This window comes from Rhipicephalus microplus, unplaced genomic scaffold, assembly GCF_043290135.1.
Source record: "Rhipicephalus microplus isolate Deutch F79 unplaced genomic scaffold, USDA_Rmic scaffold_212, whole genome shotgun sequence".
In the NCBI taxonomy this organism is placed as follows: domain Eukaryota; kingdom Metazoa; phylum Arthropoda; class Arachnida; order Ixodida; family Ixodidae; genus Rhipicephalus; species Rhipicephalus microplus.
In genome coordinates this window covers 1-288,358 of record NW_027464783.1, presented here as the reverse complement: position 1 = coordinate 288,358, position 288,358 = coordinate 1, and the positions used below count along the sequence as shown (strand labels likewise).

Here is a 288,358-nt window from a genome sequence, read left to right as displayed (position 1 = left end):
CATAAAAAAGCAAAACTATTTCTGGGGATTCCATTTCAACCGAATTGAGCCAGGATATTTATGGAGTAAAAAGCACCTATCACTACAATTTTTCAGATGGAGTGGTGCAACCTAATATAAGTAGACCAGCCCTGATTTTATGCCACTTGCATGAACGTGAGTAGAAACTTGCGTACCGCACCCCGCCGCGGTGGTCTAGGGGCTAAAATACTCGGCTGCTGACCCGCAGGTTGCGGGATTGAATCCTGGCTCTTGTGGCTGCATTTTCGATGGAGACGGAAATGTTGTAGGCCCGTGTGCTCAAATTTGCAGGCACGTTAAAGAAGCCCAGGTGGTCTAAATTTCCTGAGCCCTCCACTACGGCATCTCTCATAATCATATGGTGGTTTTGGGACGTTAAGTCCCCACGTATCAATCAATGTTGCGTACCGGGATTAGCGGTCAATGCCTTCGAGGTAAAACACCTTTCTTTCGTGAATGTGGTCGCAGTTGCTTCTGTGCACAACCTTATGGCATTCCAGTACATGCCTATGCACATGGCACTCTCAGAGCCTCTTTGAAGAACAGTCACTGTTCAGTATGTCTTCACGTGAGTATGCTGTACCCGAAAGGACATGGCACAGTCGTTCTATAATGAATATAACCTGCAAGCGACATGAATAACATGGCGTGCTATTTGTGTACGTTCATAGAGGTTTAAAAATCTGGAGTGGAAGCTCCCGCAATGCTTTGCCAGCCGTAGTAGGCCAGCTTTTGCCCTGCAAAGATTTCAAAAACATGCTATTTTCTGGTGGTGCCCACATAGACATCAAGTGGCTTTCATTTGTTAGTCTTAAGACTAGGTTAATTATACATTAAAAGATAGTTGTTTCCGAAGTAGTAATCCACCGGGACAAGTATCAATAACTTATCTCCAATGAACTTTGCCTTTAATTCAAGTCTTACTAAAGAAAACTAGTAACACAAGGACGCACTTCGAGCACTATCTAAGCCGAAAATTTTGCCACGTTACTCGTTGGGCGTGCAAGGAAAACGCTCTTTCTCAATTGCCGAACGCCAATAGCTCATCATGCCCCTAGTAAGATGGCTGCCGCAGCCGCCATCTTACGGTTGGCACGGCTTCATTCGTGGGCAAGAATTTCACGTCCAGAAATACTTTTCCCAGTCACGTGCTGTACATACCTGTATAACATGACTCATGGTATGCAGGTATGAGCCACTGATTATACACATTATTGATGAAACTTAACAGACCCAAGCACTCCCCCTTCGGCCACTTCATATCAAATCCTATCCAAGTCACGCGTTTCTCCTTGACATATACACTGACGTCTTCCCGAACGATCTGCGCTCGTCACGTGCCAAGACGTGGACTCAAGATTTACACTGGCGGAGCGAAAGATGCTTCTACGCAGCCTCGCTCTCACTGATCAGCTCACGGCTGTCTAGCGGGCCCGCGAGGTGGCCGACAGGCGCGGCTTGCCGGTTCCTACGTGGGTCTGAGCCAGGTTCGTGACCCAGTCGCATTCCACAGGACCAAAATAAAGTTATTTTCCTTCCTCCCTTCCTTAAAAACGTGGATATGGTGGTTTAATATTTATAAGAATTTTTGAGTGGAATAAACAGGAGAAAGGTATACCGTTCCTAGTAGATAGTGATCGTAATGCAGCACAATAGGCTCGCATACGTACTCCCATAGATGATTGAAGGATTACAGCCAATAGTGTTGGTCGTCCCTGCAAGAATAAGCAAACTACAGCGCTTCATTTTTATGAAAGGGACCTCCACAACTTGAAGTGAATGCTGGCTTTACGTTGAACTTGAGTTAACGTATAGGCGCTAGTATAGCTGTCTCCCCTGGGAAGTAGTTTGACGCGTTTGACAAGCGCGCGCCTCCTGTTCGGCAGCTCTGCGGATATATGCGTGCATGGTGCCTGTTCGCGGTGATAGCTGGACGGCACGCACTATACCATAGCGAAGGCTCGCTGCTGTTCTGGTTTCATCTGGTGCTCATAGTAGTTTTAGAATCTTATCAAGTCGCGCTACGCTGCCCTCTCCGCTCGCCTGCTCACTTGTAGACCCGCCCAGCGGCGGAGACGTCTGCGGAGACGTCTTCCCGTTGCCGCTGACACACTATCGCCATACAATGTGCGCTGTCGACAACCGTCAGTTTCACGATGTCGCGCGTACGTGACGGCTATTCGCTTCATCTGCAGCCATCGCGGCAAACGAAAGCAGCCGCAGAAATGCAAGAAGTTATTATAGAAATGAAAATGCGTTGAGAAAGCACCGCAACAATACAACACAGCGAACTCCAGCAAAAAAAGAGAATGCTGTGGATGTCACGGAAGCTGCATTGAATGTTGGAAAGCTAAGCGCAGCTACAGTGTTCTTTATTTTCGGGACAGCCATGGAAACAACGACGTTTTTTTCGCTCGTTGAGAGGAAACCTTCACAGCGATTCTAATAATTACGGTGATAATAATGACATTAAAACTATTACGCCCGCTTACTAGGACAGAGTCGGGAAGTTAAAAGTTGTATATCCATTCGGCACTCAGAACCTTGATGAATCCTAAAAAAAATGAAATCAGGAATGACCAGAAAAGAGAGAGAGAAAGAGAGCACCATTTAATTCCAATATACTTAATAATACTATGAAAGAAATAAAAAAGATGGAAGACCCTTAAGCTTCGCCTTCAAGAGCTGAACACGATAGCGAAATCCAGCCCCTAGTGCGTCCTTCAACCACAAAGTGTATAGTTATTAATGGGTTTTACACACACACACACACACACACACACACACACACACACACACACACACACACACACACACACACACACACACACACACACACACACACACACACACACACTCACGCACGCACACACGCACACACATACACATACATACGTACGTACATACATACATACATACATACATACATACATACATACATACATACATACATACATACATACATACATACATACATACATACATACATACGCGCAAGCGTGACGTGCCTATAGTAATGCAGTGAGTGTGTAGTGTGGCCACTTCCCTCTGCTAAAACGGCACTCTGCTGTAGTCGATACACGTTTTTCACAGATGGCACACAGACACACAACACGCGCGCGTGGGCGCGCATGGTATTATAAGTCAAAGAGTTTCCTAATATGCACTACAAGGAACTCTACCGCTAGTGTCTATGGGAGCTGCAACGCACGGCGCTTCAGCGAGCATGGAAATGATGAATAGTACACACATTTGTCTACTCTTCATACTTCTGGCCTTCTGCCTTCTGTGTGCGTTCGTGTGGCTTGGAGCTGTTTTCTCATGAAAGAAAAATCAGAAAATGTTCAGCGGTTGCGCTTCACCACCTTATTCTTTTAGACTTACCTATCCAAATTGGGTCACGAATTTCAAAAGGGTTTAATCTTTATTTAAAAAAAGACTGGAACACAATAATAAACGAAGCCTCAAGTATGATTCGCCGCCCGCAATTACGAAAACTAGGCGAATGTGTGTACTACCCATCATTCCCATGGTCGCCTAGCGATCGCCGCGACAGAGTCCTCTGTAGGTAATTTTAGGAATCTCTATGCCCTCAGCGTCAAATAAAACCCGAACAGCGGCAAGTCTTTGTGTGAGTGTAGTGCGTGCCGTCCTGTTATTACCATAGGCACCGTTCAGTCGAGTTTTCCAGCCCGACTACAGTGCCAGAATACATAGCCTAGCGGATAAAAAAGGAAACCGTGAGACGGCCTCGGTGACAATGGAACGCGACGCGAGCGTCTAGCGCCCGGCATCTGTCGGCGGATTGCGCCCACGATATATTGGGGACGCGATCCCGCGTCTCTTGTCGGTGTCGGCGAATGTCAGAAACTTTGAGACGGGGCAGTGTGAGCAACGCAGCTCCCTCTGGTCAGTGTGCGGTGCCTATTGAAAGGTGCGTGCATCCTGTTCGGCAGCTCTGCTTGTATATGCGTGCCTTTTCGTAGTGATAGTGGACGGCGCGCGCTATATATCCTGGAGGCTTGCCGCTGTTCGGGTTTCATTTGGCGCTGAAGTATATACAGGTTTTAGATGCGGAGCATCTAATACTCGAGGCTTGTAGTGCGGCGCCGTCCGCAAGCTTCCTCCTCCTTCTTCCACCATCTGTGCATCCCTTCCTCCTCTACACACCGCGCGCGCTTCACTCCTCCACCATCTGTGCACCCTTCATCCTCTACACACCGCGTGCGCTTCTCCTCTTCACGAACATTCGCTAGCTGTATAATGTAGCGCGCATGCGCCGTCACGCTTCGAGAACATCGGCAGCTGACGCGCGCGCATGCGCCGTCGCGCTTCGAGAACATCGGCAGCTGACGCGCGCGCATGCGCCGTTGCGCTTCTCCCCCTTCTCGAACATTCGACAGCTGACAGTGCATGCGCCGTCGCGCTGTATATATACTCAAGGTCGGCGCTCGCTCGCTCAGTTGCCGCTCGTCGGTTGGTTTGTACGGCGCATCGACGTCCGATGTCGCAATTATCGACGTCCCTTCGACCAGCGCCGGCCAAAGTGTTGGCGGAACCGCAACCAAGTCGTCGTCTGAAGACAAGGCAGCGCGGAGAAGAGCTCGCGACGCCGAACGTAAACGTCGGCGTCGAGCGGAAGATGCTCAACTTAGAGAACGCGAAGCTGCTGAGAGACGTCAGCGTCGAGCAGCAGCACCGGATTCGGCCGCTTTGAAACGTAAGCGTCGACAAGAGGACCCGGACTTTCGAAAACGGGAAGCCGAGTGCAAGCGTCGTCGACGAGAGGCCGATCCCGATGCTGCCCGCGAGCGCAAGCGCTCCGAGGTAGCGGCGTGGCGCGCCAAGCAGTATGCCACGCCCAACGCTCGCTTCAAGCGCGACTTTCTCGACCGAAGCTTCGGCCACACCTGCAAGGTGTGTGATCGTCTTTGGTTCGATAACAACTTAACTCGGATCGGCAACATTCAGAACAACTCCAAAGCGTTGTCGGTTCTTTGCGATACGTTTGGAAAGGGCACCGACTATGCCGACTACGTCGTGTGTGCTACGTGCAAGCAGTCGTTGATTGCCGGTCGAGTTCCAATTTAGCCAGCGACCCAAGTAAGTCGCAATTTAACACCCCATTTCACAACCACGTTAACCAATTTAGCCATCGACCCAAGTAAGTCACACTTTAACAGCCCGTTAACCAATTATATGCTCCGCATCCTCCTCAGTGTTCCCCCGAGGGAAGCTGCGGGCAATTTTTTTTGATCAAAATCAAGAGTCCCATGACCTCCAAGATATAGACCACGCCCTGGCCATCTTTCAGGTCATAAAGATTTTAAACCAATGCCTCAAAGATGGCAGCATATTATCTAGCGTTTGCTGTTCGCTTGATCAACGCCTTTGGAAAGGCATATGTTTTACGCTAGATGGACATGGAATGGAATGACAAAAACTTTATTTCAGTACTGCAGGACGCGCTTAGCGCGTAGCGGGCGTCTCCCACGTAGGGACCGACAGGGAGTACCTCGCGGCCGCTTCGTGGGCCTGCTGGACGGCCCATCGCTGGTCGGCGAGAAGTGAGCTCCTGAGGGACCTCTCCCACTTGCTTGAGGTAGAGTCAGGAGGAGTTGTTCTACACTCCCAGAGCATGTGTGCGAGTGTCGCTGTGTGTCCACATGATGGGCATGTGTCGCTGGGGTATGCATCGGGATAATAAACGTGAAGCGTGGCAAGGTTTGGGTACGTGTGTGTCTGTATTAGGCGTAGGGTTAATGCCTGCGGTCGGTTAAGTTTCGGATGAAGGGGTGGAAATAAGCGGCGTTCCAGGTAAAAGTGCTTTGTTATTTCATTGTACGTAATTGGTGCATCCCGAGTGGTATCTAACCCAGCAAGATGGGGTTGCCCTGTGGCAGTGCAGTCGGTAAGTGCGCGCGCTGCATTATGGGCGATCTCGTTGAGATTGGATAGGGCACTCAGCACCTGGCTGAGATGGGCGGGGAACCAGATGACAGTGTGGTGCTTCAGGGCACTCGGGTCCGCTTTGCACAGGATACGTAACGCCTAGTCGGAGACGACTCCACGTTCGAAGGCTTTGATGGCCGACCTGGAGTCGCTGTAGATGAATTCCCGTTTGCTGTCGAGCATAGCTATATCTATAGCTACTTGCTCCGCTACTTCAGGGTTTTGGGTGAGGGTTGTGGCAGAGTTAAGAGCCGGCTGCGCGGATGATACCGCGACCGCGGCGAAGGCTCGGTTGTTGTGATAGGCAGTGGCGTCCACGAACGAGACGTTGTCCGCTTCCATGTATATGCGCTTGAGAATGGCGGTCGCCCGCACAAGGCACCTGCCTCTGTTGTATTCGGGGTGTATATTTCGTGGAATGGGAGCGATCGTGAAAAGGTCGCGGATTTCACGAGGAATTAGAGTCAACTATGGGGGGTCCCTGGCCCTCGAGGAGAAGAAGCCGAGCTCGCGCAGAATATGGCAACCCGCCTTGGTGGTGGTGAGTCGGGTCAATTGCACGCGTTCCTGAGCTTTGGCGATCTCCTCTAGCGTGTTATGCACGCCAAGCTTGAGGAGTTTGTATGTTGGAGTGGTGAGGCCAAGGGCTCGTTTGACCACCTTGCGAATAAGCGCATCGAGTTGGTCGCGTTCAGCACGTAGCCATTTGTGTATAGCGGCAACGTGGGTAAAATGACACAAAACAAACGCGTGTACGAGACGCAGCAGGTTGTCTTCTTTGAGGCAATGGTGCCTGTTGGCTACTCTACGTACGAGTCATATGGCATTCTCAGTCTTAGTCCTGAGCTTGTGTACTGTTTGGGTGTTGGTTCCGTGGGACTGGATGATCATACCGAGGACCTTGATGGTGTCTACCCTGGGTACAGTACGACCATCTCTGGTGTGGAGGGTGATATTGCGTTCCGCCGGAGGTTTCCACCCTTTGGGCATGGCACCCCGGCATTTGGGCAAGTATATCAATACCTCCGACTTCGCGGGTGAGCACCTGAGACCAGTGTACTCGAGGTAGTACTTGGCGGTGTCTTCTTGCAGGGCGGACTCAATGAAGCCAGCCTATCCTGTGGAGCACCATACTGTTACATCATCCGCATAGATAGTGTGATTTAGGCCATCGATTTTCGAAAGTCGTTTGGAAAGCCCCATCATCACGAGGTTGAAGAGCGTGGGCGAGAGGTCGGATCCCTGAGAAGTGCCCCGCTGTCCGAGCTCCACTTTTTCCGACACTAGGTCTCCTACGCGGAGGACGGCTCTGCGTCGAGTGAGAAAAGAGCGGATAAAGTAGTAAAATTGATGACCTAGGCCGAGGGCTGCGATCGCTTTCAAGATTGACGAGTGCGTTATTGTATCAAAGGCCTTTTCTAAATCGAGAGCGAGTATTGCACGAGTGTCCCGAGTGTTTCCACCATCTAGAATTTGATGCTTTTGGAGTAACATGGCGTCTTGAGTGGATAACCCTGGTTGGAAGCCAATCATGTGGTGCGGGATGCACTCGCTATCTTCGAGGTATCGACAAACCCTGTTGAGGACGACGTGTCCACGCACGACGTGAGAGATATGGGGCGTAGATTGTCTAGGCTCGGTGCCTTTCCTGGTTTGGGTATGAGAACCGTGTGAGCTAGTTTCCAGGCATCGGGTATCTCACCCTTTTTCCATATTTCGTTGATAGTGTCGGTGAGGTAAGTGATGGAGGAATCGTCCAGGTTGCGTAGGAGCTTGTTGGTGATACCTTCGGGGCCAGGGGCTGAGCGGCCATTGAGCTCATGGAGAGCTCGGCGCACATATTTAATAGAATAGTCGGCGTCTAAGTTGGTGTTGTCGCTGCCAGAGTAATCAGGGTCACAGGGCCCGTGGGAAGCGGGAGATATTTTTCCACGAGGTTCTTGACAAGGTCTTCCGGTGACTCTGTCCATTTAACCTGATGAAGTATCTTCTCGATCAAATGACGCTGATTTGTGCGGGTGTTGGTTTCATTAGGACGTGTTTGAGTAAGTTCCACGTTTTGCCATTTCGAACCTGACCATCAATCGAGTTACAAATTTCGTCCCACTGCTGTTTTGAAAGGGTTAGGCAGTGATCCATTATGGTCTTGTTCAGCTGAGATATGCGTTTGCGTAACCTCCGAATAAAGCGCTGGCCCTTCGCCCGGGCCAATAGAGACTGTTTGGCCTCAAGTAGGTGGGCGAGACAACTGTCAATCTTTTCGGTTGGAAGGCCTGTGCTGATAGTTTTGGTTGCCTTGTTTACATCAGCTTTGAGCTGGGCCATCCACGTCTCGAGGCTCGGTGGGGTATCGGGAGGAGGTCGTTCTGCGCGGGTCTTACGAAGGAGGTCCCAGTCAACCCACGTGTACGACTTGGTCTTCCTGCTTACTGTGGGGAGGTGTACGGCCAATATGAAGTGGTCGCTACCGAGATCTACCACGAGGTTGGACCAGCGGGCGTCGGCGATATTCTTGACGAAGCATAGATCCGGCGTAGTATCTCTTTGCGTGGACGTACCAGTGCGAGTGGGGAAGGTGTCACAGGTCCCGTTAATTAGGGAGGCAATCGCTGGGCTAATTCCCAGGGGCGAAGTATCGGCCCCCCGGACCGCACCACGAAAGCGTGGACAATTTAGAAGTGGTCCTATTTTGCGCGCCAGTGGACGCCGGCTGTGGCCCAAAGAACAAGTCAGAGCCGAGAGTTAATAAACAAAACAAAATTATATTCTCAATAATGGCAGATCAAAAACAATACACAAGTATGCACACTCCACAATAGTTGAATACAATATGTCACCAATCAAAGAACGTACTACACAGTACAATCAGCCACACTCGAAACAACGGACACAGACAACAATATGCACTACAATGCAGTCGCATGCATTGGACAACCGAGACACTTACAGGCTAAAGAGTTAGAAAACTTATTCAGTCCAAAGTTCTTGGAACAAAAGTTTGAATGATACTCTTCCGAGAATCACTCACTCAAAGTCCAGCGTTGTTGTCGTTCCGCTGCCCCCGAAGTTTCTCTTCCAGGAAACCTCGCGTCTTCAGTTGGCCACTCTCCAAGCTTCAAACTTTTTCGCCAGAAACACGTCGGCTTCACACTCGCAGCTGTTGCCACTCGTCTTCGCTCGATAGCGGTAGACACACACTTTTGCCTGTAGCTCGAGTCGTCACCCCTCAGGTGGAAATCCTCTTCTTCTTTTCCTTTGTCACGGAAGGCAAAAGGCTTCGCCCACAAGGCGGTACACCCTACGCACACTGGCGCATACTTTCTTCTTCTCCTGCTTTGTCACTACGGACAAAACCTTCGCCGACTACACATAGGAATACCCTACGCGCTCTGGCGTTAACTTCCTTTTTCTCCTGCTCTCCCATCTTGGCTGCTCGATTAAATACCTTCCGCGCGAGATTCCAGAAAGTTCTCATCATTTCGTCGGCGCGATACGCAGCGAACCCTGGGGAGAGGGCGAGACGGTTCGAAGGCCGTCCGCGACGGATGACGCAACCCGGCATCACCACGCCCCTTTCCATCTAGAACATTCCAGGGCTTGCTCGGGCGCCGATGAGAGGAGGTTCGTCGGCGAACCCACGCTTCCGAGGGGAGAAGGACGCGCGCCCGGGGAGTCTTTGGATGCTTGTTTTCTTTTTCTATCGTTGAGCTCTCGGCGCTTCGTCGCGAGAATTTGGCGGCGCGCCCTTTTTTTGAGTGCTCGTTTTGTGACAGAAGGCCTTGTCTGTAATGAGAATAAGGCCCATGTCATTCACATTTTTACAAAGCTCGTTACCTTTGGGTGTGTCGTACGTGTAGCCCCAGGCGCTATGCTCGGCGTTAAAATCGCCCGCAATCACCAGCGGCTTAGGCCCCGCGAGGCGGACAGCTTTCTGGAACAAGCGTGTGAATCTTTGTCTATGGTGGCTGGGACTACTGTATACATTGAGCATGTACACGCTTTGTTGTGATATGTTGCCACAGAGAATTTCGACCATAACGTGTTCAATTTTGGGCACATTGAGACTGCGCTGTGCTGGTAATCTTGTTAGAGACCAGGGTGGTGATACCGCGTCCTCCCGAGGGGCCGGGCAACCACTGGTATCCGGAAAACGTGGCGGTTGGTATTACAGTCTCTTGTAATAGCATGATGTGAAGTATGGCTTCGTGGCTATGGAGGTATTGCTGCAGGAAGGTTCTCTTGTGAGTGAAGCTCCTGCAGTTCCATTGCCAGATTCGCAACTCGTCAATTGGCCTGGCCATCTCGAAGCATTTAGGAGTCAGCCTGAGCACCCGGCGGGTGCATAAGGGCCGCGTGATGTGGTGGACTTAGCACGGCTGTACGTTGCGACAACGGCTTACCCGCGGCAACAGCAGGGGCGACGACGTGATCAAGATATTGCTCCACTTGGCCCAACCGATTAACGTGTGCCACGAGGGTAGACTGTACAAGAGCCATGCTTTCGCCAAGAAAGCGAAGGCTTTCCTTAATCGCCGATAGCGTGCTCCTAACGCCATCTAACTCTGCCTTTAAAGCTGGCTGGTCTTGGGAAACCGCGCGTTTCTTGGGTGCGCTCTCGCCGTCGTCGTTACCGGCGCCTATGGGTTGCGGCTTCAATGGGGTGACTGCATTGTCGTCGTTGTCAGTTGTGGGCGTAGCAGCACGTGCGTTTCTGTAAGTTTTTAGTTCGGCAATTGTGACTGTGAGTTTGCGTATTCTTTTCTTCATCATCGTATTTTCGTGCTTTAAGATCGCTATCTCAGATGTGGTGTGTGTATCATGCCCTGGGAGTGAACCCGACCCTACCTGTGATGTTATGTTTCCTTTTCCCCGGACGGCATCTGCCCAAGTGAGAGGTCCCCGCTTATTCTTGTTGGCGTTGCCTGGCGATGGTGGTGCCGATGGGCTAGGCGGTCATTGACGCGAGACCCCGGTGAGACTGGGGTGAGGCCTGGAACCGGCATGAGGCCCGGAACCAGAGTGGGAGCCTGAGCGTGACCCGGGCCGGGAACCTGAACGGGAACCATGACGTGAACCAGAACGGGACCGGGAGTAGCCTCGGGATATAGATCTGGTTGGGGTCCCACTTCGCGCGCTGCTGGAATGAGTCCGACGGTGGCTCCGGGACCTCGACACACGCATAGTGCGGTTCCTGGGACGACTCCAGGATCGGGACCGGGATTGGTTGCCATCGGATCGACCGTCTGTAGAAACTGTAGAAAGCTTCGAGGCCTGGTCGTCATCAGCGGTTGCGTTGAACTCGTTCATTGCTTCGTAACTGTTGCGTCGCATCGAGTGTGCTCACTGCCATCGTCGTCGGCGCACCACGTATGGAATTTGGTAGCGTTCTTTACATTCCCTGTCGGCAGTGAGGTGGGCTGCTCCAGAAAGCTTCCATGTTGGTGTGCAGCGGTGTTCTTTATCGGGGTTCGGCACGCTGCAGCCTCTGCAGATAACGTCTCCAGGGTTCGGGCACACGTACGCTCGATGGCCGAGCCGACCGCAGGCGTAGCAAATATCTATCTGTCTACGGTATAGTGTACATTGAAAAAGCACCAATCCGTATCGCACAAAATTGGGCACACGATGTCCATCGAAGGCCACGATCACTGCGGTGGTACTTCCGATGCGCTTGACAGCCAATGCTGGTGGATTGCGGTCGTTAACAATCTTCGCATCAATGTCCGCCGAACTGTCTTGCACGGGAATCCCTCGAATGACGCCTTTGCATGTAGAACGTGGTGCCGCTTCGTAGGCACTGACTTCATAGGTCTTGTCAGCAACGCGGATTGCTTTAACGCGCACGTAGCGATTAGCATTTTCTCTCTTCGGCGTGCTTGCTACTAAGATATTCTGTTTATTGTTGGGCAGAGCGTGTCTGCTTGCTGTTCCAATGGGCTGATACCTGCCGAAGTCGAAATGGCTTCAGCTATTGTCGTAGGGCCAACCCTAGTGATGTTAAGACCCCCTCTGAATGGACATTGTTGTCCATTTTTAAAGCTGTTTGAAAGTTCATGTGTGTATTTAGCGACGATGGTTGTACCCTACCGGCCTTTTTCGCCGTAGTTTGATGGCCTCTGAAATGCGCCCACAAATTGCCGAATGGGCTCGTTTTCGTCGGGACACCTGTCGAACAAAATGCGTTAAGGAGACTCATTCCACTACTTGGCAATTATGTAGTGTTTTTTCCCATAACAGCTGCAAGTAACGTCGTAGCTTTGTAGTAGGACACCTGCTTGCCACGTGAATGACCCTTGTTCAATCCTCAAGGGGACTGAGAATTTTATTCTTTATTTTATTTACTTCTTTTTCGATTTTCCGCTCACAGACGAATTTTCTCTTAACCAACTGTGACGACACCAACGGCGGAATTTCTGCGGCACGAGCTCTCTAACGCTATCGCGTTAACGTGAATAAAACACATGTTTTTTAGGCCTGGGCCACAGTTTCTTTCCCATCTTTTTCGTTCAAAATTTAAGGAGCTTGCTCTTATTTCTGGTGGGTTGCCTTTCGTTGTTGCGCCGTTGTGTACGCTAGTGCTCATTGCTCCCGCTAAAGGTGCAGCTGAGCTTTTCGTTTCAAGAGCACTGACTAGATGGCGCGCCGCCACTCAGGTGATGCTTGCTCGCCTGAGCGCAGCGTGCAAGGCTCCGCACTGGCTCCACGCAGCAGAGGAGCACCACGATGAGTGCTGTTGCGAAGCGCGCCTCCGATGACGTTACGAAGGGCGCCACGAATCTCACCGCTGCAACCACTGTTTCGAAAGACGGTGGCGCCAACACGGTCCCGAAGGCGCCACTGCTTCGAACTCCACCGGGAAGGTCACCAGCCGTTTGGTAGCGTAGGTTTCTCAGCTCACGACTGCTTCTGCGCAGAGCTGATAGACGAGCGGACGAGACGACGGGGAGTTGAACAAGGTTTATGTACAGCATATATACAGAGGCGTTACAAATTCGGCACTGGGGCTGACAGAGACTCGAAGACTCGAGCTCTCCTCTCTATCACATAGCTCAACTGCTAACACATAGCTCCACTCTCAAACAGGTCTGCTGCTCGCGACGCGCCGCAGGGCTTCTTTTATACGCACCGGGTGGATTCTTTGAGTAACCAAATGTACAACCAGAAGCGCCGCTGGTCGTGAGGTCAGAATCCTTCAATGGGGTCGCCGCTGGGCCGCGTTATTGAATATGAAGCCGCTGCGTTGCACGTGGCTGCACCCAAGGACGAGTGACGTCGCCGCGCATTGCGCCAGACCCGCCAGACAGGAAGGCGCCGGTTGCTTGCTCGACGGGCTCGCTGGCTGAGGTGACTCACTGTGCGTGTGCGGCAGAGAGGCACCGCCGCGTGTGGACGCCGTTGAGTTGTTCGTGTCAGACGGGCTCGCGGGCTGGTCTTGACACAGATTACCTTTTTCAGAGGCATGGACGTTCGCTGTGGACTCGCAGGCATAACAGTGCGCGTCGCTATGAGCAGTTAGCAAGGACGGCATGTACGTCCGAATAGCTGGTGGTGGAAGTTGTGTGAACATCATGGTCGACGCCGCTGCAGGCGTCACACGTTGCAGCTTCTTGAGTGCCGACAATGGCGCGTCTGCCGTCAGCCCAATGTGTGGGCTACACAGACGACGAGTTGCGAGCTGTGCATATAGCTGGTACAGCCCACCATCAGTTGGTGACAAGAGGACGGATGAGTAATGAAATGACTGTCCAAGGCAGTGGATGGTATCATGCTTGTGGGCTGGCAACAAGGCGTGGAGCATGGCTCTTCAAAAAAATACAAAACAACAACAACATTGTGTTTATAGCGTGTGTACACAACGACACCACAACAACTCTCGTGTCACGTTTTTATATGATGTCGATTGAGCATATGTACAAAGGAATCACTGTTTACTGAATTTAACTTCTGGACCAGGCTCCTTCATCATCATTTACTTCGTGAATATGCGGAAATTTTTTTTAAAAATACGAATGAATTTTTTAGTCGAGTTATGTCAGACATCCGGCGTTGTCCGTGGTGTGCACGTGCCGGCAGGCGTTATCTCTCCACTCTAACTTCCTCTTCCATAGAAACAGCTGTGTACGTGCGCACTTTTTTCGCCCCTAGCAACCGGAGCGTGTGGCGCAAGAGTGTAGGAGAAGTTAGGTAAGTTCTTCGCCGCTCCTTCTCCTGTCATTTGCCTTCTCTCCTCCCTTCACCTTACTCTCTCGTCCACTCGCACCTCACTCTCAGATTTACACTGTGTGGGAGCCTCTCAAGGACATTCGAAAATGTGTGCTTGAGACCACCGTATGCTTGAGACGCCGCTGTGGAACGCAAACGCCAAGCCAACAACGCTGGCGCCCCACTCTCCCGTCGTCTCGCTCCTCACTCTCGACCGTTCGTTGACGGGGCGCCAAGGCGATGGCAGAAGTCGATGAAGGCAAAAGTCTGATGGCGATGGTACCATTTCTCGGTGCAAGACATCCATTGGCAGTTTCTGACGATTTTCATCGGGCAGGGGGGGGCATTTTTGCTTTGTATGACAGCGCACTTAATTTTGGGGTCTCGCACAGCACGCATGTTCTGCAAGTTGAGAATAAATAAAAATAAAAGTGCAACTATACCTTTTAAAGGAAGCTGCAACCTTTTTCTGCGCTGTAAAACAGAAAGGTAGGCTAACGACTTGATTTTGATTTGATTTTCGTACATAATGTTGCGGAATAAAGGCTACTTACAAAAAAATTTCTAAGCTGTATTTCATTATAACTGGCGCCCATACGAATGACAGACATGTTAACGACAAACGCCACAAGTCGACGGCAAAAATGCGGTAATGAATCCAAACAATTCGTTCTTTTCATTGGCATACAAGTATTTCGTGAATACTTGGCACTCTTGAAGCAATGCATATGCCAGGTTTTTTATTTTTCTTAAACCTGCAAGATGATCTTTCTATAATTTATTCATCTGTGTAATTGCAGATGTATCAGGACCTAATACCCCTAATATTGTGATATATATGCAGAAACGTCTACAAAGCATGGCGTGAATCAAATCCGGGACATGGTCTTTTAGTCTTCACGCATAAATAAACATAATAAACAGCCATTACGAATATGCCTCATGACAGTGAAAAAAGTCTCTCTTATAGAAGTGAAGTGATAATATTGATTCTCTGTCGACTCGAAAGGCAAGCGTATCAGCGCTAACCAACTGTGGTCCGATAACCAGGGGATGAAGCCTCTAGGACCGTTTTATCGCTGCTCTGAAATACGGTAGTTGTTGGACCTCTGAGCATTTCTGCTGCGGCGCGGCTCACATCAAGCAAGAACACGTCTTGCCAGATGAAAGGCTTTAATGGAACTAAAGAAAGAAAAAGACAAGGGTGAGCGGGCGCTGCCATGAGGCCAAGCGTCAGCTCGTGAGGAGGCTCATTAATGATGATGACTGCTATTCTGCTGCAAGGGATGAATAAAGGAAGTCACAACAGTCTCCCGCACCGACAGATGACACTAGGTGGCTTCCAATGGGTAGAGTAGCTGCACAGGGCGCTTCACAACAGTGCCGTCGGGCAAGCGTAGAAAGCAAGTCCTCACGATGCCGTCACGTCCACCGATCAGTTCTTCTATGCGAACCAAGGTCCACAGTTGCCTGCGACAATGTTTTTCTCCGAGTAGAACTACATTGCCTTCCTTCAATATGTGATTTCTTTTTGCTTGGTTGAATGTGTGATTCCCGAGTTCATTGAGGTACTCCTTTAACCAACGAGACCAGAAAGTTTGCAGATCCTCTTCTCTCTTGCTCCAAAGTTTCTTCAGTTGATCGTTGGTCGACTCGGTTTTTATTTTGAGGTCGTAAGGTGGTAGCGTTGTCAGTCTTCTTCCAACGAGAAAATCTGCGGGAGATAGGGGGCACGGCTCATCCACATCATTGTACACATATGTTAAGGCCGAGAATTTATTACTGCTTCCACTTCCGTTAGTAATGTGACCAACTCTGTCTGATTTACCAAACGGCGACCAAGCATTTTCTTCAAGCAGGTCTTCACAGAACGTACGAGTCTCTCGTAAAATCCGCCCCACCAAGGAACACTCGGGCAAATGAATTTCCACTGAATCTTCGAGGAAGAGAAATATGCAAGTACATCGGGATGCCGAATTGTTCACCAGAGCTTCTCTAGATCTTTGGACGTTTTGACTAAGGTTTGGGCGTTGTCGCTGTACAATGTGTGACAGAGGCCTCGACGTGATACGAATCTCAGAAGTGCACAAAGGAAAGCCACCGTCGTCAAATTTTCAACAAGTTCCAAGTGAACAGCTCTTGTTACAGCACAAGTAAAAAGAGCGATGTAAGAGCGCTGGTGAAGATGCCCTTTGATGTAAAGTGGACCCGCAAAATCTACTCCACTTACAAGAAACGGAGGCGTTTGTTTACAACGATCCTGGGGCATACAAGGTGAAACTTGTTCAACTGGTTTAGACTGTAGGCGTTGGCAGACGACACACCGTCGTATTGTTTTTTTTACCAGCTGTCGTAATTGTGGAATCCAGCATTGTTCCCTTATTTGAGTCAGTGTATCTCGTGCTCCTCCGTGGAAGACTTTTTCGTGAGCATGATGACTGAAGTAACGAGGTGACAGTCTTTCGGTAGGGGGATTGGATGGCGAGAACCGTACGAGTCGTCCGTAATCTAAACTTTTCCTTGTACCCGAAGCAGCCTGTTGTTGTCGAGGAACAATCTTAATTGTCCAACTGGACTTTGGGAAGGAATCGGATTCTCGTTTGCGACGCAGTTGGCTTCGTTACCAAAGTGAGCTCTCTGTTCTACGCGAATCAAGTAGCACTCCGCCTGTTGAATTTCTTCAGCAGACAGCTCCTCGAACCTATCGATTTCCTTCCTCAACTTTTTAACATAACGGAAAACCCATGCCGTTACTCTTACAAGTTTTGTGAGGCTGCTGAATCGTTTGTTATCAATAAGCGTTGGCATCGATGTCCTCGTGTTAACAGCGTGGATATTGATTTCTGGCCCCATCTCAGCTGCCTCGAGTTTTCCGTTTTCGAGGTCAAGGTTTCCCCTGAATTCAGGCCAAAATGTATGAGACATGGCAAGCCATCCGGGTCCATACCACCACAACTGTAATTTACTCAGTTTGTGTACAGTCAAGCCTCGAGTGAGCAAATCTGCAGGGTTTTCTTCTCCGGGACAAAATCGCCATCGAGAATATTCTGTCAAATTTCTGATCTCCTGCGTCCTGTTCCGTACGAATGCCTTCCAAAAAACGGGGTCCTTGTAAATCCAGCAAAGGGTAATCTAGGAATCTGACCAAAATGTTACTTCACCAATGCCCAGGTCGCAGTTCTTGATGATGTAGACATATAAGCGGGCGGCAAGTAAAGCTGACATTAATTCCAGCCTCGCCAAGGTAACCGTCTTTAACGGTGCAACTCTTGTCGTTTCCAATAATAGTATAGTGTGGACGGTACCACTTGAGTCGATCGTACGAAGGTAGGCTACAGTACCGTATGCTGACTCCCTAGCGTCGGAAAAGATGTGCAGTTCTGCCTTTTGATAAGCGCCTTCGCTGCCCGCTGCGAGGAACCTGGGAATACTGATCTCATGTACCATGGCTACCTCCTTGCTCCACTTTTTCCAGACAGCTGACAGCTTCATTGGCATGGTGTCATCCCAGCCGAGGTTTTCCCTCCAGAGATTGTGTAGGAAGATCTTCGCCCTTACTATAAAGGGTGGCAGAAACCCCAAAGGGTCGTAGATCCTTGCAACAGCTTGGAGCACAAAGCGTTTGGTGATTCGATGCTCCTCTATAAACTGTAGAATATCCTGGGGCCTAAACGAAAAGATATCCGTCTGTTTGTTCTAATTAAGTCCCAGGACTTTCAGAGGTCCAGAAGGTGAGCAAAGTGATTTTTCGGAAGACGTGATTTCTTGTACTAAGACGGCAGATACAACGGGTTCGTTCCTGGCCCATTTACGAATGCTCATTGAAACATCTTTGAAGATTTCAATTATCTCTTTATGCATTTGAATAGCTTGTTCAATTGTGTCAGCGCCAATAAGAAGATCATCCATATATATGGAGTCTTGCAATAGCCGGGCTGTCGAAGGAAAGCAATTTTCTTCAAACCTGAAGTGGTGCTTTAAGGTTGCAGTCAAAGGGAAAGGACTTGAAGTAGCTCCAAAGGGCACTCTCGTTATTCTCCAAACTTCTGTTTCCGGCAGTGCGCTGTCCACTTGAGGTGAAGTCTTGAACCACAAGAGCGAAGTGCATCTCTGTCGTGTTCTTGCAAGCCAATTTGAAGGAACGCCTTCTCAACATCAGCATTCATTGCTATCTTGTAGGGTCGGAAACGAAGCAGTAGCGTCACTACGTCGGGATTTAGATTTGAGCCGGCTTCTAGATTGTCGTTTAAGGACTTCATCCCGCATTCGTGAGACGAAGCGTCGAACACGATGCGTACCTTCGTAGTAGATCGGTCTTCTCGTATGACGGCTCGGTGTGGCATATAATTCCGGGGTCCAATTGGTTGGTCTTCTTTAAAGGTACTTTTTCAGCATATTCCTCTTCGAGGAACATTCGAATAGTTGCTTCGTATTGTTTTAAGAGCTTACTGACTTTGTTAAGCTTCTTCATCAAACCGTGCAGACGTTTGAGTACAACTGCGTAGTTTTCACCCATCTCAACTCTTTCCTTTCGCGGTAGCGCCACTTCATATCGATTGTTTTTCTTATTGATGTTGTTCTCAAAATTTGCCAGCACCAATTCAGCGACCGTCGTTTCTTCATTTTGGCCTGCATACGGATGCTTTCTATATCGCAGAAACGAGTCAAAAGTTTCGAGATATCTTGGTCGGTCACTGTGGATTGTAGGACTGCAATACTGGCACTCTGTATAACATCGGCTGCAGTAGACAATGGTCTTTGCACAGTCCATCCAAGTTTCGTCTTGACAGCTTTCAACTTTTCGAACACAGGCTTCACAATACCCGTTACTATATCCCAATAATAGTCTGTTCCAATAAGGACCGCAATATGTTTGTCTTGTACTCCTTGGAAAGAGAGAGCTAGCGTATCCAAGTGCATCTTGTTCATTTCTCTTATAACGTTTTCTTCTGGTACCGGAATACATTCAGTGCATATCGTGTCCACCACCAGTGCCTCTATTGAAATCGGAAGCTTCTGGTTCGCATTGAGAATCGATACACGTACCTTCTTCATGGTTTTCCGTATGTTATCACCCCCGAACACGCCGATGGCTAACGTTTCCTCTTCAATTAGTTCGCATCCAAGTCTTCCATAGGCTTTGGTTGTAATGAAGCTTCGCTGACTTCCGCCATCAAAAAGGACTCGGTAGCGACCGGATGATTTGGTGCCCGATACGGTGGCTGTCAGACTCTGGAGCATTATGACTGACCTTGCCTGCTTGGATACCAGATTGACCGATGCAGATATCGCCTTCTTGTCGTTTTTGATGTCATCGGGTGCGCAAACAGATGTTGCGTGCTTTCTTGCGCACTTGCCGCATTTTAACCGGCTTCTGCAATATTTTGCCATGTGGCCCTGCTTTAGGCAACGAAAGCATCGTCCAGCTTTGATGAGCATCTCCCTTTTTTTGAGAAGTCGATATTCTTCATATCACAGACTTCGGCAGGGTGCTATTCAGACCGGCGGAACAGGCATTGTTGTGGGCATTTTGTTGAACTTTGTAGAGCAGCTGTCGTGGAAACGTCACGTGGACGACTGTTTTTTAGTCCTCCCTTATCTGGGGCTCGACGAGTTTCTACTAAGTCTTGTTCAGCAACAGCTTCCCGACAAGTGAGTTGAAGTTCGAAGAATTCCAGAAGCATTCGAAGATCGTTATCTTCTGGAACCGTTACACGGTTTGAATTGCCTTGCATATTCGAAGTGGATGCAGCCGACGAGGATGCCTTGTGCATCTCGTTAAAACGCAGCACCATGTCCGTCGGTAGAACTCTTAGCAGGATTACCTGAAGCATGGAGCAATAAGTTGTCGAGTTCGTGCCAAGCGCCTTGAGGCTTCGAATATGAACCTGTACCTTGTCGTAAAGTTGCCTAAGCTTACGAACGTCTGCTGACGACGACACCAGCTTTAGATCCAGCAAACCTTGCAAATGGTCGTGCACTATGATCTGTTCATCTCCAAAATGCTTCTTTAAAATTTCAATAGCGTCTTTATAGCGCTCTTCGGTAGCTTGTAATCCCGATATGGCCGACTCGGCCGCTCTGGTAACCAAACTGTTGAAGTAGTTGAACTTCTCAGCTGTGCTTAACTCGCTGTTGTTGTGGACTGCTGATGTAAACTGCGTGCGAAATCTCGGCCATAGTCTACGGTTACCATCAAATTTTACGAGTTCTAGTTGGGAAGCTTGCTTTTGCCAGATGATGACGGGTGAACGTTCGTAAGTAGTGGGGCTGGAGGAGCGAGACATTCATTCAGCTTGACTCATAGATTCGCTGTGAGAGTAACAACCTTGTCGCGGTATTCTCCAGCGTCTAACGTCTCGCTGTCCAACAGGTCGTCTGGCGTCTCCTCAAAAATTGCCTCATCCACTTACTCTATCTGACCATAAAATGAGCTTATTCGGTCGAGGAATACACTTACTGCTGCTGCCGTGACGGCTTGATTTCCTCGCAAGTGATCTTCCACCTCGGACAACAGGACATCCAGCTGGGACCGCAGGCTGTGGCGTCGTCTAAGATATCGTTCCATTCTGCCGCCCGCTGTCTAATAAATATCTTGCCAAGATCGCAGGCACCGTCTTCCGAGGTGTTGTGGCTCCTAACGTCAATGATGTTGGCGTCGTCAAAGGTCCCGGGTTTTCGGCACCTTGTGTTGGACCTCTGACCTTTTCTGCTGCGGCGCGGCTCACATCAAGCAAAAACACGTCTTGCCAGATGAAAGGCTTCAATGTAACCAAAGAAAGAAAAAGACAAGGGTGAGCGGGCGCTGCCACCAGGCCGAGCGTCAGCTCGTGAGGAGGCTCAATAATGATGATGACTGCTATTCTGCTGCAAGAATGAATAAAGAAAGTCACAACAGTAGTTATTGATGACGAGCTCTTATTCCTGCTACCACAGCCAAAGTATAAGAAGATCAAAGAGGTGGAAGGACATGTGGTTCATAACCTAATTTACCCAGGAGGGCCTCTGGCTGATATAAGAAAAAGAGAAACAAAATGACATCAGTGGTTATAACGTTAGAGATGTCTGCATTGCGGTGGTATTGCATCGATAAAAAATAAAGAGGATCAAATGTTTCTATTAGCGAATGGCAGAGGAATACGTAAAAAAGTTGAATCTTCTTTATGGAGGCGCAGTAGACATTATCGACGAGGCGAACGAAAGAACCAATACAGTTACCAGGGGCAGCTCTCGAAGAAAATTATACAGAATGATATATAATCCCGGCAGGATGAAAATAGTATGAGTGCATAAGTTCATATTTTACCATAATTAAAAGAACTTTTTCTATAAACTTTTCAAACTCAGGACTTCTGTGCGAAATAATTCACGATCGACTTATTAAGTAAGCAAGAAAAAATTTTCGCAGCATGAAACAAATGCAAGTGCACGTTAAGAATCATGTAAAACAGCGTGTATTCAGTGGGTATCTTAAAAAGACAAAACATTTATCTTGTATTTTGGGGTTCTCTTCAGAAGTGAGGCATATAATGTTGGTTCGCTAACGATGACCATTGTTCACGAAAAAATCATGAACCGCATGTATTGGCATGAGCCTGGGTTAGCAAGCTCTCAGCCCTGGAGAGACAATTTATAATTTTTTGAGCCCGGAAAGTTTCATTAGCATACAATGGGGCACGATTAATCGATTGTGACTACTCTGTAAAGCATCTTCTTCATTTTCAGGCCGTTTTCATGACTGAAAACTCTCTGAGAATATTACGAAAGAAGGCTGCATGAAACTGAATATGAATTTTTTTGTTTCATACTTGAACCGAGAACTTCCAACTTGAGATTTGAACACAATATTACAAGTACTAAACAATACGCAGTTGTTAAACTTTGTTTTCATGTAAATTTCTCCATCATAATCAGCCCTACTACGTCTACTGCAGGGCAGAGCCCTCTCTCATATCCCGCCAATCAACCTGATCCTGTGTTTTCTCCTGATACGTTATACCTGCACGCCTATTATTCTCATTTACCCACCAAATTTTCTGTCTCCCTCTCACACGTTTGCCTTCACATGGAATTCAGTTAGTCAGCCTTATGGCCAGCAGCTAGCCTGCCTAAGAGCTAGGTGCCCGGCCCATTTACTTCATCATTTCAGCGATAATATCCCTAATTCACGTTTCTTCTCTGGTGCACTCTGACGTCTTCCTGTCTCACAAAGTTACACGCATCGAGTTCCTTTTTCTGTACTTTCCCTCCCAGCGCTACCACATTATTGGCTTTGTGTGTATCAGTGTATGTTTTCGTTACTCAAGGCTAGGCGAACTCTAGGCCTTACTATTCTATGGAGTCCTTACGGCGAAGCTAAAATGAAAGAAGACCTCGCTGGGTGTACAGTCGTCAGCAAGCTTAACACGAACGCTTCGACGCATGACCTGGACTACCTTGACTGATGTGAACCGCGAAGCGCTGGGCGCTGTTGTCGAAATAAATGCCTAGGTTTGCTTGTATAGCATAGGGGCATGCATGGGTAACATCTCGGCAATATAACCCAAAGCTACGCGGCGCCAGCGTTCATAAAACTGTTTCAGTGGCACCCAGCAGAGCGTTCGTGTTAATCTTGCGTGCAGACGACGGTACATACCAGGGCATCGTACAGGATGTAGAAGTAGTTGACAAAAACATCATTCGATCATAAATCAAACAATTAAGATATGACAACTAACAAACTAGCTGTTGTAACTCGATGACCAACAACTAGTGGTGTAGAGAGGGCTCTATAGGCTCGCACAAAAAGCGGTGTATCATGTGGTTAAATGCGCCTAAACTATGATACACGTCTATGGCACTGTTGCCTACTGCAAATAGCGAACGTGAACTCGGATGACGAGACCATACAATTAGGAAGAAAAGCGCACTGATCAAGCTTGTTTATAGTTTCACGTACCTCTGCGCTAAATTTTATATGATATTACAATACATTATACAAGATTACAGCTGTCCTCGATGCACAGTTTACTCTTTGGTACCTATAGCCTTTCCTGGACTACCCAGCAATGTGCTCATAAACTCGGTTTTCTATGTTGTATAAACATTCTGCGTAAGCCACTAGTCTCACATTAACAGATCACTTCATTTAAGGGTCATTCTTATAATTAACAAGAACGTATACCTACTGTGCGAACAAGATTACTAACAAAGTGTTATTATTGTGGCATTCGGCTGCCTATTGTCTGATGATTTTTCAGGAGCCTTTCATTAGGATGGTTGGGGGGCTGTCATATATATAAAAACTATTAGTGAGATTTTTTTTTGGAAAACATCTCCACAGATTCTCTTACTTTCATGGCCGCTACCAAGAAGCAAGTACTGACTTTAGAGAAACAAACGATCTGCAAACATTACGCAAAGGTATGGGTACGCGTTTTTTGTTTGTTATATTCTTTGATACGGGAGACCGAAAAATAGGAAGATTATTTACTCTAACGACCATGGTATTTTGGTAGTGCTGCTGAAATTTTCGCTTTGTACAATAATGACGCAAATTAATGTTTTATGTGAGCAATGTACCTTAGGATAAGGGGACATGATAATAGCTTTGTGGTTCAGTCCACCGTGATGCAGCCAGCAGCTTTCTCATCTGTGCCTCGGTTATGCTTGTGCTGTGTTGGCCATGGTGCTTATGTCATTCTAACAGGAATAAAGGAGAACCATCAACTAAGCATAGCTCTGCCATCTTCAGTGAAATGTCGGTGTTCTTTATATCTTACCCCGCCTTCTCGTTTAAGCTTCCTCGTGAAAGTGGCTGTTAGTTCCACGTACTTTGTTGCGTATGCCAACGTTTCTAATCCACTTGTCCTTTCCCAATAGGAAGTAACTAGTCGTATACATGAGGATCCGCTGTTGCTTAGATGTTCCGAAGACTGAAACCACTTCATTGTTAAGGAGGTTTATTTGATTCTACTGAGTCATTGAAGAAGTGCGTAGAAATTCGACGGGCTTCAATTTATTTTGGTGATTGATTGATTGATTGATTGATTGATATATGCAGTTTAACGTCCAAAAACTACCATAAGATTATCAGGGATGCTTTAGTAGAGGGCTCCGGAAATTTAGACCACCTGGGGTTCTTTAACGTGCACCCAAAACTGAGCACACAAGCTTACAGCAATTTCACCTCCATCGAAAATGCAGCTGTCGCAGCTGCGATGGAGCCCCGCGACTTGCCGGTCAGCAGCCGAGTACCTTGGCAACTAGACCACCACTGCGTGGCAATTTATTTTCGTGAGTACTTGGGCAACAGAACGATATGGTAGTTTCTTAGCAGACCTGCTCCTTTTCTTACAAATATTGGACGCGTCTAGACAGCACTTGCCTAGTGTCTCAAGAGGGCTCGCCCACAGCCACGTCGTCTTTTATTCGATGATGCAAAATAAAAAATACAGGATAACAGCACCAGGATGGAACGATGACCTAGTTGGCTGATACTGAAGCCTTGGCCCCAGGTAGGCAACAGGAAGGAACAACAAGAATAGACAAACACTATTTGATGACCTGCCAAAATAACAAATACGGAAGAAAAACACACATACGAGATGATCACTGACTGTCTGCTTTGATAGTGAGAGCTTGTGTCATGTTTACGTTTTCCTACTTCCGTTGTGAATGTTGTTATTAGGCGTCAAGCAACATCAACTTGAATTTGTGCCATCGCCTTCCTAGTGCAGGTGATTTTAATATGCCAGGCATGCATTGGAAATCGATGAAATGTGGTTCTATTGATGTGCAGAGTGCTGAAATATTACTAGACATGTTGCTTGCTTACTCCCTTACGCAAACAGTCCTTGATCCTACGAGCGTGACAAGTTCAGCTTCTTCAATACTAGATCCCGTTTTCTGTTCCACAAGTTTTGAATCCTGTATGGCAACAGTTTTAGATGGCATTTCTGATCACAAATTGGTCAATTTCAATTGTTCTTTACCTCGTAGAACAAGGTCATCTAGACCTGAGCCCGTAGTTGTAAAACAGTATTCTGCTGCAGACGATTTCCAGATTGTTCACTACCTAGAAGAAGCTTTGCTATCATTTTGCGACGGCAGTGTTCACTCGCTATGGACACGATTTAAATTTTATTGCCACTTCTGCATTCGCAATTTCGTTCCAGATAAACTTAAAAAAAGTTGGCCGTACAAACCCTTGGATAACGCGCGATCTAATTCACCTAAAACGCAAAAGTAAAAGGCGAAGAAAGCAAAAAATAGCTAAAGATGTAGTTCTGCACGATCTAAGAGATACTTTAGCATCCAAGTTGAAGGAGGCTAGGGATCATTATTACACCGAGACACTAGGCCGCTTTGCGGCAGAGAGTCCACGAAAATTTTACCAGTTCTTGCAAAACAAAGACAACCGTATCCCTGATGAAATAATGAACGGAAAAACCGCTGTCACAAATAAAAACGAAATAGCAAACGCATTTAATTCCTACTTTCAGAGCGTTTTCTCAAGACCACGAAACTTGAGTATTATGATGGTGCCAGGTCCTTCAAGCCTAATAAATATATCCTTGGAAGGAGTGACAGAACTATTATTGCGGCTAGACGTAAAAAAATCGACCGGCCCTGACGGTATTCCAGCTGTTTTTCTAAAGAGGTATGCTGAAATTATAGTTAGATTCCTAGTAATAATATTTGATGTTTCGATTAAAACTAGTTCAGTGCCCGACGATTGGCTGCTAGCACGTGTAATTCCGGTATTTAAGAAAGGTAACAGATTATTAGTCAGCAATTATCGACCAATCTCCCTTACCTGTATTTGTTACAAATTACTTGAACATATTATAGCGAAATATTTAAATACTTTTCTTGAACAAAATAAAGTAATTCACAGCGCGCAACATAGCTTCCGACGGGGATTATCTACCACCACACAATTATTAGCAACTGTTAACGAGTTCTCCAAAATTCTGGACAAGTCTGGACAGGTTGATGTCATCGTTATGGACTTTTCCAAGGCCTTTGACAAGGTCCCGCATATCATACTAATAGATAAGATGAAGGTTATTGGCATTCCTCCGGAAATAATTAACTGGGTCATAGCATACTTAGCGAACACAAAACAGTACGTAGATATAAACGGTTTCACCTCTGGTTATTTGGGGGTGTTATCTGGAGTCCCGCATGGGTCAGTTCTCGGGCCTATACTATTTATTCTTTATAATAACGATTTAGTTCAAGCCATTCGACCTGGCGTGTCTGTTAAGTTATTTGCAGACGATTGCATAATTTTTAATACCATAAATTCTATCTCTGACCAGCATGACTTGTGTGAGAACTTAATCTACATAAAAGAATGGTGCGAAAAGTGGGAAATGGTATTTATTTTGAGAAAACTGCATATTTATGTCTGAGTAACAAAATCCGAAAACTGGAGTTTACTTATAATGTAGGTGGATACGCTATCAGGCAAGTAGAAGAATTCAAGTACTTGGGCGTAACGATTACTTCGAAGCTTAGCTGGACAGCACATATTGATGATATATGTTCTGCTGCCAGGAGAAAATTAGGCTTTCTAAAATATAAATTGGGTCGTTCTTCTAGTTCACTAAAACTTAGAGCCTATAAAGTCATAGTTCGTCCTTCTCTTGAATATACCAGCATTGTGTGGGACCCTCACACAGCTGGTAATATACAGAAAATAGAAAAAATACAACGATTAGCTGCTCGATTAATATACAACCGGTATAGATGTCGCGATTCGCCGTCAGCTCTGTTGCAGGATGCGAACCTCCAACTTTTGGCCGATCGAAGGAAAACTGCACGGCTTAACTTTTTCCGCCTTTTATACTTTTCCAGATCAGGATCGCATGCACCAGATTACATAACACAGGACACAACCAGGTCTTCACGTCATAAACATAGTCGTAGCATTACACCTATATTTGCACGCACTAACATTTTACAAGTATTCATTTTTCCCGAGAACTGTCTCTGATTGGAATGCTCTGCCCCATGATTCCCCTATGCTCAACACGCCGAGAGGAAACTATACCCTTTTCTTGTTGCTTAAGTCTGCTTCTTTGCCTGTATTTGTCCCTTGTTTTTCACAAAATTTTAGTGTACATGAATTTTGTTCTGCAGTGAATGTATACTGCAGCGGAAGTGTATGTATGTAGAAGAATTTTGAACTGTATTGCCCTCTCCTGCATGGACCATACTTGGTCCGCAGTATGTGATAAATAAATAAAAATAAAAATAGTCAACACCCGAGGGCAGAAGACAAAAAACGGAAGCGGCCGAGCAATCCTCCACCAGAACTTGTCTGAGGATAACTCAGCAGCTACCGCCTAGCACACCAGAGGAGGTGGCCCCTCTTGCAAGGCAAATAGGCACATTTACATTGAAGCCGCCGACGTTGCATAAGTGTTCGGCGAAATTCACAGCCACCGTAGCCTTCCTAATTTCGTAGTATTTTCTCGTTAGACATACCAGGGCAGCACGTCGTACAGAAGTTTTAGTGAAGTGGAAACGTGTTGCCATGTTGCTTATCACTGTAGTCAGTCCCGATGGCTTATTAGTGCTTCTCTAAAAACTGGTTATGCCTCTTTAGAAATCAGTATTGGTGTTTGCCACCAGTCCCCTGTCAACATATTTAGTGGACCAGTGGTGAGTAACAAGTTCAGCCCGGTTTCTGTTGCACATAATCACGATAGATTTACAATGAAAGCAGAATCATGAGTTGGGCGAGTTGGTGGATGTTCATCGTGGAATATTTTCTTTATTTTTCTATATAATAAAATCCTTTTTCTTTCCAAATAAATTTCAGTTGAGAGTTCAGCGCTGTGTCCCTTCTGTGTCCGTATCTAACCCGTCGCGCTGTAAGATATTCCACGATGTACAGTGAAAGCTGTTATGAGATCACAACTCGGGTCATGCGCAGCGCTGTAGTTGTCCGCCGCCTCCGTCTCCGCCGGCTTCCGTAATCACATCGCACGAAATTAGAAGAGAAAACCCTAGTAATAATGACACACTGGGGCTCGAACCTGGGTCCGCTGGGTGCCAGCCCAGCCCACTGAGCTACGGCAGTGCTTGGGACTTGTTGGCGAACTTGCCTTAAGCAGGCTTCATGTCGGGAAAGCCATCGTGTTAATACGACTTATTAGGCGATCAGCGAAAAAACAAGCAGTCGTCACCCAATGCGAATAGCGTAACGAGTGGTAGTCCAATGCAATTACGCATTTCAAAAGCTTGCTTTTGTTCAGCTATTAACTGTGGCGCATAGCCACTTCAGGGCCCCACAGCGGCGTTCTAGTGGCTAAGGTACTCGGCTGCTGACCCGCAGGCCACAAGATCGAATCCCGGCTGCGGCGGCTGCATTTTCGATGGCGGCAGAAAGATTGTAGAACCTTGTCCTCAGATTTGGGCGCACCTTAAAGAACCCCAGGTGGTAGAAATTTTCCAAGCCATCCACTACAGCGTCTCTCATAATCATATGGCGGTTTTTGGACGTTAAACCCAACATATCTGTCCATCTAGCCACTTTAGACATAATTCCTCATCGCCGTCAGCCACTCCATGAAGAATTGGCACATAATTCCTCGCAATAGTTTAGCGGATACGACGCTTCTAGGAAGAATGATGAAAAATAGCATAGCGAACGCCAGCCTACTACCCTAAACTTTTAAATATTATTGCCGTAGTGGGAATCAAGCAAGTGTGCTAGCAGAAGTTACCCAAGTAGTGTTTAGGAAGGGCTCTGAAAAGCCGATCTTCTAGCTTTTGCTGTGACTGGTGTGCCGTTAAGACAGGCCTGGCGTTTTAACGCTATACAGCTAGAGAGCTCGTGTCACAGAAATTTCACTGTCGGCGTCGGCACCGTTGGTTGTAAGCGAAAAATCAACCATGAGCGAAAAATCGACAGAGAAGGAAATAAAATGTTCGATCCCCTAGAGGATCAAACCCGGGCCGTTCGCGTGGAAAGCACGTGACCTACCACAAAGCCACGATGCTACTTGCAGCTGCATTGAAAAAAAAATTACATAAATGCTATGTAGTGGAAGGAGTCTCCTTAACGCATTTTGTTCTACAGGTGTCGCGACGAAAACGAGCCCATTCGGCGATTTGTAGGCGCATTTGGGAGGCCGTCAAACTACTTCTAAAAAGGCCGAGATAGTGCAGCCATCGCCACTAAAATACACAGGAACTTTCAAACAGCTCTAACAATGGGCGACTTTGTCCATCTAGCGGAAAACATATCATGCCTCCCTATAGGCAGTGATCAAGCAAACAGCAAACGCTAGATAATCTGCTGCCATCTGTGACGCATTCTCAGACTCTTTACGGCCTCCGAGATGGCAAGTGTGCGGCATGTATCTTGGAGGCCATGAGACGCTTGCTTTAGATAAAAAATCTGTATGTACCATTCGAGCATGCGCTGGTACAATTTACTGTGTGTGTGTGCGTGTGTGTGTGTGAGTGTGTGTGTGTGTGTGTGTGTGTGTAAAAAACATAATATTATTTTATTATTAAGTATGCACTTATGATTTGAAGGGCGCACTAAGGGCCGAATTTCACTATCACGCTCAACACTTAAAGGTGAAGCATAAGGGTTCTTCCATTTTTTTTTATTGCGATAGCAATTATATGGACACTCTGGGCTGGATTTCGCCGCCGGCGTCAATGTCATGCACCGTATATGTATACGTATCTTTATATATGAAAACTCAAGGAGGAAAAAAATCCAGAAAAAGACTCTTGTGCGCGATGTCGAACGTAGAACCTCCGTGTCGTGAATGCGAGGCGGTGCATTGATCCACCGAGGATGTTCTTTTTCTCCATTACCATCCACCGAGGTTCACGTCCTTCACCGTTCAAACGGCAAGCTATTAAATGCGAAGCATTTCTTAGCGAGCTTCGGTGACCTTATGGGTATCTATCTATCATTCTATCTATCTATCTATCTATCTATCTATCTATCTATCTATCTATCTATCTATCTATCTATCTATCTATCTATCTATCTATCTATCTATCTATCTATCTATCTATCTATCTATCTATCTATCTATCTATCTATCTATCTAGCCGCCTACGACTTCTAGCTCTCCTGTCCATTTCGATAATGATATCGATACCAAACTTGGTACGGCATGACATTACTATATGGCGAGCTTAAGTGACTAGACATAACATCAAAATCATGACATGTATGTCATTATTGTCATGAGTTACATTTCATGGTCTTGCTGCTCTTGCGGTGAACTCGTTCACAGGACATGTTGCAAAACTGGTATGTTATGACATAATTGCATGGCGAACACAAGGAACAGACCCTAACATAAAAATCGTGACATGTGTGTCATGTACTAACATGACCACATGCCACGCTCATGATGCGCTCGCGGCCGTTTCGCTTGGGTCACATATACCAAATTTGGTATTACGGTACGGGAATGGATGGCGAAGGTATGCGACTAGTGTAAGCATGATACTCATGAGACACGTGTCATGGAACAACATGACTACATGCTACGCTCATGATGCGCTAGCGGCCGTTTCGCTAGCTCCACATGTACCGAATTCGGTATTACGTGACGCGAAAGGACGACATAGGTAAATGACACATCCAACATTGATAATCACGACATGCATGTTATATACCATGGCTACATGCCACACTCATGATGCGCTCACGGCCGTTTCGCTAGCTTCACATATGCCATGTTTGGTAATACGTGACGTCAATGAACGACAAAGGTACGTGACTGGTGCAAACATGATAATCATGAGGTGCGTGTTTTGTGAGAACGTGACTACATGCCACAGTTAAGGTGCCAATACATTTCGAAGTGCCATGGTGCGCGTGCTCGCTGACGTTCATTTCGTCGCGTCACGCCAGCGTTGCCATGCCAAGCGCCAGTCCTGCCATATACTCGCAGGCACGCGCCGAGCTGCGTTGCTCTGACGCATGCGCGTTTCAGCGCGTCCAGCGTCCCTCTGTCGCGAAGAAAGGTATACGCAGTGTTGTGTGGGTAACGCATATGCGCAAAATGCAGCATGTTGCAGCTCGGGGCGTTTGCTGTCGGGTCGCGCCTGGCGTCAGACTATACAGTGCTCGTGTTTTGCTAACGTAGCGTCGCTGTGCCTAGCGTGCGCACCCGTCAACGCTACAATGAAGTATATTGGGCCCTTCATGTTGCACTCGGGGCCATTTTGCTTGCTCCATATATACCAAATTTGGTGTTACGTGACATCAATGGATCACGAAATATATGACTGGTGCAAACATGATAATCCTGACACGCGTGTCATGTAAGAACATGACAACATACCACGCTCATAGCGTGCTCGCAGGCATTTCGCTAGCTCCACATATACTAAATGACGTGAACAGATGACAAAAGTAAACGACACATTCAAACATGATTATCATGACACGGAAGATATGTGTGACATCATTTACCTCCACCCCGTAACGTTGTGCTGATTTTAAAGTGACATACAAACTTTTTTCATTCGCGCTTCGCATATCATCGATTCGCACTGTACGTGGGATCCGCCAATTTTTTTTTTCAGTCAGTATTCATCCAACGATTCATACACTCGATGATTAAAAATAGCTTCTCAAAGGAACATCTTTGAATGAAAGAAGTATGATTAAGTTTTTGGCAAGCAAGCAGTTTGGCACTGGCTGAGGAAATTCTAGTTATACGACTCGGCTTGACTTGACGAGATGGCAGGAACCACCCGGAACGGAAATGTTTCACTAAAACACTCTATAAAGCCCCCTGCAGTCCATGATGATGATGATGAAGATTCCTGGAAGAATGACACTACCCACCACGGGTGATCGGCCATGAGGCGTTCGGCAGCAGATATTTATAAAAAATAAATTAAAATAAAAAATTATAATAAACGGGAAAGAAGGAGAGCAGGAGTATATTCGAAAAAAAGATATTCTAAATAGGAAAAACATTCGTGATAATTTTAGTATCTTTCTATGCAATGCTGCCTAAATGTAAAGATGTAAACCAATTACTTGATATAGTTAATGTGAAAGGACAGGTGAGCCCTGATAAATTTAACATGACATTCTGTTTGATTCTTTAAAAGTTAAATATAGCCTCGTAAATGATCCCGTTACAGTGTCCCATAGCCGATGATCCCAGGGAGAGCAATGCCGATGTACAAAGCTCAAGGCCCCTTTTTTAAAAAGGTACAGGGTGGATGGCTCGTACATGCCACACACAAAATTGCAGGGATTAAGACAGAGCTAAGACAATACCATAGGAAATTGATGGAAACAATGACCTTATTAGGATAACTGGCTGGATGGGAGATTAAGAAGTAGAAATAATAGAATTCACAGTGAACCAGAAAAAGATATTGTGTTTAACAAAAATTATGAGACAGCTTGGACCGGGAGAAGTGTTTTTGCATGTGAGTACAAAAGTGTTGAGACATTGCAAAGAATGTTTCAACAAATAGAGGCTTATAATTATTGGTATGAAGACGTGTTCACACAGAAGATAGTCGTCATCTTGCTTATAAGCACATGTCTACGCTTACCTAATTACAAGATGAGGAGTCACTTTCTCCCACAACGTGCAGGAGAAGTTACACTTGCACTTAAATTTAAGAGAATACATTGTTTAAATAGAGGCTCACAATAAACTTCTTTATTTTCGGTCTACAAGCTGATTACATTTTCGTTATTATAAAAAAGGTATGAATCAAACGCTGATGCTAATTTTGATACGAGTAAAAGCAAGGTAGAAAGAGAGAGAGATGAAATAACCGCCAGTGTTTATTATAGCGCGTCCGAAATGACTTCACATAAAAACCTCCTCTTCTATTCCTACAAAAACAATCAATTTCACTCAAGGATGCTTGCAATCTCTCACATCGTAATGCTATTTTCTTCTCGATGTGACACAGGAGCAGCATTTTCTGCATAATCATTTCAGCTGATACCCCAATGCCCAGGTAACCACTGAAAGACTGAAAATCTTCCGCTTTTAAGAACAGACACTGTGAAGCAAGTTTGTCGACTGGCCAGCAGTCTTCTACTGAGTGAGTGGAACGCACCAAGTATATGAGCTGCTGCGATATTAGGTTGTCCTGTCTAATTGTCTACGCTTTTATCATCTCATTTGTCTTTGTCCCCAATTCATTTCATACTATACTATACCATACCATACTACGCTATAGATCGCTATGCCTAGTCTCTGCTACAGCGCGTATGTTCCACAGAAATTTCGCAAATACCACCACTCCCCACACTCGTGAATTAAAAGCGAAGATATCACAGGGGCCGCTAACACCGATTAGGGGCCACGAGTTTTGTTAACAGTCTGTACAGGATGCTTAAGCAGTGATTTAGCGACAAGAGCTGGTTCATGATTACTATCATTTCCTATCTACAGCACACGGCAAACCAATACCGCATCATCCCTGCTATTAAACAGGAGAATGCCTTGATTAATAAAGTGCTTTCTTATCATTCTATAGTTTCATATCCAGTTTCACGATTATCTCGACATGACACGAGTTCCATGATAGCCGCCTCACTCGAAGTGGGTCAATGCAGTATGGTGGCAGTTACTCGGGAGTCACGCACAAGATCATTTCTACCATTGTTCACTTTCTCCCATTCAAGATTTTCATTGCACACTCACGCTTCTGCTCTCTATTTTTCTTTATTCACCTCTTTGTGCAGGGCAGGAAAGCAAAAGTTTGTTCCCGTTAACCTATTGACCTTTCCCTTATTCATCTGTATTGCTCTTGCTTTCCTGTATCTCGTTTCTGTGATCCGAACAGGGCTAACAGGTGACACTGACTGCACCGAGCTTTCTTTTTTTCGTGAGGCCTTTATGGTACCGTTTGTTGGCTCTATGTCTTTTCTTCGCCTTCAAAAATTTTGCTATAAGCTACTCTTAAACAAATCTCCCCTGCGATAAGGCCGAAATAAATTGCCGTCTTCTATAAAGGGACGTTTTCGAAGCGGGCTTTCCACTTCGTATACGCCCGTCAAAAACTCACGAAGTCAAAATTACTCATCAAAACTGTTAACGGCCGTTACACACCTCATCAACTTTGTAATTTTCACGGTCGTCAAAGCGTAACCTTGACAGCAGTTACGAAAATCCTTGAGCTATACTTAGCAGGTGCGCAAACTATTTCGACGAGGGCCATAGCACAGACGAGTACTTCTACGCCCTGGATTACTCAACGACCGAGTGAGTGACGAGCAGTAGTCGATTCGGCAGTGTCTGCGACGAACACTTGTAGCCACTGACGTCAAACTAATTTTCGTTGTGTCAGACCAAAATAGATGAAAATCTACGGCGCGGTTTGGGTTTCTGACATTAAAATCGCGACCTTTCGCTGACCTGTTATCTCAGGTGTTGGGCTTTCATACAACTGCAAATAACAAAAAAAGAAAGACAATATTCTATAAATTTTAGAGAAGGAGCAGGATACGAAATCCCATTTGCAGTACGTCATACACAGTAAAAAATTTTGCACCCAAAAGGGTGTAAAAAGGGTGCTTTTACGAGAAAGCACCCTTTGCAACACCCTTTAACACCCATAAATGGTCGATTGAAAGAAAAGCACCCCTTTGTTTGGGTGCTTGCCTCAATAGCACCCTAAAATAGGCTCTAAGGGTGCTTTTGTGCCTGAGGAGGGTGTAGGTGCCGATTCATCAGATGGAATATGCAGCATAAGAAGAACACATAATTCTAATATTTGGGATTTTACGTCTCAAAAACCTCGACTCGATATGATTATGAGGGTCGTCGTAGTGGAAAGCTGCAGAAATTTTCACCATTTGGTGTTCTTTAATGAGTGCTCATATCGCACAGTGCAAAGGCTTCTACCTTTTCGCCTCCGCCTTAATTCGACTGCCACGGCCGGCATCGAACCCGCGAACTTCGGATCGGTGGCCGAGCAGCGCAGCTACTGCAAGAATATGTGGACCTTGCGTTAAATGACCGCCTAATTGACTTAGAATGTGTGAAGGTGCTCTCCGAATACAGCAGAATGTCAGCAGAAGCAAATCGCGTTTCATCTATAATGGCAATTAACTGCAATCCATGTTACGAAAGCTTTCCTTAGCGTTGGTTATAAGCTGCATGTTTGCTATGGATTATATACACACAAATAATGTTCGCCCGAGTATGGGTGTGTGTGCGTTTAAGCGCGATTGTGTGTACACCCGTGCATGTGTGCGTGCGCGTGTATGTGCAAGTCCGTGCTAGTGTTAAGCGTGCCTGTGCACATGTGTACGCCCATGCATGCGTGCGTTTACGGTCGCGTGTGTGTGTGGCCGTATGCGTGTATACGTGTATGTGTGTGCGCCTGTGAATAAGTATGCGTGTGTATCAGCCCGTGCGCCCTCGAATTTCGTGTGTGTGTGTGTGCGGGGGGGGGGAGGCACTGCTTCTTATTGTTTAAGGTCCCACACCTGTTCAGATTGGGAGTCTATATGGGAGGTGGCTTAATGAATGGCGGTTGTCAACGCACTGTACATGGACTATTCAGTACATGGAAAACAGCTGCACATTTTCGTATCTGATCGTTGCTTACGAACTTGCTGTGGTAGCTGATTAGGTCCGCTGAGGTGCTTCTACGCTCGAAAACGTGGGTTATGACCAATTCCCACGGAAAGCTGTCACTGCACTTATGCACAACCATCGTTTATATTAACAACGTTTAACAAGAACGTGCCCTGCCTTTGTTACAGGTGCTTAGCTAGCTCATTGGGTAACCATATGGAATTATGTGCTGATCATGTGGTCAGCAAAAAGTTTGTTACAACCTCGGCACGTTTCGTGGTGCGTGACAAGCCTTCTAAACATCCGCGACTGTGGATTAATTTGTTCCAGCTTCGACTACGCATTCAGTGTTTGCGGCACCATACGCGGAAGTGCCAGACACAGACAATGCAAAAAGAAATTCCTCTGGAAAAAGGTGTAGCGATGCTCTCCCGGTAATGCCACCGAGGACGAAATAATTATTGTTTCTGGCCATTCCATGGTGCACTTTGTTTTCCGCAAGTTCTGCTTCACTATTTTTCGCCCACTGCAATCGCATTCCGTCAAAATACTCAAAGAACCCGAGGCTGGTAAAGAACCTGCGTCGCTGTGCGACTGGCTGGAAGGAGAGTTGCCATTTACAAGGAGTCATTCCGCGATGAACAGCCGTCCGCCGTATGCGCCATAGCGTTTGCCTTTCGGCGCCGTCCTGGCGGGTTTCCCGCTCCTACTCCCCCCCCCCCCCCGCTCACCCCGGCCAGCGTTGCTCCCACAACGGCGGCGTAGATAAGCGAATAGTTACGTCACCGAACACCTGCGTCGACAGCTGCCGCCGCCAGTGCCTCCTCCTTCTCTCTCTCAACGTCGCTCTCTCTGTCTCATCGTCTTTCAAATGTGTTGCGTTGGTCTGGGGTCTTGGTTGCTGTGTGTGTTCTAGCAAACAGGCGCATATTCAATGGTGGTCACGCATGACACCATGTTCGAAGTGACGCTCGGATTAAGGAATAGTCATGCAGTGGCGGACACGGACAACGCGGGCCTGTTAACGGTGAGTGTACTGTTTGCGTAAATAGTAATCATACAGCGCTAGCTGGGCGCCTGCAGCAGCTCTGCCGAAGTAGGCTGCCAGCCATTTACAACAGCATGCGTTCGCGGGCCTGTTGCAGATGCCCGATTAAACGTGTGACTTAACGAGTTCACACTGCTATGCGCGATGTTGTGTAAGTGCCTGCATCACTCATACAGTGAGTGATGTGATCACTTAACAAGGGCGGGATTAGTTGCTGATCGCACATTGTCTCTACACTGCACAAAGTGATGGATATTGTTTTAAGATGTGCTTTGGGCTACATCGTAATAACATTTCTATTAATATTCAAATGTGCAACGTGCCTCTGTAGGTGTAAGCACAAAAAAAAGAAAAAGCAAAAATTATGTACAGAGGCGCACTGTACGAAATGGCTTTTTTTTTTGCTTAAAGACGGTTAAGTTGGAGGTGCTGATATGCCGCGATGCTCCCAGCACGTGCGCCTCGGTCTTTTAAGCTATTTAGGACAAGTGTCATCAGCAACAGGGAAAGATCTAGCAGACTTCCAAAGGCGCGTTGTTGTGGCCATCGCCGTGCGTTGTTTTCCCTCGTTTCTGTTTGCTGTTTTCGTGCTTCGCTTTCATCTGCGATAATGTTCGGCGTTATAACAGAATCGAGAGAGTATACGTGACTGTTGGAGCATAAGCCATGGCTGCTGCAACGTAGTCAGCGTCCGCGCGCGTTGGTGTCGTTCGAGCACTCTTACTTGCGTGATTGTGTTTAACTGAGTATTTAGGGACGGGTTACGTTTGTAAATCCCGTAGTCAATAATCGCTAATAGCGTGCCCCTGATTGCCATTAGAGGATGGGCTTGGTTGTCGAAATATGCCAGACGCTTTTTCTGAAAGCAAGCTTTGAATTTTTTTTAAAAAGAAGTACTTTCATACGTGCAAGGCAGTGCCTATTGCAGGCTCGCAACTCTTTAAAAACTGGACGAGCTATCACATCTTTTATCAAATTACAATGAATTAAGATGATTGAATTATAGATGACGAATTTCTGTGCTAGATTAGGTGCACAAAACACATGTTCGCAGCCCTACGTCTAGAAAGCAGGCAAATAGGAAGCACAGCGTCAAATTTGGATTAGATTCCATTGACGGAGCGTCTTGTGAGAGTATAAAGAACGAGAAAATTGTTCGTTTTAGATGCGGAGCATTTTATACTCGCGCCTTGTAGTGCGCCGTCCGCGCCGTCCGCGCCGTCCGCACCGCTTCTCGAACATTCGACAGCTGACGCGCGCGCATGCGCCGTCGCGCCGTCGCCCACTCTTCCACCATCTGTGCATCCCTTCCTCCTCTACACACCGCGCGCGCTTCACTCCTCCACCATCTGTGCACCCTTCCTCCTCTACACACCGCGTTCGACATCTACAATTCTCCTGATTCTCCAGTTGACGCGCATGTGGCGTCGCGCTTCGAGAACATTCAACAGCTGACAGTGCATGCGCCGTCGTGCTGTATATATACTCAAGGTCGCCGCTCGCTCGCTCAGTTGCCGCTCGTCGGTTGGTTTGTACGGCGCGTCGACGTCCAAGGTCGCGGTGAAATGAATTCCAACGAATCCACAAACACAATGATCGACGTCCCTTCGACCAGCGCCGCCCTTTCGCATACGTGTGTACGTGTTCACTCATTTAACACCCCCTCCTACAACCACGTTAACCAATTTAGCCATCGACCCAAGTAAGTCGCAATTTAACACCCCATTTCACAACCACGTTAACCAATTTAGCCATCGACCCAAGTAAGTCGCACTTTAACACCCCGTTAACCAATTATATGGTCCGCATCCTCCTCAGTGTTCCCCCGAGGGAAGCTGCGGGCAATTTTTTTGATGCCCTTATAGAGGCAGTCAGAATTGCACTGATTGGTGACTTGTAACAATTCCTCAGATTGTTAGAGGCGTGATTAAAGTCAGTAAATATTTTACTTTTTTTTTGCAGACCTCTTCGCTAGTGCCACGCCCAAGAAAATTTGTTCTCATGTAAAAGAGAAAGCAGAGATGTCTTCACTGTTTGTACATGAAGAGGTAAGTTTCTTGTGCATTTTGATTAATGTTACATGTTCTGAACGTTGTACTTTAGGAATTGTTTTTCACACTGGCTCACTACCCTAGAAGGAATTTGATTCTTAGGTGAGTTCAGGCTTTCGTAAGTGCCATTTTTGAGCTGTAGTCTTACACTTCACCTCATTTCGGGAATTTGCTGTATGCTGGAAAACTCTTATCTTTATCATACGAAATTATTGGAATGTATGGGTTGTATGCTCCGAGTTCAGTGTAATGTCAATTACACGCCATTTCGAAGGATACACACTACACATTCTTTATATATGGTGCTGCCAGAACAGCACGAACATCCTTTTATGAGAAGTCATATTTGCTCTTATTACAGCATGAGAGGGTGCCGCTGACATCCTGCGTAGTCTACCCCCCGGCCCCAGCCTAGAGCAAGCCTACTTCCTGAACCTCCACATGGATAACCGAAAAATCATTTGTGTCAGTAATGACGAAGAAGGAGTGACAGCACTGATGAGTTGAATTTTTTATTTTCAACATTGTCTACGGCCGCAAGGCCTTTAACATCCACCGTGATTGAGCGGTTTTTTCTCGGCGTGAGTTTAGAGTTTATCAAAGAAGTTGCTCAGGGAATACGACGCTGAATATTTTAGTGTCACAATGCCTGAACAACTTTTTCTAGTGTGGTCATGGTAGATGAACAAACATTGTTATTTGTGTAAGTTATTTTGCTTAAATATAGCTGGACCATTCCATGCCAAACATCCCAGCCACTTTGGCGACCATCTGAATTGTATTTGAAAAAAAAAGTGCTAACTTACTGCGTTGAAAACAGTGAACTGCTAGAATATTTCAGCGAGAAAAAAAAGCTTTGTTCATGTGGCTGGCTTATAACTTCCTGGCATAATGCCGTTTGTGTGCTGTTTTTGGAAAATTTCGTTTTAAAACTACCGCTTATTTTTTCTAAAGCAAATTCGGTCTACCTGTTAAGTAAATGTGCTTCTGTAAGATATTTGAAGCTCGATAATAATAGTGCAATTTTTTGCCACATTCGCTTCCAAGAATAAAGCCAAAATGTGTTATGTTTGCATTTTTTATTGCAATATTGCACTTTGCATAAATATCTGAGCAGTGAATACTTACTCCACAGAAGGTATATTTTGAGGAAAAAATATCTTTAGACCTCTCAAGCTGCTGAAATATACGAGAAAATATCACGAATTTCACAAAATTGTGATTTTTGTCCGTATTGAGATGCAATTTGCTCCATGTTATGATACAATGAAAACTCATCATTATACCTAAATTGTAACAAAATGAAACTTTTTCTGTAATAAAAATCTTATCGCAAAAAGGACAGGAAAGAGCGATGTCAACTGAATTTTATTGAAGGTGCTACGAGCATTTTTATACTGAGCACAAGACCAGGGCTCATCTGCAACAACACATGTGTGACCATGACAAAATAATTTTAACCGAGAAAAGAATACTCTTTTTCGGAAAAGATAAGTGAAAGTGTACTGATGCATTGATCCTTGGCCTTCCTGATAAAGAGTTCTAAAATCTCTCATTTTTTCTGCTTGCTTTTTTTTCAAAAACCGTGTTTTATAAAACCTATGACTACACTAACATTCTTTACGGCGCCCGGCCATGAGACTACTATAGCCCTTCTTAACATTTAAAGCTTGCTGTCTTGCTCGATCATTGAAGCATTGCCCAGTTTGTCCTATGTTTACTTTTCCACATGTTAGCGGGATCTTATACACATTTGATTGGCATTCAGTAAACCTATTCTAGTGACGAATGGTGCAAGATTGACTATTCCTGTTGCTGTAAGTACATGCACTTTTGAAAGCTTCCAAGGGGTGGGAAACAACAATGTCATATTTGCGGGCTCTTTTCCTAAAATTGTAAGACACCTTATGTACGTAGTACCGTGTAACATGCAAAGGTCATTGGTCATTCTCTTTTTCTTTTGGTCCTGTTTCCTTTAACTTTACTTTCTGCAGGAGGGTTTTGCAAACAAGTGTGATGATGCTGTTGGGGTATTGGCTGGTGCTATCAGCCCAGGAGTGCTAAGAATGTTCTGCCTTTTCATAGTGGGCATTCAAAATTAGTAGAAAGAGGAATTGATACCACATGTACTCAGGCCACCCTTCAGAAGTCATGTTAGCACAAGGGTGAGGTCAGGTTTAAAAACCAGATTAAAAGACTAAAAGATGCTGGGTATCCCAACAGAATCATCACACCAGTTTGCAAAACCCTCCTGCAGAAAGTAAAGTTAAAGAAGACAGGACCAACAAAAAACAATGACCAAAACCTTTGCATGTTATACCACATCATGTGTCTCACAATTAAAATAATTGCCAGCAGATATGATATTAGCGTGTTGTTTTCCACCCCTTGCAAGCTTTCAAAAGTGTGTGTACTAAACAGCAACAGGAATAGTCAATCTTGCCCCATTCGTCACGAGAATAGGTTTAGTTAATGCCAATTTACCGTTTGTAGAAGTATGTTTTATCAGGTAAACCAATGAGCAGTGCATCACTACACGTTCACTTATCCTTTCCGAGAGGGAGTATTCTTTTCACAGTTAAGATTATTTTGTAGTGCTCACACGTGTCGTCGCGCATGAACACGGTTCTTGTACTCCGTATAAAAGCGCTCGTAGCACATTCATTAAATTCAGTTGACAGTCGGTGCTCTTTCCTGTCCTTTCTGTCTCTTCCTAAAGTTGTCGTGCTGTGACTAGCACACAACCACGATGAACCAACTCTCCCAAATTAAGCTCTTGTTACGTAACACGTAGACCGAGTTTCGTATGAAAAGAAGGAGCGGTGCTTTTAAAATAAAAGTTTTCACATACAACACCTAGACGGCATTCCAGGAAGTTCAGAGGGCAGCCACGTGACCAAATATTTTTCCTCTTTTAAATATTCCAGAAGTTCACTATTTTCAATGCAGCACGAGTTTTTCGAATACATTTGAGATGGTTGCCAAAATGGCTGGGACATTTGGCGTAAAGTGACCCAGCTGTGCCATTAGCCATAATTATGCATTACCTCTTTTGTGTTAGTGTGTTTTGACTCAGTTTTGTGTTCGTTTTTAGCTGATTGTGTTTCTGATCATTGTATTGGTTTCTAAAGTATTTGCTAAAGTTATATGTGCGAAAACCCGTATATGTTTGCATGTACTTCATTTCTCATAACCAATTGTTATACATCCAGGAATACAAAGCTTAATCCACTGTGATTGTATACATTTGAAAACACTATCCATATATATTTTTGTGTGCATCACTTCTTGGGAACGATTGTGTACATGAAGGCGTATATAGTGAAATCATGATGATTGTATATATTTGAAAGAATCATACGTATATATTTGCCTGTATTTCATTCCTATTAACCGATTGTGTACAGGAAGGAGTATTAAACTGGAAACCACTGAGATTGTAGATACTTGAAAGAATAATAGGGATATATTAGCGTATATTTCATTTGTAGTCTCTATGTACTTGAAGCAGTATACTAAACTGAAACCAGTGTAATTGTATGTTGCAAAGAATTGTCAATGAAGTGAAACTGAATAAATATGATAAACATTTGAGGTGTTGCATGTGTAGTGTACGTATACGTGAACGTATATCTGGTGAAAAAGTTGTGTTGCAAAAGCAAAGTTTATGTTTTATTTGCCTATTAAATAAACGCAATATGCAAGGGCAGCAAGGCTTCATTTTCTGTAATGCGCATTATGGGTGCACGTTAAAGAACCCAGGTGGTCTGAATTTCCGGAGCCCTCCACTACGGCGTCTCTCATAATCATATAGTGGTTTTGGGACGTTAAACCCCACTTATCAATCAATCAATCAATCAATCAATCAATCAATGTAATGCGCATTATGCATATACTGTGAAGTATATATAGATCCAGCACAAGTTCATACACGATAGTACGCGTTTATATTTTTGCCCAGACGCAATGAATGCAGCTCGACAGGTGGCGCACCATTGATAATCACGACCACTTTCTTCAAGTAGTGTGTAATCAGTGCATGCTGATATCTATTAGTGCAGTCTAAAAGAATACTGGCACCCCTGCCATTGGCACTCAACACCCTTGTGCACCCTTCTCGCACCCTCCTCAGAGGGTGCTAAAAAAGTGATGAACATCGTAGGCACTCTTCCTTAAGGGTGTTTTTGTAACACCCTACAGTTTTTTTACATGTACACCCTATTCTAAGGGTGCATGAAAAAGCACCCTTTTTGGAAGGTGCTGAATTACCACCCTTAGGGTGTCGCCCACGGGACAAGCTCATTTACACCCTTCTGGGTGTAAAAATTTTTACTGTGTACGGCAAATGAAAGAATCAGAGTTAGAGTTTGAATGAGCCAATTTTTGTGCTGCTCTAAACTGCCTGGACGGAATTGCTTTAACCGCCAAGAAGATATTGGGACCCTGGGGCTCCCCATCACAGTTCTGAAGGGCAACAAAAGCGCTGCTGTGTTTTTAAAGCATACTGAACTGATTTACAATCAGCGATAGCAAAAGCTGAACTGTTACGTCGGCTGCCACAGTGACTTTTCTCTCCTTTTCTCTAACCTTTCTTGCTCTACCCCATCATAAGGTGGACTAAACTAGACCCAGACGCAGCTAATCTCCCTGCCTTTTTTCTAGCATCATTCTCCTTCACCTTCAGAATTTGTGACTGAAAAGTTCATCAAACGCAAGCACCAAACACCAAAATGCGAAACCGTCTTTTTAAAAAATAAAAAAGGCATACCAAAAGTAATACTGCGTGAAGAAAAAATGTTGGTGCTGAAAGCTTTTTCGTATATCGTAACAAAAGTTCTCATGCTTCCTGGCAGTGACCCGCTACCCTGAACTAGTCATGTTCATTCACAGAAAAAAAAGCACTAAAAGAGGCTCTGAACACTGGTGACCCTGAAACAACTGACCTTACTCCTAATGTCTCACTTCCCACGTGGTTGCGACGCTACGAACGTGAGCAAACTGCCAACACCTAGTCGCTAGGGACGTGAAACGTCCGCGCTGGGGTGCCTAGCAATAGCAAATATCCTCACGTCTGGGCTCCGTTTTCGCTTACTATTTTCTTAACACGTGGTCAACAACTACATATACAAAAGGAAAATAGATGGCTGCTAAAAGGTTGTTTTTGCTGGTAGAGGCGCCATAAGAATGGCTCTAGAATAAATTACAGGTTGAATATACGCTACTCCTCTGATCAATCGAGGAGATGCTTCCGATGTTTGCTAAGCTTTCAGATTATTTAGGAATAACATCGGGATAGTTTCTTCAAACCAAGTTCTTATTTTAGTTATTGACTTATTTTTCATTTTCTCCCTCTTTGCAGCAGCACGCAATCCATGGCTTGACGGAGGAAGCCTTCTCTGCTTTCCTCACGAGCCACGACTGGTTTGACCAACTCCGGGCTGTCCAGAAGGCCCACGGTGCGGCGGTGAGGCTTGGCCTCCCTGTCCCAACGTGGGAGCGGCCCGCAGCCTTGCCCCTATAAAAACGGTGCGAAGATTCTTCCGGACCGAATAAATTCTATCTATCTATCTATCTATCTATCTATCTATCTATCTATCTATCTATCTATCTATCTATCTATCTATCTATCTATCTATCTATCTATCTATCTATCTATCTATCTATCTATCTATATATCTATCTATCTATCTTTCTGGTCACTTCTCACTCTGTTTACAAAACGTAGGGTTACAAACCTAATAGAATTACTGTTCACCTCCATGGCTTTCTTTTATTCGCTCGGGCATCCTATAGTGCACAAAGCACTGACATGGTGAATGTTAGTCACATTTCTGGGTGCACAGGTGCTTTGCAAACTCCGATGCGCACCTGACGAGGACAGACATGGAGAATACAAGAAGGGCACCGTCAGTGCACGCTGTTCTCGCCTTGGCATAATCAACCAACTAGCTCGAGATCTTATATTACTTGCATAACCAAGTATTTCAGAAGAATAGCGTGCATGGGCATTGGTGAACAGCTAAGAAATTGCGTACGCGAAGCCTTGGGCTCCCTCCTCTGAAACTTTAACGTTATCGAGACTTCTTCAGTTGAAACCGTCGACTGAGCAGACTTCTATAGGTAGGAAAACGTAATTGCATATAACAACAATGAGAACCTATTCAAACACCATGAACTAAAGTTATCCTGAACTTTCAGCACCGATTCAAACGCACTGGTTCTGGTTGCTGAAAAAGAGTATTCGAATCGAACTGACGAACCTAAAAAAAAAAAACTAGGATGAAAACAAGTGTGATCAGGTTTTCGAGAGTTTAACGCTACTCTTTGCTCCTAACAGCCTATTGTGGCTCACACCATTGTGCAGTGACACCACTGACAGGAGACTGTATAACTTCTTTGTCCGCAGAACTAACATCTAACACGTACTGCTCAGCTACGCAACCTATAAGCATACGGTTCGTCGTATAAATATCGGAGCTGAATTAAAAGATTTCGTTTAACGTATTACTTTAAGAAAAGTTGCTTTTATCAAATTTTGAGGAAGTCTCTGTCTAGCGAAGGTCACCACTTTTTTCTTCATTAAGGACCGTGGGCGAAAACTTCCACAACATAAAAGTGCTAATAAAAAATCAATTAAAAAGTCGGTCAAAAATGTTCCATGTTCGTATGTGCAAATTTGTACAAGTGTCCTGTAGATAAGCTACTTTGAATGTCTGGCAACATATGGTCCCGACTCAAAGTGATTTGCTGCTGTTTATGGCGCTAAATTGAAGTTGAAATTTTTCAAGAGTTCTGTGGTGCATGTACTGCATTATTTACTCTCCAAGCGTTTTTGTGCTACTCGAATTGCATATATCAGATGACACCAGCTGTTTTGACTTCACCCCTTTTCTAACGACAAGCGCAGTGCGGCATCTTCTTCATTCGCGAATTTCACGCTTAGAGGGAGAATAACGCCATGGTACAGAAGTTCGCGAAGAATAATTTTACCAAGCATGGGCTGCTGCGGCTGCCAAAGCTACCCTTTCAAGGCTTTGTTTTCATTGTACAAATTGCTGCCTATTAACTGATCACTTTAGCTGGCCCGCTGTGAAGACGAGTCGTTCAAAACAAAAGCAAGGGTTGCTTTGTGTTTGAATTCCTGCGACGTCTTTCAGACTATGTTCTTGTGTCACAGATTGACTTGACCACGTGCAGAGCAACTTCTGCTACGCTTAACATCAATGCCCAGAAGCTGTTCACTGGGTTCTTCGGAACGCTTGATTGCTCAGTACCACCGATTGTAAATACAGGGTGTCCCACATAACTCGAGCCAAGGATTTGAAAATGAACGACACTTTAGTGGCGAACTGAACCAAACGCGTCCTATTCTCATTAGCCCGTAGGTACTGAGGCTATTTTCATTGCTCCCCAGACTACTTATTTATTCATTTTAATTAACTATTTTTAATCATGGGCTGGAAACCCAAAATATGAACACTAAAAGATACTTTCAGAAACCACCGACTGAATTGTTTCCTGTACAATACGTATAGCGCTATTATTTTTTCCCCGTTGTAAAGAAAGCATATACCAGCGCTGTCAGTGCACTCGCGGTTTGTCACACGGCTTTTTTCCCTATTTCATGGCTTTCTTTACAACGTGGAAAAAATAACAACGCGAGACGTATCGTACAGTGAACAATTTAGGCGGTGGTGTCTGAAAGTATGTTTCAGTGTTGATAATTTGGGTTTCCAGCCCGTAATTAAAAATGAGTAATTGAAAATTATTAATGAATTAGTATTGGGGTAAAAAAATAGCCTGAGTACCTACAGGCCAGTGTGAGCAGTATGCGTTTGGTTCAATTCGCCTCCTAAGTGCCTTTTACTTTCATATTCTTGGCTCAAATTATGTGGGACACTGTGTATATATTCCGGGCATCGCAGCTAAAACTTGACGAAGCTCATAGAAGGGAATCATGAAGAGTAGGCGAAGCTCTGGGTATCGTATGTGTCAGTAACTGTACTTTGCCCGAACGCTGCTCCATGTTATGTGAATTGAGCGAAATAAACTGACATCAAGACCAACGTTCGACGATGGAAATAGTAGGCTTCCTTTTCTCTATCAAAAACGTGACTGATCGTGCCATTTAGGCTGCATACTGATTGCCTAACTGTCTTTTTCATTGTCAAACGCATATCGTTCATCTGCATCTCATCAATAAATCAACCAATCAATTATTAAAACAATCAATTAATCAATCTATAAATTATTCAGTCAATCTATAAATAAACTGATCAATCAATCACAGCTTTATGAGAATAAAATATTTAAAAAATGTAGTGGTGGCACATTAGCCTGAAAACGCTTTAAATGTCCGTGTATTCAAAAAAGTAACCCTATACACCATAGGCACATTTAGGAAATTTCGCTATTTTCATTTTCGTTGACTGTAACAGTTGAAGCATCAGGACTTCTGTCACCCTAAAAAGGTTCATTGCGGCACGTGTGGAGCAGCGGTACCAGCACGAGTTACAGCTTCATTGATTTAGGATTATTAGGTATGTTGTATTTATCTAAATTTTTTTGTTATCGTAGTATTACTAATCATTATCAATATTAAATCTGTATGTCTACTACGGGACAAATGTTAATCTCACTGGTCTGTATCTGCGGCTGTTATAACACCAACAGATTTTCTTTTTGTTCGCAGGTGCGTATTTATAACAGGGAGCGCTCAAATTTTGCCCCTAAAAAAGATAGTGTGTAGATGACAAGGAAACGTCTTATTTTAGCTCAGCTGGCTTTCCGTTGTTCCTTTCTTGGCACGCGTAATTGAGTAGAACCTTGCAAGCTCTCTGAATTGTTTTTATCAGCCTCATAGGCCAGTCTAAACATGCGCAAATATTGAAATGCTATATCTAAACATGATCAAAGATAGTAATATCATGAAAGAATAACGTGATAAATAAGTACTTTATGACTTTCTTTTTTTGTTGAACGCTGTACTTTTCGAAAAATGGACGTATCATTCACAAAAGCCGCAGCACTTGTGCGGGGATGCTGCGGCGTTTAAAATGACCGATCAAGCAGGGATTGCGAAGCATCAAGAAGATGCATTACGTTGACTTGTAGGAAATACGACGGCGACAACAAAAACTTGTCTGGACGCAGCACATTTGCCTTGCGAATAAGTAAACTAGAGAAAGAAAAGAAAGGGGCACCAGCTAATTTGACACTAAGTGGAAGTGAGACACACATATACACAGAGAGACACACATCTGTATATATATATATATATATATATATATATATATATATATATATATATATATATATATATATATATATATATATATATATATATATATATATATATATATATATATATATATATATATATATATACATTTCAAACAAAGAGGCTTTTTGAAAAGCATGCCAAAAAATTTTGGAGGCTTTTAAATACCATTGTATTCACGGTCAAACCATGCCCAGTATACTGGACAATAGGATTCCTTTGTGCCACATATGGTTATACACATTCTGAAATCCTCCTTGAAAAACTGTTGTTTCAGTCCTGTCAAAAGGTTAATCATCTTACTAAACACACACACACACAAAATGGTTTGCTTTGATCCGAGCAAAATAAAATCTTTCTCATGGTTAACAGTCGCGCATAGCGTCATGAAGGTAAGAAACCTAGAAGGGAGGGCGCTTGGTGACCACAAGCTAACTTCCTCTGACGCTGCTTTCTCTTCGTGCTCTATGCTCTGGGTTGAATTCCCACGATAAACTCGTTTCATTTGTGATGGCTGGGCTCCAAGTCTGTCACCCTGACGCTCAGTGCCGGTTTTATTTTTTTTTCCTAGATACTGGGCACAATGCAATCGAGTTGCATCCTCCTGTCCAGTGTATATATATATATATATATATATATATATATATATATATATATATATATATATATATATATATATATATATATATATATATATATATATGTGTGTGTGTGTGTGTGTGTGTGTGTGTGTGTGTGTGTGCGTGTGTGACTCCGAAACAGCACAATACAGCTTTCGACCTATGTGTATTCCAGGAAGTAAGACGGACGGCAAGTTTCTGCCCTGTTTTACGTAGCCCGATAGTGAGGCGAATTTAATGATTATATCAGGAACTTCTGCCAATAATCTTGTTTTACGTCAATTGGCAGAAATAACTTCAGTTATCTTAGCCCCAATTTCGTCGCTCCAGTGGCACATCTATTGTCTTCGAGAAGTTGGAAGACAAACAACGGCGATACTTTTGTCAGTCTGTGCGCACTCTCACACGAGGGCAAAAAGCAAATATTTTTCTCGGCTACATATGCGTGTGTTGGTTATTGCGTACGATGAGCATGAAACCTCATGGTGCTTGCACTGATCTCGCCAGACTTGCTTTTTCTGCTCCTACGCTTTTTCTTCTTGTCATTTTTCAGCGTTTATTGAGCGGTGCCCTCGTACAGCAACAGTTGTTACAACAACAAAGCATGTATTCGAGTACTGCCGTGACCTATACAGAACGTCCATAAAGTCCTTTTCAGGTTTCGGTAGCAAAAAATAGAAGAAAAAAACCAAGTCAGCGTATATCCGACATGGGAGTTAGTAAACAGTGGCTTGGTTTTGTGCGTGAAACACGTTCTATATAGAAAGTCCTAAAGACTCTCGGTATGTTTGTAAACTTGTTGAAAAGTATAATAGTTAGACAGCGTGGTGCATACCATTTAAATATGGTCACATTCCAGGGATTAACCACACTTACTAGAAAATATCTTCATGGATTCGGCCCGCTTGTTCAGAAAAATTTTGAAGCAAGTTGATGAGTTATGACGGCCACTTGGCATTACATGTAAAAATCAGTTTGATCTCTCTTTTCAGAAAAAAAAACTCGAGCCGTGTCTGGCTTAGGGCACTGTTTTTCGACAGTCAGCGTCGTATATCACTGTCATATTGTGGAGCGCCCCCTCTTTATGTAGGTATTAAAATGCTGCCAGAGACATGGGCTGCGTGTGTTACACTTACTTTATTAGGCAATTGCGGTTTCCCCATTTGCAACCTCGCATAGTTTCTGCCACTGTGTTCTGCCACTTTTGTAGAACGCCTGAGAAGCAGCTACTGGAGGTCTTACAAAATTAGTCGTGTACAGCAGCTAACCCATTACGATGGACCCATGCACAATTTGCTGTAACTGAACCAAATTTAGGCACGCGTGGCCACTTGATAAATTTTGTTAGTGGGCGTTTATTTCGAGAAAGTTACTCTAAGAAAAAAACTTAGATGCCTTATGATTCCTATAGGGGTCATTTTTATATAGAATAAAAAAGAGTCATAAGAAAAGGGCGTCAAGAAAAGAGGCATAAGAAAAGACGCTCTGTTCCCGTGACCCTCATTCTTCAGACGCTGAGGCAACGAAGTCTTTCCTTAATGTGATATAGCACTAGCACAGCAACAAGGCCTTCTAGATGAACTCACTAATTACTATGGCAGAAAATAATGAATGAAACACTAGCAAAAACCAAGTTGTATAGTATGGGTCGAACCAAGAGTGATTATTTTAGCTCGCTTACAGAGATAAAAACACCGGGGCGAGTGAATGATCCGAAAACTAAGATATGCTGCGTGACCTTCCAATTAAACATTGGACATAATTTTCTTGTTGTCACGATGCAGAAAAAAAGCACACGCTTTGATGAACTTTCTTGATAATTTGGTGCGATGCAGTAGTGTAAAGTGCATGACATGCTCGCCTACGGGAATGGGTTTTTAAAGAGAAATTCAAAATGTACAAAAGTGTAAAACGCGAACTGAAATGGAACAACAAATCTCGGTACGCAGTATGAAACCACGCAAAGCCTTCGTGTGCAACTCTGGAAAAACTTTTGGCGCGCCAAGACACCTAACATTGCATTTACAGGTTTGGTACACCAAGTATTAGCACTGAGCGCATGTTCGTTGTTTTTTATCAAGGGAGGAAAACAAGCCTTGCATAAACCTAATTATTTCGTTTGGGCTCATTTTCAAAAACCAGATGCTCTGCTCAATCTATAAGAACCGTATAGCATGTTGCTGAAAAGTTTCAACATAGTGGTGCAACAGCGAAGCTGACGTCGCCATTCGAACAATGTAATAACACGATTCATGAAATTGAAGATATCTTGGGGAGCTAGAACGCACGCAAAATGTTCATATCGCACTGTTTTCCTGGACGCTTCGTATGGGCGGAAGTACCTCGACTTCTACACACAGCGCTACAGCTGTTGTGTGGTCTGTCTCCTCACCGCAGGTTCTACCCAGAGAACGCGAGTAGCAATCACGTTTCTAGCTGTGTAGGCGGTCTTCAGATGGTTCGATGTATAGACTTTCGGAGGAGACATAAGCATAGGTGTGTAAGAATGTCAACATATCAATGCGGTTTGAAACATACGAAAAAAAAAACATTGGTGGATGGCCTGGCGTTGGACTAATTGTTGATGTACACGGCATACTATTTTACTTGTTATCTCTCGAATAAGTTCGCTCTAAGCGGCAAAGTATTAAATGGCATTGATTTTTTACAGCGAAAGCTGTTTTGAGATCACAACTCAGGTGTCGCGCAGTGCTGCAGTTGTCTGCCGCTGCCGCCACCTGTGTCCGTAATCACATCACGTGAAATTAGAGAGCAAAACATTAGTACCAATGACAAAGCGGGGCTTGAACATGGGTCCGCTGGTTGCCAGGCCAGTATTCTTCCACTGAGCTACTCCGGGGCTCGGGACTTGTTGGCAAACTTGCCTTAGGCAGGCTTGATGTCATGAAAGCAACCGCGTTAATACGACTTATAAAGCGTTTTGAAACAGCGAAAGAACAAGCAGTCGTCGCACAATGCGAGTAGCATAACGAGTGGGTCGTTTAATGCTCGAACCTATTACAAAAACATGTTCTTGTTCCCCTAATAACTGTCGTGCGTACTCACTTCAGGCATAATTCCTCATCGTCATTAGCCACAGCATGAACAATTGGCACAGAATTCCTTGCGAGCGTTTAGCGGATACCACGATTCTCAGAAGAATGCGGAAATATAGCATAGCGAACGCTGGCCTACTACCCAAAAAATTTAATATTAACGCTGTAGTGGGTATCAAGCAAGGGTAATTCCAACAGTCACCCAATGAGTGTTCAGAAAAGGTTCTGAGAGGCCACTCTTCTAGCTTTCGCTGTCACTGTGCTGCGCCTTCAGCGCAGGCCTGGCGTTTTTATTGGCAATGTCAAAATCTTTTCTCGGACTATTCATGCCAGTGACAATATATTATATAATATAATATATAGCACTTGTCTGCATATATTTATTGTTTAATACGGTTCGTTGATAATAATACTCTATCTGTGTTTTCTTTTTTCTATGCTTCGTTTCTTCTAGACTCCTGTTTTTTTTTGTCGGTGTACCATTGGTGTACCTTGTACTTGGTTATGGTTCAAATAACTATGTATGATTGTTCTATGCCGTACTGCCACGTTCAGTGATTTCTTGTTCTTTATTATTCTAATTATTCTTATTTCATACGTCAGAACTTGTGACAGCGATGCTCACCCTTGTAGTAATTATAATGGGGGATTCACAGTATTCTGTAAATAAATAAATAAAAATAATGGTTGTATTCTGCACCGAGACAAGCGATATACGCGTGACTGACGAATGTTTCAATTGATTACTAGGCGTTCTCTCTGCGACATTCGATCTCTGAAACATTTCACAATGATTCGATGTTTTTGTTTCTGCACAATATGGGCCCACGTCACGCACTTCTGATATAAAAAAAAGAGAAATGTTTTGCTCAATTGATGGCTTCTAAATGTTGCAACTTGTTGCAAGTTTATACGACAGATTTCTCGTGGCAACGAATATTGGATGCCGCATATTTATAGTATGGGAAATGTTGCCTTGACATTGCGTCAACGTTATGGCTACAACACGTGTCATTTTCGCTACACTGCTTTTGATTCAACACAATTTCTTGCGTGATTGTGGACACACCTATCCCGAGTGCTGCTCACATGTTACTCAGTAGCATTTCTTCATGGGATGTCTAAATATTTTCCGCTGTACCCACATGGAATCGTAATTGTTAAGATGAAAGTATGCTTTTGTTCATTTTATCCATAAGGACAATTTGTCATGCGAAAAATAGACCTAAAACGCAATTTATTGTGGTGGAACATGCATGAGCTGTTGGGAACACATGACCGCGTCGCGTATCATACATGGCGTGTAAAAGTTGCACGCTAGATAAATATTGCTAAAAAAAAGAAGGAGATATAGAAGCGAGGAATGTCGGCGAAGGTCATGAGCGAAAACATCTATACGGTCCTTCGCCGCACCGCGCATCGATCAAGATCATTGCGCAAGAAGCGAGGGCTCATTTTCAACGAGCCGTGCACAAGTGAGTGGCGTGCAACTAGCCAAGTTCAGCAGACGGAGCAATCGATTCACCGCGCCATGATCCCGTGTGACCCATCAAGCATTGTCTCACGGAGAGATTTTGAGTGAGTTTGTGGGGGGTTTTTTTTTCAGCATCAAACGTCGTCTTGAATACGAAAAACCTCAATGATAGTCCATTATTAAAGTTTTATGCGCGTTCGCTTCAACCAGTTAGCGTAAGGCTGTGATAGCGTCCCCCATCCCCCTCCTTTTATTTTTCGTTCTGGAGGTAACTTTGTTTATCTTGAATCCCAAAATCAATAGCATTCGTTCTTTTTTCCCGCGTTCTCTGATATCTCGATCGTTATTGCGCTTATCTGCTCTTCCTCCACCGAATGTATGAATCTTCTTTGTTAATTTATTCATAGCGTGCACTCTTGTTATACTTTTACTACTGCTAATATGACTCCTTTTATGTAATATTTGCTTGAATGATTCGCATATTGTCAAAGAATCAGGACCTTACAAGGTTTCGCAACGTAGTGTCTTGGCTTATTACTTAAACTTTATTAGTTCAGTATAACTATTATGGGGGAAAAGCATCATTACGTTCTTGCCGATTCTTTAGCAAAATTCTCGTTGGTTGGTAGGTGTTTCATTTGAAGTAAATACCTAACAAGACAGTTCTTTCCACCGGTTTCATGTGCTCTGCTCTACCTTCTAATTATTATTTAACAACTATCCACTCCTGGATATATTTCACATTTATTTAATGACATTTCCAATTGACTGCACAAAATAACTTTGAATGTTGTCTCCGAGATTGTTAGAGATAACAGCCACGAATATATTATTTTATCTTTACATACAAAAACATACGGCTTAAATGAAATTAGCTAAGGCAAAGGCTAACTGCTTTTTTGTGCTGGCATTGGTTGTTTGTGTGCATGTGGTACTGTTTTTCTCACTTTATTTGCTGCTTTGTATTTGTACATTATCTTTTGAGCCTTAAGTCAAGGCTTTCAAAATTAATATAGAATATTAGATTGTATTCTGGGTAAGCTTCCTTGCAATGGCACTGCATGTTCGTCTTCCGAACCTTTGCTAGCTCATTGACATCGTGTTTGTTATTGTGTTGATATGCCTCCCATTCTACATCATGATAAGGTAACATAGACTGTTTAAGGGCTGCGAATGTTCTACCACCTGCAAAAAATATTACCCATGTATGTCAGGCAGATGACAGTCGCGAAGACTGATGCGGCCGCTAATGTCATAGCGTATAAGAAGTAACCCTTTTTGTTTTTGATTTTTTTGCGTCTTGCACCAACAACATCTTCTTTGAAGGAGGTACCACAACGTTTGTAGACTGTTCTGCATAAGGCACCTAAACAATTTTTGTAATGCGATTGGAACTATGTGAATACTCTCGGCTGGATTTCGCCGCCGGCGTCGGCGTCGACATCAGCGAACAACGCTATTGACTGTATACGCAGACGTATTTATATATATGTGGAAACGCATGAAAGAAATATAAAATCTAGAAAAACTCTGGCGCGTGGAATCGAACGTCCGACCCCTTCCTTTTATGGGTGTGGGGCCTTAGCTACTGAGCCAGGAAGGAGCACCATCTTCAACATTGAAATGGCAAGCTATGGCAAGATTCCTGTGCATGTGTCAAAAAAGCATGTGCGCAGAAATCTCTCTCTTTCCGCGCAACTTTCTTAGCCCTCTTTCTTTCCGTGCACGTTCTCAAGCTCTCAAGTAGACAGGATGTCTCGACATTGTCTAGTTAGCCTTTGTCTAGTTAACGTTTTTCAAGCTCACAAGGTTAGAGTCAACAACTCGTGAATGCGGTTCATCATTGCTTGAAGCAGTGAAGGAACGAAAGAACGAACAACAACAAGAAAAAAGCCAGAAAGGTTAAGCAGAAGCAGCGAAAACTTCACGGTTCTAATGATGAAATTCAGCCCTATATTGCAATCAGCCATATATTGCACGGTAAGCTTCAACAAGGAAAGAAATTCGGACTGCTTGGCCGCAAGCAGACCCATTGCATCAAGCAGCCGTCCCCAATATAGTATGAGACGATCCTGTGAAAAAGTGGTCGACATAATGAATCCTTAACTAAGTCGTTAGAAATAAACTCCCTCCACAAAAATTGTAGCACAGAAAACGAATGAAAAAAAACGCAACAGTGAAAAAGTTACCAAGCAAAACAGTGCAACTGCTTACTTTACAAAACTGGCGCAGTTGTCAGTATCAGAGTTCATGACCAGAGAGTGCACTAACGCTGCTTTTGATGTTCCAGCATGAAATATAGACATAAAAAACGTTTTCTAAAAAAGCCGCGCGTCAAGGGTTCGAAGCTGGACCCTTTCTTGGCAAGCTGTGCAGCTTTAAATATGATCCATTCTTTGCGGCCAGAAAGCACGAAAGAGGTGCAGTTGTAATTTTGATTTCTGTTCTGTTCTGTTCTAACTGTTTTGCTGTGGAGAGGTTGAGATCCATATTGCCTCGGCTATTCGACATGAATAAGTTTGACAGTGAACAAAAAATAATACCGAACGGCACCCAAAAATAAACAATCCGAAAAAAAAAACAACAATACAGCACACTAAAACCAGTTGAAATATCATGCCAATGCCCAGTTTGCATGCCAATGCCCAGTTTGCCTGCAGCAGTTTACACTGTCGAACTACTGTTCACACGCACACCTTCCATTTTCACTATCAGTATATGCACTAAAACATTATATATATATATATATATATATATATATATATATATATATATATATATATATATATAATAAGGAAAAGGAAAAGAAGTGTATACCTAAGGGCTCGTTTTTCCGTGTTTTAACACAATATTAATGAGGTCTAACAGACAGTAATGCCAAGCAATCTACAGGGGAAGTTATTAGAACCAATGGAATGTAAATAAGAAGAAATTAATGTGGATGAAAAAATAACCAGCCGTGAGCAGGAATCGAACCAACGACCTTCGAATAACGCGTTCGATGCTCTAAACACTTAGCTACCAAAGTGGCCTTCCCTCCATCCACTTTTTTGGGTTTACTTTCTTCTTATTTACATTCCATTGGTTCTAATAACTTCCCCTGTACATTCCTTGGCATTACTGTCTGTTAGATCTCATTATATTGTGTTAAAACACGGAAAACCGAGCCCTTAGGTATACACTTCTTTCTCTTAGTTCATTAAACGAGGGTCTCGTACTGGCATACTTGGTGTCAATCGATTCTATACGAGGGACTATAAATCAGCTGCCCGCTCATAATAAGTTCACGTGCTACGTGACGCCATACATGCGCATAAAAGAGTGTTTTCACACTCGTCGCTTGGCTTAAGGATTGCGCCGACTGTCACTCTTACTTCTAAATTCACATATAAACCCAAAAAAGTGGATGAAGGGAAAGCCACTGTGGTAGCTCAGTGGTTAGAGCAACGAACGCGTTATTCGAAGGTCGTAGGTTCGATCCCTGCTCACGGCTGGTTATTCTTTCATCCACTTTACTTTCTTCTTATTTACATTCCATTGGCAACAGGCGGCCAGCAGGACATTCAAGAATAGATGGAGGAAGATATGGGTACCAGAGGCGAGATCGCTCCGCCAGAAGCCGGCACAAAGTCTCCGGAAGCGACCACGGGACGCGGCAAGCGTTACCGAGTGGAGAGCACGGAACGCAACCTGAAACGCCCGGAGCGTCTGTGGCATCGCGTCACGGGCGCTAAGAGTAAAAAATATGCCCTCGAAACCCGGTCGGCGTCATCGTCGCCGGTTCGGGAACACGATCTAGACGCGTAAGACCCCGGTTTTCCGACTGCATTGTATACGAGACACGGTAAGCGCAGCATTGTAGTCTTCATCTTTGTCATCAACATGGCTAGCATGACTGCGCCTTTACGCATTGGTACGCTGAATGTACGCGGTCTAGGAATGCGTCGCAAACAGTACCAGTTGAAACGCTTGATGCAAGAAAAAGACCTTGACTTGCTCGCGGTCCAGGAGACTAAAGTTAGTACTGAGGACGCGACTGATAGCTTGGTAGCAGAATTTTCATTGCGGTACAATGCGTGTGTGAGCTATGCAGTGGGAGCATCAGCCGGATGTATTATTTTTGTCAAGAACTCTCTTGGTATTGTAGTGGAAGAGGTCAAAAGTTGCCTACATGGGCGTTTTGTTTTGTGTGACTTTTGTTACGGGATCACTAAATTTAGAGTTATCTGTGTATACGCACCTACAAATTCGAGAGACAGATGTTTGTTTTTTCGGGAAATGCAAGCGTACTTTGAATGTCAGAAATGTGTGGTTCTGTTGGGTGACTTCAATTGTGTTTTGACGCAAGAAAATTGCACGTATACTGCTAAATTAGGTGATGAAAGCGTTGGGTTGCTTAGAGACAGCCTTAATAAGTACTTTTTACATGACGTAGCTCTGTTTGCTATGGGTGGCAGTCGCCAGCACTTCACACATTTTCAAGGTTCGAGTCACGCACGACTAGATCGAGCATATGTTTGTTCTGAGATAGTACCTTTATGTCAGAACTATGACGTTTATGCTGTTTCCTTCAGTGATGATTGCTTAGTTTTGTTTGAGATAGGTAGAAAGTGCAAAAAGAAGGTTGTATGGGAAACATGGAAACTAAATACTAAGATAATTACGCACGAAGGGTTTGTAAATAAGACAAAGAAGGAAATCGAGAATTTTTTCAAAAACGCAGAAAGGAGTGCCACGGAAAGATGGGAATTATTTAAGCAAAAGATAAAAATGAATGCCATAGAGTGTGGTTGCTACATGAAGTACCAAGCTCGAAAACAGGAACGTGAGCTACGGGCAGAGCTAAATGATTTGGTGAATATTGAAGCAGAAAACCCGGGCTTATTCACACATCAACCGCAGGTTGTCAAAAACAAAATTGAATATCTTGAAGAAGATAAATATAAAGGCGCAATTATACGAGCAAGAGCTGAGAGATACCTCGTAGGTGAAGCCCCGACAAAGCGAGCCTTGTCAGATGAAAAGGCATACGCTCGAGCTCACGACATACTAGAGATAGAATGGAATGGTAAAATATTGAAAGAACATAAAGATATTATGAAAGCTTTTGAAAACTATTATCAGGACTTGTTTGCTTATCGCGAACCAAAGGAGCCGGGTTTTGTAGATGAGTTCTTGATAGAAATGTTGACACTTAATGCTGAGGACACAAATTTATTGAAAATGTCTATTAGTATAGGGGAAATCGAGAAGGCTATCGATGATCTCGGCATGGGCAAATCACCTGGTCCAGATGGCATTAATGCCGCCTTTTACAAGGCGTTCAAGGAGGATATGGCCGCCGCATTGCATGATGTTTTTTCAGAGTCTTTAGATCGCGGAGCTTTGCCTCCATCGTTTAATCGAGCGCACACCGTGCTGATTCCTAAAGGGAAAGAGCGACATGTTTTACGCAAAGTGACAGGATACAGGCCAATCACGCTAACAAACGTAGATTATAAGGTGTTTATGAAAGTTCTGGCTAGGAGGTTGCAAGGAGTTATATACAAGTTGGTCGGGTCACATCAGACTTGCGGCATCAAGCGTAGGAGCATATTCACGAATATTCATGTTGCCAGGAGCATTTTGGAGTATTGTGACGCTGCGCTACTAAAAGTAGCTATGTTGCAAATTAATCTAGCCAAGGCTTTCGACATGGTTCCACACAATATACTCTTCATGCTAGCTGAGTACGTTGGTCTTGGTGCGATCATATGTAAAGGTATTAATTTGGCATATAAAAATTCAACCACAAATTTAATTGTAAATAGAGAACGCTCACAGCGCATACAAGTACTTTCCTCCGTGCGCCAGGGGTGTCCTTTAAGTCCTTTGCTCTTCGCTCTATTTTTGGAATCATTAATTGTGTCAGAAAGTGATTCACCATGCAGGGATTAATGGTTTCAGGTTGCAGTCATGTGAAGTGCGTGTTTTGGCATACGCCGACGATATTGCCTTTTTTGCAGTTGATAGAGAGAGTGTCACTTCGTTATTAAAAATCACTCAAAGGTTTTGTGACACGAGTGGAAGTTTAATGAACAAAGAAAAAAGCATTGGTTTATGGCATGGTAATTGGGACCTTACGCCCAGTTCTTTTGGAAATATTCAGTGGCTCACGACGCCTAGTCGTTACCTTGGGGTACCATTGGACAGGTATCAAGACAGTGAAGCATTTTGGCTTGAAAAGGCTGAAGAACTGCGCGCGACCGCCGAAGATGGGGTGGTCGTGGCTTATCAATTTTCTCTCGGTCAGCTGTATGCAACGTTTTTCTGGCTGCTAAAACTATGTACCTTTTGCAAGTACTTAGTTGTAAGCGTAAAACCATTCACAAAGTCCACAGGATATTCGCCACGTTCATCTGGAGCTCTACGTGGGAGAGAACATCTAGAACGAACTTGTTTCGGCGAGTTAAGCAAGCAGGGCTGTCTCTGTGCCATCTGTTTCTTAACCAAGTAATATCACGTTTCCTGCTCATTAGAGACCAGAGAGACTCTTTTTTACGTTCTTTATTTCAAACAACGCTGTTACACCACATGTCTGACTTCTTTGTATCTTCAGACAGGCGAGAACGACACACCTTGTCACCGTTCTTGCGCGAAGTTGTGTTCTCATATCGTTTCTTAAGGGCGAGGTTTTTGATAGATTACCTAACTAATGTGAAAAGAAAGTGCCTTATGAAAGACCTAATACAGAATGTTTGTCCTGTGCCCCTGTAAGGTATGAAACATCATATGGTCATGACGTACTAAAGCGAGTGAAAAACATGTGTATACCACCCAATGTGAAAACCTTCTTTTTTAAACTTCATACGGGAACCTTGCCAGTAAAAACGTGGCCTGAAGATAGAGGGATGTATGTACCATGGGGAAGCAGCTGTGTCCTGTGTAACAAACCTGAGACCATTGAACATGTGTTTATTGATTGTAAGAACGCTATTTTCTTTTGGGACATTTTACAGAGAACTTTAAAAAAAGATTTACCTCTTACTTCATATGGAATTCGTTTTTTGCCTTGTGATAGTTCTGTGCAAAATTTGGATGTTATATTTGTACTTGGTCTTCATTCGGTTTGGCGTAGTATGCTATCGTACAGAGACTGTGATGTGAGAGTTCTATCCGTTAATGAGTGTTTCGTGGAAGCTGTTATAAAAGTGCGAGATGTGTATAAGACTACCGACTGTAATGAAGATGTAATATCTTTGTTTGACGCGTTGTCACGCATGAAACACGTGTAATAGTGATTGTCATATTAGCTTGACCTGTAGTCAAGAAGGCAATAAAGAAAAAAAAACTGTGGTAGCTCAGTGGTTAGAGCATCGAACGCGTTATTCGAAGGTCGTAGGTTCGATTCCTGCTCACGGCTGGTTATTTTTTCATACCCTTTACTTTCTTCTTATTTACATTCCATTGGTTCTAATAACTTCCCCTGTACATTCCTTGGCATTACTGTCTGTTAGATCTCATTATTATTGGGTTAAAACACGGAAAAATGAGCCCTTAGGTATACACTTTTTTTTCCCTTATTTCATTAAACGAGAGTCTCGTACTGGCAAGCTTGGTGTCATTAGGTTGTATACGAGGGACTATTAATCAGCTGCCCGCTCATAATAAGTTCACGTGCTACGTGACGCCAAACATGCGCATAAACGAGTGTTTTCACACTCGTCGCTTGGCTTATAGATGGCGCTGACTGTCACTTACTTCTAAATTCACATATAAACCCAAAAAAGTGGATGGAGAGAAGGCCACTGTGGTAGCTCAGTGGTTAGAGCATCGAACGCGTTATTCGAAGGTCGTAGGTTTGATTCCTGCTCACGGCTGGTTATTTTTTCATCCCCTTTACTTTCTTTTTATTTACATTCCATTGGTTCTAATAACTTCCCCTGTACATTCCTTGACATTACTGTCTTTTAGATCTCATTGATATATATATATATATATATATATATATATATATATATATATATATACATACATATATGCATATATACATCCAGTCTGGTCTCCCCAAAAAACAAAAGTCTGTCAGGAACATGTTCACCTTTCTCTGAAGGCCATGGTCCAAGTAATCTCAGGCCATGGTCCAAGTAATTTCGTTAGTGTGAAGGGCCGTCTGTCCAAACTTGCTAATTTGTTCCTTAATTTTTCTCTTTAATTCGCGTATATGACGCACTCCCAAAGAATATGGTGAACATTTTCATCTGCATGACCACAATGGCATTCCAAGGAATTGTATCGATGTATTTTGTACAAGAAGCTGTTTGTGTATGCTACTTTCATTCGAAGTCTGAGGATTAAGGTCTTTAAGGGTAGTAGGAGATCTGTCGCTATAAAAAAGTGTTCCGTGTGGATCCATTTCATAAAGTACTGATTATTTTGATTCAGGGCTATCAAACCACATCTCTTTTGAACAATGTTTAGCTCCTTGCGTCCCAAAATGTCGAATATCCGCTCAAGACATAAGGATTGTGCAATCCTGTCCTTCATTCAATGCCTTTTTGGCTTGTCTGTCAGCCTCTTCATTTCCCTTCTTTCTAATGTGACTCGGTTTCCATTGGAATACGATGTTCTTACCCTGAGCTGAGGCATATTTTAGAGTTTCTGCAATACATTGTACTATTTCACTATTTTTGTAAAGTGATCTCACATTTTTGATCAGCTGAAGGGCAAGTTTTCTATACGTGCATATCACCCACTTTCGTGGCTTAGAGTTCTCGCAGATAAGCTTAGCTGCTTTAAAGATAGCTACCAATTCTGCTGTCGTCGATGAAGATTTGTGCGATGATTTGTACATTCTCTTTTTCGGAATTTTGGGAATAAAGACCACACAGGCTGACGCTTCTTCAGTGCATGATCCATCTGCATATATATTCGTTTTTTCATTTTGATTTGATTTCTCTAATAATAAATCTGGCGTAAGAGGTTGTGGCGTAAGAGGTATAATTTGTTTGCGTAAGAGAGTCACAGTGCATAAGTGCAAAAACTCCTCAAGTAGATCTTTTACCAATTATCCTCAGAAAAAAAAAAACAGAATCCTTTTTTTACTGCTTCTAGAAGCTCAGCGACAAGCATTGAGTAATCTAGAGGCTATTTTTTTTGCCCCACTGATAACTCACGAAGTTTAAAAAGGTTATTCGAATTCTTCAACGGGCTCTGCCCGCTAACTTGCAGGCATATCGAGGTTCGCAGGATGAACGACTTTCAGTAATCGATCACGCCTCAAATTGGACGCCTAAACAAGCGCCGCCATAGCCAGAAAGCATCCAACTTTCAGTCAATATATTGCTGGTTTCATCGCTCTAGAACCACGGAACTTTCATCTTTGATGACTCAAGCGTCTGCTTGGAGCGCTCTTCATTCTTAATTAGGGAGATTGAGGTGTTTCGCAAGCTTCCTCCGAGCAGCAGCTCTCAAGCGTCTGCTTGGAGCGCTCTTCATTCTTAATTAGGGAGATTGAGGTGTTTCGCAAGCTTCCTCCGAGCAGCAGCTCAAAATATTGCAGCGTTGCCCAATGAACTGAAGAACAGTTTCATCGGCGCTCTAAAGACAACGTTAAGAGTGCTTCAGTGCATGGAGTTATCAGAAAAGCAACGAATCACATAGTTACGAAGATGATATCGCAAATTTAGCTTTTTGTTGTTCGTTACGTAGAAATTCTCGGCAAGATTGTTTCTGTTAGCTTCCCATTTCTGACTTAAATATAAAAAAACTTTCTTTTGCAAGAAGACTGCCTCAGACGGAACGCGCTTATTTTAATACTTGCAGATTCCACGACTTTGCAGTATGTCGTCAGCCTCTTGCGTACCTCAATAAAGAGCATTACGTGGCGATTGCCTAAGGTTAAGATTCGCGGCTTGCTCTTGCGTGAGTTACGCGCATGCACCCATCACACCGTAGTACTAACGTCCATGTATCTCTTGCCAAGTTCTTTAAGTGTATGATGAGTGAATTACTTGAGTAAATGTAGGTTTTATTCCTCAGGCATTACGTAGATTATGGCATATAAGTATGCAGTGATTATGCGATTTGTGAGAACCGGAAAAGTCATCTAGATGCAAGTACCGAGTGAACGCTGTGCAATGCAATGCAGGTAACATTAAACTTACATTAAGTTTAGATTCAGGTTTTGCCGTTTCGGGTCTTAGAAATTCATGCAGGCATACCTCTCTAGCACTTACGCATTCATTTTTCATTACGAGTGCGTCAATCCCTTTCATTAGAAAGTTATATAAAAATGTACGTTTTATTTATCAAACATTTCGTAGACTATATATAACATATGGTTATGCAGCGACATTGCGCTGTGTTGGAAACGGAAAAGTCATCATGACGCGAGCACGGCGCGCACGCTACGAGAGGCAATACAGGCAAAATGAAATCTAGTGTCAGAAGGCGGTAGCGCTAATGGTATTATAAGGTGTTCTTAGTTCAATGTTATTATGACAAATGAATGAACCGGTATATGTTTTAGCAAGAGAGCTTAAACCTTTGTGCTTGAAAAATAAGTCGCACAACGCAATAGCTGTAGTGGTTTCAACACTCGATTCTTACAAACGAGTAGCTGCGGATTCATACTAGGAATAATCAAGTATTTACAGCGCTACGCGAATTTCCTTCAGAATTTCTGATTAGTAAAGCGGGTGCAGGTATGTGAAATCCATGGGCTTCAGACAGAATATTTTATTCTCATGAAATGAACGCTCAAGAAAATTTATATTCTCTCGTAATGACTCTGTTAATGTAAACCAGCCATTTCATTGCATCAGTAAACTAGAGAAGTTGTCCTCTTGGGCGGGGGGGCCTTTAAAATAATTAATGGGTTCTCGATAACGTACATTTCTGTGACAGTGCATTTCTGCGAAGTTCTTGCTCGAATAGCCTCGTGTTCATAGTTGAGTGAAATAAGCACGTCTAAAGGTGAATGAATTGACACGGCTGCCAGAAAGCTCTGTGGTCTTGTCCCTCTAACCTAAAATGACTTTAACGAGCGCCTAGACCGAGCAAACTACTTTACGTATTCAAGGGGAGCGTGCATTGCTCATTTTTGTTGCTTCATACATATGAAAAATGTTACATGTTTTTTTTTCAAGTTGTTCGAATGCTTGAAACATGTGGATACATGAAGTCGAACAGGCTCTAGTTTTTTAATGAAATTTCGTAACATGTACAGATTTTAGTTAGAGTATGGGTTTGTAATATAAAAATTGTGTAAAATTTCTAATACATATTTTTTGTTAGCTGCACCACCATTTATTCTTTTGAGTTATATTGTCCCTTCCAGTACTAATTTTTTTCTCTGTTCTTTTATTTATTTCTTGTTCACAAAACGGCTCAATAAAAGATCTTCATATGGAAGAAAAACGTATAAAAAGGTGCCTTAAACAGAACAGTTTCTCTTTAACAGAATAATATGAATGAGAACAGTGCCTAAGGGGGAAAAAATGTGCAAGACGAGCTCGGAAATACTTACGGATTAGAAAAATGTCTTCCACTAGCTTTCTTTCAACACAGTTATTTCACGGAGTTACTCTTGTACTCGAAATTTTTAGAAACTACAATGCATCTGTATATAGCTAACCGAAATTGATTGTTGCATTTTCGAAATTCGTTAAACAAAACCACCGCTTGCTAAAAGGGTAATGACACGTACGGGCACGTAAAATTTGTTTTTTTTTTCAGTAAAAGAATAGAAGTCCAGCGTATGTTACATTTATACATACATGAAAAATGCAGTGTACAAAAATATTTTGGCACAAAATAGGCTCAAAAAGCCTATTTTGTGCACACAAACACAAGCACGCACACAAGCTCGCACACAGTAGATTCGACCAGCCCGAGCTATTATCGCCGAATGGGCTCGTTTTCGTCGTGACACCTGTCGAACAAAATACGTAAAAGGGGCCCCGAAACACTTCATCAAGTAACTACTGAATGAATTCACCAGAAGAGCTTATTGCTGCACTAATTCAAAGGTCACAAAAATTTTAAGAATCTATCCAGTGCGAGTGGAGTTACAAAGGTTTGTCGCATGCTAAGATCGCATTATCTCTTCTCTCGTCCAGACGAAAGCGCTGGAAGCTAAGCAGAGAGGGGTGGCAGGGCAAAGAAACTGCCGTGCCTCGTGACCTTGAGCACTGTTTTTTTTTCTTAGAATGACCGGCTTTTTCAGTGTGATCGCGCGCGCACTTGTGTATAAGTAGCGTCCTCCCATGGCTATCTCGGTAACTTGATTTTTCGGTCACAGACGCACAAACGATCTTTCGCTCACACCCAACGGGGTCGAAGCCTGCGGCGGGTTTTCTGCGACACGAGCTCTTTACGCTATTGCGTTGAAATCCGCCAATCCCGTGGCGACCACCATTTTTCGTGGGGTGTGTGACGTCACGTGTGGCATAAAGTGCACCTGTCACCTTCTATCGAAGTTTTACCCACGGCGAATTGCTTAATTTATACCACGCTGCAAAGAGCTGGAAATGTTCTATCGCACACCCCGCTGTCTAGGCAGAAATATTGTTCCCTGTAATGCAGATGCTCGCACAGCAATAAACTTGTTACGTCATGGATCACCGGCACCAATGTTGCCCAAATCTGCACACATGTTTGTAAAAATATTCAGTCATAAAGGAAGTGGCCGACCCAACACGCTGAAATGACTCAAGCTTCTTTGCGAACGCACAAGAATGTACATCATAAAATGAATTGCGATCGAAAATAGGTGTCAAAGCCATCTAAGCAAAGCAAATATACCTGTATATAGGCTGCGGAGCCCCGCAGCAGTGGTCTAGTGCTAAGGTACTCGGCTGCTGACCCGCAGGTCGCGGGATCAAATCCCGGCTGCGGCGGCTGCGTTTTCGATGGAGGCGGAAACGTCGTAGACCCATGTGCTCAGATTTGGGTGCACGTTAAAGAACCCCAGGCGGTCAAAATTTCCGGAGTCCTCCACTATGGCGTCTCTTATGGTGGTTTTGGGACGTGAAACCCCACAAATCAATCAATCAATCAGCCCTTCACTACGGTGTCTCTCATAATCATATGGTGGTTTTGGGACGTTAAACCCCACAAATCAGACTGCAGAATTTGGGCGTAATACGCTTTCGAGAGAAAAAGAGAGCGAGAGAGTAGATATTGAGAGAAAGGCAGTTAGGTCAACCAGAATTGCCGCACCCAGTTTGCTACCCTGCCACAAGGTTAAGTGGAAGTATTCACTAGTCGACCTAGAATTCTTTTATCGGGCATTAAAAATTCAAGGTCAGTTCAGTATAATGTGGGCACGCAGAAGTTGCAGTGTCGTGGTAAATCACACACCTCCGGCATAGTCGTGTCTGGCGTATCCTGAATTCCTCGTGAGCATTTCTGGGAACACTCGCCGCAAACAGCTGCCACCATAGAAAAGCTTTATTTATTGAGACTGCTATAGCACGTCTGAAGAGATCTAAGTTAAGAGCGTGTGTCTTGCTTCATCGCAACCACAACAATCCTGCGCCGTTCGAGTGGCCCCTCATCCTTATATAAACTATCAGTCGTCGCTTTCATTCAGACGCACGGGCGGGACGAGAATAAACTGTTGCTATAGCGTTAGCTCCCACGTCTCCTGCCCACGTGAATAGTGTTATTTGAGTGATGAAAGTTTCTCGGTTTACCTACTTCTTGTGTAAATAAAAACTACGGAACAAACAAAGCAATATTTGGAGGTAATCATGGGCTATTTGCGGATGAAGGCCAGCAGGCCACCCTTCTGCAAGAGCGGCAAAAGCTAGAGAAATGCAATACTCAAAAGAAAACCAATAAAGTATGGTCGGCACCAGTTTCATGCAATTAGGTGCAGTAGTCACACTTGCCGAAAATATGAGCTACTTGATCCGCCACAGGCTTACAGAAACAGAAAAAGCTTTTTTGAAGTGTATTGAAAGCACTAACCAGAAATAACAATAACTTTTATCAAGAAGACAACAAGAAAACACCAATATTGCTCATGCCAGGGCGTTGCCATACGGCTCCTGTTTTCCTGTTCTTCGTTAGGAGAATGGGGCAACGATTGAACAGCCAGGTAAGTTACAACTTTTAGATCTTCGGGTCACCTCTCGTGAACGCCACGTCACGAAGGATGACCTCGCAGTACAGAGAAATCCTTGATTGATATGTCGGGTTTAACGTCCCAAAACTACTTTATGATTATGAGAGACGCCGTAGTAGAGGGCTCCGCAAATTTCGACCACCTGGAGTTCTTTAACATGCACCCAAATCTGAGCACACGGGCCTACAGCATTTCCGCCTCCATGGGAAATGCAGCCGACGCAGCCGGGATGCAATCCCACGGCCTGCGGCTCAGCAGTCGAGTGCCTTAGCCACTAGACCACCACGACGGGGCTACAGAGAAATCCTTATCGATGCAGTAAAGACACCGTTCCATAAAATACGTTAACCAACATTTCAAAGCCTTAGCAAGACCTGAGAAGCAAAGATGATTGAGTTAACCCAGCCTCTGCATAGCAGGGAAACAATGAAAGCGTGTTATAACCGCTCTTTGAAATAAGCATTTTAACAACGGAACAGATTTCTCAAGCATGGTTGCCGTAGCTGCTAGCCAACCTGAAGGCCATTACCGATCGTTGCGAACGCCCTTTTCTCGTGTGGTGTGGTGAGGTGTGTTGTGTGTGTGTGTGTGTGTGTGTGTGTGTGTGTGTGTGTGTGTGTGTGTGTGTGTGTGTGTGTGTGTGTGTGTCGGGTGCATAAATATATGGTGTCATCCATTGGCAGATTTGGAGCGGCCGACGAAGTCTCCGCCGGTGCACTTCACTCTGGCGGAGTGCAACAGAAGGGAATCTACCAAAGGAACGCACGCGCTTCCTCTGGAGCAAATGAAAGGGTCAGAATGGAACGCGATGAGCGCTTCTCTCTTCTTGCATGAGTGGGCACGCTGGCAGAGCGACGCTACGCTAGCAAATAAAACGTGAGCTCCAACGCGAGGCGCAACTACCTGGACCGGCGTCCGTTGGCGATGCCAAAGTTGGCACTGTTTCAAGACACGGGGCGCTCGTGACTTCCAGTCCAATTCGCCGATTTTCGTGGAGTAGGAAAAGCTGCTCGCGGATCTCGCGACGAAGCTGCTTCAGGTCTGCGATTTTAACATACAGGGAGCACTCTCAACCTGCCACAGCAATAGATTTGCTCCTATTGAGCAGAAGAAAGTATTACCCGAAGTGCTCTGAATGTGCTATAAGATTCATACATTTGGATGATCGCCATCGTGTGCTGAAGCGTACATCGTTACACTAACGAGATGAAAACCTATGGGCCCAGCGTGGTCACTGCATCGCTAAAGGCAGAAACCGCGCATATTTGGCTATCAATATTAACATTAGCACCCGCAATCAACCAAGGACGTACAGAGAAACCTAATCTATGTGAGAATTTCGATGAAACACTTCTCAATAATACATTTAACACACAATCTAATGCACCATCGTGCGAAAGCTTCATGCGTTTCATAAGTCCGTGAAAGTCTTGGGGTCAAATCCCGGTTATGGCAGTTGCATACTGTCGAAGGAGGCAAACATGTTTGAGGTCCGTGTTTTTGGATTTAGGTGCATGTTAAAGAACCGCAGGTTATCGAAATTTATGCAGCCCTTCGCTACGGTGTCTCTCATAACCATATAAGGTTTTTTGGTCGTTAAACCTCACTTATTATTAAATGCGAAGCATTTCTTAGTGCACTGCAAGCACAAAGCAGTATTTTACCATGTACAGAGCTACGCCAGGTCTCGAAACTACTTTTCAAATAGAGCCAAATGTTCTTAAAAACCAGTCGGGGTTGACGTGCTGGCTATCCAATTTTATAAGCATTACGTAGGTACTCCTGTCACGCAGCTGTCACTTCGGGTCAACCTCAATCGTAGGTAAGCACTATCCGCTGTAGTTGATTCACGCAACAGAGTCCTGAGCGACCATCCTCGCGAGCACCAGCGCTTCATATCAGCTTACCACTTCTGGTGTTGCCAATATTTATGTTGTCCTTCGAATCGTTAGACAACTGTAAACAACTGGTTATATAAAACGTATGCGGCAGTTTCTCGTATATATGTCTGTGCGTTCATTTTTACACATCTTTACCACCACTTCGGAACGTTTCGTTCAATGAAAAAATTGTGACAGAGTCCCCTTCCATTCGCATGCTTGACGTAACAATGATTCGAAAACGTAGTGCGATCTGCCGATTTTATTTGAGGGGGGAGGGCACATACAACCACACTTCATATAGGCGAGCACTTGTACTGGTACAGACAAGCAAAATCAGTGAAGTCTCGTTCCTTTCCATCACGTTAAAGCAAAGTGTTCTAATTCAGTATGATTTTCCAGGCCACTTTCTTATGGTCAGCGGTCACAGTAGGTTTCCCTGCGAAAAAGCTACGTGTCGTGTTGCCGAAGATAAAGTGCAGCGCTGAACACTTTGCTTGTCAATTGCATATTTCAGCTAGAAACTTCAGGTCAATGACTTCTGGAGTTCATAATAGCTTAAACAGCTATCGGCAGCGCTGGCCGTCTCTAGTTGCCTCCTCTAATTCCCGTAACTTAAGAACGCATTGTGGCCCATCTATCAATGCGCAAAAGCAGTTCTTGTGACAGGTAATATATCAAAACGGTGCCGAGACGCCTAAATAGCGAGATGCATCACTATCAGGGTCATATAGTTCAAGTCACACGCGTTGGGCTCAGCCGCTCAATCATAAAGTGTAACTATAATAGAAAGCCAAGACACTTTGAGAGACCCGTAACTTTATAAATCCGACGATAAACAGGTCGCGTACACGGGATAAGGCTGAAGTGCTGTGCGACACTAAAGTTTGCTTCTGAGGCTCCAGTTACAAGCCTTCATTTCCAGTGCCCTAATACTTTTTTGTTTCTAAATGAGCTGTGCTGTGTCAACGTGCTGACCTCCATACCAATTCAGCAGTGACAGTTTTTGGTGCCATAAGCACGTTTTTTGAAAATAAATGAACCGAAATGTTTATTGCCGCTGCGTCCATTTTCTTTTTCTTACTTTTTTTCAGACTGCTAGAAATAAGGGCACTGAACGATAGTGACAGTGATCGCAAGAGGAAGCTGTGGGGTCAGGCTTTCGTCGGGAGAAGTTGTGTCGCTCTTGCATAACCAGCGAACGGATTGTATGGGGTTTGTACGTTGATGTAGCTCTACACACCCTGCTTTCATTTATGTTTAAAGTATATGGTAGTGATTTCTGTACGAAGTCGAGGAGTAATACGGGGGTATTTTGTTATTCACGGAGCGAACGCTCCTCAAGATTTTCTTCGGCAGAAGTCGCGTTCTCACTGCACCTGAATGCTCTACAGTACTAGGGCTTTTCTTTTTTCATTTCTTTTTTTTCCATACCTTCAAAGCAGCACTTCGGATGCATCTCTGTGTGTTATGAAAGATTTCTTCAGAATATAAGAACGGCAGCATTATAAATAAATCATATACATGGCGACCACTCTCGCCGCCTACTTCTCACTTTTGTCTTGACCTCATTTTCCTTTTTTTCGCACTACTTTGCTCAAGAAAGAGGCAAACCTCGCAGCGTCATCACCGAAATTGCCATGGCAGTGATTTTCGGAGATATGGGAGTCCCTTGGCGCCGTTGGCTGTGACATCACTTGTTACGGCTTGTCATATGAATAATTCATGTTGATCAAACGATCACACAGCTAGGCTCAGTATAATTATGATCTGTTCAAAAACTTACGTGGCTTCGCCCTGCCCACCTAAATTACAGAATTTACTATCGTCATTCGAAGCTGAATTGTAGGCAGTAAATAAAAAATTTCCGGGCCACCATAGTTACTCAGTAAAGATGTAAAAGCGGTGACACGTTACGAAAGGCTGTTTTCCTTCGGGCGCTTTCCCGTTACAGAGGAGACGATTCCCTTCCTTTTATGAAATTTTCACCAATTTATTAGTTGCTTTAAGTCCGACCCATTGGTAACTTGCGTCATCGCCTCATGATGAAGTAAGTTGCTCAGTACGTAAAAGCATATATGAAGAATGTTACGACAAAGGTCACCGTAGCTTAAGGATAAAGAAACAGCGCACACGATGGGCAACTTTAAATGGGTAGTGTCAAGGCATTCAGAAACTGGGTGGCTTTTACTGTTTTCCTTTAGTTTTCTTTTTCTTTCAGTCTTCTCCCTATTTTTCTGTGTTTTTTCTCCCCGTATACTAGTGTGTTTTTTTCTGCCTCTCTTTTTCTTTCTAATTCCATTTCTTTCTTTCGCTTTATTCTTTTTTTTTTGTCTAATACTCCATCTATTTCTCACTTCCTTCAACTTTTTTTTTCTTCTTCGCTTTTTATTTAACCCCTTCCTTTCTATGCTTCTGCTTTATACTAGACGAGGTGTTGCTACATCCTGTCAACGTGTTGGATAGCCAAGTGTTTAAGACAGTCGCTTTCGGATCGTGAAAACATATGCTTGGATCCCGGTGCTTCCTGAATGAGTGACACAACTTCATTAGGACCACAACAGACGCAACTAAACTCGGTGTTGCGTGCTAGGCCAGCTTTGGCACCATCAGGCTTGCGCTGGCCTTCTGGACGGCCACTATTTCGAGGTCGCGTCGTTGGCCTTAAGGTGCATCTTCATTTTCTCTTGGGTAAAAAGGGACTGGCAGAGGTGGAACCGCACACGGCAAGCTCCAAACCCGCATAACCATATTCCAGCGGTAGCTACCATAGGAGTCTTCTTTGCCTCGACTTTCTTTCTTTCTTTCTTTCTTTCTTTCTTTCTTTCTTTCTTTCTTTCTTTCTTTCTTTCTTTCTTTCTTTCCTTCTTTCTTTTTTCTTTGTTTCTTTCATTCCTTCCTTCCTTCCTTCCTTCCTTCCTTCCTACCTTCCTTTCTTTCTTTCTTTTTTTTCTTTTTGATAGATTGATATCTGGGGTTTAACGGGCCAAAACCACCATATGATTATGAGAAACGCCGTAGTGAAAAGCTCCGGAAATTTCGACCACCTGGCGTTCATTAACGTGCACCCAAATCTGAGCACACGGGCCTACAACATTTCCGCCTCCATTAGAAAAATTGCCCGCAACTTCCCTCGGGGGAACACTGAGGAGGATGCGGAGCATATAATTGGTTAACGGGGTGTTAAACTGCGACTTACTTGGGTCGATGGCTAAATTGGTTAACGTGGTTGTGAAATGGGGTGTTAAATTGCGACTTACTTGGGTCGATGGCTAAATTGGTTAACGTGGTTGTAGGAAGGGGTGTTAAATGAGTGAACACGTACACACGTATGCGAAAGGGCGGCGCTGGTCGAAGGGACGTCGATCATTGTGTTTGTGGATTCGTTGGAATTCATTTCACCGCGACCTTGGACGTCGACGCGCCGTACAAACCAACCGACGAGCGGCAACTGAGCGAGCGAGCGCCGACCTTGGGTATATATACAGCTCGACGGCGCATGCACTGTCAGCTCTTGAATGTTCTCGAAGCGCGATGCCACATGCGCGTCCACTGGAGAATCAGGAGAATTGTAGATGTCGAACGCGGTGTGTAGAGGAGGAAGGGTGCACAGATGGTGGAGGAGTGAAGCACGCGCGGTGTGTAGAGGAGGAAGGGATGCACAGATGGTGGAAGAGTGGGCGACGGCGCGACGGCGCATGCGCGCGCGTCAGCTGTCGAATGTTCGAGAAGCGGTGCGGACGGCGCGGACGGCGCACTACAAGGCGCGAGTATAAGATGCTTCCGCATCTAAAAGGCAGCCGCTGCCGCCGGGATTTGATTCTGCGACCTGCGGGTCCACAACCGAGTACCTTAGACACTAGAGCACCGCGGCGGGGCTTCTTTTTACTTTTTTTGTCTTTCTTTTTTTTCGTTCTTTCTTTCTTGAGCTGTCCACTGGAAAAATCGGCGTTTGTGTTATTGCAGCAAAAACGACGACGAACGAAATGACGGAGAGAGCATGGGCCGTCCTAATCATGCATCAACGAGCCCACTTAGGTGCTGTCCTGCCGGTTGATGATAATAGCTTTAGGGGCGAAATTCTTTATAGCAACACCTGTTCGTCCATCGTAGCCGTTGTAGTATGTAACAAGTATAACATTTCGACCACCAAGGTGGTGCCGGTGAGAGATTTCTTCTGTGCGTTGTTGAACAATAAAAAATGGTGCTCAATGTACATGCCAATGGCTGCTAACGGAGAATGAGAGACAGGAGCATTCGGCTTTTAGATAACGGGCACGCTGCGATCCCCGTTAGCAGCCATTGGCATGTACATTGAGCACTATCTGACAAGAAAGGGTTGCTACGTAATACTCGCTGGGTGTAAACTCCTAAGTTTTAAAAAGGTTTAGCGAGCGTTGAGCCGCAGTGCCATGAATACAATGAACTAGTTTATACCGTGATCTCGAGGTGGTTAAAGGTGGGAAGTAGATGCGAAGCGGAAGCCATAAGAAAGTAAAAGCCGAATTATCCTGTCTCTCATTTCCCATTAGCAGCCATTGGCATGTACATTCAGCACTATCTGACAGGAAAAGGTTGCTATGTTATACTCGCTGGGCGTAACCTCCTTGGTTTTTGAAAGGTTTAGCGAGCGTTGGGCCGCAGTGCCATGAATACAGTGAACTAGTATATACCACGAACTCGAGGTGGTTAAAGGTTGGAAGTAGACCCGAAGCGCAAGCCGTAAGAAAGTGTGCGTGTGTCACCTCTCGTTTAGTCCTTGTTGTCCGCTGGATGGTGGTGCTTCTATATGGGGAATACATGATGAAAAGATGCGAGATGGTGGTACTTGGAGTGTTGGATAGATGGACGAACGAACACACAGATAGATGCATGGATGGACGCATGAACGGACGCAGGGGTGAATGCATGGACGAAAGCAGGGACGGACGCACAAACAGACGCAAGCATGGATGAGCAGATGGACGCATAGACGGTCATACAGATGGACGCATGGACGGATTGAAGCAAGAACGAATTAACGGATGAACGCTTCGTCCCACTCACCGTCATTAACTCCGTGGATATGCTCCCAATTTTTTTGGTCATGACCAACATTTTACGCCGAGCTAGAATGGTCTCGCTGCGGAAAATTACGATGGCTTCACACTAATACTGCCAAGTCTCATTGACTACTTATTTATTAATTGTTAAATAATTATTTATTGATTGATTGAGTGAGTGGTCGAGTGAGTGAGCGAGTGAGACCCGTATTGTCGTTCAAAAGGCGCAGAAGCTGGACGGGACTGGATCGAGACGTGTATTTTCATGACATTTCGAGACGTAGTTTTTCTATTTTCTCTCCTTTTCTTTCTTTTTTATACCTTGTTGGATATTATTATTCTATTCCTTTTTTCTTTCGATGCTATGCTTTACTTCATTACTATGCATTTTTGCACGCTCTTCACCCTCACACTTTCCCCCTTACTCTCACTTCCCTTTCCAACCCCATTACTGTGCTGACTTTGCTATCCTCGGATAGGCTGCCGTCTTCTTCGGATCAAGTGAGCTAGGGTTCGAATCTCGCCTCACGAGAAAGTTTGTGCCAATACTTTTAAATGCGAAGCATTTCTAAGCGAACGTTGGTGACTTTGAGCGTATTTATCTATCTAGCCACCTACGACTTTTAGTTCTTCTGGCCGTTTCGATAATCGTATTGACACCAAACTTTGTATGACATAACGTGACTCTATGAAGAACATATTTGACTAGTTATAACATGACAATCACTACATGTATTTCATGAGTGTCATGACTTACGTTTCATGGTCCTGCAGTTCTTGCGGTGGTTTCATTCACGTGGTATGTTGAAAAGCTGGTATGGTATGGCAAGATTATATGGCGAACACAAGCGCACGACCCTAACATGAATATCATGACATGCGTGCCATGTAAAAACATGATTACACGTCATGCTCATGATGTGCTCGCAGCTGTTTCACTAGCGTCACATATACCAAATTTAGTATTACAGTACGCGAATAGATGACGAAGGTATGTGACTGGTGCAAACATGATAATCATGAGATGCGTGTCATGTAACAACATGACTACATGCCACGCTCATGATGCGCTGGTGGCCGTTTCACTAGCTTCACTTATACCAAATTTGGTATTACGGGACGTGAATAAATGACGAAGGTATGTGCAAACATGATAAACATAAGATTCGTGTCATATGACAACATGACTACACGCTACGCTCATGGTGCGCTCGCGGCCGTTTTGCTAGCTTCACATGTACCAAACTCGAAATTACTTGATGCCAATGGATGACGAGGGTACTTGATTGGTGCAAACATTGTAATCATGAGATGCGCGTCATGTGAGAACATGGCTACATGCCACAGTCAAGGCACCAATGCATTTCGATGTGACACGGAGCGCGTGCTCACCGGCGTTCATTCCGTCGCGTCACCCCGGCGTTGCCCCGCCGGCGCCGGTCCTGCCATATTCTCGCAGGCGCGCGCCACGCTGCGTTGCTTTGACGCATGCGCGTTTCAGCGCGTCCGGCGTCCCTCCGTAACGAAAAGAGGAAGACGCAGTGTTGCCTGGGTTAGAGCGTCAGCAACGGGACGAAGTGTGTAACTCGGTTGATGGTCGAATGCGAAACGGGGCCAAACGGAACCTGTTGAAACACCTACTAGGTGACAAACCGTCGAAAGCGTCTCAACAATTCACAATAGACAGACTAATACACAAACTCAAAGTCTCGGGTAAGACCGACAGTCAAATCACCGACGAGCTAGCTACGCGTTACCTATGTACCGAACCCAGCTCCCCATTCGATTACCCACCTGCCCCGGATGATACGGAGAAGGATCCCTTTGCATTCCCCTTCACTTGCGCCGAGGTTCGGGATGTCATCTCCGAACTCAACTGCCACCCAGCCCCTAGCCCGGATGGCATAAATGATAAACTTCACAAAAATTTTGCCGAAGAGGACATAAAAGTTCTCACCGAGCACATTAACATAATGTGGGAGACTGGCAACGTTCCGCCTGAATGGCGCGAGGCAACCGTCATACTTATCCCTAAGCCGGGTAAACTGTTAGCGCTACGTTCACTTCGTCCCATCTCGCTCACGTCCTGCGTGGGTAAGGTGGCCGAACACGTAATACTCAATGGAGTCACAAAATTTGTTGAGGAGCGCCAGATTCTACCGATCAACCAAAGTGGCTTTCATTCGTCCCTCTCCACGCAAGATGTTATGCTGATGCTCAACTATGAGCTCATGGATAAAATCACCATAGACACTAGAGCCATTCTAGCGCTCGACCTCGAGAAGGCATTCGACCGCGTCAAGCACTCTCATATCCTCGACTCGATTCGCGAAGCAGGATTAGGTACGCGTTTCTACAACTATTTTAGATCGTTTTTGCGCGACAGGACGGCTACAATCCAACTCGGCTCGATAAGCTCGAAATCATTCAACCTGAGACCGAGGAGCACACCCCAAGGGGCCGTGATCTCTCCGTTCCTGTTCAACCTCTCCATGCGTGCTCTGTCGCAACAACTCTCACAGATCGACGGCATCAGTCACGCCTTCTACGCAGACGACATCACCGTCTGGTGTTCTAGCGGCAGTGACGGGCATATCGAGGAGCGACTGCAAGACGCGGTAAACATGATACAAATATTCTTACGGCAGGCCGGTCTTTCGCTATCAGCAGAGAAATCAGAATTACTACTATACCGCCCGAAACACAAGGCGCGCAGAGACGCATACGCGGGGATCAATGTCCTGACGGCGGATGGTACACCCATCCCCACGGTGGACCAAGTTCGCATACTAGGCATGGTATTTCAGGCCAACGGCCATAATGGCGTCAGTATTTCTCATATTTCCAGGAAGGCCGATGCAATGGCTAAATTAATTAACAGAGTAGCTAACAGGCGTGGTGGACTATCTGAGGAGAATCTCCGCAGACTGTTTGACGCTTTCCTCATGAGCCACATCAACTATGTGGCTCCCGCCCACCTGTGGCAAAAAGAGACATACGCCGTCTCGACGTGATCATCCGCCGGTCCGTTAAACAGGTGCTCGGGTTACCTGGCAGCACCCGTAGGGTCAAGCTCAATGAGCTAGGCATTCATAACACATTCAACGAAATCGTAGAAGCTCAAAAAGTATCTCAAATTGTCTGTCTGTCTGTCTGTCTGTCTGTCTGTCTGTCTGTCTGTCTGTCTGTCTGTCTGTCCATTCGTCCATCCATTCCTATCACACTAGAGCGTGCATGGAACGAACGGACTTACGCTTAGCCCCACTCATCATCATTCGTTCTGTGGACATGTTTTGAATTTATTATATAACAACGCTGTCTATCTTCTTTATTCATCAACTATACAAAAACCGCTTACATCATCTCGAGTGATATTATTTTCAAGGACATATGCACACAGTGCCATCTAATGAGCAATTCATAAACTAGAGGTGGCTGTATTCGTACTACATAATCCATACTACATAGAACCAGAAGAGGGAACGACCCACACCCTATGGAGCTTCCCCCCCCAAAACGCGATGATCACACACTGCTATGCGATGCTGCTTTATTTCTGGTAACTATACAACGATCAGAGACATCAGTGAAATTCTAGGAGTTTTCAAGACATGTTAATGTGCCTTCCGACGCGTAAATACCAAAACAAGTGTCTACTCTGCTGCACTGTAAACAGATAATCTGAGCCTTGTATTTATCCCGTTTTTTTTCTGTGTATCCATTTCCATCACTGAATTTCGTCGTGGTTCAGGAGGCCGATGCCTTTCATACGTCTGCAATATTCAGTGTCTTCTTTTCTTCTTTAACAACGTAGAAGATACAAGGTTCAGACTGGAGTTCTTTCATGGGCGGTCTTATAAATTATGTAGTTTTGTCTGTGTTATTTGTCGCTATTTCTTCCTCAAACCAGCTGTCTACAGTTCCCAAAGAAATGATTTCATAGATGATATGTTGCATTATACCAAATAAATTATACGTGTTAAACATTTGCCACTTGCCAAAGGTACGTCGAGCGCGAGCCATGGCTGCCCGCTAGAATGGAAGAAGATGTTCTGAGGCAGCGCGCGCTCTGGTTACTTGTAGTTGTTATTGAGTCAGCCATCTTGCCAGTTTTTTGTGAGTCTCCCCACTGGCTCAGTTCTTACGTGTAAAACACCTTTTGGAGCATGTGACAACGTAAGGTCCACCTCTACACTCCATCTTCACTTGCTCTTTTCAAATGACATTCACTACACTATATAAGTAATGTAGGTTTCTGTATCAAAAGTTCTTGCCAAGTGCCACTTTTTTGTGTTTTTCGCTTAGTTAGTTTGCAATGTTTGTTCTCTTCATTCATGTTTTGACGCACTCTTGACAGAGGCTATCACCCTGAAGCCCAAAGATGGCTAAACTATTCAAGGTCATGCCTACTGCTTTAAGGGGCACCGAAGTTGATGTCAACAATGCAATAGCGCACGTTTTGGCAAACTCCTGACAGCAACAGGCTCCTGTTTCGAAATTCGCGATCGTGTCTTGATGGCTTCAATAAGACAACTGCCACGCATAAAGTGAAAGTAATGTTGTAAACACAACTACAAAGTATGCACTATACACGCAGCTCACAAACTTCGAGTATTTTGGCATCTAGATATCGGAAACATAAAAAGGGCAGTGCAGTACTGACGACGTTTTCGTGGCAAGAGTGCCACGGATATTGCTTCCTATGCGTGGTGCGTCCATATACGCTTACGATATTACGCTGCAGACGCGAAGACAGCAAGCAGAGCAAATGCGGAGATATGGTGGTGACTTTCAGGCGTCTGACGTTTTGTCATATAAAAATGCAAAACCAACATGCAATACCAGACAGTCGTCAGCACGTTTGATATTCCTTGTATATAGTGTTAGCATGGAGAATGGTGTCGTTACCCTTGCATTATACGCTGTATCTGGCTTGCAACGCATAACTAAATCATCTTTGTGTTTCTGTCTGGCGTTAGAATGAGCTCTTATCTGTCGAAATGCCAAGCTACTTCTTTGTTACTTTTCTTCGACAAAATGCACTTTTCTGTGTTTTCAAGCTGGGTTTCACAACGCCAATATCTACATGCTTAGATCCACGTTAAAACTTGATTTTGAACAGATCTAGTGATGCTCATAAACCAGACTGCAGTGTGTGAACTTCTACCAAAAATTCCTCTCTCTTTATGGCAGAATGTAAAAGGTTTTTTTTGCCAGTCTTTTCCACGGCCCGGATGTTGAATAGTTAAAGAACTTTGCGGAGGTTGTTTACCGTGTGTTAGTATTGGAGAATGTGCTGTTGCAGCCTACTTCTCAGACACATTTTTATTATTTTTTTGCATTTATGAATCTGTTGCTCGACCACTTCGTTCAAATTATTGTCTGTTTTTTTATCGCTCCCTTACTTGGGTCTGATGCATGATGTAGTTGAACGCTTCCTCTCTTTTTTTTTAGCCGATTCACCTCAGGGACTCGAATGTAACTAGAGGCTGTGTGCACAGCCAACTGAAAAGCTGCACCAACGCAAATGATGTTTATGTCGAATGTGCACGCGCTCAGAAGCACGGTTAAACTAAATGATACATGCAGAGAATCCACAGATTTCGATTGCGTAGAAAAGTGGAGGTGTTTGTCACAATTTCGGTTCTCCCTTATAAAATAACGAAAGACGATGCGGTGAAGTAGACTTTGGCATTATCCAAACAACTGGTGAAGGAGGTAGAATGGAAAGCAGGAAGGCCAACCAAACGATCATCCGGTTTGCTAATATACGCTGGAGTAAGGGGAATAAAATATTAAAAGGCAGAGAGACAAAACTAACGTACAAAAGTACACGTGAACTTGATCTACACTGATGTTTTCGATAGTACTGGACGCAGTTCCTCGGGAGTATCAGGTTTCATTGTAGATGGTCGCGTCACGGTGAATGCTCAAGGTTCGCAAGCACTGGACATGAAACATACAGTATACCAGTTGCACAGACTCAGCGTGAGGTCATTTCAGTCTGCCGCGAATATTCGAAGTGTACTGAACAGTGATCAAGAAATTGTAAGGATTCATTTTTCTTCTGACAGCTTGTCACTCGAAGACTGAGGGCCCACTCGTGCTGAGTTGCACTGTGAATACGGATGTCGTTGACACTTTTCCAATGAAAGACAAGCTGAGGCAGTCGTATTCGCACCTTGCATGGTGTTCTGGTTCGTACCCACCATTACTGATCCTTGTAGCTGGGGCTTCGGCAATGTAGTCCAAGTGGAATCCACAGCATCATGTCTTTCGTTGCATTCTGCTTCATACCTGCCCCGTGGAGTCCACGTGGCAAAAGGGGTAGTGAAGCAGGACGTCAAATGGGAGTTTCGGATGCAGAGGCACACGTGGAACTTTCTTGGACGCGAATGTCCATCCAATTTTGTAATTTTCATACCAAAGCCTGACAAACCACTTACACTCCAAAACATTCACCCGATTTCACTAACTTCATGTTTGTGCAAGCTCTTCGAGCACGTTGTTTGGCAAACCGCTCACAGCATATGACCGACTAAGACTTATGCCCTCATAGCATGGTTGGATTTCGCCCCCATTTGTCCATACAAGATGCTATGCAAACAAAACACCCCCTAGAAATCTTTGACCTTCTCATTCAGGGCCACTGCAAGACAGTCCTAGCTCTGGACTTATCCAAAGCATTTGATTGCCTTGAGCATCATACTATTTTAACAGCTCTTTCTCCACTACGTGTTGGTACACGTGAGCACGCATACATTGAGTGCTTTCTAACAGCCCGCACCACCGAATTCCAGTTCGGCCCACTAACATGCCCAACATACACTCAAGTGTCACACCTCGAGGGTCCTTATTCTCACCTTTCTCATTTAATGCTACTTCCACCCCGCTAGCCACAAGTGTCAACTGTTTCTTGTTTAAAACACAACCTATACACAGACAACATCCTCCTATAGGCAGTGCTGGGGACACACAGGGCACTGTTCAAACCACCACCAAACTAAAACAAAACTACAGCTAGTGTATGACTTACTTGTTCTCAGGAGAAGTCAGAGCTACTCCGCATCGGTCCTAAATGCTGCAACTCTCTTTCCTCCCCCAACGTTATAAAAATTGATGGCAAACCAATTCCTGAGGTCAACACCCTTTGGGTATTGGGCATGTATATCGAAAGGGATGGGAAAAACACTAACACAATCCCTCCCCCTCCACACCCACCCAGTAGCCCTCCCCCTCCACACCCACCGATTGACCTTTTAAACTAAGCCCTCACAACACTATCGTCGATCTCATAGACGCGCGCCGCCAAGCACAGTACCTTTACCTCATACAAACCGACACCGGAGGGCATATTCTGCCTTTCCTAGGAGTCCAGATACCAGTCAATAATTTGACATTACTCCTCATACCAAGATCCCTGTACCGTGAACTCCTCATTACACCACTTCCCCGTAACATGCACCGCAGTCACCATGATAAACGCCAGCGAGCTCGAGCTAGAACTCTACATCAATGTTACGGCTTTGAACAGGATGCCGTATTTGTGAACGCAGCTTGCGTGGGTGATGAAGCGGTCGCTGCTATGCTGTATCAGGCGCTCTCCCAAATAGCTACACCTTTTTCCTCCGAACACCTCCTTCGAAGCTGCAAAGGAACCTGTCATTGATTGATTGATATCTGGGGTTCAACATCCCAAAACCACCTTATGATTATGAGAGACGCCGTAGTGGAGGGCTCCGGAAATTCGTCCACCTGGGGTTCTTTAACGTGCACCCAAATCTGAGCACACGGGCCCACAACACTTCCGCCTCCATCGGAAATTCAGCCGCCGCAGCCGGGAATCAATTCCGTGACCTGCGTGTTAGCAGCCGAGTACTTTAGCCACTAGACCACTGTCATTGCCTTAGTATTTAACTGTCATTGCCTTAGTATTTAACTGTCATTGCCTTAGTCATTGCCTTAGAAGCTGTCATTGCCTTAGTATTTAACATTGAAGGACGTTATGTTTTATCGAATTCCAAAACCTTAATTCTAAATTTCGTGTGAGACCCAGTTAACATCCTTAATTTTCGCACTGCTGCACCGCCACCTCGTCATGTGGAGTCGATCTGGGTGCCCGTGCACTCCGGGATTCCTGAAAAAGAGGCCTCCAACCACTTAGCCCACGTACGCTGAACAAGGAACTGGTGGCCTCCGATCCATGATTCACGAAGGAACGCGTGCACACTTTCAACGAGCTGACTCAAGCCTGTAGGGCAAAGCGTCAGCTCAATCAACCATCACACACGTCCCTCAGCAACCAGCAGGCCATTCTTTCTTGCCAGCTGCAGACTCACACTCGTCTCCTTCCCTAATTCTATGACACAATCATCCCTTTTTCCTAACACCAGCCTGTACTCTGTGTCCTGAATCTTGTGCTTCTGCTATACAGATCCTTTCTCACTGCTCAGTCCCCCGAGGTCAGAGTATTTTAGGGCCCCACGGGCCCTAAAATACCTCAAGACCTCGGGGGACTGGGAGACCCTACTGCGTTTAGAGGACCCGGTTGAACAAGGCACTGGCTGCCGAGTGAGCTGTTAACGTCGTGGACGACAATTAAATGAACGCTTGAGCGCCGCGACACGTGCGCGGGCCCAGAAGCCAGCGTGTTCCAAGCATTTCCTTTTGAAAAAAAGTCCTCCTCCTCCTCTTTGTAAATACTTGTAAACCAATATGCGCGGATGCACGCTCTTGTGTAACGTCAGCAGTTTTGAAAACAGGTGCACCCCAGCCTCACAGTCTGCCGCAACAATGCGGCTTTGAGCGGAAGCCACATCGGGAGTGTTCATAATGTTAGCAGGTGTTTAGAAAGTTTACAAGCTTACCACTAAATGGCCCACGGGTGTTTTCAATAGCAAGGAGGATCTTGAAATATTTTTTTAGTAATGCTCTTTTCTCCTAAGGCTCTCCAAGGTTACCTTAATTTTAAGGCTAAGTGCGCCTTAAAAACAAAGGATGTTTTGTTAGCCGGCACAATTTTTCGGTGAAGCGTGGTTTCGTAAACAGTACCATGAATCTCTGATGCCACGCAGTGTTCTTGAGCACTCAAACGTGCCTGGATTGATTGATTGATTTGTGGGGTTTAACGTCCCAAAACCACCGTATGATTATGAGAGACGCCGTAGTGGAGGGCTCCGGAAATTTTGACCACCTGGGGTTCTTTAACGTGCACCCAAATCTGAGCACACGGGCCTCGACATTTCCGCCTCTATCGGAAATGCAGCCGCCGCAGCCGGGATTTGAACCCGCGACCTGCGGGTCAGCAGCCGAGTACCTTAGCCACTAGACCACCGCGGCGGGGCCAAACGTGCCTGGAAGCCGCTGGTGACGACGCGGTAACCTGAACTTCCCAATTCGCGGAAGCGAATGTAAACCCGCATGCCAACGTGGAATGTGGAGGACGCTGTGGGTTAACGCCCGCACTGAGCTTCACGCCTGAGTTAACCTCTGTGTGCGCAGAACCCCTGCTAATGAATATTCATATCTTTATATTTTAGTGACTTTTGCAATGATTACCTTTAAGACTTTTGAGAACGTGCCCCGCGTATTGTGATGAGTATCTTCTCAAAGTCGTTATCGCATCGCTGCAAACAAATGCATCTTGAAAGAGAATGTGTTATGTCCTAGACTCTGATAGTAATATACTGGCTTTGCGTGCTAACATTTGTATATAAATATGAGACACGCAGCAACTAAGGATGCCTAATATATTACCTGCTGGTGTTTTTTAAGGTCCACTGACATCACACTGCGGATAAAACTCCTGGATTTCTCCTTCATCGGGTTTCGACTGTCACAATCGTGATCAAACACGCGACACTGGGGTGATTTGCCTGCTAGTCACTCAGATTTAGACTTCGACCTAAGCTTGTAGTGCAAGTTTCCAACGTAAAAGCCATGTTACGTTGTATTTTCACTATTCCTGTCAGTGTACAACCCATTCTGACCCTATCTCTCTATTTTTTTTCTCAAAATGCACCTCTTCCATTCTCTTTCCTTACTTTTCGAAAATATAAAAATGAGTGAACTGCTACTGCCTATGTCCCCGTTTTTCTGGGCGTCTTTTGAAACCGCCCGTGGCATCTTAATGAGAAAACAATAACAAGATACTGGAAGCATCAACAATCGACCAAAAAACACAGGACAGCACTATTATCTTCCCTAGAAGAAGTCAATAACTGGACTCCACAGCCTCCCGATGATCTCTAGGGAATCGAGAAGATCAAGTCATTCAAGAAAGTTGTCACCTTCGAAGTGACCAAGTAACCCAAGAAGACTCCCATAACTGAAATAACAGAACATTCTTCATTTCTTTAACTTGATTCTTCGTTTACCTTCCTTTCTTTTCTTTTTTTCTTTTGGCATCTGCCCCATTCATTAACATTTTTGTTGGTGAAAGCCCATTATACTTGCGGTACGGGTGGGAGTACATTGATTTACTTTTTTTCTCTTTTGTCCTATAGTGTATGTATGTATGTATGTATGTATGTATGTATGTATGTATGTATGTATGTATGTATGTATGTATGTATGTATGTATGTATGTATGTATGTATGTATGTATGTATGTATGTATGTATGTATGTATGTATGTATGTATGTATGTATGCTGTTGTAAGACGCTATTGTTTGTTTGGTTTTTCCTACCCATGAACTTCCCTTTTTCTCGGCGATACTTGACGCGTGATATCAAGCATCAGTGCAGTTTTGAGCTGAGGGAAAGGTGACGAAGGATTCCCGAGACTTCTCGCCTAATGTTATCAGGCAGTATCCTACACCGTTATGCTTTTTTTGTTCGTGACACTCAACTTCACACTCGACTGTATAAACAAATTATGTCAAGTGCCATACTTGCGCACACCTCGCTTCTACATTAACGTAAGTAGCTGATTCCCCTTCCCCATCTGCTTTATGCAGATGGGAAAGGGGGATTATGCTGCTGCCTCAGCTAAACCCAGCTCATTTCGACTTACTTGCCTTTTGTTAGGCACACTTACACCTATACTGGCTAAATTTGTATATGCGAAGCAAATTAAGTCGTTACGTTAACGTTGCCTGCCGTTAAATGCTTGGCATGTCACAATGACCTTGATTTGTAACCAACCGTGGCAGTGCAACTAAATACATGCCTATTTTTTTAAGGAACAGCGAGCTATATAGCATAGGAACTATTTTTTGGGGAGGAGGGGGGAGGGGAAATTTTCAATAGGTGTGAAAGCATTCATTTTCTAAGCTCATGAAGAAGTACACGTTTAGTAACAATGACTACACTAGAAAAGGGAAAAAACAGCGTATGGCTTTCTGTATTTCAATATGGACAAACATCGCCTGGGTAAGTGTGTACCGTGTTGGCAAGTAGTTTAGCAGTGCCAGCTTATGATACTTCTCAAAGTGTTCTCCTTCAATACATCTTCTGCGGTCTTTATAGTGAAACCTTCCTTCCAGACATGCATGCCTCTTCAGGCATGACAGCGTTCTGTCTATGAAGCTCTTATAGTGCGTCCGATCAAATTAAGCTGCCATTGTGTTTCCCGTATACCAAGTCTCGTGGGAAGCTTACTTGATGACGGCTAACGGCGTCTTATCGATAGGTGCCACGAAGCTCTACTGTAATCTTCCTTCAGCGCCCGTATTTCCTTATCCCTCCTTACGGTGTTTGATTGCACAAGCACTATTATAATTAGTTGAACGGGCAACGAGGTTTAAGGGGCATCACAACAGAGTATGGGTGGGTCTCTGTTACAAGTGAACACGAGGTAGGATACATTGTGGCGTGCAGATTGTATATTTGTTGTGCCATCGCATCAGTGATTTCATTCGCGTGTTCTATTTCACGCGTCGATCAGTCGATATGCGTATTTGCTGTCTTTGCAAATGATAATACTCATCCGTACATGCCGTGATAAGAATTGATATAATCAAAGCTTGAGTGTCACGAACGTCATTAATTTATGCCTATTTGCGGCCCACAACAGCTTCCTTCACGCGTTAATCTTGTGTACTGAGCAATGGGAGATAGAAAATAAAATAAAAATGTTACAAACCATTCGCGTTTTGGTAATGTTCACTGCGATATATTGTCTATAATTTTCTGATCTCTCTCTCGAAATGGTGGTCGCTCTTAACTGAGTGCTAAAAGGTCTCTTTGAGAAAACCACCATTTTGACAAGAATCAGACTGAGTAGATGTCATAGCGATTTCTTGCTATTCATAAAGACTCTTCCGATATACGGCTGAAGCAGCGTTTTAAGTCACCGTCGGAGCCGTTCATAGCTGTTAACATCCATAAATACCACTACGGGTATGAAGTGAACATTAAACGCGAGCAAAAAAAGAACATAATGAAAGATAAAAAATCACACCAATAAGCCTGAATTTCATATCAGGTAATTGTGCCACTTCTGTGGTGAGAAATAGAGGAATGGTGAAAACAAAAAATGAAACTTCAAACATGGGCAGAAAAGCAGTAAATTGCGCTTCTGTGTTGTTCTAATTGGCTTTCTGTAAGAGTATTAAGAGTATTATACCATGGCACTGCCCATCAATTTCCAAAAGGCAACAAAAACACTGTTGAATTTTCCTAAAGACACCAACCTGTTTCATCGTTTGTGATGGGGAAACTGTTACGTGTCAGCACAGTCAGGGACCTTTTCTCTCCTCTTCTATAATTTTCATTCACTCCTTCCCCTTCCCCAGTGCAGGGTAGCCTACAGGAGCTCAACCCTCGGTAACCTGCCTGCCTTTCTCTTTGTGTTTTCTCTCTCTCTATCACCACGGGTATGCTTTATTTCAACAAGCCCTGCAGCAAAAAGAGCGGTCGCTTAGGAAAGCAAAAGTAAATAGGTTTAAAAAGGCAAGTATAGAAAAATGAACAGAATAAAAATATAACATTGCAACGAATGATTCTCTTGAAGGAGCTGCTCACTACATTTTTTCTGTGGTGTCTTAGTGAAGTCTGAGAAATTGGCACTAGGGATCCTTTTTTCCTCCATCCTACAAGTGTAAAACAGTGTTAATTGATTTTTCTTTGTGGTGTATGTCAGTTGGTCAATATACGCTCCATGTTATCCTCAAGAAGAATGACAACCTTGTCAACTTTCTTGCTTCTTTTTTTGACAAATAAGGCGTGCTAAACAGCGTTAAGCCGAACATTGAAAAAATGTGTTTTTGTCCGAAAAAAATGGCTGATTAGGGGTTGTTTTAAATCTGCTGCCGAACTTGACGAGGAGAAAACAAATAAATAAAAACAGAGAAATAGCATGAGCCTTCAGAAATTTGCCACTTAGCCTAACAGTTATTTATGTCCCCAAATATGAGCTCAGTCATAGAAATTAGGCATTTAGCATATTAAGCCAATGTTGGTCAAGATACAGAAATAAGAAATCTTATTTCTAGAATATTTGTAGCAATTAGTCAATAGGAAGATGCAGCAGACGACGTTAGCTCATTTACAAAACTGCGTTTTTTTTTGTCAAACACGATGGGAGGTGGTGAAGCAGTTTTATCTCAAAAATATACAATGGTGAGTGTCTTGTTACTCATCAATCAATCATGTAATTGCACATAAAACCATTCGTTACGTACCGTATCTAGTTTTATATGTTAAGGAGAATAAGGTACTTTAAAAGAAGCAGTGTTACTAGGCTGCGGTGGAAAATATTTATAGGCTGGAAGCCTGATATGAATGACTTCTATAGTGCGTTTCAATTGTTTCAAATAATTTTTTTCATTCATTTTGAATGCAACACTTCATTATTTGAACGCCTTAAAACGTCACAAGCTTGTGTGGAGAACCAGGTTGGACAGTTGGCACCAAGTGCATTTCTAAGAGGTCCGAAATGGTGAAATGTGAAGCCGAATATTTTTTATGAACATTCAGCCGGGCCAAAAGATCTAAAACGTTGTGACTGACACTTAACAATCTTGAAATTTATAGCGCAATGGAAACTGAAATTTCAGGCTAACTCGAAGATTTCGCCAAGAAAGGCAGCTTAGCTAATAATATTTGTTGGAATTCGACGTTCCAAAAAATTGGCAGATACCACGTACAGTGGGAATCGATTATATGCGAAGCAGGAATGATAAATGTTGATATGTCACATTAAAATGAGCACAGCGTTAGGAGGTGGTGGTAAAAGATGCCGTACATAACTTCCGTGCCATGATTATTATGTTTGAATGTGTCGTTTACCTTCGTAATATATTTACGTCACGTGATACAAAATTAAGTATATGTGAAGCTAGGGAAATGGTCGCGAGCGCGCTATGAGCGTAGTATGCTATCATGTTCTTGCATGACACGCGTGTCAGGATTATCATGTTTGCACTAGTCATATATTTGGTCATACATTGACTCACGTAGCACCAAATTCGGTATATGTGGAGCTAGCAAAACGGCTGCAAGCGCATCATGAAGGGCCCAATATACTCCAATGTAGCGTTGATGCGCGCGCACGATGGGCATAGCGACGAAACGTTAGCAAAACGCGAGCACTCTATAGTCGGACGCCAGGCCCGACCAGCATCCGTCGGCGCGGCCCGACGGCAACCAGCGCAAAATGCGACATGCTGCAATTTGTGCCGATGCGTTAGCCAGACAACACTGCGTGTCTCTCTTTTCGTAACGGAGGGGCGCCGGACGCGCTGAAACGCACATGCGTGATAGAAACGTAGTGTGGCGCGTGCCTGCGAGTATATGGCAGGACCGGCGCCTGGCGTAGCAATTCTGGCGTGACGTGAAAAAATGAACGCCAGGGAGCACGCGCACCGCGTCACGTAAAAAATGTATTGGTGTCCTGACTGTGGCATGTAGTCATGTTCTCACATGGCACGCATCTCATGATTATCATGTTTGCACCAGTCACATACCTTCGTCATCCATTTGCGTCATGTAATACTAAATTTGGCGTATGTGAAGCTAGCGAAACGGCCGCGAGCGCATCATGAGTGTAGCATGTAGTCATAGTGTTACATGACACGCATCTCATTTTATCATGTTTGCAACAGTATCATGCATTCGTCATCCATTCACGTCCCGTAACACCGAATTTGGTATAAGTGAAGATAGCGAAACGGCTGCCAGCACATCATTCGCGTGGCATGTAGTCATGTTGTTACATGGCACGCATCTCATGATTATCATGTTTGCACGAGTTACATAACTTAGTAATCCATTCACGTACTGTAATATCAAATTTGGTATATGTGACGCTAGCGAAACGGCCGTGAGCGCATCATGAGCGTGGCAAGTAGTCATGTTCTTACATGACACGCATGTCATGATTTTCATGTTAGGGTCAGTGGCTTGTGTTCGCCATGCAATCCTGCTTGACTATACCAGTTTTGCAACATGCCAGGTGAAAGAAACCACCGCAAGAGCTGCAGGACCTTAAAATGTAAATCATGAAATTCATGAAATACGTGTCGTGATTTTCATGTTGTGACCAGTCAGATATGTTTTTCATACAGTCCTGTTATGCCATACCAAGTTTGGTATCAATACCATTATCCAAACGGCCAGCAGAGCTAAAAGTCGTGTGGATAGATAGATAGATAGATAGATAGATAGATAGATAGATAGATAGATAGATAGATAGATAGATAGATAGATAGATAGATAGATAGATAGATAGATAGATAGATAGATAGATAGATAGATAGATAGATAGATAGATAGATAGATACGTTCAAAGACGTTGAAGTTTGCTAAAAAATGCTTCGCAGTTAAAACATTTAAAACATCACATCACTATGAGAAACACCATCCCGGAGAGCTCTGGGTGACCTGGAGTTCTTGAACGTGCACCTTCTCTGGGCTTCAAACATTTTCACCTTCATCAAAAATGCAGCCGCCATGGCAGGGATTGCATCTCATGACCGGCAGGGCAGCAATGCAGCACCATAACCAATAGGTTACCGCTTGACTGAGCCGTCAATCACTTCATCGAGGTGGAATTTTTTTTTTTCGAAAGTTGGCCGTCTATTTGTTTCATGCCGCAGTTACAGGCGCAGACGCGCGCACACCGTAAAAAAGAAATGGTGTTCGTGAACTGCATATGATTAAAATTGCATGCAGAAAGAAGCGGCCTCCACTAAAACACTCCGCTAGATGCGCACATGCCTATTTCCGGCCCACACCAGCTGCCTTCACGCGTTAATCTTGTGTACTGAGCACTGGGAGATAGAAAATAAAACATAAGTGTTACAAACCATTCGTGTTTTGGTAATGTTCACTGTGATATATTGTCTATAATCTTCTGATCTATCTCTCAAAAGGGTGGTTGCTCTTAACTGAGTGCTGAAAGGTCTCTTTGAGAAAACCACCATATCGACAAGAATCAGACTGAGTAGATGTCATAGCGATTTCGTGCTATTCATAAAGACTCTTGCAATATACGGCTGAAGCAGCATTTTAAGTCACCGTTGGAGCCGTTCATAGCTGTTAACATTCATAATTACCACTACGTGTATTATGAAGTGAACAATAAACGCGAGCAAAAAAAAGAACATAATGAAAGATAAAAAATCACACCAAAAAGTCTGAATCTCATATCAGGTAATTGTGCCACTTCTGTGGTGAGAAATAGGGGAATGGTGAAAACAAAAAATGAAACTTCGAACATGGGCAGAAAAGCAGTAAATTGCGCTTCTGTGCTGTTCTAATTGGCTTTCTGTAAGAGTATTAAGTTTTTATACCATGGCACTGCCCATCCAATTTCCGAAAGGCAACAAAAACATGTTGCATTTTGCTAAAGACACCAACCTGTTTCATCGTTTGGGATAGTGAAACTGTTACGTTTCGGCACAGTCAGGGACCTTTTCTCTCCTCTATTATAAATTTCTTTCACTCCTTCCCCTTCCCCAGTGCAGGGTAGCCTACCGGGGCTCAGCCCTGGGTAACCTGCCTGCCTTTCTCTTTGTGTTTTCGCTCTCTCTATCACCATGGGAAGGCTTCATTTCTACAAGCCCTGCAGCGAAAAGAGCGGTCGCTTAGGAAAGCAAAAGTAAATAGGTTTAAAAAGGCAAGTATAGAAAAATGAACACAGTAAAAATATAACATTGCAACGAATGATTCTCTTGAAGGAGCTGCTCACTACATTTTTTCTGTGGTGTCTTAGTGATGTCTGAGAAATTGGCACTAGGGATCCTTTAATCCTCCATCCTACAAGTATAAAACAGTGTTAATTGATTTTTCTTTGTGGTGTATGTCAGTTGGTCAATATACGCTCCATGTCATCCTCAAGAAGAACGACAACCTTGTCAAATTTCTTGCTTCTTTTTTTTGAGAAATAAGGCGTGCTAAACAGCGTTAAGCCTAAATTGAAAAAATGTGTTTTTGTCTGAAAAAAAAATGGCTGATTAGGGGTTGTTTTAAATAAGGTGCCGAACTTGACGAGGAGAAAACAAGTCAATAAAAACAGAGAAATAGCATGAGCCTTCAGAAATTTGCCACTTAGCCAAACAGTTATTTATGTCCCCGAATATGAGCTCAATGATAGAAATTAAGCATTTAGCATATTTAGCCAATATTATTCAAGATACAGAAATAAGAAATCTTATTTCTAGAATATTTGTAGCAAATAGTCAATAGGTAGGTGCAGCACACGACGTTAGCTCAATTTCAAAAGTGCGTTTTTTTTTTTGTCAAACACGATGGGAGGTGGTGAAGCAGTTTTAGCTCAAAAATATACAAAGGTGAGTGTCTTGTTACGCATCAATCAATCATGTAATTGCACATAAAACCATTCGTTACGTACCGTATCTAGTTTTATATGTTAAAGAGATTAAGGTACTTTAAAAGAAGCAGTGTTACTAGGCTGCGGTGGCAAATTTTTATAGGCTGGAAGCCTGATATGAATGATTTCTATAGTGCGTTTCAATTGTTTCAAATAATTTCTTTCATTCATTTTGAATGCAACACTTCATTATTTGAACGCCTTAAAACGTCTCATGCTTCTTTGGAGAACCACGTTGGACAGTTGGCACCAAGTGCATTCCTAAGAGGTCCAAAATGGTGAAATGTGAAGCCGAATATTTTTTATGAACATTCAGCCGGGCCAAAAGATTTAAAACGTTGTGACTGACACTTAACAATCTTAAAATTTATAGCGCAATGGAAACTGAAATTTCAGGCTAACTCGAAGATTGCGCCAAGAAAGGCAGCTTAGCTAATAATATTTGTTGAAATTCGACGTTCCCAAAAATTGGCAGATACCACGTACAGTAGGAATCGATTATATGCGAAGCAGAAATGAGAAATGTTGATATGTCACATTAAAATGAGCACAGCGTTAGGAGGTGGTGGTGAAAGATGCCGTGCATAACTTCCTTGTCATGATTATTATGTTTGAATGTGTCGTTTACCTTCGTAATCTCTTTACTTCACGTGATACAAAATTAAGTATATGTGAAGCTAGGGAAATGGTCACGAGCACGCTATGAGCGTGGTATGCTATCATGTTCTTGCATGACACGCGTGTCAGGATTATCATGTTTGCACTAGTCATATATTTGGTCATACACTGACTCACGGAACACCAAATTTGGTATATGTGGAGCTAGCAAAATGGCCGCGAGCGCATCATGAAGGGCCCAATATACTTCAATGTAGCGTTGATGCGCACGCACGATGGTCATATCGACGAAACGTTAGCAAAACGCGAGCACTCTATATAGTCGGACGCTACGCCCGACCAGCGTCCGTCGGCGCGGCCCGACGGCAACCAGCGCAAAATGCGACATACTGCATTTCGTGCCGATGCGTTAGCCAGACAACACTGCGTCTCTCTCTTTTCGTAACGGAGGGACGCCGGACGCGCTGAAAGGCACATGCGTGATAGCAACGTAGTGTGGCGCGTGCCTGCGAGTATATAGCCGGACCGGCGCCTGGCGTAGCGATTCTGGCGTGACGTGAAGAAATGAACGCCAGCGAGCACGCGCACCGCGTCACGTAAAAATGTATTGGTGCCCTGACTGTGGCATGTAGTCATGTTCTCACATGACACGCATCTCATTATTATTATGTTTGCACCAGTCACATACCTTCGCCATCCATTTGCGTCACGTAATACTAAATTTGGCGTATGTGAAGCTAGCGAAACGGCCGCGAGCGCATCATGAGTGTAGCATGTAGTCATGGTGGTACATGACACGCATCTCATGTTTATCATGTTTGCAACAGTATCATGCATTCGTCATCCATTCACGTCCCGTAACACCAATTTTGGTATAAGTGAAGATAGCGAAACGGCTGCCAGCGCATCATTCGCGTGGCATGTAGTCATGTTGTTACATGGCACGCATCTCATGATTATCATGTTTGCACGAGTTACATACCTTAGTAATCCATTCACGTACTGTAATATCAAATTTGGTATATGTGACGCTAGCGAAACGGCCGTGAGCGCATCATGAGTGTGGCATGTAGTCATGTTCTTACATGACACGCATCTCATGTTTATCATGTTTGCAACAGTATCATGCATTCGTCATCCATTCGCGTCCCGTAACACCAAAATAGGTATAAGTGAAGATAGCAAAACGGCTGCCAGCGCATCATTCGCGTGGCATGTAGTCATGTTGTTACATGGCACGCATCTCATGATTATCATGTTTGCACGAGTTACATACCTTAGTAATCCATTGACGTTCTGTAATATCAAATTTGGTATATGTGACGCTAGCGAAACGGCCGTGAGCGCATCATGAGCGTGGCCTGTAGTCATGTTCTTACATGACCCGCATGTCATGATTTTCATGTTAGGGTCGGTCGCTTGTGTTCGCCATGCAATCCAGCTTTACTATACCAGTTTTGCAACATGCCAGGTGAACGAAACCAGCGCAAGAGCTGCAGGACCATAAAATGTAAATCATGACATTCATGACATACGTGTCGTGATTTTCATGTTGTGACCAGTCAGATATGTTTTTCATACAGCCATGTTATGCCATACCAAGTTTGGTATCGATACCATTATCCAAACGGCCAGCAGAGCTAAATGTCGTTGGTAGATAGATAGATAGATAGATAGATAGATAGATAGATAGATAGATAGATAGATAGATAGATAGATAGATTCTGTCCGTCCATGCGTCCATTTGTGTGACCATCCATGCGTCCATCTGCCCGTCCGTGCGTGCGTCTGTTCCGTAGATAGATAGATAGATAGATAGATAGATAGATAGATAGATAGATAGATAGATAGATAGATAGATAGATAGATAGAAAGATAGATAGATAGATAGATAGATAGATAGATAGATACGTTCAAAGACGCTGAAGTATGCTAAAAAAGTGCTTCGCATTTAAAACATCATATCACTATGAGAAACACCGTCACGGAGAGCTCTGGGTGACCTGGAGTTCTTGAACGTGCACCTCCTCTGGGCTTCAAACATTTTCACCTTCATCAAAAATGCGGCCGCCATGGCAGGGATTGCATCTCATCACCGGCAGGGCAGCAATGCAGCACCATAACCAATAGGTTACTGCTTGACTGAGCCGTCAATCACTTAATCGAGGTGGAATTTTTTTTTTCGAAAGTTGGCCGTCCATTTGTTTCATGCCGCAGTTACAGGCGCAGACGCGCGCACACCGTAAAAAAAAAATTGCCCGCAGCTTCCCTCGGGGGAACACTGAGGAGGATGCGGAGCATATAATTGGTTAACGGGGTGTTAAAGTGCGACTTACTTGGGTCGATGGCTAAATTGGTTAACGTGGTTGTGAAATGGGGTGTTAAATTGCGACTTACTTGGGTCGATGGCTAAATTGGTTAACGTGGTTGTAGGAGGGGGTGTTAAATGAGTGAACACGTACACACGTATGCGAAAGGGCGGCGCTGGTCGAAGGGACGTCGATCATTGTGTTTGTGGATTCGTTGGAATTCATTTCACCGCGACCTTGGACGTCGACGCGCCCTACAAACCAACCGACGAGCGGCAACTGAGCGAGTGAGCGCCGACCTTGAGTATATATACAGCTCGACGGCGCATGCACTGTCAGCTGTTGAATGTTCTCGAAGCGCGACGCCACATGCGCGTCCACTGGAGAATCAGGAGAATTGTAGATGTCGAACGCGGTGTGTAGAGGAGGAAGGGTGCACAGATGGTGGAGGAGTGAAGCACGCGCGGTGTGTAGAGGAGGAAGGGATGCACAGATGGTGGAAGAGTGGGCGACGGCGCGACGGCGCATGCGCGCGCGTCAGCTGTCGATGTTCGAGAAGCGGTGCGGACGGCGCGGACGGCGCGGACGGCGCACTACAAGGCGCGAGTATAAGATGCTCCGCATCTAAAAGAAATGGTGTTCGTGAACTGCATATGATTAAAATTGCATGCAGAAAGAAGCGGCGTCAACTAAAACACTCCGCTAGATGCGTACCTAGTATTTGATGGCAGAAACAAAGGACCATGCGTGATCACAGAAAGTGACCTGATTCACGATAACGTGCGTGCTAGTCCTAAATGAAAAGCCCCCTTTCTCTTTTTCCCTCCTCCCTCGTTTTGCACCAGAGCTACGAACCAATAACATAGGCCATTTTAATAAAAGAGTGATGCAGTCTTATTGACTCGTCTAGTTTAATCTATATATTCAAGCTCTGGATCACACCATTCCCGACAAACTTTATGCGTTGCGTGAAGAAATAGGAAATGTAAAAACGTATTTAGAGTTTGTTTTTTATTGTAAGACCTTATTCGATTCAAATTGTTTTAAAGAGAACTTCACTATTTAGATACCTAAAAGATACCGATTCGTTCACGCTTAATAAATCACGTAGGTGATGATCACGTAGATGATGATCTCAACTACAGAAGTGGCTTTACATACGAACGCTGCGTAAACTGCATAGTTCTCGTACACACCACAAGCTTACTAGATCTCCTCTCATGCTGCTCAAGAGAACAGGCATGCTAGGGACGTCCCACGGTTGACTCAACTATGTTGCGCCAGGCGGCAGCGACAAAGTAGCATGTTCTTTATTGGCTTTTGTCACATGCTTGCCTCAGGCTCTTCCTTGCTAGGTCACTTCGCTTGGCTTGGAACAAAAGTGGTCCTTGCAGGGAAACCCTGTCCTGAGAAACGACCTGATGACCGGTGTAGCGTTCCTGCACAGATATCAGTATTCTGTCTGCTTAACTCAACTTTAGTCTGCCTCTACTCAATACGCCATCAATCCAACGTGCTTATATAGAACATCCACTAGAAAGGAAAAAAAAAAAAAACTCCAGGCCTGCGCGGGAGGCGCTACACAGTCACAGCGAAAGCTACAAGAGTGGCCTTTCAGAGTCTTTTCTGAACAGTAGTAGTAGTAGTAGTAGTAGTATTTTTATTTACAGTAAGCCAGATACAGAGCTCACTGCAGGGGCAAAGGGCTAAAGGCGAACAGCCTGACAAAGGCCCTTGTCCCTCCGCAGTCCGTGACAGTGCAAGCTTAAACAATATATATATATTCAATACATTAGTTTCAAGCAACCTGAAATTGTAAACACAAAATTCAAACATAAATAGCATAAGAAGTTTACATAACACATTTAAAAAATTATAGGTCACTCTCGTTATAATTCACAACTAAACAATATCAATGAAACAACTCAAAAACAGACATAAGAGGCATGTGGATACAATGAATTCCGCGGTATACACTCGTATAATTGACTTATAAGTTTATGAACAACTTAAGCATTTGTAGAGGCATGAGACTCCAATACGTAGTTTCGATAGTGTAGACCGGTGGTTATGAATAAGTTCTTTATTTGTTTCTTGAAAGTCGCACTACTAGCCCTAAAGTTCAATTGATCTGCAAGGGTATTTAAAACCTGAGGCACCTGGTAAGCAATACTTTGTTTTCCATACTTGGTTCTTGTTCTAGGAGCTCGCCTCTTTTGTTCTCGCATACTGTAGTGTGGTCTTTCGGTGCAACTTTCTTCATATAGCTTAGTCTTTTGTATTAACTGAAGTAATTTAAAATGATATAATTGATCAATTCTGAGTATCGAATGTTTAATGAATAGTGGAGCAGTGCGCAAGTCTTGTAGATTCCCCCTGTAATTTTTAAAGCAGCGCAATATTTTCTTTTGTATAGTTATTAACTTATGGTAATTCCCTTGTGATGTCGTTCCCCAGACTAACATCCCATAACTTACTTTAGAATGGAAGAGTGCATAGTACATACTTATTTTTAACCTCAATGGGATTAAGTGCATTGTTCTAAAAAAACAACCAACTATTCGCGCTAATGCGGTGATCAGATGATTTACATGTGTATTCCAGTTTAATTCCTCCTGAAACCATACACCAAGAAACTTTTGTTCCCTAACATGTGCGATGCAATTTTCTTCGAATTTTATAGCTATGTTACTAATAGGTTTATTTACAGGTCGGAATATCATATAGGTTGTTTTTTTTGCATTCAAGCGCAGTCCATTTTGCCTTAACCACTTTGAAAGATTGCTTAGATAATTATTTACACTGACCTCAAGCGATATTAGATTGTCTGATGAAAAGAAAACATTCGTATCGTCAGCGTACATTATAAGTTCAGGAGAATGAGGTATATCGACAATATCATTTATATAGACAAGGAACAATAATGGCCCCAGTATAGACCCTTGGGGGACTCCTTGGTTCAACTTTATCTTTGCAGAAATAGTGTTATTCAGTTTTACATATTGATAACGATCTTCTAGATAACTTTTAAACAGTTGTAGTGCAACTCCACGCACCCCATAGCTTGATAATTTATGAATCAATGATTTGAATTGTATGGAGTCAAATGCCTTTTGAAGATCGAGGAAGAGCCCAAGAGTATATTTTTTGTTTTCCATATTTTCGATTATCTTATCTTTGATATACAGTAGAGCTTGTTCTGTTGATTTATTTTTTTGAAAACCATACTGACTTTTTGTTATTATTTGGTGCTTATCAAAAAAGGATGCAAGTCTATCATAAATAACCCCTTCAAATGTTTTCGATATTGTTGGAAGCACGGATATAGGTCGATAGTTCGCTAAAGTATTGATATCACCACCTTTATGTACTGCAGTGACTTTGGCTACTTTTAGCTGCTCTGGAAATACACCGTTAATGAGGGTGAGGTTAATAATATAGGCCAAGACATTAGATATCAATGGTGACACCATTTTTAACTCAACAGACCCTATCTCATCAATCCCTGATGCAACATTGTTTTTAAGTTTTCTAATTAATCTTTCTACTTCAACCGGATCTGTGGGTGCGAGAAAAATAGAATACGGCAAAGGAGATTTATCAGGAGTTGGAGCATTATCTCGCTTTTCATCCGTTAAAATAAAGGAACCCGCATTTATGAAATGTTCATTCATGACATTGGCCAACCTTTCACCACTTAAAATCTGACCATTAATTGTTATGTCCTGTGTCCTATTACAACCCTTTTTTCTGTTCGTAAGCCCATTTATGACCTCCCATAGCTTCCTCTGGTCATTGTAAATGCTTTCAAATAATTTTTCATAGTAGTTCTGTTTAGCATTCCGTATTTCTGAATTTAAAACGTTTCTGTATTTCTTGTACTCAGCTAAGACGTCTGTGTTCCGCGAACGGATGAAATCATGATACAATTTATTCTTTATTTTTATGCGCCGGTAAAGATCACGATTTATCCAAGGCTTCCTGCATTTCTTATTTCTGCCACGTGAGCGCTCCTGAAGTGGAAATGCCGCATCATAGCTAGTACTCAATAACGTCATGAATGTGTTATAAGCATCATCAGGATTTTCTTGTCTATAAACAGTGGTCCAATCTATGTTCTGAACTAGCTGAAAAAAATGTTCCCGAGTTTTGTTGTTTTTCATTCGGTGGAAAGATGTTTCTGTTTTCTGACCAATTTGAGAAGTAACTCGTGCCAGAAAGAAGATGGGCATATGATCACTTATGTCATACGCAAATACCCCGGATTTTATATTCTGTGAACTTAAATTTGAGGCGCATATATCAAGGAGCGTAGCACTTGTTGATGTAATCCTAGTAGGTGAACGTATAAAATTTGTACTTCCATATGTAAGTAAGAGCGTTTCAAAATCTTTGGCATAAGGATCATTGGAACAGAGGTCAATGTTTATGTCACCCATAACTATGCAAGGAGTATTCCCGCGAACTGTGGATAACACAACATTAAGAAACTCAATAAATTTCTTTTTGTGGCCATGTGGTGGCCTATATACACCAATTACTATGAATGGGCCAACACACATTGTAATGCATTCAACATCATCGTTCATAACAGTATACATAACAGTAACAGTCATTGGATCTGCTGCAAGCAGACTTGCTTGATACCCACTACGGCTTTAATGAAAAAAAAACTTTTATGTAGTAGGCTGGCATTCGCTATGCTATTTTCGTCATTCTTCTGAGAAGCATGGTATCCGCTGAACATTTGCAAGGAATTATGTGCCAATCGTTCATGCAGTGGCTGACAACGATGAGAAAAAAAAATGACAGCATATCCACGGAGTGAATGATGGAGAGTGGGGCGAAGAATTCGTCCGTCCATTCGTTCTTGTTTCCGTCCGTCCATGCGTCCGTCAATGTGACCGTTCATGCGTCCATCAGCCCGTCCGTGCGTGCGTCTGTTCGTGCGTCCGTCCCTGCGTTCGTCCATGCAGCCGCCCCTGCGTCCGTTCATGCGTCCATCCATGCATCTGTCAATGTGTCCGTTCGTTCATCTATTCAACACTCCAAGTACCACCATCTCGCATCTTTTCATCATGTATTCTCCATATAGAAGCACCACCATCCAGCGGACAACAAGGACTAAACGAGAGGTGGCACACGCACACTTTCTTACGGCTTGCGCTTTGGGTCTATTTCCCACCTTTAACCACCTCGAGTTCATGGTATATACAAGTTCACTGTATTCATGGCACTGCGGCCGAACGCTCGCTAAACCTTTCGAAAACCAAGGAGGTTACGCCCAGCCAGTATGACGTAGCAAACTTTTTCAGTCAGATAGTGCTCAATGTACATGCCAATGGCTGCTAATGGGAAATGAGATGCGGAGAATTCGGCTTTTACTTTCTTACGGCTTGCGCTTCGTATCTACTTACCATTTTTAACCACCTCGAGTTCATTCATGGTATATACAGGTTCATTGTATTCATGGCACTGCGGCTCAACGCTCGCGAAACCTTTCTAAAGCTAAGGGGGTTACACCCAGCGAGTATAACGTCGCAACCCTTTCTAGTCAGATAGTGGTCAATGTACATGCCAATGGCTGCTAATGATGATCGCAGCCTGCGCGTTAACTAAAAGCCGAATGCTCCTGTCTCTCATTCCCCATTAGCAGCCATTGACGTGTACATTGAGCACTATTTTTTATTGTTCAACAACGCACAAAAGAAGTCTCTCACTGGCACCACCTTGGGGGTCAAAATGGTGTACTTGTTTCATATTATGGGGGACGAACGGGTGCCGCTATAAAGAGCTCCACCCCTAATTGTGCCTGAAGTGGGTATGTGCCACAGTTAATAGGGAAACAAGAACAAGCTTTTGTAATGGGTTGGAGCATTGGACAACCCACTCGTTACTCTGTTCGCATTGTGCGACGACTGGTCCTTCTTTTTCAGTTTTAAAACGCTTTATAAGTCGCATTAACGCGAGTGCTTTCCCGACATCAAACCTGTCTAGGGAAAGTTTGCCGACAAATCTCAAGCGCCAGCGTGACTAAGTGGTAGAATACTGGACTGACACCCTGCAAACCCGGGTTCTAGCCCCACTGTGTCATTGGTACTAAGTTTTGTTTTTCCTGATTACATTCGTTGTGGTTACGGACACCAGTGGTGGTGGCGCGTGACCGGAGTTTTGATCTCAAACCAGCTTTCGCTGTAAGAAAAGGGGCTGCCAGAAAAATAATAATAATAATAATAATAATAATAATAATAATAATAATAATAATAATAATAATAATAATAATAATAATAATAATAATAATAATAATAATAATAATAATAATAATAATAATAATAATAATAATAATTTATATTGGGAGTTTGACGCCCAAAACAATCATATGGGTATGAGGAACGCCGTAATGGAGGGCTCTAAAAATTTTCATCCCCTGCTGTTCTTTGACGTGCACCGACATCGTACAGTAGATGGGCCTCTACCAATTTTCCTCGAATGAATTGCGGTCACAGCGGCCATAATAGAACCTGTGACCTTTAGATCAGCAGCCGAGTACCGTATCCACTGTTCCATCAAGGCTTTATTTTTTTATTGCATTTTGCGCAATTTGAAAGATACATTAAATGAAGACGACTTTTACAATGCTCGTGTTGAGCGGCCGCCCACCATTACTTGGCCAGCGTGCTTTGGTAGAATCATTTTATGCCGGCGTGTTCATCCAACAGAGCGGTCTGTTACACTAAGGCGATTTTAAAATATTGACGAAAAGACACGAAGAGAGTGAGTAGAAAAAAATCTACAACAAGCGATTTTCTATTGATATTGCGTTGTTTGATTATTGAATATTTATTTCATATCATGAGCTCCGGATCTTAAGTTGCTTAATTAAACTTCGAAGTTCTTATATCACCTGGTTACCTGGTTACAACCGCTGTAAAAATGCCTTTATATGATCGCCTTCTTATCTGCGATCTACGACATTTCTTACGCCAAACTGAACCCTGAGTCAACAACACGGCTCTCATTCAAAAAGTTTGGCCGTAGCATGTTTGAGAAAATTCATAGAACGGGAAAGCAGGAACTTTTAAATAAGTAAGGATGCCGCAAAGACATTGCAAAGTTGTCCGTCATACAGCGGTTGCGCGACAATTTCAGTTGCTATTCAGCATGTCTATTTACCGCAATGATGCATAGGAACGTTCTGAAGTGTATTTTACAGCAAAAGCCCTTATAAGATCCTAACTCCGGTCACGCGCAGTGCCGTAGTTGCCGTCGCCGCCAGTGTCCGTAATTACTATCGCAAGAAATAAGAAAAAAAACTAGTATTAGGGACACAGCGGGGCTCATGAACCTCTGCCTCCATGAATATCAAATTATCAACTGTACATATACCAGATAGTTGTAAGCTTACATATATGTAAGATATATGTAATCTTGAACGCTTCCTATATGTCCTTGGTTGCGACGTAGTTCTTGACTTAGAAAAAGATGCAGCAAATAGCCATGAGCATAGTAACTTACAATGCATTCGTCCTTTCCCGTGATTCTACTTTCGTGTGCTTTATGCAGTATAGAACTCACATTCATGAAGACATCTGTTATCATCAGCTCCCTTTCCAGTACTTCTAACGCCGCTGGGATTTTACTCTAGGATACATATGCAATACTATTCAGAAATATACCAATCGCGCGAGTAACATCGCCTGCACTCTACTTGGCTTCATTTGTGTTGTCTGTAAACATTTGTACAATTTAAAGGCGTTAATTTAGAATTAAGTTTTTCCAAGTTAACACGCTTCAGTGCCCCCGCTTAGACAACAAATCAATTTTATTAAACATATAACGAAAATTGTGGGACCCTTAAGTTTCGCCTTTAGGAGTTGATTTTCTGCCTCTGGAGTTGGGATATCCGTCTCATGTCTGTGACTGTGTTTCGTTTAACGTCTCTACGCTGAGAATCAACGCGAAAACCACCTGGCATCACCTAGATAAAGCCTATAGCCAATAGAACAGAAGCAGCACTGAAACAAACTTTACCACGTTGATAGGTCCTACAAACAACCAATAGGCAACTAGATTAGTTTTCAGAATTGTTCAGTTTCGCTCTTCAAAAGCTTTCGCAGCTTACTGGTTTGTGCAAATATCGCCGATTATTCTCTCATTTAGCAACTTTTCTTGTGTAAAGACATCATTACCAACCGTATTCCAAGCCTCCCTCCCGACTAGGCGTGCGCCGGTAACCAGCACCACAACGACTACCGAGTAGTTAGTGAGAAGCCGAGAAGTCAGACTGAATTTGTATTTTTTTTGCAAAAATAGCGGCTTCAGAAGAATTGGATCTCGTTAGACAGTTACAAACAGTTAAACATTTTTTTCCTTGCTTACTCTCACCCTCCTATCTTCTTCTCCCCATATAACATTATATTATTGATTGCAGATATCTTTAAATACAACACAGTTGATCTATGAGCAGAACAGGTTGAACATATTTATATGCATGAGTGGCTCTTAAGCGCTTTAAAATTGTGAAGCTCTGGTCACTTGAAACAACAAGGTATGCGTTCTATACAAGTCTTCCACCCATTGCTGAAGTGTTTATCTGAGAATCGTTTATGAAGACTGAAGTGCATTTCTTCATATGATCTGTGTCGAAGCTGACTCTTGGTAATGCTCGGCTTTGCATAATTTCATTTCACGATTCATTGTTCGGTGTGCCCCGATCCGCTTATGGACGGACAGTCCGGAACTAGCCGGCCGCCCTGTCCTGCGCTTCGTTCAATTTTTTGCCCTTCGTAGAAGGCTAAGCGATCCGTGTGTTAGGCTTTCTATAGATTATAAATTCTCGCAATGTGCTGCTGCGAATTACTACAAAACTTTCGTAATTCTGCTCTTAACAAAGCCCATCAACCTGCGCAAAGAGATGTCGGATAGTCGGAGTAGCCTTTCAGAGACTCAGCCGCCACGAATGGTTTTGTAATTACAAAATCCGGCTAGACAATGAAAAGAAATATCACATTGCTTCTCCCTTGATTACGCGACAAGCGTCGAAGAAACATTCATTACAGAGTCCGATCTTACGTCATTAGTTTGTGCGTGAGAAAGGATCCACTTAACATAGGAGGTTGCCCTTCGAAAAATAAAAAAATAAAACCAGCACAAATTAGGAGGTCTGTTTTTACACTGCTCGGGCTATAAAAATGAACACTTTAGAGCAGTCACATTTTCGCGTTTTTTTTTTGCCAGGCACTGTTATGCCAGTTTCGACGTTACATAACTGCGCGTATAGACTACAAGTTAAATTCTAACTTGTTACGCCAGAAATGTAGTTAGCAGAGGCTGGGGCTGGTGCGATCCAATATTCTGGCTTATGAGCTCAGGTAAGATTGGGCTGGTTAGCTGGGACTGCTGATGAACTTTTGTGACTACTTAAGTGTTCATCAGTCATAATTAGATTTACGCGTCACCTGCAGTCTCTACAAAAAAAAAACAATGAATGGTTATCACTATCGAAAATTATTATACTAAGCGTGCCCCCCTCGCACCCTTCATTCTTGTCATCTTTTCATCAGCTTTATACCATCGTAATTTCGGATGCTGCGTCTTTCATTGCAGACATTATTCTTTCTTGAAAGCAGTATAGTCCACGGCTTGGCAAGAGAAAAATAAGGAGAGCATAAAACACTGTATCGAGGAACGGACAGTTCATCCGATGCATATAAAGGCTACTACTTTGTTCTAGTTTGTTATTAGAAGAGAATCGAGGACGGAAACGCGCTAGATTTTAGAATTCACTCGCAGAAGGTAACAAGCTCAATAATGAACGCCATCTGCTTAGTTAAAATACTCCTTCCTTTTCGAACACTCTAACCAATAGAAAAACTATTCACTGCAGAAATGACAGCATGGCGTGCCAGAATTCCTTTATATATCTTTATCTCGAGGGTTGGCCGGAGACACAGGTCAATGCCACTGCGGTACTCGAAAATTTTCACTCCGCTTCTATCAAAGTGATATGCCTAGAAGTCAGATGCTGAAACGTACACATAACTCCCATTCCCGCTGGGAAACCCAGCACGGGGACGCAAGTTGCGTAAATTGCTTCCGCTCTCGCGACGCGTTCCACCAGAGAAGGAAGTGAACCCTGAGACATAAAAATGCACTGTTGAGCAACGTCTCTTTGTCTTTAGGAAATATCCTCTCCTTCTCTTCGGGGAGGTTTTCAAGCTGTCATTTGGATTTCTTCCGTAGATTAGAAGTGAGTTTGTACGTATAAACTTTATTTAATTCGCCCAAGAAAGAAAAAAAGAAACAATTCAGCAGATCCCATGTACCTTGGGAGTCGTTGTCATTCGAAGCGTGTGGATGGAGGCGAAATTGCGCCAAAGTAGAAAAAGACTACACAAATAAGGAACACTAAACGATTAGAGTACAGATGTTGCGCTCAATCAGTTTAGTGTTCTTTCCTTGTGGTGTCTGTTTCTTTTTCAGCGCAATTTCTCCTCCATAGAACGAACCAACTATAGCCCCTCAAGACGTCCAAATGTGGATTGAAGGTGGATGTGTTATATTTTTTCATCGAGCAAGAGCATATGAAGTCGCCCTAAACATATGTGCATTTTCATGCTCACACATACGTTAGACAGTCGCATATCTTTTATATTAGCAGTTGTTTACAGTTGTGTAACGATGCCAACAGCAACATGAATATTAGCAACAGCAGAAGCGGTAAGCTGATCTGAATCACTGGGCCCCGCCGTGGTGGTCTAGTGGCTAAGGTACTCGGCTGCTGACCCGCAGGTCACGGGACCGAATCCCGGCTGCGGTGGCTGCATTCATAATGAAGGCGAAAATGCTGTAGGCCCATGTGCTCAGATTAGGGTGCACGTTAAGGAACCCTGTGTGCTCGAAATTTCCGGAGCCCTCCCCTACGGCGTCTCTCATTATCATATGGTGGTTTTGGAACGTTAAATCCCACATATCAATCAATGTGAAACACTGGTGCTTGCGCTGATGCGCGCGAGGATTGTAGCCCTTAACACTGCTACAAAACCCAACTTCAGTGGATTGTGTCTACCTACAGGTATTGAATACCTGATTTTGGTATTCAATACCTGTATTTTGTATTGAATATCTGACATGATCATGCCACAAGAGATGTATACGGACAACGATCGAGTGGGCTCATAAAGAGCTGTGCACGTATAAGAAAGATCAAGGTAAAAAAAAAACATTCTCACTACAAAGTTAAGGACTGTTTTGTGTGGTTCTATGGTCGCAACATTCCACTAATGGACACAAAATCGCTTGTTCAGTTTGCGACAAACTGTACAAGCACCCCTTCGTTCACATTCTTCAGTAGCATGTGAAGGAAAACAGTACGGTGAAAATAACTCAGAGGTTTCAAATATAAAGTGGTCGTACTTAACAAAATCTTAGCTGAAAAACAACAAATTACAAAATAGGGCACTGAATTTGGGTTTTAACAGACCAAAGGTGACGCTCAGGGAACAAGCAGCAAAATATGTATATCCACGCAATAACACTGTTAAAGACATCACATACTCACCCATGAAATCTAAGCTCTCAATATCTTTAGTAAAAACGCAGTGTTAATTTTGCCTGCATCATTTTAAATACGTATGACACGCTATTTGTATAGGAACCCAGTGCTTTAGCTGCTTCCTGTGGTGTAACTTTCCCCAACCTGCTTTCTTCTGCCCTTTAAGCAACGTGCTTAGCGATGAGAAACAACGTTTAACAAGCAGTATAGTTAATATAGTTGAAGCAGTGGTTCTACTCTACTGAATTGTTGAACTGCAATTTGTTTTTATTTCCCGAAAACCTAAGAGATCCTTCAACCGGGCAAGCGTGTCGACAGTTACGGAAATGATGGATGGGCGCGTCGTAAGAATGGAAAGCGGCGCAGCCTAGAAAACGGAGTGGTGATTTGATGAATTGGCGCGGTTCACATCACAACTGACCCAAATTCAAGAAGGTCGGCAAGAATGACTGCAAGACAATGTGGACAGAACAAAGTCAGAAAAAGCCGTGACAGAATTAGGCCACACCATTTGCTCTGTGTTACAATGTGAGTGTGGTTCTAGAGCTGTACGTCAACAAACGCTCAGTTACCGTGCTACTTTGTTGAATGCGAGGAGACACTTTATTTATTTGCCACTTGCGCTATTTCTTTTTTTGTAAAGAATATATGACTCGTTCTTTGCACAAAACGATATGGTCTCGCCTTTCAAGAATTTAGGTATACAAACACATGAGAGATTTTTTGTACTATTTAGTGTTGCCCACAGTTTCTGGAAGGCAGTGGGGCCGAGTCGTGTTGTAAAGCAGCGTTTTTGTATTTTTTTTTTCAATCTTAACGTAAATCACTATTTTTTGCATAGTTTTATTGTGTAATCATTATGCGCTAATAATAATATTTTTTATGTTTGATTAGAGCAGACGGGTGCTTCATAAAACTTTGTTATAATGGTGTGTGAAACGTGCACAGAAGCCTTACTCGTATCATTCAAACGTAGCGGCTAGCAGAGCTTTCATTTGCCACTGCTATACTTCTTTTACAAAAACTTGAGTACACCTCATGAATGGAAATAACAGATCATATACGCTTTTATTGCATATCTTGCCCGAAGCTTATTGATCTGGAACTTAGGTAGTCTCGATCAGACTCTCAGTTAGGTAACACACTACAGTAAAGCTTACAAAAGCAGTCAACTTTCCATCAGGCTATCTTCCTGTGTAACCATCGTCACGTGTGTAACTAGCTTTAAAAAAAGCTCCTCACATCTGGTTCTGGCCATCCACTCTAAGATTGGTAACAGATAAAATTTTTGCCTTTATAGAGTGTTGCCAACTTCAAAAAGTATGCTCTCTAAACTTGGCAAGCCTAATATAAGCGCCTAACATAGGGTCTATCGGTTAACATGTTTCTTTTTCTTTTTTTTGCCCCACCGCGGTGATCTAGTGGTTCAGGTACTAAGCTGCTGACACGCAGGTCGCAGGATCAAATCTTGGCTGCGGCGGCTGCATTTCGGACGGAGGTAGAAATGTTGTAGGCCCGTGTGCTCAGACTTGGGTGCACGTTAAAGAACCCCAGGTAGTAGAAATTTCCGGAGGCCTCCACTACGGCGTCTCTCAGAATCGTATGGTGATTTATGACGTTAAATTTCACATATCACGGGTTAACATGTTTTCAGAGTATAAATCAAGAGAAACTCCGAAAGCATTGGGCAATTTTCATGCAGACATTGAGGTTAGCTATTTATGTGGCTCTGCGTTATAAACAATAAGCAATAAACAATAAAGCAATATAGGCAATATAAACAATATAAGCAATAAACAATAAATCTGTCCTCTCAAGATACAGGCGTCATGCCACGATAGCATCAATTGTGGTTAGAGCCTTGTATGCTATGCAATAACAAGCGAATAAACATTGCATTTTTAAACCTGTGATTGAACAAACTATGATCAAGTGTTGATCGACCCCACAATAATAAGGCAATAATAGTTAAGTAAGAAATTCACGCCATGGCATTGTAAGAGGAACATAGTATAGATAACACTGACTGACGTGGTCTAACGTGAACGCTGACGTTACGTGACATCATAACTTACCGTTTGAACGCCAGAGTAGTCGATGTTCTTAGAGAACCGTACCTAAGGAGCGGATTGACACGAGACCATGACAAGCCGTTCACCAGTCTCGAGCATCATGTAGGTCTCGAATTTTCTGTCACCCGGAATGTCTATCTTGTTTTTGGAACATACCACATGAGATTACTCTAATAGGACAGGTGTATTGTGGTAGAAATCTTAGATGCCTCATTAAAAACAAAATTTTACCACCGGCGTCATCAGCAAGAGTGAGAGAAAGAGAGAGAGATAAAGAGCAAGGAAAGGCAGGGAGTTGAACCAGACACACATCCGGTTTGCTACCCTGCACTGTGGAAGGGATGAAGGGGATAAAAGAAGTTGCAGAGAGATAAGAAAGGTACACACAATCACGAGCACACTCGGGGGAGCACACACAGTCTACAGGCGATCGCTCAGGTTTGCTGTCTTCAAGTAATTTAGGGGTGCGTTAGTCGCTTTCTTCGCAGTTGAGGCAGACGCCCAAGGTCCCAGAATATTCTGCACAAAAAATGGTCTAGAGTCCAGTTGGTTCAAAACCATCCGGAGCTGGCAACTCTGTGTGTCGTAGCAAGTGCAGCTGCACAGGACATGTTCGATGGTCTCTTCAGTTCCGCAGGAGTCGCATGTAGTAGTTTCTGCCATACCAATGCGAAAGGAGTACACCTTTGTAAATGCAACACCCAACCAAAGGCGGCATAACAGTGTCGCATCGGAGCGGGAAAGTTGTGATGGTAGCTGTATCTTGAGCGAAGGATGCCGTTCATATAAGTGACACTTTTGAAAGCTGGTAGACGACCAGAACGTGCAAGATCTCGATCCAGCAAGTGAAATTGTCTTGCTGCATCAGTCCTTGATGGAGGAATCGGGACCACACGCGTTCCTTCATGGGCTGAGTGGGCTGCATCATCGGCTAATTGATTTCCGGTAATACCGATATGTCCAGGCAGCCATTGATATATAATATCATGCCCTCGAGCTAGAGCTTGATGGTGGCAATGTCTTATTTCATGTACCAATTGTTCATGATCCCTCATACGCATGGCAAACTGCAAACTCTGAATTGCTGCCTTCGAATCACAGAATATGACCCATTTTCCTGAATGCTCTTGAACGAGATATTGTAATAAAGCGGCTCTTATAGCAGCAAGCTCTGATGCCGTAGACGTAGTCGTATGCGACAACTTAAATTTGATTGTCATTGCTGCAGCCGGAATTACAGCGGCACCTGATGAGCTGCTGGACAAGACCGACCCATCATTGTATATCTGCGTTTGGTCCAAGTACAATTCATATAATAATAGCAGTGTTGCTTGCTTCAATGCTACTCTGGAGTGATTGCTTTTGTTTTTTATACCCGAAATTTCTATATTTACCTGCGGCTGGTCAAGGCACCGCAAGGGACGTGCAATTCTCATAGCTGGCATATATCCTGGTGGAATGCTGCTTAGGTGTTTGGGTATCACGTCTGAAAACGTAGCACGTGGTCTTTCGGAGGATAGAAGAGCCAAGTAGTGGTCAGGAACACAGCTAGCATTTCTAATGTGCGCTCTGAGACAATCCACAACTCTATATGTCCTGACCGGATGGTCTTGGCAAGCATGATTGTGGCATAGGTAGGAGCACATTGGGGCAGTCCTAGGCAGATACGCAGTGCCTGACCCTGCAAACTGTCCAAATAATGAGTAATGGATTTGCAAGTGTTCGTCAGTACCGGCAAGCTGTACCGCAATAGACCCAGAAACAGGGTTCTGTACAACTTTAGCATGGAGGCCATAGAAGAGTAATGCAAAAAGTTATCGTGTGATTATGGCATGCTAAGACGTCATCATGGCATCACAGGTCATGTCTTAGACGTTACATATCGCCGCGTCAATTTATGAAGTAAAAAATGGCATCGTCGCTCGGTCAAAGAGGGGCCACTCCCACGGACACCACGTAACTAAGTAAGATGCCCAAAACTACTAATGCCCTCAGTCTAGGTGGCTATTCGGCATAACATTTAGTGCACAAAGGTTGACACGAATAGCGAGGCCTCTCCCAAACATTCATATTTCATCTTGGTCCCATGTCTCCCGGAAATCATCGAGGAACTCTTCAGGGTGTTGGGGAAGGAGGGCATTCAAGTGATGCACAAACCCGTGTCAATAATGGGTGACTATTACCATGGCCAACAGACCGGCTGTATAAAAAGAGATTTTCCGGGCTGGTTTACGGGTTTCCATGCACGGACATTAGCTCCACTTACTTCGGTGACACAAAAAAAGTCACTACTTTGCCGCAAAGGCGAAGCAATGAACGCGATAGCAACAAATCGGAAAGTGACACGTAGAAAGGCAAGGAGATCGAAACGGGCCCACGTTTTACATGAATGAATGACGCATGAAACGTACTCACAGGTACAAATGAACGCAAATGAGCGTCTCAGTTGTTATTTTTCCGTGCCCTGAAAGCGTGCCCTTTTTCGCGAACGGAGACTGTGCAATGATTGTAGTTCTTTTTGTGCACCCAGTAACTGCAACACAATTGTTCTGGTGAAAACCCAAGGCCACACAAGACGTACGATCTTCCCCACCGCGAGATAAGGGCGCGTGAGTGAGCAACCACCCCCTCCTCTCCACGGGGCAAAGTACGCGTGGGAGATGACAGCGCGTGCCGTCGCGTCATGCCGATGTGGCGACGCGCGCTCATTGCACCATCGTGCTGATAATGCTGAAAACACGATTGTTCCCCCCGATATGCACACAACCAGCGGTAAGTGGTAAATATAAATAGCTTGCGGTTTGAATGTCGGAAGAGGTGCTTCTTCGTAGCTCAGTGACTAACACCTCGCACTCATGCTTCAGAGGTCCCACGTTATTCCTCTCACAGTAGTTTTTTTTCTGGATTTGTTTTCTTCCTTGTGTTTTAAAATATAGATACGTATGCTTGTAGGGAGAGTGACAGGGAGGCCGGCACCTGCGGCGAAATCCAGCTGAGGGTGTCAATATATTTGCTAGCGCAATAAAGTTTGTCTAAAAAATACGGCAACATCGAAACGACGTGCCTAGTTGCACAAAATGTTCTCGCTGAATACAGCGAAGATATGGACCATCGCGTCAACTTTGATGACGACCCGGTCATCGACATGGAAGGTAGCCCCGCAAAAAGACAGTCTTGGGACGTCCAAACAGCTCCAAGAAACATCAACTGGACCTTTACCGAGTGTATACGTGCATGGTCTGCGGAATCAGCAAAAAAAAAAAAAAACACCGCAGTAACAAGACTGACGAAAAGAATGACGATAGATAGGGGGACCTCCTACGAAGAAGTAGTTGTTACCCTTTAGTTTTTAAATTCTAACTTTGGAAACATTGTATTATACATTTTGTACTATATATAGATTATTTTATTCGTAAGAATAAAAAAGAAGTGCTTTTCACCTTCGAGTCGTTTTTGGCGAAATTCATATTGCTTAGACTATTTTGAAGTAGACAACTTCCAAATACTACAGGTATTCAGTAGACAACCCAGTAGCTCAATTATGTATAAATAAATGCGCTCCGGCAATTAAAGCCCACAGCCAACTTTTGCCGCAAAATTGCAGGAATATTCATAATTGGACCAGAAGTGTCACAAGTTTGCTGATGTAGTTACTGTAGTGTGTACTCTTGGTTCCCTCTGGCCCCGTAGAGGAGGTCTAGTGGATAAGGTTCTCGGCTGCTGACCCATAGGTTGCAGGATCGAATCCCGGCTGTGGCGGCTGCATTTCCGATGGAAGTAAAAATGATGCAGGACTGTGTGCTCAGATTTGGGCCCACCTTAAACAACACCATGTGGTCGAAATTTCCGGAGCCCTCCTCTACGGATCCCCTCATAATCATATGGTAGTTTTGGGACGTTAAACCGCACATATCAATCAATCGGTTTTCTCTGATGGATGCTACTTCAGTTTATATTGGGCAGCACCCTAACCTTATTCCGCTTTCTCGTCGGCCCCAAAGACTTTAGAGCGAGCAATCAATTATTCTGCAGTAACTGCTTTTAGTGACTGAGGTGTGGCGCTTCTGAGTTCGAATCGCGAATTTGATTCTGAGCCACGGCCGCCACGTTTTGATCGAAATTAAATGCAAGAATGCCCGTGCGCCTTAACTCAGGTATACGTCGAAGAAGGGAAACCTAAGCTGGCTGTTCTGCCTTGTTTCACTTTACTTCTTTCTTTTCTTTCTTCTCTATCTTTCCCTCTGTTTCTTGTATCTGTGATTGTACCTGTCGCTTTCTATTGCTCTCGTATAGGCTCATAAATGCGAAGCATTTCTTAGCGAACGTCGGCGACATTGAGCGTATCTATCTATCTATCTATCTATCTATCTATCTATCTATCTATCTATCTATCTATCTATCTATCTATCTATCTATCTATCTATCTATCTATCTATCTATCTATCTATCTATATATCTATCTATCTATCTATCTATCTATCTATCTATCTATCTATCTATCTATCTATCTATCTATCTATCTATCTAACTATCTATCTATCTATCTATCTATCTATCTATCCGCCTACGACGTTTAGCTCTCCAGGCCGTTTGCATTATGGCATCGATACCAAACTTGGTATGACATAACATGACTATGAAGGCAATATCTGACTAGTCATAACAAGAAAATCATGCGATGTATGTCATGGATGTCATGAATCACATTTCATTGTCTTGCTGCTCTTGAGGTGGTTTCATTCACATCACTTGTTGCAAAACTGGTATGGTATGACATGATTGCATGGTGAACACAAGCGACAGACCCTAACGCCAAAATCATACATGCCTGTCATGTAACATGACTACATGCCATGCTCATTATGCGCTCGCAGCAATTTCGCTAGCGTCACGTATACCAAATTTGGTATTACGGTACGTGAATGAATGATGAAGGCATGTGACTGGTGCAAACATGATAATCATGAGATGCGTCTCATGTAACATGATTACATGCTACGCTCATGATGCGCTCGCAGCCGGTTCGCGAGCTTCACATATGCCAAATTTGGTATTAGTGACGCCAATGGATAACGAAGATATGTGACTGGTGCAAACATAATAATCATGATATGCGTGTCATGTGAGAACACGACTACATAACTTAGTCAAGGCACCAAAACATTTCGGTGACACGTGGTGTGCGCACTCGCCGGCGTTGCCACGCCAGACGCCGGTTCTGCCATGCACTCGCAGGCGTGCACCGCGCTGCGTTGCTTTGACGCATGCGCATTTCAGCATGTCCGGTGTCCCTCCGTCCCGAAAAGAGGAAACGCAGTGTTGTCTGGGTAACGCATCGGCGCGAAATGCGGCATGTCACATTTCACACCGATTGCCGTCGGGCTGCGCCGATGAACGCAGGTCACGCCGATTGCGCCTGGCGCCAGTCTATAGAGTGCTCGCGTTTTGCTAAAGAAGCATCGCTGTGCCCAGCGAGCGCACGCGTCAACGCTACCTTGCAGTATAGTGGGCCTTTATGATGCGCTCACGGCCGTTTTGGTAGCTCCACATATACCAAATATGGTGTTACGTCACGTCAGTGAATGACAAAAATATCAATAGTGCAAACATGATAATCCTGACACGCGTGTTCTGTAAGAGCATCACAACATACCACGCTCATAGCGTGCTTGCGGGCGTTTCGCTAGCTCCACAAATGATAGCTTGTTTATCATGTTTGTGGAGCTAGCGTTTCGCTAGCTCCACAAACATGATAATCATGACACGGAAGTAGTGTACGGCATAATTTACTTTCCCCTCGCAACATTGTGGTGATGTTAAAGTGACATATCAACCTTCCTCTTTCGTGCTTCGCATATCATCGACTCCCACTGTACGTGGGGTAGGCCCATGTGCTCAGATTTGGGTGCACAATAAAAAACCCCAGTTGGTCGAAATTTCCGGAGCCCTCCACTTCGGCGTCTCTCATATTCATATGGTGGTTTTGGGACGTTCAACCCTACATATCAATCAATCAATCAATAACTCTACGTGAGATCTGCCAAATTTTTCTCTTGGTTTCTTTTATACTCTTTCTCGCTGTCTCTACCTGTAGTGCTTCTTTCCTTCCCATTTCTTTTTTGTTACACTGCTTCTTTTTCTCTTCATTCTTACATTATTCTCTTTCACTTTCAGTCTTGCCCTTTTATTGCTTCTTTTAAGGCCGCTTTCTTTCCATCGCTTTTTTTTGCTCTTTCTATTTCTTCCTCTTCCTTACTGTCTTTTCCTCTCTCTTTTCTGCTTATTTCTCTCTCTCTCTCTCTCTTTGCCTTTCTTTCTTTCTTTCTTTCTTTCTAGTTTCTCTGTTTGCTGTCCTGCTTCCTTGTAGTGTTAGTTTATTAGTTTCATTTTATCTTTCTATCTCTATCAGTTTTCTTGTCTTTTTATTTCTTTATTCCTCACGCTCTCTCTATTTTTTTCTTTTTCCCTATAATTTTTCTTGTTTGTCGCTTTTCTCTTGCTCTCACTTAGTCTATATAGGTCTACTTTGTTTATTTTTCTGTCTAATTTTTTGTTATTTTTTTTCTTGCTCAATTCCCTTCTGTATCTTTAATTTTGACAAGTTTCACGCATTCTACACTTCAGAGCAGAGTTTTACATGAACACTTGGAGCTGCTCTACTCAGTAGGGGCCTTCCCGATTCTCGTGGCACATACTCACCCGTGTTTTTTTTTAGTACATTGAAGTTTTTACGGTGCAGATAAAAAACAACGCTGTTATAACCCCAGGTGGTCAAAGGTAATTCCCATTCTACTTCTGAGGTGTGCTAAATAAGCACACTGCGTTATGGGCCCGTAAGCCACTCAATACAATAATAACGATCATCCCCTCCCATCTTCCCCTTACACAAAATAGTCATGAATATAGTTACAGTGGTGGGTAGTTATTAAGCTCAATGAAGTTACGTGCATCCAACAGTGTTTGTAAGCCTGTGTGCTGAGTTTAAACTTCAGATCACACTACAACACCTTCTTTGAAAGCTTGCTTTTTTGCTAGACAAACGTGCTCTACAGAAAAGCACGCTTTACAAGCGCTTAAAAAAGTAGATTTTTTTTTTTCTATCCACTTTTAAGGTAGGTATGCTTTAAAAAAAACTATCGATTTCGAGCTTTAAAAAGAAATAACAATCCAGTTAGGCACAAAATAAAAGCGCATGCCTCACCATGCCTCTGAGAGCGCCTCGACACATCCACGGAGCATGGTTCTCCTGTGCGCGCGCTTATCAGATCATACTTATGATTTAGGAGAGCACGAAGGTAACTTCGCTCGCTGCCGCGGCCACTTTTACCAAAAAAGCACGCTGCCCAGATACGACGACGTAATAATTGTGACAGTTGTTTACGCTCGTCCTGTGTACCCTTGTACGTTCGTTTCCTGTGTCTTTCATTTTGTTAAAGCGGCGTTTTAGGTTTTGTCTGCTCGTTTTGTGCGTACTTTTTGCATGAGGGGTGCAGTATAAGTTTCGAGCTGCTTGCCTTTCTTCGGATGAAGTTAGAATTTGTTGCTGTAGCATTCGTTTCTTCACCCTTGTGACGAAACAATGGGATATAAACGTTCAACCACCTTTGTGAACCCAGGTTTCACTATCATGTTACACAAATTTGTAAAAAGAAGCATGGGCCATGTTTTGTTTTCAATTTGGGAACACGTTTGCAGTTAATTTTGTCATCATAGGCTCATTGCAACGAGGTTAAAGATTTGGCAGTGATCCTTTACATGTCACTCCCATACATCCCTGCATGAATGGCAGTGTGAAATGTTCAAAGTTTACTTTCTTCTGTTTCGACTTGGCTGCCTTCCAAAAGGTTTGTACAGCTTACTGTCTAGACTTTCAGCTTTTTCGGAAAGTGGTGTAGTTCTTGATGAACAGTTCGCTTGGCCATATAAATATGACAAGTTGTGTAAATAGCTATAATGCCACCAGCACCTACATTATCCTTCGACGTGCTTTGTGGCTTCATTGGATTTCACGCGATAGGAGTGACATTTCCTTTATTTTTGAAACGGTAACTTTGCTGGTACGAGATAAATATTTTTACCTGTTCAGCATCTCGTTACTTACTTCCCTCTTCCGTTTTCGACGCCAAAAATTATTGCTTTTGAAAGCTAATAAAAAATTTCCACGGAACCAAACTACCTAATGAATATCCGTAATCTCAATTTGGTACATTGTTGTTTAGAGCCATGCCTGAGGTGTGTCATTCCACATAGTATATTCTATAAAGGTGAATTTTTTATGCCGGCAAACGGAATGTGATATTTGGAAGTGCGAAAGTTACATTCATTTTTTTCTCCATGTGTTAACCCTTAAGCCCAGTGTGGCTATGTAAGATCACTAAACAAACATTTTTTATTGATGCTTCACGGTTATCAGAGTGGGCACTGTCGGATAAATGAGATTAGATCTTATTGATGTTGCCTTCGTAACAATGACCTGTAGAGCCACACAACTTAACTGACGTATCTGTCACCCTGTGACTGAATTTTCATACCCACACTACTAGCGACTTGGCCCAAACGGCGGAGGAAACGTTCAAACTCAGCAAGCATTTTTTTTTCTTAAGGCATGCGAACATAGAGAAGCGTATAGACGTCAGTCTATCGACCACTCCAGGCAACCATGCACACCATGCTGATGAGAAGTCGGTGCTTTCTTTTTGGGCCAGGAAATGGAGTAGTTGCCGAGGGTCCTTTTCTGAAGCAGATGCTACACGGCACTTCCAAGTACTATAACTGCCTTAATAGATGCCGAATCCTTCTAAAATTGCTTGTCAGGCATTTTTCTCCATGAATACATTATACTGCGGAAGAAGTTTATTGGCTAAGGCAGATGCACTGTTTCGCTACGTAAGTATATAATATATAACCTTTTAAAACGATTAGCTTCACATAAAATGCAGATATATAAATAACTGTAGCGATCTTGTATATTTCTCATTTAATACAGTTTACTATGATAATATGTCTGTCCCAGATTTCACCACAAGATGCTTCAAAATTTTTTCTAGATAAAAGGTGTATTTTGATGCTTACTCACAAATTGTTGAAAAGGTCCCTATAAATGTCACGTACACCTATATGTATGAACAATGTGGCATGCTCGTCTTCTTGAGCGCATACAGAGGCAATTCCACGAAGTGGTTGGATGGTATGCAACAATATGAGACACCTATCTCTTTCTGAACAATGTGACTCTTTGCTTACGTGATGATTTCGCTGTATACATCGTGATTGTTCGGACCTGTGTTAGTGTGTGCTCACGTGTTTGGAAAGGTGCACGTGAAAGCTGCTATAATAACTCAACTTTTTTTATCCGCCTTTGAGGAATTTAACTAAGCACAAACACGTTTACTTAGAATCCAGGGCTTTTTTTTTGTTAATTTGTTCGAGCGATTGGTTTCGAAAAGTGGACTTTCCGTTCCGCGAACCAGCACGTTTTGATTGACAAGCGAGGGTTATGGAGCACGTTTTGCATCGTGATGTTTCTGTGCCTTTGTGTCTTAGAGAACTTGTATAACAGTATTGGCTTCCTTTCTTCACCTTGAGCACGCGACGAACACCCACTGCGTGTCCACTTGTAAAATGACTTCTCTGCTTCATTGAGACTGGAGCATTTGAAAACACAAAAAAGGTAAGACGGGGCTATTGGCTTTATAAAGGAATGTCAACATTTCCAATTTTTTCTCATTAAGCATTCTTCAATATAGTAAGAGAGCAATGCCTTCTTGGCATCTGCACTTGCGTAAGCAAGTAAACAACGTGTTTACAACAAAAGTTGTCCTCACTGCGACACGCAGTGTTGCGTAATTGGAATGTTTATGCAACAACGCACCATTGTTCTTGCACTGCCACTCGCACGCACGGCTTCGTTTTGTCTGTGTTTTTTCTTATGTTCTCACCTCACTAATGTCCTGAAGAGTTTGACAAATGAAAACTACATTGCTATCATGCGCATACCTTTACACACACAACTTATCGCAACGCGTCATTTTAGTGCAATCCAGATAGATATGGATTGTCTTAATTGCGGCATTATTAGATGGAACTGATTTTGCGTTATGATGATATAGTGCTTTTTGGCTAGTTTGCGATTTTAAATGTGATTATAGAATTCTTTCGTAAGATTGTGGCTTTCAAACATTCCCGCGTACTCTCGTTCTATGATTGGTCAACTTCAATCTCTCTTCTTGCTTTAAGGTTACAGACTAAGTTACAAGCCTTTTTTTACCTTCGTGATGCCTGCATAGCATTTATTTTCTATAAATTGCTTTAACCTTAACGTATTCAAGCTTGTTAATATCTGCGAGCGATTTTTTCCGATAGAAAAAAAAATTGCGTTCAACACTAACGAAGTAACCGCAGCGACAATATCTTGAGTGAGTGACCTATCCGCACGCTTTACAGGACGTCCGGAATCAAATAGAAGCAAGAACAATTTCATTGACACAGTCTAAGAACTACTTGTATACCAGTTTATTTTAAAATTAAATATGCACAACCAAACATAAGAACATGGCGCAATTTGAATGGCATGCTGTAATACTGCCCATCGCGCTCTTCTGGTTCAAGAGAGTTTTATCCGCACAAACTAAAAGTATTCTCGTATACAAAACTTTCTCTGAAGAAGCAAAACTTTTTTAACAGCCACATTAGATCATCAGGCAATAAATAAAACGTATAGGACGTCCTGAGGTAGCCATTATCATGTGATGTCTACAAATGTGTCATGTTTACGTTGCATTGTTTCAAGGTACTGAATGTTATATTTTTTTTAAAAAGGCAGCAGTTTGATCGGTGTTGCTTTCAGTCTTTGATGGTAATTAGCACTTAACTGAATATTTTATTATTCTCTTCTCTGTCAAGTTCCCTTTTGTTACAAAAATACAAAAACATAGACACCAAACGTGATCACATTCAGCTTTTGGTTGTATTCATTTCGAGAAAACAAAGGCAATACTTTTCGAGTTGGTTCTACTGTGTGGGATGTCGAACACATATTCGAGCATCCTAGTGCTTTACCTAAAGTGATAGGCTAGTCATACGCAGCACAATGACGTAAGATCAAGACATATTCACTATAGAGAAGGTTCAGTTCATCCAATAGGCAATATATCAGATTCGCTTTTGACGACAAGTTGACACAATCATCATAAGGAAGTTGCATATACAACCGCAGTCACTGTCGTTGAAGAGAATCTGCGTTATAAGAGCAGCTAATTGATACATCAGTGAGCACGATTGATGTGTGAAGTCTAACGTCCCAAAACACCATATGATTATGAGAGACGCTGTAGTGGAGGGTTCCGGAAATTTCGACCACTGGGGTTCTTTAACGTGCACCCAAATCTGAGCACATGGGCCTACAGCATTTCCGCATCCATCGGAAACGCAGCCGCCGCAGCCGGGATGCGATCCCGCGACCTGTGGGTCAGCACAGCAGAGTGAGTACTTTAGCTAATAGACCACCACGGCGGAGAATAGTGTACATGACGAGGCTTCATTCACAGGTTGGTGTCGGTGCCAACTTCTTTGCGGTTTTAGCCATTTTTTTATTTAAAAAACTTTGTCAATACGTTCCATGTGTAACCTATTATCTTTCAGACCACCCTTTGTATTTGATGTAACGGGAATGCTTGTTCGAAACATACTTTGCGAGTGAAAGCTAAGCTTCGCTTGCAATTTTTGATTGATTTGTGGGGTTTAACGTCCCAAAACCACCACAAGATTGTGAGAGACGCCGTAGTGGAGGACTCCGGAAATTTTGACCACCTGGGGTTCTTTAACGTGCACCCAAATCTGAGCGCACGGGCCTACGACATTTCCACCTCCATTGGAAATGCAGCCGCTGCAGCCGGGATTGGAACCCGCGACCTGCGGGTCAGCACCCGAGTACCTTAGCCACTAGACCACCTCGGCGGGGCTTGCTTGCATTTTTCATTTTCGTCACGTGAGTGTGAAGGCCACTTTCGCTTATTGAAACGCTGTCATTATTCTTCCAAATTAAGACGTCAAGCACTCGGACGCGCAAAAAAAATGTTCCTTGCTTTGTTTTTTTTTTTGCATAAACTTTGCATAGTAATACTTTTTCAGACTTAGTTTGTGTCAATCAGTCATCTTTTCAAAGGTAACATGACCGCACCAGAAGACGCGTCCTAATTTCGGTGGACGTTTGAAAGTGGGAAGTGAAATATGGGTCACAGACTTCGGTGCTCTAGTTCGAAGTCTTGTCCTTGATAACACAACGAAGGCGCGTGTTCGTTATAGAAATTTTCACTGCGTGTAGCGTCTGCGGCGAAAATTCGAAAGACCAGAGGGTCATGTTTACAAATGGTATGAGAAAACAACACTCAAGAGAACTGCGCATTGCTGTGGCACCACAACAAAACAGGAAGGCTCTCCAGATAAGACGCGTGCAATACAAAGACGTGGCCCGCAGGAAGTTGCAAAGAAAGGCGAGAAGGGGGACGGTGTATTGAATGCCAGCATGTTTGCAGATCGTTCTAGCTCCCAATTTCTTTAACGGATACAAAAGCACAAAGCCAACATTCAAGACGTATGGGGTTCCAATAAAAAAAAAACAGAACTTGACTATCAGTTTGTGCCGTTACTCTTTTCCGACGCCGTTCGCGTCATTTGCCCATTAAAGGTTCCTGGCTGGTCACTGTCAGTTAACGAAACGCGCAGAGCTACAGCACCATATTGTTTTGCAATGCAGAATGGTTAAGTACACACGTGAGGTAGGAGTGAAAAATACGATGCAGTTTGGCGCGGCTTGTTGGTGACAGCTAAGAGCTTAATTCACCGAGAATACGTGTATCTGCGGCTCGGTATTGAATTTTAGGTAGACCAACTTATCTCGAACCTAACCAGGGCTCTCAGTTGCTGTTTATGACTGCTCAAACCAGTGGTGGCAAAGAACTACCTAAATAGTTTAAATATGGTGTGGAATTTGAAAGTTAATTGGTGAGACATGAGGGTTCACAACTAAAGGAAAGAAATGAATCAGAGGTTAGGGATGAAGAGCATAAACGTTCCATCGTAAAATAGGCAAGCACTGATTTGGAGGTATGGCTAAACATACGGTTAAGGAAATGTAAGCACTAAAGATATTTAAATATAAAATGCTCTGCTTTACAGTAAAACGTTGTGCATAATACGAATTTGAGGAAAACGTTGTGCATAATGCAAAACGACTGCCATCTGGCAGGTGTTTCGGATACTAGCCTGTTTTTTTTTTCATGCACTCCTGAGATGCTGTTGTTTCTCTCACAGAAATTCACGAAAAACAATAGGATGTTTAAAAAGCAATTGAAGCAAAAAATTACACGTAATAATGTGTTAAGCACGTTTCAAATATTAAATGGGGTTTATTGACGGGCTGGTTTTTAATAAAAGGAAAATCTAGAATACAATTCATACGCTCTGAGAGACCAAAAAGAGTACATATTTTTAAACGTATTCCTACTACGCTTTATAAAGCACTCAATGGCACTTATTTAAGGTAATATTGCAAAATGTTCATTTCCCAGCATATATTCTAGATATGCGCGCAGTGGTTCATTTTAACTAGCACAAGGGTTTTCATGCATATATCGCGCAAAACAAAAGAAAGAGGGGCTTTCTGCACCCATCTTGATTCAAGTTCTTGATCATCAACTTTAGGCTATTGATCCATGACATAAGCTTAAGCTTTGTGTTACACTGAAATGGCAGTTGGCTGCTTCTAATGAAATCAAGATGCGCTTGTGTCACATGCAAGAAAGAGCAGTCAATAAATCAAAATGAAATAGATTATCCTGAAACATGAACATGCCTATATATACAAATATATCTGTGACCAATACATTGCCTGTATAAATTTGGCTGGTGCAATCTATACTAATAACAGTACTCATTAGCACTATAACTAACAAAGATTATCGTAGAAACATGCTTTGCAACATTAACTTACTGAACGTTTTCAACCGCTTGAACACAAACCGCCTAATGTACTAAAGCGCTTTTATCTCGCCCTTCATCAGCACTCTGTGACGTACAACGTATTTGACAGTTCGAATTTCAGTATATCATTCGGGTTAGGTTCAGGACACAACCTCAAACAGCAATGCCTTGAAGAGCTCTGCGTGGCAGCACTAGTGATCTCAGGTTAGACCTATAGTACGACGTTACGCTACCGTGACCAGGCGGCCAGCTTGGTCGCACGTCACGGAACGTATTCGGGTCAATGGGGCGTCAGTAAGTTTTATTAGCCAGCCAGTCTGAGAACTGAAATCCTCCCTGACATTCAAGTTTTCGCCTCATTTTTGCTCTAGCTACTAAAAAACCAGCCACTAAACTGCCTTCAGCGAGACGCGTACGAATACTATAAAGAATCATCCGACGCGAGCCAAATGTCTTTGCATCGTCCAATGGCACCCTCCTTTTAGTTAGGCCCTTGATGCAAGACGCTGTGAAACCAAGCTGCAAAGATTGCGTCAGTGTAAACCCATGGAGTCATTCGTAATTGGAAGACAACACGGCCAGAATCACGAGCAAAGAGGCTTGATAAACTGCAACTGTGTACAAAAATGACGTGTTATATACTGAGACTTCTTTGACGATCGCAGCAGTTTTGACCCGATACTAATTCCCGGCCGCCTTTCTGACTGTCTGAGTGACGCCGTGATGCCACAGGTGAACGGGCGCATGGATAACGCGGACCGAATATCGTTTATTGCGAGCGACGCTCGCTGTGAGAGCGACGAGCTGTTTCTCAGCGGGAGGACCAGCAGGAGAGCAACCAGGGACCTGAGCGAAGGCTTTCCATACACCCTGAGGTGCCATAACAAGTAGCCTCGGGGGCTAATATAGAGAACGTCGTCGGCGAGGACGTGTCACTATAGCTCCACGTGCGCTATCACACAGCAGCTGCCTTCACCGGCTAGGAGATTTGGGATGCCCACGTACCGAAGGAACAAATGCATTTGGTCAAATGAGCGTTTTCGCGTTCGCACGTGAGAGGTTGAAACACATAATAATGACGATAAATTTTGGGTATTGTGAATGTAGCATTTAGCAAACGAATGGGAACTGCAATGATGCTATTCGATCGGCTTCGCTTTCTGAGAATGTGGAAGTGTAATAACAATATATGAGAACACACATGCCAAGTACACGATAAATTATGAAGTGCGTGATAATGAATAATTCGTAAAGTTTCGCCACCTGGGGTTCTTCAAAATGCAGTGAGATCACACAGTACAGATTTATTCTCTATTGAAATTCTGCCTCCTCGATTAGTTTGGCCACGGGACGTCATAAGCTCGTCACGGAGGCCATGCTTGAAGATATGAGAGACGCTTGCTCACATAGGGCTCGGAACATAGAATGTACTTTTTACTCCGCTTATGAAGTGAATTGATCTGAGGTGCGTCCAATTTGTTTCTCTGTCGTTTCGCAGCCAAGCTGATCACGTCTTGTGAAAACGCTATCGTTAAAAACGCGAAATCCATGCAGTCACCGGCACTTCCATACTTACACTGTGTCGAGACATTACACCTGCGCTTGGCTGAGTGTAAGCGAAGCTAAGCTAAGCCAAGAACATTGGCTAAACAAGCATAGTGAGCGGCCCAGCCTTATGTCAGAGTGCAGAGCGGCTCTGCGAGAGAAAACAACGACGACGGAGGTTTCACGTTTGAACGCTGTTGCGAAAGACGGACCGATCCCGCCGAAGCCACCACTGTTGCGAAAGACGGCGACGCCAGCACGGTCCCGAAGGCGCCACTGCTTCCAACTCCGCCGGGAAGGTCACCAGCCGTTTGGTAGCGTATGTTTATCAGCTCGCGACTGCTTCTGCGCAGAGCTGATAAGACGAGCGGACGAGACGACGGTCAGTTAAACAAGGTTTATGTACAGCATATATACAGAGGCGTTACAATTTCGGCACTGGGGCCGACAGAGACTCGAAGAGCCGAGCTCTCCTCTCTAACACATAGGTCAGCTTTTCGCCTAAGACCGCCGACTCACACACATGTCGGCTCTCCGACATGGGGACTCCTCTCTCATAGGACCTCCGATCACGACGCACCGCAGGGCTTCTTTTATAGGCACCGGGTCCAACCAAAAATGTCCAATTAGAAGCGCCGCTGGTCGTCAGGGCAGATTCCTCCAATGGGGTCGCCGCGCAATGCGTCAGACCACCAGACACGAGGACGCCGGCTCGCTGTCACGTGCGCCGCTGACTCAATGCACGTGGGCCAGAGAGGCGCCGCGCGTGTTCACGCCGTCGAGTTGTTCCCGTCAGGCGGACTGCGGGCTGGCCTTGACCCAGATTGCCTTTTTCAGAGGCACGGACGTTTGACGAGGACTCGCTGGCATAACAGCACCCCCGCCGCCAGACAATGCACCGGAAAGGCGAGCTGCTTCCACGGGGCTCGGATGTCAGGTGCGCTCGTTCGCCAGGTCCCTCCAGGTTCGCCTCCAGGGCCATGGGGAGAATACAGCTCCAGACTGTTCCGGGAACACATCCCATTTTTGACGACGGATCCCAGCTCCACTGGCTTGTCGCCACAACTTGTCGACCAGCTTCACTCGTCTCTTCTGACCACCTTCGGTTTCAGCACTTGTCGATGGTTCTGCAACTTGCTAAGAACGGTTCGACAACAAACAACACACGACACAAGCAAGTGCCCTCGGTCACCCGACAGAACACCAGACAAAGTGTAGTACAACATATACCTATCTACGTGTCTATCGGAATTTTGTTCCCTCTACATCAAGAGGCACATGTGGGACACAAGACTCTTAAAGTAAGAACTTGAATTTTTCACACTTACAACAACGCAACGAATTAGAATACCACATGAAGTTGGCCCCTTGAGATCACTCTGAACGAGAGCACTCAGCCCAGGTCGTGATGAGGTCAAAATTTTGCCCCGAATCGCCAGCGAGAAACCGAAAGGTTGAGAAGGTACTAGCTAGAACGCACTGCTCAATGCACCTGCATTAGCGTTTAGCTTTCCCCCTTTTTTTTGATAGCGAACGTCAAAGTTGCGCTGTCGAGCAACATGCTCCACTTCAGTAACCGGCCACTTTTAGGCGACGATACCTATGCGGCACCAAGAGCGGCTCACACTTTCGACGTTGCACAGGGGAACAACGATACGGCTTGCTACGGATTGACTCCTCACCGCTTAGCTCGATATCGTGTTCGATCACCCTCGTGTTTCCGGGGCGGTCCGAAAACACGTCTTCAAACTCGGAACCAATCTTTCTCAGGTCCTCTTTCTCAGGTCCTCCTTCACTTAAGCTAGGCTCTAGGTTTATCTGCTCCCGGATTACTTTCGATCCCCCTTCAATTACCTCACTAGAACTCAAAATTTCTGCTTCCTCTTCCTCTGAAGCACTTAAAAGTAAATTTACGACTGCTTGATGTTGAACGTATGGTTTCATCAAGTTGTAAATTTTGTCCGGCCGCCTTCCTAATTTCACTTCATAATTTGTATCGCAAGGCTTCGATAATACTTCGGCGGGCCCTTTCCAATCAACCTCAAGCTTGTTCTTTTTGAACGGCTGCAGCAGCATTACCTGACTCCCTACTTCAAAAGCACGCTTCTTCACCGATTCCGAGGTAGTGCTCTTTCGACAGCACTTTTGCCGCGTTTTTCTGGCTTTCCACCAGCGCTTCAATTTGGCTTTCCACTGGCGCTTCAATCGAGAGATCCTCACGCTGCTCTCGAATGAGCGTCTCTCGATCAACTCTCGGCAGCTCACTCCAACTTTCCGCTACAGGCGAGAGCGTTGCAACCCTCTCGCTCTGACTCAATGGCGCCATGTCGTCTCCCCTTTCTACGGAAACCGCGCCGATCGGTTCGGCGACGGGCCGCTCGCGTGACTGCTCACATGACTCATGCGGAGACTCTCCTTTCTGGGGTTCCGTCGACCCACCGACAAGGTCACTTGAGAGTTCACCGCATTGAACCAGATCAAGCTGCCGCGATAGCTTCCGCGCTTGCGATCGCGTGAGAGCCATGCACGCTAAGTTGGGGAAGAACGATTTGCCCTGCTCTTTGAGAAGCTGCTCCGAGTTGTTGGAGAAAAGATAAGGAAAACGATCATTTAGCGCAGCAGACACAGCCGCTTCGGTGCGAAGCTCACCGAACGGGCCTTTAATGACAACCGTGGCGATTGGTAAGCGAACACTCTGCTCCTCGGCGACCTGCCAGATCCACGCGCATTCTCCTTTGAAGTCATCCGGAGACACCAATGAAGGATGGACAACGTCCATGGTTGCCGCTGAGTCTCTAAGTGCTCGGCACGTTTTCTCATTCACCCTAATTTCTTGGAGATACGGCTCCAACAACCGCATGTTTCTTTCTGATTCTCGGATCGTTGCGAACGCAAACTTTTCCTGACAGTTTCTCGCGATGTGTCCTTCCTTTTTGCAGTTGTAGCAGATTAGCGGCTTCCGTTTGTTTTCCGATTCAAATGCCTGTGTGGTAGAAACCTCACTCGATTTCTCCGCTTCTGTTTGCCCTTCCCCTACACTGTCCTTCGTAAGAGACGGGTCCTTCTTGAAATTACGGTGCGGAGTGGGTTTCCGTTGATCAGGTTTCTTTGAAAAGCCCTCTTTTCTCTCATCCTTTTCAACGCGCACTGCCCTGCTGTGCAACTTTCGGCGAGTATAATACTCCTCAGCTAACTCTGCTGCCTTGTTTAGCTGTACTTCACCAAGTCTGTCCTGCAGCCAAAGTCTGACATTATCCTCGATGCAGCGGTAGAATTGCTCCAATGCAACGCATTCCACCACTTTATCGCGGTCGTCATAAACACCTTCGCACTTGAGCCATTCAATTAAATCGGCCTTAAGACGAAACGCGAAGTCAACGTGTGACTCATTCCCTTTTTCAGCATACCGGAACCTTTGCCTGAAAGCCTCGGGTGACAACTTATAACGTCTCAAGAACACTTCCTTAACCTCGTCATAGCTCTCAAACGCTTCCCTCGACAAGCAAGTTATCGCGTCGGACACTTCGCCGGGAAGAAGAGCTAACAGGTTCCGCGCCCAAAGAGACTGCTCCAAAGCGTTTCGCTCACAGACGTGTTCGAACTTGACGAGATACTTCGCCATGTCCTCGCCTACTACGAACGGTGGCAGTTGGTCCCGAATTCTAAAACCGCTGACCTGAATCGTCGGAGAAGCTACGCTAGGCGCCTGCGAACACTGTAGGATTGCCAATTCTAATCGTTTCAACTCTAGGCGCTCTTGCCTCTCGGCCTCCTCGCGCTCGCGACGTTCGCGCCTTTCAACTTCTTCACGTTCGCGAGCTTCTCGCCTTTCAGCCTCCTCGCGGCGTGCTTTAATATCCACTTAGGCCTCATCGACTTCCTCAGCCGACACTCCCTCATCCTTCATGATCTCAAGGATCGCTTGCTTTCGTTTCGCACGGCCCAAAGTAATGCCGAGTTCCTCACAAATTTCGATGAGTTCCTTCACTTTAAGGTTCTCCATCGTTCACACTAGCCTCTTGCTGTTTGCCCCTGTTAACAATTTACTTGCCGTACCCACTATAAGTCAACTAGCAAGACGCGCAAGCAATTTTTCACTCTCCCGTGTTTACCCCCTCCGCATTAACTTTGGTTTCAAAGGACTTCCGACTTTGCTTGAAACGATCAAAGCTCACTCGAATGCTTCACACAGCCCTTCTCTAAACTACTACAACCTGAGCTAGAGTAGTCTGGTGAACTGAGGGGAAAACATCAGGCACTCACCGCATCGATGTCGCTGACGCCGGCCGATCCCGCAGCTGCCAACCACTGTTGCGAATGACGGACCGATCCCACCGCTGCCACCACTGTTGCGAAAGACGGACCGATCCCGCCGAAGCCACCACTGTTGCGAAAGACGGCGACGCCAACACGGTCCCGAAGGCGCCACTGCTTCCAACTCCGCCGGGAAGGTCACCAGCCGTTTGGTAGCGTATGTTTATCAGCTCGCGACTGCTTCTGCGCAGAGCTGATAAGACGAGCGGACGAGACGACGGTGAGTTAAACAAGGTTTATGTACAGCATATATACAGAGGCGTTACAATTTCGGCACTGGGGCCGACAGAGACTCGAAGAGCCGAGCTCTCCTCTCTAACACATAGGTCAGCTTTTCGCCTAAGACCGCCGACTCACACACATGTCGGCTCTCCGACATGGGGACTCCTCTCTCATAGGACCTCCGATCGCGACGCACCGCAGGGCTTCTTTTATAGGCACCGGGTCCAACCAAAAATGTCCAATTAGAAGCGCCGCTGGTCGTCAGGGCAGATTCCTCCGATGGGGTCGCCGCGCAATGCGTCAGACCACCAGACACGAGGACGCCGGCTCGATGTCACGTGCGCCGCTGACTCAATGCACGTGGGCCAGAGAGGCGCCGCGCGTGTTCACGCCGTCGAGTTGTTCCCGTCAGGCGGACTGCGGGCTGGCCTTGACCCAGATTGCCTTTTTCAGAGGCACGGACGTTTGACGAGGACTCGCTGGCATAACAACGCTCACACTTTCGGCAAGCTCGTGGGGACGGAGCAAGAAACTTCTCTTTCGCGTATTCTAAAGCTCCTGCTGCTACAACCTCAAAAAATTCATGACATCATTCAGAGTAATGTCAGTCTGTGCTAACCACTAACTTTCCCCTAAATATCAAACATCTCCCGTTTCCAATGCCTTGTGGCTGCTCTAGCTTCTGCAACGCATTCCTCTCACACACGGGCTTAATAAATCGGGTTTTAAAAAGACGTGCGTTGATCGAAGCGTCACTTCCCGTGTGGGATGCTGCAGCAGATTCTTGTAATTTGCCGCTAGGTTTACTGGCACATGTCCAGCCCAAATCAAGTTTTTCAGTTCAGATCTTAGGCATTCGTTCCTGTGTTCGGAAGCGTAGACATCGTCGTAACTAACAGAGCGAATATGCACAAAAAAGAGCGAACGCGAAGCGCAGTGGAGGATGAGAAACAAGGATAGCAAGGAGAGTGGAAGGAGGACATAATGAGTTTGGTGAGGCGATAGGTTCGGCGGAAACCACACCCGGTGCCTCAGTACAGTGCGCGCCGTCGGGTGGTTTCCGATGGCCTCATGAGAGCATGCAGAGAGGGCGTTCGTTGATTAATGTATCAGGAAATAAAGCGCTGCAATCACGAAGGCCTGCCTTCGGCAGTTGTTGTGGAACACGACGATGCACTCCCTTCTGCGTTCTCCTGGGGAACAAAACATTCTCGCCTCCACTTCTCACCAAATCAAAACAACAGCTGCTGTGCGCGAGGTTTATAGCTGATGAATTCTAAATTATACTTTCTACTGAAATATTTTTGAAGGGCGCATTTTTCATAGTTGTTTAAATTCAAAATATTGTCTACTGATGTGTTTCACTGAAAACCTCAAATTGCTGGGAGATTGTGTCGTGGCCCTCTTAATTTATTTCAGGCACTACTAAGTCGACCGCTGCCATCGTGTCTTGTAGCAAGAGATAGAGGCAACTCGAACGCACTCTCTGCTATCCGGGTGGCTTATAGATCGTTGAACAATGTTTTTTAATGGAGGTTCTGAAGTGTTGCTTTACGTATCATTGTAATGGAGCTCAACATTTCAATCCTCTTTAGCGGAACTTGAAGCGATATATTTTAATCAACGAATCGAAGGTCTTAGCGTACGTCGGCATTTGTCTAGAGAAACACTTCTCCGTCGCGTCACTGATTCGAAGCAATGCTTGAACTATCAATGTTTCTGTTTTTCAAGAATGCTATATTGTTATCTGGGTAACAAGAAAACTTAACCCGAAAGTGCGTGAGCTTACATTGTAAGCAAATGTGAAAAACGTCGTTTACTGTTCATTTCGAGCGTTGTTGAAGAAGCGATATGAAAAAAGTAAGTAGAATGTCGCTGCAGTTTCCTTTTTGTTCTTTATTTGTAACTTAATGAATTAGGAAGAGTTCACGCAAGAAGGTTTAATCATTTTTAAACCCTCCTTGAGCTCACGTATTGTATCCAGAGACGTCTTTAAACTAAATTGTTTAAAGGAGAAGAAAATGCACATACCCAGATAGAGATGACTACGTTTACCTTCAAGAAGGCCGTGCAACACCTTTTGGGAATGGTCAGAAAGCGCTGTCGGTAAGTAGTCCAGGCTCCCATGCCAGAGAATACGTGTGCGAAATGTCATTGTTGAATCTACCACGACAAAAGCTTGGCCCGAAACACCATGCTGTGCAGAGGACTCGTGAATGACCGAGTGCAGGGCGGGACAACGCGTAAGCTCGCAATAAAAAGGAAAATGAAGTTTTCAACCAGGGCAACGCCGGTTTCCGTCTCCACAATTATAGCGCAGCACGTGGCCTGGAACTCTCAATGTCAAATCAAAATCACTTTCTCTTCTCTCGACAAATGATGCTTTAAACTAAAGAAAATATTTCGTCATAAGTTTGTCGAAATATTTCGACAACGCCATTTGGCTCTTGTCGGCATGGCGTGCTTGGGACTGACTGGGGCCGCCGCAAAAGGCCGCGATGTGTCCGCTAGTGCAATCACTCACTCACTCACTCACTCACTCGCTCACTCACACACACACACACACACACACACACACACACACACACACACACACACACACACACACACACACACACACACACACACACACACACACACACACACTTTCTCTCTCTCACACGCACACACAAACACACACACACACGCACAAAGAGAGAGAGAGAGAAAGTGCTCAAGGTTACGAAGCCCGCAATACGTACCTTCTGCCTCCATGACATTCCTCCCTGTTTAGCTTCTAGTGCTTCTAGTGCTAGTACAAATCTTTGTTGACTCCGCTCGTACTGGACTGAATATACAACTTCTTGTGGGAATTTAATCGTCAGGCATTAGGCAACTTTATTAAATTCATTTCGTGGATAATTGGAATATGGCTGCGGGGTCCCTTTAAAAACTTTGACAGGCTTATGTACATTTGTCATTGTACTGAATTGTAACGTTTACTACGTCACGTAATCTTCCACTTCCGTAATTGTATTCATAGTTAGAATAGACAGAAACCGCCATAGTGGACACTGGTAAAAGCGATGTAACAGATGATGGTTTACTTAGACCTAAAATGTTCTTCGAAGAAACCCTTGTTTTCAATTTTTTTGAAGTCCTCAACAGTGGCGTTTATATTTTTATTTTTATAGCACAATGTATTTTCGGGATGCATAATTGAACGATTTATATCAATATATACGTGAGTCATGATTCTGTCTAAAACAGGAATACCGAAATTAGGTTGCTCACAGTACCATGCATACGTGACAACTTCAGGCATACGTATGCAACTTCAGGCTAATAGTGAGCAGAAAGCAGCACTAGTAAAATTCTGACTCATTTCGTCAATTCCAGAACATTTTTTGTTTCTTATCTAACAGGGATATTTCTAATCAGAAAGAATAAGCATCATTCACATGGCTGAGGTCAGAGTCGAGAAAAGGTCTTTCTTTTCACGACTCTCTTGTGTCAAGGACAATGATAATTTACCGGAGTGTCCTACATCTTACCGTCGAGGTTCGTACACTTATAAGACGGCACTTCCACTCTGGCTTTGCAAAAGGGAAATACTTGGGTAAATAAAAAAAAAGTATTCGTAATTTGTATTAGCGTTGTTCATAACTTGAGATACAGCATTCTACCTTATTATCTTCACTAGGCTTTGCGGCAATTGGCCGATTTGATACTTTCACAGAAGAAAGCCGCCTCCTTCTGTAGTTGCATGTTGAATGGCACGTTCCGAGGTCCCTGATTAACATTAGCTCAGTGCACTGAATTAGCCCGAGCAATTGATCCACCAATTTGTGTCCCGTACATATACTCCCCACGAGCTTCGGTTGCTCCTGTCTGCTGCGTGCATCGTAGAAGTCGATGCCATGGGTTAATTGGAGAGCATAGCTCTTGACCTACATTGCTGCGGGACACAAATGAGACTCTGACACGACTTTTCGTCGTCGTCAAGAGACCCGTTTCAGCCACGAGGGAGTGATTCCTTTAGGTACAACATGCATGGCAGAGCGAAATGACTATGTCTTGCTTGACTGTATGTCTGTTTGATCACCTTACTGCATGCCTTTATGGTGTTTCAGTATTTTATAGCAGCGGTGCCGATCATACTCGCTCTTTCAGTAAAACGATGCTTTATTTATCGCAAATATTCCAGGAAGGCCGCAATTTACTCGACATGGCATTGCACTTTATGCGCCTGCTTCTTTTGAAATAAAACTCGAGCGTAGTTGTAGTGCAGTAATGCATTCTTGTTTTGCACAGACAGCCAGCACTGTTAGACAGTGCCAATGGGAACAACCATAGTTATTAGCGTGTGTCCTTCGGAGCAAAACGACTTTTACGTTGTGCCTCACGAACTCATGATCGTTGGGTCCACACTTGCCGTTGAAACCACTCCTTGGTTTGATTACGAGTTTTTTGTAACCACGTGTTAGGTACTGAAAGACGTTGGTAATTATAAAGAGGCCGAAAAGCTGCATTTCATAGCTTGACTCGGCCTACCACGCTGAAAAATAACACGATAACAGTATTATCGGCCGCGAAAAGCGACCATAGCAAACCAAACATGCATGATGTCCATCACAAGGAAGGGGAAAACTAAGACTAGAGTAAATAAAAGACAAAGCAATAATGGACGTTTCACAAATAATTCTTATCTCAAAAATTCTCTAATATTCACCGGTATTACATTCATCACACTTTGTGTGGTATATGAGTTTGCAGTTTGTGGTATATGAGTTGCAATTCGTCCCCTGAGTTACTCAGCAATGCAATGTCATCGGCGAAGCGCCGGTTACTAAGGTATTCTCCATTAACTCTAAACACTAACTGGTACCAATCTAGGCATCTGAAAACCTTCTGTAAGCACGCAGTAAATAGCGTTGAGGAGATTGTGTCCCCCTGCCTTACACCCTTCTTGATTGGTATTCAGTTGCTTTCTTTATGAAGCACAATGGTAGCATTTGATCCCCTGTAGATTTCTTCCAGGATGCTTATATATACTTCATCGACGCCCTGATTCCGCAGTGTCTGCATGACGGCTGATATTTCTACTGAATCGAATGCCTTCTCGTTATCTATGGAGGCCATGTATAGTGGTTGATTATATTCTGAGCATTTCTCTATTATCTGATTGATAGTATGAATGTGGTCGATTGTTGAGTAGCCGGTTCGAAATCCTGCTTGTTCGTTTGGTTGATTGAATTCCAATGTTTTCTTTGCTATGTTGACAATTACCTTTGTAAATAGCTTGTATACTACAGAGAGCAAGCTGAGCGGCCTGTAATTCTTCAAGTCCTTGTCATCTCCTTTCTTATGTATTAAGATAATGTTAGCGTTCTTTCAAGACTCTGGTACTCTTCCCGTCAGGAGACACCTCGTAAACAAGGCGGCTAGTTTTTCTAACACAATCTGTCCTCAATCTTTCAGGAGATCTGATGTTACCTGATCCTCACCAGCAGCTTTGCCTCTTTGCATGCTCTCCAAAGCTTTTCTGACTTATTCTATTATTACTGGTGGGGTGTCATCTGGGTTACAGCTAGTTCTTATAGTATTAAATCGTGGTTGTCCCGGCTACTGCACAGATCTTTGTAAAACTCCTCCGCTATTTTAACTATCCTATCCATATTGTTAGTTATTTTGCCTTCTTTGTCCCTTAGTGCATACATCCGATTTTTGTCTATCTCAAGTTTCCTCTTCACTGCTTTAACGCTTCCTCCGTTCTTCAGAACGTGTTCAATTTTCTCCCTGTTATACCTTCTTACATCGCATACATTATGCCTATTAATCAACTTTCAAAGCACTGCCAGTTCTATTTTGTCTGTTGTACTTGAGACTTTCATGATTTGACGCTTCTTATTGAGATTCTTCGTTTCCTGGGAAAGCTTGCCAGTGTCCTGTCTAACTACCCTACCTCCAACTTCCATTGCACACTCTGTAATGATATTTGTCATATTATCATTCACTGTATCTACGCTAAGGTTGCTTTCCTCACTAAGAGCCGAGTACCTGTTCTGAAGCCGAGGACCTCCCACATGCATACGTCAAATAACTCATGGCCCTCAGTCCCCAGCAGCTGCGAAGCAACTGACCACAGCGGCGGTTAGATCTGAAATGCTGCAGAGGGTGCTAAGAATCCCTGGATCCGGACAGGCCGCCATTGGAACCTGAACTTGGCAACGTTTAACGCTAGAAACTTATCTAGTGAAGGAAGTCTAGTTGTACTATTCCAGGAGCTAGAGGGTGTTAAATGGGATATAATAGGGCTCAGTGAGGTTAGGAGGACAGATGAGCCCAATACGGTGCTACAGAATGGACACGTTCTTTGCTATCGGGGCGAGAACTGGGAGTGGGGTTCCTAATTCACAGAAACATAGCTGGAAACATAGAGGAATACTATAGCATTAATGAAAGGGTGGTAGGTATCGTAATTCAACTGAATAAAAGATACGAGAAGAAGGTGGTACAGGCTTACGCGCCTACATCCAGCCATGATGACGCTTCAGTTGAAAGCTTCTATGAAGACGTGGAATCGGCAATGAGTAAGGTAGAGAGAGAGAGAAGGAATGTAGGAAAGGTAGGGAGGTTAACTAGACTATGCGTCCAGTTTGCTACCCTACACATGGGGAGGGGGAGAATGTGAAAACACAGTATACTATACTGATGGGAGGCTTTGATGCTAAGGTAGGGAAGAAGCAGGCTGGAGACCAGGCAGTAGGAGATTATGGCATCGGGACTAGAAACGCCAAAGGAGAGCTACTAGTAGAATTCGCAGAACGCAATAATTGACGGATTTCGAATACCTTTTACCGAAAACGAGGAAACCGCAAGTGGACTTGGAGGAGCCCTAATGGCGAAAATAAGAGCGAAATAGACTTTTTATAATGATGTGGAAGTGGTTTGCAAGGTACCATGCAGTGACCGTAGAATGGTACGGTCTTGAATTCGCCTAGACTTGAAGAAGGATCAACAGAACCTGATACGCAAGAAGCCAATCAATGAGATAGCACTGAGAGGGAAAGTACAGGAGTGAACTCTTTAGCGTTCTTCAAAAATAAGCTGTTGCCTTGGTGAAAGGTTGCCGCCCCATTGGTGTAGTTATTGAACGCGAAAGGCATATCAACACCTAATTGCTGATAGGCTGATTCATTGTGCCTCTCATGGGCTTTGTCAAAGCTTTCAGTCAGAGACAGGCTGATTCATTATGCCTCTCATGTGGTTTGTCAAAGCTCTCAGTCAGAGACAATGTTTTGTCGGAGTTCACCTATTTTATACAGCACATAAATTGCAAATTACCCTACCACCACTTAATGTTTTCTGTTCTGTTCTGTTCTCACTGTTTTGTTGCGGAGAGGTTCAGGTCCATATTGCCTCGGCTACTCCTTATCAGTAAGCTCTGAAGCGAAAAAAGAAAGAATAATGCTGAACGGTGCCTGAATATGAAAATCTCAAATAACACAATAGCACACTTAAACCAGTGGAAATATCAGGCCAATACACAGTTTGCTGGCAGCAGTTCGCATTGTCATAAACTGTTCACACGCACACCTTCCTTTTCTACTGTCAGTATAGGCAATAACACATTTCATTTATATCCATCCGACTGTCCATCACAGGCGCCTTACCAGTCCGGTATTCACTAAGAAGTCTGTCAGGAAGATGTTTGCCTTTTTCTGAAGATGCATCTCAGGCAATGGTCCAAGTAATTTCTGTAATGTGAGGGGCCGTTTCTAAACTTGCTAATTGTTCTTCAATTTTTCTCTTTCATTCGCGTATTTAACGCACTCCAAAAGAATGAACGTTTTGTTCTGCATGATCAGAATGGCATTCCGGGGAATTGGATTGATGTATTTTGTGCAGGAAACTTTTTGTGTATGCTAATCCCAATCGAAGTCTTTAGATAAATGTCTCTAAGTGTCGCAGGCGATCTGTCACTATGAAAAATTTTCTGTGTGGATCAACTCCATAAAGTACTGATTGCTTTGATTTAGCGCTATCAAACCACTTCTCTATCGAGCAATGCGTTACAAAATGTCGAATATCTGCCCAAGACATAGAGATTGCGCAATCCCGTTCGTCTCTCAATTGTTTCTTCGCGAGGCTGTCAGCCTCTTCATTTCCTTTTATTCCAATGTGACTGGGTATCCATTGCAATACGCCGTTGTGACCCTACGCTGAGGCATATTCCACAGTTTCTGCAATACATTGTGCTATTTCATCATTTTTGTAAAGTGATCTCGCATTATTGATTAGGTGAAGGACAGGTTTGCTATCAGCGCATATCACTTACTTTCGTGGCTCAGAATTCTCGCAGATAAGCTTAACTGCTTCAAAGATAGCCACCGATTCTGCTTTCGTCAATGAATATTTGTGCGATAATTTGTACATTCTCTTCTTCTGAATTTCGGGTATAAAGACCACACAGGCTGACGCTTCTTCATTGCATCATCTATTTGTATATATCTTCGTTTTTTCATTACGCATTATATGAAAATGATGAAGCACCATCTGTGCCGCTACTAGAGGCGCCATGTCTGCTTTCTTCCGTATGCCATCTGTTTCACAGATAACATTGAGAAGCGAAAGCGTCCAAGATGGTTTTGATGGTTTCCATTGTTTAAATCCTGTTACTATTGCTTGGAATGATGATACACTACACTGATACCGTCCTCTGTGTTAGTGCACTAGATAAAGAATGACGTTTATGTTGCGTGAAATTTTAAAATCAATTTCGAGATGTTTCTTTAGCTTGAAGTACTGCCAAAAGTGGTTGTCGAGCCTCTGAATACACTAAAGCACTGGAAGTTGACCGTGGCAGCCCCAGACATGCCCTCAAGCTCCTTGCCGATAACAAGTGGAGTCTCTTTTCGGTAGAGATTGGAAGTCCGTGCAGCAGAGGCAGTGAGTAACTTACGATGGGGCGTATCCACGCACCATGTAGGGCTAATAAAGACTCTGTAATACCACCCCATTTAGCACTGCAGAGATGCCGGAGGATTCGAATGGCCTGATTCACGTTTTGTTCAAGGAACTGAACATGAGGCGAACATGTTAGTCTCCTGCCTAAAATGACTCCCAAGAATTTATGAGCTTTTACCTTTGAATAGGCTGGTTTTGCCGAATAATCTGGAAATCTTCAGGTACTTTTCATGTAAACAGTAGTATGGCTGTTTTAGCCAGACTGAGTGCCATGCCTATTTTTCTTAGAAAACGGTCTACATAATCCCGTCCTTCTTGTAAAGCTTGTTGGAGATCCAAAAACGATGAACCAGACGTCTATATACTTATATCACCAACATATACTGAACATCTGATGTTAGGTGGAAGATTATGCGGGAGCTGCACCATGACTGCAATAAAGAGACTGTAAGGTCTTAGCACGCTGCCTTGTGACACTCCGTGATTGGGGACATGTCCTGACGTTGGGCCCTCCTGCGTAACTACAAAAACTTGCCAGTGCTTCGACAAGTCAACGATTCAACGCAGTATTTTGCCCTTAAATCCCCGCAACGCCATGTCTCGTTAAATATAAAAAAATCGCACCAAAAATGACTCTGAAGGTGGCACACATTGATTGCCAAGATGCAGATCATTTAGATGAAGCTTGGTGATATTTGCTTCCTGTGCAACTAAAGAAGTCACCACCCCTTTCTCAAGCATACGCATCACAGACGCTGTCGCTGATGGGCAACCGAGATATTTTCCCGACGAGGAGATTGTGAAGTGTGTGATCAGCATTCAATTCGTAGCTTGTGATCTGCAAACGCCGTTTGCACAGAACTGTCCTTATCACAAGCGAAATTGGTTGAGTGCTCGTCGGCATATACAAGTGACAGAGCACGTTGTTGCAGTGCCGTAGCAAAGGTGTGGCACTCCGGACACGTGCTCCTCCTAAAATGTCTTTCTGAAATGAGACACAGAGCACAAAATGACACTCGACCACACCTGCCTGCCCTGCGCTCCTCCTAAATATGACTAACGTGCCCCTAGTGAAACATGAATCTGCCCATAGGCCCCTGCATCGTTGCGAAATGCCGCATTCGTCACTCGAAACGCGGTTCTTCAAACTGCGCATCCTGTCCTTATAGAAACCATTTCGCAGATTCTTCTGCGCTTTAGGCATTGCGCAGAAAGCTTGGCATCCGTTAACAGCGCAGTAGCTCCTTTGTAAGGCCCATTTGGTGTAGTGGTCTCCAGCCCCCGCTTTCTGACGCCTCCTCGCTTTGACTCCTTGGCCCATTGTGCGCCAATTGTATATGACGGTGCCCGTGCTGCCAGCACGTTCTAAAAACAGGTGTTGAGATTGCTGCGAGAGTATGAACATGGGCCCTAATCAACACGCATGTGCATGCAGACATTGCCGCCATGTCTTGCCTCAGAGGGGCACAATCGAACGTTGTTTTCAGATGCGAGGAACAACTATTATGCGTTGGTATTTCTGCTAAGAGTTGCCCCAGTGGTATTTATGGTGTGCCAGTTATGTGGCACCATGACGATTTTATAAATAATTAGCAGTGCACGACGGCGCGTCGAAGTGGGAAACGTAACACGTTTCGTGTACGTGGCAGCATCAAAGGTCGGCATAAGGAGATTCAATGGTGGACGGCTTCCATATATTCCTCTGACACGGGGTGTTACTGTGCAGCGGCACTACTCTTTGAAACAACTACGCCAAATGCAGAGGCTTTAACAGCGTCATGTAAGATAAGCCATCGACGACTACGCCGCAATTATTTGCTCAGTCACAGTGGTCTCATCAAGCCACACCCCACAAAGCAGCACTTTATGCCTGCTGTTCGTGCATACAAACCTGCATGCTTGGACAATGTTCCTGTATGTGCCTTGAGAATTCCTTTTACAGCGCCTGCCAGTAATTGATACAGCGAATAACGTCGGTGAACTATAATATGATGCCCGATATCCAAAGTCTTGAAGTATAACTAGAACTTAGGTTTTGCTGGGTAGGTGGAGATGATGAGCAAGTACACATTTCTTTTCGTCTGTGTGTGTGCGTCTGTGTGTTTTTAATATGTATTTCAAGTAACCAGAACTGCCACACGTCTCACAAAAGTTAATTTATGTGTAAATATACTTACTCTTCTTCTTTCCTTTTGTTCAAACTTTTTCTACGAAAGCACGTGGGATAACAGAACACGTCTGTATGTTTTGGAAGACAGTGTGGCAGTGTACATAAATGCCTTAACTTACGGCCATGCTCCAGTTCGACGTCACACGTATAAACTCGAGCAAATAATAAATGTGAACTAAGTAGAACCCTCGTATACTTAAAAACTCTCAGCACAGTGATGTGCACTAACGCCAAGACAGCGTCATGTTACGACATTTGTTCCTTCAGCATTTATAGATTATGACATCAGCCCTGAAGTTGTTGAAAACGTCATTTGTGAGATGATTGTTCCTTTATAGTGCAGTGTACCAACAGATCTGCTGCAGAGATAGGCCCAGAGACTTTCACGGCTACCAGTAATACAACAGCAGTTGCGGTGTTGTTTTACTATTTCGTACTCCCTTTAACCAAGCAACTTTCCGTTTGCTGTTCCCTTTTTTTGTATACATTTATACTAAAATGTAGGTATTCTTTTTTATATTTTCCAGACTTGCTTTCCTATAACATAAATGGCACACTGAACCACCTGTACCAAGCGATATGCCGTTTCCGCTCTGTTCATCCAACGACCTCATTTCATGTTACCTTTTTTTGGCCACTGCTCCATCTAGTCTCTGCGGACACTTCAGCAACAAACAACGTTTCCGTGTATCTCGGCGAGAGCTCCCAGCGGCCAAAGCCCGCCTGATTCGCTAACAGTGACACGGCCTCACGACCCTGCACAATCGCACTCGACACAAAAGGGCGCAAAGCGAGAACCAGTTCGCATGACCACCAGCAACGGTGCAGTTCCAGAACAGTTAGTTGCATCAGTTCCGTACAAAAGAGTCCAAATGAGGCCTCTTATTGCCTTCAATACAGCGATTCATGCTCGCTTTACTTCAATGGTAGTTGATGCGTCTTCGTTCGTCCGTTTCTCTTTGCAGTCTATCATTTTCTTAGCGCTGTATTGGCCCCCGGCAGCCAGTTGCACGTTTGTTTATTGCTTTGTTTCTACAATATTTTGTACACACTCCAGTGCGTTTATATTTGTGCTTTTGTCTCCGTGGTTCTGCGAACTTATTGGCCCAGTTTCGCAATCCGTTGGGCTTAGCCTGCGGCGCGGTCAGTATAACTGAACTTCGGTTCTTTTTGCTCACTAATACCTATTCGACTCGTCACTCTCTCTCAACGGATTGGTTTCTCTTTGGCACACTGCTCAGAATCGCATCCGAACTTCCAGACAGAGACGAACTTCTTGGGCACTGTCCCTGTTCTTGCGACGCTCTTTGTACACAGACGTGAGTGCCTGTCACGTTCAGTGTACATTGCTGCCTGAAAACTCTTCGATCAGGTCGAAGAGGCTTGTACTGGCCGCTTCCTCACTCAGTGTGGTATTGTTGACAGCCCGGTTCATATGAGAAGTTTTGGTTGCATTGGGCTGCTAGTTCCACAATAAGAGCCATGTGAATTAGTCTGTCCACAGGCGTGCATCCTTTTGTCGTTATGAACATGTCCCCAAGGCAAACTTTTCTTTCTGAAACGTATTATCCTAAGAAATAAAAGAAGGTGCTGGTTCAAATGTTCTTGAGAAGAAAGTATTCGACACCGTGGCTTAGCGTATACCTTGGTTTAATGCTTATAACGTTGCTCAAAACGGGAATTCTCGAATATCTTCGCATATATTTTGAGGCTAGCTTTCAACTGATTCTTGTAGAGCGCGGAACATTTCTGGATAATTTTGAGCAGAAGATGGCTACAGTTCTGATCAATCTGAATCTATAAGCACGTGATCTCACTCACGAAGTTTGATATGAACTCTTTTTATGTACATTCTACAGCGATAGTACATGATTAACAACCAGCTTGGAGAGAAGAACAGCAATAGCAGCAACATTCCTTCGTAAATTTCTTGGTAATCTTTGACGTACCATGGGTGTACATTAAACTGATAAAATTTCTGAAAAAACTTCGATAATTAGTCTTGCGCTACACACACACACACACACACACAGATATATATATATATATATATATATATATATATATATATATATATATATATATATATATATATATATATATATATATATATATATATATATATATATATATATATATATATATATATATATATACATACATATATATACTGAAAAGTTATGCTGGGTCTGGGTACCATTGTTCGCACTGAAGTAGACGAACGTGCAAAGTAAATTTATTGACGTTTCAACCATTGCTCTAGCCTTCTTTTGAATACAGTGCATGGCCTGAGTGCTGGTCATATAATACAGGTGCAGATGAAGGTAAGATGCAAATATGAAACAGGTAAGTTGAAGATATGAAAAATCACATGAAAGGCGATGTGTGAGAATAGATAAATGCATGTTAATCGATGTGAAGGGCACCTGATACACGCGTGAAAAAGATATTGTTTCAAGGGGCGAGCACGTTGTTTACAAATAAAGGGCATAAACGCCTAAAATTATATGTAGACTGACCAGAAGTAGGAAGTGCAAAAAAAAAAGAACAAGAAAGAGTTATATAAAAAAATTATAAAGATTCTACGTAAGCAACCAATATAGACAATATAAAGCGACTTGCTGAGCACTGTTGAGAACAGATAAACAGAGTGATACAGGTTACACAGGTAGGCAACCGAGATTTCATACGTTTTCATTCAGGCCAAACGCGATGTTGTCAAACCTATAGATTAGGAATGACTGACGGAATTTTTTATCATAATTCGTGCGGAAAGCATATTCGAGTAGTGTGACCTCACGATTTTCAAAATAGTATTCAGGCCCCGCCGCGGTGGTCTAGTGGCTAAGGTACTCGGCTGCTGACCCGCACGTTGCGGGATCGAATCCCGGCTGCGGTGGCTGCATTTCCGATGGAGGTGGAAATGATGTAGGCCCGTGTACTCAGATTTGGGTGCACGTTAAAGAACCCCAGGTAGTCAAAATTTCCGGAGCCCTCCACTACGGCGTCTCTCATAATCATATAGTGGTTTTGGGACGTTGAACCCCTCATATCAATCAAAAGAGTATTCAGGGAGGTGTACGTATCTTAAAATGGACAAGTGGAGCAATGTGTTAGCATGAAATTTATCATTCTTAAAACGCTCCCTATAATGTCCTTCTGTTTACCCAATGTACTGTTGTTGTTTTCTTTTTTTGCATAGTACACGTTCTATCATGTATATTACGTTATTAGAGTCTCAGTCAAGATTGCCTTTGATTTTTAAGGAAACGTTAGAATCAGTACTGGTGACTTCGTGGAATGCGTGCACGTACGGACACACTTTGCATCAACAAGGATGGCATCCATCCTTGGGCATCAGGGCAGTCTGTTTGCGAGGGTGATGATGAGAGTATGTCTGGAAAATTTTTGGCCTTGCGATACATTCTTTTAGGCGGTTCTGCAAAAATGGTTCTGAGGCATTGGCTTTGCATAGGAATATTATGGTGCTTTTTTAGCACATCGGAAACACGCGAACCTGACGCGGAATGGGTGATTTGTCTGCGGTGAGGGAGTCAAGTTCTAGCAGCGCACAATAGCGTTCTTCGATTATGCATATCGGCACGTTTTATTGCGTCATCTTATAATTGTGATGGATATTTTTCTGTAACTAGAACATTCTTTATTGTCCTGCAATTTTTGAAACTCTGATTGATGTGAACAGATTCCTTAAAGCTTAATACTTGACTAAAAGGGATGCTAGTAGCATCCCTTACAGTGAGATGATGTGTGGTGCTCAATGGCACAAGGACCAGTCGTTGGCCAAAGAGCGCCTCCCTTACAGTAAATCCTTGCGCTTGTTTCTCGCTGATTGCACGTGCAGAAAAAAAAATATTTCAAGACGCACCACTATCTTCGTTTCTTTCTGCTGATTTATGCATATGTGGGGGTTAACGCCCCACAATCACCAGATGGTTATGAAAAATGCCGTGGTGGAGGGTTCCGGGAATTTCGACTACGTGAGGTTTTTTAACGTGCACCCTAATCTGAGCACACGGGCCTACAGCATTTTCGCCTTCATCGAAACGGCAGCCACCGCAGCAGGGATTCGATCCCACGACAAGCGGGTCAGCAGCCGAGTACCTTAGCCACTAGATCACCGCGGAGGTTGGTTTCTTCTTGCTTGATGAACACAGATCACCCAACGAACACACAGTCATGCTCGCTCACAAGCTTCGGCGTGAACATGCTGCAACCGAGGAACGCCATCGTTGTTTACCGGGGCAGGAAAAAGGTGAAATGACACCAGAAGACTAGAAAACTAGAAACAGTAAAGAAGGAAAATCCTGCACAGTGTAAGCTTCTTAATAACAATGGGGACAATCTTGATCATGATATTGGTGTCTTTTTTTATATTTTCATTTATGCCACGCAGTATATAGAAGTTAGCGTTCGTGGACTACACTCAGAAGCGTAGTAAAAAAGGTCGTGCTTGCGTTTCGTAGCCTTGAGTGTGCTGCCACGTAATTTGGCGCCGATTAAAGAATCATCGTCAGTATTGGCGCACGAGTAGGCTTGTCACGTAGCATGTTTTGTTTGTATTTTGTGGACAGTTGTTATCAGCGCAAAAACACTAAAGCTTAACAAATGTAAAGCTCTCTACTGTCTAAGCGGACGTTTTGCAAACTGATGAGCGACTTTTTATTGGAATTTCTGGCTCAGTTTCTCTGCATAAAAGTTATTTATTAAAAGTGGTCTAATTAAACGAATAATTAGAACACAACTAGTCTGACTAACTGCAGGTAACCGCCAACAACATGCATTTGATGTCGTAGTCATTCAATATGTCGGAATATTTTTCAACTCAGGCTAAAGATAAGCGGGGCACCTTGTATGGATTGTCTCAGTTACTCATGTGCTCTACGCAAATAACCATTCGCGTTGTGGTTGCCACGCCCACATGTGGAGTTCTTGAAGTCATCGAGATTAGTCCAACATACTGCCTGTCGGAGTCGTGTTTTATGTCTTCCATGTGGGGCTATTTATGGCACAACTTCAGGAAAACACGCCGTGCCTACAATTATCTATATATAGCTCAGGTACCACAGTCGGCAACTGCACTTCGACAACAGTGTCACGCGTCATAGTCGATCCCGTGCTTCTATTTAAGTGAAGTTGCTTTAGATAGTACAATGGCGAAAAAGAAATTATTCTCTTCCAAACACTGAATTTTTTCAATCTCAATGATGTACGCCCTGTGTTAAGGGCGTTTATAATTCACCGACCGTCTTCAGGCCAGCTGTCAGTTTAGTTTTTACAATAAGTACGCAGAAAGAATGAACTATGCTTGTTTGAACTGTGCTTGTATGAAATGGTAAAAAACATTATGAGCAAAAGATCAACATTGAAGTCAGGCTCGAGGTGAAAAAAAAAAACAAAACAAAACAGATGGAAGCATCCTTTCCACGCTTACTCATGCCTACGTCAGCAGGATAGTTCACTTGTTTTTGTACCTTGCTCATAGCTTCTTGCTCCACTGTTTAACCAGGATGCTCTGCGCACATGGAAACGGCTCAGTGTCGGTTGCTTGCAAATGAGCACGAATAAAGTGTGCATACAAAAAAACACGTGGCCCCGTACTCCGCTTTCAGCCAATGCACTCCAGGAGCTCATTAGGCTGTCTTCTTGCACAGATATTTTTCGAGCTCATTGCGTGGCTCATTTGTTTTCCAAATCAACTGGTTCGGAAGTGGCTTTCTTGATCCAGGCCGTAGCATGAAAGCAACTATCAACGCCGTAGAAATAAAAAGGAACACCTGTTACACCGGTGACCCAGATTTCCCTTCCAATTATTTCGCGGTTACACATTGATTTGCGCGTGCGTGAGCCCTAATTTCACTATCTGAAATTTCGACTTACACCATTGGGTGTTCCCTTTGGTTTCCTAATCTCAAGAAAGCAGGGGAGCATGTCATTCACAATATGTGCCACCTTTCCTCTCTTCTACCAATGCTGGTTTAACGTTACTTTTGCTATAAAAGAAGGCCGATAATGCATCACCGTAGAAGTATCTTCTGTTACTCAATAAAGAAGTAATATTTGTACAATTTTATAGAAACAATCAAGCTTAATAAATTCGTTTTTTTTACATTTTGCAAGCGTGTGTGTGTGTGAATTGTGTGCACAGGAGACGCTTTCGGCGGCGCTTGTGGCTTGGAATGGCCTTTACACATAACTGCTGAATGCAGCTAGAAGTGGCCCACAGCCCGAAAGGCGATAACTGCATGCTTAAAAGCAATGAACCACCTTCCGTATGAGTCTCACTGTTCCAGCGAGCCTAAAAAAACGTTCAGAAATGCTAGAGGGACATGACACACGCTCTCTGCCGGAGTAGATTCTTCATACACTGGCTGCAACCATCCTCAGCACAGAATGCTGCGAAACCATTGTCGCACTTTTCGTAAACAGCTGGTCATACATACATAAATTAAGAACTGCCATAATACGTTTTGTTGCATTTTTCTTTTCTTTATTGGTTTTGCTTTTTTATAACATGTAACAAAGCTACGTTATATTTCATTTTTCTGGCATCATCGCCCAGCACAGAGTCGGCCTCAGATGTGGCTCACGTTCTTTCCTTTCAACTATATTTCACCAATCCCGCACATGCTAGCAAATAAACAGGTCATTTAATTTTTTCATCGTCTCTCTCTCTTTCTCGCTTTCGTAATATCCCTTTCCCAATTCTCTGCGTAAAGGAGACAGCCAGGTGCTTTTCTGAATAACCTCCCATCGTCTCACCCCTTTGTTGCTTTCACTCCATCCAGACACGTCTCTGCGCTTCGTTGATCAAGGGTAGTGACAAAGCACGAGTACCAAGGAGGAGCCTTCTTTCTAAACGCGTATGAAATACGCTCTCTGTTTTTTTTTCCTTTAGCACTCCCGAGCGCCCTTTCATTTTCTCTTCTTCCTTGTTTATCTTTCCTTCGTGCTATCATTTTTATCCTGGCATGTGTGCTAATTTCAGCCTGGTTCCAAAGTTCAACCACCAGACACGACTGGGGTCAATGCCACATGCCAAGAAGGGTGATATCGGGCAAAGATGCAGCCTCGCCACGGATGAGTGAGTGGTCGCAGTCGTCTGCGGCCACTCATCCGTGGCCAGGCTTCTCAGCCCGATATGCGATGAAAAACAATCGTGCCGATGACCCTACCTTATCGCAGGCAGTTTGTAGAAGGAGTCATCAAAGTGCGTCTATTGGCTCACGCTTTTTTTTCTAACCCAAGAGATAGACCAAATAGAATTTGCAGCACTTCTTTTTTCTAGGCTTGCTAGAGTAGAAATGAAGGCGTTGATATAGAGATATGACATGACACTATGAGACGAACTTTCAGGCTGAAATACTTCTACCTATTCACTTCGCGTCAAAGATTCGGAAAGACTCGCTGACGAAACCTCTTTCGGAGAAAGAGTGGCTAGTAGCTTTATTCTTCTTCAGGCTTTCAACATTGTTGTATCAGTATTTGCCAGTTAAAAAAACAAAACAAAGCAAAAGGCTACATATATCTGGATGTCTCGGGAGTGATGCATAGGTTACAAATTTTCAACTCACGTGTTACTAATACAACAGTTGTTCCTCAAATTGACTACCGGTTCTTCCACCTTGCACTAAAACTAATATGTCCTGTCGAATAAATTCTTAGCGTACACATATGAAGTGGTGTTGACCGCCGAACCAAAGAAATGAAAGAAGTCCGTAGTTGAACTGCAGAACAATGCCATGTTGGGATATATATAGTTGATTCATCTTTGAAGAAGCGAAAGCTGTTATGCGATCACAACTCGGATCACGCGAAGTTGTCCGCCGCCACCGCCACCGCCGATGTTCGTAACCACATCGCGTGAAATGAACAAAAATACTGGGCCCAGTATTTTACCACTGAATTACGCCAGTGCTTAACATGTTGTCAAACTTGCCTTAGGTAGGCTTCACTAAGCACCAAGGGCACAGTGGGGCTCGAACCCGGGTCCGCTGGGTACCAGTCTAGTATTCTACCACTGACCTACACCGGTACTTTTTTTTTCTTTAATGAATGACATTATCACCAGTAAAGTACACAGAACATACTTCATCAGACGTCAGGCAAACACACACAAGCGTCAAGAACGGGAAGCCACTCCGGAACGGGTCAAAAGTCTCGACAACACTGCGCACTTGAGCAGCTGCTTCTCGGAAGACAGATCTTGTCGACCGTGGTGGCTCGGCGTGTCTATCGATCATGCGACTTTTCCATAATGAATAAAGTCCCAACAACATAAACAAGTCGTAAGGAGTACTATCAGTCAGACTCTTTTTGAACGGAACGAACCTAATATACCATGGGCTGTAATTGGAAGTTCTTTTCTTAATGTTCTTTTTAGAATGTCCCAAAAATAAAAAGCATCACGACAATGAATAAAACAATGCTCTATAGTCTCAGGTTGGTTGCAGTCTACAATTCACTGTCCAGGGTACGTATATTGATTTTTCATTCAGCCACGTTTTCACTGGCAGCGTGGAAGTGTGCAGTTTAAAGAAAAATGTTTTCGCTGAAAGAGATATACACATTCTACGTACACGAAATAATACATCGGGACCAGACAGAAGCGAATATGGCTTTCGATAAACAGGTTCGGGGAAAAGGTTATTCACAAGTGCAGCGGTTAAATTTGTTCTGTCAATAGTATACAAATACTCTAAGGTAAACCTGGCTTTCAAAAAACTGACAGTATCAACAATTTCTTTTAGGAATCCCCGCAACGGCAATTCCTTAGCAACGCTTGTTGTGACATGAATAAAAGGAAGGTGGTAACATAGACGGTTACGAAGAACCGCTAATAGAAATGGGTGGCACACATCCTTGAGGTAGAAAAATCGCAACACCAACTGTCGCACGAACAAATGCACAAGGCCGAGGCCACCCTTTTCGAGTGGAAGAAAAGGTTGTCTCTTCTCATGGGCTCCCAGGAAGAGCTCCAAATAAAGCAGGCAAATATCCTATGAAAGGCTTGAATGTGTACCCGAGAGCAATGCAACACCTGCAAAATATAAATAAGCTTCGATACAAGGAATATATTGCACGCTTTCGCTCTGGCGAAAATGGAAAGCTCCTGTCCGTGCCATGTTGCCACCTTTCGGCGGATCGTAGTTATCGCAGCGGTCCAGTGTGGGCCGCTGTTACGATAGTTATCGAGAGGCACACCAAGGTATTTCATAGGAGTCGCATTCCAATGAATATTTGCGAAGACCGAAGGAGTTGTAGCCCACATGCCTAGCCAGAATCCACTACTTTTATCAAAATTTATGCTGGCGCCAGCGACTTCACAGAAACGTAAAGTAGTGTTGACTGCTTCTTGAACGCTGGGTTTATCAGCGCAAAAGAAGGCAATGTAATCTGCATAAGCTAGAACTTTAACTTCCTCAGCATCATATCGGTAGCCTCTTATGCTGGACTTTAGAAGCACACTTAAACATAATGGTTCCAGATAAATTGCAAAAAGCAAAGGTGACAGCGGACATCCCTGACGTACAGATGAATTTAACTCTATTATATTGGAAAGTGTGCGATTTACAATTAGCCTAGTTGTGCTAGTTGTGCACTTCTTATAACAGAGTGAGATACCATTGTATAGTACATCACCCAACTGCAGGTGTCTTAGTAGCCGGAACAAAAAAGCATGCTGTACCTTATCAAATGCTTTTGCAAGGTCTATTTGAAGGAGGGCTACTTGGTCCATGCTACCATCTATACACTCAAGAACTGAACGTGCAATATGAATGTTTATCTGTATAGAGCGACCACGAATTCCACATGTTTGATGGTCACCTACACATTTAGTAATCACTGTCTGTAGCCGATTTGTCAAAAATTTAGCAAATATTTTGTAGTCAACGTTACATAACGATATAGGCCTGTATTCGTTAACTCCCTTTAATGCGTTGGATCAGCACTTTTTGGGACTAATGTTGTATGGCTCTGATAGAAAGAAGGAGGAAGTTCACCACAGTCATAAGCCTCTTTAAGAAGTTGCTCAAGGAAAGGTATCAGAAGTTCCTGAAAAGCTATGTAAAATTCGCCACTAAGGCCATCTGGGCCAGGAGTTTTGTTTTTCTGCAACGTTGTTATTGCAAATCTTATTTCCTCTCTGGTTATCGGCCCCTCTACAGGGAGTCTATCATCATCTTGTAACTGAGGCACAAGGGCAATGAAGTGGTTAGCTTCTTCCTCAAAATTCTCCTGAAGCTCAGCCGTGGTGAACAAACATTTGTAATAATCTTCAAATGCGGCTCTTATGTCACATGTCTCTGTGTAAAGGGAACCCCGCGACTCATTTAGCAGTATCTGTTTAGAAAGTGCATATCTCTTTTCGTCCCCGAGGGATTTTTTAGTGGGTTCCTCTTCAGCGAAATGGGTAACACGGGAACGAATCTTAGCTCCTCTGTATAAATCTGTATCATGTTTTTGTATCTGTGCTCGAATCACATTTATCTCGTCCCCGTACAATCCCGGCTGTTGACTTTCACAAGTATGGAGCTTATGAAGTAATTCATAAAGATAGCGCTTTTCAGCTTTTTTTCTTTGCGCTATTTCGCATGAAATACTAATTGCCTGATACTTGACTCTTTCTTTGAACCTTTCCCATTGAGCGAAAATTGGTAGCTGTCGACACTGTGTTACCTCTTGTACCGACTCTTTTACTATTTTAACAAAACAATCTTCGCGCAACAACTGTACGTTAAGCTTCCATAGGTGCCAGTTTAGAGGGGTTTACGAAAATTTTTAGGACCCCAAGAAACAGTGACCAAGCAATGGTCTGTAAAAAATATGGGCTTTACAGCATAATTATGAATGTGAGACCATAAGCTTAGAGATACATATACACGGTCAAGCCGAGCATGAGAGATGCCTTGAAAGTGCGTGAACCTCACCGAGGAAGGTGCATGCGCTCCCACATCTATTAAATTGTGGTCATTCAATAGTTTCTGCAATAAGGCTGCACTTGCATCATAACGATTTGTTATATATGAATGATCTCTAGCGTCACAAACACAGTTAAAGTCTCCAAAAACTACCAAAGTTCTGTCAGTGTTTAGTAGCGAAGTTAAAGAAAGGAAAAAAGAATTCCTTTCATTCACTTTGGAGGGAGCATAGACACAGATAAACCTCCAATTATGGGAATGAAAAGATAAGTTGCAACAAATGAGGTGTCCTTCCCCATCAACATGTAGTGACGTCAAAATATGATTCAAGTGCTTTCTAATTAATAAAAAGCATCCAGCGGATGCACCACGTGCTGGGCTGATGTATAAATTGTAATCACGGAAAACTTCCAGTGCAAGGTCGGCGTCACGAGCAGCGGAAATCTTAGTCTCTTGCACTGCAAGTACATCAATGTTGTGCTGCCCAAGCACGTGGCGCAACTGCCACTGACGCCTTACATTCCTCAAGCCACGTACGTTGAGTGTCGCTACACACATGGGAAACGTTAGCGCGGTAGCCATTTTGATATCTTACTACTTTTGCAGGTCACCTTTAGCCACAGGCCAACCTGTGGCTTTACCTCCTTTGCACTTTTTAGGAGCACTTTCCTCAGGACGCTGGCATAGGCGGCGCGTCTCTCGGTCCCCAAAGAAGGTGACACGTGGACCACACGAAGACACTTGCTGTGTCGTGTCTGGCGCACTCGTTGTTGCTTCATCGGTGACCGGTGCCTGACGCTTCCTTGTCTGACTGCAATCCATTCCTTCTTGTTCCTCATTGTCAGGAGGCTTGTCTTTAAGGCCTTCCAAGTGGTGTTCGTTCGCAGCATTGCATTCATTTATGCTTTCACTGGCATCGTTAGCGGTGTTATTTTGCGTGCCAAGGGTATCCATGGACAAGTGTTCCGCTTCCTTTAAGGCACCTTTTGCTCCTCCCGCTGCTTCTCCTGTCGCATCAACTACCTCAGTGACATCCATAAGATGATCGAGACGTTGGTCTTCTGTGCCTTGGCCAGAACGGAGTTTGTTCCGACGAGTGATCAAAACGCTGGCATTGCAAGCACCTCGGTGTTTTGCACTGTCGTCGTACATGCCCCACTCGCTTGCACCGAAGACACAGTGGAGGCCTACCGGGAATAAGTACGAGGCATTGGTGGCCATAGATTGACATAAGGTGTGGTATTGAGCTCACAGTGATAGTGTCCTTGAGCTCCAAGGCAACGTCTTTATTTGTTGTCATCCATTGTTCCATTCCTGCACATCTCCATGCCTCTCTTTCAACGGACTTCACAACGCCGTAAGCTTGGAACGCCTCTTCAACACGTCGCGATTCAAGATGAGGCGGAAGCCAAAGTAGTTTCAGCCTAATATTCTTGGTCTCCGGATCTAGAACCATGCACTTCAGCCCTTTTACATGGAGCTCACCACAAGTGACGAGTTTCTGTTTCGCCATGCTGTTTGCACACGTAACCATCCGTACATGGCTCATTTGATACTGGCCAACTCCAATAATGTCCGCTGTGCTCACCACTTTAAGCAGCGCGTCACGGATGTCTGGTGCACGGTACGGCCTACCACTCAAGTCGGCATGAAGAAAACGGAATTCAAAACATCGTTACCGGTTGGAAGACGTGGCAGGACGACTTTATAGCTTGAGTCTTCATCATGAAACGGAGTCGATGATCTTCGGCCGTTGGCCGATACGCTGTTACCAGCAGAGAGCATTTTGGAACGCAGCCGATCGGTGCGGCTTTTCGAAAGATAGCATAGCGACCTACACCGGTACTTGTGACTTGTTGTCAAACTTTCCTTAGACAGGCTTGATGTCGGGAAAGCAATCGCGTTAATACGACATATTAAGTATTTCAAAATAGTGAAAGAACAACCAGTCGTCGCAAAATGCGAATATTGTAACGAGTGGGCCGTTCAATGCTCCAACTCACCACAAAAGGTTCTTCTTGTACACCTATTACCTGTGGCACATACCCACTTCAGCCATATTTCCTCATCGTCGTCAGCCACTGCATGAACAATTGGCACAAAATTCTATGCAAGTGTTTAGCGGATACCTCGCTTCTCAGAAGAATGACGAAAAACAGCATAGCGAATGCCAGCCTATACTACCCAAAAATATTTGTTAATAATTGCCTAGTCAGTATCGAGCAAGTGTGCTTGCAATAGTTATCCAATGAGTCTTTCGAAAAGGCTCTGAAAGGCCGCTCTTCTAGCTTTCGCTGTGGTTGTGCTGCGCTTTCTGCGCAGGCCTAGCGTGTTTTGTACTAAAAAGGCCAGTGATATACATAAAAAATTGGCTGATTATTTTATTGGGTTTAGCCTACCAGAGTAGTTCTGACCATTACCTAAGTTTGTAGTCGGACTGTTTGATTTATGTATTGCCTTCATGGTCAACCGTAGTGCTCTTTCGACGCTCAGTTAGAATGTGCTTAAATTATTGTTGAATGGAGATATGTCGAGCACGCTAGTGTTTCACATCGAAGTTTACAGTGTGAAATTACAAGAACGCAAGGGAGCATAAAGACATGCTGGGCAACTATGCACTGTGAGACAGTGCAGCACAAACTACTAGAATGTCCCCGTACCGCGATGCGCGGCAACTGTTTGAACGATAAATGGACATCATCTGCCACGAACAATTAACGTTGCGCAACATTTATCCTGTGCGAGGACTTTCGAAACATCCTCGGGCCATACTGTCATTGATCAATTACCTATTCAATATTAGCCACATCGGAAGGCTCTAATAATACGACATCTCACATAGGAAGCCTTCATTTACCTGATATCCTAATGTAAATAGGTTTACGAGGTTCGCTCGGTCACAACGTTTTTTTTTAATATCTTCTTTTTTCTCTGCTGAAATCGTTCAGTCCTTTTCCCCATCCCTACACAGAATAGTATGCCAGCGATATATAGACGCCGACAAAAAACTTTGTTTTCCCTATAAAGAGTATCTCTCTCTATGCGCGTTGTTGCCTACTCTTGCCATGTCTGTTCGACAAGAAAACAAGAAGGCAATGATAACATTTTCCACGAACGCATCCAACACGCAACCACTTAACCGATACCTAGACACACAACGGTGTTGCATGTTCTACACGTATAATGCCTATACACAGGCAACCAATACCCATTCTTCTCCACTTGTCTGGACATAGAATACGGACGCCAGTAATTAGGCAAAGACCACGCGTACGCAACTCGAAACCATTCGACAGCTGCAGTGGCACCCGTCGTCTGTCAACATCGCAACTTCTCTGGTTGCGAAACCAGACGAACAATAGAGCGTTGGTCAAGGAGGCTTTCGACCTGATCTCATCGCGAGAGAAAGGTGTACTGAAGAGCAAAGGAATCACAAGCAAATGGTGTAACTTAACAATGGCAGAAGATGCACTTGTGCATCGTGTTCTTTTTGATTAACCCTTGGCGCATTTGGAGGGTACCTGAAAGCCATGTGCGTCGCCTCTGTACGTAGTGTGGTGAACACAGGGCCTCAATATTTTGCCTTTTTTGTCACCCTTCGAAAAACTGTTGGAAACTTTCGTGTTGTGGTTTGAGCACTGCTATATATACTTGAATGAAGGGTTTCGATCTAAGCTCTTAGCAAAGAAACAGCATGCATAAAAAAATTAAGCGGACGAGTAACCTGGAAATGACAGGATGCACAAGTGACCAGCTCTTCCTGGCTGTTTTTAGCTTGTCCTTGATGCATTAACAGTCTGATTAAAGATCCATGCACATTGGCTTGATAGAGTACTGCCCACAACACATTTAACGTATCACATGTGTGCTTCCATTCCAAGATACATCCTGTGTAGATTTCTCCGAATTATCGTGTTCTTCAAAAGCCTTTACTTAGATGTAGTAGATCGGCAACTCTGTTATCAGAAAAGGCAGGTGAAAAAAAACTGAGGAATGTTCTTTTTTAACGTGACCTAATAAACCCAGGTCCATGGGTTGGTAATAAATATCCGTATTTAGGTGATGCATATATGTAGTGCTTTCTGCTATATACCCGTGACGCATGTTAATACCTCCCACAGATATCGATATTCTCATACATATTCGTTACCTTATGCGTCATACCGATTCCAGAAAAACGTCCATTGCGGTAAAATATATGTATGAAATAAACAAGAATTTAGGCAGAGAGAATGAAAGTAAGTGTAAAATGGTGAACACACTTCACAACTTAGAACTTACCTAACTTTTATCGGAAATTCCTGTTTTCTTCAAGCGAGCTCACAAACAACGGCAATGCCCGCTATAAGATGTGTGTGCAGTTTGTACGCTGAAACTAAATTTTCAAAAATAGCACGGCATGCATATACAGGAAATTGCTAGTGGCTTATATTTGAGAAAGTTGACTTGGACGGGTCATATATTTGGGTGAACAAGGCCGAATTACGTTGACATAATTTTTAATTATAACGGCCCCGCGGAAATGGATGCCTACTTTATGCAGGCCACTTCCTATTTTCACTTCGGGGGACACATTTCTAAGCAATATCAAAGGTATGGTAGCTTGCGCAAAACAAATGAAATAAAAACGCAGTAAAAGGCGAAATACATGTTCAATGCCTTTAAGCAAGTTCCAGTGCATTTCCTCGACGCACTTTTCGGCCGACATTTGAAGCTATCTTTTACGTTCTTGCTTTAACGTGTCGCGGAAGTTATGCGATCATGGTGTCTCTTTGAATTGAACATTGGAATCCTGAAACTACTGGCCACCACATATTAGTCATTCTAGTTTTATTTAAACCCAAAATGTCTCTCGTATTTATTATTCCACCAGATGACTGTACGCTGATGTTGGTAAGTTTTATGTGAGCAAAATACAGAACTTTTTGCAAAACTCAACAAAGCTTCCTTTATAACATGCTAAGTGAGTGAGCGAGTGAAAACTTTATTTGCGCATAACGCGGAACATTCCAAATGATCGGGCCCCTATTAAAGGGCTCCGCTGGCCCTAGCCATCATCTCGACCCGTTGGACCAGCCAGCGCTGATCAAAGCTAAAAGTAGCTAGTACCGTGTATAGAAAGGTGGTTTTGTGTAAGACGAAAAAACTGCGGAAAACATCACAGCTGACAAAAAGTGCAAATGGTGATTTCGATTTACGTTCTTGTGGGTAGACGGTAACGCAGTGCGGTATCGCGTTTCGTCGTGGCTCTCCCGTCGACATGTTGCTGTACGTGTGTCTGTCAGTGCTCAGATATTGTCCTACTTCTGAAATATTCTGTTTCGGAAATGTCAACTGTATCAGCTGACTGGTCGGAAGGTTTCGACCGAGTATAAAAAGCTATATACGTGGCACGGCAGGAGCAGTTTTCAAATGTCTGCGGTTTCATTTGTTGGTGAATGGGTATCGTAAACAGAAGTTTGCTCCATCGTATAGTTTGCGTTGGTAGTTCATACTATAAAGTTCAAGGAACCAATAACGTGTAGCAACTGTAATTTGTAGTTAATTGACAAAAAGAAAATACTGCTCTCGTGTTGCGAAGTGGAAGGAGCAAAAAGTACTGAGCAAGTCAATAACCAGAGTAGTAAAAAAATTAACCTTTCAAGGCATTGACATGTGTCTTGAATGAATGCGTGGCAAAAATTACTTCACAGCAATATCCTGCCAGACTTTATTAGGGAAACGAGTGGGCCCTAAGATTCTCAAAAACATGCTGACGAAATGGAGCCCTCACTGGTTATTTTTTACAAGTGATCTCCCTTGTTTCCATTTTATTGTTTCCATTTATATAGAGCTTGTTTTCCACTTATATTGTTATTTCTATGCCTTTAATAACGCGGTGGCTAACGAAAATTCACATTTGATATCTGTTCTTTTTTTACTCGTTGGAGCCAGCAGAGCCTCTCGACACAGAGGACCCATTATTTTTAATGCCCCGAATAAATCCGCCGGTTCGTTTAACAAGACAATCCTCCTACTCAGCGAACACACTTTGTTTGATAGGATAGAAGGTTTTCGTAGGCGCACGGCTACTTTGTCCACCAAACATTTTTTTATATTCTATTGTCGACAGAAGCTCGCGCCCCGGTAAGTCTGCGAAATCGGAGATAATGCTCTCGTGCAGAAAACAAGATATGCGATGCCCGTTTTTTTTTACCTTTCATTTGTGCTACCCGCCTTCACCAGTACCTTTACCTACAGCAACTACTACGGCCGTCTAAAGCCTTGATGAGCCCAATTTTAGCGTTAGAAATTTTTACCTGGTCATCCAAATTACACGCATTCTGTCATAAAAATACATACGTGTGGCTGGAAGCCCGAGAGCCCAGAGGTGCTGCGGACACCGCACTAAACTTGTCGGTTGTTTGTGTTTATGGCCACATCGATTGAAGTGCGCTTTCAAGCTACTTCAAGAAAGATTTATCAACCTTACTGTCTCTTTTTGTTCTGTCTGTTTTAGACAGTGCTGCATGAGGGGTGAAGGAAATTGGAAAGCATTGATTGCAATACTTCTCCTACCCGATAGTGCTATGATCCTCAGTGTATTTTCAAGTTCAGTGCAAGATGAGGGCGTGTTCTGATAATATCTCAGTTACCTTCTCTTGTGCGAGCAGAAGAGGGTAATTTCCTGAACATTTTCTGCAGGGTTTAAAAATTAATTTTTAATAATTGCTCATTTGATCATCCTACCTAGCTTTCTTCCATTTACGACTTCGTTTTCGTTGCCTTGGTATTTTCTGTTACTCTGATTCACGCCCGGTTATCTTTACTTGCACTTGGAATGACGTCCACAACTAGCACTATCTGCTTCTTTAGTTGAGCAAGTGTATGAAATTGGCACTGCGCTTGCAGTTTCTCTGTCGGAGTCGACGTTCTATATAAAACGATAAAACGAAGTAACTGATACCCACACTTCGATAAGAAATAACCGTCACTAAATACCTACAGCATTGAGTTTCCATATATAGGGTTGTTTATGGAAAGGCCAAGGGGGCGTGAACTTACCCAGGTGGTGCTTCTTCATGTGTAAGCAATAAAATATGCTGTAAATGAATTATGAACTCACTCTTAGTTTAAATCATCCCAAAGCAGCAGTTTTTAGTCACTGCTCAAATTCGTACGAATCAATGGCTTGTTTCAGTTTACCTACCCGATGTGAATAGCAAGCAGCAAGAACACAATGACGCGAACAAAATTTCTTGAAGACAAGACATTCCTTTCCCGTTCAGCATTCGACCATAAACCTGCTACTCTGCTCAAAGAGACAATTGAATGCATCATGACACTTTGAAGTTTACGTGGCTGAAAGCAGTGTTAAAGTGCTGAGGCGAAGCATAAGAGACAGCGAGGTGCAAGAAAAGGCTGAAAGGTTAACAAAACGCCTCTTTGTTTCGCTACCCTGCACTTAGAGAGGATAAAGGTAGAGAGATGGAAGAAGAAAGGGAAGAAAGATAACACAGAGTCAAGAGCACACTTGGGGGAGCACATAACGACTCATTCAGTATGGGACAAAAAACGTGCGTGGTTATTCGATTTTAAATGAAAAACGTATTTGTGGGCTCACTTTCATAAGAATATTTTGGTTACGACGCAGTGAACACGCTGAAAGTGGAACGTGAATAAGTGTGGCTAACATTTATTGAAAGATATTGATACTAAACAAAAGCACAAGCAATATTTAGGACCCATAAACCATTCACTTCTTTATACCCACTGAGTTTTCAGGTATTAAGAAACGTATATCCATCTCCTTTTTTTGCCCCTTATTCTTCACTTCAATATGGTCTGTCTTCTAGAAACACGAATGTGCTAATACAGTTCAATATAGCGGTCGTGTTTTACTTATTTTGTGGTCTCTGCAAACACCGCTATTCCCAACTAGCAATTATCTTCACGAAGGTGAGTTTAGGTATCGCTGTAACGTCCCCACTGACAAATAGGATTCGTTTCCTTGCCGCAGTTCTATACTTCCCGTAATGACCTCTTTCAAAACACTGCCGCCTACGTTTCATTAACTACAGCCTGCAACGCCTAATTGAATCACCGGTATTTATGTCTCTACGTTACAGCATAGAGAATAGAGCATTTATTTAGTCCGCAATGATCAGTTCATACGGATGCAACCAGGTCAAAGAGGGAAGCAGAAGAGCTCGTATTGATATTAAGGAAAGGGAAGCAAGCAAGGAAGGAAGGATCGAAGGAAGGAAGAAAGGAAGGAAGGAAGGAAGGAAGGAAGGAAGGAAGGAAGGAAGGAAGGAAGGAAGGAAGGAAGGAAGGAAGGAAGGAAGGAAGGAAGGAAGGAAGGAAGGAAGATGAACATCTCATTTCAGCTCCCACCAAAACATTCCTCATTAAGGTGTAGAATGTTTAATTAGAAGTCATGGAATAGTTTTATATTTTCGGTGGACTTGCTCATAGAATAAGAGAAACGAGGTTGTTTACATTGTACCTTTGATATTTAGCTATTCTGTTGCGAAATTGATTCCTTTATTAATTAGAAGATGGCAGTTGCGCGTTATAATGGCGTAGCCATAAAAAGCAAGAAAAAATTACCCCCAAATATTATTACAAATAGGCTCATATTATTACTTTACTCCGCCACAACATTCTGTGGCAGCACAGCCAAAGCTACGAGTGCGGAGCTTCTGGACAAATGTTAATACGCCAAGTAGTCCAATAGTGTCCAATTTTCGTTTTGGTTTCGCAAGCGCATCAAACATGCATGTTTAAGTTATCGCACGAATACTAGTCGATGAATGTTAAATTTTTCGGTAGAAAATTTATAAAATGTTATTTTCAAAGAAAAAGAACAAAAAGCATGATTGAAGCGTTCAGATTTATTTCAGAAAGCAGAGGTACGTCCGTACAAGAACTTGGTGATCGGAAAAACAACATTTTCTTATTTCAGTGAATATAAGGTTGTAACCGTTGTTCCCTTTCTTCCGGAGACGGAAGACCATTCTGGAGACGCTCATGTTATTTTTTATGGGTCGCGAAGGCATCAACAGATAGCAGAAACCTTCGCAACGACCGGTCATGAGCCGCAGTCATCTCACGTTCGTAAATCTATGCGGGTTATATTCAATCTTTACTCGTCTAAAAACGCTGTTTTTGATCAGTCAGCAGCATGATATACATGAACGGGTCCGTGGCCTAGGCAAAGCTATGCACTGGTAATTTTATCCTCATAAATTGCTCTCATCGCAAAGCGCAATGAACCCCTCCCTCCGTAGGCGTGGATGGGTTTGGTGTTAAAGTACGCGATCTTGATCGTGATCGTATTTAAAAAGAAGGTCATTAATTAGAGAAAGTTTCCAGTCGCAATTTAGCTTTCGAAGCAGCTGGTCTTGCTAAAAAAATGGCAGCATATCCACGAAGTGTATGATGGAGAGTGGGGCGAAGCGTTCGTCCGTCCATGCGTCCGTCTGTGTGACCGTCCATGCGTTCATCCGCCCGTCCGGGCATGCGTCCGTCCGTGCATGCGTCTGTTCTGTCCGTGCATGCCTCCGTCCCTGCGTTCGTCCATCCATCCCCCCCCTGCACCGTTCATGCGTCCATCCATGCATCTGTGTATGTGTCCGTTCGTCCATCTGTTCAACACTCCAAGTACCACCATCTCGCATCTTTTCATCATATATTCTTGATATACAAGCACCGCCATCCAGCGGACATTCCAAGGACTAAACGAGAGGACTAAACCAAGGACTAAACACGCACACTTTCTTACGGCTTGCGCTTCGGGTCTACTTCCCACCTTTAACCACCTCGAGTTCATGGTATATACTAGTTCATTGTATTCATGGCACTGCGGCTCAACGCTCGCTAAACCTTTCTAAAACTAAGGAGGTTACACCCTGCGAGTATAACGTAGCAACCGTTTCTTGTCAGAAAGTGCCTAATGTAAAGGCCAATGGCTGCTAATGGGGATTGCAACGTGCGCGTTAACTAAAAGCCGATTGCTCCGGTCTCTCATTCCCCCTTAGCAGCCATTGGTATGTACAATGAGCACTATCTTTTAATGTTGAACAACGCACAGAAGAAATCCCTCACCAGCACCACCTTGGAGGTCAAAATGTGATTGTTGTTACACACTACAACGGCTACGAGGGACGAACGGGTGCCGCTATACAGAGCTTCGCCCCTAAAATGGCAGGTCGCCGGTGTCACTTTCGCTGATGGTATCACTCACACACAACTTAACGGTGATTGCATTTTCGGTGGTGGTGGTGGTAACAACTTTCTTAATAACTCCGGCGAATTCATGGCCTGGGACGGTATTGGAAAGTACACTTTCAGCGAAGAGTGCAATTTCTCGGGCGTCGGTGGCCCCTCAATTTTTGTTTTTGAGAAAGTAAGGGAAGACTATCATAGTATTTAAAGTAAATAAATGCCGAGTAGCACCGATGGAGGCGAAAACGCTGTAGGTTTGTATGCTCAGATTTGGGCGCACGTTAAAAAACCCCAGGTGGTCGAAATTCCTGGAGCACTCTGCTACGTCGTCTCTCAATGTGATATGTTGGTTTTGGGACGTTAAATCCCACATATTATTGCCGAGTAGCACACTTGGTAGATAAATATGTGCAAAATTGTAAACAAAGACCACACGTATGCTCTTCACATTGCTGGCTGTGCGTAAACCGCCCGCAACACCTGATGTCATGTTGTAAACGTATTATAATGAGAGACTCAGTACAAATTTCTCAGAAATATCAGAAATAATTCCGAAGACACGCTTTACCTTGCAGTTTTGATTGCAAATCGCATTCTGCACGAAGCTTCTTCAGCTAACCTAAAGGCACAAACTTAAATAAACAGACGATAAAAAATGTTTTTTTAATAATGAAGCACAAGCCCAAATGCAGGCATGTCATATTACCGGCAATATAATTTTGGGGTGCCGTCTTGGTTAAAAAATAACAGAATATCGAAACAATGAGGTTGGGAAGCAGCGAACGAAACCAGTGGTAATACGCAATTTTCACGTTTAAGAGGTGACGCTCTTGTTACCGTTCTATGTTTCGGTGTTTGACAAGTAGAAAAGATAGCATGCTGCAGGGCAGGAGCGATAAAAAAAAGCGCCATCAGCAAGTGAGAGCGAACACAAATTGCTGCAGATGTGAAGGTGATTGAGGCACTTCGCAGACCTCTCAGATGTGTAATGATACTATGAACATTTTGAAACCGGTCCTTTCGTTCTATTCTAGAGGCGAAATGTTCTGGTACCATTTGCACAGCGAGCGTGTCGAGAACACGAACTAAGCGTGAAACTGCAAGCCTGAAAGTTGCTCTACTCATGCAGTAAGTGGAGTGGAGCCAGCGAATTGACCGCGAGCACGCTATTAGCGTGGTATGTTGTCATGTTCTTACATGACACGCGTGCCAGAATGATCATGTTTGCACCAGTCATATATATCGACATCCATTGACGTCACGTAACGCAAAATTTGGTATATGTGGAGCTAGAAAAACGGCTGTGAGCGCATCATGTAGGGCCCAATATCCTCCATTGTAGCTTTGACGCGCGCGCACGCTGCGCACAGCAACGCTACGTTAGCAAAACGCGAGAACTCTATATGGTCTGACGCCAGGCATGACCAGCGTCCGTTGGAGCGGCCAGATGGCAAGCGGCGCGAAATGCGACATGCTGTATTTCGCGCCGATGTGTTACCCAGACAACACTGCGTGTCACGTTTTTCGTGACGGAGTGACGCCGGATGCGCTGAAACGCGCATGCGTCCAAGCAACACAGCACGATGCGCGCCTGCGAGTATATGGCAGGAACGGCGCCTGTCGGGGCAACGCCGGCGTGACACGACGAAATGAAGGCCGGTGAGCACGCGCACTGTGTCAAGTCGAAATGTAATCGCGCCTTGACTGTGGCATGTAGTCATGTTCTCAGATGACACGCATCTCATGATTATCATGTTTGCACCAGTCACATATCTTCGTGATCCATTGGCGTCACGTAATACCTAATTTGACATATAAGAAGCCTGCGAAACGGCCGTGGGTGCATCATAAGTGTGACGTGTAGTCATGTTACATGACATGCATGTCATGATTATCATGTTTGGATCTGTCATTTACCTAAGTCGTCCATTCGCGTCGCGTAATACCAAGTTTGCTACATGTGAAGCTAGCGAAACGGCCCAGAGCGCACCATGAGCGTAGCATGTAGTCATGTTGTTACATGACGCGCATATCATGTTTATCATGTTTGCACCAGTATCACACATTCGTAAACCATTCACGTCCTGTAATACCAAGTTTGGTATAAGTGAAGCTAGCGAAACAGCCACCAGCGCATCATGAGCGTGGCATGTAGTCATGTTGTTACATGGCACGCATCTCATGAATATTATGGTTGCACCAGTCACATACCTTTGTCATCTATTCACGTACTGTAATACCAAATTTGGTATATGTGACGCTAGCGAAACGGCCGCGAGCGCATCATGAGCCGGGCATGTAGTCATGTTGTTACATGACACGCATGTGATGCTTTTCATGTTAAGGTCTGTCGCTTGTGTTCACCATGAAATCATGCCATACCATACCAGTTTTGCATCACGCCATGTTCTCCTGCGTCGTGCTCTCCTGCGTAGTCACCACGAGCACCAGCTGGGCGTCCTCCTTCGTTCAGTATACAAACGTGCACTCGACCTTCCCATTGCCACCTCCAACAGCCGATTCACGGCACTGGGGGGTACCTAACTCCTTTGCAGAGCTGCGGGAAGCTAATCGATTTAGTCAAATTAATCGTCTGTCGCAGACGCCTTCAGGGCGACGTCTACTGTAGAGGCTCGGCATCAAAGCAATCTCCGATCAAGACACTCCGATGCCCATACCGGAACTTTTGCGGCAAAAACTGTGGGAGGAACCACTACCCCGCAACATGAACGCCGAGCTACATCCCGGCCGCAGACTAGCACGTTCCGCGGCACTTCAGGCGCGACATTAGAGGTTTTTAGTTTGACGTTTTTACGCTCCGCTTAGCAGCTAAGCGGAGCGGGAACGCGAGTGCGCATGCGCCCTCCGCTAAGGCCTTAAGCGGGTTACCGGAGCGGGGAATACGTTCCGCTTACGAGCAGCCTAAGCGGAGCGCGGTGCGTCGCTGCCGTTTTTGCAAGCGGAAGGGGGACAACGCGCGCGCCCTCTCTCGTGCGTGCAACAACTTTGCTCATTTCAAGATGGCTGCCTCCGGAAATGGCACGTTTTCCGCGAGTGCTGCAGCTTGGCTGTCACCTGCTTAGCGCAAGCCGCGAAAACGCTTTCGCATCGATGAAGATTTATGCCTCTTGAAAGAAGGTGTGTGTACTGACCCATTCAGCAATCCCGCCGCGTGGGAGGACGTGCTTCGAAACGTCATGAGAGCGATAAATCGCGAGCTGACCATTCGCGGCATCAAAGAGCGAGTGGACCTCCTCATCGGATATTTTCGACAGCAGGACACAGTGAACCTGAGGAAGTGAGTGCTTCTTTACTTTATTAGTAAACGCTTTTCAAGTGCTGTAGATGAAGCAGTCGCATCGTAACGTGCTTGATTGCTCCGTAGGTCCGGCACCGAAGAACAATATGGAGAGCGGGAACAGCTGCTTCAGGACGTATCGGACCTCATGAGGGAGGTCGATTATGCCCCGAGAACTGTGCCGCGGAAGGCAAACGGCATGGGACTGTCGAAAAAAAACGGCGTGGGGCCACGACAGCCCACTCAACAACTAGCATCGTCCTAGGCGCGCAGAGCCCAGGCTTTGCTAATTAGGGATGCTGCAATGGCATCTTTACCCGCTGTCCGGGCCTCAGACGACGGACAGAAAAATGGCAAGTAATCTGGAGTGGAGGGTAACAGCAACCCACCCCTAAACTTGTACTATGAAAACTTTGAAGTGTTCATCTTGGCGATATCTGTATCGGGAGTGACGGCATATATTTCAATGGCAGTGTTCAGAGAATGAATTGTTGTGACACAGTAGTCAGACAGGTTACCTAGCTGGACAGTTTGCACTATAAATATTACATTATTCAGTAATATGCTGGCCACTGTGCCTGTTCATTATATGGCATTGATCCTCAGGCAGTCAATATACTACATTCCCACGTTGTGGATGTGTGATGTACTTAATCGGCACTCAGTGAGAAATGACTGAATTTAAAAATAATCTAATGCTTTGTTTCAGCTTGCTGAATGTTTCTCATAACTGCAGTGAACATATTTGTGAATTAAGCTCATTAACTGGGAAAACAAATATCTATTTTGACAGATATAGGGAATAAAGGTAGTTTTTATTCTGTGTGAATTATTTCTTCAGGGGTCCTATAGTATTACTAATGACATTCTCATTCATGTGCCTCGTTTTCTATGTGCAGATGAGGCAACAGCAACAAATATGCTGTTGGCTATCTATGAGGATGAGCTCAGTCAGCCACCATACAGAGATAGAGGTGACGGGACAGCAGGCGACAGAACCACAACCAGCCCAGCTGGAGAGGTGCCGGCTGCTCCACCAGGCGTGCCGGCTGCTGCACCAGGTATGTGCAAAGTACATTAGACGTAAAATATATCTTTATTTACTTATTCACAACGTGTACAACAAGGCACATTAAACAAATGTTCGTAGGCAAAAAACACATGAGAAGCAAGTGCACCCTTACTACTATGCAAATGTATATTCTTTAATACTACTACTAGCAGAAATTCGCAGATGAAAGTGTTTATGCACGATGCTGCAAGGCAAGTTGCACCGTGTAATCATTGTGCAAAATACTACAAAACATAAATTAAAAAGTGATATACACAATGCCTTAGCTAATATGCTCAGTGCCTAACTTCTGATGATCATTCATGCCCTTGTAGCACAGGATACCTTGGAAACAGATACAATAGAGGACAGCGACGCTGACCAGGAGGCTCAAGGGGGCAACGCTGCTCATGATGCTCAAGGGCCCCTTCGTGCGCCAGAACGGCGGTGTTGCAGACAGTCTGCTGTTCCGACAGGTATTGCAAATCAGACTTGCATGATTTTTCAAGTTGCACCAGATGATGCATAGCTCTCATTGCATTGAAATAACATTCATGCGCTACATGTGATTCGTTTGCTTGTTTTTTCAATGCTAATTCAAGGCTTGGCATTCATCATACCCGAATGTGATAAGATGGCGCTGATCCCAGAGTAAATTAGTTATGAGCTGTAACACTTTAGAAGTACGTCATTTGTGTTCTACTTCATTTTATAGGAATCAGAGGCCTCCAGGCCCTTGGACTGCAGCTGCTTCTGAAAAGGGAAGAGAATGAGTTCCTTCTCCGGCAGAAGGAAATGGAGCTAGAACACCGACGGCTGGACCTCGAGGAACGTCGTACGACAATAGCAGAAAGAAAACTATTATTGGAGGAAGAGCGCTCGAAAATGGAGGCTCAGCGCCAGAATTCTACTGAAATTCTCCAGGAAATAAGCAACAAGATTGATCAATTAGAAAAAAAAATTAACAGTCTACACAAATAAAAAAACTGTGTCGAAGGAATCCGCTCAGTTCTTTGGTCTCAAATATTCTTCCAGCTGAGGAGGTTCAACTTGAAAGTATTGAGATACCTGTGAGCTATACATACAAGTGTGGCAATTAGCAAGTATTGTGCCAACTTTGTACATGCGTGACACGTTCTGCCGTTTGAGTCTCTGATTTTTACGAAAATCCAGAAAAGCAAACAAGCCTGCAATCTTTCCGAAACCCCATTCGACTGCTTGTCTAACGGAACTCATTCTCTTGTTGAATGCCCGCTGCTGCACAGTCACGTTCCCGCCATAAGGTTTCAGCAGCAGAGGTCGCAGTGGATAGGCAGGGTCACCATACAAACAAAAGCTGTGGCCTCTGGCAAGCTTCTCTAGCTTGCGATAGGTGTTGCTCTTTCGAAGGATACCTGGAAATACAGGAGGACATGAAAACATATTGCCACATGATATGCGACACTGAATGCTTCATAAAATTCTTGCCACTTCCCCATAAATTTACACAAATGTTAAGTGGACTCTGTAGTGTGCACTTTTTAGATGCAATCTTTCCAAATAAAAAAAAAAGAAAAAGCTTTGATGTCTATCCAAGTAGGAAGGTTTCTTCACAGTGCTATGCAGTAAAACACATTTATAATGCATTTATAAATAGAACCTGCATGGCATTACCTGTGAAGAGTTATGACTGAAGACTTGTTGCAGAGTAACAAAGAAAACTTGGCCACAGCATTATAATGGTAACTGGGGCATGCATTTATCATTTTAGCTTGCACCTTATTCTCGAAATAAACAGTTCACAATTATTTCAGGTTCTCTTTGCAACACCATTAAATTTGAATAATATGCTGCTTTCTACTGTAACCACAATTAGTTGTCCCAGACTGAGTGTACTTCACAACATTAGTACGAAGTGATAGCTTGTTTGCTGAAGTAGCACAGAGCACTCCCTCAGATAGGCGCGATGATGCTTTTTTTTTTTTTTGAAGTTGGACAAATAGGACGGGGCTCAGTATAACAAAAATAACTTGCCTGCGTCATGCCGGCTGCCGACGTACGGACCGTTCAGTTGGCAAATGATTCCATTAGGACACATAATGGACTGATATTTAAGGGCGTGAAAGCGCTTATGCCCTGAAAAGAACCGCTTCTGGTCCTTCGATGGACGGCAAATGGCTCGCGCTGTCCCGTCGATGAAGCCCCAACAGTTGTGCAACGGCGCCCCTTTGGAATGCACAGCCTGCGATAAAATGTTACATTAGATTAGAAGTAACAAAACAAATTAACAAACTTCATACCTCGGAAAAGAGTCGGAGTTTAGCGATGTCCAGCCAGGTGTGGCTGGACAACTCAACCCACATCTCGCAGCAGATGTCCAAACGTGCTGTCAATGTGCGCGAGCACTGCATTAGTGGCTGAAGAAATCACTGAATAATGCCGCCCGAACAGCGGCTCCAGTTCTCGCAGCCTATTGGGATAAGCCAAACGCCGTAGCGTAAGGCAGAGTGCCTCAACTCCGGAAACGTGCACGCCCTGCGGCGTTGTCACATTTTCAGGCACTTGTAGTGCACGGCACAGGCTTCACACATCATCTCTTTCAAACCTAAAATACGTGCGAAATTGTCCTCTGTCCATGCTGTCGATGTTCAAGAGGCCATGTCGTGACAGCGGGTCTCGCCGAGTGTATTGGAAAACTTCAAGGCACAACAAGTCCTCGATTTCGGACCACTTTAAAAGACCCATCAAAAATGGGTCCTCTAGCACACTCGTCGGAGGCATCAATGGTTATGCAAACACAGTTTCAACGGTGAAAAATGAAAACGCCGCCACCACACACGCGTCAAAAGCGCAAACAACACACAGTGAATGCTTGCAATGGATCTGGAACGGAACCATGTTGGCTTTTGAGTGGCTACTATCAAGTCAGAGCTTGCTTCTTTGTCAAAAAAAAAATAGACGGTTAACACATTGAAAGTGTACTTTAAATACTTGATCAAAAGATCATTTATACGTTATTGTTTTGCTTTGTATACGTGAAAAAATGTTTTTTATTTTGTTTAGCGACGATGAAAACGACCAGAGGGCGCTGCAACTGCGAAAGGCACGCTTCGCTGCCGGCAACGAATAACTAAGAGAGGAAAATCGGCCGCCGCTCCGCTGCGGCTTCGCGGGTGCTCCCGGAGCGGAGCGGACCACAAAAACATCAAACTAAAAACCTCTATTCCGACCGCCCTGGCGTTTTCTACGTAGTTGTCTTGGGCTCTCACCCTCAGGTCACTTCACGGCCGCCGTGATCACAGAGGGAAAACACGTTGAGGACCTCTCCTTTAGAGCCAACACTGTCACGCAAGCCAGGGGGTTGCCATTGCTTTGGTCGCCTCGCATCCCACCTCATGCTTGATCCTGACGGACTCGCTCTCAGCCTGTTTGCCAATACCTTCAAGATTCCAACGCCCCGCTGGCAGCTGACCTACTTCGGGCAGCCTCCTGGCGCTTTAACCCTCCCCCCATTCGTATAGTATGAACCCCAGGACACTCAGGCCGGCCGGCAACGAGGCGGTGAACGGCTGCCCACGCTTTTCTCATCCGGGCAGTTGCCGTTCCATGTCCCGAGTCGAAACCTGGCAATTTTATAGAGAGGCTTGGGAGGAGCAGCTGCTCGGCTGCTCGACCTTGGATGCTCTACGCTCCTCGGTGAGGCGCACTCGAGCAGCGGCCAACTCCATTGGCATTCCGGAATAGGGTCTTGCAACTCAATCATGCAAAATGCCGCCACTCTCTGGTACATTTTCTGTAATAAAATGTTTCTACCACCCTCAACACCGTACGAGGCCAGAAGCTCACCCGAGATACGGCAGCTTATCTGCAGAGACCTGATGATTAGACTATAGAAGAGCCGGTGGCGAAACTTTGTGCACTAAGTGGTGCAAGCGTGTTTCGATTCACACGCAAAAACAAAGTTGATCTTGAACCCGTATACATAAAAGGATACACCGCACTTGACACGACAGGTGGAGCTGATCGAGCGAATAAAAGCATAGATGGCCTTAGTTTTTGTAATTTCTTTGCTGCTACTGCAATTCAGTGATAATTGATATGTGAGGTTTAATATCCTAAATCTACTGTATGATTATGAGAGCACACAGGCCTACAGCATTTCCACCTCCATCGAAAATGCAGCTGCTGCAGCCGGGATTCGATCGTGCGACCTGCGGGTCAGTAGCCGAGTATACTTAGCCACCAGACCACTTTGGTGTGGTGGAAGTAAATGTGAACCCACATGCCTTTATAAAGCGCGTACGATGCTTAATGTTTGCGTACCGCTGTGTACCTTGCACTTGCGTTCGCCAGTGTGCGCGAGGGCTCTTCACTAATGAATGTTCATTTAATGAATGTTCATCTTTTAAATTATTGCTATGATCTTACCTGTTAAACTTCTTTCAGGAATGTGCCGCGCTGTTCGCGATCAGTATCATCTGAAATTCGGTATCACATCATCGCACGGGAGTAAAAGGTGGGAGTGTAATTGTAATTTCTCTAGAGGTTACAATAATATTATTTCGGCTTTCACATGCCTAAACCCCGATATAATTACGAAGCACGCCGTGGTGGAGTACCCCACAAATTCGAATCAGCTCGTGTTCTTCAGGGTGCACTGCCATTGCGCAGTAAACAAGCATCTAAGATTTCTCTAGCGAAACGAGACCGTAATTTCCGAGAGTGAACCCACGACCTTCAAACACAGGTTGCAATCTTGCTTCGTGCCACACAATCTATTTCCTTATAGAGACTTTTTGATAGCTGTCAAAGGGCGCTTGCATTCTTTACTACCAGTAGTAATAGTTGCTGGAGTTTAACGTCCCAAAACCACATTATGATTATTGATGCACTACTGGAGCACTTCTAATGTTCAGACCACCGGAGCATTTTGAACGTACTCCTATATGTCTCACTTCTGTCCATGCATTCATTATTTTCAGAGGGACTTTTCACCGATGATATTGAGCGTCACTGCCACTCGAGCTGAGGGGAAGATGGTGAAAGATCTCACGGCTCTGCTTACCCAGTATGATCAGACGGCATGTTCCACACCTTACGTAATTTGTACGTGTGACCCAAGTAGATTGCTGCCAAGTGGTTTATACTATATAGTTGTGTTCATGTAATCACATAGAATCTGCGCGATTTACACTAAATATGAATGCTCCCAAGTGGTTTATACTTTATAGTTGTGTTCATTTAATTACATAGCCTCTGCACGATCGTGCATCATTTTTCCAACTATCCTGTCTACCTCACAAAAGCGGCATTGACTTTGTTGGCAGAAGCTCCCGACGCTCGGCTGCTGAATCAAAAGATTAAGGTTCGATACCAGCCACGGTGGTTGATTTTATGTAAAAGCTGTAAGGCAAAGGCCCCTCTACACTGTGGGATATTAGTGCACGTCAAGGAACACCAACCAGATGGTCGGAATATCTGGCGCCCTCCACAACATTCAGTACATCTCATAATTCTATCGCGGCTAAAACTACGACATAATAATATACAATGCGAACCCTGTTTAATGAAAACAAGGGTACTTTAGGAATATCTATTTATCTATCTGTCTCTCTGTCTCTCTGTCTGTCTATCTGTCTATCTGTCTATCTGTCTCTCTGTCTCTCTGTCTGTCTATCTATCTCTCTGTCTCTCTGTCTGTTTATATGTCTCTCTGTCTCTCTGTCGGTCTCTCTGTCTGTCTCTCTGTCTGTCTGTCTCTCTTTCTCTCTCTGTCTCTCTCTCTCTGTCTGTGTCTGTCTGTCTGTGTCTGTCTGTCTGTGTCTGTCTGTCTGTGTCTGTCTGTCTGTGTCTGTGTCTGTCCGTGCCTGTGTCTGTCTGTCTGTCTCTGTCTGTTTGTGTCTGCCTGTGTCTGTCTGTCTGTGTCTGTCTGTCTGTGTCTGTCTGTCTGTGTCTGTGTCTGTCCGTGTCTGTGTCTGTCCATGTCTGTGTCTGTGTATGTCTGTCTGTGTCTGTCTGTGTCTGTCTGTGTCTGTCTGTGTCCGTCTGTCTGTCTCTCCGTCCGTCCGTCCGTCCATCCGCCCACCCGCCCGTCTCTCTGTCTGTCTGTCTGTCTGTCTGTCTGTCTGTCTGTCTGTCTGTCTGTCTGTCTGTCTGTCTGTGTGCCCTTGCGTTCGCCTCCTCAACCAGACATGAAGCGAAATTGGCCTAGGAAGTTATAGGGCTATGACAAACAAGGCTGTCTCTTCATCACACGAATAACGCGAAAATCCTGGCGGGTACGTCATGAGTACATTTCTTGCGGACGTGTGGCACATACCCACGTACCTTGAGCCCCGGCATGCAGGTATGCGCCTCAGGTGCTTCAAAGTGCCTATCTAGCCAGGAACAGTGAGAGCCCTCGATATTATTTTCAGGGGAGTTTTAAAAAAAGCGCAGGATCAGCAGCGTTGTCCCAATGAATGTACTGAATATGATCAGTAACCCAACATGAAGCAAACCCATGCATTCTGCATCACAATAAGGTATTCTATGATACAGCCATGCCAGGTCGTGAAATTACTTTGTGAAAAGACGCTATGCTCAAGAATAGTATCGGTTCACCATCAGTTTTGGTTGCCGTGCTGGCTAGTTATTATGACAAGTTAATGAAGATTACTTATGTGCCCTATAATAATGGAACAATATCAGCTTAACCTTATTTTAGTTCTTGTGGTGGCTTCGCTTCGATAACAGTCTAATAAACATAACATATGGGCTGCTATGACTCAGCAAGCTGAAATAAAGCATTGAGCTGCCCCGCAGCAATACACTAATTCGTCCTACATCATGCAACCTTAAACATCGCACGCGAAATGTGAATCACAGCCTATCTTGCTTTAGTTTTACTAAAACAGATGTCCATGCACTTGACGTTAAGTAATTAGCATAAGTTACTTTTTAAACATCTGTGTATATGGTCCTGGTAAACGCACGATGAGCACATAACTTTACACAAAAAGTAAAATAATAATAATAATATAATAATAATAATAATACTTTTATTACCCAGGATTGTGCGTACTGAAACCATGCTTAAGACAATGAAAGACGAGCTAGTGTAGCACTCCGGAAAAATTTACCATGTGATGTTCTTTAACGAGCACAGACAGCGCATAGTAGACAGCCTAAAAATGTAAGCACGTGGGCCCCAATAACTTTTAGCTCTATCAAAAAAATGGCGCCACCGTGTTTATAGGATCCTTTTCGGTCACCTTCGCGTGAGCACTCGAGCACGATAACCCTAGTACACCAGAACAGGTTACAAATAAACACGGCCCGGGCCAGTGTATACCGTGTTGAGACGGGCTGTCGTCGATCCAGGAGAAAATAGGTCAGGTGATCTGTTGTTTCAGCACATCTCGGTGATCTTTACAGCAAAACCGTTCTTCTCAGTATGCCAGTCTAGACATGACAGCGTTGTGTCCATCGGGCCACTGCAGCACGTCCCAACAAATTACGATGTGTATCCCGCGCTAAATCTCGTGAGAAGCTTACGGGATGTCGGCCAACGGCATCGTGACGAGGGGCGGCGTTATAACCTCGGGTATTCCTTCTTGAAGGCCCGCATTTCGTGATCCCCCCTCACGGTTCTCGCAAAAGCGCTAATTAGATGAACACGTGCTCAAGTTTAGGAGGCTTCGCAGCAGATCACGGGCTGGTTTGCGTCAGGTGTGAGAAGGAGACTTAATGCAATGCGGCGTGCAGGCGCGACATTATGCCGGCGCATGTGCGATTTTAGGCGGGCGCTATGTTTCGTAGGTCAGTGCACCGTTACACGTCTCGATTGAGCCTAGAGGCCTCTGCACTAAGTACTGTTCGTTCATTTGTGTCTTATTCAAGCTAGCGAAAATTTATGCTTGAGTCGCAAGATCTTCATTAACCTATGCCTAGTTTTCCACAAATATCAGAAAGATTAGGTCATTACACATGACACTGCACTCTTAATCAGGTTCCACATGCATTCAAACTAGTAAGCGGAACTTTTTTTGCAAGACTGTTCCACTCACTTAGGTGCAACATGCGTCCCAGATATATCTCTAAGTAGGTGGAACAGTGTTTCTAACCCTGTATGCTGGATCATTCCACTCATTTAGTACCTATATCCTATGGCCACTGGATGTCACAAAATAGACCAAGTTACAAACTGTATACATTTTTCTCTAATTGCGGATATACTTTATCGGCAGTTTTCTGAGCCCTATTGAGCAAGAGTTTGAGAACATTGGATAAACATAACAAGAAAAAACAATATCATGTGACGGGCTAAGTATAGAGTCTGACACTTACCAAGTGGCAACCATTCATATTTGAACACAGTAAAACTAAGGCATATCGTCACGTCTATATTAGTTTAGACGGCGTACACGGTATAGGTAAGACGTATTATATACGTAAAGAGTTGACTAATGTTACAGCCAGAAAGGCATTGTGTATCACCGTAATGTAATCTGGCGCTTATAGCTTCTCGCAGTCACGATTACCACAGCTTGTTCGAAGTCTTACAGTAGACGCAAGAACAAAATTACCAGAAAACGACGAAATTACCAGAAAACGCGCGAAACACCTTCGTCTGTGGTTCTATGCTTTCTATCTTTGAAAATACCAATATAGACTTCAAAGAAAAAAATCACAGCATATCCAGTGAGTGAATGATGAAGAGTGGAACGAGGCGTGTGTCAGTCCGTCTGCGTTTGCGTCCATCCATTCGTTCTTGCTTCTGTCCGTCCATGCGTCCGTCCATGCGTCCATTTGCTCGTCCATCTGTCCGTACGTCCGTCCCTGAATCCATCCGTACGTCTGTGCGTTTGTCCATTTGTCCGTCTGTCCACCCGTGCGTCCGTCCGTACATCAATGCGTCAAACAGACAGGAAGACAGACAAACAGGCGTTAGACGGGCATGGCCAGCGGTAGATTGACGGTTTGCCAATAAAACCCTCTGAAGCTTCACCCCACTTACCATCATTCACTCCGGGGATATGCTGTGAGGTGGTAACTGCATACATGCATGCATGGAGCTGACGACCGGCTCCCGCCTAAGGAGCTTCGCCCCTAAATGAAACGTGCAATGAGGGCTGAACAAGAAATGAAGAGCGATACAGTGTCATTCTGCTCTTAAAGGGCACTGTATGAAATTATTTATTGTATTCTCGACACACTCAATTCTAATGTTATCTGGGCTTTTACCTTCCAAAACCACGACAGAGGCGCCGTAGTGGAGGGCTACAGTAAATTTGGAGCGTCATGATCTTGTTATCGTGCACTGGCATCGCACAATACGCGTGCCAAAGACTAAATGAGAAGTGACACTCGCGTCCTTTCTTGCGGCCTGCGCTTCATGTATACCTCCCAACCTTCATCGCCTCTAATTCATGGCTGTATATTAGTTCACCATATTCATGGCAGTGTGGGCCAACCCTTGCTGAACCTGTTTATAAAAAATCATTGTCAATGAGGTCAATAACATTCCAACAAAACATTTTCAAATTAGAGAAAGAATTACGATGAGGACAAAACAGACTTAATTTACAGGAACGTGGGTACGAGATGACGTGGAAACAACGTGTACATTCGATGATTCACACAAACACAGCCACAAAAAAAAATGTGTCACACAAGGACAAAAACACATCTAAATATTGCAAGGTGTTTAGAAAAAAGTGTTTTATGATTTCGAGTACCTGGTACTCTACTATGGGAGAGCAAAAAGCCGTCCCGTGACCCCACCCACAACATTGGCGAGCTGCGACGTGTGTTCAGGAGAAGTGGTTAACGAATTACAGTACTTGGTACTCTATTATGAGAGAGCTGAAAGCCGTCCCAGGTACTGCCGAACTTCGACATTGGTGTGGGGGGGGGGGAGGGTAGAAGAAGTGGGTAACGATTTAGAGTACTTGGTACTCTACTACGGGAGAGCCTAAAGCCGTCCCAAGCGGCCGAAGCAAAGATACTGTTTACGCCCAATGAGTTTGACGCGGCAACCCATTCTAGCCTGATATGTAGTGCTCAAAGTCCGTTCTTCTCATACTGGTTATTTTTTAGTAGGCTTTAAATTTGAGACACATTTTATTAGAAATTGAGTCACCTATACTCGTCTCTTTAAGGTATTTCATCATATTCAACTATCTTTTTATTTAAAATTAATGTTCTAAAATCTTAAGTCGATATCTAAGTCATAATTAACGAATAAACTATTATTTATTAAGGACTGAAAAGTGTGTGTGCGTGCCGCTCCTCTAATCCAGCCGTGGAGGTGGCTACCTCCTACTACGACGACTACGTACATCGTGGACGCACGACCCACGGTATAGTGAGCTTCACCCCCAAAATGGCCCCAAATCCTTCTCTTAGTGACTGGAAGAATTACATATGGCACGTATTATTCTAAATGCGAACAATTTACTAGCTAACTTCGGTGACTTTGAGCGTATCTATCTATCTATCTATCTATCTATCTATCTATCTATCTATCTATCTATCTATCTATCTATCTATCTATCTATCTATCCAGCCGCCTATGACATTTAGCTCTCCTGGCCGTTTCGATAATGGTATTGATGCCAAACTTGGTATGACATAACATGACTGTATGAAGATCATATTTGACTAGTCATAACATGGAAATTGTGATATGTATGTCATGAATGTCATGATTTAAATTTCATGGACCTGCAGCTCTTGCTGTGGTTTTGTTCACATGGCATGTTGCAAAACTGGCACGCTATGGCATGATTGCATGGCGAACACAAGTGGCAGACCCTAACATGAAAATCATGACATGCGTGTCATGTACCAAAATAACTACATGCCACGCTCATGAGGCGCTCGAGGCCGCTTCGCTAGCTTCACATATACTGTTATGCCTGCGAGTCCACAGCGAACGTCCATGCCTCTGAAAAGGGCAATCTGTGTCAAGGCCAGCACGCGAGCCCGCCTGACGCGATGAACAACTCCACGGCGTCATCGCGCGACGGCGCCTTTCTGCTGCGCACGTGCAGTGAGTCACCTCAGCCAGCGAGTCGGCGCCTTCCTGTCTGGTGAGTCTGACGCAATGCGCGGCGATGTCACTCGTCCTTGGGTGCAGCCACGTGCAACGCAGCGGCTTCAGATTCGATGACGCGGCCCAGCGGCGACCCCATTGGAGGATTCCGACCTCACGACCAGCGGCGCTTCTGGTTGGACATTTGGTTATTCAAAGAATCCACCCGGTGCATATAAAAGAAGCCCTGCGGCGCGTCGCGAGCAGTTGAGCTGTGTGTCAGAGTTGAGCTATGTGGTCGCAGCAGATCTAAGTGTTAGCGAGGAGAGCTCGGCTCTTCGGGTCTCTAAGCTGTCGGCCCCAGTGCCGAATTTGTAACGCCTCTGTATATATGCTGTACATAAACCTTGTTTAACTCACCGTCGCCTCGTCCACTCGTCTATCAGCTCTGCGCAGAAGCAGTCGCGAGCTGGGAATCCTACGCTACCAAACGGCTGGTGACCTTCACGGCGGAGTTAGAAGCAGTGGCGCCTTCGGGACCGTATTGGCGTCGCCGTCTTTCGAAACAGTGGTTGCAGCGGTGAGATTCGTGGCACCCTTCGTAACGTCGTCGGAGGCGCGCTTCGCAACAATACCAAATTTGGTATTACGGTATGTGAATGGATGACGAAGGTAGGTGACTGGTGCAAACATGATAATCATGAGACTTTGTCATGTGACAACATGGCTACATGGCCCCGCCGCGGTGGTCTAGTGGCTAAGGTACTCGGCTTCTGACCCGCAGGTCGCGGGTTCGATTCCCGGCTGCGGCGGCTGCATTTCCGATGGAGGCGGAAATGTTGTAGGCCCGTGTACTCAGATTTGGGTGCACGTTAAAGAACCCCAGGTGGTCAAAATTTCTGGAGCCCTCCACTACGGCGTCTCTCATAATCATATGGTGGTTTTGGGACGTAAAACCCCACAAATCAATCAATCAACATGGCTACATGCCACAGTTAAGGCGCCAATACACTTTGACGTGACACGGTGCGCGTGCTCGCCGGCATTCATTTTGTCGCGTCACGTCGGCGTTGCCACGCCAGGCGCCGGTCCAGCAATATACTGGCAGGCACGCCGCGCTGCGTTCCTTTGACACATGCGCATTTCAGCGTGTCCGCAACCCTCCGTCATAAAAAGAGGGAGACGCAGTGTTGTCTGGATAACGCATCGTTGCGCCGGTTGCCATCGGGCCGCGCCGACGGACGCTCGTCGCGCCTGGCGTCACTCTATAGAGTGCTCGCGTTTTGCTAACGTAGCGTCGCTGTGCCTAGCGTGCGCGCGCGTCAACGCTACAATTGAGTATATTTGGCGTTTCATGATCTGCTCGCGGCCGTGTTACTAGCTTCACACATATCAAATTTGGTGTTACGTGACGTCAATGGATAACGAAGTGTATGACCGGTGCAAACATGATAATCCTGACATGCGTGTCATGTAAGAACATGACAACATACCACGCTCATAGCATGCTCGCGGACGTTTCGCTATCTTCACATATACTAAATTTGGTATCACGTGACGTAAATATATGACGAAGGTAAACGACACATCCAACTATGATAATCATGACGTGGAAGTCATGTACGGCATCATTTACCTCCACCTTGCAACGTTGGGCTGATTTTAAAGTCTCATATGAACATTTCTAATTCGTGCTTCGCATATCATTGATTCCCACTGTACATGGGATCTGCCAATTTTTAATGAGCTCTCAATCTTACCAAAACAAGAAATATGAGAAATCGAGACGGGTGCTCACTTGATTATATTCCGTAATCAAATGCTTTTAAAATTTTTCACCCAAACCAAATAAGGCGCTTGTGAGGTTCGCTCAACTTGGGGAGAAAGTTTATTTTGTAAAAAAGTAACTTGGATGAAACTTTTTTTTGTATTCTATGCCATAGTTATGTTCGTATAGGTGTAATTCACAGACATTGCTTGAGAGCATGGTGCATGCATTATGCGCAATCAAACCAACGCACAGACACAAGGAACATGAAGGAGGACTTCGCTCAAATAAAGTTCAAATAAAGCAAAACAAGGGCGGAAATCATTCAACACGAGCTGACACACGTTGAGGTTTGCGCACTCCACAGGTCCGAATTATACCACATGCAGCAACGCCACGTACCGACAACACACGTCATTACGATAAATAAAACATAGTCACATCAAGAAGTCCTGCTCAGTGTTGTCTACGTAAATTACGGCAGTTTAGATTGAAAATACATGCTTTTCTGCCACCCCCCCCCCTGTTCTAAATAAATGGTATGTATGATTGAAGGCAATCTGGCGAGAAAAAAAAACAATACAGCAGTTGTGAGCTTCACTGAGATATTTTCCTCAATGCAGTTAATCAGGAAGCATATATTGCAGTATAACTTCCTTTGAAAGATAGAAATAAATAAATATAAGGAAGATAGAGGGAGGTTAACGTAGAAGAACTGGTTTGTTACCCTGTACAGGGGTGGGAAAATAAGGGTTGGAAAGTGGGAAGAGATAGAAAGATAACAAACAAAAACCATCATATGATTTTGACGACACTGTGTGGAAGTAAATGTTGTAACTTAATGATGCATCAAGAATAACGAATATGCCCCGATCTGCGAGCGTCAATACCTGAAGGAAGGAAGGAAGGAAGGAAGGAAGGAAGGAAGGAAGGAAGGAAGGAAGGAAGGAAGGAAGAAGGAAAGAAAGAAAGAAAGAAAGAAAGAAAGAAAGAAAGGAAGGAAGGAAGGAAGGAACACGACAGAGAAGGCAGGGAGGTTAACGAGGCACATGCCCGGTTTGCTACGCTGCGCATGCCCTGTTGCACGTGCCCGTCTTCCCATTCCTCTACGCTGATGCGAAAGGGGAGTATAATGATAAGAGAAAGGAAATAATGCCTGAGGCACGTTCAATATACTGTGGGGCCTCAGAGACTGCCTTCTCTAAAGATGGTCTCGGTGTCAAATAAATGAAACCTTCGTGGTTGCTTGCACAAAGCACCTAACCCATACAGTACCCCTCACCAGTGTTCTCGCTGTCACCAAGATATAAACGAAAAGCTGAATCCTAAATATATTTTCGAGAACAATTCTCTTATTTCGCAATTCTTGTAAGCGCTTACGCGTTGCGGCGTTTGAAAAAATCATGGCGAACATTTAGCTAGAGTAAGCTCAACGCTCTTACACGTGTCAACAGTCTGCTGTCATTTTTGTACTGTATGTTTCATATGTCACATATATTTAAAAAATGTTAGGTATTCACTTCTGGCAATCACCGATATATTTGCTTTTGTAGAGGATGACCTTGACTTGCTTGCCCTAATCCAATATATACGGCTTCACCATCCAGCCTTGGAACTTATACGTCAACGAAATTTAACATGTCATCCTATCATCCACCCCACCTGGTCCCTTTACTAAATATAACTCGGTTTACATGAAGTTACGCAAAACCAATTTTCACTTCTACGCATCGAACAAGAATTCTTCAGCGAGTGTGGCGCCATCTTTTACCTTAAAGAACGGACGAGCTGCTATGGAAACATCATTTGTTCTCGCTGTCATTTTTTTACTACTTTATATTGCTTGAGCTTGGTTTTCAGTTTCAAGTTGTTTCATTACTATATTCTGTCGAATTACATCAGAGACATGAATAACATGAAAAAGCACGTCTTTCCTTTGGTTAATGTCAGTTCCTTTGTGACAAGTAATTGGAGGGTCGATAATGTTTGAAGATTATTGGTTGCATCTAGAAGCAGTGCTTTAAAAGCGGTAGTTAGATAATTCTTGTTACTTCGCATGCAATCAGCTAGATGGTGACTTGATGATGACGATGGTGACGATAATTATAACTTTATTTTTATTCGTGAAAGACAAAAGGGGAAACGTTTCCTGGTCCAAGGACTGTTGCAACGTTTTAAGCGGTAGTCCACGCCCACCGAATGATTACAGCAACCACCAGTGTCAGTGCTGGGCTTACTGCGACTTCGCCGTAACATTTCAGTGTTCAATGCTTGACTATAAACTTGCATATTTTACGTGAAGCCATGACTAACCACTACAATTTCGAATAATAGATCATGAGGTAAGTTGGCGTGCTGCGTTGTTATGAGCGCTCCAACCGTGTTACGCTTTCCATATTTCATGAGATAGCGGCTGTGCTACGCTGCACGCGAAAAAGCGCTGTACGGTAGGCTATTGGTCCGACGCAGCTTTTCAAAACAACAGCCTCAATTACAATGTAGTGTAAATGTAATCTCGAAAATAGGCTGTACCTTCATTATTTCTATTCATTCTTGAATCCCATAAGTTGCATATAGGACGAGTAAATTTCAAGGTATTTGTTCTTAACCGTGAGTTCGTCTTTGAGCCTTTTCTACTGCACGAACGTTTAGTGATGAATGTATCGGTTATCATAGGTATTCTTCAGTACACTTTCAATGTTGTTACACATAGTGGCGTATAGAGCAATCAAAAATACTGCTATCAAATACAGTCGTACCACCGTCTGATATACGCGCATTATGCTCAACTCGCATAACCTTACTCCCTGTTCTCAGTTTGTACCTAATTTAAATTTCTAGCTTGCTCCGTTTCTATGATGTTAGTTTAAGATTAGTGATCGAGACACATAGCTATAGCCGATTTATGATACAAAACTACTTTTAATAAATATACGAATTGATTTTTGAAGTGCAGCTGGTGCTACACAAGATGCTAGGTATTGTGATCACAGAATAAATGAGATGACGTGTGACCCTCCGAAAATTTGCATCGTTTTTTCATTTTTATCGGTTTCTTTTGTTAAAGCTATTTTCTTTTGCCTGCGAGTGTACCCAATAACAGTCGTAGGAAGAGATGCACTGGTTACAAGCACTGCACCAACTGCAATAATAATAATAATAATAATAATAATAATAATAATAATAATAATAATAATAATAATAATAATAATAATAATAATAATAATAATAATAATAATAATAATAATAATAATAATAATAATAATAATAATAATATAGAACATCTATATTATTATTAATATTATTATTATTATTATTATTATTATTATTATTATTATTATTATTATTATTATTATTATTATTATTATTATTATTATTATTATTATTATTATTATTATTATTATTATTTCACACTCTTCCTTGCTCTTCGTTCCCGCTTCAATTAACCCACTTCATTCAATTCATAATTATTCATGTCCCATTTTATTCAACTAGATAACATTTGTGGCGAAGTGAAGGCTTTTTTGTAAGCCAACGGCTTCCCTGTTTGATCAATGTGCGCTATGGACAGCTGGTTGAATTTTTAAAGTCGATATGATTGAATGGACACGTTGTGCGTAGGCAAGATAACCATTTGTCATAAAGCGCAATAGCTGGAATCCCAGAAAATACAAGCGGGTGAGAAGGTGTAAAGTGTGGGATCGAGCTAGTTGGTAATCCATTAAGAAACTTCTCAGCGCAAAAAAAAAAAAATTCCAGACAACGAACACAAGAGACGAGGATGAGCTCAAACTTCTAACTTATTCAATACTGCCGGAGTACGGGGTTTCTTGCAGTTTCGTTTGGCTTTTTTTATTTTGTGTATTTTTGGCTTCTGCTGAAGAATGTGATCTTATCTTCTTTTCTGTGATATATATGTGCGTCTTAGTAGTGATAAATCAGTTGAAAGTTTGAGCTCCTCCTCGTCTCGTGCGTTCGTTGTCTGGAATTTTTAGCACTGAGAAGTTTAACAAGGGTGAGCGTGAGACTGAAAGTTAAGGGGACAGACGAGATCAGGAAGTTTGCGGGTAAAAATGGCAGCAGCAAGCAGAGGAACGAGTTGATTGGCGGAACATGGGAAAGGCCTTTGTCCTGAAGTAGTTGTAGTCAGGCTAATGGTGAAGATGACTTGAACGCAGGAAGCTTGGTTTGTCTGTCTGCCGCACAATTCAGATATATGGTCAGAGGAGAAGAAGTGAAAGAGGAAGGACAGGGAGGTTAGCCAGTTCTCAGACCGGCTGGCTACCCTGTAGTGGAGAAGGGGGTAAGGGGGATAAAAAATGAGAGAAAAGAGAAGTAGTAAAAAAAAGGAGAGAGAAGGTCTTCAGACGATCCACGACGCTGCTTACAGTCTGTCTCTAAGACCACTTGCTGAAAGCGCAACAACGCTCTCAATGCCTTGCGTGCAGAGGACGGTCTCGGCCAGTGTCCTAATACCCTTGCTGAACAACCACTTAACTTGAACTGGTGGTTGTATTCATACTTGTGAACATCGTCGATAGAAAAGAAAATATTACGCACATCTCCGGTGAAAATCAGTACGTAAGTTTTAGGGGGTAAGTTCCTTTATAAGAAAAAACAGAGATACGTAATTTTGAATATTTTAGCATTTCTTACAATTTGCTTAAAATGCGGCCTGTTAACGAAAAAGGAGGCAGGCAGTAGACTACCGTCTTTCGACGACATCTGCATCGATGCACGCATATATGCGACCAATGTTTTGTTAACATTTATTGCAGGTCACTCAAAGAGATGGGTGAATGCCACTGCGGTGTTTAAAAATTCGCCATCGGCTATTATCCAAGCGATAGGTAAACAAGTGAGCCCGTAAACCGATATAAATAACCATCTACTCTGTGGAGGAAACAAACGCGGGCACGCATCTCCTGTAAATTGTTTCCGCTCTCAGATCTTTCGGCAAACAATAAAGCGAGTCCTGGGCCATAAAAGCTAACCATTTGCCGATGGACCTTCGCATTTACGAAATAGCGCACCTTTGAAGGCCAACTCCGGCGATTTCCGACCATGTCCAGTTAATGGTGTTTTCATGTTCCTTAGACAATCTTGTCACATGTCTAATAGCTGCAATGTTCAGGAATCTTGAAAATAGTGTTTAATAAGCAAAAAAGTGCAACACCGAAACCTAAACCCAACCGAGTTCCCTGTTAGCATATAGCGTTCTATTTGGTAAGTACCGGAGGTAGTATACTGGTCCAGCTATCACTCAATATGAAAACTGAAAGCCCCACCAGAGAAGCATCGGCAAAACATGACAGAGAAAGGAAGAAAGCTTTCCTGCGCGATAGCCGTGCAAAACACCACCGCCATTGATTTGTGGCCAACACAATAACCGCTGTAGCGGCCAAAGTAGCGATGACATCGGCTACGTCACTTCCCTTGACATGCCAAATATGACGTCACACAGAAAATGTTGCCAATAATTCTTGCAAGCGAGGTGAGCTCTTGGGGGCAACCTCTAAAATTCATTTCCAAACAATCAGCGCATACTTCAAGCTTGCAATTTTGCATGAATGACCTAAATTTGCAAACGAACATACCCAGTGAATTTAGCTGAGATCCATCGTCCTCGAAAAATCACCAGAGTCGGCCTTTAAACGAGCTTTTCGCACTGCCATTTGGCGAAGGCACAAATACACATACATGAGCCTTATTTTATTCAACCAAGAAATACATTGATTAGAAAGATCACGTTGTAGGGTACAATAAAAGAAATGAATCGAGAAAAAAATTGCAGATCCCGCATACAGTGGGAATCGATGATAGGCGAAGCACGAGTAAGAAAGGTTGATATGTCAAATTAAAATCAGCATAGCGTTACGAGGTGGAGGTAAATGATGCCGTACATAAGTTCTGTGCCATGATTATCATGTTTGGATGTGTCGTTTGCCTTCGTCATCTACTCACGTCACGTGATACCAATTATAGTATATGTGGAGCTAGCGAAACGGCTGCGAGCATGCTACTAGCGTGGTATGTTGTCATTTCCTTACATGGCACGCATGTTAGGATTATCATGTTTGCACCAGTCATGTATTTCGTCATCCACTGACGTCACGTAACACCAAATTTGGTATATGTGGAGCTAGCAAAGCGGCCGCGAGCGCATCATGAAGGGCCCAACTATATACTCCAATGTAGCATTGACGCACGCGCTCACTGGGCACAGCGACGCTACGTTAGCACAACGTGAGCACTCTATAGTGTGACGCCAGGCACGACTGGTGCGACCAGCGTGTGTCGGCGCGGCCCGACGGCAACCGGCGCAAAATTCGCGCCGATGCGTTACCCAGACAACACTGCGTCTCCCTCTTTTCGGGGGGCGCTGCGAGCGCTCGATGGTGACGGACGCACTCCACATCGCCTCCGTAGATTTTCTGCTATTTCTGCGGACATCCACCTTGGTACCCCTGAAACTTGGATTTATCGTCACCGCCAAGTTCTCCGCTTCGCCTAGACAACACCTTCGTCCAGGTGGGTCCAGTTTTGACAACTTGAGGGACGTCCTTCACTCCCGGCTACAACGCCGCCTCGCTAAGGGCTGTCAGCCCGGCGATGGCGGCCGCTAACGTGGTTACGGGCTATGATCCTACCTCAAGCCAAATGCTGTCCATGGAGCTTTCATCCTCCGAAAACACTATGCCATCAGAAGATGAATACCTCGACGACATGGTGAAACTGTGGCAACGCAAGCAAGCGAAATCGAAGTCTGCGTCTCAACAACAACGAGACGCCACGGCGGGCCACCATTCCCCAGCCTTGCAAGGAACGCCGGCGCGCCATCCCTCCGGCGGTGTGCCTACCTCTGCTCCGTCCTCGCAGCCAGCGAAGCAACGCAAGTGGCGTCTGCGTCAAACTCCTCGCCTCTCTCGCGACGACTACATCGTAGTGCTGAAACCTCGCGTTCCCTGCGAGCTACGCACATTTGTCCCGGCCGATCGCTCGGGCGACGCCATCCGCAGCTACCTCGGCGACCGGACTACCACGCAAATTCAAGTGTGGCCAATCTGGGAACAGAACATCTTGGTCTGTAGCACCACCATTTTGCCTATGGCACAGCGACTCCTCGGGGACTTCCAGCTGCAAGTGGGGGATCAGCAGCTGCCCGTTCGAGGCCACGCCAAGGCACCAGGGGATACATGCAAGGGCGTCATCAATGTAAACCCTGCTGAAAGCCCGGAAAAGACAAAGTCTGAACTGTATTGGCCTCAAGGTACTATCCTTGCGGTCCGCAAACTCGGAGATTCCGCGGCGGCGGTGGTGACTTTCGAGGGCACGAAGTTACCCCGCTTCCTCTTCTACCACTGCGTGGCGACGTATATCCGCGCCTATAAGAAAACGGTCCCTGTATGCACCAAGTGCGGTACCATCGGTCATCGACCACCTCGGTGCCCTCACGCCGCTCCAACCCAGTGTGCCAAATGTGGAACCCCCGCACCTGCAGGTCTAGATGCCCACGACTGCCACCCCAAGTGCCTCCTCTGCCATGGCGCCCATGAGACTGGGACCAGTGGCTGCACGGCAAAATACCGAAAATATCGGAAACGCAAGCAGCCCTCAACATCTCCTCGAGGGACCACCTCATGTTTGTAACAGCCAGACAGCAGCACAAACCTGCATCATTCGGCTCCACCACTCCACGCCGACTCTCAAGCATTCCCACCGCTCGAAGCACCAGCGGCGGTACCTCAGGTGAGCAGTTGGGCAGGGAAAGCTGCTTCTAAGCCTCTCTCACCCCCTTCTGTCGATCCTCCTCCTCCCGAACTTGCGGCCCTTCGCCAGCAAGTTGCGGCACTTCAAAAGCAAAATTCTTTTTTAACTAAACAACTCGAACTCTTAAATAAGCGACTTCAACCCCAACAACAGTGTACTGCAAAGCCATCCGGTATTGCCTCCTCTGTCCAGGCGGCTATGCCAGCTATGTCCAAGCTTAGTCCTCGCGCTAAGTCCACTCCCATTAAACCGCCGGTTCAAGCAGCCATGTATACTTCAGCACTCGGAACCGGTGCTACATCTACTCCAGAAGCTCTTGAGGCTCCTGGGGCACCTCAGGTTCTCTTGCCCGCTAACCAAACTCTCCCTAGCGAAGAGCACACCCCGCGCGTAGAGGAACGCCTCACGCGCGTCGAAGCTTCGATTAATCACCTCCTCACCAGCTTCTCGGTCCAACGCATAGTAGTAGAGGTTACCCAGGCTATTCAAGCCTGGGCAATCACCCAGTTTCAACCCCAGGCATCGCGTTCCCGCTCCTGCTCGGTGAGCAGTGAGGGTACAGCTCCACGGCGTCGTCGTAAGGTGGCTACCACCACCCCGTCGTCGGACAATGCGGCCTCCGTGCCCCTCCCTGCCTCTGAGGATTCCGAGCGGGACATGGAGGACCAAATATAAAACCTAGGACAGTCACGATGGCTACCAATCGTACGTCCCGTTCAAACATTGCGTCTAAATTCGAGATCATACAGTGGAACCCTGGAGGCTTCGGGAACAGGCGAAAGCGTTCACATCTTTCCCTTTTCCTCAGCTCACTTGGCTCTCAGCCGGCCGTCTTGGCGCTCCAAGAATCTGGCCCTGCTCCATCCCTTTCTGGATACTGCTCCTATGTAGGCGGCACCACCACATGCCTCCTCGTGCATAAAGCTTACACGGCGATACAGATCGACCTCGATCTGGATCTTCCTTACGACTACTGCATGATATCAGTGCTGTCTCAGCGGAGGGGCCAACCATCAATACATATCTTAAACGTGTACTGTCCCCCTCGCCTTGCGAGGGCTTCGTTTGCGCATCTCTTCCATCGGGCACTGCGTATAGCGGCCCGACAACCACTGGTGATTGTCGGGGACTTTAATGCCCCCAGCCCTCACTGGGGTTACCACTACGAGAAGGCCCGGGGCAGAGAGCTCAAGGAGCTCATTTCCTCGCTGAGCCTGACGCTTCTTACCGATCCGGCACAACCCACACGTTCCGGCAACTCGGTCACGCGAGACACATGCCCCGACCTCTCCCTCACCCGTCACATCCGCGATGCTACATGGGAAAATTTAGGCGAAAACCTAGGCAGCGATCACTTTTTACTCCGCATTTCGTTCACACCGCGGCAGAAAATGCGCCAACACTGGGGCCAAGCCCGTCTCACCGATTGGACTCAGTTCAGAATGCAACCATTCCCCGCCGGCCTCTCCTCGACCGAATATGCAGCGTGGGCATCATACGCTCTTCATATGAAACAAGCGAACACTCGCACCCTTGCAACCTCTAATTTGACTCCTGCAATCGATCCACACCTCCTACATCTTTGGCACGCTCGCCGCGGGCTCATAAGGCGCTGGAAACGCAACAAACTTGATCGGAAACTTCGCGCTCGCATTGAGGCGCTCACTGCAGAGGCGGCCGCATACTCCGCACAACTTTCCGATGCTAACTGGGCAGACACCTGTTCGAAGGCTGCAAACCAGATGAGCTCTAAAAGTGCGTGGCGACTCTTTAGAAGCCTTCTCGATCCCTCCACCAACAGGGGAGAAACGCAACGCCAGCTCCACCGTGTTCTGCATGCATTTCAGGGCACTACGGATGAACTCGCGCGAGAACTTTGTGACCGCTACATCTGCCGCACAATTGATCCCGCAGGCCCAGCATATACGTATTCCGGCGCCCCTAACACCGACCTCGACGCCCCATACACGCTTTCTGATTTACGATTTGCACTCACGAAAATGCGACGGGGCACGGCCCCTGGACGCGACGGAATCACAGTATCGCTCCTGGCAAATCTTCCCGACCAAGCACACCTCTCGCTACTCCAGCTTATAAATTCGATATGGGACGGTTCTCCGCTTCCAACGGAATGGACCACATCGGTCGTGACATTCATTCCCAAATCGGCAAAGTCCGTTAGTATTGAGGCACTGAGACCCATCTCACTTACGTCTTGCGCAGGCAAACTCATGGAAACCATGGTTCGCGAACGCCTTTCAGCCTACTTGGAGGCCAGGAGCACCTTTGCCGACACGATGTTTGGCTTTCGCCCGCATCTGTCGGCGCAGGACGTCCTGCTCCAGCTTCAACACGATATCATAGAGCCGACTACTATGCGCCATAACGATAAAGCCGTGCTCGCTCTCGATCTCCGCGGGGCGTTCGGCAACGTCAAACACAGCACTATACTCACTAACCTGTCTACCACAAACTGCGGGCAGAAGACTTTCAACTACATTCGCGCCTTTCTATCACATCGCACCGCCTTCATTCGCCTTAATTCTACCGAACACGGCCTGTACTTATTAGGCACGCGGGGTACACCTCAAGGGGCAGTTCTGTCTCCTCTGCTTTTTAACCTGGCGATGATGAACCTCCCCTCTCTTCTAAGCGAGGTCGAGGGAATACAACACGCACTATATGCGGACGATATCACAATCTGGACCAACACCGGCTCCTTAGCGCAAATCGAAGAACGCCTGCAAAAGGCTGCCCTTCTGGTGGACACCTACGCAGGTTCATGCGGCCTGGAGTGCTCTCCAGCTAAATCGGCTCTTCTTTCAGTCTCTCCGCTACCGCCGCCTCAAATTTTTCTTCCGTCCGGGCCCATCCCGTCAGTGCAAAATATTCGGGTTCTTGGCCTTCACCTCACATCGTCCTTGGATCCAAAGGGCACAATAGCAGGCCTCAGACGCACCAGCGAACAGGTGAGCCGCATGATACGGCGAGTTTCTACCAAGCGCGGCGGCCTCCGCGGGTCTCAGTCCCTCCGATTGGCCCACGCGTTTGTGACCAGTCGCGTCCTCTACGCCTTGCCTTACCTTCACCTGCGTCGTCGACACGAGCACCAGCTGGACGTCCTTCTTCGTTCAGTATACAAACGCGCTCTGGACCTACCTATTGCAACTTCCAACAGCCGATTCACGGCTCTGGGGGTACACAACACCTTTGCAGAGATGCGCGAAGCTCATCGCGTTAACCAAATCAATCGACTGTCGCAGACGCCTTCAGGGCGCCGTCTTCTACACAGACTTGGCCTTAACCCGATATCTGACCAAGACCCTCTGCAGCCGGTACCAGAGCTCTGGCGTCAAAAGCTATGGGTGGAACCTCTACCCCGTAATATGAACCCTGACCTCCATCCTGGCCGTAGACTAGCACGCGCCGCGGCCCTTCATACGCGACACTCCGATCGTCCTGGTGTTTTCTACGTGGACGTCTCGGGTCCCTCCCCCTCGGGTCACTTCACGGCTGCCGTGATTACAGAGGGCAAACACGTAGATGGCCTCTCCTTTCGAGCAGACACAGTAACGCACGCTGAAGAGGTTGCCATAGCTTTGGCCGCCTCTAACCCTGCCTCACGCACCATCCTGACGGACTCGCGCTCGGCCTGTTCTCAGTACCTTCAGGGTTCCATTGCTCCGCTGGCGGCTAGCCTACTACAGGCAGCCTCTTGACGCTTTAACCCTCATCCCATTCGTATAGTGTGGACCCCAGGCCACTCGGGCCTGCCCGGCAACGAGGCGGCAAATGCCGCTGCCCGCGCTTCTCATGTCCGGGCCGTTGCCCCTCCATGTCCCGATACGGAATCTGGCAATACCAACCTGACGCGCTTTCGCGAAATTTTGGCTTATTACCGGGCTTCGCGCCGCCTCTACCCGGACCCCGCACGCGGTCTGGAGAAAGCGGACGAACGACTGCTACGCCGCCTGCAGACGAACACCTTTATAAGTCCGGCGGTTGCCAGGCACTTTTTGCCGGAAATCAATGGCACCTGCTCGACCTGTCATGTGCTCGCCGACACATATCACGTCGTAGCATCGTGCCCAGTTAATCCCGTCCCTTTCTCATCCCCTTTTCCTATCCCAACTAGAGAGGCTTGGGAGGAGCACCTGCTCGGCTGCTCTACCTTGGCTGCACAACGCTCCTTGGTGGAGCGCGCACGGGCAGCTTCCAGCTCCACTGGCGTCCCGGAATAGGGTCTTGCCACTCTAGCACGCCGATGGGCCACGTCGGCACTCTCTAGTAAACTTTTTCTGAAATAAATGTTTTTTACCACCACCATCCCTCTTTTCGTGACGGAGGGACGCCGGACGCGCTAAAACACGCATGTGTCAAAGCAACGCAGCGTGGCGCGCTTCTGCGAGTATATGGCAGGACCGGTGCCTGGAGTGGCAACACCGGCGTGACGCGACAGAATGAACGCCGGCGAGCACTCGCACAGCATCACATCGAAATGTATTGGCGCCTTGACTGTGGCAAATAGTCATGTTCTCACATGACACGCATCTCATGATTATCATGTTTGTACCAATCGCATACCTTCGTCATCCATTGACGTCACGTAATAGCAAATTTGGCATACGTGAAGCTAGCGAAACGACCGTGAGCGCATCATGAGTGTGGCATGTAGTCGCGTTGTTACATCACACGAATGTCATGATTATCATGTTTGGATGTGTCATTTACCTATGTCGTCCGTTCGCGTCAAGTAATACCGAGTTTGGTACATGTGAAGCTTGCTAAACGGCCGCTAGCGCATCATGAGTGTAGCATGTAGTCATGTTGTTACATGACACGCATCTCATGTTTATCATGTTTGCACCAGTCACATACCTTCGTCAACCATTCACGTACCGTAATACCAAATTTGGTATAAGTGACCCTAGCGAAACGGCCACTAGCGTATCATGACCGTGGCATGTAGTAATGTTGCTCCATGACACGCATGTCATGATTTTCATGTTAGGGTCAGTCGCCTGTGTTAAGCATGCAATCATGTCATACCATATTAGTTTTGCAACATGTCATGTGAACAAAACCACCACAAAAGCAGCAAGACCATGAATTGTAAATCATGACATTAATGACTTGCCATGATTTTCATGTCATGACCAGTCAAATACATTCTTCATAGATTCATGGTATGCAATAATAAGTTTGGTACCGATACCATTATCGAAACGGCCAGGAGAGCTAAAAGTCGTTGGCGGCTAGATAGATCGATAGATGGATAGATACGCCCAAAGTCACCGAAGTTCGCTAAGAAATGCTTCGCATTTAAAAGTGAAGAACATGCCGCCGTTTCTACTTAGGGACACCTTTCATATGCGGAGTCCGGGCTCTGTCTACTGCCGGCTCCATGAATAGACAATGCTCTCGATCCTGCCGTTTACATAGATTATTTTTTTGCCCGACATTTCGATCGAGAAAGGGGCACCCGCTTGAATAGCAAACGTCTTAAATCGTTCACGTCTATCTTTAGACACGGCCACTGTTCGGAGCGACAAAGAGCGAAGACAGATAAGCAGAGTTGGTACAGCCCGCAGGAGGTTTTGAGCCCCCGTCCTCGTGGCCTCTCCAACGCTACCTATCTCTCCTCACTCTGCTTCAGAGGGGATGGGAGTGGGTGGGTTTAAACTTTTACCTACCGCACCCCCCCTTCCCAAATTCTTATCTGAAGGACGGTTTCGATCCCATTCAGCACCCCCAACGTCTCTTCGAAGCAGTGTTGCGTATTCGGAATTCTCCTTTTCATTGGAGAGGGCGTTGAACCCGCAACACCATCCGGTTTGAAACATTCAGTAGGGGCTGGCGCGTTTAATCATTCAAGCCGTCTCATCTTTCCCTGATTATTTTTTCAGTGGTATGAAGCTTACTAAGATGAATGAAGGATAGTTGACCACAAGATGCCCCTCCCTTCCCACCAAACATTGCCAACGCCTCCAATATTTAGGCATGAGCTCTTGTTCTCAGGCGGGCTGCAACGAACGAGACCAGGAAGCAAGTGACCTGAGCTGGAGGAATGTGTGTACATTTACTGCACAGTGACTGCCTTGATGACCCTATCCTCCTAATACACAATAAGTACATAATTCCCGAGTCATAGATCATCCTATAAAATTTTATTATCAATAATAACAGCCCCTGACTGGACGATTAGGGCCCCTTTCAACCATGTAATTGACGTTTCCCAAAAGTGTGAGGGACGAAGACCGTAGCGAGTGCGTGAGCTTCAGGATTGTGGTTATGCGGCTAGCTGATACGTAAACATAATTTCATAGCGAGTGGCAGTATAATTCGTGTACACATTCAGTTATGTCACGCGTGAGATACACAGGAACTAAAATGTGCTAGCATTCTTGCAATGAGTGAATGAGCGTATTTCTCGCTGAAAAAAAAATAAGGAATGAAGACCCTATGCTGCCTATGCGTTCAAATCGTACAAATTTTTATTTCTTCAAAACATTGAAACAAACGTGTTATTTTCAAACTTACGCGTTTATTACACGCGGCCCTTTCTTCAGCGCACATTTTTGTGCAGTGTTGTGCTATGTACTATGATATCCTCAATTTTCCAGTTTTTTTAAAAAAAAGTTCCCTCTGGCATTTCCAGTGCTGGCGCTCTTACCGCCCTTCGTTTAAACTTGACAATGTTATTAAAAGAAACGTTTTGCGGCACGAGTTCAGTAAAAGGGCTTGAGAAAGCATACGGATACGTTACTGCAACTATAGGAAATAGTTGAATAACCTTACCACTTCGATCAATCGTCTTTGACCTCTGCAGGTATACAGCTTTCTTTTTTTATAAGCATCTTTTTTTGCCTTATCAAAGTATGGTCGAAGTAATCTGTGATGTCGATTGCGCACAGTACACGAACAGGTACAACATTCCGATATACACCACTAGTGAGAGCAGGGTGTTAAAAGAGCAAATAACAACAAAAAAACATATATACGGCCTAGTACGCGGCAAGCATTCTTTTTTATTGCACAGAATATATTTATTTACAAAAACACAACAACGATCACGCGGGCACTGCAGTTAACAGCAATACAGACTATAGTTTCGCTTGTGCTCTATTTTACCTGACCTCCAGAAATCACAGTACCTTGGTTTTATTCGTTGCTGGTTGTGTTCGGATATCTGAGATTGATGAATCAGCTCCAACGTATCACATTTGTAATGACGCAAGCGTGGCTGATCGTACCGTGTTCGCGCGTATCGATGCGTGAATGCACCGATGAAAAGTGCTTCGACCTCTTGATATTGTCTGCTTTTTCTATAAGATGATTGATTAAGCGAAAAGGCGATCGGTAATGAAAAAAATTGTCGATTTTTTAATAATTTTTCAGAAGTATATATGTCTGCAAGAAACACTAAAGCTGAGAGATTCTACCAGTAATTTTGAGGGTCGTTTATCTGTCATAGGAAACTTCCCATAAGTGGCACAAATGAAAAGAAAAAAAGAAGCTACTCATGTTTAGGCAATATAAGCAGCACGCGGCATACCCGAGCTTCATTCAAACTGCCGAAATTTGACAAACGTTGCCTCTTTTTCATGAGCTGATTCAACGCAAATCGGTTTATTGACGAGAATATCAGGAGTCAATGGCCGCTTTATACTTGCACATTAAAGAACGTATCCCACTCTATTGTACTCCTATTCCTTGTTTTGTAAGTCTTCGCTCAGTGAAAGACTTACGCTAGGCTAATATATATTAGAAAATCTGAACGTTCTAACATTTCATGCCACAATCTAAAGGGAAAATATTTGTTGTCCATCTCTCTATGTTGCCGCTATGCATCATCTTTTATTAACATAGGTGCCTGTTTTTTTTTTTCATTATAACAGTCGACGTCACGCGGAACACACTTGTGCAACAATGTAATCATTTTTTTACAGCATGTTCAATTGCGATTGCATAGACAGGGTCGTTACGAGGATTATGCAATTATACGAGTTGCAAAACAGCGTTCTAAAACTCGGACACTTGATTGGCCCAATTTTTCGTCAATTGTCTGACGTTCGCGCCACCTGGAAACGGCAACCCAAAAAACAAATAACGCGTTTAATAGTGAGCGTGCGGACCAACAGGTGGCGCGACAATCTGCCCATTCCTAAGGTCCCTAATGCCCCTGACACACGGGCACCCTGAAGTCCTTTAGACAAGGGGACATCTTTCGGAAAGGCGTTCGGGCGCAGTGACACACGACAAAGGAGTAACTCCTTTCCGGCAAAGATCCTTTTTGCAAAAGCAGATCCCGCATCTACTTTTCTGGCAGGAAGGGAGTACTCTCGCATACAGTGTGCATAATTTATCAATAGAAGAAAACGTGTCGCAACACTGCGGTGCCCTGTCAGTATTTTTTTGCGCTGAAAAAATGTTTTTATTTTCAGCAGCAGTGCGATTTGTTGAAAAGTGAAGTCCTATAGTCTGTCCATACTCTCAAACGCCTGCATTACGTCACTAGCGCGATCATGTTAGGGTTGGCAGCGGCAGTTGCTGTGTCGGTGACGTAGTATCTTGTAACAGTGGAGTCGGCTCAGTCGGTGAAGAAAAAATCGCGCGTCCAGTGGACTGAAAAGGAGACCTGGGCGCTGATAAAGCTATGGGAGGACCATTTGGACGCCTTGCAAGGGCAAAAGCACAGCGGTGGAGTGTACCAGGTGATTGCCGAGAGCCTCACCGACGCCGGTATTCCCCGTACACGGGCGCAAATTCACAGCAAAATTGCCTTCGCAGCGTTTAGCTCATCTTCGATGGAGCCGAGGGCGACGAGAGTCAGGCCCACCTCAACTGTTGCTTTATCTCTGTCTCTGCGCTGAGACATCGCATGACCACGATGAAACGCGGCACGCCGTCACTGACCCAGCTGGACCCAGCCATGTAAAAAGCACGACAAAAAACAAAAACAGCAACACACCGACTGTTCATAGTTGCCAGACGAATTTAAGTTGCTGCTAAAAACGCAAAAAGCGAAAGAAAATTCCACGTATGCGCATTATAAGCCACCAGACAATAAAAAAAAACGGTTTTATGCTCCGGCGTCGCTGAATGTGATGTACATGCGCAGATTCTTTTTATTATTTCCAATCTTGCTGCTTCCACAAACAGCGCCATTTTAGATGCGGAGCATCTTATACTCGCGCCTTGTAGTGCGCCGTCCGCGTCGTCCGCGCCGTCCACACCGCTTCTCGAACATTCGACAGCTGACGCGCGCGCATGCGCAGTCGCGCCGTCGCCCACTCTTCCACCATCTGTGCATCCCTTCCTCCTCTACACACCGCGCGCGCTTCACTCCTCCACCATCTGTGCACCCTTCCTCCTCTACACACCGCGTTCGACATCTACAATTCTCCTGATTCTCCAGTGGACGCGCATGTGGCGTCGCGCTTCGAGAACATTCAACAGCTGACAGTGCATGCGCCGTCGTGCTGTATATATACTCAAGGTCGGCGCTCGCTCGCTCAGTTGCCGCTCGTCGGTTGGTTTGTACGGCGCGTCGACGTCCAAGGTCGCGGTGAAATGAATTCCAACGAATCCACAAACACAATGATCGACGTCCCTTCGACCAGCGCCGCCCTTTCGCATACGTGTGTACGTGTTCACTCATTTAACACCCCCTCCTACAACCACGTTAACCAATTTAGCCATCGACCCAAGTAAGTCGCAATTTAACACCCCATTTCACAACCACGTTAACCAATTTAGCCATCGACCCAAGTAAGTCGCACTTTAACACCCCGTTAACCAATTATATGGTCCGCATCCTCCTCAGTGTTCCCCCGAGGGAAGCTGCGGGCAATTTTTTTTCTGCAGCGTTCTTCTGAGGCACCACCTAAAGCAGTAGTCCGGTGCCGTGTGTCATCAGCGCCACTCCTTTCTGCAAATGGTCCCCTTAGGCGACAAAAGGGGTTTACTTCAAAGTACTTTACTTTTGCCCGTGTGTCACGGGTATTACTTGTTTTAACTAGGGACCTTACACACTCCAGACACGGGGCCAATGACGTATCCGGATTTTGATAGATTGACTCTATGGGGAGTTTCGCAACTGATATGACTGAAGAACTATTGTCGTAACCACATAATATTATAGTCTAGAGTTAAAAAGCAGGTGAACGTATAGAAAATTTTCCGCAGCACCTCACGGGTGCAGCCATGTTTCATCACGTGACTGTAACTGACTTTCTCGCTGCCAGTTGCCCCTGCCAACGCATCAGTAGCATTGGGTGAGTGTAGTGGCTGTGGCCGTAAGTGTCAATAGCAGGGGTTAGAAGCCAACATGCCAGCATTTATAGCTACTTCTTCAGTTTCCGAACTCCCCGCTTCGCTTATATATAAGGTGAGCAGGCGGCCGGCTGCAGTTCCCGCTACCACGGCGCTGCGTTGACCTTTGTATCAAGAAAATGAGGCTCGTTGCTACAGCTAGGTGGCGTGTAGAGCTGCCAGTGTGCAACGATTTCGTGTTGACAGCCCCGCATCGCAACTTCTCGTTTTACGCTTGAAGAGTATAACGTGAGGCTAAGATATGTGTGCGGCGTCTTTCCGGCTTATTGGTAAAAATAATAGCACGCGTTAGCGTGGCGCTAGGCCAACATTTGTCAATTAAAGAACCGTTTTGTCACCGTGTAACTTCTTGTTCTTCCACGCATAGTCAAAGCGAGATTTGGAGCTCAGTTGTATTAGCCACGTCTCAACGAAGCCTCGGTAAAAGCTGTGACTCATCTGATTCTGCAGCTTAGTTGTTTAGGGAATATTTTCGCGAGTCTTACCATACAGATCGCCGACGCTCTCCGCATTAGAGAGAGAGATAGATAAATAGAGAGGAAAGGCAGGGAGGTTAACCAAGCTTGGCTCGGTTGGCTACCCTACGCATTAACTTTGCACAGCAATAAGCACCTCGGCGGGCTGTAACCTAAAGGAAGTTGAAACCAAGCCATTGATATAAAGTTTAAAATCCCACTGAAACTACGCTATTTCTCGCTTCAGCTGAAATAAACTAGTGCACTTTCTTATTATCAATTATCCAGATTCATAGGTGTCACTCATTGAATTACACGAGGATCATTGAAACGAGAAACGCAATTTTTGTGAAAATAAAAAAAACATCAGTGTATTGAAACAAGAACACTTGCCACAATAACACACTAGTTTACAACTATATTGCGTTTGACTTCTAAAAAGGAAATTGTACTTAATGTACACGTGTCACGAGCATTCGTATTTCACAATTTCGAATTGCTTCCTGTAAAATTCTGGGCTTGTCAGCAGCAAACAAAGCATGAGCCAATATCACCGGTTCGGTGATATTGCTGCTTGTTGCATGAGGGATATACCGTGAATGCACACTTTTTGCACTTTAAGTAAAGTTTGAACTATAGATCATTCGTAGTCGCTGGGGACGCAGTATTCAATTTTTTACGCAGCCAGCGTATTTCAAGCTTTCTCGGTTCTCAAGTGGTGGTGGCACAGATCGTGCGTTTCCTTGATTCGCTGGCTGAAATCTGCCCCTCATTCTTGGTTGTTTTGCCATTCTATTTTTTTTTCAGTGTTCTTGCTAAAATTACACAAGACACACGTACCTCCGTCAGCACCAGTCATGCCATAGAGTGCTTGTGATGAATATATCTTAGCGACGCACTTTCTGCTTTTGCTGTGCCAACAGGCAGACAACCGAGGCAAGATTGGAAAGAGCACAGCATACACGACTGCCTTTACATCCTTGAGAACCACACTCAAGTAACTTTTAAGGACGATATTCTTTATTGGGGACCTTCGACACAAAAATTTTGGTCTGTAATAATGTCTGTACATTTATCTGTTTGTCCGTACTTAACGGTACCTTAAACGGCACCAAAGTAGCCAAACGATTCTCCAAACGGCCTATCCCATCCGCAGCACCCACCAATACTGCCCAAGATTCAGCGTTCATACTTGTGCGATAGTCAATTAAAAAGCAATTATTGAGCGTGTCTGAGGCACCATAACAACACGTCAATATTCTGTAAGTGTGTCTCTTACTAGAAAAGGCATACATAGGTAACTCAAAGGACCTTAGCGTTTATCACGTTGCGCTGGTCATGCAACGCTTGCACGAAAAAGAAAGTGTTTCCAACACTTTGCTAAGACGACATGGTGGTGACACCTACCCGTTGCCTTGCGTTCTACACCTTATCACCTCAGAGACGGGCGCACACGGCACGCGCTTCGTTTTCCAGGATAACTGCCAGATAGCGCTCAAGTCTCACGTGTGACGTGACTTGATGCGCTTGTTCACCTCCGTTGCACGCTCGAGGTACTCTAACGCAGTGCCTCCAGAATATCATTCACCAATTTTTTTTAGAAGAACATCAAATAAACGTTTTGTTCACTCTGTCGAGACGCAAGAATATCGTCTTTTTTGAAGACATTTGCTGTGTAATATGCAGATACGGGGCCAATTTTCTTTTTGCACTTTTCTGCTTGCCGAACTACGTAGGTCACATTCTCGCGGATGACAGTGCTCTTAAGGTAGCAGTAGATGTATTTTTTGAATTCGGAATATTAGAAAACTATTACCGGAAAGTTTACCGCCTCCTCAGGGATCGCTAAACTCTAGTTGCATGGAAGCTGAAGTGGTGGTTGTGGTAACAACTTTTATGAATAACTCCTGAAGCAATGTTTTTTTTTTCAATCAGCATCTAAATTTGGTTCATAAGCAGCAGTACATATATCAAGAAAATGAATTCGGCGAAAGTGCTGGCGAAACTGGTGCATATATATTTAGTATCGCGAAAAATGTTTGTAGCCGCGGTAAGAAATATTTGCACAGTAACACTACACTTGACTTGAAACACGGGAGTGCGCATGCCTAACGAATTCAAAAATTGCGCTGGGCTTTCACTAGCTTTTATTTCAATTACTAAACATGACATGATCACTTGGGTATAGTATAGAAAAATAATATTCAGTTGTCTATAGAAAAAGAAGTTGAAGCCATGCTCACCGCCGTATTCACAAATGCTCCTCGACTTCATTTTCGTTCTTCACTTGACCGAGTTAGGTGCCACGCCGCGGCTCAACTGAAAATGACGCTGCGCTTCTTTAGAATCGATGCAGATTATCGCTAACATACAGTGACTTGCTCGGCCTAGAGCTGGCGCTCCCATCGACTTTCTCAAGTCAAGGCGTAGCGTTGAGTGAAGGGCCGTTCTGGAATACGGGAGTCAGTCTTTGAACTCATGAGGCCATGCGCTTCTCGTGCTGCAAGTCAAATTGAGCGCGCCTGTGTATGCAGGTTTATTACACTGTTAAAGGGAAATCGTGAGCACGTGGGTCGCGCTCTGTCGTGCGCATCGGGCGGTGAAAACTAAGGGCATGAGCAAAACAGTGGAGAGGGGGGACATGTGTGGTGGATAGTGCATGCCACGTATCGTTTGCTACTGAAACGCCTCATTCGCCCGAGCGTGGCCGACCGAACGATCGCATGCACGTCAGAAGACTTTCGAAAAGGTTGTGTGAATGGTGACTTGCGAATCCCTCCACTCAAGGATAATGTTCGTTTGGGTTCAGGGCTTAGCTAGTTTGTTCATGGTTACAACAAGTGATGAAATGGCGTAAAGTATTTGACGGAAGACAAGACGAACAAAAAAAAACGACATTAGCGCTATTCTTTCTACTTGTGACGCTACTGCCGTATCTTCCCCGTTTTGTCTTCCGTAACATTTTGCGCCTTTTTTTTCTCGAAGAATTAGGACCATTTAGCATATTACTGGAAATACGACACGCCACGATTCCATCAGTAAACTGTATTTCATTTGGTTTATTCTTTTTTTATCCTGTAAAGCCTGAATAAATACTGTGATCTGCGTTTTGCACGTCATGTTTGCAATAGGAATCCATCACTCTGAAATTCGTGCATGGCTCCCAACTCCTTCGAATCGCTCGCGCGTGACAGCGCTGCCGCACCACTTCATGCATGGATCTTGATGGGCGACTGCACGGCAGAGCCAAGACAGCGTGGCCGCACGCGACTCTTTCGTTAGATGACGTCACCGGGCATGTACCGTCTTTGCATCGGTGTTCGCAGCTTCGGCCCCGTGGTGCTGCGTGCCGTGTGAGCCATGCACTCGCGTGTTCCTTCTAACGGTTGACCGACCTGTACAGAACAAATGAGCGACACCATCTGCCAGCTCTCCCCTTCTCTCAGAAAAGTAATCGGAGGTACTGCAATAAGCCCAGAGTGCTATGCGCAAATAGTAAACCTTTACAGACTGTTCGGTTATCGTGGGGGTGTGCGTCAGCGACATTCAGCTATACGTGTCTAATGCCAAAACTTACGCCAGCAAGTCGGAAATGCAGACTACATTATTTTACAGAAAGTACCGAACGTGTTTCACTTGGTGCTTTTAAGTATTTAATGCCTGAATTGTGAACTTGCCAAAGAAAATTTTCTGCTTTAAATAGCAACCTTCAAATTATTCCACAGTTATAATATTTAGGAAGCACCTTTGTTGCATACTTTTATGTGTGTCGCTAATCTCAGAATGCCATAGAAGAGTGTATTTTTTGCAATGAAAAACGTACTTGAGAACTACGCAACATTTTGTGAGCCTCGTCTTTAGCACGTACGCAGTAAATGAACAGAATGATTGAAGATTGAACTGGCCTCAGTGACAAGAAAGAACGAACATGTGGGTGAGTGCCCTTGCACGTCGGGCTCTCCACCATCAGATACAAAACAATTTGTTCTAACATAAAATACATTACACGAGATAGCGCTAAAGTTTTCATGCTGAAAGCCACGTCCTCCGTGAGCACCTGACAGCCGGCATTAAAGGCGGCAAGCATTCCGTGACTTGCTTGCTAGAAGTTTCCTGTTTTGTCGCGAATTCGCGACTATAGGCGGTTAAGGGTTAAAGTAAGTCAAAAGCATACCTTAGAATCGCGCTGAGAATGATTTGATTCCATCCTGATGAATAATGCCATGCTCTAATTTCACATTTTGTCGTCCTTCGGTATTGAAAACACTCGGACCTCCGGTATATTGGCCATAGCGGCTATGGGCCCACAGCACTGCCCCATTGGGAGAGCTTGCAGCACTACGCGAGCATTTAGAGAATGAAGCAAAGCATATCACCACACAGTAGTCCACAGACACAGAAAATACGGTCATGTTCGTGCAGTCACCAAAAGAAACACGGGTACGCAGTAGTTCTTCATGAAAGGGAACGCGTAGCCTGTGCTCTGCGGCGGCTGCCTACCGCACCATCAACCGACAAGTGAAGAAAGCACGTTCACTTTAGGCGTCACCTATGACCATGCAAGATAACGAGTCATGACCGGTAGACAAGCGCTGCTAGATTACGTTCTCTCACCGCTCACGCGGCGAGCGATATCGGGCGATTACCACAACACACCCCGTTTGATATGTTGGCAGTGGACTACGCACTGCAGGTGTCAGCCGAGATGAAGGGCAATCTAGCAGCGCTTGTCTACCAGCCATAACTCATTATTATTTTTTTTTCAAACAGATGGCGTTGAAAGCGAACGTGTTTTCTTTTGCTGTTGGTGTATGGTGCTGTAGGCAGCCGCCGCAGAGCTCAGGCAGCGCATTCACGTGTTCCCTTTCATAAATGACGACAGTGTACACCAAGACAGGGTTCGCAGGCTTAGGAATCCTGCTCTCTCGACCGGCGGGAGCAAGCATGCGCTCGTCTACTCGGCCGCAGACGCGAGTCGAAACAGAGTGACGTCAGAGGCATTGCCCGAAGTAGTGAGCAGGCCTGAATTATTTTTCACAGTGGCAGTGGTCAGTTTTTTTCTCGCCTTGAAGAATGCTGTCTTCTTCTTGTTACATATTTTTTTCAGAAAACACGGACCCTGTCAGCACTAAGTGTTGAGCCAGTCAGAATTTCGCGCTTTTTGAGTGCATACTGCGGTCGCTGCTATCACCTTTTGCGCAGTCGCCAACGCAGAGAGTGAATTCAGTTTATCAAGCACCTAAGCCATGCAAAACAAGAGAGTCCGGGCAAGCGATTGCATGACAAAGGGTAGGTGACCTAGTTTGGTCCTGACGTGACGTGCACAGACAGCTGGCGCCATGAATCGTGCCGCAAATACGAAACGTCGGGAAAGATTTGCGCTCTCGTTCTTCGTAGTTTCAAAGGTTGTTTACAGGGGTCACTTTACTTTTAAAAGTAAAGGACAGTGGTGTTTAAAAGTAAATGGACAGTGGTGCACTTTACTTTTAAAAGCAAAGCATTTTTTGGCATGACTATCTATCTATCTATCTATCTATCTATCTATCTATCTATCTATCTATCTATCTATCTATCTATCTATCTATCTATCTATCTATCTATCTGTCTATCTATCTATCTATCTATCCGCCTACAAAATTTAGCTCTCCTGGCCGTTTCCATGATGGGATCTGTGCCAAAATTTTTGTGGAATAACATGACAGTATGACAAGCATAAGTCATTAGTTATAACATAAAATTCATGACGTGTATGTAATGAATGTCATAATTTACATGTCATGGTAGCTGCTCTTGCGGTGGCTTCGTTCACATCATATATTGAAAAACTGGTATGACATGACACGACTGCATGGAGAACATTATTGGCAGGCCCTAACATCGAAATTATGACGCATGTCGTGTAATTTCATGTGAATCATCACTGCACCGTACGCTCATGGTACACTCGTGGTCGTTTCACTAGCTCCACATATACCAAATTTGGTATTACGTGACTTGAATAGATGACTAAAATGTATCACTGGTGCAAACACGATAATCATCACATGCGTGTCATGAAGGAACATACATGCTACGCTCGTGATGCGCTTGCGACCGTTTCACTAGATTAACATATACCAGATAAGGTATATCACGAACGGACGACGAGAGTGAATGACACGTCCCAGCATGATAATCAAGGCATGCGTGTCATGTAAAAACATGACTACATACCACGCTTCTGATGCGCTCGCGGCCGTTTCGCTAGCTTCAGATATACTAAATTTGTTATTACGTGACGTGAATGGACGGCGAAAGTGAATTGCCCGTTCAAACAGGCTAATCATGACGTGCGTGTAGTGTAAAGCATGACTACACGCTGCGCTCATAGCACGCTCGTGGCCCTTTCACTAGCTTCGCATATACCAAATTTGGTATTATGTGACGTTGTTGGATGACGAAGGTATATGGCTGGTGCAAACATGATAAACATGATATGCGCGTTATGTAAGAACATGACTACATTCCACGCTCATGATGCGCTCGAGGCCATCTCGCTAGCTTCATATATACCGAATTTTGTATTACGTCACGCGAACGGACGACGAAGGAAATGACACCTCCTAAAATGATAATATGGCATGCGTGTCATGTAAAACATCACTACATGCTACGCTCATAGTGCGCTCGCAACTGTTTCGCTAGCTTCACATATAGCGAATTCGGTGTTACGTGGCGTGAATGGATGACGAAGATATATGACTGATGCAAACATGATAATGATGACATGCGTATCACTTAAGAACATGACTACATATCACGCTCATGACTTTCTCGCGGCTGTTTCGCTAGCAGCGCATATAGTAAATTTGGTATTACTTGACGTGAATGGACGATGAGCACACACATGCTAGGCGCAAACATGATAATAACAAAATGAAAGTGATGTATGGTACAGATACATGTCTACCACTGCTGGAGCTGGTATTGCAATTGTTAGTAGCACCGTCGTTACGCGATTATGAAGAACACTTTTTCATCTTATCCAGCTACCTGATTGCAAATAACATTTCTAGTTGTGTTTACTGTGTACTACATCCATGCGCCTCGTAACGTCATGGTGATTTTAAAGTGACATATCAACCCTCGTCATTTGTGCTTCGCTAATAATCCGTTCCCACTGTACGTGGAATCTGCTAATTTTTCATTCTTAGCGTGTCACCAACTGAAGCTCGAACCCCGCTTCTGATTCAGTAGAATGAATGTCTGTATATTAACTGTACTGGCAGAATAGATGCCAGAATAGGAGCTGGGTACTGAAAAAATGAAATATAGGTGTTACACTGATATAAAGTTTCATTCTCTGCCTGGAGACCAAGTATACATGTTTGTTTTTAGATGCCGTACATGGTTCACTAAATACAGTTTGTAGAAGCACTACGACCTAAACACTGGGAGTGCCATAGTGCCCTTCTAAATACGTAATCAAACTCGGTAATATTTGGCTTAATCTTGATAAGCTTTATCAGGCTGGAAATTTCGGGAGGTTATGAATCAATAGGATAAAATTCAAATATATAGTAGGGACGGCTTATGCTCTCCCATAGTAGAGTACCTAGTACTCTAAATCGTTACCCACTTTTTCGACCCCCCCCCCCCCGGTCCCCCCATTCTGTTGTGCATCAACATGGCACTTCGTGTGTGGCATTGAGGCTCATGGGACGGCTTTAGGCTCTGGCATAGTAGAATACCAAGTACTCTAAATCGTTACCCACTTTTCTACCCCCCTCATCAAGTACTCGTAAGAGGCCCATGGGACCATTTACTCTAAATCATTAACCACTTATACAAAATGTACCATGTTTTGAAGTACCAGCGCCATATCATGTGTGGTATGGCCATCAGCGTCCTAAAAGGACGCTTATTGCTCTCTCATAGCTTCTAAACGCTTATTGCTCTCATGCTTTCTAAACGCCGACAACCACCACGAGTCCCATGAAATAACAAGGTTGACGGGACCGGCTGCCTCACCATAGCACTTTCTCCATAGCACGCCCTATTAGTGACAGGGAAATGTTTTTATCATACTTTACGTCTAAACAGAAATTCGACGCTCCGTCGGTTTTGGTGATGTTCTCATATGACAGCCATGTTGAACTTATAAATGCAAATGAGTCATATGTTCGTATCATGGTTGCGCCGTTAGCAACAACATATTTTTTTTTCATGATAAACGACTTGGGGTGAACATGCGCGTGCCTTTCAACAACAACGTTAAAGCATATGCTACATTGTGCACCACTCATGGCTTCCTGGCTCTTCTTTATTTCTGCCAGGCTTCGTGTGTTTTCTATGCAAACTTTTCACGAGCTTGAGGTTGTTCCCCGCCACGTCCAACAAAGGTAAAACTAACCATAGAAAGCTTCCTAGTTTGACTGGAGCCAATAAAGTTGAATTGATTTCAACTTTATTGAGAAGTCTTGGGCAACCTACCGCACTGTTTACAGGAATCTCTACGCAAGAGTTTTGTCGGAACTATATTTACTAATGGCCGAGGTTCTTTCTAAACGTACAGGGCAGACGTCATTACCGTGTTACTGGAATCGCTACACATTTAAGGTCAGCCTGCAGTAAAGAAAGTACCCGAATGTTTGGTCGCCTGTGCGCAAACAAAGAACAAGGCAACGATTTAGCAAGGCTGAGTAGTGACAGGAAACTTAATTAGTAGGCTTTGAAACGAAATACTTGTCACAATCTGCGTGTAACTTTTAGTGGCTAAGCTTCTTAAGGCGTGGGCTGTGCGCCCCCTGTATGTAGCCACCTCTCGTCTAGTTCTTGCAGTGTTTACTACATGTCGGTACTTGTAGCTGATGATGAACGATGCGAGATGTTATATAGGAATGATGTCACATATGGAGCGTGTCATTGGTGGAAGGCAATCGTTCGAATTAGTGCGGCGACGTACGCTAGGGGGAGCGTTCTAATAAAATCGAGTGGGCAAAATGTACGGAGGAATCATGGTTTACCAGGTTTACCTCCGGAGCTTCGCCCACTCATCATAATTCACTTGGTGGATATGGCGGCACTTTTTTAGATGCGCAGCAGCTTATGGAGAAGTTAGATCCGGTGGGCGTAACCATCTTTACTGCCCGCATGAGCAACCGCTGGCACAAGCACTGCCACAACGCGCTCACGCGCTTGCATAAATATGAGTTTAAATCACATAACTTGGAATTCCCGTAGGATACACAAAAGGGGTCGTGTTTTTCGTTAAACTACCTGGTAGCGAAGGCTTTCGTTCGCTGATATATATCAAACTTGTTCTTCAGTTCAGGCCACGTGACGGGCACCCACTGACGAAGTAAAACCGGTTTCTCCACGAAAACTGTCCCCTTTTCGCGGAGGTGGAAGAATCAACTTTATTTATCATAGATAGAAGCAAGGCTTAACTATTGCGTAACGCGATCTCCAGCACACGCACTATTTATAGAAAGAGTTCAGGCTGTCGGCACTATAGACGAATAGCAAGGACAATGTACGCCCTTTTGCTGAACGTTACAGCGCACTATTTTGCATAATATAACATCGCTTTATGAGATTTGATCTAGAGATATTTTATAGTCAGCAGCATTCGACCACATTTTGACTGTGGGTAAGGCCTATTTTCTCTTTCATAATTAAGCTGGAAATGTGGGTTAAACATATACGTGGCCTTAGAGTGAAATTCACTATGACGTAATGTATTGTCTTTAAACACGCGTGTGTCACGTTTTAAAATCGAACATTGTCCATCATACATAATACTGGTCTCTCGCATGCAAGACAAAGTGATTTTTTTAGTTAGGTAAAAGCACCGGCCTCTTTCTACAGCCCGAAAGGTGATTGAGGATGCCCTTCATCATTGGTTTCCCATACGATGACAACAGGAACCAGTGGAAATTAGGTTCGCATTTCATTGCAAAGTAACATGAGACTCTCTAGCTCTTGCACTTACTCGGTGAGCTTGCATCCATGCGTTCTTCCAGGTCAACAAAAATTTACCGTTATAGAATATATTGGAGCTCGTGCGCTTATTGCTATGCATTGGGATTCCATATTTGTCAATATTTAAATTGACGTTACTCGCAAGCGTAGCATGTTCGTTACCACATTACAACGCCAGGCGGTACATTCCGGTTATGTTTTTCAGCTTTTTACTTCGATTGTATCGATTGGGGTTTGTCAGAAGTTTATTCATGGTCATAGTTTTTGTTTTTCATTCCAGATCAGAACGATGTGTACAAGTTGAACCTTACTATTGGGATATCAAATGTGCCGGGATAAATCACTATACGCTAGGTTATCTCCATCACGACGCCTACATTTGAAAAAGAAAATAGAATAACTTATCGCAGGTGATTAGCGAACAGCTCATTCATGGTCATCGTCTCGCTACCACTACCACAAAACCATAGCGCCACTCTTACGTCCACTGCAAGACACTCGCCTCTCCCAACGATCTCCTATGCGTGCTATCTTCCTTAGGAGCCAAATCTGGTGTAGTTAGCAAGCAGCTTTGACGTTATATTTAGACCCGACTTTTCAAACGTTGGCAGGAGTAGGGGATGTGGAACGTGTGATAAGGCTCCATCGGACATATTTCCCCCCTGGGTGTACCCAGGAAGCATATCAGCCAGGATATCAGCAGCGCACGAAATACTGCAACACTATTAAACGCAGCAGCACAAGCACATGTGAGGATAATTTAAGGAATCCATCCTTAAGCACATAGTTCACATGAGCTCATATGAATTTAGAACATTGACCCGCAGGTCACGGGATCGAAGCCTGGCTGTCGTGGCTGCATTTTCAAAGGAGGCGAAAATTTTGCAGGCTCGTGTGCCCAGATTCGGGTGCACGTTAAAGAAACCCAGGTGGTCGAAACTTCCGCAGCCCTTCATTGCAGCGTGGTTTTGGGACATGAAGCTTTACATATTCAATAATTCATGAATTTTAAACATGCGCTTGTTTTTAAACACGCTTGTCTCAAACGCGATCATGCGTTCACGTGTGGTTTGCCTTAGATGTGAATTACAAACGAACTTCCAAAAATACCCTGTTCACATTTAACTGGATTGAGTGAACTGGTTGTCACTGTTTTATCATTTATTTGTCCTAGGAGCTGGTGTGTGTCGTTGCGTGATCAGACAGATTGAATGTCTCTTGTGTGGCTCTTATAGGGATACTTACGTTGTTTCGCACGTTTGCGTCATGTATCGAGTAAACCACACGAACTTGCTACATGTACATGAAAACGTTGCCTAACGACGACAACATGGCCTATAGTTTTACAAAGGGCCCTTTTCAAGAGCTGACCTTTCTAGAACAAAGTTTTGCTAAGGAACGCGAAGCGTAAAGATGTAACAGAAACAAGCTGGACACCGATTCGCCTGTGTAGTAGATTCATTTGGGATTTAAACAGGAACACTCAAGTCAACAAAAATGCCAAGGAAAGCAGAAATACTTGAAGACAACATACATGCGCCCTAAGTTTGATTTATTATTTTTTCTCATGAATAACATTCTAAAATAACCACATGGAGTGGGGGAATTGTTAGTATTAGGCCGGCTGCACAATGCCTGAATACTGTATCGCAACTATAAACATCGTCACAACGGCGCTACTCTACATCCAAAACTTCATCCCAAACTGTGTTCGCGTTCATCAGTTGTGCGCTCACTCACGTAACCAGAACAATTTTTCGTTAATAACGTTGACACATACAAACTTTCGCTCAATAAACTGTAATAATTAAAATCAGGTATAACGTTTCGCTGAAGCTGGAAACTATTCACAAAAGGTATTCTAAACAAATCGTATAAAACAACGGTACAAAGGCGTAATGCTGCTAAAACACCAAAACGCGTCATGCACAGACGCTTGCGCTCAAACAACGCTAAATAAGCGTTCCGAAGCTCTTTCCAGCGAGCGCATTGATTGAAGCGTCGTAAATCTGCGACAGGCCAGTTTGTCGCAATGCACGAAAAATCAGTCTATTTCAGCTGCCGTAGACTTCGACGCGACGTTCGTGTCACTCATTCCCGTCTCGTGCATCTTCGAGATCAGGAACCGCCTCTTCCGCATGGGCGACAGAGGGACCACCGACAGCGTTATCTCGGGCTTGCCGGAGCTCAGGAGCTGATCGACGTTTGACCGCGACAAGCCCTCCAGCGGTGTGCCGTCGATCTCGAATAGCACGTCGCCCGGAAAGACCATCTTCTTGTTGGCACTGATCACGTCGGCGTACTGTAAGTGAAGGGGACTCCTTTATAACGGCGGCAGCTTTAGATGTCCTGTGGAATGCTGGAAGTGACCACCGGCGTGAACAGCAGTAGGCCAAAAACCGTCATCACAACCACGGCTTTACAGGTTTATATGTGTCGTATTAATGATACCCCTATGATGACACATAACATAGGGTCACATAATCACAGCCTCAAATGGTATCTCCTTTTGTTCAATGGAGGGCCGATAATGGAGGCACTAGTAAAACTACGTGGTCACGGAAAGCTTCCAATTCCTCTAACCTTGAAGGTAATTCAGAGCCACGCTGGGTACTGAAAGCTTTCGGGAAATATGTGGGCGTAGGGGGTCAGTGCAATACATTGTTAATAAGAGAAGATGGCTGTCACCCCCAAGCTTCATTAGGCATGTATATAAGAAAACTTGCCATTTCGAAGAAGCAAACACCTGCGAAGCACAATTGTGTATTCGGCATGTAACTCAATACCTCTGAGATTCAATGAAGACAACGTTGGTATAACAACTGGCAAGCTGTAGCCTGCAATAACTCAGAGACAGGGTTGTCAGGGTTGTCTCTGAGTTATTGCAGGCTATAGCCTGAGCACAAGTCTGAGCACAAGTCTTTCTGCGATATTCAAGTTTCTCCAGAGCTGCGTTCTTACCGCAAAAAAAATGTTTTTATTACTTTCTCAACAATGACCAACATTGATTTGTCACTATAAAAACTGATGAATTCTGCAAATTTCTGAACATTAGTTGTCAATTAGCCAAGACTTCGTCAACACTAGTTGGTGATATTCTCATGAGAGCACTTACAATAGTTCAATTATGTCAAATTATTTATCAATATATCTCTATTACAGAAAGTGGGCACAAGCAACCCATGAAAACAGCGTCGTAGAAATGGGGTGATTAAAAGATTAAGCCTAGTCTTTTAAGTTAATTAATCAGTCAGGCTCCCTCTGAAAAGGCCATGAGAAGATTGTAACAGACAATGAACCCCAGAGCGCTACAGGTAATTTTCTATTACCAATAATTCCTTACGTTGCGACAACACTCAAGTTGTTTTTACATTCGATTAATTGATTGATATGTGGAATTTAACATCCTAAAACTAGCAAATGATTATAAGAGACGCCGTAGTGGAAGGCTCCGGAAATTTCTACCACTTTGGGTTCTTTAACGTGCACCCAAGTCTGAGCACACGAGCCTACAACATTTCCTCCTCCATCGGAAATGCAGCCGCCGCAGCCGGGATTCGATCCCGCAACCTGCGGGTCAGCAGCCGAGTACCTTAGCCACTAGACCTTTTTTGTTTCCGTTTTTTTTACACTCAGCCATCTCTAAAATGCGGTAATCACATGCAAAACAGAAAATCAGAACCAGTTAACCCACAGGAGTGAACGTGCATTACAATGTAACGCGTCATGAATTTTGCCTTTCTTCACCGGGCCTGCACTTGCGAGCTCATTTGTTAATGATAGACAAAAAAAAAGTTATTGCAGCTGCAGCCCTTCGGTGCATGCAGAATCCTCCCACAAAAAAGTCACGACGACTGCAAAAAAAGTAACCTAATACAAACGCACCTGTAAGAGCTGTGTTTGTCGCTGGCTTTGGCAAGTATAACACCAAAAAAGCCATTCTGCTCGACCACACACTCTCCATCGATGTGTGTTTACGCTTTCATAACGCTTAATCCCTGTCCTGAATAACGACAGTGAATGCATCCGCTGGAAGCGCGAACGTGCATGACCTCTTGACCTCTGGCTTCGGTATTGCGGATTTGGCTTAAGCAAATATCGCAATGCCACGCAGAAATAATAGCTTGAAAGCACGATAATATCATTAGATTCCTTTAGGAAATTAGAATATTACTGTATGGCATTACCGTCCCGCGTCTCTCTCGCTTTTTCTGTTTTATCTGCTCCCAATTCCAGCAACATTCGTTCCCTGAACGGTGAGTACCTCGCAAAAAATGGGTTGGCTAAAAGGCAACATTGAGGCGGCACAACTGCGCAGACATTTTCGAAAATTTTCTTACGTGGCAATCGATTTGTGAAGCTATATAAATTTGATAGAAAGGTCGATCCTTCGACTTTTACTCAAAAAGTTTTTGTGATTGACCGTGACATGCATGACACACTGCGACGAAAGCTTAAAGTGTTCCACACCTAACATTGAGTCGAGGAAAAAGTATTCTCTCGGAGAGATTGCGGTTTCGATTCTTTCCTATACTAGTGCGTGGCGTGTTATGAAGTAATTGAACTTGAAGCGGACCACGGAAATTTTTCGGTGAACGCCTTTCTCAATAGAGAGCTCACGCAGAAATCACACTATAGTTCATGCATTGCGTTGAAAAGTTATTAATTAGGGCTAGAGGTACATCATTACACGAGGTGGTTATAGCACGTAGAATCAGTGTTAAGGAGAAGCACGCAAAGGAATACTGGTTATATCTGTCTCCCTTGTCTTATCGCTTATGTACTCCACGATTGCCGGCTACCATGCGGAAGCGTTATATTAAACGACCAGCTTTAGCCTCACAACGTCACTGCTATTCCTGCCATGATATATCGTCTTTTCCAAGTATATAATTGATTTCGGTGATATATGGGATTTAACGTTCCAAAACCACCATATGATTATGGGAGACGCCGTAGTGGAGGGCTCCGGAAATTTCAACCATCTGGCGTTATTTAACGTGCACCCAAATCTGAGCACACGGGCCTACAACATTTACGCCTCCATCGGAAATGCAGTCGCCGCAGCCAGGATTCGATCCCGCGGGTCGGCAGCCGAGTACCTTCGCGGTGGGGCTTTTGCAAGTATATAAGAAGGAGAAGACGCAGCATAAATGAAGGAACTCGCAGCACGAGCATGGACTAAAGACACATCCTCATTGTCCCTTTGCTTGCGATTCGTCTTATTTGGTGCCGTTCTCCCAATTTACAAATTCGTGGCCAACTAGCCCAACTAACTACACTTGTGGTGTAGGTATGTGTTTGTCGCTTCGTGGCACATAATCCTGTGTTCACTGATTATACCACCTGGCTTGGGATATACATTTCTTGAATTCTGATAAAATAGGCGTTGAAGTACCGTTGCGCTTGAATATAGCATAGCACAACGTTGCTTATTTCAATAAAGGGCAAGGATACTTCAACACATACCCAGTGAGCGCAACGACACGAAACCATATTCGATGTGATATGTAACCACTGAATCTCACCAGCAACAAGAAGCACTTAGATGACTGCTTCAGTTTGTCATCTGCGACGTCAACGTCGAGAAGGCCGATGCCGTACGGCTTAGTGCCAATGCAGGTCAACTTGGTGGCCTTGACGACGGCGGACTCGAGCGGTATGCCACGCATAGTGCTCAGCATGTCTCGGCGGCTCACAAGCAGCCGGTACGGACTCGAAGACATCACCGACAGCACCATCTGGTCACCGGCGCTGCTGATCATCTTCTTGATGCGAGGCAACGGTGCGTCCACGACCGCGACGCCGTTCACTTGCAAGATGAAGTCCAGCGGCAAAACCTTGGACATGTCAGCAGGCGAGCCCTTGGTCACAGACTAAAAGTCGGTGCAGAAGGAGTTCCAGCCATTACTAAAGCGAAATAGGTCAAATGCTGAATGTCTGACCAGACTTAGCCATTGCAGCACGTATCAAAAGACAGGCGCTTGCGCGCTCCTGCGGCTAAGTCTTGTGAAGCCTTTAAAATCGGTCGTCGGTGGTATCGGCGCATCAGGTATTACCAAGGATGCAATAAATCACGACACATAACAATGTCACTTCATGACGTCATGGCGTCACATATAAATTTTCGACGTAGTCTTGTCGCTACCATCACATACCTGACGTCATCACATGACAATTAGTTGTTCAAAGGTGGACGGACCATTCACGGAAGCAGTAATGAACCAGGTGAGATGCAGAAACCTTGCAATGCCTCCTATTCCGGCGGGAATGCAACGCTAAGTTATATGCAGAAACATCGCATAACGAGGGGGAGTTGGCTAATTACAATGACTGAGAAAAATAAAGATGCCGTGCACCTTTGAATGGTCTTTGGCGAATCTGTAAATGAATTTCCCAGACTGGCGTCGTTGTTTATATGTTCGCAAACTAACCAACGCCTGGCCCTCCCCGCCACCAGACGCTCCTTAAAGAGGCGCTGCGACAATTTTTTAGATATAAAAAATAGCTTTATTATAAGCGCGCAATGCTTTACCAATGACATGCCGCCAAAATTTTAAAATTCGTCAAGGGCGAGTGGAGATATACGTATTAGACACTCGTTTCCACCACTTTTTCTCTCATCATGCCAGTGAGCGTGCTCAAAACTACGCAGGAAAGGGTATAACAAAGGGGTAAGATGATTCGTCACAGCGTCTGAGTGGTTCGTGACATTGAGTGTTTTTTTCCCCTTCAAACCACGCGCGGCTCAGCGAGTTCGCGAGTGCGCGCGCGGACACGAGGCTGCATTTAGCGGCGGCCAAAAAAAAAAAAAAAACGACGCCCTCGACGCTCAAATGAGCGAACCGCCAGGGTTTGGTGGTGCACGGCGCATACATATTGTCACGTATTGCAAGAGGGTGACACAAACAATAGCTTTATTAAAGGGCGAACTTGTGCCCAGAAAAATAGGTAAATAACTGAGTCCGCTAAAGCGTTCCACACTAGCGTCTCTCTCGAACACCTTTTTTCACAACCCGTCGATCAGGCCACCGTCGCGAGCCCAAGCACGAGGAGCAATGACTCGCGTTGCTACAGCGCGCGCAGGTGCGCTACGTTGTAGACGCTTGCATAGCGTCTCGCTGGTTCTCCTGGTAGTTGTAGACGCTTGCATAGCGTCGCGCTGGTTCTCCTGGTAGAAGGCAGTCTCTGCGGCATTACTCCCCCTCCGAAATACGCATCGTCCCGATGCGCGGTTGGGGGAAGTACGCAAGGGGGAATGCTTCAGCATCTCTCGAAGTAGGGCTTCATGCGGGCTACATGTACGACCTCTGCATGGTTTTGACGTCTTGAGCGCTCTTGTCCTTCAGGAATAACTTCATAAGTTATGTCACTGAGTTGGCGGATGACCTTATATGGACCAAAGTAGCGTCGAAGAAGTTTCTCTGACAGCCCACGGTGGCGTATTGGTGTCCACACCCACACTTGATCGCCTGGCTGATATTTGACTTCTCTGCGGCGCAGGTTGTAGTAGCTCGCGTCCCTACATTGTTGTTGACGTATTCGATGTCGCGCTAGTTGGCGCGCTTCTTCAGCTCTTTGTAGGAATTCTTCAACGTCAGATGGCTCATAATTGTCGTTATCGACAGGGAGCATAGCGTCGAGTGTTGTAGTCACCATACGGCCATAGACCAGCTCAAATGGAGGAATGCGGGTGGTCTCCTGTACTGCCGTATTGTAGGCGAACGTTGCATAAGGTAGGATTTCGTCCCACGTCTTATGCTCTATGTCCACGTACATCGACAACATATCCGCTATGGTGCGGTTTAGGCGTTCCGTCAACCCGTTCGTTTGGGGATGATACGCAGTACTTTTTCTATGAGTGGTATTAGTCATATTCATCAGGCACTGCATCAACTCCGATGTGAATGCTGTTCCGCGATCGGTGATAACTACCATCGGGGCGCCATGTCGCAGAACTATGTTGTGAACGAAGAACTTGGCAACTTCCGCAGCCGTTCCTCGTTCCAGGCAGCCAGTTTCTGCGTACCGCGTTAAATAGTCGGTTGCGACAATAATCCACCTCTTTCCTGAGGATGACATTGGAAACGGCCCGAGAAGATCCATTCCAATTTGCTGAAAAGGAGTCTCAGGTGGGTCTATGGGCTGGAGCAGGCCGGCAGTTTTCAGAGGTGGTGTTTTGCGCCTTTGACATTCGCGGCATGTCTTCACATAATGCTGTACCGATGCTAACAGCTTGGGCCAGTAATATTTCAGATGAATTCTGGCGAATGTCCGGCTGACACCTAAGTGACCCGAGCACGGTTCATCATGGCAAGCGTGTAATATTTCACGTCTCATGACTTGCGGCACAACGAGTAAGAACTTTTCTTTGTTGCTTCTGAAGTTCCTTTTGTAGAGTACATTATCACGGAGGCAGAACGACGATAATGTTCTCCTAAATACACGTGGAACTTGGGAGTCGTGCCCTTCGAGGAATTTTATCAATGGGAGCAGTTCTGTGTCGGATCGTTGCTGCTCGGCGATATCTGAAGCCTTCACAACACAAAGGAACGGAAAGTCGTCCTCTTCCGAAGAGGTAGAGTCCAGTGGCGAGCGTGATAAGCAATCAGCATCGCTGTGTTTTCTTCCCGACCTATATACAACTGTAATATCGTATTCTTGGAGCCTGAGGCTCCATCTCGCAAGTCGTCCCGACGGGTCTTTTAAGCTCGCCAGCCAGCAAAGTGAATGGTGGTCGCTGACGGCGCGGAACGGCCTGCCGTAGAGATATGGCCTGAACTTGCTAATCGCCCATATAACTGCCAAGCACTCTTTTTCCGTTGCAGAATAGTTCTTTTCAGCTTTTGACAGGGTGCGACTGGCATAGGCTATGACTTTCTCTTCTCCATTTTGCCATTGAGCTAATACCGCGCCGAGACCAAGATTACTTGCGTCTGTATGGACTTCCGTGTCCGCAGTTTCATCAAAATGTGCGAGGATCGGTGGGGCTTGTAAACGGTTCTTTAGTTCCTCGAAAGCTCTCTCTTGTTCCTTATGCCAAACGAATGATTCTTCCTCTTTTGTGAGTCTGGTCAGAGGTTCAGCAATTTTCGAGAAATTTTCTATAAATCGTCTGTAGTAAGCGCACAAGCCCAGAAATCGACGCACCTCCTTCTTGTCTCTCGGCTTGGGGAATCGCGCAACGGCCGCAGTTTTGTCCGGATCCGGGCCAACACCTTCAGCGCTGATCACATGACCGAGAAAACGAAGCTTTTCATATCCAAACTGACACTTTTCCGGTTTAATAGTCAAGCCGGCCGACTGGATGGCGTGAAGCACTGAACGTAGTCGTTCTATATGCTGTTCAAAGGTTGCAGAAAATACCACAACATCGTCCAAGTATACTAAACATGACTGCCATTTGAGACCCGATAGAACACTGTCCATCATGCGCTGGAATGTCGCCGGCGCACAACAAAGGCCGAATGGGAGTGCTTTAAATTCGTACAAGCCGTCCGGAGTTACGAAAGCCGTCTTTTCGCGGTCTCTTTCATCCACTTCAATTTGCCAATACCCGCTTTTTAAATCTAATGACGAGAAATATCTGGCATGCCGTAGGCGATCTAATGTATCATCGATACGTGGCAAGGGGTATACGTCGCGCTTGGTCACGCTGTTCAGTTTCCGGTAGTCAACGCAGAATCTCAACGTGTTGTCCTTTTTCCTCACAAGCACTACTGGCGATGCCCACGGACTGTTGGATGGTTGGATGACATCATCCTCCAGCATCTCTTGCACTTGACCCTTTATGACCTCTCGTTCTTTGGGTGAAACTCTGTACGGGTTTTGATGAACAGGTCTTGTTTGCTCGTCAGTTATTATTCGGTGTTTAACGATCTGCGTGCGACGTACTTTTGACGAGGTGGAGAAACACTCTGAGAAGTCTCTTATGAGGTCCTGTATGATTTGCCTTTCGGCTGATGATAGACTTCTATTTATTGAAACCGCAGCTCCGACATCATCCGTACTTCCCGAAGCAGGTGGTGCTGACGTGAGGCCACACAAATCTGTCGCTGCAGTAAAGCTGTGCAGAAAGGCAATGGCAGTGTCTTTTGCAACATGCTGTATTGCATTTCCGAAGTTTGTGAGCAACACACTGGCGCACCCATCACGTAATTGAATGATGCCCCGGGCTACACAAATACCTTTCTTTAGTAGCAGCTCGACGTTGCTATCCGCTATGCCTTCGGAATCGGCAAATGTGTCATTTCTGACGCCAACCAGCACGCTGCATCGTGGTGGCACGGTTATGTCTTCGTCGATAACCCGCAATGCAGTGCTCTCTACCTCCTTCTCGTCTATGGCCAGCTTCGTCGAGAAGGAAACGCTAGAATTTTGTAGGTTGATTATGGCACCGTTCGCTAGCAAGAAATCCATCCCGTGTTCACCCTCTTGCAATACGTGACAATATTGGTATACGATAACACTTGTAGAGTGAAGAGGGAGTGGTTTCTAGCTGACTTTGATAAATATTTGTAAACTTTGGGCCACGTGCTACGCTATAACGTTTGGCTTGTGCGGTCCCGGTAGCCCCAACTATTGATCCAGACCACTTTTTTGACCATGCATGCTCAAAAAGTGTCGCAGGACACCTTTGGTACGCAGCCGAGACTCACATCTATGTAGGTGAAGTTCGCTTCTTCTCCCTTGATGCGCTGCAGCGAGAAACCGAAGCTCCAGAACTTCAGGTACTTCTTCTTCCGGTAGAGCATGAGATCCACCTTATCGGCAGCGGTGGTTTCTTTAGCGTCAGCACCTGCTACGAAAAGAGCCCACGTTCAAGATCATCATTGGGCAGAGCGATGTCAGACGCGGCCGTAGCAGAGCGGGAACGACGTGAGCTGAATTGTTTGTGCCAGATGAGGAGTCCTGAACTTACACCCAAGCTATCTACACGAATTTACCGTTGTCTCATGCAGTTTTGTGTCATAGAAGAGCGATTTTATGATTTACATGTGGGGTTTAACGTCCCTAAACGACCATATGATTATGAGAGACGCCGTAGTGGAGGGCTCCAAAAATTTGGACCACCTGGGGTTCTTTAACGTGCACCCAAATCTGAGCACACGGGCCTACAACATTTCCGCTTCCATCGGAAATGCAGCCGCCCCAGCCGGGATTCGATCCCGCGACCTGTGGGTCAGCAGCCAAGTACCTTAGTCACTACACCACCACGGCGGGGCAGATGAGTGAAATACAAGCCAAGTTACAGTGCTAAATCAAATTAGGGCTCTCATTTCTGTTAATAATGGTGCCATTGATTTCGGCCTCATATTGCCACACATAATGTGAAGCCAAGTCATTTTTTTGCATCAACACAATTGCGGGAACGAGGCTCTACTCTCGAGTTATCACTTACTAACAATTTTTCAGAATATTCAATTTTGTTTCTCCACAATTAATATTTAATCTGTCATCGCCTCGCATAATTAAAGACTGTAGCATAAAAATTGTATGCGCAGACCATCACCACTTTGAATCCTGAGCACCGCTTCGTTTTAACGCATACCTGTGTGTTCTAGCTTGTATTTCAGCATTATATTTAAGCACCGACGTTACCATAAAGAGAGAACATTCCTACACTGAACATATGGGGAAGAAGTGTTCGCAACAGCCTTAGGAAAATGGCGGGAGGTGTTATTTTAAAAGTGTGAACCAAAAGAAAAGCTCTTCGAAGGGAGTGGAGAATCAGTTGCATTACCCAAGTGGCTATGGCAGAGTGTCTTACGTCGACTTACTGCTCAGAGCTGCAGTTTTGCTAATGGACATCGGAGAGTTCCCTTGATAGTCGATGACGGTGGAACTCTGCGCACTGGTCTCCATGAAGGAATCGGACACCTTGAACGCCTTGGTCGACTTTACCTGGATGGAATCAGCGTTGTGATTGAGCGACAAAATTTTTAATGATGCGGAGAAGAAAAATAGGGGATGGCGCAGGCATCAGACTTTGGTATTTATTCTGCGTGGTAGTCAAGTATTAGGTATGAGCCCTCCAAAGTTTTATTTTTTTTTTTGCAATGCCACAATTTGGACTTGTTTTTACGATATCATGCACTTGAAAAAATAGCACTAATTCGACAACGGTGCAAGAAGAACACATACGCTGCTCAAATAATATCTCATATTGTCGCCCAACCACAATCATATTCAACAGCTTTCACTTGCATGCTTCCACTGAGCAGCCATCTTAACTGTGCAATGCTCGTATGAGAACCATATTTTTCGTCTGTCCAGATGTTCTGTACCTGCGTGTATGTTCTTCGTCGGAGAAGGTAATAAAAACCCAGTCTTCGGCTTGCATTCTTGTCTAAGAATGTATAGCTTCCAGAATAAATGAATGCAGTCAGCTTCACAATAACCTGTCATTGTCCATTGGTGGCAAAAGTATTGTGGTAGAACGCTTGTGGATGCAAGTGTGATATGCGGCTACCACGCCGGAATTTTTGAAGTTGTCAGAATTCAAGAAAGTTCCCGCATACTCTCATTTTAACCCACCATAAAAAATTCCAAATAAGCTGATGTTTAGCATTACCTATGTATTACAATTATATCATGATTGTGTCGTGTAAAACTACGACATAATGTACTTTGTTACTTCATAGTAACTGGCTCGTTCAAGTACTATAGGTTTATTATTTATAAACTTAAAATGTTAATTTCAGGCTTTTGCGCATATGACAGTGAGATGTTACACGAAATCTTAGAGTGAACTAGGCATTCTAATATCAGTGGAAGGCGAAAAGAATCTTGACAGATGCAAAATAGATTTCCACAATTGTAATTCCTCTAACCTTTCTCAGTCTAGCCCGTTAAAGTTTTCTGAACTTCATCTTTTCTACTGCCTCAGCGATCGACCCTCCTTTGACCGTGCATTGATTTTCTGATGACGTCATTATATGAATCGTAGTGTCGTCATGATGATATAATATTGCCGCTCATCTACATGCGGCGCTATGGTGGCGTAACAAGTCGACGTCACCAAACAGCCATCTTTTAACATGTGACATTTCCGTGACATTTCCGTCGCTCTTGTGGACTCCTACAGTAGTTACATTTCAGAAGGCATCTAAGACTTTCACCTTGATTACAAGATGCTGTTCAATATCTCTTGCTCGCGAGCACTAAGAAACGCGAACGTACCTTGAGCATGAGTTTCTTGAAACTAGGCGAAGCGTAGCAGAGCAGCGGTTTCTGGCTTTCCGGGCTGACGTCGGTCATCTCCTCCAACAGCTGATGCTTGCGCTTGTCCTCGGGGTCACCCGTCTTGCCTTCTTTCTCGGCGTCACTGTTCATGAGTTCGGCGATGCTCGCTATGTCGCACAAGTCGGTTTTGACAAACAGCATCTTCCAGTCGAACTGGTCGAAGAAGGGGTGCGTCTTCAAGTCACTGTAGTTTCGCGAGCCGAGCCGTTCCACGGGATTTTTCTTGAGCAGCCGGTAGGTCATGTCCTTAGCTGGCGTGGTCGCCGAGTGCGGGTGCTCTTCGGCCCTCGGCCATTTCAGCGGCGACGTGATGATGCGCTCGCGAAGAAGCTGCTTCGACTTGCCTCGGAAAGGCACCCGGCCCGTCATGAGCTTGTACATGACGATACCGGAGGACCACCAGTCGGCAGCACGGCCTGCGCGAAATACAGTGCAGGGGCGCCTTCTACGGTTCAATATCACAATGGTGGAGCCTATGTTCATCCCACTGCAGACTGAAGACCTGATTGGTATGTGGGTTCAACGTCCCAACACCACCATATTACGAGAGGCGCCGTAGTGGAGGGCTCCGAAAACGTGCACACAAATCTTAGCACACGGGCCTACAACATTTTCGCCTCCGTGGGAAATGCAGCCGGGATTTGATCCCACGACCTGCGGGTCAGCAGTCGATTACCTTAGCCACTAGACCACTGCGGCGGGGCCAGACTGATGACCTCTCACGTGTTTCAATTTTACTATTAATAATGATTTGGGTAAGGCTAACGTCCTGAAACCGTGATATGATTAGAAGAAACGCCGTAGTGGAGGGCCCCGGAGCCCTCCACTACGGTTTTGTGATTGCCACGGCCATGTTATTTCCGCAAACTTATTAATCTCACCTGCCTATATAAATGCCTGCCTCTCCTTTGTGCCCTTGACTGCTTTTGCAATTTAATCTGTTACTCCGTTTGTTAAGGTTACACCTGTCATGCTTGTCACGCTAATCCGTTTAGGTTACACCTGTCACGCTAATCCGTTTGTTAAGGTTACACCTGTCATGCTTCATTCATAAAGTTGAACCCTCTCTCTAAGTCTTCCCATTCATGTCCCACAGTTCAACGCCGGGGCGTAACAGGCAGCTGTTACACACCCTTCTGTCAACGAAAGCTCTCAGGAGGAAGCTACTTGTCGAACACGCAAGCATGAAGTGCCAGTTATTGTGCATATTCGGCACTACGCAAAAACCGAAATCATGCTCCTCTAATATTAGAAAGGCAGCGAAATACTACGTAATAACGCCGTTCGTGACGTTCTAATGAATATTCATTGGCACACATTGAAAATATTTGTTCGTGTTAGTGTATGGCACGTACCGTACGGTCTTCTTTTCAGAATTTCAGGAGCCATGTATGGTATGGTGCCGGCCGACTCGCCATCGTGAAACTCGAAAGGGGTTCTCCGAAAGTAGCCTCTCAGGAGGCGCTTGGCGACTGCGATATTATACAAAAGTACACACTGCGAGTGAATTTGTCTCGTGTACCAAGATATCGTAGATGTGAAGCAATTTAATGGATGGCGCACACATGCTCTTAGCGACAATCCGTTATACCGAAAACCTTAAACTGCCGAAACATCTACAGGACTGCCACGTTAACTTGTCTCGAGCGCGAAAAACGTTCTCATTGCTATATTGTTCACTCCATTAATTAGGCTGTATTGAAGCCAGTGAAGGCCAAGCAAGAACACTTCATTGTGGAGATCGATAACTCGTTAAAGGGCCAGTCAACAAGCTTGGGCGTTTTTCACACAGTCCAAACAAATGCGCGCATCTTTCGTATGCCTGAAGAACCTCCTTCCACGCGCAGTGACGTCAGCTCGGCGATTGGCGATGTTGAATTCATTAGTGTTTGTGGAGACCTGCTTTACACCAATCGACAAGCTGCGTCACGTCACAGATCGCCGAGGTGACGTCACTGCTCGTGGAAGGACGTTGGTCACGCTCAAGCTAGATTCACACGCGAGGAAAAAATCCCGCTGCTCTGCGGACCAAATAGTCACGTGATTAGCTTAATCCGGCGCAGCAGCAGAGACGTCGCACGCACACAGCCGGAGCTACGCTCGCGAAATTCTCGTGCATACTCTCGACTCCTAGGCTTACGCAGCGTGCTTAAGCGACCAAAAACCACTCGCCTCTTGCTCTGTCATGCAAAACGCATTCAATCGTCGCCGCAAAACTAAAACACGTGGTTTTAAAAGCGATAGTCTTTCTTGGGGACCTTCAACGCAAAAACTTTGGTCTGTCTGTCTGTACAATTGTCTGTTCGTCCATACTTACCGCGAATTTGGTATTCTAAACAGCACCAGCCTATACCCCAAACGACCAACCCCATCCGCAGCGCCCACCAATGTTGCTCAAGATTCAGCGTTCATACGTGCGCAATTGTCAATTAAAAAGCAATTATTGCGCATATCTGAGGCACCGTAACAACACGTATATATTCTGCTTGTGCGCCTTTCACTAGAAAAGGCATACATAAGTAATTCTGCGGGCCGTAGTGTTTATTACGCTGCTCTGACCATACAACGCTTGCACGAAGAAGCGAGTGTGTCCAACGCTTTGGTAAAACGACACGGTGGTGGCACCTGCCCATCCCCTTGCGTTCTACACCTTATCACCTCAGAGACGGGCGCGCACGCCCGCCTCAGCACACGCCCGTCTCAAAACCATGAGCTTTGTTTTAAAAAAAAAAACAACTGCCAGATGGGGCTCATGTCTCACGCGTGACGTGACCTGATTGGCTCGTTCGCCTCCGCTGCACGCTCGAGGCACTAACGCAGCACCTCCGGAATACAATTCACCAATTTTCTTGCGCATAACATCAAATAAATGTTTTGTTCACTATCTCCACCCGCAGCACTATCGTCTTTGGACGACATTTGTAGATTACATGCAGATACGGGGCCATTTTTTTTAAGATGGCTGCCTGCTTTCTCGCCATGCCAATCCGACCAATGTTGACAGATTTGACGCTGAATCCTCTCGACCGAGAGCAGACGACCGTCAAACGGAGGGATCGAAATAGCGGTGACACATTTCCATCCATGCCGCGAGCCGAGAAGGCCGGATTAGGCGAGGACGGCACATTATGATTGAATTGAATTGGATAAACTTTTATTGGCACATTATGATGACGCGCACGTTACGTGATGCGCCGTCCGCTGCGAAAATTCCTCCTCTGTTCCCTCGTGTGAATTAACCTTAAGGAAAGATGCGCGAGCTTTGGGGGGGGGGGGGGAGTGGGAGCCTGTTGACTGGCCCTTTGGGATAACAGATATAGGTGACAGCTTTTTTAGCTTTTGGTGCCAGTATCGTTGCTGGCTTATGCTAGCAAGCAAAATAATTGTAAAATGCGTATCGGCAAATTTTCAACACTTACAAGTAAATAAATAAGCGCAAACAACATACTGATGAAAGACTTGACATGTTGACTGTAGATGCTGCTGTCTATTTCCTTTCCCGTTTTTCGTCGCATGCAGCTTACAGCGAATACTTCATTACGAACCGACTCAACCAGGAGTGCTGCTACACAGTCGCAGTTGCATACATTGTGACCGCGACAGTCAGGCATTGTAAATATACAGGATCCCTACGTCATGAGGACTGAGTAGGAAGCTTCAGATAGATGTCGCTAGTACTTCGTACTAGTGAGGATTGATAATGGAGTAGTTACCGAGTAAGAGCGTCCAAGAAAAAGAAATTAGAACATGTATTGAGTTCGACGAAGCGCTCTTCGACCTAAGCACACAATCAGCTAATGCGAGAATACAACCATTTTGTCAAGTATTCATGCAATTATTAAAAAAAAACATATTGCACTTACAGTGACCATTGCAGACCTTAACTGTGTCGAAGTCGATGACTTTCACACGACCGCCAGGCAATATAAGCATGCTGGAAAAGATGAGTGTTTCACCAAGCCCTAAATTAGAGCTGTTTGGCATGGCTGTTACATTATTAGCAGGAACGTTGCTCCGCAGGAAGTAAAATACCGCATTGCATTTGCGTACGAAAATCTGGCCTACCACAGCGATTTTAATATTTCCAAACATTGATCGTAATTAGAATTTGTGCATCACATCACGGTTCCCATGTAGCATGAGAGCATGACATTAAAAGCACACCAGCGTAACTGAGGTGCGAGATTGTAGAATATTCCTTCGTGGTGAGCTCCAGCCGCGCGCTGCACTGCTGGAGCCAATCACGGGGGCCATCCTATACGCCCTGCGAGTCCGCTTGGCCACTCACTTGGACACCTTGATATCCCGGTGGAGAAACCCGCGTAAGTGCATGTGCTCCATCGCGAGAATCAGTTGTGCCATGATGATGCGCGACGAATCGATGTCCAAGTACTCCTCTTTTGTTACCACCCGCATCAGATCCAGGCCAGCGATGTACTCCATGACGGTCACGTACGCCTCCTGTCCCGCCGCAATGTTGATACTCAGATAAAATTGCGACTGAAGTGAAGACATGTCTGATCGAGAACGAAAAGAAAACGTGCTTTAAAGAGAAGCTGGGCAGCTATTACTTTTTAGGGGAAGGGGGGACATCCCTAGCAGCAATGGTAATGCGGGTTGCTAAGCATTTCCGTTGAAAGCTTGTGTTTGCAGAGCTGCCGCAAAAGCCCTACCAAAGCTGCTCAATAATTGTTTTGGCAGCTGCCGTCATGGCAAAACGTCTTTCCAGCAAAGCGCAAATAGAATGAAATACTTGAAAACTAACTGAAGTACTTCAACTGTAAGTTGGAAAAGAAATCTCTCATTAAACTGAGAAAAAGTTCAAATTTATGCTGTTACGTTCCGATTTTTGGTATTTGTGCTGAAAATGTATGTCCTTTCGGGTTTCGACTGATTATAACTTTCTACAGGATACATTACATAAAGCACGTGACGTGTACACTAGATTAATCTACTAAGTTATGTAATGTGCATTACATCAATTAGTCTGTTACGTAAGGTACATAAGGTATATATCTATAAAATTTCGAGGGGGCGAGTCCTTTCTGCACTCTGTGAACTTTAAAGAGCAGTGCAAAAAATATGAACAAAGAAATCACAAGCACACAGATTGGGTGCACACTGTTCATTACGCTGCTCATCAAAATTCACAGCATGAACCAGACAGCCCGAACAAAAGTTATGTTGCAACACTTCCTGCATCATTACAGAAATATAGTGAAGAGTTAGGCGACCGTCTACACTCACCTTGACACAGAAACAGCAGTAGTATTTGACGAGAAACGGGTTTCTGATGACCGATGCGACAACCTTGTCCATAGCGGCCTGCTTGTGACGGCTGAATCGGTCCATGTTAACGAGCTTCACCGTCACCACGAAGTTTGCAGGTCGGTAGTTGGCCAGGTACACGGCACTACAAGTAGTAAGAGCTCGGTGCTTGTGAACGTTCTGGACTTCAACATAGCAAAAATTTATTGAAGCACCAGGGCAAAAATGCAAAAAAGAACCAACGGTTCCAAGAGCGCGAGAACGTATTACCGTCAACGTTATACATGACTTCTAAAGTTGATCGGCGTAAAACAAATGAATATCGAAATAACACCCACACCCAGTAATGCAGCTGGACTACTTACCATCATGAGCACAGTAAATGTGTTTTCAATCCTTATCGAGGAGGTGGTGGTAGGGTTAAGAAAGGGAAAAACAACCACCTGCTTGTAGTATTAAGCCACAAGAAAATTCTTACCGATTTCCCAGACAAAAAAGCTTAGTTGTCAAAAAATGTGTTCTGGTCCGGGCTGGTTGTCTTCTTTCCCATTCTTACCTACCCTCATGACACTTGGTACAAGTGAAACTAGGGTTACAGAGGAGTAATAGGTTCTGAAGCTCAGACGGTATTCTATGACTAATGTTACAACTGAGTTTCTCCTTCAATCTAGGTGAATAATTTTTAGCATTTGCTTCTCGCAGTTTGAAAAATCGAACTTAGTGCGTACACCTATAATGTGTTCAAAGATTTAAGGTAATAAAACAAAAATATGACAGTTTTGCATGCACACCTACCCAAAACCGCCAGCCCCAAGCATCTTCATGTTCTTGAACTCGCGCATCCGTGGAATAAAAGCAGAGAATGGAAGTGGTTTAGGTGGATTCATCTGCGGAATAAACAACAAAACCATAGCAGTGAATCTAAATAATGGGATGCTACTAACCAACCACAATGCCAAACTGAAGTTGTACAGGCTTGGCATACAAAGGGAACAAAATCAAAGTTCACTTACTTTGCATGTTTGATCATCTACATAATTCCCTCCAAGCGAAGTTACAACAATAAATTGTTGCATTTATGAGCTATACGCAAGGACACAGAGTAAAACATTGGTTCCCTATCTGCACGTTATCCGCAAATGTCGTCGAAATACGATAGTTTTGCGTGTGGAGAGAGTGAACAAAGCATTTATTTTATGTTCTGTGCAGGAAAATGGGTGAAAGGTATTCCGGAGGCGCTGCGTTAGAGGGCCTCGAGCGTGCAGCGGAGGCGAACAAGCGCATCAAGTCACGTCGCACGTGAGACATGAGCGCCATCTGGGAGTTTATTTTGTAAAACAAAGCGTGTTGCCGTGCGCGACCGTCTCATAGGTGATAAGGTGTAGAACGCGAGGCTACAGGTAGGTGCCACCACCATCTCGTCTTAGCAAAGCGTTGGAATCACTCCCCGTTTCGTACAAGCGTTGCATGGTAAGCGCAGTGTGATAAGCGCTACGGTCCTTAGGAATACTTATCTATGCGTTTCATAGTGAGAGATGCATATGCAGAATATATGCGTTTTGTTATGGTGCCCTAGACATGCGCAATATTTGCTTTTTAATTGACAATTGCACAAGCATGAACGCTTAACCTTGAGCAACATCTGTGGTCACTGCGGATGGGGTTGGCCGTTTCAAGTACCCGATGCCGGTAAGAGTGGACAGACAGACAGACAGACAGACAGACAGACAGACAGACAGACAGACAGACAGACAGACAGACAGACAGACAGACAGACAGACAGACAGACAGACAGACAGACAGACCAAAATTTTTGCGTCGAAGGTCCCCAAGAAAGACTAGCGTCTATAAAAGAAAGAGAGCAAGCTGGCAACTGCCATCTGGAGGGGCAGATCATGCAAACATTGGAAGGGCACTTGAGAAGACAGCCGACGTTTGTCTCGTCTTGTTTTCTTATGGTATGTCTCATGTTTAATCGCATTACTTCATTTCACGACGTGTCGCGACTGGAAGTCTATCTTTAGCTGGCATATTTAGCAGATATGTAGGTCGATCGGGAATAAAGTGAAGCTTCATTTCATTTCATTCGTACGCTCTTCCTGAGGATACTTCTAACAGCACTCGCGACTTTTCTAGCCAAAACTCTCCATACTAAATTGCGCAAAAGAATATGCGATAATTGTAGTTACAATACCAAAAATGCGTACCCGCTCAAGCTTGTTGACAATAGCTTCACCGATGGCCATCCAGTCTGTGGTGGGGACCTCGGCAATCTTTTCCAGAGATGTCGCAACCTCGCACACGACGATAATCAGCTTGCGTATGGTGTTCCCGAGTTCTTTCGCAACTTCCGTATTTTTCTTTATACACTGCATAAGGAAAAAAAATGTCCATGATAAATATCGTTGTCTTCCACATATACCTTGACACGCCTATTCAGCGTAATACTATTGGGTGAACCCGATTCTCATATTATGTCTATACCCTCAGCTGCAGTGCACCATGACCAAGTCAAGAAATTTTGATGTATGTATGTATGTATGTATGTATGTATGTATGTATGTATGTGTGTATGTATGTATGTATGTATGTATGTATGTATGTATGTATGTATGTATGTATGTATGTATGTATCTAATTTTCTGTACTGGCAGCGCTATAGCTCTAGGACGGGTTTTTCGCTGTTATAAAGGTTACGTGGCCTTTGTTGAATCTCAGATTTTCAAGTTGTCTATCAATCATTTTCACTATCCTCAATTTTTGTTGTGATCCATAACGGTGAAACAACGTCGCAATTCATCGGTGTATTACTTTCAAGAGCTTCAGCTGTTTACCAGGTTATGAAGACCGACCAGATTCTCGACCATATCGCGGATGTCCTGGTACGTGATGACCTGTTTGTTGAGCTTGAGCAGGCACTCCTGCGCGTGGAGTACTACCTCTTCCTGGCAGAAGTGCGACAGTGGAACGCGCATCAGCGAAACCTTGCTCTCGCGCTTGATGAAGAACTCTAACAGCACGGTGGCCGTCTTTGGAATCTGTAAACGAGCGCAGAGCACTGCGTTAAAGTTGCTTATTTTCAAACTGTGAGTACGTATAGCTAAGGAAACCTTTGCACTGCTGTTTGCCGGGTAGGGACATGTTATGAGGAAACATTTCGGGGAATAGCATTTTAACAGAAGCGCGTGCCGATATCACAGTACGCTCTTGGGCTGTACCTAAGCATGGATTGCATATACGAGAATATACCAGAATATACATCGCTTATTGGCATCTCAAATTTTTATTTAGGAACAAGAACTTTCGCGTACGTGAGCATATTTTTATTCGTTAGTAGGGAGTACAAGAGCTATATCGGTGAATAAATCACTTCTTCGTGCAGGAGGTATGGAATACATCGAGATATATTTTTTTTTGCAAGTGTATTACTGTTTAATATCACAAAGGTGTGCAAGTCAGTGTAATGTTTTTATATTCATGACGATAGCGTTTTTTTTTTGTTGTTGGAATTATTCACTCGTAGCTGCAGTCGTAACTCTAGGATTAATTATGCTTGCTTGCTTGCTCAGCGTGCTACCGAAATGTGCGCTGCAATCAATAAATCTAGAAGGCGCAAAAATGTTGAACAGAATGACAAACGTTGGAATAGAAATCTGCGTTCATGTATTCTCTTCATGCCACTCGTATTTTTTTTGTGTTTATGCGGCACCTATTGCTACGGTAAGAAATGTATGAATCCCTTTATTTCTGTTTTTTTTTTACCGGAAGCTTACATTTCTGCCAATGAACCTTTTGCCGATTTTTGCAAATATAAGGTGGAGAATCGCACTAGTTATCCGCTCTATGTCACTTGACATTATCTCTTGTGTACGTACCAGCACAGAGTAAATACAAAATGTCCCATTTGTGTAGCTTGTTTTTAATCGTGTATTCTATAGCTTCAGCTCATCTACGTAGTTTTCTGCCCCCCCCCCCCCCCCCAATCACAACATCTAATCTTTTTGCTGTCTTGTATCAGAACTACGACTTGTCCAGGAGGTTAACTCTTTCGGGTATATCGTTGACGAGTAAAGCTGACGTAAGATTTCGTAAGCTAATGTCCGGTACCGACTACGCTCATCAACAAAAGCTGGTCTGACATGCAACCTATCAAGACTATTCTCGTCGTACGTGTGTTTCTTGGCGATAGAAGGTTACACTTGTCCAGGAGAGGCTATTTGTGTCTCTGCTTTCATTTCACAGCGATTTTAGATTGTTGTACGGTGAACACACCTTCAAGTAATTTCTTCACACGATTAGTGAAATGAAGGAACGCTGCTGAAATGAAACAAGGGTAATTTTATTCAGAAAAGAAAGCTCTAGAAATTTAGCGAAAAATAATTTGTCTAATTTTGGCATGTTTTTGTTTCGTTTACGGTCGCCAAATGATTACAAGGGGGGGGGGGAGGTGCTAATAAATTGACGTGATCACCTGTGTCTACTTGCAGACTCTATCGAAGGATAACTATGAGATACGTGAGAGTATTGTTCTCAACGTGAGCCTAGTCTTCTCAGAAATAAGATACAATCCCATTCATGCATACAAGTTTTGAGACACTTAAAGTTTAATAATAAATTACAGTTTCGCTCTCTATTATGCAATATGCTCCTATTTATGGTGTCAAAGTATCAGTGAATGGTGAAATTCGGTGCTAAGCCTATAGAAAAAAGATGCAAGCATTTTCGTGAACAAAGTTCCTTACTCTGGGGTAAAGCGACACGAGCATCTTCGCCGATGCCTTTCGCTTCTCCAAGCCTGTAATACGAAAAGCACGACATTACAGCCCATTCACATTCATTAACAAACGTTTTCTACTTCAGAACTTCATAACGCGAACGAGACCTGGAGCGGCTCCTTTTGCTTACTGTGGCAAGTTGCGATCGTAAGCATGCCGAATCGTCATCGTCATTATCGTAACTGTCGGCCTTATATTACCTCCCTTGCAGTACGAGGGCCTGTCCCAATGATATGCAACCTACTCTTCACTGCGTGAGCTGATGACATATTATGCCTGCTGGTTTCTATATTTGCTCCCCCCACATATACCCTTTGCCGTTCCCAGCTGTGCTTCCGATCTTTTGGTAGATAGCGTGAATTTCCCTCGCAGATAAGAAATCATGAAAAATAATTTCTCCCAATCATTGCTCCTTTTTTCTCGCCATGAGACCTGACAGGGTAATAGTCTTGCCTGACTATTTGACAGAGTGAATAAAAAGATCTTTCTTGTGCCACTTGTGCGCCTCATTCCTCTAATTTTTCAGGTTAGGTGCACACGCCTATTTGAATGGAACCAAAATCAATTTTACAGCGAAAGCTGTTACTAAATCAGAACAAAGGTCACGCGCGCGCCGTAGTTGTCCGCCGCCGCCGGTGTCTGTAACCAGTATCAAAAAAAACAAAGAAATCAGTAAAAAACACTAATTGCATAATGGAATTCAATCACGGGCCCACTGCGTGCCAGCCTAGTACTCTACCACTGGGCCACGCCAGTGCTTGGGAATCGTTTCTAAACTGGCCTTAGGCAGGCTTGATGTTGGGAGAATAATCACATTATTATGAGTGACAAAGCGTTTGAGCACATCAAAGGAACAGCCAGGCATCACACAATGCGAATTGCGTAACGAGTGTGTCGTCCAATGCTCCAACCCTTTAGGAAACTTGTTCTTGATTACCTGTGAACAGTGGCGCATACTCCCTACAAGCATAATTCTTCATCGTCATCGGCCACTGCATAAAATATTTACACAAAATTCCTAACAAGTGTTTAGTGATTACCACTCTTCTCCAAAGAATGGCGAAGGACTGCATAATGAATACTGGCCTCCTACACAAAATTTGTGAATATTTATGGCTTGGTGTGTACCCAGCATTGTGCTTGTAGCATCCCAAAGAGTGTTTAGAATAGGCTCTAAAAGGCCTCTCCTCCAGCTTTCGCTGTGACTGTCCTGTGCGTTAGCCAAATGCCTGGCGTTTTTTTTAAATTTTATTTCTGTTAATTGAAGTCACTCTCTATAATGGTACTGAAGCGCAAAGAAAGACCGAGAATACACACACAGAGACAGAATTATTATATTTTGGTTGATTATAATGCCTAAGAAAGAAGCCATACATTGGTACATTCTTTTTTTGTTTAGACGGGACGAAAACACAATGAAGTTAAAACACGCAGGTCGACCACTGACCAAAGTTTTTCGTGCAAAATGATTTTTTTATCTTTAGCCTAAACACAAAGGACGCGGAAGCAAGAGCACCACAATACGAAACCAATTCCGACGAGTGTGCAGATTACACGAAAGAGGTGAAAAAGCACATGCCCTGAGCTCATGATAAAGATACGGAACCATATTTCACAACTCATTTATCGAGATGTTACCATCACTTGGCCGTATAAGATGACCGAAAGACTTCCCGACATGTGTTTAAACACATTTCTGAATGTTAAAAACTCGAAAGCTTTGAGTATTTATTAGGTCTGGTCATTCACTCACTATGCAGTTCAAAAAGTGACGTGCTCCGCATGCTGCAGGTTAGGCTGAGAACGCAGATAGCTATATACAGTGTAAATCAAAGTTTTATTCTGGTGATCTACATTAAGGGACTTGTGCTGCTTCATAAGCTTGGTATTCAGTGAATGATGTGTTCAGTTTATTCAGCGTGACTAATGTATTCCGTCCACATGAAAAATGAAGTATTGCAGCTGTTGTTACGTAAAAATTAACAACAGCAAACAAAATTTGATTTGTCTTTCATTAACCTTCTACTCAGCCCCCCTTACACTCATACTCTTTCTTTAAGTAGGCATTTGTGCTGAGCAAGGCACTCAGCGTTAAGTCTGTTCGTGTTAAAATCCCTTATGGAAACATAACACTCCTAGAAATTTCAGATTAATATCGCTGCTTCTCTTGGGTCCATGCCAGAGCCCAAAGACTACCACCCAACAGCTATATTTTATATGCGTATCCAGGAGGCCCATTTTTAACGCAGTAATCATTTATTCAAAAAACATTAACCATGCTCTAACAGATCTCTCACGATAACACACGAGTGAATCAGCCGTAATACAAATAAGTTTTAAATAAATTTGAAAACCTCCAAGAGAATGACTTCGTCAGCGATGGTATTTAAAGCCAAGTGTACGCGCACTAAGGCGGGAAAGTAAATAGGCATGCATAACCGTATGCAAAAGGAGAAAATAAGACGCTTGTGGCCTTGTATGGATGCCTGTCTTTATGAATTCTTGTTGACTAGCTCCACCTTTGGGCGTTCTGCTATGCCTTACGGCGCTGATTGCTTACATCCGCTACTCGGGGTCTCCTTAAGCCTAGTCCCACTAGGCCTAATGCACGACGCTCTCAGCTTGCAAAAATATATATTTTCTAGGCTGAACATTCCGTCTACGGTGAATTAAGTTTTCTACTTGCGACGCCTATTGGCCACGCAATTATCGCCACCCTCTGTGGGCAGCACATTGTACTAATGATATGGAACGTACTGGCCTTGTCGGGTGGTCCACCACCGGCTACCATGGCGCTTGTCTTGTGGGGACTCCGTCCGCGAAGGGGAGAAGGCGGCCCGTATACTGCTGGCGTCGGAAATTCGAGGACCTGGACGAAAACCGGCCAGGCTAGACGGTGCCCGCTCTTGTTCAAGAAGCGACGCTGGGACGCGGTGCGTGCAGGCACGAGAGCGGCTTATTCTTCTTCTGCCTCGAGAAAACCGACTATCCCGCACGTGAAGGTGTCGTTTCTTTAATAATGATTAATAATTCATTTCACACAATGCGGGAGAAACTGGTAATGATTGAAACAGAGTTGTGCGAATCGCTATATTAATATTTCTGAAACAAAATATAGTTAAAAACGCTCAAGAATGGCATTTCCAGAGCTTGTGCTATTGCTTTTCAAATGCTTCTTTTCGTCTTAGTGAATGAAATGGCAGCGTGAAAGGGAAGTTAACACCAAAAAAGTGAATAGCAGATGAAACTATATTTATACGTGCACTTATTTTTCTGGTTCTATTACATTTGGGTAGATATTTCGAAGCGTCTTCGACGAGAGAAGAGTTAGCTATCACTCCTTGAATTTCAGCCTAAAGCGAGATTACCAGGACAATTGAGCTCGAAATTGACACCCCCTTATTTTTTTCAATAAGAATAGCTTGAAAACAAGTGTGAATGTCCAACTTTATAGTGAATACGACGCGTTTTCGTTGTACAAAGCACGTTGCAATAGCATCATATGTTTTCCGGTACATAATGCGACTGCATGAGCTTCATTGCTTGGAAGTGGCAAGTGCATACTGTAGAAAAATAAAGTGATGTCACTCCCTTATTTGAGTAATTGGCTTGGTCTCCTGGTGAGCAGTGTGAATGAGGCAGCACGAACCACGCTGGCGTACCATATCAAATGAATGAGGGATAATATCGGCTATAGCGTTGTCTATTATTGACTATATGTGACTTCATTGTCCCTAGAACTAGGTACGTTTTACTATCTGCTTTTTTAGCGACAATGTTATTTTCATGCAATCACTGCCAAATACTTGGGTTGCGTATCAGCTCTTTCATCGTTTATTTTATCTCAAATGAGCCATTATATGCGCATTACCACTTATAAGTTTCTGAAGCTGTCACTGTCTACTGCTTACGCTTAAGCATTACTTAACATTCTAGCTTTGAAAGTCGCCTAATGAAAGCAGGTTTTGTAGTGTCTGAGTCCTCAAAGTTCTCCTCTGTCCACCACTGACTCTAAGACACCACGAGAAGGGAATCAAGAAGTCTGGCAGCCCCATAAGAAAGTTAACTCTCGAACTTAAATCACCTGATTCTGTCGATTTCGCCTGTTAGGAGAACAACAAAGCCCCCGTGACGTTTATTGCAGGCAGCTTGATATCATTCATGTTAAATCAAAAGATTTGCTTGCGGTAATCTTTCTCAGGGGCTTAAGACACGCTACTTGTTGAGAAATGAAGTTAGACGAAAATAAAAGATTGGGAAAAGTCCAAGTAAAAAATCTGGCCAGAGTTTTCTCTCTCAGGTGTGTAATATTTTGTCGAAATTTTTTATCCCTTTGGAGAGTACAAGCCAGTTCTGCCAAACTCGCGCCTCTTCAGATCAAAGCTGTGGGAAAGTCAGACGCGCCATATGAGCCGCCTTGTTGTCTGTGGCCAAGGAAAAGTAGAACAAAAAACCAGAGTGCTTGGCTTAGCAGCTAGAGGCGATCATTCAAACAAAAGAAACCGAAAAGGTACCGTTGATCTCTAGAGAGCCTGCAGGGCTCAATCTGATTGTAAGCGTCCAAAAATCTGATCGAAAGTGTTCCTGGGCCCGGGGGAAATGAAAAACGAGCGCCGGAATTATTGCAATCCCCACGTGGGAAGGCGAAAAAAATTCGACGTTTGAACCTGGCCCAAACATAAACATAAAAGATAAGGGAACTCTTTTCGCCAAGAAAGACTATACTCGTAAACAAACAAATGCCGCGGAAACAGCCGAAATAATCACGCAACCAAAGTTTAAGCGCCCTCTAGTTACGAATACAGATAGTGCCTGGAAAATTTTAGGGAAGAAACTAAATATCTGCAGTAATGTACAAAATGAAAAGAACACAAATAAAATAAATATATCTAAAAAACAAGAAAACTGTTAGTATTGAGACAACGTGCAAAGATACATAAAAGTTCTTTAGGCAATGATACAACGCTTGTTTAAAAACTATCTAATTAGCGTGACTGCTTGATTGTTAGCTAACACTCGCTAGAATGTCAGAACACACACACACATGCACACACACACACACACACACACACACACACACACACATTCGCGCACACTCTTCTTTTTAATTATATGTGCTCAGATTTGGGTGCACGTTAAAGAATCCCAGGGGGTCAAAATTTCCGGAGCCCTCCACTACAGCGTCTCTCATAATCATATGGTGGTTTTGGGACTTTAAACCCCACATATCATCATCATAATCATCATCATCATCTTTTTAATTATGAAATTCTTGTTACGAAAGAAGTCACAAGAGCACACACTTTTCGACAAGAGAAAATACAGTTTTCTCGCTATCTCTCCACCGGTGCGAACACATTTCAACCATTTATCGCAGTTTCCGCATCTGCAAACATAATATGAATAGTGGCTACACAGAGAACTAGCATACTCTGAGATTTTTAATTACATGCACAAGTTTTAAGCGTCAGTGCATTCATCTCGTCGTCGGATGACATTTACACATGAAGACCGCTTTTCCACGTCACGGGTTATTGGCCACCTCAGTCGTCAGTTCGGGAACTTTCCTTTCGTCAGAACCATTGGAAGTGGAGGGGCGTCCTTTTCGCGATCTCGGCCTGCGGCAGCGACCTCGAACGCACACGCCTTCTCGTACCATACGCTGAAAGTAAAAGAGTGCATTTTCGCTCAAAACAACAATACAAACACTGGATTAAAATGGTGGCGTTCCGGATAACCGTTATGTTAGTTATATCTCACAAGTGATGGCAACCAAAAGAAGAAAAAAACTGTAACACATGGCTTAATAGCGTAAAATACGGAATTGTGAAACATACAGCGCCGTGCTTCGTTGCCCCGTTTCATATTGCTGTAGAACCGACCAGCCCGCCTACGAACCCTTTTGCATACGAAAACCAACGTTTTCATGAATTTCTGAATTCTGTCATTGCAGTGGGATTGATATTTACAGTTCCCCGTGTATCCGACCTTCAAGCATTTATCAAAAACATAGTTAACACATGACAGATGCTAAGGTGATGTGTATTCGCCCATTTAATGTATAAGTTATATGCTTAACTTTAGCAGGTGAATTTAGGGAGGGCGAAAGGTGCACCATTTTGGGCTCAGATGGCCGAGTTGATGAAATATATCATGCGGTGCCAACACTAGGCGAACCGACGATTTGTTCTTCAGCCAGCTCGGAAACACATGAAGAAAGGGAGGCCATCACACGTGAAAGTGCGGGTAGAGACATATAAAAGGAGTATGGGAAGTGGGGGGCCGCACGCTTAAACTTCTGAAAAGTTGCATGGAAACTGTGAGAAAGAATGAGAGTGGCAGACTGATTGATGTGCAGGTGTTCAACGGTAACGCGCTAAGCGTTAGGTGAATACGAACAACCATCTAGTAGTCGTAGAAGCTGCCACGTCCCTTACAACTTACTTGAGTGGGATTAGGAGGGCGGTGGGAGGGTATTTCTGGCTGGTCTGGAAGAAGAAAGTAATTGAAAGATGTGATAACCAAAGCGTAGCTGAAATACTGCATGCATGCGGAGAGTGAAACAATATAGGAATTATGCCGCTTTCAGTATCGATTTTCTTCCTTAGGTGCGAAGCAGCTTTTGAACTAACTTGTGTAATGCTGTCGCGTGTGTCCACACGACCCTCTCGGCGCAGCTGTTGGAGCGGTGCCAAGTTGGTCTAATCGCAGCTGCGTGTTCACGTCACTCTCATTTTTATCCGTAGCAGCTGCCTGCTCCTCCACCCACTCGCAACTTTGTATATTCCACCGTGCTCGCAACACACTTCTCTGTCGCTTCACCCTCTCCACCACCCACAACACTCGCCCACACGTCGAGTGGAAACACTAGACAGATTTAGTTGCGCGTCAGCCACAGCCGTACGGACGAGGCCTGCCATTGCAAATGGCTAAGAGGGTGCGTCTGTACGGCGGCTGCGGGTGCGTGACCAAATCTGTCCACTTTTTGGGCTTATTTATCAGCGATGAAATTTACACAAAAGCCAACCCACCTACAGTGTCTCTACGTTTCAAACAAACGTTTACTCGAGTAAACGCTACACCGAGCTTCACTTTAAACTGTTCCTCCAGCATCCTGTTCGAAGCCCGTTTTAACCGGGTTAACGCCGTTCCCACCACTGTTGCTTCGCATCCAATCAGGGTTCTCTTCGGGAAGATGGTCCTCGAAGGGAACCCCGGTTTTCGTTCCAGATGGTAGGTGCCGACAATAGACCATGTGACGAGATGTCGACGACTAACTTCCTATAAATTGAACACGCCAAAGACGGCAAGACACCTTCGACAAAGGCAGGTCCAGATATCATAAAGTCGGCTAACCGGTTCGAGGTATAGAAAGCCTGTTTAATGTCTATAGGTCCCATTCCGTAATATAATGCCCAACATCTCGATTACTGGGAAATGACCTTAAAGTATGTTTTAGGGCGCGAAGTCTTCGAATCTGAATACTCACACAGTTTTGTAAAAAGTAGAAGGCAAACTACCCTCTAAATAGGGTTGGTCGGTGATTCGTAGAGAAGTAATGTGTCGAAATTTCTTTGAACGTTCTAAAAATTCCCTGTAACACTTCTCCAGCCTGGCCAGAAAATGCTGCCTATCAGTTGTTGGTACTCTTGAGAAAACGTGAGCCAATAATCATAGCGTGGTACTCGGCCCACAATTTCGAATGAATTCTCGAAGTGAACTAGAAGTCATTACCTTTTTTTCGGCAAAGTACGCCCTATACCCGCGTAGCCATATCGTATACACAAATTTAAGACCGTTGGCTAATTTGAGCTACGTGAGGTGTACAGTTACGGCGGCTGTCGCGGCAACCCAACCCGCGTGTGGGCGCATGCTCACGATCGCACCAAACGCATTTCGCATGTGAAAAAAAAAGTTCTCAAGGTTATAACTCAGGCATGAAGTATAGCTTATTTCCACAGTGCCATTGCTTCCTGCTTGGGTTTCAGCGCACTCGTTCGAAGGAGAGAAAAGCTCGTGCAACAAATCCCTGTTCATACGTGCGATTGTATCTGCATGATTGTAAAAAAATGGAGAGCTGTATATGTGAGGAAAAAAGAGTGCGTAAATTGGGGCATTCGATGCTCCCTTAGACTGCATGTTCTTAAAGAAGTTCGGCAGAATGCCACTAGGTATGACACTCGTATAAAAGAACGAAGGTAAAGAAGTTTGACGTATTGATTGATATGTGGGGTTTTACGTCCCAAATTCACCATATGTACTTAAGAAACGCGGCAGTGGAGGGATATAGAAATTTCGACCCCCTAGAATTCTTTGACGTGCGCTCAAATCTGAGCACACGGGCAGTAACATTTTCGCGTCCATCGAAAATGCAGCCGTCACAGACGGGATTTGATCCCGCGACGTGCGGAGCAGCGGCCGAGTGCCATAGCCGCTAGACCACCACGGTGGGGCTGAACTTAGACATAGACCTTTATCACCGCGAGTATCCAATTACTAGGGTACTTCCCGCCTTTACCACAATTAACGCAATAGCATCAAAGAGCTCGTTTCACTTAAATTCTGGTGTTGGCATTGTTGGTTATGAGCGAAAAAGCATCTTGGGACATGGTCGAAAAATCAGGAAGGATGCAAAAAATGTCAATAAAAATTTATGCATCTGAGGTACTAATAAACCCGGGTGGTGTGCGTGGCTGTCACAGAACGAGCGCTAAAAAAGAGCGCGCCGCCAAATCCTTGCGACAACGGGCGGCAGAAACGCCGCGAGGTAAAAAAGATAAAAAAAGAAAGCAAACATCCAGAGCTCCCGGGCGCGCGCTCTCCCCGCAGAAGCACGGCTTCGCCGACGATCCTCCTCACCCCACATCGGCGGCCCAGCAAGACCGCGATTTTTCTAGAACGAAGGAGGCGGGGTCAGACCGAGTGAATCATCCTCGGGAGAGGGCAGTCGAACCGTCTCGTGCCTCTCCCCAGCCTTCGCTGCGCGTCGCGCCGACGAAATGTCGAGAAACATCTGGAAAGTCGCGCGCAAGGTATTTAACCGAGCAGCCGAGACGAGAAATCAGGAGGAGACGGAAAGTTAGCGCAAGAGCGCGTAGGAATTCCGCCGTGTAGTCGGCGAAGGTTCTGCCCGTAGTGACAGAACAGGAGGAGACGGAAGTGAGCGCCAGAGTGCGTAGAGAGTCCGCCGTGTAGTCGGCGAAGTTTGTGGTCCGTAGGGACGGCTCGAGCTACAGGCAAGAGTGTGTGTTTACCGCTATCGAGCGAAGACCCGTGGCAACCGCTGCGAGTGTGAAGCCGACGAGTTCCGGCGAAGAAGTTGAAGTTTGAAGAGTGGCCAATTGAAGACGGGAGGTTTCCTGGGAGAGAACTTCGAGAGCTGCGGAACGACAACAACGCTGGACTTTGAGTGAGTGATTCTCGGAAGAGTATCATTCAGACTTTTGTTCCAAGGACTTTGGACTGAATAGGTTTTCTATCTCTTTAGTCCTTAAGTGTCTTGGTTGTTCAATGCATGCGACTGCATTGTAGTGCGTATTGTTGTCTGTGTCCGTTGTTTTGAGTGTGGCTGATTGTACTGTGTAGTACGTTGTCTGATTGGTGACGTATTGTATGTAACTATTGTGGAGTGTGCATTCTTGTGTATTGTTTTCGATCTGCCATTTTTGAGAATATAATATTTGTTTTGTTTATCAACTCTCGACTCTGACTTGTTCTTTGGGCCACAGCCGGCGTCCGCTGGCGCACCAATAAGGACCACTTCTAAATTGTCCACGCTTTCGTGGTGCGGTTCGGGGGGCCGATACTTCGGCTCTTGGAACTAGCCCGGCGATCGCCTCCCTAATAACGGGACAGGTGTGACAATTAATCTGGCGTCCGCGAATCAGGACCTTTTGGTGCACAGTGTGTCCAAAGCAGTGAGAAAGAGCCTCGAGTTGTTGATAGTGCTATCGGAACGATTTTGTGTGTTGTTCAGTGTTCTCGTTAACGAGTGCAGGAGAGTGTTCCGATAGACTGATTTAGGCAGATACTTTTTGCACGCGGCAAAGTTTTAGTTGCGAGTTGCGAGACACAATGGATCTCGAAAAGTTAGTTGCGCTTGGTGAAAAGATGGGTCTTTCTGGCGCCGAACTACGGAAGTGGGTCACCCAGAAGGAAAAAGAAGAAAAAGAGAGGGCCAAGGAAGAAAAGGCAGCTGAGTTGGAGAGAGAAAGGCTGGCCGCTGAAAGGGCGAGAGAAGAAAGAGAAGCAAAGGAGCGACAGCTGAAAGAAGAAAGAGAGGCAAAAGAGCGACAGCTGAAGGAAGAACGAGAGCAGCAATTGAAGTTGGAGCTGGAGCGAGAAAAGTTGGCAGCCGAAAGGGCGAGAGAAGAAAGAGAGGCAAAAGAGCGCCAGCTGAAAGAAGAAAGAGAGGAAAGGGAGCGGCAGCGGCAGCACGAGATGGAACTCGAGCGGCTCCGCTTGCAACAGCGAAGTGAAACTCCCGTCCAAGCTAGAGTTGAAAGCAGCGAACGGGAAGATCACGGCTTCCGCTTGAACCCAAGCAAGCTGCTCGTAGCGTTTATGAAAGGAAGGACGACCTAGACGCGTACCTCCACAGATTTGAGACGATTGCGAGGAGCCAGAATTGGCCGGAACAGCAATGGGCAACTGCTTTGAGCACCTGCTTGAGTGGTGAAGCGCTCAGTGTGTACGGTAGGCTGACGCCGACCGATGCAGCCAACTATGCAAAGGTGAAAGCTGCTTTGCTGAAGCGATTTAGATTCACTGTGGAGGGATTCCGGGACAGATTTCGGACAGGAAAGCCAGCTGATGGTGACACGGCTACGCAGTATGCCGCCCGACTTTGCCATTATTTCGACAGATGGATTGAACTTTCAGGGACAGCCCAGGAGTACAATGAACTTAGAGATCTCCTAATTAGAGAACAATTTCTTACTAGTTGCCACCCAAGCCTGTCGCTGTATTTGAAAGAGAGGAAGGCTGAGTCACTTGAAGGAATGCTTGAATTGGCTGATCAATTCTTGGAAGCGCAAGGTGGAACTAATTTGGCCAAGGTCAAGAAGGATTGTCCCGATGATTCGAAGAAATTGGCTCCTGAAGAAAAGAAGCGTGCACCAGAGAGCATGCAGCGATGTTTTCTGTGTAACCGAGTGGGTCATCGCGCGAAAAACTGTCGAACGATCTTTACGAGCCCTACGGTTGTAAAATGTTTCAAGTGTGGTCAGACTGGGCACAAAGCAGATGCATGTCGGAACGGAGTGAGTCAAACTCACCAGGTATCCTGTGTTCAAGCGGCACCGAAATCTGATAATAATGCCGTCACTGATGGATTCGTAGAATTGAAAAATGGGGAGAAAATTCCTATTGTTGGTGCTGTAATGTCAAAACAGCCAACCGGTGTTACGAAAGGAATGCCAACGCTGCCTGGAAAAGTTGCGGACAAAAAAATTACGGTGTTAAGAGATACCGGCAGTTCCACTGTTATCGTGCGGAGAAATTTGGTACGGGAAAGTGAGTTGACAGGCAGAACGAAACCGGTTTGCCTAATTGACCGTACGGTCCGGATGCTTCCCGAAGCAGAAATTGAGGTTAAAACCCCGTACTTCAGCGGGAAGGTTACTGCGTTATGCATGACGACCCCCCTGTATGACCTTGTCATCGGAAACATCGACGGGGCGCGAGAGCCAAGTGATCCAGAATGTTTGGGAGAAGACCCGAAGTTAGAGCCCTCGCCAACACAGCGGCCGCGAGATACAGTGGAGGAGTATCCCGTGACGGATCTCACTAGAGCCCAAGGTGAAGCTGCGGCGCAAGAGACAGCGAAGGAGAAGACGATCGTGTCGAATAAGTTCACGGGCCGAGCAACCGGACATACGTCGGCACGACTTCAACCGACCGACAGTGTAAAGGAGACGGAGTTGGCCAGCCGGGAAAAATGTAGAGGCATGATCAAGCGGGTAAATAAACAGACAGGACCCGTCGAATGTAATGACGCGTTAACGGTGTCGGAAGAGACAACGATGGCTGAGACGACGCCTCAGATATCGTCGTGGGAAAGGGCTCGCCGAAAAAGAACGTGGAAACACAAGAACAGATCGAGCGAGCACCGTAAAAAGGGGCGCAAGCGCTGTTCGAAGTACTCAAGATAGGTGCTGAGGTGGAATCAGAATGTGTTCAACAGGGCTGAGTGACATATGTTGTGTTAATGTTCTTCTTATCCTGTGTCTCAAGTGTATGTCGAGCGAGTCAGTGTTCTGTGCGATGGTGTGATGTATAGTGTTGTATAATTGTTGGATAGACAGAACTTTGTACGTTTGTATTGTTTAGAATGTGTGATGAAGTGTTGTAGGCATGTACCTGTGGCTATATTTCATGTGTTGTGGAATTGAACTACAATGTACGATTGTATTGAGTGATATATTGTGAATGTGAAGTGTCATGAGCGACGGATTGTGTTACAGTCTGTGAGAATGTGTGGTGACTGTTCGCGCTCGTTTGTGTGGTTTTGAATATTATGAGATAATATTTTTAAAGTGGGGGGCAGTGTCACAGAACGAGCGCTAAAAAAGAGCGCGCCGCCAAATCCTTGCGACAACGGGCGGCAGAAACGCCGCGAGGTAAAAAAGAAAAAAAAAGAAAGCAAACATCCAGAGCTCCCGGGCGCGCGCTCTCCCCGCAGAAGCACGGCTTCGCAGACGATCCTCCTCACCCCACATCGGCGGCCCAGCAAGACCGCGATTTTTCTAGAACGAAGGAGGCGGGGTCAGACCGAGTGAATCATCCTCGGGAGAGGGCAGTCGAACCGTCTCGTGCCTCTCCCCAGCCTTCGCTGCGCGTCGCGCCGACGAAATGACGAGAAACATCTGGAAAGTCGCGCGCAAGGTATTTAACCGAGCAGCCGAGACGAGAAATCAGGAGGAGACGGAAAGTTAGCGCCGGAGCGCGTAGGAATTCCGCCGTGTAGTCGGCGAAGGTTCTGCCCGTAGTGACAGAACAGGAGGAGACGGAAGTGAGCGCCAGAGTGCGTAGAGAGTCCGCCGTGTAGTCGGCGAAGTTTGTGGTCCGTAGGGACGGCTCGAGCTACAGGCAAGAGTGTGTGTTTACCGCTATCGAGCGAAGACCCGTGGCAACCGCTGCGAGTGTGAAGCCGACGAGTTCCGGCGAAGAAGTTGAAGTTTGAAGAGTGGCCAATTGAAGACGGGAGGTTTCCTGGGAGAGAACTTCGAGAGCTGCGGAACGACAACAACGCTGGACTTTGAGTGAGTGATTCTCGGAAGAGTATCATTCAGACTTTTGTTCCAAGGACTTTGGACTGAATAGGTTTTCTATCTCTTTAGTCCTTAAGTGTCTTGGTTGTTCAATGCATGCGACTGCATTGTAGTGCGTATTGTTGTCTGTGTCCGTTGTTTTGAGTGTGGCTGATTGTACTGTGTAGTACGTTGTCTGATTGGTGACGTATTGTATGTAACTATTGTGTAGTGTGCATTCTTGTGTATTGTTTTCGATCTGCCATTTTTGAGAATATAATATTTGTTTTGTTTATCAACTCTCGACTCTGACTTGTTCTTTGGGCCACAGCCGGCGTCCGCTGGCGCACCAATAAGGACCACTTCTAAATTGTCCACGCTTTCGTGGTGCGGTTCGGGGGGCCGATACTTCGGCTCTTGGAACTAGCCCGGCGATCGCCTCCCTAATAACGGGACAGGTGTGACAGTGGCAAGCAAGTGTTCTATCACAGAGCTACGCATCTGCTTCTTCTTCTTCTTTTCCTCATGTCATGGCTCTTACACAATGCAGGGGATCGGCCAAGTGTTGGGTGAACTTGCTTTTTGTCTTCGCAATACTATTTGTATATGCCAGGGATAGGTTTCACAACAAATAATTACTGAATAATAATATAAAACGTTTAAAAGAATGAAGAATTTAGCTCTATATTCTTTTAGTCTGACTGATAAATTCCTCTATTGCGTAGTAAACATCCTTGTGACTGTATTCCAGAATAGAGGCGCCGAATGATAGAACAACTGATTCGGATATTTTCAGACCCAAGTTTTGAAGAGGTGGTGCTATGAATTTTCTTCTCAATGACGTATAGCGGCGACAGGATAGAAAGTAATGAGTGATTGTTTCGTCCCCCTTACAGAAGATACACAGAGGAGACAACGCTTGACATGCTCTATGCAGGTAAAAGTTGAGGGAGGTAACCCGGCAGCGAAGTTTGGTTATGGCCACTTCCATTATTCTCGACCGCGATAACTCACTTTTCCATCTGCTTGAAAGTGCAGTGAAAATAACTTCCTCTACTTGGAAATGCAGTGAAGGTAACTTGCATGCTTCAAAAACATACGCGTCTTACATACAGGCTTCACAATGCAACATGCAATATCGAAGTTATAATGCGTGGAACAAATCTACATTGTGACTGGGCGTCAAAATATGTGATTGTCATTACTTCATGGCTCAAAGCGGGCTACCCACTGAAAAAAAGCATACACTGTACTGCGTCTTTATCCTTAGGGCCACGTAGTGGGCGCGTAGCAATTTCGAAAAGATTTCACGTGCACGTTTGCCATTGGTTTAAAGCATAGTACCCACTACACAGAGGGCATCCGTATGCAAAAGCCCCACTGACACAAGCCGTTCGGAACTCGCTTTGCATTACTACGCACTAATGACAGGATATCGCTATTGAATTCAACTCTTGTAGGCGAAGCTTAAAAATCCCCCTTATTTATTTTCCAAAAGCATTGTGGATACGCGCAGTACCACTGCTGTCTTCTGTGATCATTGCTGGGAACAAGATGGTGAAACACATCGCAAAATTATTCAAGAAGCTTGCCTTGCAAGGTGTGCCGTCCTCTTCAACAGCCATCCTGATATTCCCTTCAGGCATGTGGCACAGGTAGATGCAGTACCGGCGCACTGTGTCCTGTTCGAATGTGTAAGAAAGAGAGGGACGAACATAACAGCTTTCATGTTGGGACGGCTCTGTGCTAGCAGGGTGCATAGTCCCTGATGTTCTATTCCGTTTACATGACACCCGTATGTTCATATACCAATGTGTAGGTAACTGCGTTTAGCAAAGAAGAAATGCGTATGGCTGTACACGATCTACGTTCTTAATACACCACGAGAAAGGTAAATAATGGCTGTTTGTGCCAGTATATTTACCTCAATTGAAATTATAGCCTTCATATTTTGAAAAAGTACGTGTCTGTGTAGGTAGAGAACTCTTATTACGCTAAACAATCACTTGCTAAATTAACGGTTGATCAAATCGCACTTTCCATCCACCGTGTTACATCAAACAATTATTCGAACACTTCGATGGAGGTGACGTAGCGAAAAATCACAATTCGAAGAATAACTAAGCATCGAAAGGTATTGGCAACTCGAAACTCTTACATAATTAAACAAATGTCGGTTTGCTTGGATGCGTCTAGGATAACTCTCTAGAGAGGCTCATATTTAAAGTCTAGTCCTACAGGAGATCACCTGACCTTCGATTTGAACAAAGTATTTTCGAAACCGGCTAGCCTGTGGTAAATACAACTTACGAACATAAGCTATTCCTGATTAGGACAATGATTTTTAGCTGGTCAAATCAACACAGATAATAGGTGTATTACATATGCAATTAAGAAGCATGAATTTGGTTCACAAATGATGCATTTGTGAGTTTAAGTAACAGAATGACGCAACATGAAATTGGCTTACATCACTGTCTTTAACACTGGACGTCTGTTCTGATGCGGTGTTTATAACGCCTAATGTACGAATGAGCTCTGCTCAACAAGAAGAAAAACAAAGAAAATGCACAGAGAAAGTTCTGTTTTGTTAAGATGCTTCATGCGCAAAATTTTTATTATTTGTCTGAGCTCTCAAGGTAAGTTCAAAGTAACCATAGTTGGGACATGATAGCGCGAAGAATAAAGCGTCAGTCACGTTCGTTTTATTTATTATTGTGTCAGTAAATTATTCTAAGTAAACTATGCCCGACTAACCAGCACCAACATATTTGTTTCATAATACGTTGAAGGTATCTTTAGCAGTAATTATATGTATTACGCAATAATGCACCATGTTAATTCTGAGAACGCAATGATAAAAAAAATTTAAACTTGCTGCAATAATGCAGCACCTGCATATGGTATAGAGGGCAGCTGAATATAAAGTTGTGGGGTTGGTGCAGCCGCAGTTTGATTAGTGTTGAATACAAATTACTCTCTTGCACATTGCCTTCAGTGCACTTCAAAGAACCACTTGAAATTTAAGCAAATACGTTGTTCCCAACAGCGGTGTGCCCGATTTTATTACTGTATATGCGCACGCAACAACACAGACCTTAATTTTAACCAGTCACAATATGTTCCTCACCAGTTTTGTGCGCAAGCGGTGACATGCAGCGTCTGCAATGAACTTGTAGGGCATTACTTCAATGAACACACCTGCGTAATAACCATCGAATAATAATAAATTTCCTTATTATATCTTAATGTTGCGGAAGAAGTGATCTAACGAACCTAAATGAATCGCATACCTGTTATTTACTGTTTATTACGTGCCCAGAATAGCATTACAAAAACTTAAGCGTTGTAGCTACGTGGTAGATGGAAAAATAAACTCAGTTTTCTTTGTAAACAACATCTACCTCACCTGAAATGACACTGCTGATGTAAACACATGCGATGCTAAGCAAAACATTTAATATTTAAAGTGTGTTTAATGTTTTCGGAAAGATGGAGGCAGAAATGTTGAATGCCCGTGCGCTCAGATTTGTGTGCACGGTAAAGAACCCCAGTTGGTCGAAATTGCCGGAGCCCTCTACTACGGCGTCTCTCATAATCATAGCGTGGTTTTGGGACGTTAAACCCTACAAATCAATCAAATCATGTTTTCGGAAAGGAAAAAAAACATTTTTAGTTTCACTCTTTCAATACAATGTATTCCATGACTGATACAAACATGTTTTTATGAGAAAAGTTCCAGTTTCAACCAAATTCCTCATCTAATTACAATATTATTTCGCTGTACTCTAACTGGCAATGCGAAGGATACATAAGGACTTATAGGTTTTGTGTTTATTCACGAATACTGAGCATTGATTGATTTGTGGGGTTTAACATCCCAAAACCACCATATGATTACGAGAGACGCCGCAGTGAAGAGCTCCGGAAATTTCGGCCACCTGGGGTTGTTTTACGTGCACCCAAATGTGAGCCCACGGGCCTATAATATTTCCGCCTCCTTCGGAAATGCAGCCGCCGCAGCCGAAATTAGATCCCGTGACCTGCGGGTCAGCAGCCGAGTACTTTAGCCACTAGACTACCGCGGCGGGGCTTAATACTGAGCATATGGAGCATATATGGTGTCCGGGCTGCATAATCATGGCTCAAAATGTTTCACGAAGTTGCTTTCATGACCGGTTTTGTCATGAGTTGACTGTAAAAATAGAGAGCTGTAAAAGTTTGCATGCAGAGTATAGCAGTCTCAAAGCAGTAAAATTTCAAATTGAACGTAAACGTTAGCAATACACAGTTGCAAACTACGGCAAAGTGCCACTTGCTCGTGCACTAACCATTACATAACTGGCTGCAACGAGCTGGAAACTGCGTGCATGTGTTGATCCGCATCGTCATAGTCGTAATCATCATCATCATCATCGTCGTCGTCGTCATTATCATTAACAACATCACAATTGTTTTTATCATTATCATCGTGATTGTGCGAGATCACAATGCGCGCGAGTAGGCACCATCCTCTTCACCCACATTATCATTAGGGGTCATCGCCTCAGTAGCGCGCTCAGTGACGCATAAAAAATGATGGCATCATCATAAGTGAACCAGTCTTATTCTAGAATCAAACATCTTTCAGAAAGCCTGGGCATTGATTGTGGCACCTCTTACAGTAAAAATCTACAGTGTATTAGTTGACATCATCTCTGATGTCAACGCAGTTCTTATAGAAAGAATAAAAGATGGCGAGGCATAGACACCGTCCTGATTCACGCTATTAAGACGCCATTAATTCACGCAGTCGATTTGAAAAGGGCATATGATTGCGTGCGGCTATATAGTTTTTCCTATATAAACCAAAAACCTATAACATCTCACACTAAGTGACTACACGACAATTGTTTTATATCGGAGAATATCTTTTACGTGACTTTAACAAGTACAACTCGAACGCGTATATCGAATAGAGCCCGTGACACTTACCAATAAAAACCACAGCGACGACTATTACTATTGATGACTTCATGTTACTTAACTTCCGTCGGCGCTTTCGCGAAGATGGTACTAATAAGTCAGCTCGTTCACGCCTCGTATCCAATGTGAGCGCCTCCAGTGAAAGCTCCGCTGTGGAAGAAGCTTTCTCCGAGAAGCCACTTGTCTCGAGGAGGCAATGTTTACCAACCAATACTCACGAAAAAAAAAGTCTAAAATTGGCTTCCTGACACATTGTCACGAGGCAGAAGGAATTCCCTCATAGGCACTGCGCCAACACCAGCGCAGTTTCACTATGTTGGCTGGTGACCTTGATCAGGCAGGCCTCTGTGTGTATCCCCAAATTACGAACCATAGTTGGAAGGCGTCACTATTAAAACGCACCGATAAAAAAAACCGTAGGAAGAAACGAAGAAAAGCAGTCACCACATCGAGCTGCATGGTCGACTCGTTTGCGCCGGAGATATATAGCTCGCGGCTGTGGCTTTCCCCGCGTTTTTGTCGTCAGAGCGTTGTTTACGGCAACACGTGACCGGCTTGCTGCTGTGGCAGTCGTGTCTGCACGAATAAGAGTTCTTCCTGCGTTTAATAATTACGCTCAAGGCATATCTACTCGCGTCATTTCTGCTCCAACAAAACAAGCGGTCGTACGGCGATGGCGTCGTAAAAAGATGTGTCAATTCGTGCGGTGGCTGCCGAGCTGCAAGCATAAAAAACTTGCTTCCCCATAATCTCCAATATTGAAGTTACGAGGGCAGCCATCGTGCATAGGAAATTAAAAAAAAACGCAGTAAAAAAAGAATCCTCGTAAATGTTAAAATAAGGTATCGTGTAGGCGTGAGTAATAAATACAAGGAATAAAAGATACTAACTATACGCGGCATCTCGCCTCGATTTAACCGAGACCGAGTTGATTGCGGAAGATGTAGGGAGGGGGGGAGATATTTGTCTTCGAAGTTAGTATTGCATTTCGACAACAACACGTACACATACACCCCCAACACGTACACCCCTTCCTCTCGAAAACAAAATTTCTCACCATGTTCTTCCTACCATTCTCAGCTTTAAGGACTCCTCCGTCGAAGACAACGCATGCGCATGCAAAGGTACGAGTCTGCATCTCACCTATAATTGCAACCTTCAATTTAAGGCGATAAATGGCGACATATACAGCATTTCTTGGTTCCTTGAACTATTAACGCAAGAGGGTTAAGAAGCCAGTTTCGCAGGAATTCCTGCGTCGGCGTCGGTGTCGTTAATTGTGAACGAAAAATCACCACCTTGTCCGTGACCAATAAAGTGATATTGACGCAAAGAGAATAATAAAATCAGTGCAGTCGATTAACGGCGCTGACTTTTAATCACATTACCTATTGTTCCATAACTATGTATTACCCTTTTTACAGTCAACCAGTCGAAACAAATAATCTCCGTCCCATGTTCACAAAAAAGTTTATCACGTATGTCTCGCACGAAACAAAGTCGTTAGGGGGTGAAGCAGTGTGTGCCCCATGCAAATGCCGCCAGTCGCTATAGAGCTTTACTAAAAGTCAGCAGCAGAGCACATTGGCGGCAAGCGCCGATTGAGATTTGAGGAACTTAATTGAGAGAGACTGTAATTTACCATCAAAATTACCTGAATTACTAATCTGGCGGGGCATAATGATTCAGCTGCGTTAGTTAAACTGTTAGTTGCTAGTGGTAGTCGCTAGTGATGGCCTGGTGTTTTAGCTATAGTTATTCTGTGCGGAGTGCGTAAGCGTCACAAGTGCTTGAAACAGGCTAGATAGGCATGTCATTGAGCCATCTTGATTAGTGTTTTATTTGTTCTCAACACCGTTCATGCGTAATCGATCTACAAATTAAGTAATAAACGCAAACTTCGTGACAAATATCGTTAACATAATGAAGCTGCCTCGATATTTCGAGGAAGTCATATTTTTCGCCTTATAAATATCGGCTCCTGCTGAATTAAATAACACTATCACGCAATTTACATGGCGCGGCCACTGCCGACATAATGGACAGTGGTCGCTACGCTTAACACCAGTTTCAATGTGGCCGCTGAAGTGGCGGCAGCGCTGGTGAACTTGAACGATCTGTAGACGATACGGTTGCCCAGGTTTTGCAGCTTGCGCAAGTTGCCGGCCACCCGATTCTTGCAAGTGCCGAAGTAGTAGTACAGGTTGTTCCTTAGCTTCTTGAGCTGCATGTTGAAGTTACAGTTGTTGAAAACCTCGGAGTCACCGCCAGCTTTTGCCTACATTATGAACGTATTCAAACAAATAGTGTAGTCACATGCTCTTAACATTCCCCACGGCACTTCGTGGCACTCAAGGTATTATCTAGCTAATAGTATTTCATGCCACGTCATGAAAAGAAAAAGTTTTGCAACGAAAACATTTGCATCGAAGTAACCTTGTTGATTTACAATAACTCGTCGGTTTGACCTGCCGATTCTAGTTGCAAGAATTTGTGGCACGCTTCAAGAGTCTTCTCTTTCCTTTCGTACCAGCCAGCACCCTGAAAGCTACCTCGGAGTGGAGAGGGGGGCTATGAGGATCCGCCCTTTCGTCAGCGCGCGTCATGAAATTGAGCACTCTTTTTGTTTTAGCACGCGTGTTTTTTTTTTGTTCCCAGTGCGGGCTTGCACTCACACTTTTGGCGAGTTCTAGCGTGACGCAGGTCACTGCAACGCACGAGGGAGCAAGAAGGAGCAATTTCGATCTGATTTTCGAATTATTTGTAACTGACAGGCCACATGCCGGGCGACGATGTTTGGTTCACGATTTCGAATGGGCCTCCACTACCGACGAGGAGCTTTTTTGGACCACGCTAAAAAAGTGTTGCAGGGGTCTTTCAAGGTATCTGCTCTTATATAAAGAGATTACTTTTTTCTGATATTCATCGAATCCTTGATGTTTCACTGAATCAGCTAGAGAACTCAAAAGTTTCACGTTCTTTTTTTTTCTTCACGTTCCACACTTCGCTATCATAAAAGAAAGAGAAAAAATAAAAGGAAGTGACAGGGAGGTTAATTTTGAAGCACTGTTTTGCTACCCTGTATAGGGGTGGGAAAATAAGGGTCGAAAGAGGATAGAGATAGACTGCAATACGAGATTGCGTAAGGAAGCACAGGCGTTAAATTTTGCTTTAGCTTTAGGACCAGATATTAGTCGGTCATATCTTTTGAAGCTCTCTATTACTGTAGCGGATTGGCAAAAGCTGTCTAGGCAAAATAAGTCAGTTTAACCACAAGCGTGAGGCAATGAATGGAATGTTATAGATAGTAAATCCGGCAGCAAACTCATATATATTTCAATTTTCACGCAGCTCAACAAAGCTCTGGTTCAACGAAACCCGGCTACACCTGTGGCCAAAGTGATTTTTGTGCTTCGAATCCTCTAAAGGTGACGCGTTGACATCACAGCGAGTTTACGAGCTTTCGTGTGGAGCCTACTCGAGATAGCGCTCGCGACCGCGCCCATATATGAGCAAAGTTCGCAGGTACTGATCTAGCGACGCAACCCCCCCCCCCCCCGATGCGTTTTCTTTCTGCTTGAGTGTGTGAGAGAAAATATTTGTTGAAAAAAAAAAGGAGGAGAGGAGCAGCTTTTTGAGATGCTTCATTGTGGGTGGAGTCCTTATTCCGGGACCCCATTGATGACACTTGCTAACCTAGCCATCTGGACTAGGGCCCTTTGTGCTTGAAGGTCCGAGCAACCCAGCAAGGTCGCCTCCCACTCCTCTCTGGTTGGGTTAGGGTTGGGGGGAAGAGCTGAATTGAGCTGGCAAGCCCAAACGATGTGGTAGGTGTCAGCCACCTGCTCACACTGTTGGCACTTGCCGGTGAAGGAGGAATCAAAATGTTGCACGATTGTCGGGCACAATAAAGTGTTGATGAAATGTCTCAGCAAGATTCGTTCATTAGCCTTCCCCGGCCACTTTGCAGGAGGTGGGTATTGACGATGCTGATCCCTGTAATAGGTCATAATATCTTTGAATGTCAGCAGATATCTGCCTTCGGGTTGCATGCACTCAGGATATAAGCGGGATGCCCGGTGAACCAGTGCTCGTTCTGCTTGAGGCATCATAGACCGTAGGCATCGCACGCGGGAAGATGTAGTCGATTGCACCCATCGTGTGATGGTGATGGCTGGTTGTTAAATCTTTGCTTCAGCCACTTTCGTCCCAGGCATTTGCATGCTTTTACTTGCACGCAGAACATATATATGCGAGGCGATATTACTAATTTGGACTTTATACGAAGCACGACGGTGACGCCAAGCGGACGCTAGAAGCGTCCATGACACTGATGTGAATAATTAAGTAATGAAGTCATTGCAGAGAGTAGGTAAGAGATGACCTCTTGTGTCGCAATAGTGCCTTAATAGGTTCCGCTGTTCGGTGAGAAACAAGTTCATTTTTACGATGTGTTGATGTCTTTTTGAACACTTCACTAGCACATACTTCGTAGAACTCACCACAATGATCAGTTGATGAACGCAGCAATAATTTGTGTGGTCCAGGGAAACATGATAATGGTTGCATAGTTGTTTATAGGTTTGTGAGTAATCGAGGCAACCGTGGAGGTAGAATTATTAGACGTGTACGCGTGGTGGGTTACGGCTGTACCCAAGGAGAAATAGAGACTGAAAAGGCAGGCGAATAATATCTCGCCTGCATCTCGCCAATGGAGACGACGTTGTCGAAGACCACCACGAGGGCCTTGCCGGTGCACGGCGGGAAAGTGAGCGAGCCCAAGTAGAGGTAGTAGTTGGACGTCGAGTTCGGGAGCAGGAAGGCCATGGGAATCAACGTCTCGGTCGTGTTGCCTCGCGTGGTCATGTGCTCGGTGGCGTTGATGAGTATGTCCAGGAAGGGATTGGACGCCTCCTTTTTCTAAAGACCAGAGGTGTTCGAGACGGCAAAATCACTTTCTGCGATGCGCAACCGATGCAATGACTGCTATAAACTTCATTTACAGAAAAAAAGAAATAGAAACACTGTCGCAGAGAAAGGTTTTGAATATAAAAGTGTCTTTTGCACATGGTGGCGTCATTTGAAATTGAATACAGCTACAAACATTACTCATGTACGGTCAAAAAATTGTTTTTTGAAGTACATGAATGGTTCTGAACGGGTGGCTGCTCCCGAATAGAGTAAAAGCCAAAATAAGGAACATAACCTTGCGTGGATATTGTTTTGATAAGCCAAATGTTGTATTGCCCTGGAAGCTTCACTTTGCTCTAAGGCACGTAGTCTTCAAACAAATCTTCTTTCAGGCACCGCTACTTTGTACGCACCAAATCCTGAGCACCAGATACATCGAAGCACTGGTCCCGTTGAGCACTGGTCGCGCGCCCATTTTTGACTGTCACCAAAGCGCGGCTCAAGGTTACCGATGTCCATACCTGCTGCGCATGTATACATGCACAGAATATGCCCCATTGTGAAGCCAGATACACGTCTGCTCGCATTGTCATTATTCCGTAAAAGAGGCTGACGTGCTGCTGCTGGGCAATTCATCATTTCAAATGTTTGCAACCACAATCATGTGCCTTACCCAAAAAAGTCTCTTTGCGACCAAAGCTAACACTCTCGATAAATCATATAGATTTAACTTGATCACACAAACGCTGCTAGTTACAGGTGTGAATGAGTTTAGGTTTGTGCTGTTAATCATTCATGCGCTGCATGCAGCTGTAAAAGCAACACTCACTCGGATCTATGAAAGATATTCAATGTCTACGTGCGTAAATCGAGAAACCCGACTGCACGCATCCAGATAACATGGAAATATTGTCGGTGTCCTAGCTTTAATAGGAAACTTCTTAAACCGCAGCTTCGAAATATTTTAATTTTAGATGCGTATTTCCGTAAAACACTGAATCGATTTAACTCCGACAGGTGTGTAGAGAGTCATGCCATCTCAAACTGGTGGTGTGTTTTCTTCGAGCGTCTGCGGCATCGGCTTTGCTGCAGTGACACCGCACGTTCAAGATTTTAGTCTTTAATGGCCCCATTGTGACTGTAGTGGGGCGCGGTTGCGCTGAAAAATGGGCTCTCACCTGAAAGAGAATGACGAATATGGCCAACCCTTTGTCACGCCGAAGGCAGTCGGTAGGTGTTGGCTTTTCGCACGACATCAGAAGCTGGAGCTGAGGAAACCGAAACGGTGTAGATAAACGCATATTTGTGTGCCTATATGGTTGTTACAAATCTGATGCGGTTATTTTTTGACGTGCCAATTTTCATGAATTCTAGTGATGTGTCATACAATAAAGCTATTTGCTTAAGATAAACAGGATAGTCGCCCTCATATGTTACTATATTCACCGGACAGAATGTGCTCCAAACTGCCCAAGAAACGTCTCGCCAAGATTGTAGCAGGTTTTGAAGACGGATTTCTTGTATCTTGAGTCTTGACAAGCCTTAACGTACCTTCAACGTTCACGCTTGATCTCCAAGGAGTGACTCATTTTTATCGATTTGTGCGTTCTTCCATGCTTACAAGCCTTCAAAATTGCGCGCGTGACCGTTTTCGACTTTGTCATTATATACACACAAAAAGTGAATAGTAATGCCGTTCATTGCCCAAAAAGTGGCCTCTTGGGAAGAGCTTAACGTTGGTTTGCGACTACTCGGTGCAACTTACTTCAGTACCATGACCATACGAGCTTTGAGTACCAAAAATTATAAAGTTGTGGGGTAAAAACACAAGCCGCGTGGATCACAGCTCAATGTTTAGTTCCCACGTAAAGCAACAGTATTCAGAATTAGAGCTACCTTAATCTAGACCGGATTCTTCTTACGTGTCGTCAAATTCTCCTACAGCGTTCTCAACGCATTACAACAAAGTCAAAGGGTTGCACTACAGCTCCATGTGTCCGGTCAAACACAAGTGACGGAAAGGGCCAATGAATGTTTTCGAGTCGCACAATCAATCCGACAGCAGTTCAACAACTAGCACGTAAGAGGACGGTCGGAGCGAAACTAGAACAAATCTGATCAACACTCCACTTGAGATCAAATTTTATATTGCGTAGCATAGATTCCCGTAATCTCGAAAGTTTCAAGTGCTAATGGCTTAACGTTGTCAGAAATTTATCTGGAAGCATGGTATCGTGTATTTACTGATATTTAATGTTCTACCTGTCCTTGTGGGTTAATGTGGTGAAACTGGGCTGATAAGTCAAAACGACGTAGCCCATCCCGCCCCGCCCTCTGGCTACGGCGTGGTTACACGAAATTCAGTTGACGTACCTCGGCGTCGAAGTAGCGGCCATCGAGCGTGTGCTCCGAGCCGCGCTGGCTCGTCTCGTTGCCGAAGCGGAAGACGCCCTTGGACAGCGTGTAGCGAGCGGGCAGCGGGCCACCGTAGGATTCGAGATGCGGATGCTCCGGCGTGATGTAAACTGCGTTGTGTTAAAAGAAAAAAAAATATTGCTTGAAAGCACATATAAAACTTGCGCTATATCTGTGCTTATAATTGCGAAACATTGTCTGGGATTGTACGCCACACAAACGAGACCTCTCCAGAAGCTCTAGCCGCTTAGTACTATGCCTAAATACACGCACTCATTTGGCCTGTGTGTCCCCCATGATGATCGAGTGGCTTTTATTTGTTTAGTTATTTTATTACATGTTGCCTATAATTACAACGGACACGTTGGGAATTTTAAGGAAAGGGGAGAAGGGAGAGTTCGTTACACACGTGGATATATATATATATATATATTATATATATATATATATATATTATATATATATATATATATATATATAAATATATGTATTTAGATATATATATATATATTTATATATAGGCAGGCATGGTGGTTGAGTGGCCGTAGCGTTGCATGTAGTCCAGTAGATCCTCCGTGAGCGGTCACAACGTGGTTTATTTCGACGTTTCGGCCTAGAGTCTGGCCTTCATCAGGATCATCACCAATCCTGATGAAGGCCAGACTCTAGGCCGAAACGTCGAAATAAACCACGTTGTGACCGCTCACGGAGGATCTACAGGACTATATATATATATATATATATATATATATATATATATATATATATATATATATATATATATATTAAAATAGAGGTGTTGTACGTCGAGAAACGTTCAGACGCAGCTTGGCAAAATGAGCTTTAACAGGCAGGTCTGGCTAATGGCGAACGGCGTGCGCGAGCTACCACTGCAGCCACCGATCATCGTCGTCTTCTTCATTGCCAGCAGAGCGTCCGTTATTTAGATTCATTAATTCATTACAATTACTCCCCGCGAAATAAGGAGCCATCCTGGCGGCCTATGGACAAGTAAACACGGGAGGGTCGTAGCAGGGCTTAAGTCTCGAGACGTGGACAATTTCCTGGCCACGACGACGTTGGTCAGAAGATGGTTCCAGTGGCTCGATGAGGTAATTCACCGGTGACGTTTTTGTAGCACACGATATGGGCCGTGATACTTGGGGACCAACTTGGTAGAAAGGCCAGGTGTAGCCGAAGGGACATGCAGCCAGACGAGTGAACCTGGATTGTAGGAAGTAGTGTTATTTGATGCGTCATGGTGGTGTTTTTGGCGTCCTTGGTCTTGAGTTGTGAATGATCTTGCAAGTTGGCGGCATTCTTCAGCGTATGTAGCGGCTTGAGACAAAGTCGTGGACTCTGAGGAGTCAGGTTTGTACGAAAGGATGGTGTCCATAGTGCAAGAAGGTTCGCGTCCGTAAAGGAGGAAAAAAGGAGAGAACCCAGTAGTGCTTTGAATGGCGGTATTATAAGCGAACGTGATAAACGGGAGCACTCGGTCCCAATTGGAGTGGTCTGACGAGATATACATAGACAGCATGTCACCAAGGGTGCGGTTGAAGCGCTCTGTCATTCCATTGGTCTGGGGATGATAGGCGCTTGTAGTGCGGTGAACGACGTGGCACTCACGCAGCAATGCTGTGATGACGTCTGACAAGAATACGCGACCACGATCACTCAGTAACTCCCGAGGTGCTCCATGCCGTAATACGATGTTGTGAAGAACGAAAGTCGCAACGTCCTTTGCTGTAGACGAGGGAAGGGATGAAGTTTCGGCATACCGTGTGAGATGGTCGACGGCAACTATGATCCAGCGGTTACCGTCAGCGGTGTTGGGAAGGGGACCGTAGATATCGATGCCGACGCGGTCGAATGGTCGGGACGGGCATGGTAAGGGTAGCAAGGTACCGCTGGCGTGACAAGGGGGAGTTTTTCGTCTCTGGCACGTCGAGCAGGCCCGAACGTATTGTCGTATAAAACGATACATGCCACGCCAGTAATATCGGAGACGTATGCGAGAATAAGTCTTCAAGAAACCTGCGTGGCCACATTGGGGGTCGTCATGAAACGTGGAACAAATTTCGGATCGCAGATGACGTGGAATCACGAGTAGCCACTGACGTCCACCGGGTGCGTAGTTGCGTCGGTACAGCACGTCGTCGCGAGTGGCGAAGTGCTCGACTTGCCGACGCAATGTGCGAGAAGGGGGGGAAGCCGTGTGCCCAGCCAGGATGTCTAGAATCGAAGCAACCCAAGGGTCCTTGCGTTGCTCAGATGGCATCTCGGCGATGGTGACGGCAGTGGCATCACAGGTTAGACTTTCGCAGCAGTCCGGGTCAGGGGGTAGCGGCGAACGGGATAGGGCGTCTGCGTCCGAATGTTTCCGGCCGGAGCGATAGACCACGCGAATATTATATTCTTGGAGGCGTAATGCCCATCGGGCGAGGCGACCGCTTGGATCCTTCAGTGACGATAACCAGCAGAGGGCGTGGTGGTCAGTCACGACGTCAAAAGGGCGCCCGTACACGTAAGGTCGAAATTTCTCTATCGCCCAAATAATGGCGAGACATTCCTTTTCAGTGACTGAATAGTTGGTTTCGGCTTTGCTAAGAGTTCGGCTTGCGTAGGCAACCACGTACTCTTGGAAGCCGTCTTTCTTCTGTGCAAGAATAGCGCCTAGCCCGACACCACTAGCGTCGGTGTGGATCTCTGTGGGTGCCGATGGGTCGTAGTGTCGCAGAATAGGCGGCGACGTGAGGAGGCGGCGCAGTTCATTGAAAGAATCGTCACAGGTGGCAGACCAGGCGGAAAGGTCTCTAGAGCCGGCGAGGAGCTTGGTCAAAGGAGCGATGATCGTCGCGAAATTGCGGACGAAGCGCCGGAAGTAAGAGCAAAGGCCTATAAAGCTTCGGAGCTCTTTTATGGTGGTCGGTTTGGGAAACGCTGAAACGGCTGTAAGTTTGGCAGGGTCAGGAAGAATGCCGTCTTTTGAAACCACGTGGCCAAGGATCGTAAGCTTTCGAGCAGCGAAATGGCCCTTCTTCAGATTCAGTTGCAGCCCCGCGGCAGAAATACACGCGAGTACTTTCTCGAGGCGGGTTAAATGGGTTGCGAAATCGGTTGAAAAGACGACAATGTCATCTAAATAACAAAGGCAAACGTTCCATTTGAGGCCTCGAAGGATAGAGTCCATCATCCGCTCGAAAGTAGCTGGTGCGTTCCAGAGGCCGAAGGGCATGACTGTGAATTCGTAAAGCCCGTCGGGCGTGATGAAAGCAGTTTTTTCACGATCGGCCTCTGCCATGGGTACCTGCCAGTATCCAGAGCGCAGATCTAAAGAAGAGAAAAATTCGGCTCCCTGTAGGCAGTCCAAGGCATCGTCAATGCGTGGCAGCGGATAGACATCCTTGCGCGTGATTCGGTTGAGACGCCGGTAGTCCACGCAAAACCTGATAGATCCGTCCTTCTTCTTCACCAACACAACTGGAGAGGCCCAGAGACTGCGTGACGGTTCGATTATGCCACGTGTCAGCATGTCGTCAACCTGTTCATTGATGGCACGGCGTTCGGTAGTCGACACACGATATGGACGCTGCCATATTGGCGTCTCTTGACTGGTATCTATACGGTGAACAACAGATGACGCTCGACCTAAGGAAGGCTGATTGTGGTCAAACGAGGCCCGAAAACGCTGTAGGAGCTTGATCAGATGTTCTTGCTGCCCAGGGGTGAGGTTACAATCAATGGACTTGCGGAATACATCTATAGGTTCATTAGCGTCCGTTGCGGGTGTAATGGCACAAGTCGGTAAAAATGGCTTGTCTGGATAGATCGGGTCTTCGAAAATACAATTTAAGGTCTCGAGGCTTCCCAGACACTCGCCGCGTAGCAGGATGTACGGACATGCAGAAACGTTGCACGCATAAAGTACCGCCGAACCATCGGAAAAGTTGATGACGGCAAACGGGAGGACGATGGTTCGGTGTTGCCATAGCTATAGTTGGCTGGAACAGGAGCGTCGAGTTAGTGGCAGCAGGAGAAAACACAGGCACTAGGACGGCGGACAACGGCGCGATGCGGACGTCAGCTGCGGCAAACACTTTGGAGGGACTGTGGTGGTCGATATCAAGACACGGATTCGTCAACGTGAGTTCAGCACGAGCGCAGTCGACGAGGGCCTGATGGGTAGAAAGGAAATCCCATCCTAGTATGACGTCGTAAGATGAACGTGGGAGAACAACAAAGTTGATGGCATACCAAACATCTTGAATAAGAACGCGTGCTGTGCACTGAGCTGTCGGCGTGATGAAATGGGAGGTGGCTGTACGCAGAGCAAGATTCGTAAGCGGCGTTGTAACTTTTCTCAAATCGCGACACAGTTTTTCACTAATTAGAGAAACGACGGCGCCTGTGTCGACAAGTGCACGTACAGCAACACCTTCTACTAGCACATCAATTTCGTTGGTCGGACAAAGAGGAGGTCTTAGAAAGTTCGACGACGACGCAGTTCTTGCCTCCGGAACTGCGGCTGTCAGTTTTCCTCTCGAGCGGGGCTCGTGCGCCGAAGCATCGGGGAGACAGATCGGCGACGGGGCGGTAATGACCGGCGAGAATCGACGGGGCGTCGTGGGGACAATGAGTCGGTAATAGGAGAAGATGGTCGCCGGGGATTCTGGGCAGCCTGGTAATTTGCAGAATTCCCGTGGTCTGGAGGCTGGAAGTTACGACGGGGACAGTAGCGTGCTATATGTCCCACGAAACCACATGCGAAACATATGGGCCGATTATCCAAGGTGCGCCATGGGTTAACGACAGAAGGTGCAGGGGGCGAAACGGGATGGGGTGCCGTGTCTGTAGGCAGCGTCGTAGGATAGGAGGACCCGGTGCCCCTGTATGCGCCAGAGACAGGTGGGGCTGGGGGTCTAGCAACGACGGCAGCGTAGGTCAGCGGCGTAGGGACAGATGGCGATGGAGGCAGTGCCTGCGTGACCTGTGTCTCAATGACCTGGCGTAGACGTGGGTCTAACGATGTCACTGGCGCGGATGCTTCGGCCACAAGAGAAAGCTGACGCGCAACTTCTTCACGAAAGAACTGTTTGATGTGGGGCAGTAAGGCGGTGTGATCAGCAGCGACATCGTGCACGAGGGCGGAAACTTCAGCCGTATCTTCAGCGGCCCTGCGCGTCGAGACACGCTGCTTACGCAACTCGTCGTACTCCTGACAGAGCTGGACAATATCGGTGATGGTCTGTGGATTCCTAGCGACGAGCATCTGGAAGGTATCGTCGTCAACTCCTTTGATGATGTGCTTGATTTTGTCGCGTTCGGTTAGAGATTCATCGACGCGCTTGCAAAGAGACAAGACATCTTCAATGTAACTTGTAAAGGTCTCGTCCCTGCGCTGGATTCGACTACGGAGACGCTGTTCCGCGCGAAGCCGGCGCACGGCGGGACGACCGAAGACCGCGGCGATGGTGGTCTTGAAGGCGGACGAGGTTGTGATTTCGCCTTCGTGGTTCTTGAACCAGAGGCTGGCCACATCATCGAGGTAAAAGCGCACGTTTGTGAGCTGGTCGCAGGCGTTCCACTTGTTGGAAGCGCTTACGATTTCGTACTCGACGAGCCAGTACTCGACGTCTTGTTCGTCGTTGCCGCGAAAAATTGGTGGGTCGCGTTGCCGAGGCACGAGAGTACAGTAGACTGTCGTTGGTAAGGCAGCTTGAGAAGGGCCAGGAGCAGTCATGGTGAACGGTGAGGGTAGCGTGCGATTGCGAAGTTCCAGGTTGATGGGAACCCCGGCACCTCCACCACTTAAAATAGAGGTGTTGTACGTCGAGAAGCGTTCAGACGCAGCTTGGCAAAATGAGCTTTAACAGGCAGGTCTGGCTAATGGCGAACGGCGTGCGCGAGCTACCACTGCAGCCACCGATCATCGTCGTCTTCTTCATTGCCAGCAGAGCGTCCGTTATTTAGATTCATTAATTCATTACAATATATACAAAATGCCACTAAGCACAATGAAAACCATCAAACTAGAATATACAGGCGTTGTAGTAAAAGAGACAACACAATACAAATTATTACCTGCAATTAGAAAGACATTCGAACTAATATTTAAATATGCTTACAGACATTCCTCTATGGCACAAGAAGCTTGAGCAGATACTCTTTGATCGGCAAACAGATTCGATACTTTTCGGTGATTGACTGCTGACCCGCAGGTCATGGGATCAAATCCCGGTGGCCGCAATGGAGGCGAAGTAAGTGCTAGAGGCCCGTCAACGTGGATTTAGGTATACGTTAAAGAACCCCGCTGGTGGAAATTTCGAAAACCCTCTAAAACGTGGCGTCTTTCACCATCATTTAGTGGTTTTGGGGCGCAAAACACCAACGATTATGACATATTTACCTCTGTAGTTGCGCTAATTCAGAGGATAACGATGCACGTGCGCATGCAAAATCTTCAAGGAATCTATAGAGTTGCATTAGGTCCCACCGTAGAATACATTTATTGCTGTACTGTATTAAAAAATAGTCTGCATTGGTGTATAAGTGGCCAGGGGGCCCAGTTGCAGAACGGAAGGTCGCGGGTTCTATACCGGCCACGGCGTTCGCACTTCAATGAAGGTGAAATTGTGGAGGCCTGTGCATGTTGAAGAGCACCACCAGATGGTGCAAAGTTCCGGACCCTTTCACTACGGTGTCTCTGATAATCATATTGCGGTTTTGAGACGCAAAACACCACTTATAATAATAATAATAATAATAATAATAATAATAATAATAATAATAATAATAATAATAATAATAATAATAATAATAATAATAATAATAATAATAATGTTGTCGTAAATAATAGGTACACGACAAGACCAGTGGTTAATACGTTTCTATATCGATATACTTAGGAGAGTTGCAGTGCTCGGTGCGAGAATTCATCCCTTCGCCCGCTCTCGGCACACACTTACGGGCGTGTCCTCCGTTTTCAACCTTGAAGCGAAACGGCACGTTGTAGCCGAGGAATGCAATGGGTCCGAAGCTCTTGAAGCTGGTCTGCAAGAAGTTGATGTTGACGGGCGACTGGCCAGGATTGCCGCACGCCTTCTCGAAGTGTGGCCACGCGTCCTGATCTGGGGAAAGGGGGCAACCATATCTCAACATCCGCGCTCATTCAGTGCAACTACCGCAGTACAATGACACATGAATACCTTACGCCATCCTATCACCAAATCTTGTTGCAGCCAATGAAATAAAACTGCAGAAACAAATTTTTTTTGCAGTGTTCTCGTTGCCATTGAGGTGCTCGTCATTTTAAAGAATGGTGTCATGGTACAGCTTAACAAACCAATAGAAATGAGTTAAAAAATCTACTAATAAAGAAAGTTGCCGTGTAGAAAACGGGACTATATTTGATTAATTTATTTACCTTTTTATCTTATTCTTTACCACTGCACCCATAGCGCTTATGGGCATTGAAGTGAGGCAGGGGGGGGGGCGGGAAAAGAATACATTGTTTCGATACGTAACAAAGATTATAGTACGCATATAATCCAGTTCCTTAGAGCCCATCGGGTACGTGGTTACAGGTATTTAAACTATCCGACTCCAATAAGTGGTATTCGATGTTCATTTCTATCAGCCTATCTATGAAATAATTGATACGTTATGGAAGATTGATTTGCACAATTATTTACTAGTAGCAGCCCTCGAAACAAGGGGCCTCATAAAACGTATTAGTCAGCGAAAGTCGTTGTAAACATTTTCAAGTTTTTTTCAACTTACTTTAGAATACTGGATAGCAATCTTTTATGTTATTCATCGTATGTGAAAAGTAATTGTGTTGCGAACACATTTCACTATAGCCCCGCCGTGGTGGTCTAGTGGCTAAGGTACTCGGCTGCTGACCCGCACGTCGCGGGATCGAATCCCGGCTGCGGCGGCTGCATTTCCGATGGAGGCGGAAATGTTGTAGGCCCGTGTACTCAGATTTGGGTGCACGTTAAAGAACCCCGGGTGGTCGAAATTTCCGGAACCCTCCACTGCGGCGTCTCTCATAATCATATGGTGGTTTTGGGACATTAAACCCCACATATCAATCAATCACATTTCACTATAAACTGGTAAATGTGCGGTGTATGCTGATTTTGCAGAATAAACAATTCTCAATAGTGACTTCAGTCTACACTTTTGAACGTTACACGGCTTGACAGAGTAATGGACATTCTGATAAACTGTGGAGCTTACGTGGCCTGGTCTATACTTTTCTAACTTGCGATCCAAACCGTGTGGTGGCGAGAAAGCTATAATGGGGCCGCACTTATAGACCTCAGTAAACAAAGAAAACTATATTACAGGAAAATTACGACACCATTGAGCACACTTACTTTCTGAAAAATTGGGGTCCATATTGGTAACGTTGCCACAATACGGCGACTTGTAGGCCCACCTACCACCGTCGCAGTACTCGCGCCCTGCAAAAAAAAAAGTCAACAACATTGCTAGAATGCGTCGTACTTTTCCTTTAGCTTGTTTTCATTTTTTTTACTGTTGTTCAAGTACCATGCATTCAGTCAAATCTCCCAGTCTGCTAACCTACTTACATATTCTTTACACTATTGAATTCCAAAACTGCCAAGCATATCCAGGGTGTCTCATACGTTTGTAATTATGGTAATGAACCAATGTGTTACAGCGGCAAATCATCGATGCTCGTGGAAGCTATTGGCGGAATCGTGATGTCATTGTGTGAAGTAAGCGTGTAGGTATCTATAAATGCGTAGAGTGGACTTAGCGGTTGTACAGACAAAAAACTGGCAGATCCCACGCACAGTGGGAATCGATGACATGCGAAGCACAAATGAGAAATGTTGATATGCCACTTTAAAATCTGCTCAACGTTACGAGGTAGAGGAAAATGATGCCGTACATGACATCCGTGTCATGATTATCATGCTTGGATGTGTCGTTTGCCGACACATTCGTTTTGTCCGAATGTGTTTTTCACTGTTCGTTTTTTGTTTATATAAGTTGGGCAATGAGCATTGTACTTATTTTCTCTGATTTTGCTCCTGCCTGTCCGACGTGTAAGTCCGGGGTGAAGGCCTCGTTAGGAGACATACGAGTCTCCTTTTGCCTTGCCTCGTGGACATATTTCATGTCATGTAACTATGTCCGAAATAAGCTGAAACTGATACCTTCCTTATCTATTCAGGTCACGTGATACCGAAAATTTTGTACATGTGGAGCTGGCAAAACGGCCGCGAGCACGCTATGAGCGTAGTATGTTGTCATGTTTTTATATGACATGCGTGTCGGGATTATCATGTTTGCACCAGTCATATATTTCGTCATCCATTGACGTAACGTAACACCAAATTTGGAATATCTGGAGCTAGCAAAACGGCCGCGAGCGCATCATGAAAGGCCCAACATACTTCAATGAAGCGTTGACGCGCACGCACGCTGGGCACAGCGACGCTACGTTAGCAAAACGCCAGCTCTTTAATGTCTGACGCCAGGCGCGACCAGCGTCTGTCGGCACAGCCCGATGGTAACCTGCGCAAAATGTGACATGCTGCATTTCGCGCCGATGCGTTACCCAGACAACACTGCGTCTCCCTCTTTTCGTGACGGAGGGACGCCGGACGCGCTGAAACGCGCATGCGTCAAAACAACGCAGCGCGGCGTACGCCTGCGAGTATATGACTGGACCGGCGCCTTGCGTGGGAACGCCGGTGTGACGCGACGAAATGAACGCTGGCGAGCACGCGCACCACGTCACGTCGAAATGTATTGGCGCCTTGACTGTGGCAAGTAGTCATGTTTACACATGACACGCATCTCATGATTATCATGTTTGCACCAGTCACATACCTTCGTCATCTATTGGCGTCACGTAATACCAAATTTGGCATGTGTGAAGCTTGCGAAACGGCCGGGAGCGCATCATGAATGTGGCATGTAGTCATGTCGTTACATGACACACGTGTCCAGATTATATTGTTTGGATGTGTCAATTACCTATGTCGTCCGTTCGCGTCGCGTGATACCGAATTTGGTACATGTAAAGCTAGCGAAACAGCTGCGAGCGCATCACGAGCGTAGCATGTAGTCATGTTGTTACATGACACGCATCTCACGTATCATGTTTGCACTAGCATTATACCTTCGTCATCCATTCACGTCCCGTAATACCAAATTTGGTATAAGTTACGCTAGTGAAATGGGCGCGAGTGCATCATGAGTGTGGCATGTAGTCATGCTGTCGTTACATGACACATATGCCATGATTTTCATGTTAGGGTCTGTCGCTTGTGTTCAGCATGCAACCGTGCCATACCATACGAGTTTTGCAACAATGCATGTGATAGAAACCACCGCAAGAGCTTCGGGACCATGAAATGTAAATCATAATATTCATGACATACATGTCAAGTTTTTCACGTTATGACTAGTCAAATATGTTCCTCATACAGTCATGTCATGCCATATCAAGCTTGGTATCGATACCATTCTCGAAACGGCCAGGAGAGCTAAAAGTCATTGGCGGATAGATAGATAGATAGATAGATAGATAGATAGATAGATAGATAGATAGATAGATAGATAAATAGATAGATAGATAGATAGATAGATAGATAGATAGATAGATAGATAGATAGATAGATAGATAGATAGATAGATAGATAGATAGATAGATAGATAGATAGATAGATAGATAGATAGATAGATAGATAGATAGATAGATAGATAGATAGATAGATAGATAGATAGATAGATAGATAGATACGCTCAACGTCGCCGAAGTTCACTAAGAAATGCTTCACATTTAAGAACGTACACGTGCACGCATGTTTGTATTGAGCCGCCATATGCTATGTACCACACCAAGAGACCTCTTCTAGTGGCAGTAATACAACAGCAAATACCAATAAATGTTTTTCTTTCTTTTCACGCACCTATACAACGGAGGTTTTAGGTAAGTCATATCCTAGAGATCACCAAGCTACGCTTTCAGCACTGCTCGTATACGCCAGTATATTTAAAAGGCATCGAGCCATACACCTTCAGCCTGACCCCGACATTCAGCAATGCGCCTTAGCCTCAAGCTATGACGTCTCGTGAACACTTGCCGTCATCATGAAGGGAAGGTACCTGAGGATACTAAATTAAGCTTCGTCATGTCAGGCATTCACACTTATTTTTCTTTTATTTGAATTTCGAAATTTATGTCACGGTTTCGACTTCAGGCGCATTTCTCTATAAAACGGTAATTCTTCCTGTCGCTCACAATGCCTGGCCTTAGGGATAATCATTCTTTTCCTCGAGCGTACCTAGTTTAATGTACCAAGATTTATTAGCAGTTCTGATGTTGATTGCTGCTCAACCTTTATGACTATATGACACCGCACACAATGCACCGAGCATTACACACTGTTAGTGCTTGTTTAAACTTACGGCGGCTACAAAGTTTTGTGTTTCTCTAAAGTTACGATGATGAGAAGATTGATTGATTGATATGTGGAGTTTGACGTCCCAAAACCACCATATGATTATGAGAGACGCCGTAGTGGGGGGCTCAGGAAATTTCGACCACCTGGGGTTCTTCAACATGCACTCAAATCTGAGCACACAGGCCTTCAACATTTCCGCCTCCATCGGAAATGCAGCCGCCGCAGCCGGGATTCAATCCCGCAACCTGCGGGTCAGCAGCCGAGTATATAAGACACTAGAGCAGCGCGGCAGCGCTCCTCTCAAATTACGAACAGTGTTCAAATAATCGTGGAAAGTAGCAATTTAAAATCATCTAGTTTCCGCTAGAGGATTCGATTTCTCTAGGATAGCTCTTTTCTTGTCTTTCAGTCAATAAGAAGCTCAACCAACACATTAAAACATTAACTGTATGTAACATGTAACATGTATGTGGGTTGCGACTACGTGATAATGGTCTTTATGAAAGTATTGAAGGTTTTACAACGGCATCTGTATCCTTGCCGAACAAAAGGGGCAGCAGTTGAAAGACGCGATGCGCTGCCTTAGTGGTAGGGAGCGGGGTATCCAAATTCCCCTAAAAAAACTTTAAAGTTGAAATACCTATACTAAATACTCGCAAACGTGCATACAAAAGCACAAACATACGTAAAGGGTGGTTGTTTCCTGCCCCCTCCCCACGCAAATAAATTGCCGGATACGCCCCTTATGCGGCACTGCATTTGCGAGTGGTAGCCTATAGTCGCACATAATGAGCGGTGCCACTTGACACATGCACTCACATCCTGCCACCGGGATGCTGTCCGCCAGGGAGCGGTGCACGCCGAATCTGTGGTATAGACCACTGCCGTGCGCTGTGCCTGGCATGTACGCGCAGACCAGCCAGGTGGTCACCAGCGCTGGACACGCTGGCAGGCCTCGCCTCTGATATGCAAGCCCTTCTGGAATAGACATATCGTGACGTGAGATATCTGCAAAATGTCATCCCCAAACACCGATATGCATCGAATCCATGTCGGCATTAGAATAATTCAAATACGATTCTTCATGATCCTCGTGTCTTTTTTTTTACTCTATCAAGCATGCAATGTACAACCTACTCGTGCATATGAATACGTAGGACATTATAAAACCTACATGTATATCAAGGTGTTTTCAGAAGCGTGCTCGAAAATAATTGGTGTACCGAAAGCTTTTTCCCAGGCCCCCGCTACGACATTACTGAAAATAAATTGTTATTTAAAGTTAACATTGCTCCTTATCACAGCTCAGCATTATTTTGACACCTTGTCCACACCTCTATTTCTGGTCAGCAGCGTGACAAATCAACTGCGCATTCGTAAGAGAACAAGTCACGAGCCCAATGCCGTTAAGCCTATACAGTACCGGTGGGCCACACGTATGGTCGACGGAAGGTCGCCTTGTTATGTCTTGTGGCTTGCACGATCAGGGAGCGCAATCTGATGCCATGGCACTCACGGGCAGGCATCATGAGGTCGAGGACGATGGCTTAGTCTCGGTGTTCAGGCCAAGAGCCAGGCCGTGGGCAACCTCCACGTGACGTACTTCTTCTTCTGTTTGGGCGCGCGGCCAGAACGTGAGGCAACTAGCCGCTTGCGTCAGCTTCTTCAGTAACGTGAAAGTGCCCAGAGGAACTGGCAAACATAATACCAGCCTTGTGGAGAATCGATACCCTCTTGGGCCCTAATTTCTGTCTGACTTTTATTAAAATCGCGTGAGTCTTTGTATCGAACGGGGCGTTTTTGAGCTCGAAATTTTATGGGACCATTAAAAAATTCGCCTTGTTAACATTGTTAACTTGTTTGGCTGCTGCTGCTGATAAATATGGTGGTTATTCGGTTGCTGTTTTTTTCTTTTGTACTACATGGTGATGTGACCAAGGAGTGGGGTGCAGGTGCCAGGAAACCCTTGCAAGGCATTTTGATGACAAAGGGCACACAAATTTATTTACATATTTACAGGTGTGAACAATACTAGGCGTCGAGAAGCGCCTTCACACCAGACACGACCAGCCGCAACAAAGGCCACAAAGAGAAAGCTCTGAGCACATCCGACGCGCTTTTTTCACCCTCTGTTCGCGCACGTACGTGTCCTGTAACGCCGACTGCTTGTCACAACATTCATGTGCGACGCGGACCACGTATCACTGGCACGCCGGTGCGCATTCCTTGCAGTGCATTTGGGGGTATTCTGGCGCTTTTGCGGGACGCAGACAGTGTTCTTATCGATGAGCACCGCTTGGGAGAGCTCAGCTGATGGGCGTCTCTTGCACTACCAGTCCTCAGTCATGACAAGGGCTCATGCACTACTAAATATTTGCTTCAAATGTACTAACAATATTTTTGCTAATAGAAGATACCTGTCATTTTATTTAAGTATGGAGAAAGCTTTTCTAAATACTGACGGACAGATTTTCACAGGCATGAAAAGTGTCCTTGCTTGGGTTGGGTACCCTAATGCAGGAGATGGGGTAAATATATCGGGTGTATTTTTACAATATTTTCAATAGTGTATATAGCGCAGTTCAAAGTAACGACAATATATCCAGGAAGTGGATGTGCCACTAATATTTATTCCTTAGGGAATAGTAAAATCTCTTCACTCGCCTTCTCTCAGTCTTCAACCGGGTGAAGCACATCGGATGGCTTTGAAGTTTCAAATTGTCTAGCACATGTGGCAGTGCTAAGGAAAGAAACATAGCGGCCGCATGTGACCGTTTTCCAAGCTCCTTTCTGGCGGGTAAAGTACGTCACTTTTGATAATTTTCACCTTTGACAATACTGTACTGGGTGCACGCTAGCTGCCCACAGGAACGTTTGCGATGTCACATGCAATTTCCCACAGGATATAAAGCAGATGGGATCTCAGTGTTGTCTCATGTTTATTCCCTTAAGCGATATTGGTTTATTACCTTTGTATCAGTTTTTCTTAGATTACATCAGCTAGTCATTTTGTAAAATACTATATCTGTAAACCTGTTTAAAACATAAAACAATTCAATTTTAATAGAAGGTAGCGTTTGTTTCACGGCCGAACCACCATGGAGGGTTGCGCCAAGTTACTGTGAAGTAACCAACCAAATAACCATGTTCGGAGTGTCAGTTTTTGATTTACGACTATTATCGTCATCATCGTTTCCTTCAGTATGGTGGCACGGGGAGCACGTGGTGAGGATTTTCAGAAGAAGCTGAGGAATGGAGCAGGATCTGATCAACTCGCCGGCGGAGTAAGAAGGTTTCATCTGTTTAGCTTTTAGTAGCGTTTGCGTTTTCTTATATTGCTTACAAAAGGGCATACATATGTGGGTATCTCTTGCGTAGAAATTGGGCGTCTCCTGAAGATACTGACAAAGATGTACCTGCCGACAAGGGGTAAGCTTCCTGAGGACGTCACATGCTCAAGGATACCTGTATGTTTTGTTTTTCTTTCGAGAAATTGGTCGTTTGCAAATATTTTACAGGAAATAACGGTACCTTAAAGAAGAACTAGTTTTTCAAATATTTCCTTGTATTTTTGTACAAACCACGTTGTGTATTGATGATTAGGATATGTCATATTGTGTTCTTGTTTGAACAGCGGGGGTTAATTTAAAGTATGTGTGAATTCGGCCTATAGGCTTTTTTAATAAAATGAGGCTGATTATGGGGTATTGTATGTCTTAGGCAGAGTAAAGTGGTCTACATTACTAATAGCATGCAAATTCTGGGCTTACTTAAATTTTAAATTGACCACATAGACTCTTTTATATTTACCCAGCTTACAGCTGATTGTCTCGGTCGACAGTTGTACCGGCTTCCAATGAAGGGTTGAAACCTCTCAGAAGAAGTGCCGCTCGAGCAATTCATACATTCCGAAAATGCTCCAGAGCATTTTGCTATAAAAATGTTCACTTTACAATATCAATGAATCTATGTATGTTGCTAAAAAATTTCCAGCCAATACGTTAGTCGAAAAAGTGCTCCTTCGAGCACACGTGCAATTATCAAAGCGATTGTAATATTATTAGCGAAGGCTGTTGCCAAATAGATTACGCACTTATGAAACACATTCGTTGAAAATCTCATGCATTGTTTTTCTTTGCAATTTTACTGTACACACCACTACATCATTCTCACACCTCATGTACATTACGAGTAGCTTTTGCAACGGGGAGCTGTTGCTGCGTCCAGGTTTTTTTTTTCCTCAAGCTCAAGAGCCTGCCCTGAGATATAGTATTTCGGCACTTTACTTCATGCACAAGTCTAACAGTGAACAGTGATAACGTGCGTATATTCAGTAATTTGTCAAGTTATTACTTGAAGTAGGTGAGCGCAGCTTTTTTCAACAAACAAAAATAAAAGCGAGCCAAACAAGCTATATTTCCACAGTGTAGCTGTCATGCTAACCGTAATTTTTTTTGTCGTTAATTTCGCGCAGAGCGCTCGAAGACGTCGCCTCGCCATGTGATCCATCCCCGGGAACACCGCAAAAACTGTCGCCAGCAGAAGCCGTCCTAGCCGGGTATGTGTTGTGTTGTAGATGGCCTCTATAGATTTTGTTCAACATTTGTAAATAGTTTGCAGGCTGATTACAGTAATTGATTCGGTATCGCAGAAAAAAAATTTAATGAGTGTCTCCTAAAGGCATATCAGCTTTTGTCATTGCTATTTTCAGCATTTCCTCAGATTTCTAGCAGTGTTTTAAAGTTCCTTAAAGAATTCTGAGTGATGGTAAATGATAACTGGTGATGAAAACGTAGTCGATTTTCTAACGCGACACCAGCGTTATTGTCATCCAATCTCGGTCCAATCAATGCCTCATCTACTTATCGATATGGCTGGTGAAGTGTAACTGTGCACTATTGCGGTCTTCATAATCGCTGTAGTGCTAGGCGTGAAAAATCTGCGCAACGACAGAAGCATATTGCAGCAACCTTGCGTAAGTGTAGAGATCAAGTGTGTTAAAGGCGGCCAAATGTTTTTCTTCATTTCTGTACACTTGCAAAGACGAGTAGATTGGCCGCGATAGCGACCAACAGAAGCAGTGCTAATACAAAACTTTTTTTGGGTGGCATCATATAGATGAGCGAAAAGCTTGAACGTTATTGGAAGTTTGGGATCGTGGATGACTGCTGTCATATGCTAAGTGAAAACTAAGCATATGCCTGACTGATGAGGAGAAAGATAATGTAAAGCGAGGGTAGCAGCAAGCGCGTAGTGTCACGATTTAACATAAATAACATTGCTATGTTTCTCATGTAATGTTTACGTTACATATACCACCTGAAAAACCTACGGTAGCTTAGAGTTCTTGTTCAGTCATTTGGGAACTTGTATAAAAAATTGCCCGCAGCTTCCCTCGGGAGAACACTGAGGAGGATGCGGAGCATATAATTGGTTAACGGGGTGTTAAAGTGCGACTTACTTGGGTCGATGGCTAAATTGGTTAACGTGGTTGTAGGAGGGGGTGTTAAATGAGTGAACACGTAAACACGTATGCGAAAGGGCGGCGCTGGTCGAAGGGACGTCGATCATTGTGTTTGTGGATTCGTTGGAATTCATTTCACCGCGACCCTGGACGTCGACGCGCCGTACAAACCAACCGACTAGCGGCAACTGAGCAAGCGAGCGCCGACCTTGAGTATATATACAGCGCGACGGCGCATGCACTGTCAGCTGTTGAATGTTCTCGAAGCGCGACGGCGCATGCGCGTCCACTGGAGAATCAGGAGAATTGTAGAATGTTCTCGAAGGGGAGAAGCGCGCGCGGCACAGATGGTGGGTGACAGTGCATGCGCGTGTCAGCTGTCGAATGTTCGAGAAGGGGGAGAAGCGCAACGGCGCATGCGCGCGCGTCAGCTGCCGATGTTCTCGAAGCGCGACGGCGCATGCGCGCGCGTCAGCTGCCGATGTTCTCGAAGCGTGACGGCGCATGCGCGCTACATTATACAGCTAGCGAATGTTCGTGAAGAGGAGAAGCGCACGCGGTGTGTAGAGGAGGAAGGGATGCACAGATGGTGGAAGAAGGAGGAGGAAGCTTGCGGACGGCGCCGCACTACAAGCCTCGAGTATTAGATGCTCCGCATCTAAAACAGTTTGTTAGGATCTTTCATACGCGAACAAAGTTTAGATGCTCACTCTTTGGCGTATATGCAGGCTATTAGAGTTAATCTTAGTAAGACTTGTTATGTTTGGTCGATGGTAACAAATACTGGCACTTGTGTCGGATCCACTAAAGAAGTGTATATGCTGACCTACTGGCATCTATGCAGGTTATTTCAGCGGATTATATACTCGCGACAACTTTTGTTGCCATTGAAGCGAAGGCCTAATCACGTGTATTCTACCATCAGTGAATGTAGTTCTACAGTAGCGCCCGTATTTTTAACGCGTAATATAAAAGTTTATCCTTAATTTTCCACGTGGAGCTATTGGAGGCAGGGTGTAGCTCACTCCAGTAAAATATTTGTATTTTTTTATTTGTTCGTTGTGACTTCGTGTTTTTGAATGAGCGAGAAAGCCCAGCCATTCTTTTTACGTGTACCTGTAATGCAAAGTGGCGTTGCATGTACTTGAAACTATGACGGTGCGCCCACGTCACTTTTCACAGTGTTACGAGACACGCGCCAAAACGGACTACATGCGTAGAAGCTGCGACCCCGTAGCCTTGTCTTCAGGTCCAAGAAATGTTGTCGCAGAGTATAGTTAGACGCCCTATGTTTTGTTGGTGGTACAAAGACTGATGCATACGTGAGATCCACCAAATCAAGGCGTATATAGCAGAAACCATGTAATGAAATGACTCTACAGTTGTTCTATAAACAATAAACGCTTCGGGTTCGAATTTTTCATAAGAAAAAAAAAGCTTGAGCCAGTCATAAAGCTTGTCATACAACTATCGAATGAAAAGATGTCTAAACCCGTAACCAGCTTGCTACATACTAGAACTATTGAAAGTACTAGCATAAGTTAATTAAGGCTAGACTCAAGCATGAATAATTCATTTACTGATCTAATATAATTGCTTCCTGTAATGCATTAGAAATTCTACTTATTATCTTGTAAATGTGGCGTACGTTGCGACGCTAGAAAGCAGCTCGCTCCCGAAAATTCAGCGATCAGGGAAGCTTATTTTGTGAAGATTTCCTAGCTCCTTTAGAAGCACATATTCCGCTGCGACACTGTACGGAAATGTTGAGTAGGCAAGTCGACCACGTCTACGCTGTCCATTATTGTCACAATTGTCGAAGTGTACAAGTCTACTAAGGCAAAAGCAAAAGACAAAAGTCTTCGGCATGTCGTTTTTTGTTGTTCGCTATTCATGGGGCATTATATCATAGGTCATTAAAACTAAATTGAATGCAACTTTTTGTATGGTGCCGTACGGATGGCATAAGCGTGTTTCCTATTACGGCCTTCCTTGGTTGAATGTATGGGTGACTAATTTTATCAATGTCAGCTTGTCCAAGCGATTTGCGTGCAGAGGGCCCCTCCCACGTGGAGGGACTTTGCCCCTTTACCATGTCACGCGCCCGATCAACAGCCCAAGCTGTCATCTCCTGCTCTGTAGTTTATTAAATGAAGTCGAGGGATCCTAGAGCAGACTAGAATAGGTTCGCTAAATGCATTCGTGCTATAAACTCATGAGACCACCCATGACGTTAACATCGTTTCTTGTTGTCTTCCAGGGAGGTTCTGTTCCCCGATCAAGATGTGCCATGGTACGAACGTAGCATCAGCTTGCCTCGACATTTTGAAGGGCCATCAGCGCCGCCAACATACGTCGAAGTGTGAGAACTGATTTTTTTAATAATAGAGAAAGTGTTCATTGGTTCAGTGTTGTCTGCTTAACATTTTCAAAGACAAATCTTTTTAGACCCTTTTAATCCAGATTACAAAGTAAGGTACGATGTCCCACGACCTACATCCGATATGCCATTTCTGTCCTTAACAACCAAATGCAACACAAGAAACGAATGACGTAAATACTAAACCGCTTTGGTGGCACGGTTAATTCTTCTAAGTGACTTGTAAGTTGCACTTCCAGTATTTTTATTCAATATACGATGTGGTAACACCCAAAGGTAAGGAATCACATGTTTGTCATCATTTTACATCAATGTTACGATTCATTAGTTTGGTGTATTTTTCTTTCCTCTTTTTTGGCGTTAATTTTTTTTACGGAAAAACAACTTATGTGATATTAGGAGTCGCCCATCCTTTCACTATATGTAATGTGTCAAAACTGATTAGATTCTTTCAAACCAGAAATGTCGTTGGCTGCACTGTGTAGACGATTAACCTTCATAAGATAAGCAATCGCCGATTTTGAAGAATCGCTACCGGTGTGTAGCTTTCTTAAAACCGCGTCAGTAGTAAAGAAGAAAAGAAAAAGATTGCCCGCAGCTTCCCTCGGGGGAACACTGAGGAGGATGCGGAAGCGGTTCCGCCAACAGTTTGGCCGGCGCTGGTCGAAGGGACGTCGATCATTCTGTTTGTGGATTCGTTGGCATTCATTTCACGGCGACTTCGGACGTCGACGCGCCGTACAAACCAACGGACGAGCGGCAACTGAGCGAGCGAGCGCCGACCTTGAGTATATATACAGCGCGACGGCGCATGCGCTGTCAGCTGTCGAATGTTCTCGAAGGAGAAGCGCGCGCGCGGCACAGATGGCGACGGCGCGACGGCGCATGCGCTGTCAGCTGTCGAATGTTCTCGAAGGAGAAGCGCGCGCGGCACAGATGGTGGGCGACGGCGCGACGGCGCATGCGCGCGCGTCAGCTGTCGAATGTTCGAGAAGCGGTGCGGACGGCGCGGACGGCGCACTACAAGGCGCGAGTATAAGATGCTGTCGCATCTAAAAAAGATCAAATTATGTAGACATGAATACGGCACATGTGTAGATACTGATTGGAGATGGCTCTATAGTCACAATTTGATCTTATGCATTGCCGAATAAAACGTGTAGCATTGAAAACATTTCGAGGTACAGCTTCTTTTTCTGGAAGAAGCCTTTTTGCATCTCTTTATGAACTGGCCCTTGTATTACACTAATACACATTAAACAACACGCGAAAAACCTTCACAAAGCTCTAATAGAGCATTATGCCCGCTGAACATGGTATCTTCGTAAATCTAAAGCGTTATTCGTAAATCGGAAATCGAAAGCGTAAATCGAAAGCGTTGTATCGGGCTGAGAAGTTTTCTTAGTGTTATTTCTTCTGTTGTCTACCATCCTGTAATGGCCTCAATGAGGCTAACAGTATCAATAAATAAATAAATAAATAAATAAATAAATAAATAAATAAATAAATAAATAAATAAACGATGAGGTTTAAAACGCTGCTGTGATGATGGAATTTGAAAGTTATTGCTTGACGTTGAGCGTGAGAAGGAAGAAAAGGGTCTTCAAACACCGGGTTTTTGAGATGCTACATAAGTAACATATACACCCTCGCAAAATTTTCAGCGATATCGAACGACCATCTATATCAGCATACGGCATTCTCCAGTATACACGCAAGAAGCAACAAGATCAGTGACAGGGCAATCAGCGTCGCAACGATTTTCTAACAGATGATCGCACGGATAATGCTGATAGAGCGTATTGCGTATGCAAATCTAAGCAAACAGCGTAGCAGATGGCACTCGCACAAGATAGTGCTGTGCGCGCTTACACACGATGCAGAAACTCACTTTACTTATCACCTACATTCGGCATTATCATGTCAAGATATCGGCGCATGCTCAATATTGCGTTATAAAAAAATTGCAAGAGTGTACAGATTTCATTCTAAATAATCACTGAGTCAGCTAGCTAACGCTTCTGGTAGGCGCATGAGAGCAACTATGAAGACACACAAGACGCTTTCTTTTTACTAGCAGTGTTTATAAGCTATATAAGCGAATTAAGTTAGTACAGATTTTGTTACGCGTCATAGCTCCCTGCCGTGCTTCGCGGCTGTGCTACTGCTTTGATCAAGTAAAAGACGCGGCCTCAAATTTTCTATGTGAATCTGCTGCTCATGTCTTTTCTTAAAAACTTGATAAACATCGCTTCTCTCGTCCTTGCTTTTTCGACAAAGCAAGGGAGAGGAAACGTCCTGTGGAACTGCACATCAGCGAAAAGGGGCCTATGCTTAGTTTATCTCATAGATACATTATCAGAGAATGCTGATACTGGTCATAAAATTGCGAAGACAGGTTGGCCGAAAACCACTCACAAAAGTAGTTTTGCGAATTAGGCTCTTTATCTTTTTTTTTTTCCACGTTTGTGTTCATTTAAATTATACTCCATCTTTTGCCGATAATGAGGCGTGTTTCTCGCTCATCTTATTATCTCGCAGCGACGACCTATCCGTGCCGATGTTTACGTACATGGTCTACGGCCTCTTCAGTGGGTTCCTCATCGTGCTCATCCTTATCGCCATCGTCGCGTACATCATCTCTTTCACGTCACGTGAGTTAACTCGATTGTCTTGCGCGTTTGTTTTCTTGGCTTACGGCGATATCTTTACTGGTTCGTACGTAACCAAAGGTTCTTTGAAAACTCTATCATGGTACATTCTTCTCACTTGTGTATTGGGTGATTCTATTGCGTAATAAGGTTCTCTTTCAAAGATGTCCCTCTAGGACTGTTATGCGCACATTGTAGTAGTATACGATGGACATTGTCTGATGCTTTATTTCTTGGCACAATGATTTGCGAAAAAAAAAACATGCACAACGAGTAAACGGTGATAGAAAAAGCAAAAAAAAATACTTGCGCGCTTATGATTTTTCGTTAACTGCTATGTTCTTAAATACCTTCCAGTTTTCAGTTCCAGTTTACTTGGAATACGTCCCGTGAGCCTCACATGGTAAAAAAAGGCCGCATCGTCCTCGTTCAAATGAAGATGTCACGATAGAGTTACCTCGCAAGCTTTTGTGCCAGTGTTTTCTTTTTAGGTTATCTCCTGTTGTCTTATAATAGGTTGCATAAATAATGTGTATGTATGTTCTTGTGTGCGCCGCTGTCAGTCAGCTTGCCGTCCAGCTCCTGCAGCAACCCCACACTCATGTGTAACCTTTGCCTCACTATTCATTTAGAGCCTTTTATCACTTTATCGAGAAGGACAAGGCTAGATGTCTTTCTTCACTGTGCATCGATTATAGTTACACAATATCTCCGTCGTGGTGGTCTAGTGGCTAAGGTACTCGGATGCTGACCCACAAGTCGCGGGCTCGGATCTCGACGGCCGCGGCTGCACTTTCGATGTGGGCAAATATGCTGTAGGCCCTTGTGCTTTTATTTGGATGCGCATCAAAGAACCCCAGGTGGTCGAAATTTCCAGAGCACTTCATTATGGCATCTGTCATATCTATATGGCTGTTTCGGGACGTTAAACCCCACATATCGATCAATCAATAGTTTCACAGTATGTTATTCGACGGTGCTATCCACAGAGAAACAGCTGCGGGTATTACGAAAGTTGGCCGTCCGTGTGCCAGGTTCAGTTAACTGGTGGCTCAAGTAATTACGAGAGCGTGCACCATCATCGAGAGAGAGGGGGAGACACAATGTAACGATGACATTGCCACGCTGAGTACTATGGACGAATTTGAAATCCTCATTACTGATTTAAACAAGGAGAGCAGAAAGGTAGGTCTGAAATTACTCTGTAGAAAAGGAAAGTAATGTATGACAACCTCAGAAGAGAACAGCGCTTCGAGATAGGCAGCATTGCACTTGAAGTTGTAGAAGAGTAGGTCTGCTTAGGACCGGTAGTAACCGCGGGGCCGAACCATGAGACTGCAGTAACTAAAAGAATAAAAATGGGATGGAGCACATTCGGCAAGCAGTCTCATATCATCACTGGCACACTGCCATTATCCCTCAAGTGGAAAGTATATAACAGCTGCATCTTGTCGGTACTTACGTACAGACCTGAAGCCTGGAGGTTTACAAAGAGAGTTCATTTTATATTGAGGACGACGCAGCGGGCGATGGAAATGAAAATGACAGGTGTAACGCTAAGGAACAAGAAGAGAGCAGAGTCTAACATTGAACAAACGTGTGTTAGGATATCATAGACGAAAACAAGCAGAAGGAGTGGTCATGGGCAGGGCACGTAGCGATAAGGTGAGATAAGCCGCTGGTTAATGAATATCACAGGCTTCATTCGAAGGAAATGCAAGTGGGTGAAGAGGAGACAGAAAGTTAGGTGCACGGACAGATGAAAATCGGAAGCTCTCAGGTATAAAGTGGCACCAACAATCACAAGAGCGAGTTTAATGGCAGAACATGGGAGAGGCCTTTGTCCGGCAGTGGGCGCAGTTAGGCTGATGATGATGAATGGAACGACGGTCAGTTAAGTTTCACAAACTTTTTGAAAGATTTCTAAATAAACGCACTGATACGAGAAGTGGTGTTCGATTGCATGAGCAGAGTAATCTGGGGCAACACTTCGATCCCATGCACAAAAGTTACACGCTTAGCCTGTCTCAAATCAATTCTGTGAAATATTTATACATTAGCTTTCCCTCGCCCGTTGCTAGTTTGGTTACGGCGTAGTGCCGCGACCGCATTCTAGTGATCCCACCCCATTCACATGTCGACAATTCCAGGTAGTGCTCGCTTATTGCGAAGTTGTTTGCCGTGCTTCGCGAGCGTGGAAGTTGGGCGGATATAGAGCTCACAATATGTGCAGTAAAGCATTCTAATATTTTTGCGGAATACTTAGACCCGATATTTAATTTTTTTTTCATGTTCTGGATTGTTTTTGCAGGTGAACACGCGTCACGTTAGTATTACACTTTTTACGCATACCTTTCTCAGCGCATGGTTTACTTTTCTCAGAGGTGCTTCTTGATTTATGTTTGCTTTCATAGTAATTTTCAAGACTTTAGAGCTGAACTCAGTGCGTGCATATGAATGAGTTTAGTACGTACAACTGTTGTAATCATCTATGTTCAATATATGTTTTGTTAAATTATTGGAGTTATTGCACGTTGCGCAGGAGTGATCAATAATGATGAACGAAGCAAGAAGATTTTCAGTAATATATACTCTTTCTATATATACGTACAAGCAGGATGTTTGCGGACCACATTAGCTAAAGCTGCCACTGCTCATTATAACCGGGATTTGGTCAGCGTAAGGGTTAGTATTACGCAGGGTTGTAAATCGAGGGGAAGGCTGTGCGTAAGGGTCCCTTCACAAATGTCTAAAGGGAGGACCATGGCCCCGCCGCGGTGGTCTAGTGGCTAAGGTACTCGGCTGCTGACCCGCAGGTCGCGGGATCGAATCCCGGCTGTGGCGGCTGCATTTCCGATGGAGGCGGAAATGTTGTAGGCCCACGTACTCAGACTTGGGTGCACGTTAAAGAACCGCAGGTGGTCGAAATTTCCGGAGCCCTCCACTACGGCATCTCTCATAATCATATAGTGGTTTTGGGACGTTAAACCCCACATATCAATCAATCAATCAATCAATCAATCAATCAATCAAAGAGAGGGCCACGAATGTCCTCGTTTGGACCTTGGATTTTCGTACGTATATGAACGTACTCATATGTATTTAGATAGATAGACCGTAACGTAGTACTTGTTACACTTGCTTGCTGAAATAATCATTGCCCCCTTAACAGTCATTAAACTAGCATGTCGTGGCGCTTCTGAAAAAAGCGAAAGGTTTTGTGGGAATAGTTCCCTGTATATGCCAATGAAGAGACTTCTACGAATGCCAACGTATCACTCTTGGAACTCGCAGCAAAGAGTCCGGCACATCAACCTCTTGTGCTGTGCTATTATGATCCGACCATGAGCACCAGCTTCTCGCCAGCCTTTACACGGTCTAATCTGTGCATCGAGTGCTGCTCCTATTTGATCTACGATGGCCTTGAAGTAGACGCCCAAGGTATCATCAAGGAAAGAATCAGCAGCGGCCCCGCACCAGGTAGCTGGCCTCAAATGGCTGAATGTTAGATTCACAGTAAGCGATGACGTTACATAGTGCACCGCTTATGTATAGTTACATAGAGTTTCATACAATAATATCTAGAGGGAAATCTGGCACTAGTGTCTACGCGGGTTTCTTCAGCGGTGCTTGTACCCCCATAGGAATTTTGGTAAGTACCGGCTTCGGATGCGCTTCAAATGAATTACGTTTTTGAGATTCACAACGCTTGTTTTCCGAGTGTAAAAGAAAGTGATATGAAGTCGTATTTATCTGAAACTTGCTTCAATTACTTGTACGCAAGCTTTATTGCAACAACACTTCATGATCAGGCGGCGAAAGTGAAACCTGAGAAAATTCAACCATCATAGTATGCATCGCTCTGCCGTTGCGTTCTAGATTTGAAATCAAGATATAATGAGTATTTTTTAACAACACTTGAAAACAACATGCTAGTTTTTATATGGAAAGTATGGAAATAACAGCCATTTATGGAAATAACAGTATAGTATTAAGTGACAAACACTTATCGTTTCGTCTTTGGCGACGCTGGGTGCGTTTGTTCCAGTGGTCTGTCCCCAATGCGCCTCTGGTTTTGTTGTAAAGTCGAGTCAGCTAAGCGTAACGGTGCGTCTATTTAGCTTCGTCATCACTTTGCAGGCGATTTAAAACGAGATTAGGCAAGACGCGCTCGTGAAAAAACATAATCTCGAGGCAAAATCCTGAACTGGCATGAGACGCTACATCTATACGCAGCGGTGAGTGGATGACGCTTCGTTTAAACTGTCAAATACGACTCGTAAAGCTCTAACGTCGCATCACCTTGGGAGATGTAGCGGTCGTCAGCCTCCTTAAACAACAAAGGCACTGTTTCAGCCTTTTTCAGCGCAACCCATTACCCAGGCTGCGCGAAGAACAAAACTGAAACTGTAGAAAAACGTACGTATACAGTTCTCTAGCTGACCCTATTCAATCCGAAGCCTATGCTTCGCATATTTCCTACGGCGGAACACGATCGCAGCGCGAGATTTCTCTCTAGGTATTATTGTATGAAACTCTATGTATACTTCAAAATTACGCGAAAGAGTTCCTTCGCCATGTTGTTAAAAAGGTGCACCTGGCTGGCTTCCGCAAATGTCATGTCCGAAAATTGTGAGACATATCGCACGGCAACTCACATCAGCGCCTACAAATGCTGCAGCAACCACTGGTTGCATTCGGGGCGTAGGAAAGGAGAATCCCCGTAGCAGAAGGGGAAGTCCGGAATCGATGAGGAGAAGGAAAGCACGGAAAAACAGCTGGCGCATTTACCAAGCACGCCAACGTTTAGTACGTTGCAACTAACGTGTTGTCTCGGGAACACCATTTAGCCGCATCTCTCTGTAATAACCGCCTAAGCAAAACAAATTTTCCGGGTTCTTTTCTTATAACAATACGATTAGGGAGCTTCAACAACTTCTTAGATCTGTACGGATATTCGAAGGTTTACGCGACTCGTTGCTCTCCACGAAACCCCATCTAAGCATAATACTTCGCTTTAGAATAAAAAATGGCAGCATATCCACGGAGTGAATCATGGAGAGTGGGGCGAAGCGTTCGTCCGTCCATGTGTCCGTCTGCGTGACCGTCCATGCGTCTGTTCGTGCGCCCGTCCCTGCGTTCGTTCATTCAGCCGCCCCTGCGTCCGTTCATGCGTCCATCCATGCATCTGTCTGTGTGTACGTTCGTCCATCTATTCAGCACTCCAAGTCCCACCACCTCGCATCGTTTTATCATATATTCCCCATATAGAAGCACCGCCATTCAGTGGACATTCCAAGGACTAAACGAGAGGTGGCACACACACACTTTCTTACGGCTTGCGCTTCGGGTCTACTTCCCACCTTCAACCACCTTGAGTTCATGGTATATACTAGTTCACTGTATTTCATGGCACTGCGGCCCAATGCTCGCTAAACCTTTCTAAAAACCAAGGAGGTTACGCCCAGCGAGTATAACGTAGCAACCTTTTCCTGTCAGATAGTGCTCAATGTACATGCCAGTGGCTGCTAATGTGAAATGAGAGACACGAGGATTCAGCTTTTAAGTTCTTACGGCTTGCGCTTCGTATCTGCTTCCCCCATTTAACCACCTCTAATTTATTCATGGTATATACTAGTTCATTGTATTCATGGCCCTGCGGCTCAACACTCGCTAAACCTTTCTAAAGCTAAGGAGGTTACACCCAGCGAGTATAATGTCGCAACCCTTTCTTGTCCGATAGTGCTCAATGTACATGCCAATGGCTGCTAATGGGGATCGCAGCGTGCACGTTAACTAAAAGCCGAATGCACCTGTCTTTCATACCCCATTATCGGCTATTGGCATGTACATTGAGCACTATTTTTTGTTGTTCAACAACGCACAGAAAAAATCTCTCACCGGCACCACCTTGGAGGTCAAATGTTATACCTATTTCGGGGATGTGCCACTGGTGGTTACGTACTACGAGGAGCGCACAAGCCACGCCATAGGGAGCTTCGCCCCTAAAAAAAAAAAACGTTGCACAAAAGAAACAAGCATGCCACGAGAATGCAGGACTGGCCCTCCTGCATTCAGTGACCAAAATAGGCGCGTAGTATGAGCCGCGTGTGCCTACACTGGCGTTGACAGTGAGAGAGAGGTAAGTTCGCAAACGTGTTCGTTTTTTTGCCCGAGCCTTTGTGGCGTGAAGTAGTGAACTGAGAAATCTCCCCACCTGTGATGCATCATCCACATTCAGAGCCCCCAAATCACAAGATGGAGGTGTTGCGCTGGCAAAGAGATATATGAAAGGGGATATAGTCCGATTTATCTATAGGCGCCCTGGACTATGCAAGCTCCCCTCAATAAAAAGTTGTGAAGTCGAGTTGCTTAGTTGTAGCACAAATCGAAACATCAGTTATCGCCCCCTTGTTCAGAGTGCGAATAATGAGGCTTTCCATCACACTCTTGGTTAGCCTGAGCCTTGGGACTTCAAAGGCGAGGTAAGCATTGTTTGTGTTGTTTAATTAAGAAAGCATGGTAAATGTGTAGTGCTTAATATGCATGTACTAGCGCATTTAGCGAGCTGTGTAGGTCGGTGCCTCTTTTATAGTTGCACATATTAAGACAAGTTATCTCAAATGATGAGCCTACTGATCTAACTCTAACTATCATAACAAACACGTCTTCAAACTTATTGCGAGAAACGGCAGCAATTGGTTCTTCGTCTTCGGCTGTATGCCGACTCGGTCGTTGGAGCAAGCAGTGTAGACAGAAAAAATTTATATGCTACCATGCAGGTAGTTTGCGTAGGTCTTGATTAATCAGACTGCCTTTACGGCACCTGTAACACAACAAGAATTTTCTGTACGCTTTTTTTTTTGCCTACTGAAACTTTAGGACGTCCCTAACAGATGTGCTTATTATTTGATACACTTGTAACAGCCACTTAACAACTTGTTTGATTGTTTTTTCTTGCGGCGCCGCTCGATCAGCGGAGGGCATTAACGACTGGCTTATGCTGAAGGAAGCGACGAAGATGAAGGTGCTCTGTGGTCTGCGTTTCATGCCGGCACCCGGATTCACGAACACGACAGATCCTCGCATCAAGCAGATAGTTGAGTCCTTGAGCTCAACGTATGCCCCATTTGACGGAGCGGCTTTAATGTGAAACTCCCCCGAAACGAAGCAAGAGATAATGCTTTACGAGGTGAGTGGGGAAATTGCCATGCAAGCACCAGTTCCAATATGTAGTATTCTCGCGTGATAGTGTTAGACTTCTAAATTGCAATATTGATCTCCACAAAACAATTTACAGGAAGAAACACGTGTCGGTGTCTATAAGTCAACATTTGTTTTTACGGCGCAAGTTATTTTAGATAAATATGACGGCTGCATGCATAACACAGTTAATTATGCGTATGACACCGTTTATCTGTACTACGTAGCGACATTCATGAGCTGAGCAGTTTGTGGTGGACGTTTCATATACAGAGTCCTCAGTGTCAAAAACTCGCACTTAGTTGGAATACCCGCGAGGTGCCACTCATGTACTGCCTTCACACGTGGTTTGGTAAACACTGTTAGGTATCCTCCAAAATGTTTAACGTGTTTCAATTTTTAAAAATACGTATAATAACCAACCTTTCACGTTTAATTTACTAGAGTACAACGGTTTGCATTGGCTCTATTTTCCATGATGCTTCCAAAGAATTTGTACCTATAGGATCGACAGTATACAAATGTGGCGTGAAGCGCGCTAATCATAACTGCAGGGAACCTTGATAAAATTATCTGTTATTGAGTTTTTCATTGGTATAACGCAAAACAACATTTCTTGATTGATTATTACAATAAAATATTACCATTGTGTGAATGATCAGCCTTATTTTTATGACCCTCACCACAATGTCCGATTGATCCTAATGTATTACTTTCAGTGGCGTCTTTGTCCCCACACATTTTGTCCTTCTAAATCTTTTCCAGAATCTGCGTACGTACCTCCCTGGCGCTAACTACAAGATTATCGCCCACATACTACCAGCATACCTGGATACCTATGATTTCGCTAATATGAACAAGTGAGTAAAAACTGAGTGAAATTATTGGCAAGCGCGTGTGTTAATTAGGAAATCACTGATGTGCGTCGTCAGATTAATAATAACATCAAGTTTTTACGTGGCCAAACCGTGGTAAGAATATGATTACCGCCAGAGTAAAGGTCCGGAAATTTAGACCATTTGGTACCTTCTTTAACCTTCAGAAACTTCGCGGAGTATGCGGGCTGTAGCATCCTGCCTCCGTCAAAATGTGACCACCGCCGCGTCTGGGAGGTGACCTTAGGTTCTACAGCCAACTATACCGCAACCACTACGCCCATTACGGCATAGTATTTTTTTGAACTACAGTGATTATTTTGTTGTGACATACACAGTGTCCCATATGGTCTCTCTGGCAGCGTAAATTTTAATTTTTTCTTCCATTTCTTTTGCTTGGGTAAATGTTCACATTGCCCCCTCACAGAAATCACCCAAAAAAGATGAATATCTCATCTGGTTACGTTCAGGTATCTGTGAGCCATAATTTTGCAATGTAACAATCACCATCATATCCTGCGGCTCTCCTAGGTTTTGACCATCCTGCCTCATGTTTTACACAGTGGCTTCAATAATAATAATAATAATAATAATAATAATAATAATAATAATAATAATAATAATAATAATAATAATAATAATAATAATAATAATAATAATAATAATAATAATAATCATACCACATCCTTTATGAAAGGCAAGCTGTTCTCGATTAATTCATGACGTAGGAAAGTAGAACTGGCATGTTTTTTGTGAGGTTCTTCGTTTTAAGTTGAAGCGCTGGAAAATTTACGGTTTTTACACTGGTTTGTTGAATAGTTCATGTCGTTGTTGTGCAATTTAAGATAGACTGTTCGAGCTTTGTTCAGCTTGCCCAATGGGAGTTGCCTGAACGCAAAAGTGTCATTTTGTCGCACTTCACTTTTTGATGGGTTCTATATTTATTGCTATTGCGATAGCATCTTTTTGAATATACCGCTTTTTATCCACTATTTTTATATATTACTTTCGTAGTGTTCGTAACGGGTCGCCTATAGGGATTGTTTGCTTATTAAATGCCACTACATCTATTGCATACGTGTAAGCCCGTCCCTCACGTTTATTTTGGAGTATTGCAACTCGTGCTCGGACTTTTCAACAACTCAAAGCCTGCTGTTTCAAGTGCTTGAAACAATATATGAATAGAGACGTTGCCCTATAAACTCATAACAACTGCTACATCAATCTCACTTTTTAAACTTTACTTGACTTTCGTTTTTGTTCGCTTGGCTAAGAGGTATGGCGGCGGAAACCTGTTCCCACGTCACTTTACAGTTCTGAGCTCACAGTACTGTGACTTAGGCATCTCCCTCCCATAAGCACTAGCCTAAATTCTTACAGACATTGTTGATGTATTACGCGCCCGTGCTTCTGTCGTACGCGTGCTTCCCTTAGTCAAGGTATACAAATGTCATCGCAGGAAACATTGCATACAAATGAAAGCACAGTAACAAAAATGCCCGACAGCTGAAAAGAAGTTTCTGGCTGTAGTCACGTGTTGCATGACCTATTTAAAACTTGTAGATAGTTAGGTTAGGTTTGGATAGGCTAGGTTAGATTAAGCTAGGTCACTAGTATAACGTGCTACAAGTACAACAAACGCGGAAGCTCACAGTAGCCGTGTAAAAGTTAAAAAAGAACAGCGAAACCAGTTGATCTAAGGAGCTCGACGTGGCCTTCTTGACTGATGCTAGGTATTTCGTTGGCGTAAAACGTAGAGACTAATCAGAGACTGTCAGAGACCCTACAGTATTGTCCAAGCTCCGGCACCAGAACTAACGCGCAAAGCAGATTCGGGCACTCAAGATAAAAGCGCAGGCCTGTCGTGGCTCGTATATACTCGACTGGCGCGGGGGCCAAATTTCGCGCGACGGCTGCGTAGACTGTCTCCATCGTGGGCGTGTCTGATAAACAACGGCGAATCATACGCTACGCCACAGAGGAGTCTGTGTGGACACCCGATGTTTTAGCACGAGCTTTAAGAGCCGCGCTCTTAATAACGGGCTTCGCGATATATGCAATACCAAAACGTCACGTCAAATTGTTATGCAGATTAGAGCTATGCACCCGCGTAACAGTGGCCGCATTATGGTGCTACGGATAGCCCCACAAATTATCGGCTCAGTAATAAACCTGTTCGGTGCAATGAAAGCGCTGCAGTGCATATATTTCTAACATCCGTGTTTAATTCTTCTTTGCGGCAGATACGTGGATACCATTGTGGTTAGTACGCACAACTTTGCCGTAGCAGGACGAGCTTTTCCTCCCTGCATGTACGACAACGGTGGCATCATGGACGTTGTCGACAAAAACTTGGTGCGTAAACAGCTCGCTCAAAAGTTTCCCCATATCTTTCAGATGTGCGTGTCTGAACTTGCCTTCAAGGAGGCGCCGGCTACATTCTGTGAGAAAATGATTTCTGATTCAAGTATACTTACTATTTTTCTTCTTTAGAAAAGTGATCCGTATTTGTTTTGCAATTGAGCAAACTTTAATTTAACCTGTAGTGATTCATATATTCTGCCCCGCCGCGGTGGTCTAGTGGCTAAGGTACTCGGCTGCTGACCCGCAGGGCGCGGGTTCAAATCCCGGCTGCGGCGGCTGCATCTCGCCGATGGAGGCGGAAATGTTGTAGGCCCGTGTGCTCAGATTTGGGTGCACGTTAAAGAACCCCAGGTGGTCTAAATTTCCGGAGCCCTCCACTACGGCGTGTCTCATAATCATATAGTGGTTTTGGGACGTTAAACCCCACATATCAATCAATCAAATTCATATATTCTTATCCCTTATGTTATTTGATTTGATTTTCCTGTGTTACGAACGTCCAGGCCACCCGCAATCGTGCTTCCTGTTGCTATCACGCTTACGGGATTCACAGATTGTGA

The 288,358-nt window shown here is 44.7% G+C and overlaps 7 protein-coding genes across 9 annotated transcripts; 3 read left to right on the top strand and 4 right to left on the bottom strand.

Annotated features, from left to right (window-relative positions):
• Window positions 1–165,053: 165,053 nt before the first annotated feature.
• Window positions 165,054–166,292, top strand: LOC142792328 (uncharacterized). Its single transcript, XM_075885617.1, has 2 exons — window positions 165,054–165,302; window positions 166,008–166,292. Exons 1-2 carry the CDS (start codon window positions 165,161–165,163, stop codon window positions 166,271–166,273), a joined length of 408 nt encoding a protein of 135 aa, XP_075741732.1. The 5' UTR covers window positions 165,054–165,160; the 3' UTR covers window positions 166,274–166,292.
• LOC119160041 (uncharacterized) lies at window positions 165,319–201,116 on the bottom strand. Of its 3 annotated transcripts, none has more exons than XM_075885616.1 (3): window positions 200,791–201,116; window positions 167,306–167,513; window positions 165,319–166,686 (listed from the first exon to the last, which is right to left on the bottom strand). In XM_075885616.1, the coding sequence occupies exons 1-3, from the start codon at window positions 200,839–200,841 to the stop codon at window positions 166,298–166,300; spliced, it is 648 nt and encodes a 215-aa protein (XP_075741731.1). In that variant the 5' UTR covers window positions 200,842–201,116; the 3' UTR covers window positions 165,319–166,297. The 3 variants fall into 3 exon arrangements, 2 of the variants coding, with proteins under 2 accessions (XP_075741731.1, XP_075741730.1); XM_075885615.1 differs by lacking the exon at window positions 200,791–201,116 and adding an exon at window positions 167,572–168,241; XR_012890836.1 differs by lacking the exon at window positions 200,791–201,116 and adding an exon at window positions 198,860–199,102 and having other exon boundaries at window positions 166,563–167,513.
• A 6,998-nt stretch (window positions 201,117–208,114) lies between these two features.
• On the bottom strand, window positions 208,115–227,456 carry LOC142792330 (uncharacterized). Its single transcript, XM_075885620.1, has 11 exons — window positions 227,300–227,456; window positions 225,888–225,979; window positions 225,072–225,237; window positions 224,113–224,285; window positions 223,688–223,758; window positions 221,180–221,296; window positions 219,762–220,240; window positions 218,360–218,483; window positions 217,238–217,380; window positions 212,108–212,455; window positions 208,115–208,881 (listed from the first exon to the last, which is right to left on the bottom strand). Exons 1-11 carry the CDS (start codon window positions 227,336–227,338, stop codon window positions 208,624–208,626), a joined length of 2,010 nt encoding a protein of 669 aa, XP_075741735.1. The 5' UTR covers window positions 227,339–227,456; the 3' UTR covers window positions 208,115–208,623.
• A 7,834-nt stretch (window positions 227,457–235,290) lies between these two features.
• LOC142792331 (uncharacterized) lies at window positions 235,291–248,274 on the bottom strand. Its single transcript, XM_075885621.1, has 4 exons — window positions 248,092–248,274; window positions 246,248–246,318; window positions 244,710–244,799; window positions 235,291–235,529 (listed from the first exon to the last, which is right to left on the bottom strand). The coding sequence occupies exons 1-4, from the start codon at window positions 248,132–248,134 to the stop codon at window positions 235,392–235,394; spliced, it is 342 nt and encodes a 113-aa protein (XP_075741736.1). The 5' UTR covers window positions 248,135–248,274; the 3' UTR covers window positions 235,291–235,391.
• Window positions 248,275–250,093: 1,819 nt separating this feature from the next.
• Window positions 250,094–267,852, bottom strand: LOC142792332 (carbonic anhydrase 12-like). Its single transcript, XM_075885622.1, has 7 exons — window positions 267,681–267,852; window positions 263,793–263,879; window positions 262,377–262,538; window positions 255,367–255,518; window positions 254,172–254,261; window positions 252,781–253,002; window positions 250,094–250,360 (listed from the first exon to the last, which is right to left on the bottom strand). The coding sequence occupies exons 1-7, from the start codon at window positions 267,850–267,852 to the stop codon at window positions 250,094–250,096; spliced, it is 1,152 nt and encodes a 383-aa protein (XP_075741737.1).
• Window positions 267,853–268,366: 514 nt separating this feature from the next.
• On the top strand, window positions 268,367–279,687 carry LOC142792329 (uncharacterized). Its single transcript, XM_075885619.1, has 5 exons — window positions 268,367–268,440; window positions 271,336–271,419; window positions 274,586–274,687; window positions 277,247–277,359; window positions 279,668–279,687. The coding sequence occupies exons 1-5, from the start codon at window positions 268,367–268,369 to the stop codon at window positions 279,685–279,687; spliced, it is 393 nt and encodes a 130-aa protein (XP_075741734.1).
• A 966-nt stretch (window positions 279,688–280,653) lies between these two features.
• On the top strand, window positions 280,654–285,413 carry LOC142792325 (uncharacterized). The gene is made up of 3 exons (XM_075885614.1): window positions 280,654–280,836; window positions 284,334–284,548; window positions 285,325–285,413. Exons 1-2 carry the CDS (start codon window positions 280,701–280,703, stop codon window positions 284,507–284,509), a joined length of 312 nt encoding a protein of 103 aa, XP_075741729.1. The 5' UTR covers window positions 280,654–280,700; the 3' UTR covers window positions 284,510–284,548; window positions 285,325–285,413.
• The last annotated feature ends 2,945 nt before the right edge of the window (window positions 285,414–288,358 follow it).

Coding starts and splice junctions, on each gene's coding strand:
- LOC142792332 (XM_075885622.1), bottom strand. CDS start 267,852: ATGTCTATTCCAGAAGGGCTTGCATATCAGAGGCGAGGCCTGCCAGCG. Junction 253,003..254,171: donor TATTCGTCATTCTCTTTCAG/GTGAGAGCCCAT, acceptor TCTGGTCTTTAG/AAAAAGGAGGCGTCCAATCC. Junction 250,361..252,780: donor TCTCCATTGGCGAGATGCAG/GCGAGATATTAT, acceptor TTCATAATGTAG/GCAAAAGCTGGCGGTGACTC.
- LOC142792330 (XM_075885620.1), bottom strand. CDS start 227,338: ATGGCCATCGGTGAAGCTATTGTCAACAAGCTTGAGCGG. Junction 225,980..227,299: donor TTGTCAACAAGCTTGAGCGG/GTACGCATTTTT, acceptor TTTATTCCGCAG/ATGAATCCACCTAAACCACT. Junction 218,484..219,761: donor TCAAGAAACTCATGCTCAAG/GTACGTTCGCGT, acceptor GATTCCATCCAG/GTAAAGTCGACCAAGGCGTT.
- LOC119160041 (XM_075885615.1), bottom strand. CDS start 167,682: ATGCAGTGCTCGCGCACATTGACAGCACGTTTGGACATCTGCTGCGAG. Junction 167,514..167,571: donor AACTCCGACTCTTTTCCGAG/GTATGAAGTTTG, acceptor ATTTTATCGCAG/GCTGTGCATTCCAAAGGGGC. Junction 166,687..167,305: donor CGGCAGCCGGCATGACGCAG/GCAAGTTATTTT, acceptor CTGTATTTCCAG/GTATCCTTCGAAAGAGCAAC.
- LOC142792328 (XM_075885617.1), top strand. CDS start 165,161: ATGCTGTTGGCTATCTATGAGGATGAGCTCAGTCAGCCACCATACAGA. Junction 165,303..166,007: donor CGTGCCGGCTGCTGCACCAG/GTATGTGCAAAG, acceptor TTCATTTTATAG/GAATCAGAGGCCTCCAGGCC.
- LOC142792325 (XM_075885614.1), top strand. CDS start 280,701: ATGAGCACCAGCTTCTCGCCAGCCTTTACACGGTCTAATCTGTGCATC. Junction 280,837..284,333: donor CAGCAGCGGCCCCGCACCAG/GTAGCTGGCCTC, acceptor CCGCTCGATCAG/CGGAGGGCATTAACGACTGG.
- LOC142792331 (XM_075885621.1), bottom strand. CDS start 248,134: ATGAAGTCATCAATAGTAATAGTCGTCGCTGTGGTTTTTATTG. Junction 246,319..248,091: donor CGTCGCTGTGGTTTTTATTG/GTAAGTGTCACG, acceptor GTTATTACGCAG/GTGTGTTCATTGAAGTAATG. Junction 244,800..246,247: donor ACCGCTTGCGCACAAAACTG/GTGAGGAACATA, acceptor ACATTCGAACAG/GACACAGTGCGCCGGTACTG.
- LOC142792329 (XM_075885619.1), top strand. CDS start 268,367: ATGGCACTCACGGGCAGGCATCATGAGGTCGAGGACGATGGCTTAGTC. Junction 268,441..271,335: donor TTCAGGCCAAGAGCCAGGCC/GTGGGCAACCTC, acceptor AATTTCGCGCAG/AGCGCTCGAAGACGTCGCCT. Junction 271,420..274,585: donor GCAGAAGCCGTCCTAGCCGG/GTATGTGTTGTG, acceptor GTTGTCTTCCAG/GGAGGTTCTGTTCCCCGATC.